This window comes from Lithobates pipiens, unplaced genomic scaffold, assembly GCF_037356315.1.
Source record: "Lithobates pipiens isolate NorthernLeopardFrog02 unplaced genomic scaffold, aLitPip1_a1.2 Scaffold_11, whole genome shotgun sequence".
Lineage (NCBI taxonomy): Eukaryota > Metazoa > Chordata > Amphibia > Anura > Ranidae > Lithobates > Lithobates pipiens.
The window spans coordinates 22,037,544-22,325,901 of NW_027507696.1; the positions used below are offsets into that span (position 1 = coordinate 22,037,544).

Consider the following 288,358-nt stretch of genomic DNA (forward strand, 5'->3'; position numbering starts at 1 on the left):
CAAACAGTGACTGCATCTGATTGGCTGCAGTTACTAATTGGCTGACTTCTTTCTGGCTGACTCTTACAATCTGTGCATGATTAGCTGCAGTGGAAGGCAGGAGAGATATAGAGGTTCTAATAGGCCTGTCACCTGCCTATAGTATTACTTAGGGGGCTTGTTTGAGGTAGCAATCAAGTTAAACGAAAAAAAAATAAAAAATAATTATAATCAAATAAATAACAATGATCTTAGAAAAATGTTTAAATTAAAACCACCACTGCTGCCCCTGTACGCGCCAGCATGCAAACGAGTGTGTAGGTTGTGCATGTGTAAACAGAAATAACATCACACATGTGAGTTATCACCATAAACGTTGGAATGAAATAGCATCACACATGTGAGTTATCATCATAAATGTTGGATGGCTCCCCCCTCCAGGAGAACACAATGGGGGTTATTTACTAAAGGAAAATCCACTTTGCACTGCAAGTGCACTTGAAATTGCAGTCGCTGTAGATCCGAGGGGGACATGCAAGTTAATAAAAAAGCAGCATTTTATCTTACACATGATTGGATGATAAAATCAGCAGAGCTTCCCCTCATTTCAGATCTACCCCTTAGATTTAGAGGGACTGTACTTGAAAGTGCACTTGCAGTGCAAAGTGGATTTGCCTTTCGTAAATAACCCCCAATGACTCCACGGAAGGCAGGAAAGGAAATCGCTCCATTCCCCCATCAACACAGTCAGTGTAGATGGGGGAACGGAGCAATTTCCTTTCCTGCAACCTGTGGTAGCAGGATATCGCTCCGCCTTTGGCTGACTTAAACTGATAACCTGTAAAGGCTTTTAAAGTGTTACGGTACCATAGTGTAACCCTTGGTCTGCTGCTCCTCTGGATTGCAGCATTGCTCTGTCTGGCAGCAGGGACCAGGCTACTATCACCACAGATGCCCTGCATCTCCTCTCCTCCTCCCAAGTCATCTGACAGCTAGAAGGGCTGTGTGAGAGGAGAGGGAAGAGCAAGAGAGGGGCTGCTGCTGCTGTTGGACTGTATGTGTAGCCCAAGTGAATGCCGCCCACCACCCATGAACACAGAGAGGAAGAGGAAACTGTGCTGCTGTGGATCCTGGAAAGGACAGAGCCTGCTGGGAACTATGAGTTGTGGGGAATGTAGTCCCAGGGGAAACTGCGCCTAACTGCAGATTGGCTCTGGAACTACAGATCCCAGAGTTACCAGAGCTCTGCAGGATAGGAAAATGAAGGACTCTTCTTTGGGACAGTTGTTGGGAGGATGATGTAGAACACACACACAGTGCAGCAGGCACATTTTGTCGTGGTATCAGGGACAAAAAGAGAACGTGTTGATGACATCTCCTGGCCTGTGGGAATGCCACTGTCAAGCCTGATGTCACTGCCTGGTTGTGGCGAGGTTATCACTGCAGCTGATATCTCTGAGCCCCAGATGCAGAGCAGAAGGAGACAAGTTGTCATTCTAGGAGTCATTGGGAAGCCACTGGCCATACCCTACTGCACCCAATTAGAAGAACAGTATTGCCCATTGGGACACCATTCAGGCACCTATACCCAGGTTTGAAGGGACTTAAGTTTGATTGCTCCCATGCTGCATTTGGGCCTCAGCGCACTGGCCAGTAGGAGATGGTTTGCCAAAGACCATTGCTCTTTCATTGCCCCTTAGACGGGATCCAAAGTATAAGGCTCAGTCATTTTCTGCATGTTAATTACTTCGTTCATATGAATGAATGAATGAATGAAATACTTATATAGCGCACAATGCGAACTGAATCGCCTCTAGGCGCTGTGGCGAGCTTTGATCATCTGCGAATGAATGAATGAAATACTTATATAGCGCACATATGTTATTTTGCAACTCTTTGCATATACTTGTTGAGATGTTTGAGGTGTTTATTGCTGTTTTCTATTCATTTGGTCTTTAAATTAGTTTGTATTGTTATAATAAATATTCCTTCCCAGCCTTGGTATGTAAGGGAATGAGGAAAGCCGTTGGCATCTGGAACCAAGGAACCCAAACATTAGTGACTCCTTTGGAGGTAAATGCTACAATAGATTTTTGTAATTTTATGGGTGTGTACAATGTTAAGGAGTGACATATTTGGTATTTATTTATTTGCCGCAACCCCATCTGTTACCAAATAATTGCGTATTTTATTGTGTTTGTGTGCGCTAAAATGAATTGAAGTGTATTTTTTTCCTGAAAAAATGTGTTTGATAAACATTGTGCAACCTAAAAAATTGCCACCATTTTATCTTACAAGGACTCTGCTTTCATAAAATACTGTGTATGTTTCGGGGTTCACAGTAATGTTATAGCAAAGAAATGCTGATTTTAACATGTGTGGGAAAAATTAAAACATGGCCCCAGATGTGAACTGCTTATGGACCAACCGCCGTTGTTGAAGAAGAATATCGTTTTTATGGCAGCAGCTAGCTAGCAGCTATCCTCTTCTTCAGCGGGCTGTCCACTTTGAGATAAAAGTGGTCTCTGCGGCGGATCTGCAGCGAGATCACTTTTATCGGTGGGGGGAGAGGGCCCCCCTCCCGCCACACTGCGGGAGCCCTCCACTGCTTACCGGAACTGGCAGAGGCGATCGGATCCTGTCCCCTGCTTGCCTGGCTGCCGAGTGAGGGGAAGATGGCTCCTTAACATTGCACAGCTCTTAAAGGGACATTTAAAAAAAAAAATTCAAACAATATATTTTTTTTTTTAAATTAACAAATATAAGGAGCTGCTCTAAAATTGCATTTTAGTGTAAATATGAGATCTGAGTTCTTTTTGACCCCAGCTCTCATATTTAAGAGGTCCAGCCATGTTTTTTTTCTATTACAAGGGATGTTTACATCATATGACGTCCTCCCACAACAGCAGATCTCCCTCCCAACTGTCGTTTTACAAAAGGCTGGGCAGGAAAGGGTTAAGCAAGATCCTGAGTATAAACATCAGTGAATTAATACAACTTTGTGCAACTGATCTAAGGATGGATACACACTATACTAGAAAATCAGATGAACGATCGTCTGGCTTTCCTCGATGCTTCACAGCAAGTTGAAACCAAGGATGGAACTAATGTATGAAAATTCTTGTACGACAAAGGCTTTTTTTGGGGGGGTTTATTGTTTCTGATCATGTAAAGTCTTTTGTATCAGATTTTTTTGTTGGAAAAACAGTACACGTTAAATGAAAATAGTTCATTCTATTCACATGCAAGGAAAATTTTGGAGTTTGTCCCTTCAGAAATTTTTGTTTGGAAAGTCTATATCACATGTGGAAAGTTGCGTACACACTATACAAAAATGTAACTATCGTTCCTCGTACAGAATTTTTCTTCCAGTTTTCTCATTGTGTGTACCTCACAAAACTGGACATATTTGGTATCTACTTATGCCCCGTACACACGATCGGACAACTTGATCGTGTGTGGGCTCCAGCAGACTTTTTCTTTCTCAAAGTCCGGCGGACCTAGATTTAAAACATGTTTAAAAATCTTTCTGCCGAAAATCCTCCAGACCCAGTTCCTGTCAGGAAGTCCGCTCGTGTGTATGCCTGTCTGATGGACCAACTATGACGCAACGGCAACTACAGCACCTGCCCACAAGTTTCCAGTGCAATCCTAGCGCGCTGGTTCTCAGCTACAGGGTACTGTACACCAGGCCCTTAGGTCGGGTATGGATCTTAAGGTTAACCTACGCCAAAAAAATGGCATGGGGGTCCCCCCAAAATCCATACCAGACCCTTATCCGAGCCGACAGCCCGACCATACCCCTACCCATTCACCTGGGGAAAAAAGTGGCAATAAAAAAACACGCTACACAGGTTTTTAAAGTAGTTTATTAGACAGCTCCGGGGATCTTCTTCCGACTTCGGGGGTCTTCTTCCGACTTCTCTGCGCTTTCCGGTTCTTCTCGCCGGGCTCCTCCGCTATCTTCTGCTCTTTTGCCACTCTTTTGCTAGCGGAGGAGCTCGGATTTCTCCTTCATTGTCGCCGTCTTCTTCTTTTTCCTTCTGTTCTTCTGATGTTGACACAATGCTCTCTCCCGCTGTAATGCCGTGGACACGGTGCGTGGCAACTTATATAGGCATAAGGGGTGTGGTCACTGGGCGATGTCACACGGTGACCCCACCCCTTATGACGTCACAGTCCCGGGGCACGTTGGGACTGTGACGTCATAAAGGGCGGGGTCACCGACGACGAAGAAGAAAGCCGGGCTCCTCCGCTAGCAAAAGAGCGGCAAAAGAGCAGAAGATAGCGGGGAGTCCAGCGAGAAGAACCGGAAAGCATGGAGAAGTCGGAAGAAGACCCCCGAAGTCGGAAGAAGACCCCCGGAGCTGTCTAATAAACTACTTTAAAAACCTGTGTAGTGTGTTTTTTTTTATTGCCAGTTTTTCCCCCAGGTGAATGGGTAGGGGTACGATGTACCCCATACTCATTCACATAGGGTGGGGGCCGGGATCTGGGGGCCCCCTTATTAAAGGGGGCTCCTGGATCCCGATAAGCCCCCCGCCCACAGACCCCAACAACCAATGGCCAGGGTTGTGGGGAAGAGGCCCTTGTCCTCATCAACATGGGGACAAGGTGCTTTGGGGTGGGGGGGCTGCAGGGCACCCCCATTCCCCAAAGCACCCACCCCCCATGTTGAGGGCATACAGACTGGTACGGTTCAGGAGGGGGGGGGGGGCGCTTGCTCGTCCCCACCCCCTTTCCTGACTGGCCGGGCTGCCTGCTCGGAAAAGGGTCTGGTATGGATTTTGGGGGGACCCCCACGGCATTTTTTCAGCGTAGGGGGTTACCCTTAAGATCCATACCAGCCGATGGGGCTTGCAAGGTGTCAATCTCGCCGATGAAAGCGGCGAGATTGATTTCCTTCTCTAGTCCCGTCATACCTGGAGTCAAGTTCAAAATGAACAGACTTTAGTCCCTGTGTGGGCAAGTCCGTTAATTTGGAAAGTCTCTCAGACCTCTGCCAAAAGTCAGACGGGGAGTCCGTCGGACCTAGTCCGCCAGAAAGTCCGATCGTGTGTTCGCAAGTCCGCTCGTTCGAAAAGTCCAGTGGACCTCCGCTGCAAAGTCCTGCTGATTGTCCGCCGAACCAAGTCTGCTGGAAAGTCAGATCATGTGTACGTGGCATTACTTGACGCAGCCCTATCTTATCTATATTACCAAAAACATGGGTATTGTATTGTGCTTGCATGCACTAAAGTTCATTTTATTGTATTATTCCTGAAAATATGTGATTGTTAAACAGCTGTACAAAATATAATGTGACCAAAAAAATTGCAACTTCTTTCTCCAGATTCGCTACTTTCAGAAAATATGTAATGTTTGGGGGTTTTAAGTCATTTTCTAGCAAAAAAAATCTGCTTTTAACCACTTACGGACCACCCACTGTACATTTCCTGTGGCAAGGTGGCCAGTCTGTGGCAGATTACATACCTAGTACGTGATTTGACACTTCCGGGTCCCGGATTCTACATAGTGGGAGTTGATCGGCGGATACGGTAGACTTGATGTCTGCTGGGAACCCACTGATGAAAAATCAAACGATCGTACCTCATACAGAATTTTTCTTTTGATTTTCTCATTGTGTGTACCTCACAAGACACACAGAGGCAGGTCGATACACAGGCAGAATGGCAATTTGTCTACAGTATCTCACGAAAGTGAGTACACCCCTCAAATTATTGTAAAAATTTTATTATACATTTTCATGTGACAACACTGAAGAAATGACGCTTTGCTACAATGTAAAGTAGTGAGTGTACAGCTTGCATAACAGTGTAAATTTGCTGTCCCCTCAAAATAACTCAACACACAGCCATTAATGTCTAAACCGCTGGCAACAAAAGTGAGTACACCCCTCAATGAAAATGTCCAAATTGGGCCCAAAGTGTCAATATTTTGTGTGGCCACCATTATTTTCCAGCACTGCCTTAACCCTCTTGGACATGGAGTTCACCAGAGCTTCACAGGTTGCCACTGGAGTTCTTTTCCACTCCTCCATGAGGACATCACAGAGCTGGTGGATGTTGGAGACCTTGCGCTCCTCCACCTTCCATTTGAGGATGCCCCACAGATGCTCAATAGGGTTTAGGTCTGGGGACATGCTTGGCCAGTCCATCACCTTTAACCTCAGCTTCTTTAGCAAGCCAGTGGTCATCTTGGAGGAATGTTTGGGGTCGTTATCATGTTGGAATACTGCCCTGCGGCCCAGTCCCCAAAGGGAGGGGATCATGCTCTGCTTCAGTATGTCACAGTACATATTGGCATTCATGATTCCCTCAATGAACTGTAGCTCCCCAATGCCAGCCACTCATGCAGCCCCAGACCATGACAATCCCACCACCATACTTGACTGTAGGCAAGACACACTTGTCTTTGAACTCCTCACCTGGTTGCCGACACACACTTGACACCATCTGAATCAAATACGTTTATCTTGGTCTCATCAGACCACAGGACATGGTTCCAGTAATCCATGTCCTTAGCCTGCTTGTCTTCAGCAAACTGTTTGCAGGCTTTATTGTGCATCACCTTCTGGGACAACAGCCATGCAGACCAATTTGATGCAGTGTACAGCGTATGGTCTGAGCACTGACAGGCTGACCCCCCCACCCCTTCAACTTCTGCAGCAATGCTGACAGCACTCATATATCTAGTTCCCAAAAACTACCCCTGGATATGACGCTAAGCATGTGCACTCAACTTCTTTGGTCGACCATGGCAAGGCCTCTATTGAGTGGAGCCTGTCCTGTTAAACCGCTGTATGGTCTTGGTCAATGTGTTGAAGCTCAGTTTCAGGGTCTTGGCAATCTTCTTATAGCCTAGGTCATCTTTATGTAGAGCAACAATTCTATTTTTCAGATGTATACACCGCTCCTTCACCAGCCTTTTTTTACTGTCCTGCCAGCGCAGTGCCCCCAGTGTGAAAGCCCTCAGGCTCTCACACTGGGACTGCAGAGGAGGCGTTTTTTCAGGCACTTTACAGGCGCTATTTTTACCCCAAAAGCACTTGAAAAATGCCCCAGTGTGAAAGGTGTCATACTGTATGTAAACAAGGCAAACTGTCGTTCTGTCAGTACAGAAGGCATGGATCCTGTGTTCCTGTAAAGCAGAAACACTGATCCATGCCTTCCACTAGTAAAAACACCTTCCCCACTACACTGAATCACTGGCTAGGCACATAGTTAACCCTTTGTTCGTCCTGATGTTAACCCCCTCCCTGCCAGTGTCATTAGTACAGTGATAGTGCATATTTTTAGCACTGATTGCTGTATTTGTGTCACTGGTCCCCAAAAAGTGTCAAAAGTGTCAGTTACAGTGCCTTGCGAAAGTATTCGGCCCCCTTGAACTTTTCAACCTTTTGCAACATTTCAGGCTTCAAACATAAAGATATAAAATTTTATTTTTTTGTGAAGAATCACCAACAAGTGGGACACAATTGTGAAGTGGAACGAAATCTATTGGATTTTTGAAACTTTTTTAACTAATAAAAAAATGAAAAGTGGGGCGTGCAAAATTATTCGGCCCCCTTGCGTTAATACTTTGTAGAGCCACCTTTTGCTGCGATTACAGCTGCAAGTCGCTTGGGGTATGTCTCTATCAGTTTTGCACATCGAGATACTGAAATTCTTGCCCATTCTTCCTTGCAAAACAGCTCGAGCTCAGTGAGGTTGGATGGAGAGCGTTTGTGAACAGCAGTTTTCAGCTCTTTCCACAGATTCTCGATTGGATTCAGGTCTGGACTTTGACTTGGCCATTCTAACACCTGTATACGTTTATTTGTGAACCATTCCTTTGTAGATTTTGCTGTATGTTTGGGATCATTGTCTTGTTGGAAGATAAATCTTCGTCCCACTTTCAGGTCTTTTGCAGACTCCAACAGGTTTTCATCCAGAATGGTCCTGTATTTGGCTGCATCCATCTTCCCCTCAATTTTAACCATCTTCCCTGTCCCTGCTGAAGAAAAGCAGGCCCAAACCATGATGCTGCCACCACCATGTTTGACAGTGGGGATGGTGTGTTGAGGGTGATGAGCTGTGTTGCTTTTACGCCAAACATATCGTTTTGCATTGTGTGCAAAAAGTTTGATTTTGGTTTCATCTGACCAGATCACCTTCTTCCACATGTTTGGTGTGTCTCCCAGGTGGCTTGTGGCAAACTTTAGACGAGACTTTTTATGGATATCTTTGAGAAATGGCTTTCTTCTTGCCACTCTTCCATAAAGGCCAGATTTGTGCAGTGTACGACTGATTGTTGTCCTATGGACAGACTCTCCCACCTCAGCTGTAGTTCTCTGCATTTCATCCAGAGTGATCATGGGCCTCTTGGCTGAATCTCTGATTAGTCTTCTCCTTGTCTGAGCTGAAAGTTTAGAGGGACGGCCAGGTCTTGGTAGATTTGCAGTGGTCTGATACTCCTTCCATTTCAAAATGATCGCTTGCACAGTGCTCCTTGGGATGTTTAAAGCTTGGGAAATCTTTTTGTATCCAAATCCGGCTTTAAACTTCTCCAAAACAGTATTACGGACCTGCCTGGTGTGTTCCTTGGTCTTCATGATGCTCTCTGCGCTTTCAACAGAACCCTGAGACTATCACAGAGCAGGTGCATTTATACAGAGACTTGATTACACACAGGTGGATTCTATTTATCACCATCAGTCATTTAGGACAACATTGGATCATTCAGAGATCCTCGCTGAACTTCTGGAGTGAGTTTGCTGCACTGAAAGTAAAGGGGCCAAATAATTTTGCACGCACCACTTTTCAGTTTTTTATTTGCTAAAAAAGTTTAAATTATCCAATAGATTTCGTTCCACTTCACAATTGTGTCCCACTTGTTGGTGATTCTTCACAAAAAATAAAAATTTTATATCTTTATGTTTGAAGCCTGAAATGTGGCAAAAGGTTGAAAAGTTCAAGGGGGCCGAATACTTTCGCAAGGCACTGTAGGTGTCCAATTTGTCCGCCTCAATATCATAGTGCCACTATAAGTTGCTGATTGCCGCCATTACTAGTTAAAAAAAATCCCATAGTTTGTAGATGCTATAACATTTGCGCAAACCAATCAATATACACTTATTGGGATTTTTTTTTTTTTTTACCAAAAATATGTAGCAGAATACATATTGACCTAAATTGATGAAGGCATTTGATTTTCTTTTTTCATTTTTTTATTGGGTGTGTTTAATAACAGAAAGTAAAATTATTGTTTTTGTTTTTCAAAATTGTCGTTCTTTGTTTATAGCGCAAAAAATTTAAAAAACACCATAAGAAAGCTCTGTTTGTGGGTAAAAAGGACATTAATTTTATTTGGGTACAAGGTCGCAGTTGTCAGTTAGGCTGCGTTTACACCTGAGTGATTTTCCGCCGTTTTTCCATGCATGGTTATGTGAGATTTTGGCACATTTTTGTGCAACTTTGCGTGTTTGTATGCAGCGTTTTTGGGCTTTTCTGTTTTTTTTATTAGCCAATAGAGAAAACTGTTACCTGTTGCATTATTTATTGCTAGGTATTTCAGCTTTTTTTTTAGCTTTTCCATTAGCTTTTATTTTTTCTTTTATTATTATTTATTTATTATCATGTTTTTTTCGTTAGGGGTTTGAGTTCAGTTTAGGTTAGGATTAGGAGTTGGGGTTAGATTTATTTAATATTATTTTTTTGTTTTATTTCTTAATATATGAAAATTAAAAATTGAATAAATAAATGTAAAATAAATACACAAATAAAGAAAACTCATAAATAAATAAAAATTCAATAAATGAATACTAAGTAACAATAAATAAATACTTAACCCTTAACTTACCCCTTACCCCTTAAAAAAATAAAATAATAATAAATAACTAAAAGCAGAAGTAAACCTATCCATTTAACCGTTTCAAAAAACAGGTACATTTCTAGCACATGCTGGGAATGTAACACTCCAATTGGTTTTGCTCTCAACCAAATTGTCAAACCATCCAATGGCTGGTGTCATAACTGATCACATGTGTAGCATCATGGCAGTTATACAGTAGATCAAACAGAGGCCAAGATGGCAGCTTCCTTGGCTTGAAAACGATAGGGGGGTTTACTAACACAAAATAAATTATTATTATTATTATTTTTATTATTAATAATAATGTATTTTTTTGTTTGAGTCTGGGTGTTTATTGTTAATTTATTATTATTATTATTAATAATAATAATAATAATAATAATAATAATAATAATGTATTTAATATTTTTTAAGGTTACAAGTTAATTATTATTTATTAAAGCGGGAGTTCTACTGTTTTTTTTTTTTTTTTAAAGTCAGCAGCTACAAATACTGCAGCTGCTGACTTTTAAAATATGGACTCTTACCTGTCCAGCGCGCACGCGATGTCGGCCCCCGAAGCCGATCTGTCGCTCGGCTCTCGGGTGCTGCCGCCGCCATCTTCGCTATAGGAATCAGTAAGTGAAGCCTTGCAGCTTCACTTCCCGGTTCCCTACTGCGCATGCGCGAGTCGCTCTGCGCGATACGGATGGTCCTTGCTGTCTCTGGGACCCGTGTGTTTCCCAGCAGACAGCAGGGAAGGGACAGGAAGTGGCGTAATTACTCACAGATTCTGCGGCTATCTATGCTTGGAAGTGGGTTCAGATACCTGTATTATACATGTATCTGCACCCCCCTTCCCCTGAAAGGTGCCAATGAGCGGAAGTTCCACATTAGGGTGGAGCTCCACTTTAATGTATTACTACATATGATTAATTTATTTTACTTATTTGTGATGATTTTTAGTTATTTGTGTATTTATTTTACATTTATTTAACCATATATTATTACTATTTTTAATTTGAGCATAAAATCGCGCTATGGTGAATGGTGCATTTCAATTAATTTCTTTGGGAATACAAATGTGCCAAAAACGCCCAAACCAGCACTATTTGAGCGACAAAAAACGCTCCAGAACTTGTTTGAGCTTCATGCGTTTGGCTTCAGGCGTTTTGGAGTGGAGATGTGACCAGAGAATCATTGATTTTTTTTCTCCTCCAGTGTTTTTGAGCTTCAAGCAGATAATCCCTGAGGTGTGAATGGGGCTTTAAAGTAACTCAATGCCCTGGTCAGGAAAGGTGGGGGTAAACATTCCTGAGAAGAAATGGTTAATATGTTTGTGAAAAATGACAAAATGGCCCTAGATGTGTGGTTCATGTGGAAATAAATTGCTTTTTTTCATGTTTATTTGTGAAAAGACCTAAGCTGTGCAGCCTCCTCTGCCACGCAGGACTACAGAGTGAAATGAGCGCAGAGGAACGGGGAGATGAGACTTGGGAGTGCAGCGAGGAGACTCCTCAGGTCAGTCAGAACATGCTGACCTTTTTGCGCAGTAGCTCTACGCGCGTCCAGCAGGTGGCGCCCACACTGCCCCCCATCCCATTGCCTGACAGCGGTGGTTCCATGGCGGTGACGTCAGGATGCTGTTGGCAGGGGGTGCAGGGAGAAGAAGGAGCAGAGCCTGCCCACTAGTCCTACCTCCCCTGTGAGCGCTGAGTGGGACTCACTGGCACTTGGAGGAAGTTTGGTGCTGGAGGTGTCCCGCTTAGCTTGGAGTGTACGGAGAAGGATGGTTCGGGCGAGGAGCGGAGGAGCTGTGAGGTTGAGTGTGTAGAGGTGTCTGTGGAGTGCTGGTACAAGGACTTGTTATAGAAGGTACGAGGAAGGAGTGAGGTGAAGAGAACTGACAAAGACCTCATTGTACAGGAGGTGGAGGAGAGGCAGCGGGCGGCTCGGGGGGCTGCCAGCCCCATCCCTGTCCTCAGCACACTCCATACACTCTCCGGACCCTCCACCTTTGGATGCTGTGATTGGTCACCTGGGGAGAAGATGACATCTCACGGGATGGCCAGGAGGAAGGCTGGGGGGCTGACATGGCTACTGCTGGCACTGCTCACCCTGACTACAGGTAAGTGAGGACACACCTGTATAGAGGACACCGTGGTCTTCTTCTCCCCCCTCCCTGGAGGATGTGCTTCCTCTGCCCCCTTGCTTATTTTTATGTGATGGAGGGTGGTGCCCTGTAGATCCTCATATCCCTCTCTAGGAGTGTATGCAGGAGATCTGGGCTGGGGAATGGGGATGTGATGTTTGCTTGGAGCTCATACCTTCAACAAGTGTGGTCACTTTACCCTCACCAATCGTGGCCATACACGCTTCCATAAATCATCAATTTCTTATCTGATCCATTTTTCCCTATCAGTCTATACTCAACAACTCGATTGATTGATATGCCCCACTCAGGGAAGTGGATATTGATCAATAGTTGGAAGATACAATTTTAAATGATCAATTGCAGGTCTGTTTCCACCACATGAAACCTAATCAGTGGAAATATGTTGGGAGCAGTGGCAGCTGGTGCTCAATTTTCTTGGGGGTGAGGTGGCTCGCAGCCTCCCCAGCCAGCCAGACACCCCCCCTCTGGCACTCAGTCGATTGCCACTTCTCCCGCCAGCCCCGCCCAGGTCACAGCTTTGGTGGCTTCCCCCCCTTGTCTCCTCCCGAGTCCCATCAGTCGCTTTCTCCTCCCAGCCAATCAGGACTTAGGACTGCCAGCCAACTGGTTCTCAGGACCCACTTCCTGATTGGCCAGAAGGAGAAACAGGAAATACTATTTCGCCGTTGTCACGCAACTGGGTAGCCCATGGATTAGGGGGGCGGCGCCCCTGTGCCCTGCATGAGCCACCTCCGTTTGGGAGTCATGACCGAAGAATCTGAGTGCTGGTGACCAATGACAGCCAATAGATTTCCACCATGGCTGATCGACTCCGTTTAATCATCTCAGTGCTGGCGATTAAGGATGAGCTCCGTCGTGTTCACACACTCCACGTGCAGAGCCCGCCAGGAAGTCGGGGCAGTGCTGCGCTAATCACAGGCAGTGAGACATTGCACCGATGTGCGGCTGCAGAGATTGGGAAATGTCTCACTGCCTGTGATTAGTGCAGCGCTGTGACGACTTGCTGGCGGGCTCTGCACGTGGAGCAAGCGAACACGCTGGAGCTCATCCCTACTGGTGATCAATGACAGCCAATAGATTGCCACCACGGCTGATCAACTCAGTTTAAGCAAATCTAAACCTAATTGATCACATGACCAAGGCATCTCAGTGCTGGCGCTCATTGACAGCCAATTTCCACCATTGCTGATCGACTCAGTTTGATTGAATCTAAATTAAACGATCACATGACCAATGCCTCTCGTGCTGGCAATCAATGACAGCCAATAGATTTCTGCTATGGCTGATCAACTCAGTTTGATCAAATCTGAGCTAAAATGAGCACATGACCAATGCATCTCAGTGCTGGTGATCAATGACAGCCAATAGATTGCCACCACAGCTGATCAACTCAGTTAAAGCAAATCTAAACCAAACTGATCACATGGCCAACGCATCTCAATGCTGGCGATCATTGACAGCCAATTTGCACCATGACTGATCGACACAGCTTGATCGAATCTTAGCTAAATCGATAACAAGTCCAATGCATCTCAGTGCTGGCGATCAATGACGGACAATAGAATTCCGCCATGGCTGATCGACACAGTTTGATTGAATCTGAGCTAAATTGATCACAAGGGAATTTATGGCTATTCAATAATTTGCCGTTTTGATCGGTCAGATGATGAAATCGAATCGTGTTTGTCCACCATAAAGGCCTCATTCACACCTGAGCAATTTGAAACAGAAGTTCTCCAATGCTCCACACTCAGATATCCATGCTATTATAATGTGTCTGTTCCCATCTATACATGATGGACTATTACTCCGTGTTCACAAGAAGTACAGGAGCTTTTTCTGAGCCTTGATCATTCATTTTTAGCCCCTATAGACTTCAGAGGGGGGGACCTGAAAATAGTATGTAATACACAATGTTGTGCCTAACAACCATCTGCTCCTTCTAATAACTAGCATATCTCTGGCTACAAGAGAAACACTCATGATGAAAAACATGCAAAAAAGGCTCCAAAGTCACATAAAAATGCCCACACTCGAGAGCCTTCCCATTGAAGTCTATAGGGGACAAAAAACACAGGATCACACATCAAAGAGGCTTCTATACTTTACTCTCTCCTACAGTTCTCCCTATACATATGAACAGGCACAATAGAATAGCATGGAAATCTGAATGTCGAGTATTGAAACGCTTACTGGAAATGCACTTCAGATCGCCCAGGAGTGACGGGGGGCTTGATCCAAGCTGTTCAGTGTGTTCTCTTTTATGAGTCCTATAGGTGTCACTGGCTTCTGTGATATATTCATAATTCATGACATTATAAAGCCCAGCTTTAGCTAAAAGCTTTCTCTCTGTTTTATGTAGGCGGTGGCAGGGTTAGAACCTCTGTTGCCTGCTGTCTGTGGTCCCATTAAGGAGATTTTCACTCACTGCCTATCCCAGTGATGTGGTCAGTGACACAGGAAGTGAGGGGAAATCTCTTCAATAGAGACGGCAACAAAAATATATATTTTTTCCACTGTACTAAAAAATATAACATTTCAATTTTGCTGTCCACACCTTCCTGTGTCAGTGACCCCCACTCCCCTCCAGTCCCTCTTTTTTTATTTTAATGTTACAAGGGTGTGTCAGTAGGACACAAAGGGGTACTAAAAATGGAGCACTCAGAATCGGTTGCAGCTGTGCATATTAGCCAATCGGCTTCTAACTTCAGCTTCTTCAATTAAGCTTTGACGATAAAACCTGGAAGCTGATTGGCTACCATGCACAGATTCTCCAGTTTTAATAAATCTCCCCCATTGTGAGTAGATTCTCCCTGGTAAAGTTACAGACAGTTTGGCTGGAGTTGGGCTTTAAGAGTTAGATGTGATCTGAACGTTTACTTGTTTGAGAGATCAATAGTAGATTGTGTGACGTGAAAGTGATCATCAGTATATATTGTGGAGTGCTGGCCATTGTCTGTGCTTTTCATGTCCGATCCTTCTCCAGAGATTAATATGACGACCTATTGTCTCTTAATATGTAACAGATCCCAGGAGGGCAAGATAGTGACAGGGTCATTTAAGAGATTGCAGAAAGGCTGTTAGTTACAGATAACCCCAGAGACATCCAAGTAGAGTGTGGGACTATTGAAGATAGGACCTTTCTGATAAGATTAGCCCTATCTGTCCCTTCCATTCTTCACTATTGAACTGTATTCCTGGCTTATGTGGAGGAGTGCTGTGCAATCCAAACAGACCCCCTAGCCATCTCTACTGCTGTAAAAGAGCACATATACAGCCCCAGATCTATGGAACCCTTTTCTTCCCTGGTGGGTCAAACCAATGTCAATTCATTGAGCAATTTCGTGTATTTGATCGTTATTTGGTGTCCTTCCCCCCTACCACCCCCACTGACCTAGGAATTCAAACATTTGAAAAGTGCATGGGGATTTGTGATCATAGCTCAGGGGAGTAGAAGCGATGTTGTATATTGGAGTGGACATGTTAATCAAATGCATGTTTTGAAAGGACTTTTCTTCTCCTGGTCAGGCTCTAATCCATTTAGCTCTCCCCAGGAGGTGACAGATGCTTAGATTGTGCACTTCCTGTTGCTCAGCTCCAGGCTCCTCTGGCTTTTCAGTCCCTCTGCCATTTGTTCCTTTACCTGGAGGAGGGGGAGGGGGGGGGGGGGAGAAAGGTCCTGCTGCCTCTTGTGTGATGTGGGACATTTGATCTGAGTTTTGTGGACAGCTTTTCTTTATCCTCTTTGATTTACATTGACCTTTCCTGAGAGTGCAGGTCACAATTATATTTTAAAAGCAATAAAAAAGTCTTGCGGTTTCTGAAGGGTTTAAATATTACCTGCCAATTTTAAGCTGCCGTGATCAGCCTACATATTTAATAGCCGTGTGAGCATGTAAAGCTGGAAATAAGTTTTAAAATGTTAACATATATAAGTCCATAGGGCTCTTCCATACAAAGGATAAGCACAACACAATTGCTGTAACAAATGCATTCCAGGTGTGCATAACATAAGCCTAGAGTCTTCAGAAAGCTTCAGAGAAGCTGATCAACTGCCGGACTCATACATTTGTTTTAATTTACTACTAGTTATTGTTAACTGGAATGTACTGTATATAGCATAGCAGTGATTGTGACCTTTATTACAGAACTGAATTCTTGAGAATTTATTTTAAAGGGATTTCTCAATGATTTCTATTATTTGGATATCTTGGAGTAACAAAAGGGTGGGTTCTTTTGTTGAGTAAATTGGATATAGGTCATTGTCCTAATTATTTGTCTAAAGGCTTCCTTAAATGGCCTTTTGGGTGAATTGGCCAAAATCCAAGCCGTGGGTGGCCCTGCAAGCATCAACCAGCTCAACAAAAATTGCCTGAGCAGGGTGGTAACTTATCAGCTGAACAGTGGCTGAATCTTGTCACATGCTGTCACTGTTTGGCAGAGTCTGTAGCCACAAGTGCCCTGACTGCAAGAATACAATGGAGATTCCACTATACACACTGTTGGCATTAGATAAGGAAAGTTATTGTTTTTTTTTCCCTACTATTATAGGGTAAAAGGCTAAAATCATCTATGGCTGCCTTAACCAAATATTTAATCCAAGGCCTTCACTGTCACCTCTAGTGCTCAAAGAAGATGGACTCCAAACTGTGGCCTGTGGGCCAGATGTGTCCCTTTGCTTGCCTTTACCCGGCCTTTGGTCACTATGCCATATTGACCAAACAAAGCACTAATGATAGGACACCATTCCTTCCACTGACACCAATGGTGGGACACCATTCCTTCCACTGACATCAATGATGGGACACTATTTCTTGTACTGATAACAATTGCCACTATTCCTCCCACCAATACCAATGATGGGAAACTATTCCTCTTACAAACCACTGGTGCTATGTAATTTTCTTACTACCACTGACAACCAAGCCTCCAAAGTCTGAAGCATATTAATCTGGCCCTTTGTTTAGAAGATTTGGAGACCTCTTATCTAAGATCATGACATGCATAACCCTTACAATGTAAGTACAGTATAAGAGACCTGCTTATCATCATCTTTGCTTATAAACATTTTCCAGCATATAAATGTGTGTTATCTCTCAGAAGGGCACCTGTACACCACTTACCTGGGAACAGACACAAAATGCACTGTTATCTAGAACAGTTACTACTGTACCCCACCCTGTTCTGTAGTTTCTCTTTCTTACAGTGCTCTGACTTTCTTTGACTTTCTGGATAAGCTCCATCAGCTGGCACCCCCAATAAGAATGCCTCTACCGCCCACTGAGGTAGTCTTATTGGACAGTAGAATGGCAGTTGAAGCCATGAGATCAGGAAAAGCCAGGCCCTTAGTAATATGGAGATGCTAAATCAGAGAGGGGCATGAAAGGAGACTATTTCAGTTTATAACATTACCAGTAGTCATCATGTGTACTCCTGTGGATGACTTTTATGTTCATAATGTGGTATCGTTTCACTTTAAAGCAAATAGGCAGTCCTTCCTCCCCCATATATGGTAGTTACAGGTATGATGGAGCATGTGACACAGTCTGTGGCAGTGATGGGCCAATTAAAAAGCACAATTGCTGTCACACGGTGGGAGCGCATAGCCCTATGTAAACTTTGACTTGAGTGACTTACAGCTTACACAGGGCCTGTGTGTGTGTCAGCCGGTACTGCTGGCATTTGTAGGATGAGCATGCTAGAAAACCAGCTATCAGCATTCTCAGCCAATGGCTGAGAGTGCTGATCATAGTGTTCTGGCAGGGGCTGTCCAGAATACTGGGATATCACAGTACTAATGTCGGATTGTTAGTACAGTGGCTCTGACTGGAACTGTCAGTTTTTGTTTGTTCAAACCAGTGAAGAAAACTATTGTGTACTAAGCTTAACGCAGTGGACAGTGATTCTCCACTTTATTGCTCAGCCGGCAGCCTGAGGTGGGTCGTGGACCTAGCTTAACTGCAAAGTTGTAATCAGGGCAGCTGAGAACCAAACTGTTTTGTTTAGCAGGGGTATTTGCATCACAAACCACAGGCTGAACATAATTAAGACCCCTTTTGCATGTAAAGCGGATTATCAACTTTAGTTGGTACAATCTCCATTAGATTGAACACCAACAATGAAGTTTGAGGGCCTTCATTAACAATCCTTTCAATTTTATGAATCTAATAGGTCGTATCTCTACATTATTGTTGGAAACCTAAAAGACATTGTACTGTATAATCAAAATACAATGTGCGTAGCCAACTTTAGGTGATAATACAGCAGAAGACCTGGGTGTACAACATAGACACTATATGGCCAAATTTTAGAAAAAATTTACCTACTTTATGTCTAAAAAATGTGCATATTCCCTATCAGTATTGAACCTCTGGATTGTGTAGTGGACAGCAGAAGTAGTTTGAGGAATGCATGCACTGACTAGGGTATCCACCCAGATGTGCACTGACTACAGGACTTGGTTCAAAAATGTGATGGTCACAGGTATAACAATTGTAATCAAACCTGTTGTAAACGGATATTTTACAGACTTACCTTGTTTTTTTGGATGGAAAATTGTACTGTGTATGTCTAGAATTACAATATACAGTATCTCACAAAAGTGAGTACACCCCTCACATTTTTGTAAATATTTTATTATATCTTTTCATATGACAACACTGAAGAACTGATACTTTTCTACAATGTAAAGTAGTGAGTGTACAGCTTGTATAACATTCAATGTAAATTTGCTGTCCCCTCAAAATAACTCAACACACAGCCATTATTGTCTAAACCGCTGGCAACAAAAGTGAGTACACCCCTAAGTGAAGTGAGCATGTCCAAATTGGGCCCAAAGTATCAATATTCTCTGTGGCTACCATTATTTTCCAGCACTGCCTTAACCCTTTTGGGCTTGGAGTTAATCAGAGCTTGACAGGTTGCCACTGGAGTCCATCACCTTTCCCCTTAGCTTCTTTAGCAAGGCCCAGTCTCCAAAAGGAGGGGATCATGCTCTGCTTCAGTATGTCAGTACATGTTGGCATTCATGATGCCCTCAATGAACTGTAGCTCCCCAGTGCCGGCAGCACTCATGCAGCCCCAGACCATGACACTCCCACCACCAGGCTTGACTGTAGGCAAGGCACACTTGTATTTGTACTCCTCACCTGGTTGCCGCCACACACGATTGACACCATCTGAACCAAATAATAATTTATCTTGGTCTCATCAGACCACAGGACATGGTTCCAGTAATCCATGTCCTTAGTCTGCTTGTCTTCAGCAAAAAATTTTTTCAGACTTTCTTGTAAATCATCTTTGGAAGAGGCTTCCTTCTGGGATGACAGCCATGCAGATCAATTTGATGCAGCGTGCAGCGTATGGTCTGAGCACTGACAGGCTGACCCCCCACCCCTTCAACCTCTGCAGCAATTCTGGCAGAACTCATACATCTATTTCCCAAAGACAACCTCTGAATATGATGCTGAGCACGTGCACTCAATTTCTTTGGTCGACCATGGCAAGGCCTGTTCTGAGTGGATCCTGTCTTGTTAAACCGCTGTATGGTCTTGGCCACCATGCTGCAGCTCATTTTCAGGGTCTTGCCAATTTTTTTATAACCTAGGCCATCTTTATGTAGAGCAACAATCCTTTTTTTTAGATCCTCAGAGAGTTCTTTGTCATGAGGTGCCATGTTGAACTTCCAGTGACCAGTATGAATGAGAGTGAGAGCGATAACACCAGATTTAACACACCTGCTTGCCATTCACACCTGAGACCTTGTAACACTAATGAGTCACATGACATTGGGGAGGGAAAATGGCTAATTGGGCCCAATTTGGACATTTTCACTTAGGGGTGTACTCACTTTTGTAGCCAGCGGTTTAGACATTAATGGCTGTGTGTTGAGTATTGGCTGTGTGACAACAAATTTACACTGTTATACAAGCTGTACACTCACTACTTTACATTGTAGGAAAGTGTCATTTCTTCAGTATTGTCGCTTGAAAAGATAGAATAAAATATTTACAAAAATGTGAGGGTGTACTTACTTTTGTGAGATACTGTATATATTTATAATATTTTATATGCCCCACTCCATACTGCAGTCTTTTTCCTTAAATGGTTAACGTATTATAACGTCATTAAAAAAAAAACCCAGAAAAAAATGTACAGACTGAAATAATGACTACGGGAAACAACATGAAAGTCATGACACCGAGCTGTCCTGCTTGCTTCCTTTGATAAAGAGAATGTCCTTGGGTTTACACACCGTGTGATGGGCTTTTGTGTAATCTTCTTTAGGTGACCTCACTTTTAAGATATTTATTACTCAGCTTTCAGGATAAAATCACCCTAGAGATCTTTATCACTGTGTGCAGAAACACATTTTCCACTTTAAATGTCAGTTCTGTTCAGCTTGGACTTTTTGTTGCTTTATATTTTTCTTTAAATGCCACTTTGCTTATCTTAAATGGATTTATTGATGATGGTCAACTTTCTTGATCCCTTGTTTTCCAGAAACTTTATTATATGTGTAGAACCGTGTTCAATGTCTTTGTTTTCCTGTAATTGTGCTCTTTTTTTTTCATTCACAAAGATCTTTCTTACATAATAATTTATCAGACAAGCTTATCCATGTTTTAAGCAGGCCCGGTTAGGACCCCCAGCATTTTATTTTCTTCAGGAGGTGCAGACTGGAACAGATTTTACCATGCATGGTAATGGTTGTATCAGTTTTTTTTGTTGTTCAACAGGAGCAATAAAATGTACACTAGAGGCATATGTAAAGCCCTCTTTAGATCACATTCAGCATCCTGGCTGTTTTATTGTCTAAGGCTGGCTATAGCTTACACAATTTTCTTTTGGATTTACCCAAACCATATAATATGAGGTCAAACCTGAACACTTTTGATTTGTTTGCAATCAGGCAGACCCTTGCACTACATAGTTGAAGGTAAATGTAAATGAAATTGAATAATTGAAAATGATTATAGAAAATTTTATAATATATAGCCAGCTTACACGGTTCCATTTTTTTTGTGTGCGCAGCCAGTGGGCGAGGTAGATGGGGGAATCCTTCCCGCTGTGCTATTGTATTTGGACAGCAAGCATACTCCCCCACTGTCAGAATACACAAATCAACGTTGCAGCCTGTGGCCTGCAGCACTGATTGAGCGGCTTTTATGCAACAAAACAGTTTAACAAAACTTGATTGGTAAATTGACTTATGTTCAACTGCAATAGCCACACATGGATTCATCCATGGCCACCTTAAGTCAAGCGTCTCCAATGCATTTTCATAGTGTGGTTGGCCCAGTCTCCAGCACAACTATTGACGCCAAAGCACTCAGGAAAAACATTCATTGCTATGGAGTTCATGGCCAGCCTGACCACATCATTGAAATGCATGACACTGATCCAGGATAGGGTGTTTAAGAGCCACGCCAATATTCAGAGGGAGACCTGGTCTCCAACCCTGTGCCATGCTGCCACGGTGGAGAAATTGTAAGGTGGCGGGGGGGGGGGGGGGGGGGGGGCTCTGAGGTGAAAAGGGGGGGGGGGTCTGATATGAAGGAGGGTTTTGTTGTGAATCTATTTCTTAGAGTGTGTTGGTTTATTCATTTAAATTGTATTCATTCATTTATGAAATAGCTTTCTTGGCCTCTAAGTATTTTCAAACATACAACATGACCCTTGTATTAAAAATTATGGAGACCCCTGGTCTAAGTGAATATCCTTTTGTTCTTGAAAGTAAGCAGCTTCCCATACAAAAGCCAATATTTGGCTTAAGAGTTCTGAAAACAACATTGTCTGAATATAATCTTCTCATATATGGCCACCTTTAAAAGGGTGTTGTATTTTTAATAGCTGTGTTCAACAATAGTTCAGTTTTCCAAAGCTGAAACTTTTTTTTCATCAAGATTCTTTTTTTTGTGATATTCAGGACTAATTGGTGGTGGATATCGATATTAGCTGTAGCCACATGACAGTAAATGTAGCAGCAAAAGATGAACACACCTTGGAAAAATGATCATGGATATTAAAAAAATTTATGGCATACCTGAAAAAGAAAAAATGTATGATATACCTGTAAAAAAATAAAATGTATCGTATACATGCAAAAAAAAAAAAATATATATGGTTGACGTTCGCACATTCTCAGTATCAGTCAGCCTACAAATGATGCTCTTATCAGTGACATTAGTAGCAAACATTGAGCCATATGGGGCCACCTTTATTCCAAAGCATCCACAAGGCTGGTTGGATTCCTAGAGAACATGTCGATTATTTATACATCTTATCAGTCAATTTCTTTCATTTTGAAAGAAACAGTTATGACCGGTATAACGTACATAAAATCAATGAATAAATATTCACCTTGTCTTTATGATTGTGTCATTGGAAAAAAATGGAGGCTGCCTTTATTGACTTTTATATTTGAAAATTGTAGTCTTGTGAATTTTACATGGAACAAGTATGTAGATAAGTAGCTCTGACTTTATCAGAATATATGTTCCAGGCCAGCAATGCAGAGATGATCAAAGCCAGTGTGTCAGCAATACCAGCGAGAGAGTAGCTTTTCCATATGGAAATCAGTAATGGCAGCTTCCAGATTTCTTTTGTGTCAGATAATTGATCATAGGTATGTGGTAAAATATACGTATATCTCCATAAAGAAGGTTTTCCATCAGTTAAATGAATTCAGTCCTATTTTAGAGTTAACGGGGTTAACGGAAATGCTGAAAACTATTTATTGTTGGGGAATTGGTTAGAGGGGCCCAATCAGCATCCTCAGCAATTCCATGTGCAGCCAGCATTAGTTCCACTGTGCATCTGTATATGTGATCTTTCACTTTTAAATACCGTATTTATTTTCAAAGTCTGCATAGTAATGCTTAGAGCTGGGTTATTTGTGTATGTGAAAACAAAGAGCGGGACATTGTTCCATGTTCTCGCTTGTAAATGTCATGTGACTGATGTGTGGAGGTAGGGCAGTAAACAACTGGATGACAGTAGGGGAGCATTAATCACATTAACTAATGCCTAACTGTTTGCAGGAAACCTGCTTTTCTATTACCCTTTGGTATGTGTTAATCATCACTGTCATTTGTATGGAAATGGATTTCATTACTAATTACAAACCTGCCAGCCTTTTCATTGGCAATGAGCAAAGAAAGGAAAGAGTTCCTGTTTCAGTACACTGTTGATTGTTGGCCAATAACGAGTGACTGTGAAAACAAATAGGTGTTTGAGCCATCTTTAGCTGGCCATACATGAGCAGATTTTAAGTGGGTTAGTACAAACCAACTTGATACACAAGGCCATGGGGTCACCAGAGATGTCTTCTTTTTTTAGGGTATGAATGTCTTGATCTTTAACTGCTTTGACTTTCTGTGGTAATGGAAAAAATATGAACTGTCTGGTAGAGTGCCAGCCATTCAACTCATTTAGGGGACAGTGAGAAGTGATCTTAGCAGCTTTGCATCCCCCATGGTGATCAATATCTACAAGTACTTGTATATAACTGTTCAGCAGGAAATGGAGGAAAAGTAATCAAACTTGTTCAGATTGCCTTCATAGTATGTCCAAACCGAAGCTCCTCTTTAGATACGTTACGTTGTGTATTCTTTTGCTACTTTTTCCAGATGTAATTGTACAGAAACTTTCCAATCCTCTTAGTGTCTATCATCAGCTGTCTTTGCTTACTGATGATTACCTCTACAACACTCTCCCTTGTAGACAAAATAGAAAAATAGCTGGCAACTCCACTCCATAAAAATAATTCATTGGCACTTGTAGGAAAACAAAAAAGCAGACGCGTTTCGGCTGGAGAGCCTTGGCCACTGCATAAAAATGACAGAGAGACACATGGGACAGCACAAAGGACTAAAGATATATAAATAAAGAGACACAAACAATTTTCATGTTTGGCAATAATGGCCATGGCATTTATTAAGGGGTTACCCAAGATAAACAATAATCACTCATAACAAAATCTTTAATCTTAAAATTCCATAACCATAAATTATTAATATCACATAGTCCATCCAGAGCTGAACTGGATGACAATCCCCACTAAAAAATGCCAGATTCAACATGTATTATTTATTTAGGGAGGGAGGATGGGTGCAGTGCGGGGGTCCATCTTTGGCAGGGTCTCCTCAGGCGGTGAACTGAGCGGGAAAGCCACCGGGTTATATAGACACAGCCCGGCTCAATTCTGCCCGATTCAACCAATCGGGACCCATTGCCATGCCGCTGCTGCACAATCTGCCATCACCTGGGGCAACCTAAATAGAAGAAAGGAAGGGGGGAGCGGCCTAACTATCACTCTCTGTACTGTCCCATGGAGCCCCACATAAGCGCTAGAAGCTCATTCATTCTATATATAATATATGGGGATCTCCACCCACTCAATCAGCTTTGGGCTAATAAAGCAAATTGAAGAGTTGTTGGGTTGGTGGGGGAGTATACCACTATGAAGAAACCTCAGGAGCTGGACATGCTAATGGTTAATGACCTATGAACATAAGCAGACAGAAAAGTAATTAAACACTAAATGTGAAAATACTCATGAAAAGGGAAGGAGGAAGAACAGGAGACAAAGAGAAGGAAAAAAAATGTGTGTGTGTGTGTGTGTGTGTATGTATAAGGGAAAGCCGGAAAAGGGGAACAATAGGGGACACACCGCTCCTTCACCGCTCCAAAGATGCGGCTAGCAGGATTTTTTTCACCGTCCTGCCAGCACACCGCTCCAGTGTGAAAGCCCTCCTGCTTTCACACTGGAGTGAAAGGGGCCGTTTTTTTTCAGGCGCTACACAGGTGCTATTTTTAGCGCTGTAGCGCCTGAAAACCACCTTGTTGTGAAAGGGGCCTTATGGATTGGAGATGCCGGCTATTTTTATATTATGTCTACCTATTTGGGTGTTGTCTGGATGACACCGCAGCCTGAGCACCCACCTGTGGACTCCGCCCTGCCTGTTGGTATTCCCCTGTTTAGAGCGCTACACCTTTCTGTTTGTATATCATATACTCTTGTTTATAGACATATATACTATCCAAGTTTTGTACACAAAGGGGTTTATTTACTAAAGGTAAACAGGCTGTTCACTTTTCAAGGGAAGTTTCACTTTGCAAGCAAATCTTCCCTACTAAATGAGGAGAAGCTCTGCTGACTTTCATTGTCGAATCATGTGCAAGCAATGGTACTAGGTTTTTTTTATTTTTTTTTTGCATTTTCCTCGCCTGCGATTGGGTATTCTTTGCAGAGTGGAACTTCACATTGACTAAGCTATGGGGCAAATTCTCTTGCAAAGTGCAACTTTCCTTGCAACGTGAACATCCTATTTGCCATTAGTAAATCAACTCCAGTGTATCAATGTGGTAAGATTACATTGTGTATTATCTCCAATACATAGATGTCATGTGTATATATGATGTTAAAGATGTGCAGTAAATCATATTTTTTCAGATTTCAAGTTAAGCTGACAGACTAGGTTATTTTTGATCCAGTTTGATAACTGCATTGTGTGTCAACTGTTTCGTAACTGCCCCTTGCAGCAGCTGGTGTGAATGGACCCTTAATATACACTATATTGTCAAATGTATTGGGACACCTGCCTTTACACACACATGAACTTGAGCCCTGGTTCACATTGCAGCAATTTGACATGTCAAATCACATGCCAAATCGGCAGCTGTTTCCAGCAATTGGTATCATCCGAATCGGTGCGGTGTCGCACTGAAATTCAAAAGTCGTTTCTGTAATACTTTTGGCGGCTTTGGGGTGTGATTTGTATTGACATCTGTGCAGAAACTCGCACAGATGTCTCTGAAATGGCCCCCGAAGTCGGGACTGACATGCGGGAATTAAATTTTGCAAGTTCAGCTGAACTCACACAATTTCATTCCTGCTGTCAGTGTGAACCTAGGCTTAATGACTTTCCCAGTCTTAGTCTGTAGGGTTAAATCTTAAGTTGGCCCACCTTTTGCAACTACAACAGCGTCAACTCTTCTGGGAAGGCTGTCCACAAGGTTCAGGAGTGTCTATAGAAATGTTTAACCATTCTTCCAGAAGTGCATTTGTGAGGCCAGACACTGATGTTGGATGAGAAGGCCTGGCTCGCAGTCTCCACTCTAATTCCTCCCAAATGTGTTCTATCGGCTTGTGGTCAGGACTCTGTGCAGGCCAGTGAAGTTTCTCCACCCCAAACTCACTTACCCGTGTCTTTATGGACCTTGCTTTGTGCACTGGTCCAAATCATTTAGTGGAGGGGAGAATATGGTGTGGTGTTGTTTTTCAGGGGTTGGGCTTGGCCTCTTAGTTCCAGTGAAGGGAACTCTTAAGGTGTCAGCATACCAAGACATTTTGGACAGTTTCATGCTCCCAACTTTGTAGGAACAGTTTAGGGGTGGCCCTTCCGGTTCCAACATGACTGCACACCAGTGCACAAAGCAAGGTCCATAAAGACATCGATGAGCGAGTCTGGGGTGGAGAATCTTGACTGGTCCCAACCCAATAGAACATGTTTTGGCTGAATTAGAGCGGAGACTGTGAGGCCTTCTCATCCAACATCAGTGCCTGACCTCACAAATGCACTTCTGCAAGAATGGTCAAACATTCCCATAGACACACTAAACCTTGTGGACAGCCTTCCCAGAAGCTGTTATAGCTGCAAAGGATGGGCCAAAACTATTTTTAACTCTACAGACTAAGACTGGGATGCCATTAAAGTTCATGTGTGAGTAAAGGCAAGTGTCCCAATACTTTTGACAATATAGTGCATGTTGGAATAGAACAGTGATTCAGGATAATAGACGGTCAGCTAGCATTTTTATAAATGAGCTCTACGTTGGCAGCCATGTTTTTTTTTTCCCTTGACCGAATTGCCTCCTATTGCTTGTTTCTTTAAAGGCATACAATATGTGATCATATCTGGAAACAAAGCGTTTTATTTTTGTTTCATGGAAGTGTGGGACCTGGACCACAGTCCTCTGCTCCCTTGTGTCCCTGAAGACCAGGGAACAGACTAGACATTTCAAGTTGTTTATTCCCTTTGGAGTTGTTACTCAATAAAGGAAGTTGTTATTAAGCTAAGTATGTCTGAGGGTTATGCAGGGCTCAAGGCTTTCAGTCAAGCAGTTAAAACTTTTTAAAGGAAGACAACACTGAGGAATTAGCACACTGAAAGAACTTGCCTTGTTTGTGGGTCCCAGACCTTTCTCTTACTTAGCCCATTTGCAGATTATTTCAGTGTAAGTGGGAGAACAAAAGACAATGAATACAAAATAGCCCACCTCCCACAGTTTTCCATTAAGCAGTAAAATGTTTGAAGTAAGACCTGGACAAGTCAAGTGCTTTTTTCTTGATGCAGCTCACTGGGGCCCTGTATAAGGGGTTAATAGTACAGGTCTTCTGTTTTTTTTTAAAGATAATAACTTTGACAAATTTTAGTTGACAAAAACCAAAACAAATTTAGGTCATCTCTTGAAAACTTGAGATGCTTATGATCCTTCACAAACAGCACATTTTGAAAGTTAGGTCATTTGCAAATTGTTACCTTAAATGTTAAGGAGGGGAAGGGGGTAATGGAAATTCATAGTCAGTAAAATAGAACCTTCCTTTAGTTTAATCTGGATAACAGTTTATTTCCTGTTAAATGTTAATAAAGACTCTATTTAGTGTGATTGCACACAAGACTGTAAAGGGTCTAAGGCTGACTATACATTGTACAATTTTTCTTTAGATTTACCAAAACCATATAATATGAGGTTAAGCCTAAACACTTTCAATTTGTATGCAATCAGGCAGGCCCTTGCACTACATAGTTAAAGGTAAATCTAAAGGAAATTGAATAAGAAAATGGCATGTCTGGCCAGCTTAACCACTTGCCTACCAGGCACTTTCACCCTCTTCCTGCCCAGGTCAATTTTCAACTTTCAGAGCTGTCACAATTTGAATGACAATTGCCTGGTCATGCTACACTGTAACCATGTTAATTTTTTTATAATTTTCTTCATACAAATAGAGCTTTCTTTTGGTGGTATTTAATCACTGTTGGGTTTTTTATTTTTTTACCCAAAAATTTTTGGAAAAAAAAAGTTTTTCTTAGTTTGTCAGTAAGTTTTGTAAATAAGTAATGGGCACTGATGACGCGGCACTGATGAGGCACTAATATGCCACACTTTTGAGCACTGATAGGTGGCACTGATATGTGTCACTGATGAGCATTGATGGGTGGCACTGGTGGGCACTGATGGGTGGCACGGATAGATAGCACTGATGGGCAATGATGGGTGGCATTGATGGGCAGTAATGAAAGGGCAGCACTGATGGGCGGCACTGACTTGCATCACTAATGGCCACTGATTGATGGCAGTAGTGAGCACTGATTGCTGGCACTGGTGTTGCTTTAGGCATCTTTCACACTGAGGCGCTGGGCACATTGACGGTAAAGCACCGCTCGTTTTAGCGGCGCTTTACCGTTGATTTAGCAGCGGTTTTTGGCTGCTAATTGGGTGCTTTTAACCCACAAAGCACCACTGCCAAAGCGCTTTGCAGGCGCTTTTGACATCGCTGCCCATTGATTTCAATGGCAGGGCCAGTTTAGGAGCGGTGTGTACATCACTCCCACACCACCCCAAAGATGCTGCTTGTAGGACTTTTTTTTCCTGTCCTGCAAGCGCACTGCCCCAGTGTAAAAGCACTCAGGCTTTCACACTGGGGGTGCAGAAGAGGCATTTTACAGGTGCTATTTCTAGCGCAAAAACCGCCTGTAAACCACCTCATTGTGAAAGTGGCCTTATTGTAATCGGGGCACTGATGATCAGTGTCCTGATTACATGTCTCTATGATTCCTGTGAGGAGATGCCGCTGATTGGCTCTCCTCGCCACACACTCTGTCAGTGTGCGGCGATGAGGAAAATATCAGATGCAAGTGTTCAGTGAAAATGAATTTTCACTGAAATAAACTCGATCTTGTCCCCCCACCTCACAGGTCTCATTATTATTCATTGAAAATAAAGCCCTGTACACATTTTAAAATGAAATGAGCAATTGGGAAATTATCAGCCGAACAGACTGCATCCTATCAGATGTAGTCACTGTTGGGCTTTTCAGACAACCACAGGTGCTGCAGCTGTCAGAATACAATAGCTGGCAATGGAGGCAATTCTTCCATCCATGTTGTTTAGAGTGGATGGAGGAATCTATTGATTTATCTCATTCAGCCTTCCAGGTTCATGTTACTCAGTTCTATACATCTGCTTGCAGTACAAAATGTTTCAGTAGAAAGAAAGCAGGTGGAATACTGTATCTTTGTTTCTTAGCTGCTTGTTTGTTGCAGTTACTTCATAAATGTATCAGTTCTGTGTTTCTCTTTGATTTCCTTACTATGAGAATCTTTAGAAAGGTGTTTGTGTATAGTTGGAAACTGCTCAACAATGCACTTTGCTCATGCTTATGTATATCTCCATCTTGTCTGCTGGATATATTGGGGCAGTGGGAAGTATCATTTATCCTGACAGTTTTTTTTATTTTTTATCCTTAGACTACCCTGGTTTGATACTAATATTTAATACTTACTGTTAAAACAGTTTGGCAAATAATACAAAAGGAAGACAAAAAGACAGACAGTTGTAATGTTTAGAATGATGCAATTGCCATTACATTTGTCCAGACATTTTCACTGAACACTTGCATCTGATATTTTCCTTTGTCATACACACAATTGTGTATGCTCTTATTTCATCAACATTTACTGTAATGTCACCTGGGGAGAAGCAATACTGCACTTATCTCAAGGAAACAATAAATCAGGTAGGCAACCCGGAGCACACAAAGCCTCTTTTTCCAGCACTCGTCTCCCTCCCCATCAACAGAGCAGCACAGGGAAGTGTCAGTGAGACACGAATGCATTCCAATCTCAGAATTCCCCACACCACACCTGCACTGAGGGGGAGGCACTGTGCCCCCGCACATTGTATAAGATGGCAAACATTGTTTGTTTCTCTTTGCTGTAGCTACGATCATCAGATTTAGTGATGGGGAGGATATTGGGCGCAGTTCTGCTGGGGGGAGGGGGGGCGGCGGTCCCTGTTTCCAGGAGGTGGAGGACTGTCTTGGCCACTGCTAAAGCCAATCACAGTCCTGCTAGCCTTGCCCACCATCTGGAGGAAGATGACTGGCTTGGTTGCCACTATCAATCTCAGAAAGAAGGGATTTCACTGTGATTGGGAAAACCACAATCAGGTCACAGGTTTTGGAATTACTGTTGAGCTTCTGGGAACTTTGTTGAAATTATTCCTGAACCTTTGCGTCACTTACTACTGAACCCGTGTACTCTGTGTCACTTTAAGCCACAGCCAGTATTCAGTGGAATGAAAATCACACACAACCACTTTTTCTCAGCCCAACTTATGATCCTGCACATAGGCCCACTGCTTTCAGAAAATGCCCCTGACCTGAGCTCATCATTGCACATTCATTTCATATGCTTGTATGTGACATCACATACATCACATACATCATATACATCACATACAAGCACTTGGACTGGATGCAAGAGGTGGATCAGCAGGATGAATATGCCAGGACAGGTAGATGTGTCTCATCTCTGCTTCCTTTCACCACTCTGCATATCACGCATGTCATAGATGAGAAGAGGGGGAACAGAAGAGCAGGATGGTACAGCGGTGAGGCAGTTGTGCGGGAAGTTAACAGTGGTGGAAGAGATGAGAAGGGGGTTCAGCAGTGGAACAGAAGAGCAGAGGGGTACAGTGATGGGCCAGATGAGCAGGGGGGTTCAGTGTTGGGGAAGAAAAGCAGGGGGGCAGAGCAGTGGGGCAGATGTGAAAGGAGGTGTATTGGTGGGGCAGATGAGAAAAGGGGTACATTGATGGAGCAGATGAGCAGGGGGTTAAAGTGGTTGGACAGATGAGCAGGGGAAGTACAGTGGTGGGGCAGATGAGCAGGGGGGTACAATAATGGGGCAGATGTGCAGGGTAGTACAGTGGTGGGGCAGATGTGCAGGGGATTACAGTAGTGGGGCAGATGAGCAGGGGGTACAATGGTGGGGCAGATGTGCAGGGGGTTACAGTGGTGGGGCAGATGTGCAAGGGGTACACTGGTGGGGCAGATGTGCAGGGGGTTACAGTGGTGGGGCAGATGTGCAGGGGGTTACAGTGGTGGGGCAGATGTGCAGGGGGTACACTGGTGGGGCAGATGTGCAGGGGGTTACAGTGGTGGGGCAGATGAGCAGGGGGTACAGTGGTGAAACAGATGTGCAGGGGGGGAAGTGATCTGAGGTGTGAAGGTGCAGGAATTGGGGCTGATCTGGGGAGTGAGAGTGAAGGATGTTAATTTTTCACTACGAAAGTAGTGTACATCATTTACTTTATAAAAAAAAATATTTTTGTGATTGAGAGTGTGAAGTTTACATTTTTTTATTATAAAATCGGCACACTCAATTTCTTTGAAAACTTTTTTCGGCACACTGTGCTCAAAAGGTTGCCTACCCCTGCAATAAACTATTAGGTGATAAATCCCTTGCTGTTCAATAGACCCAGAGGTAGATGTTAAGCTGGCCAGTCACATTAAGATTTCTCTCGTTTAACCTGAAATCACTCACTTCTATCCACGGTAAAGAATGTTAATGTATGAAGGTGTAGTGCTGGCTATTTTATTCAGACAGCATGCACTTACGACTGGCAGAATAAACCAGGCACTGTACAACAAAAAATGTTGAGACCAGTTCTTTTGACAAAAGATGATTGAAAAATAGATTTTTGTTGATCCAGGTGGTTCCTGCCAAATTGGCCACAATTCAATCTGTCTTTGGCCACTTTAGCATAAAAACCAGGACTGTGAAATACTTTGAAGGCTTGATAGATGGTCTGGAAATAACACGTGTGGTCATATGTTATACTACTGTAGGCTACCCAATAGGATCTAAGAAAGTGGTCAGATGTGCATACATGAATTTCATTTATCCACCCCCAGGAAAGATGATATATGACAGAAGATTGATTGACAACTCCAAGAAAATCCTCACACTTTCACAGTTGAAAATATTTTTATGTGTGATTTAATAGACAATCACACTTTTGTATATATTACAAAAAAAGTTTGGTGAATATTACAATAGAAAACGATTTAAATCACAGTAGGTATATTAGATTCACTCACTTATAACGGAGCTGTAGGGGTAGGAGCGGAGTGTTAGTCTTCTAGTTATCCTTTTATATGAGGTCAGTCGCTGGTTAAAAGAGGAAGCAAAGAAAGTGTCTTGAGTTTCAGAGAAAAGGTTCAGAAGCGATCAACTATCTTGTAAAATGGAATCTGGCTTTAAACTAAGCAATAAACTGAAATGTGCAGTGCAAAATGATACCACTTTCCACTTAAATCACCAAATAATTCAAGCCACTGAAAACTAGTTACTATACTCTGAATTCATGTGGTCTGGCAGTAATAACACCAGTGCTGAGGTATCTTTAATTAAAGTGTATATCAAGGCAAAGAAAAACATATTCAGTACATCTCTGCAATACATGAATATTTGTCTGTTACTTTTTATTCTTTTAAAGATCCTGCTAATACAGAAAAATACCTGATGATCTGCTAGAAATGCACTTAGATCAGAATTACGGTATCTATTATGGGCTGACAACACAGCATTCTGGGGGACTCAGTGTTGTCAGGTCTGCCCATTATCTTTTTCTAAAATATTCAGACCCTCTTACTTTCTCCCTATCCAGAGCATAGGGAATATCGTAAAACATGCGTCAGCGTATAACACACACCCCAATTTAAGAGGGAAGTTTCAGGATAAAAAAAAGTAAAAAAAAAAGAAATAAACCACTTTGAAGCAAAATAATGGTTAGAGCATCAATGCAGCCTGATTAGTGCCCATCTGCAGCTTCATGCAGCCTGATCTATGCCCATCTGCAGTCTGATTAGTGCCCATCTGCAGTCTGATTAGTACCCATCTGCAGTCTAATCAGTGCCCATCTGTAGTCTAATCAGTGCCTACCTGCAGCATTGATCCTCACTGCAGCTTGATCAGTGTCCATCTGCAGCCTTGCCAAGGGGAAGGAGGGGACGAGCACTGCCAAAATATAGCCAGATCTCCTGTGTTCTCGGCTCGGTGTCACGCCCAGTCCCGCGCCTTGGCAGGATTCTATGATGGACATAACGCCGGTCCAATGCTGGGATGTCAATGCTAGGAGATGTCCAGGGGGCGGGACACTGAGAGTGACTGAGAGCTGAGCCGAGTACACAGGAGATCTGGCTCTATTTTGGCAGCGCTCGTCCCCTCCTTGCCCTTGGTGGCAGCCTGTATTGATGTATAAGCCGCACACATGATTTTCTCCCTATTTTAAGGGGGGGAAAGTGTGTGTTATACACTGATAAATACGGTAATTGATGTGTACTCTGTTTAGACCTCAGCAGAGAACACAGGACACCTCTGATTTCCATCTTAACAGGTATTATTTTGAACTTGTAAAACAGATATAGAAAAATACTTTGAATGGTATAATCAAATTAGAGATGTTCATTGTTAGAGTTTACAAAACTTTGCATACATTTTACCAGACAAATATAGTACTGCAGTAGTATTGAGGGTATTCTAATTTAAAACTCTTTTGGGGCGCATTTATAAAGCAGGGAATATTCATTTTCACTATTCACTGGTAGTGAATTAAAGTTTTCTTATTTTTTAAAGCAAAAAATAATAAACGATATACTTACCTGCTCTGTGCAGTGGGTTTGCAAAGTGCATCCCCAATCTGCCTTGTTCCCGAGCCACAGCTTTACATGTCCACAGAGCTGTGGCTCGGCCCCACCCACTTTCTCTCCTCATTGGATCACTGTCTGTGATTGATAGCAGTGGGAGCCAATGGTCCCTGCTGCTGTGTCAGCCAATAAGGAGGGAGAGTCCCCGGAGAGTGGAGACTCTTATGCACATTGCTGAATCGAGATGGGGCTTTCAAACATTTACCTGAGCCCAATCTTGATCCAGAGCTGTGCCTGTCTGCAGCAGCTCTTCTCCCCGCTCTCTTTTCTCACAGGAGACTCAGCAGCAGTAGAGCCATTGACTCCTGCTGCTGTAATTTTGTGAGCAGAGAGCGGGGCTGCCCCCCCTGTGGGGCAGATATAAAAGAAGAGGTGCACACAGTGCTGGCAGGAGACCCTAGAAGAGGAAGTTTGGTGCTGCTTTTCAAAACCATTACACAGAGCAGATAAGTATGACATGTTTGTTATGTTAAAAAAAAAAGTATCCTTTTTAAACACTTTTTTTTTTAAATCAGAAAAGTTTTTATTAGATAACAGAATATTACAAGTCACCCGTAACACTGAAAATGTAGTGCACTTAATTACATAGCATTGAACCCGTATATCATATAGAGTCTCCACAGCGATAACATAACAGAGGGGTACATTTATCGTGACAATGTAAAGCAAGTGCAGTAGTAACACGAGAAAAAAAAAGTAGCTATCCAAACAGGAAAACCTAACAGAAAGAAAAATAATAAAAAAAAGGGGGGGTAAAAAGAGTCAGAAACCCCTGAGAGTTATAGAGTGCAGAGATAAAAGCGCTCTTGGAGCTAACACAATAGTAGTGACCGTCCCCACTCCCCAAGCTATGGTGTACATAAACTCTAAATAGGTAATTTACACACCACTGTGTTGGTTAGGGTTGGGTCAACCTAGTAGCAGCCTATGTTGGATCAGCAGGTGCGGCGCTAGGCCCGGAACTTCAAGCCAATCCTGCCAGAGGTTATAACATTTTTGGGGAACATTTCTGTGTTGGTATGTCAGCTTCTCACATATCAGCATTTTGTTAACCAGATCAATCCACTGTTGCCTGCTGGGGACCCTGGGCGTGATCCTTTTTAAACACTTTAATCACTGTCATTTAAAATTCATGCCCCAGGAGGATTCACATGCAGTAAATGTTCGGTGAATGTCAGGTTTACAGCTTTATAAATATACCTTTTTTGTGTATAACTTATTAATAATTGTTTCCCTTCTGTTTCGGTGTAGTGTATGTATGCATACAGATATCAGGCACCACTAAACTGTATGCATCAGTCCACCCCAGCCTGTGATTGATCAGTAATGGAGCAGCAAATGCTTACTCTGCTCTGTCTTCATATCAGCTTGTGTCTTATCAGCATGTTTGCATGCAGCATGCCTGATTGGCTGCCATTCATACCCCTCCCTCTCTTAAAGTGATTGTAAACCTCAGATATGAAATATGAACAAAGCATGTCCCTCTCAATTAGTGTGTACTTGTCCCAATTAAGAGCACTAACCGTCGTTTCTGTCTGCTGCTTCGTTCCTCTGCTATGTAATCACTTCTGACAAGTGGTGACAGGGGAAGGACCTCCAGCTGATTGCTAGCCTCAGCTCCGTTCATGTGTGCTGTGGGGGGGGGGGGGTGTCCCTTCCCTTCCCTCCAATCAGCTCACAGAGCTCTCCACTCTGCAGTGTGTAATTTTTGCCTTCCGCTCCCTTTTTTCCGACAGCCCAGACAAGCTTTATAAATTCTTCACTTTAAATGGATGTAGAGAAGTAGAATACTCCAAATAAACTGATTCAACTTGTGTAGGAGGATTTATTTAATCTCTGTGTATCACTTGAAATCAATCACTACCCTGAATATGTGGAAGGGACTTACAACCACTTTAATTAATGTGCTGCTTTACAGAAAATTTCAAGAGGCTAATATCAAGTTAAGTGTATGTACTAACCCTATTTTCATTTTTAAAAATACAGTTAAAGATGTAATGTGTGATGTTCAGCTTCAAGAAGGACGCCTTTTTTTTAACCTTTCTTTTTTGCTTTATTTTTGCTTGGCATATTTTCCTACAGACTAAAGGGGATTTAATTTTTATTTTATTTTTTTATAAAATAATATGAGTTCTTCCATCGTTTAGATCCAAACTCCCATTTGGTACAATTACAACACACTTGAATGTACATAGTATATTTGAATTTATTTCCTCCAGTAGTCTATAAGGTTGGATTAATAGACCACCCAAACTTTCAGTTAAAATTTTTTTATAATTTTCTGGATAAAAATAAGTCTGTGGAAAGCTGAAGTACATTTTGCACTTGGTTACAATATGATGAGTCTTCCCTCGCAAGAGGATTTTCTTAAAGTTCATCTGCGGCCAAAAATGACTGATATATCTGGCAGCCTTCAAGCGTCTGTGTGTGACTGGAATACAAATGAGACAAATCCCGCTATTAGTCTGTTACCTGCATTAGTAAAAAAACAAGATGCTTTATCCAAGTATTCGCTGGGTAAGTAGCTGTGAGTGACAAATATACAGTCTCTGGCTATATAATAGGATGAGGAAAATCACCTGTGGTAACTCTACCTCGGAAATGAAATGACACGTTATAAAATAAGCACTGCCCAAGAGGCTCATTTTTTATTTATTTTTTGGAACTTAGTAGAGCTTTTCTTTTATAGAAGTGTCCATCTACTAATATAAAGTAGGAGAATTTAAGTAATATAAATCCATGTGTGTATACATATACTTACCGTATATGGGATCTGTTTCAAGTTTAGAAATTAAATGTAAAAATATTTTCTCTGAAAGTTCCACCTCCGGTACAGCTTTAATTTAATTGTCTCTTATAGAGAATAGAGCTGCACTTAATCGCTAAAAAAATGCGATCTCGATTCACCCCCCCTGCCGATCTCTTCCACTGAGAGTAGGCGATTCTGTCAAAAGAAAGCATCCCGGGCAATCTGCCAAGTTTAGAAATTGAAACATTGTAGCTAAGCTTACTTCTTAGATCAAAGAGATAGAACTTCTTGTGTAAACAAATAATCTGGGCAGTCTGCCAAGCTTTTAACCACTGTAAATGCAGGAAGTTTAACCACTTAAAGTCTAAATCTTTTTCTGACACTTCTTAAAGTTAAAATTTATATTTTCTGCTAAAAAAAATACTTGGAACCCCCAAAGAGGTCTATCAGTGTTGTTAATGTGGTGCATGGCACTTGTGCCAGTTTCCTGCACCATTATAATGGCACTGGTAGTTTTAGTTAATTCCCCAGAATTTATTTTTAAAACATTAATACACATTAATAGCATCTAAACTGAAATTAGTTTGAAATTGAACCACCAATGTAAAGAAGCCTGAAGAACCCCTTTTATGTTTTTATATGCACTGCTAATTTTATTCTATATATTTTGTTGAATTCTTGCCAAATGCTTGCAAAAGCTATTTGTTCTCTCTAGGGATTGCATGTTGGCAAACTAGCAAATGACCCATCATCATTTCACGTTCCTCAAAACCAGTTGTGGTATATAAATATAGGTTTATATATAGTGGTATTAAGAGGATCCTTAGCAAGCCTACCTTATTAGGCAGCAAGAGAAGAAAGGATCAGCTCCTGGGTATCTCAAGATTAAAGTTCACAGGGGAATTTGTATGAATGAACTTTCCATTACATTGTCGTGCCAAGGCTTGGCAAATGATGCTGGCATTTACAAAGTAAAAATTAGGTGTGTTGCTTTCTATGGGAAGTCGTCTAAATAAAACATAGACTGCATAAACAAGAGTCCATCAGTAGTTGCTTTGATTGAAAGATGAAATCTTATAGGTTTCCTTTGTTCCATCTTTCTTTTCTCTTGTTTCTCTTCTAGATCATCCCTATAGTCTTTTTCATCAGTTGACACTTCTGGAAGTGTTGGATGCCTCTGTCCTCCACTGTGATGATTCCTTCTTTGGACCCCCTACATAATTACAGGGATACAGTGGATTTGACCCTTACATCACTGCTGTGTTTTGTACTTATGGAGTATGTTCTTTTCTGCACACGATACTGGTATATCTTTTAACCATATGGTTAAAAGGATGCTGCCACAAATTCCCACTGGTCATGAAGTGCAACATAAATAAGATATGTCACTAGTACATCAACAAACTTGTTCCAAATTGTAAAGCTCTTTATTCTTCTATAATTGCATAAAAAAGCAATGTTTTGGGACTGCGCAGAGACCCGACCTCAGGTTTGTGATTAGACACCTTTCCTATGTGATCATACAAGAGTAAAGAGCTTTGCACTTTGAAACAAGCTTGGTGGTGTCCTGGCGATATATTTATGTTGTACTTCTTGACTAGTCAGAATGTTGCTGTTGCAGCACCTTTTTAAATATGGTTGATACCAGTATTGTGTGCAAAAAGGATTAATTACCGAACACAGCAGTGATGCAAGAGTCATAGCCTCAGCTTTCAGTGGGGGACACCAGAATCCAAAGTATTGAATACTGAAGAGCCTGCAATGCTAGAATGGAGGGGAGGTGGGAGACACAGGGTACCACAGAGGTGAATTTAAGGCCTCTAGCTCATGAATGCCTAAAAATGCTAAATTTTTATTTACTGATATAATTGCTGCTAATTGTTTTTAATAAGTGTGTATAGATCACTAAGAAAAAAATACAAAAATCTGTATTGCTGGTGAGTATCTTTACTTGCATATCCGTGCAAATACATATGTACGCCACACTCCACTCCTTTGATTAAAAAAAAGCTAGAAGATTTTTTACACGTGTGTACATGTGCAAATACACGCATTTTTGCTATACAGCCTATTCTCATCCCAGGGATATCTGATGTTCATACATCAGTACTGTGTGCAAGTACCCTAAAGCCCCATGCACACTATTAGATTTCCTGATGATTTTTGTCTTCAGATTTACCAAAACCATGTAGTGCAAGGGCCTACCTGACTGCATACAAATTGAAACTTCTAAGGTTTGACCTCATATTATATGGTTTTGGTAAATCTGAAGGAAAAACTCAGCAGAAAATCTGATAGTGTGTTTGGGGCTTAAGAGCTGTTCTGTTCTGAACTTTCAGCTTGCAATATAATATATTTATAATCATTACAAAGCCTCATAATTGCATTATTTATATTATTTAAAGAGATCTATGGAAGGTTATCATATATTGTATGTCTACCCAGTCCCCCTAGACCAGGGGTCTCGAACTGGTGGCCCTCCAGCTGTTGCACGACTTCAAGTCCCATGAGGCATTGCAAGGCTGACAGTTACAAGCATGACTCCCACAGGCAGAAGCATGATGGGTCTTGTAGTTTTGCAATGGCTGGAGGGCGGCCAGTTTGAGACCCCTGCCCTAGTCTCTATTCCCCCTCCTATTCTGCAAGTGAGGCAGTCATTATTATAGCATGCTGCTGGTTCTGGGCATAAGTTAGCTTACAATGTAACCAGTGTTACCACCAGTTCTCTTTGATTCAAGAGACGTGTCATGGTATCATTTACCATAATGTGTATTGAGGTAATAATTTCTCCCTAAATAAGTTATTTGATGCCGGAGCTGTTAGTTAATCTAAATAGTGAGCCATTAGTTCCTAATATGGCAGAGTGACTAGATTAACTGTAACCACCTGCCCTGAATGTGGAATTTTCCAATATGTCACCCTAAATATACAAATTTAACACCCATCAATGTGCATACTGTTCTAGTGAGATCTTTAGTGTAAATTCAAAGCCACTCATATTTCTGCAGCCTGGGATGAAACAAAGACAGTTAGAGTAATTGTAACGCAATACAGATCCAAGCTGTTAAGCTCAGGTTTTTGGCTGACATAAAGTATGGAGTATCACACTGTTTAACAATCCACAATGTGATTGATGCATCCACTTTAAACAATACAGAATTCAGGCTTAAAATGTTTTATTGAAATTTTGGCTTTCCTGCTTGCACAAAAACTATGATGCTGACCTTGGGTTGCTTACAGACTTTGCCATTTAGCGTGCATACTAAGAAGAGCATTAAACAGAAGCTGCCACTATGCTTGTTTTGGCAGAATCGGGCACAAGACCATGCCACTTTATAATGTTGAATATTCACTTAAATAACACTTAGAAAAGTGACATATCACTTAGATGCCCCTCATTTTTTATATAACATTATCAAACTCTGCACAACAAGGCTTACCTGTAGGTACAGTGAATATCTCCTAAACTTGCAGTGTTTAGGAGATATTCATACTTAAAATAGCCAGTGATGTCACTGGCGCATGTGCACTGCGCTCTTAATGGACAGTGCACTGTGTGCTATCCATTCAGAGAGCTGTGCCATGACTTTGACTCAGCTGAAGGGCCTCGTTTTAAGGTAAGGCTCTCATAATGTGATAGTATACCCACATTTTTGGGGTTTAAATTCAGAAGTTTTCTACCACTTTAAGGGAATCTTATTTCTATTTTAGTGTTTTTTTATTTTCCTTTTACATAAAATGAGATCAGCTTTATGGAAAAAATTGTATCTGTATTTTTTGTATATTTTTAGTTTCGGTTTTGCAAGTTATAAACATATTAAATTATTAAAAAATGTAGGCACTGCTGTTTTGCAGTGCTACATATTGTTTGTACTTTACTGCTCCTTTTGTAATCCCAGTCTATTCAGCTAGTCATTGAAATGAATGCATTCGCTATGGCTGATATCTTAGTAGTTGTTAGTAGAGAGACTGGTAAGTAAATAATATGCAATTTAAGAGCTCCTTTTAGATAATATACAAATTTTTATATGTATAAAATAAAAAGTTATGTAAGTGCAAACATATTTGTATGTAAGCTCCAGGGCTACTTATGTTGGCTCCTGGGCCAAATGGGAGGTGCTGGGAAGTAAAGGGAAGGTATAAATGGATAACGTGCAAGCTCACTTTAAAATTATGTTTTTTCTATGCAATATTTTGTGATGATAACTGATAACACAGATAACTCAATAATACAAATAATAGTGCTTAAAGGGGTTGTAAAGGTAAATTTTTTATTTTCTACATAGGTTCCTTTAAGCTAGTGCATTGTTGGTTCACTTACCTTTTCCTTTGATTTCCCTTCTAAATGTTTTTTTGCTTTGTCTGAATATCTCACTTCCTGTTTCTCCTCAGTAAACTTCTCACCATCATCCGAGCTGGTGGTTAGTCAGCCAGAACAGCTTACTGAACAGCTTACTGAGGAGGATCAGGAAGTGAGAAATTCAGACAAAGAAAACAAAGAAAAAAAAAACATTTAGAAGGGAAATCGAAGGAAAAGATAAGTGAACCAACAATGCAATAGCTTAAAGGAACCTATGTAGAAAATAAAAAATTTACCTTTACAACCCCTTTAAAGTTGAACTCTAGACATAGCCCATCCTCCTTACTCCTTCTACCACCCTAAATAACTGCTAGGTAAACTAAGCCTAAAAGCCCAAAATTATCACCTAAATCCATGGTCACATGACACACTGGGCCTCAAGTCTTTTACCTTGTTCGCTGAAGAGTTAGAGGTTACTTTTTCAGGTATGGGTGATTTTACTTTTCCTGTTGGTTGTCCGGAGGCACGTCATTTGAAGACCTAAAACTATGCATTGCTTTACTAAATAAAGGGGGACAGTACAATTACAATACAGTTCAATATTGAAGGAATAGGATGGCCCTGCTCATGGAGCTTACAGTCTAAAGATGCGACAAGTAAATCTGGTCTGGCTTCTGCAAGTTGCAATGATTGGAGAAATGGGGGGGGCGTGCATAAGTATAAAAAATCATCTAAAGGTATGTGTTGAAGGAATGTGAGTGCATTTTTTTCATGCCCACAGATGTGGTTTATTTATATTATTAAAAAGGAACTGCAGTCTGCTCACGTCATTTGTAATAAAAACATCTTTGCCATTCTGAAGCTTCCCTCCAACCACTTTGCATATTATTTTATATATACTGGGATTCTGTACTTGATAAATATGCTACAGAATCTTCCCTCCACTGAGTCTGACTGCAGCCATTTTTAACTGTGGGCAGCAGCAGCTGCTGCCTGTTCACTTCCTGGATTTACACAGACACACAAAGGCACACCTCCAGCTCTGCAGCTCTTATTGGCCCTCTCATGACTCATCCCCCCTCCGTTCCTGGCAAACTCTCATAGGAATGAGAGAGAGAGAGCAGTGCATAATGTGATAAGCCTAGGCTAATGACCAGACAAGAAACAGGAAGTGGGCTGTATAAGGTATTTACTGGCAGAAAAAAAAAATGTTTTACTATCCAAAGTTAAAACAACAAGGGCAGAAGATTTCATAGATGCAACGTTGAAAAAATGACCGAAGGTCCGCTTTAATCTATTTACTCGTCAGCAGTGTGATGGGTCTTTATTTGACTGGAATGCAGTGACATATGTAGATATAAACTGTGTTCTTTTTCAGGTATAGACACTCTTCTGTAAGTAGCACCTAGGGTTAACATGAAACTTCCGTGAATAAGCTTCTTTATACATGAGCAGTGCTTAGAGATTTACTCCCTGTTGTGTTACAGCCATACTTTGTTAAACTTTGGATAAAACAAGCTCTTATTAATTGTATGCTCCATTTATTTATGCTACAAATTTGGACAAAATGCCAAGTTCGCAGAATTTAAAATAAACCAGACTCAATAAATTATGCTTATGACAGCTCAACAGCTCTGCATGATTCATGATTAAATGTTATCATGTTCAAATACTGACTTTGGCAATTCACATTTTACAATGAATAAAGTGCTGTCTTGCCAAATTGTAATTATCAACTCTTCTGGCTATCCACAGAGATATTAAAATATAATTTAAATGTAGTTTAGAATCCAGGGATAGTAACAGTTTTCCTGCATGAAAACACCTGTTTTCCCCATACGGAGCCTAACCTCTTACACTATGACTACTACATTATTAATTCACCTCTTTTGTTATCCCATCTATTGTATAAGACTTGTTCCATTATGCGTAATTCACCGAACAAATGGAGGATCAAAAAGATATAACTAACCGTTTGGCAGTTCAGAAAAGGATAAAAAAAATTAGACAATGAGTAGTTTTCAGTACTTCTTCTTAAAATCAATTTGAACTTTTATCAGATTATAAATGTGCATTATGGCTATTTAGGACACATTTAAGTAAAGTTGATAAATTGAGCAATATTTGATTCACATCTGGTGGTCTATCTTCAGTTTTTGCAAGTCATGCTGAAGCCCCCTTCTCTACTCAGCTAGTCATGCGGAAGTCGCTTTCTCTACTCAGCTAGTCATGCTGAAGCCCCCTTCTCTACTCAGATAGTCACGCTGAAGTCGCTTTCTCTACTCAGCTAGTCATGCTGAAGTCCCTTTCTCTACTCAGCTAGTCATGCTGAAGTCCCTTTCTCTACTCAGCTAGTCATGCTGAAGTCCCTTTCTCTACTCAGCTAGTCATGCTGAAGCCCCCTTCTCTACTCAGATAGCCATGCTGAAGTCCCTTTCTCTACTCAGATAGTCATGCTGAAGTCCCTTTCTCTACTCAGCTAGTCACGCTGAAGTCCCCTTCTCTACTCAGCTAGTCATGCTGAAGTCCCTTTCTCTACTCAGCATGTCATGCTGAAGTCCCCTTCTCTACTCAGCTAGTCATGCTGAAGTCCCTTTCTCTACTCAGCTAGGCATGCTGAAGTCCCTTTCTCTACTCAGCTAGTCATGCTGAAGTCCCTTTCTCTACTCAGCATGTCATGCTGAAGTCCCCTTCTCTACTCAGCTAGTCATGCTGAAGTCCCTTTCTCTACTCAGCTAGGCATGCTGAAGTCCCTTTCTCTACTCAGCTAGTCATGCTGAAGTCCCTTTCTCTACTCAGATAGTCATGCTGAAGTCCCTTTCTCTACTCAGCTAGTCATGCTGAAGTCCCTTTCTCTACTCAGATAGTCATGCTGAAGTCCCTTTCTCTACTCAGCTAGTCATGCTGAAGTCCCCTTCTCTACTCAACTATGCATGCTGAAGCCCCCTTCTCTACTCAGCTAGTCATGCTGAAGTCCCTTTCTCTACTCAGCTAGTCATGCTGAAGTCCCCTTCTCTACTCAACTATGCATGCTGAAGCCCCCTTCTCTACTCAGCTAGTCATGCTGAAGTTCCTTTCTCTACTCAGCTAGTCATGCTGCAGTCCTTTTCTCTACTCAGCTAGTCATCATAAAGATCCATCGGCTTGTGTCTTTTCCCTTACTATGTAAAGTTTTAAGCCAAGAAATGGACAGAAGTAAATACCAAAGACACCAATATATATCCAGTATGAACAGGTATTTTAGCTATTATAAGATTTATTTCTCTGACTTTATTATCTCCCTGGGAGATATAAAAAGCCAGCTAGGTATTCCCACCATCGTTCATGTCTGTTTAAAGCAAGAGAAACCTCAGGACTCTTGTTGCATTTTACATATTGGAAGACGATGAAAGATTCAGAAAGATTCAGTAGGAGAAACAAGACCCATTATATTAGAAAGTATAAAGTGTGAATTTCAGGACATACCGTTTTAAACAGGACATAACAGCATAACAAAAATAAATGGAAAGGTCCCTAAGCAAACATTAAAGGAGGATTAAATTGTTACTAAACCCGAGTAAAATCAGTCTGTATATGCTGTAAAGCATGCTTGTTATACTCACTGTGGAACCTTAAGCCCCGTACACACGAGCAGACTTTTCAACTTTTCAAGTCTGATGGAATGATTCCGGCAGACTATTCGATCGTGTGTGGGCTGCAACGGACTTTTGATTCGCAAAAGTCTGACAGACTTTAGAAATGAAACATGCTTCAAATTTTTCCGCCAGAACTCTGCCGGACCCAGTTCCTACCGAAAAATTCGCTCGTGTGTATGCTATTCCGACGGACTAAAACCGACGCTAGGGCAGCTATTGGCTACTGGCTATGAACTTCCTTATTCGAGTCCAGTCGTACGTCATCACGTTCGAATCCATCGGAGTTTGGTGTGATTGTGTGTGGCCAAGTCCGCTCATTCGGAAAGTCCGTCAGAACTCTGTCAGAACTCCGGCAGAACTCCTTCGAAAGTCTGTCGGACATAAGTCTGGTCGTGTGTACGCGGCATAAGGGGTTAATCTTCCTCATTGTGTAAAAAGGCTGTTTGAGCCTGTCTAATGAGAAAATATATTTAGTAGTTTATATTTACTAAAATAATTGCATTGTTGTGTTCTATGTACTGTGGGAGATCAGATGTAGTGAATACAAGGTCCTGGGTTTAATAAGACTTTAAGAAGGACGTGGGAGGAGTACAAGTGGCACATGACCCATCTATAGAGAAGGAATGCTTTACTCTGGAGAACTAACAGATAATATGAAAAAACATTTACTCCTCTAGGGAGAGGACTTTAACATGGGCAGGTGGCCATACAAAGTATAAAAAATTCTATCAAGATGAAAGTGCGTAATTTAATAATAATGAATAATTAAAATATACAATATTAGATACAAAACAAATTACATGTGTTTACAATCATAAGGTAACAAATATACAAAATACATATCCTGTTACACTGTATACTTCCTCAATCCAACTGTATAACCAAACCCTACAGTGGACGGAAGGCAACGAACCCAACGCGTTTCGAGATCTTAAATAAACTCTCTTCATCAGGGGTATAAATAAATTACATCAAACAGAAAACAAGAAATGTAAAAACAGAATAACACAGGATTTAGTATCTATATCAATAAAAAAACAATTGAATAGTAATAAGTAAGAAGTTACAGGAAAGAGAAAGAAGAAGAGGAAGAAAAAAAAATATATATATATATATATATATATATATATATATATATATATATATATATATATATATATATATATATATAAATCATTATAACCATTTTCATGAAAATGATAACTGCTCCAGGGAAAGATTAGCAGGTGCAAAATCCACCATGAAACCAATTTGTAATTTTAAAGTAGTGGCATATAAAATGCTGGCATTTTCCTTGTTCGGGGTTTGAATCAAGTCAGCAGATATTCTTCCCAGAGAAAGAAAAGAACTCATTGGAACGTTAGGGTTTTGACATTGAGGAATTTCCATTGGTTATCAAAAATCATAACACAGCCGCTGTTAGTAATCTTCTTTAGGCTATCTGGCAAGCCTGCTGAGAGATGTCGTCTTGGAATCAGTCAGCACCCTTACATTTTTGGAGAAGGATCAAATTAGAGACAGTTATCTCAATGAAGAAATCATTATTTTCTCATGTTCATGTGTTGTTTTAGGAGATGTATTGTTAACACCATATGGCATACTGTAGCTGTTTCTTGTCATTGTAGCATACAAGAGGGGAGCTCACACTGAGTTTGTATTACTTTAAATCTATTAATTATTTATTACCCATAGAGAAGTTATCTGGCATAAACACCATTCTATACTTTATAGGGACAGGGAGCTGGTAATATCTCTCCTTATTAATTGTTTCTGATGTCGGAGTAATTGCTAATATGTAAATTAGATTACCTCAGCAATTTGTTGTGTAGCTGATATACTTTAAAAATATAAATTTTGCACCTGAATCCACCATTACTTAAAGCTGAACTCCAGCCTTAGCTTAGGTCTCGCACAATTGTACTAAAATTTCTTACTCTGATTTCACTGCATACGGCGAGGCTCCCACAGTGTGCATTAGAAGCTGCAGGAAATTAGATGGTAACCACCTTATTTCTTGGCTAAAGGATATACAGCCTAATCCAGCCCTTTCCTCCACAGCCTGACTGTCCCTGGCCTGCTCTCTTTATTAATTGAATTTCAGTGTTTTCAATCATGGAAACTCAGCATCACATGTGGGAGTTACCACAGCTTCTTAGTGCTCTATAAATGATATTGATTGTTGACATATTTCAAAGGGAACTTAAGCCACAGCGTAGACAGACTCTGCACCCCTCAGGCACCACTATTTGCCTGGCCTCCAGGTCCTGGAAGAGCCCGAACCCTCTCAAACATTGCTCATCTTCCTCAGAACACCATCTTCATGGTAAAGCATGAGTGGTGATTCACAAGATGTCTGCCAAATACAGTACAATTTTAGAGGGATACCATTTTCATATGTAGATTTATAAAATCTCCCTCCACTTACTATATACATTTCAGCCACATTTTTAAGGTCTCTAACCAACTCCCATAGAAACAAAATCTCAGCTGCATAGAGAGCATATTGTATTCATTCAGTCACTAATAGACGTACACTGAGAAAGAGTAACAGTATAGCTTAATTCCTCTGCAGCGTTACACACCAGAAAGCACATATGTAACAAGCAGATATGGATGCCTGTTCAGAAGCAATAAGGTCCTTTTCACATAACTGTTCTGATCAGCCGGAACATCGAGTTTCTGTTCAGTAAATATGGCTAGCTATACACAAGCAATTACTGTAGGTTCTGATCAGATCTGTCTGTCCATTTTTCAGGCGGATCTGAATGGAAGCTCAATGGTAGTCTATGGGTTTTCTAAGGTAAACGTGACAAATTAGATGTACAGCAATGTAAATGGATACATGTCTGTTTACATCTGCCTGCCTGTAAAACTAACATGAGTCTGTTCCATTTTTCACTCCATCAAAAGATGGAGGAAAACACAAAATGGATATGAATGTCACAGAAATATAGCCCATTCTATTTTGTGCCAATTCAGCCAGTCTGTTTATGGATCCCTTGTGGATTGGAATGGATGGCGCTCAAGTGAAAGAGGCCTAACCCATGTTGGTTATATTTTTTTACAAGCTGTATATGTCCAGTTACCACTACTTTCTGCCTTGCTCCATGTTATTTTGCCAGTTCAGGGCAAAATTACAGATTCTTTAACACCTACCTCTGACCTATGTATACTAACCCTCTCTGCCCACCCCTATGGTTTTGTTGCTCTTTTGCAGCTGCTACAAAATACACAGAGATTGTAGGCATGTAAGAGCATATGATTTCATTCTGTGATACAGCACTCATGCCTGAGGGTCCCAGATCACTAGGCCTAAACACTGCAGCCTGATAGAGATAGAGACAGTGACATTAAAATGTTACTAAACGATGGACCCTGCATTCACTATATCTGGTCTCCCACAATACACAGAACATGGAAATAAAATTATTTTAGTAAATATAAACTACTAAATACCTTTTCTTATCAGCAGTTAGAACAGTCTTTTGACTTCTATCAGTGTAGAGCCAAGCACTGGCTAAAGCTTGTAGGAGGAGTTTTCTGACTGACCTAGGAGACTACAAGACCCCTGACTCTCTGTCTGGACAGCGATGATTGGCCTTGTGCTGATTACATGCATCTTCCCAAGAAACAAAAAAAAACTCTCTAGCTATACACACCAAACTGAGCATGTGCAGCCTGACTCCATAGACTCTGTGTTATTTAGGAAATTATTAGGAGTCAGTGGAAGGAGGGGAGGATCAGAGAAATGAAGATCAAACAGCCTTTTTACACAATGCAGAACATTAACCCCTGAGGTTCCACAGTGACTATAACAAACATGCTTTACTGCATATACAGCATGGTTTTACTGTTGTGGATTTAAAGTGGAAGTAAACTCCCCTATCATTTTCAGCCAAGGAAGCTGCCATCTTTGCCTCTGTTTAATCTTAAACTGCTATGGTGCTGCACATGTGATTCATTATGACACCAGCCACTGGATGGTTTGATTGTTTGGCTGAGAGCACAGCCAATGTGCAGTTAGCATTCCCGGCATGCCTTTTTTTTTTAACTGTTTAAATCGATGGGTTTACTTCCACTTTAATAACGTTAGTGTAAAATCTAACACGATCCAGTACAGAGCTTACGTGGTTAGGACTGAGGAGCAATGTGCAGTGATGGAGCATGGGAAGGTGAGTGCAAGTTGGTTGGGGGTGGCTTTAACCACCTCCCGCCCGCCCTATAGCCGAATGACGGCCTTAGAGCAGGCGGGTTCCTTTGCCTGGCCGTCCCTGGATGGCCTTGTGTTTACTTCCGCAATGCACGCCGCCGGGGGCGCGCATCGCGGAAGTTTTGTATTCGCCGTGTCTCCCGGAGACAGGCAAATACAGATCGCCGTGAACGGCCAATCAAAGCGGCCGTTCACAGCACGATCGCAGCTGCCAATGGGAGATGATCTCATATGTAAACATATGAGATCATCTCCCATTGCCGTGTCTCTCCCTCCTCACACAGACAGCGTGTGAGGAGGGAGAGCGATCTGTAAGTCAGCCCCAGTGCCATCTGTCAGCCCCAGTGCCATCTCTCAGCCCCAGTGCCATCTGTCAGCCCCAGTGCCAGTGCCATCTGTCAGCCCAGTGCCATCTGTCAGCCCAGTGCCATCTGCCAGTAGTGCCACCTGCCAGCGCCAGTGCCACCTGCCAGTGCCTGCCGTCAGCCCTAGTGCCGTCAGCCCCAGTGCCGTCAGCCCCAGTAGCGCCAGTGCCGCCAGCGCCAGTGCCACCTGCCAGCACCAGTGCCATCCGTCAGCCCCAGTGCCGTCAGCCCCAGTGCCGTCAGTCCCAGTGCCGCCAGTGCCACCTGCCAGTGCCACCTGCCAGCACCAGTGCCATCCGTCAGCCCCAGTGCCGTCAGCCCCAGTGCCACCTGCCAGCGCCAGTGCCACCTGCCAGCGCCAGTGCCATCCGTCAGCCCCAGTGCCGCCAGTGCCAGTGCCGCCAGTGCCACCTGCCAGTGTCACCTGCCACCACCAGTGCCGCCAGTGCCACCTGCCAGCACCAGTGCCACCTGCCAGCGCCAGTGCCATCTGTCAGCCCCAGTGCCGCCAGTGCCACCTGCCAGTGCCACCTGCCAGCGCCAGTGCCATCCGTCAGCCCCAGTGCCACCTGCCAGTGCCACCTGCCAGTGCCATCTGCCAGCCCCATTTGCCAGAGCAATTAGCCAGAGCAAATAGCCAGCACCATCTGCCAGTGCCATCTGCCAGTGCCAGCCCCAGTGCCATCTGTCAGCGACATCTGCCAGCCCCATCTGTCAGCCCCATCTGCCTCCAGTGCCATCTGCCTCCAGTGCCATCTGTCAGTGCCACGTGTCGTCAGTGCCACGTGTTGTCAGTGCCACGTTGGGTCACTTTGTGGGCATTTCCATTGTCCTGGTGCTCCAGGGCCTTCAAAACTGTAATAGGTGGTTGAGAAATAAGATGTGTAATTTATGCTCCTAGAACGCCTGATGGTGCTATTTCAATATTGGGCCTCTGTATGTGGCCAGGCTGTGTAAAAGTCTCACACATTTGGTATCGTTATACTCAGGAGGAGTAGTAGAACGTATTTTGGGGTGTCATTTTTGCTATGTACATGCTATGTGTTGGAAATATCTTATAAATGGACAACTTTGCGTAAAAAAAAAGCGTTTTCATTTTTTTTCCACATTTTCCCAAAACTTCTGGAAAAAAAATGAACCATTCAAACGACTCATTATGCCTCATAGATTATACGTTGGGGTGTTAGCTTTCCAAAATGGGGTCACTTTGTGGGCATTTCCATTGTTCTGGTGCTCCAGGGCCTTCAAAAATGTAATAGGTGGTTGAGAAATAAGATGTGTAATTTATGCTCCTAGAACGCCTGATGGTGCTATTTCAATATTGGGCCTCTGTATGTGGCCAGGCTGTGTAAAAGTCTCACACATTTGGTATCGTAATACTCAGAAGGAGTAGCAGAACGTATTTTGGGGTGTCATTTGTGGTATACACATGCCATGTGAGAGAAATAACCTATTACATTGAAAATTTTGTGAGAAAAAAAAAAATCTTAATTTTGCAAAGAATTGTGGGAAAAAGATTACAACATCAAAAACCTCACCATGCATCTTAGTAAATACCTTGGAATGTCTACTTTGAAAAAAGGGGTCATTTGGGGGGTATTTGTACTTTCCTGGCTTGTTCAGGTCACAAGAAGCGAGAGAGGCCACCAGTACATCAGATGTGATCAATTTTGTGCGATTCGCACCACAGCTTGTAGACTCTCTAACTTTCACAAAGACCAAATAATATCCACTAATTTGGGTTATTTTTACCAAAGATATGTAGCAGTATAAATTGTGGTCAAAATTTATGAAAAAGAAATATGCGTTTTTTTTCAAAATTTTCGGTCTTTTTTCATTTATAGCGCAAAAAATAAAAACCCCAGAGGTGATCAAATACCACCAAAAGAAAGCTCTATTTGTGGGGAAAAAAGGACACAAAATTCATTTGGGTACAGTGTTGCATGACTGAGTAATTGTCATTCAAAGTGTGAGAGCACCAAAAGCTGAAAATTGGTCTGGTCAGGAAGGGTGTTTAAGTGCCCAGTAAGCAAGTGGTTAAAGACACTGTCACTTTACCCCAATTGGAATAAATGACAAAGTGTCTGAAAGTCGGAAAAACGATGTGAAAGGCAGATGATCAGGCTGTGCATGAGCAGGCATAGTAAGCACCACAGAAGGTGTAATTTAGCTCAGTGACTTGGATCCAAGCTGCAGTAGACAGTGGCTGGCATAGGAATCAGCTTGACCCTATTTGTAGTGGCGCCAGCCTCCATAACCATGATAAATGACACTGCTTATATTAACATTACATACAGAGACATGGCATTAAAGAGACATTTGAGTTGTGCAGAAAGGAAAGGCAGACAGTCCGTTAGGGACTACATATGTAAAGCAGACAGTGGCAGCTTTATTTATGCTATTCACTTGGCCTGTCTAATGTTAACAGCTTTACATGGCTTTTCTCAAGTGCCAAGGCTGCAGTGAGGGTGTGTCCGAGGATTTGGCATTTCTCAAAAGGATGTGTGAGATTATGGAGGTGAGAACAGAATTAAACAAGAAAAATGAATTCTGTTTCTGCTGCACTGTTATTTGTATTATATCTCAAAATAACCTATTTTTGGATTTGATCTTTATGTAGGTCAGTGGTTATTATTGAGGGTATCAACAATAAATCATTTTGGGTAACAATTTCAAGAAATGGAAATATGTTAAAATAAAATAGTATCCTAGAGCCCAACACCTTAAAAATAGTAGGCATTTATGGCAAAAGTAATGCATCAATGTGCCCACACAGTGCTATGTGAGTATTCAGAGAATTCCCAAATACTGAGAGTTATTGTATGTTATACTGAACATTTAGCCATATACTATATGTTTAACATTACTAACAGTGTGAAGGTAATGACAGACAGCAGAAACACTGTACAAACCTTAATGGACTATCAAAGGGTGTCCGTGGAAGATTCAAAGAATTATGCCACCTACAAAGGACAGGTTCTGGCTGCAAAATCAATATATCTGAATGGAAAATGCATTTTTAAAAACCAGACAATGTTAAGAAAATCTACTGTTGACTACAAAGTACTGTATAAGTGACATCTTGTTGGTCAGGATGCCATAATTTGGCCATACAACCATGTTTGGAAAGCTTTTAGTTGGCTTGAATTTTCTCATTGTTTAGTACATAATTTATGTTAGGATAACATTATACATCCAGCGCACCGTGTTGGCTGATGCTTGCCAGTGAGAGAGAACAATGAGTTTGGTGTCTGACTATAGGAAGTATGTAAGAAGTGAAAGCTCAAGGAGCACACATTCTTTGTGTCACATTCCCCCCAATACTTACCACTTCATTTCTTACCACTCCCTCGTCTCTGTCTCACCTCTTCATCGGCCAGTTTTCTACTCTTTTCCTCCCATTACCCTGTCATTCATTCATTCTCACTTCCAGCATAGCTCAACTATTTCCTCCATTTTGGGTACAGCTTTTTGGTTCTCTGCTTTTCAATTGACTTCACTTTATTTCTTTCCCTTGTGTTATCCAGATCTTTACACTAATGCATCCAGCAGTAGTCTCTTGCTTCTGGTAAATAAGTTCCCATACACTAGAAGATTGGGATGATTTGGCCATATTATTTATATGAAGTTTTAAAAATAATGTGAAGGAAAGAAATAAGTGGCCATTTAGATACTTGCTGAGGCAAACACTGCCATGCCAATCAGATAATTAGATAATGATTAACGTTGGTATATGATTTTTTTCCCATGCCTAGAATAATTATCAACATACAGTTTCTAAACAACCTTATATGTTGTAATATATGTTGTGAATACATACGAATGTAGAGCTTCATCTTTAGCTTTAGCTTTGGTTTTGCAGAATTTAGATTGACCACCAGGTTTTGGTAATTTTTTTATAATGGTGTCCTTTCAGAACATGTGACTTCAGGCTTGCTATTGTTGGAAGGTTTATTAAAAACATGTGAACATGGAAAACACTTGGTTTAAGAATAAATGTTTGAGTGTCTAGTGAACATGTTGGATGGTTCTCCGGAAACATCTATATAAAAAGATGTTTTGTAACATATAAAAATTCTAAAATCTTTTAACTACTGAGATGTTGCCAGATGATCTTTTACTGGGGATGTTGTGGTTATGAGGTTACATTTGCAATACATACTTGCCCTCAGTAAAGCCGTACACACCATCAGACAAAAACGTGGAATTTTGTTCAAAGGATGTTGGCTCTAACTTGTCTTGCATACACACGGTCACACAAATGTTGGCCAACAATTATGAACGTTGTGACCTAAAAGACGCACTAAGTGGTTTTTCAGCTCTTTAGCGCCACTCTTTGGGCTCCTTCTGCTAATTTCGTGTTAGAAGTTTGGTTAGCATTGATTCGTGCTTTTCTTTTCGTGTTTTTTCTTTTAGCACTTTTCAGTTCGCGCTTTTCATTTCGTGCCTTTCAGTTTGTTTCTGAATGGCCATTCGTCAACCAGCCATGTTGCGGAATCTGAGGAAATAACATATTATGTATTATTGGCCTTGGAGTTATTGCTTTGACATTATTATTTTTTTGTTGAATAATGATTTGATTTGGTATATTCTCTATATTTTTGGATGCATAGAATGGACTTTTTAGTTCTGTTGGCAGATGGCATGTCTATTTTTTTATTTTTGTGCACAATAAAAAAATTGTGTAGAATAATACTTGGCTATGTGTTTTACTTCAAATGACAGTTTGGGGTTAGGCAGTTACATTTTAAAAAATACAATGTAAAATTAACAAGGGACACCCACATAGCTGTATCTTTGATCTTAAAAACTACAGGATAATTGTATTTGTGGTAACTTGCAAAAAACAAAACAAAAAACATAATAATATTATTATTGATATCACAAAAAAAGCCTTTTGAAAATTAGTTTTCAATAACTCCATCAATATCACCAGCAAAGCAGCTTCATTATTATCCCATTAAAGAAGAAGAGAATGTGCACTGCATTTAGAGATTTCATAATTTGCCACGTCACGAATGTTAATTCTCCATTATGAGCGCTAGTTTACAAGACCAACAGCTTCTGCTTCTGAGCATGCCTGTTTGTACTTTGGACTTTTGTCCAACGGACTTGTGTACACATAATCGGAAAATCCGACAACACACATTTGTTGCCGGAAAATTGAAGACATGCTAGCCAATATTTGTTGGCCGGAAGTCTGACAACAATTGTCCGATGGAGCATACACACGGTCAGATTTTCCACCAACAGCCGTGTGTACGGGGCTTAATTGTATTATTAATCATGTTTACTGCACATCCTAATCATAACCAGGTAGAGAATTACTATAACAACATTTTTATTGAAGTCAAACACAATTCTAAAACATGCATTAGATTCCTAGCTCTTATTGCAGTGGGAAATCTCTTACATTTTTTTTTCAATTATTCCCTCTATAGGTATATGCCATAACATGCTAGCATGCACTGCATACTAGCACATTATGACAGACTTACCTGTTATAATGTGCCATCCAGTGCTGTGCTGTCACTGATCCTGTGGAACCCAAGCGCTTCCATATGCGCTCAGTCTTCCTTTCTGAGTCTTGTCTCTTCAGGCTCTTGAAGGACCGGGCCATAATGATGTGACTCCTATGCATGCTCATGGGAGTCACATCACCATGGCACAGCGAGGGTGTCATTAATGTGGTCTGAGCTGTGCTGGATTGGCTTAAATTACATTACTGCTGACTGGCTGGGAGAAGTATTTATGACAGGAGAGACCACTAGGGTTTCTTCTGTAATACAAAACCCTGATTGCCAGTGTTTTTAAAAAAAAGTATATGTTATTGTCAGAAAAAAGTCACAATTTAATATTGTCTAATACAGTGGTCATCAACCCTGTCCTCAGGGCCCACTAACAGGCCAGGGTTTATGTATTACCTTGGGGAGATGCAGACTAGAATACTGCAATCACTGAGCAGCAAACAATATCACCTGTCATGTATTTCAGTTATCTTGCAAACCTGGCCTGTTAGTGGGCCCTGAGGACAGGGTTGATGACCACTGGTCTAATAGAATACATTTATAACTAATTTGTGTCTTTACCTGGCAAAGTAACAAGGACTCTTAAAGTATTTATTAAGCCAAAATATTTTTTTGCTTGGGATAAAGAGGGGGAAGGATTAGAACCCCTGTCTGTTTTCTTATTTGCTATCCAGGGCTTCATTAGGATTTCCCAGCAGTTTTACAAGACAGGAAATGGTGGATAATCTAATTTGTATCAGGGACACAGACAAGGAAAAAGAATCTAACAGGTGTTCTAGCCTCCCTTGTGCTACCTGTCTGGTATGTTGTCAGACACACAGGAAGTGGGGGAAATCTCTGTAAAAGAGCAGTGGATAGCCACGAAGATGAGGTTTCTAACCTTCCCCGCTCTATACAAAAGTAAGAAATAACGTTTTGGCCTTACATACACTTAAATAGAACTTTCCTCTTTGCTTCCCCAACACCCCAATCTGCCAGGTATGGGGGAACACAAGGCACTCTTCCTGCTACCTCACAATGCAGAGACTGGTGCTCAAGTGGCCAATCACCTAGCTGGAGGTCTATCATGTGACACCAAGATTAATTTGCACATCTCTGCAAAATGCCAGTTAAACCTTACACTGGACGTCAGTGCTCTCTGCCAGTGGAATGGAGTGGTTGAGGGAGTGAAAGGTAAGTATAATGATTTCAAGGGTGTATACAGTCACATTACTATTACTTTACCCACCATAGCTGCATTCGAATTACCCATTGCACGTTTTGTGTCACTCTTTATGTGTGCACTTTTTTTGGCACCGGGTGGAGTTTTTGGGTGTGTTTCACACGCCACTGGCTTTTCAAATAAAAAATAAAAATAAAAAAGCTGCATTCGAATTATAGTGAGTAGTCATAGAAGTTTGCGGAAGAGCATTCTTGGTTATGTAACTCTACATGTCCTTTAACATATACTAGGAAAGGTGTAATTCATATTATTAGACAGTGGGGTGGTTTTTGGGACCTGAAAGAAAGAAACAATGTGTGAAGTAAGCCTCTCTGGCTTTGATCAGATGATGGCCAGCATTTTTTCTTTTTATTTGGAGAAATGGTGACCAGGGATTGGGTTTTATTGAGAAGAATATTCAGAGTGAAGGTGGTCTTGTTACACTTTAATTAGTTGTTTGGTTTCTACGCCCTGAAGGAGAAAGTGCTAATGTGTGTGTGACATTTTTATAGGAGATGCTTCATATGTTTGTTTTTTTCTGATTTTATTCTCTTTTTAAATGTTATTACTTGATGTTTGTTACATAATCATCTATAAATGTGCTTATGATGTCCTTAGATTAGATTCTCATCATGTCATTTTTTTTTCTTTTAATTTGGTAAATATGCAAGAAGAAGATTGATGTTGGGTACAGTGCCAGCAGCATCTGCTGGACAGTGTCTGATTTCACTTAATGTATACGTTAGCAAATTAATTCTTGTTCTGTACATGTATGACCGCTAACTCAACTCTCTTACAGCCATTAACAAGGGAAGAATTAAGAGCTGGATGTTTCTATAGAAAAAAACAATTTTCATGGAAAAAAAAAAAACATCCTAACACCAAGTGCCAGTGGTAGAATTCTGGGAGTACTTTAGCTTAAAACAGAGCTTATTCCATAAAGTAGACATCACTGAAAAAATGCAGTCTTAAAGTTTACTTTATCTCTAGGCCAGCCTTTCTCAACCTTTTCAACATAAACCCTTGAAATAGTTCTCCAGTCTCGGGGAGCCCCTGCTAAAAATTAGAAATGTACAACTCATGATACATTAGTGTGACGGTCTTCGGGAAGAATGGTCCTTACACTTGTGGTCATTGGGAAGAATTACCTTCTTACAGATCGCTAAAAAGATCAATGGTGTGAGTGGGAACTTATCTGAGAGGCAGAAATTGCCCAATGCTGAAGGAACCTTTAGCAACCTCTGGAGGAACCCTGGTTGAGAATCACTGATCTAGGCTAATGGTAATTTTTGCTTTTAAATTGGACATTGCTGTGTACATTCATTAAATCACTTCCCTTTATATTCCCTAGTTTTTGACTGTCCATACAGCCAGTTCTTTTCAATACATGCTATTTCCTGCAGACGTCTGAAAACATAGATAAAAGCAGCTTTGCCAGTCCTCCATGCTGCATCTCTCTAAGATGCTATCACCATGCAAAGATGTAGTCATACATGGGTGGAGGACGTCTCCTCTCATGATCCATAGGGGTTAATTTACTGAAGGCAAATAAACTGTGCAATTTGCAAAGTACAGTTGCTCTCTGCTAGTGAAGTTGCTCCATAGCTTAGTAACTAAGGTAAATAAAGTTTCATATTACAATGAGGTGAATAAAAATGGTATTTTTGCATGCACCTGATTGGATGATGGAAGTCAGCAGAGCTTCTGCTTATTTACTAAGCTCTGGAGCAACTGCTCTTGCAGAGTGCAACTGCATTTTGCAAAGTGCACAGTCTATTTGCCTTTTGTAAATCAACCCCATAGTCTTTACCTACCAGCCACACAAAGTGGAGCATGGCTGGTGGCTGCACATGGCACACATTACTGCCAAAAGCACCAGAAACAAAAATCTGACTGTCAAATTATTTCTTGTGAAACAGCATGGCTAACCATGGGCGATCTGTGCACAAAAGTGGCAGCTGAAGTAGCTGTAACCTGGGTGTAGTTTTGTAGCTCACAACCATCTCGGCACAAGTAATGTTTGTAAGAACATCTGAAGTTTGTCTTGTCTATCCCCACTCACATAACACCAGAATCACTCATGGATTAAAATGATAAAACGTCAAAGATAATATTTAGATAAGGTATCTGTATATAAATGGGAATCAATGTTTATATTTTCTGGGATTTAAAAAAAAGGTGACCGTTCAGTAGACATTTCCGACAACTGGTAATATGTTTTATGAGAACCATCTGATACCAGCTTAGGTTTGGGTTTGGTTTACCAGTGTCCCGATAGTATTAACATTTGAATAGATTGTGTTGAAGTCTACTTTATCAAACTCACTGTGTCTTGACCAGTTTAGAAACCACCATGTGGTTAGGGAAAGGTATTGAAATGAGGTATGATACTCAGAGGAACAGAGAAGTTTTAGAGAGCCAGAGGATGAAGCAGAGAACAACTGTGAGTGCTGGGCGAGTGCCAGCTTATGAGCGAATGTACGTCAGGACTTATTAAAGCAATTTTATACTTTTAACAGAACAGCCTTTCTGGTAGCTTGTAATCATTAGACCATAATAAGGACAAAGCATGATTAAACACATAACCAGAACCATTTCATCATATAGTTCTATGTCACGTTATATTTTACATCAAAGCTGATCCTTATAATGTAGTAGCCTATTAGTCTGTAAATGATCCCTAGTTACCTCATTGTGAATAAATTGGGTTATTTTTTTGGTAAGGATATGGGCAGTAAACAATACCAACCACTCACTGACTATCTCTAATTGGAGTTGATTGGTTGCTATAGGTTACTGTGATTTGTAATTATCAATACATAGTTCATTTACACAAGCAGAGCAAAAACAAAACTGTAAGTCAGTGATATCACTGCTGATTATAGGTTGCAAACTGTATCTGAGTCATGCTTACTCTTGTACTTTCATAAATCTACTCTCTTGAAAGCAAGGCCTAGGATGTATTAGCATTCCCATGTATTAGGCTTTTATAGATGATAACAGTATGAAATAATTGTGTGCCAGCTGGAAGGCAGACCTGGAAGAAAGTCTAATCCGCTAGGCTTCTGATATTAATTTCACTAAGAGTTTGACTCAATGGTGGAGAAAGAGTTTTCCTTAAAAGTTTACTGCGGGCAATAAGAGTTCAAAGAAATAACACAGTTTACTGTAATTGGTAAGGCCTTGTGCAATCCCCTACAATTCAGAGATTTGTGTGAAAGGTAATACCTCTGTTCTGAGAGGTGGGGTGGGAAAAGCATAGAGGCTTAAGAGATGTAAAGTCGGAAAGCCCTGTCATTTTAATCTATAATGAACTGTGATTGTAAATGCACCATGATAATTACCATGGTCTTACAAAAACATAGCCATGGTATCATTTTAATTTTCAGTCCATTTTTATAAGTGACGACAGTAATGTCAGAGATAATGACTGCATGTAATGTAATACTGCCCTTCCTCTCTTTATATCATGAGGATCCAGAAGGACCAAGAAGATTCTTATTAATTTAGGCTTATTCAGGAAAACAGCCCAATGCACAGCAATACTGTGCAAATGACAGTGACCCAGAACAAGCAGATTTTATTTTCCTGCAGTTAGATCAGAAGAATATTGCATTTGTGTTTTTGCACCTTGTGCCTGTGATTTATAGGTACGGTATCTTCATCCGCTAAAGATACCAGAGCCAGTTAGCTACCTACATGCCCTGAAGAAATGTGCAAAGGCTGCTAGTCAGACCTCACCAATCTGAAACATTCACAAATGGAAAACCCCATACATTACTTTTTCTCAAATCTGTTGTTCACTTTGCATGGACATGAAGGTTTTCTCATCAGTTTCATTCTGTTCAGTGAAGGATACATAGGGCAGTATCCAGGTGATATAATGAAAAGTCTTTGTTTTCCCCTTGTTCTGAAAAACTGCATTGGCAGCCATGGTGTTTCATAATTTGTGTCTGTGTTCTTTTGGCTTTGTTGTCTGGAAGTTGTACAGGAGGAATTATCTACATCTGGTGACCGGCTTCTTCATAAAATTGAATATATTGAAGCTGTCCTTTAGAAACCTACCTAACGCAATATTCAAGTGAAAGTTTAGGAATGTCTGCAAACATATTAAATATTCTGTAACAGAAAAATGTTTACCTACCTTTCATCTTTAACTATGGGCATGCCTTCCGGGGCTACCTAGGTCCCCACGCCACTACCACCCACAATTTTTATATTTCAAGATTCCGGCATTGCAGCCGCCGGTGTTCTGTCAATTTGTGTCCTTCATCGAAAAGTGCCCTCGCATGCGCAGAACGGAAGGGGACTTCAGCTGATTTCCAGATCAGCTGGAGTGATGTCACCATAGCACGTGTACACATCGTAGGAGGCTTTTTTCACTGTAAACCCATGGCACAACAGCGAGACACAATATGACAAATGCGGTCTCCCTCCAGTGTTTGCATAGCATTCAATTGTGCCCATCAAATGGTATCTCCTGTCTAAAATAAAAGCCTCCTACAAGTGCTGTGGTGAAGTCACTCCAGCTGGTCTGGAAATCAGCTGGATTTCCCTTCCATTCTGCGCATGCACGGGCACTTTTTGATGGAGGGCACAAATCGACAGAACGACGGCAGACCTCAGGTACCACAAGCCAACTGTCAGGTCTCAGACACCACAGCAGATCAGTAAAAAAAGAAAATTATCAGCTCTGATGTATCAGATGATACAGCTGAGGGTAAGACTTGCCTCTGAACTGCTGTGGTATTTAAGGTCTGGTGAGTGGACTTTGGGGAAAAATGTGTGCTGGGAAGGGAAAGATGTGTACTAAGGGGATAGAGGAGATTTGACCACTTTACTGGGTATTGAGGACTTCTGACCCTTTTACGCTGTACATTACACACTTCTGACCAATACGCTTTGTGCAGACCCCTGCACTCTGTGCATCATGCCCTCCTGTATCCTGCACTTTGTGTTATGCATTCCTGACCCCTGACCTCTGTGCATTATGCAGTCCTGACACCTGCACTCTCTATGTCATGCACTGCTTACTCGTGCACTCTCTGGGTTACAGGATTTACATTGTACATTTCATGCTCCTGACCCTTGCACTCACTATGCTATGTTGTACATTACATACTTTTGACCAAATCGTCTCAATAGTTGCTGGTTGCTAAGTAGGCGCTATAGTAATTCTTTTTTTTAGGCTATGCTCATATAGAGTGGTCACTGTCAGTCTCTACTGTATATTGTGTGCAACAAAAACCACTGAGTTGAAGAGTTTAATTTTATTTTTATTTTTGTTCTAATGTTTATATGTGTCTGTGAGTGGCACAGTAATTGAAGCATATTTTAAGAAGGCTCGGTTTTTTTTCTCTCAAACCACACCCCTTTAAGACCCTCCCACTGTTAACACAATTTGGCCACACCCACTATTCAACCCAAGGTATTCCAGGTCTTTTACAATCCTAGCAACACTCCTGCCTTTAACACTACCGAAATTTTAGCAGATAGGTTGAAACACATTGCTTTACAAAAAAAAACTGTCCAAACATGTTAGGCTGTGAAATAATGATAATATTTTCAAATCTTTTAAATAAGATTTACATGAAATCATAACTTTTTGTAAAAAAATAAATAAATCTGACTAATAAAACAAACTTGTCAGAAACCTGGACAATTCAAGCAGAGCATCTAATGAAAAAAATACTAGACCAAGGTTACTTTCAGTGAATAAGGCATGTCAAAACAACCAGTCCATCCAAACGTTTAGTTTGCTGACGTTATCAGTGCACATACTGTATGTCCCACCACTTAAGCTTCCCTATTGGTTGTAAAATATGATGGTGGGCCTCACTGATCAAAAAGGGGGCTCTGGGGGTGTTAAGGGAAAGGGTTGGGAAAGCCAAGGTTTGCATATCACCCCAGTGGCCCATAGCAGTGTTTCTCAACTCCAGTCCTCAAGGCGCCCCAACAGGTCATGTTTTCAGGATTTCCATTATTTTGCACAGGTGATTTGATCAGTTTCACTGCCTTAGTGATTTCCACAGCCATTTCATCTGAGGGAAATCCTGAAAACATGACCTGTTGGGGCGCCTTGAGGACTGGAGTTGAGAAACGCTGGCCTATATTGTGCTGGATTTACTGGTTGTTTTGACATGCAGTCATGGTATGAAGACGGCTCGCATTTTTTTCTTATTACCTCATCAGGTACTTGCATGCAGTTTGTACTGCCCAGGTTTGTTAGGTGAGAAATATGAAAGTTGCCTAAGCTGACTTAATTAAAAACGGTAAAGATCTCAGTCAATCACCTTTATCGTTCTGAGGCCACCCAGTGAATCACTGACGCTGACTAGCATTCAGCCAGTAAAATCTCCCAAATTTTAACTTGAACCCTACAAGCTTGCTTCAGGTCTTTGACTCACTAGGTATGAGACATAACATAAGGATGATAACTCCTGAGCTTACATCTTTTACAACAAGTCAGCACTGACAGCTCCCCTACTAACACCCTCACAGTTTTCAATATATGTATTTTGTTACGTTAAAAAAAGAAGAAGAATTAAGTACGCTATCTCACCAAGCCAGTATGTAGGAGGTAAGATTATATAAAATAACGATGACTGATACGAGGCAGAAAATCTTCTTACTGTGAATAACTTTACATGATCGTACAGGTTTTAAGCCATAATGTAACTTTCTGTTTATAGTAATTAAGCAAACCAATGAACTGGAGTTACTGCACTTCTTCCAGAGTGCCGCAGAAACCCCTGAATACGTAATTGGCTAATGGAAGCTTCCAACTCTTGACTACAGATCTCATATACACCCTAATTGTACTTCTCCAACCAACAGAAAGGCATACTTTGATCTCATATAACAGAATAGGAAAAGTGACTCTTGACTCTCTATTTTAGCTAGCTCAGTTTTAGATATTTAGTATCAGCACAGGCATAAGCCTAAACAAAATTAAAGACAATTTACCCAGCTTTTCACTATAAGGTGTGTTAAGGGTGTGCAATGTAAATTCTGGCCCTGGAAGCCCTGGTGCTGCATTCAGACACCCACGTGAATGGTGGTACACGGGTACACACCAGTACTTGTGTACATCCACAACACTATTTTCAGGCACTTTACAATTTTGGTTTCTGTAATCAGTGCATTCGTTCTGTATTTCATTTTCATAGCTATAGAGATATAAGCAGAAATGTCTGCCACAAAATCAAGGCTTATGAACTATTGTGAATAGTAATAGTTCCCCACCCTCAATGATAATACATCTCCATAATCTCAGATTGCCTGTGGTACATTATTGTAATCCAAACATGAGTCATCCATATCTTCCTGTATTACCAGGTGTAGTTTTGCAGGCTGTGACCCATCTCTTTACTCAGTCTGTTCAGGAACTACATTAAAAATGCTTGGCCCTCACAATCACTTTCTTCACTGTCTTGCTACATATTACATCATCATGATACACACCGGTCATTCTGTGGTGTCTCACAAACAGCTTTGATGGGAAAGTGAAGTGTTTCAATGAGCACTCATTTTGAGTTATTATTGCAATGTATACCTTAATTTGTACATGGCTTTTAAATGTACTAAGCTTGCTGTTCCATATTTTTGTTATTGTATTAACTATAGAGACTTAAAAATACCAGTAGATGGAGCTCTCAACAGGAGCAATTACTCTGTCTCCCTTTTTACCAATGGTTGAGATAGAGCTGCCAAACAATACATTGTTCTTTATGAGTCAGCTGACTCGTAGAAGTGCATTGTGTGCAAGAAGAGAGGTACTGGTGAGCTGGGTCAGCACAGACAGTAATTAGACACTCCCAGAAGAAAAAGAGGGCCCCCATGAGGGGGAACTGTGCCTGTGCTAGGGAATCGACCATTACTGAAATGGTCAAATTTATTGGTGAATTGATTCAAATGCACATTGCTAGTGAATTAAAAAATGTTTATGAAAAGGAAAAACAGTGCAAGTAAGCATTTTTAAATGTGCATTTTCTGTGCTTTTACCTGTTGTCTTTTTTTCTTTTTTCAAATTGATGACAAGGTCTCTTCAAGAAGTATGATAATTTAGGCTAGTCATAAACTCACAAATGTTACTGAGATCTAAATTTCTGACTGTAGAATGGGAAATCCAGATGTGCAGTGAATGGGACTTGACCCAGCAAACCCGCACGGGATGAATGCACTTTATAACTATAGTGAACAATCCGAGTCATTTAGTGGCAAAAGAGCAGTGACCCAATCATTTGTCGCTTAATAAATTCACCCCTTTAATGTTTAGTAGCAGCTTATTAAACATGCTGATATCTGCTGTTCTCACAGGTGTGTGCCGTAATCTGATATTTTCTATGCATTGGAATACAGTAAAACATGTTTGGTTAGTTGTTCATGAATAGCTAACATGTTATACTTACCTGCTCTGTGTAATGGTTTTGCACAGAGCAGCTCCAATCCTCTTCTTCTGATGTCCCCCACCGATGCTCCTGGCTTCTCCCCACGTGCAATGGGGGCATTCATGCATGCATTCTCCCGAGCATGGTGCTCTGTATGTCCATAAGACACGCTGCTGTATCTCCAGTGGGTCCCCCTGCTGCGTCTGAGCCAATGAGGAGGGAGAGCTCTCGTGCACATTGCTTGATTGAGATCGGGCTCAGATAAGTACAGGTGGGGGGGGGGGGGGGGGGCAGGGTAGCTGCACACAGGTTTTTTTTACCTTCATGCATAATGCATGAAGGTAAAAACCCTTCTGCCTTTAGAACTACTTTAAATACATGAATTGCATAATTAAATGAGAAAAATTGTAGTCTTTAGTAACCTAAATAAAGCAGGCCTAAAATAGAATATGCCTCCCCCCTACACTACCTGCTGAAAAAGATCTGCCAAATATTTAAAGTGGTGGGCCAGCGGAAAAAAAAAAATTACAAACACTGTAGCTGCTGACTTTTAATAAGCACTTACCTTTCTAGGGTGCCCGTGATGTCGGCCACCCAAGGACGACCCGTCCCTCGGCTGTTGGGTCCCGGTGCTGCCATTCAAAGTAAGGGAAACAGGCAGTGGAGCCTTGCGGCTTCACTGCCCGTTTCCTACTGCGCATGCGCGGGTCACATGGTGCTTTGTGAATGGGGCGCGCTGTGTTGTGGGACACACACATTTCCCACAATACACCGCGTCCCATTCACCAGAAGACAACGTGAGGAGGAAAAGACCGAAGATCACAGCGGAATAGAAAGAGGCAGATTAGGACGATCTGCCTAGCAACAGCCATTTCTGGTATGTGAATTTTGTTTATTTTTTTATTTTTTATAATTTTTTTGGAGCCTTTTTATTTTTAATTTTTTTAAGGGTGGATCTCCCCTTTAACTGTCACTCATAGTAACTCTGGGATTTGATGGACCAGTGATTTTCTGCTGCTTCTGCCCAAACTCGCTGTATATGGGAAATGTAGAGGCATTGATTGGCTGCCAATCAATCAGTGTTTGTGTCTCTTTTAGTTGTGTTTTCTTAGCATTATGAGGGAAGCAGCAGAAATCCAGTGCTCTAGGAAAAACCAAGAGGGAGTGTGCTTCAACTAACAGGTTAATTTGTCTAAACTTTTAGGTATTGCTGGCAGGAGGCAGTGACGGGTTGCAGGGTTTAGGTCAGTGGTGGCTGGTGAGTTCTTCTTTTGGGGGAGGCAAACAAACACCACCCCCCCGCGGCGTGGCACTGACAGCACCCCCCTCCCACATGGGTGGTCCGTCACTTACCCATCTGTGTGGTGGGGCTGTGGTGTCCTCTCCGGGGCCCGGTCTTCCAGCTTGTGTCTTGTGACAAGCTTGTGTCTCCTCTTCTGCCAAAGCGCTAGTCATCCAATAGGCTCGCCTGCCGCTGTGGCCAATTGGGATACAGGTTTCACAACCTGCCTCCTGATTGGCGGGGAGGAACTTTAGTGTAAATATAGCGAAAATGTATTTGCTATTGTCACACAACAGGGTGGGATCAGAGTGCAATGCTCTGTGCTCAGAGGTCACCCTTTTTTGAAGCCTATTGGAGCCTCTGGCTCTAATCAGGTGCTTAAAACAAAACCCCACCCCGCATTGCAATCCATGGTCCTGATATGTAGATCGGGGGGGTGGCACCTGTGCGCCCTCTATGAATGGGCCGACACGGGTTTAGATCTACTTTAATTGCCTCGCTCATTCATAATTATGTAGAGGGCTGGAGTCCAGTGTAAAAATTGGCCACATTTGTGTGTCCAGGTGTCACAGCTGCCTATACAATTCAATGACATAGGTGACTATAATTGCAGATGTTAATGTATACATGCATACAGTCATGGATGTATACTCCAGGATGCAGACTGTCTGTGTCCAGGAACGTACATCCATACCTGACGCATGTATACACTCGGTTTTGCGCTGACTAGCATACATCTGCACTCTGTTATTGAATTGTACAGACACCTGTGTGAATGAGCCCTTACCTGCGTTATATTGTGTTCTGGTAAAATAAAGGCCCCAAAAGAGTACCATTGTCACATGACCAACATTGATTCATAGCTCCTTAAAATAAAGATTCTTTATGCCTAATATGTTAGGTTTAAACTGTATAATAGTGTGCAGCAGCAAGGTAATGAGCACGCCAGCACTTCCTTGCAGGTTATAATTGTTGAGATTAGCAGGCAGGAAGGCCTCTATGTTTTGAATAAACAACAAGCTGAGAGCCTTCTTTTGTCTATGTATGTCCTCAGGATGGCTCACTTAGGATACAGCTCAATTGCTGTAGGCCACAAGCCTCTCCAGATGCAGCTATTCTGACAGGAAACTCCCTCCTTTTTTTGGCTACTATTTTTTTTTTTATAGATTAAATGTTCCCTTTTATTTAGAGGAATTTGCTTTCTGCAGACTTCATAGACATCTAAACCAACCACATCATGAATGACACCGGTAAATGGATTTCATAATTATTCCAACATTAACATTCATAATATAACTAGAGAGGCCAGTTTGGAAAGGACTGAGACAATCTTTTTTGAAGTAGGTTTTAGTGAACATTTGCCTACAAACAATACAATAACAAAAGCATAACACACAAACACAATTTCTCCATTCATGTACAACTTTTCAGGTATTGCTTACAAAAAGGCAACTGGTAACACTGATCAAATCATTATTCCAAATGAAAGACCCTATCAATGGAGTATTAGAGATGGTTCACATTGGTGGTTGAGGGGCAGTAAGGCTGGATTCACACCTATGCATTTTTAGTGCTTTTTGCGGATTTGCACTACAGAACGTGTTCCATAGGAAACCAATGTTAAATGGACTGTAATACAAATCTGCAAAGTGCAAAAAGCACAAAAATTGCATAGGTGTGAATCCAGCCTAAAACCTCACAGTTGAGCCACTTTTTTATTGCCCTCATCTGCTTCCTCTATAGATGCCAAGACGTTTTTTCAGAAGGCTGTACACTTTTTGCATGCAGCCGCAATGCTGTGCTTTGTGACCATGGCAGGAAGGATATCCCCTGTCCATTTGGGCGGGCATTCAAGTGAATAGGGTGGCTTTACAAACACGCCCTGAAAATAGTTTTAGTTTAATTTTTAAGGGGTTAAAGCTGGTGGTGACAAAGTAATACAACCCCTTCTCTCCACCTGTCAAATGCACTGATCTGGATGCAGATTGTTCTTCAGAGATCAATGCACATATGAATGAGCCCTTAATGTGTTTTTGGTAAATCAGCCCCAATTATTACTCAAACCGGAGAGTGCAAAATCTGGTGCCGCTCTGCATAGAAACCAATCAGCTTCCAGATTTTATTGTCAAAGTTTAACTGAACAAGCTGAAGTTTGAAGCTCATTGGTTTCTATGCAGAAGTGATCCTGATTTTGCACTTTCCAACTTTAGTAAATAAACCCCAATGTGTACTTAAAAGTGGGATATGCCTGTAATGCATAGCATGAAATGATGGTACTTGTCCTTGTGGTAGTTTTGTCTTTGTAAACACCAGGGTAACAGTACAGAGTGAAAGTTCCTACAAATGTAAAAAAGGCAGCTGACATAGACATACCAGAGCGTAGAATGGTGTTCTTCATGTGCCAAAGGCATGTCTTAACACCTAGCAGTCCAGATGTCCTTGTCTGCATAAATAACATCTGTCAACGGATGAGCCTTTATTATAGTGGGGGGGAATATGAAGCGTATGTCCCAGGTTAGTGTCCCTTCAACTCTACAGAAGACACAGCCCACTGCATTAACGTGTTCAGGCGCATTGTGAGTGCAGGGAGTGCCTCGGAATAGGTATCCATTAAGCTTGTAATTGTGTCAAGCACAGACATTTCAATTTACTCACATATTTACACCAACACAATAAAAGGCTGCTTTTCTGCTGACATTTTTTTACTTTTCATTCCCATACAATTTTTGTAATACTTTTGTTCTACGAGACAGGGGTTAGTATTGTTTTCTTAACTAGCAGATGAAAGATTCAGTTTAATGAAATGAAGAATAAGCATTCAGGAGAATTTACCCAAACAGCTGTGCATGGCAACCAATCGCCTTCTTTCTTTCATTTTTAAAGCCTAATGCGTCAATCTGATCGCGTGTGGGCTAGTCCGATCGTTTTTCGAAAGAAAAATCAGACAGACCTAGAAATAGAGCATGTTTCAAAGCTATCCGACTGACTCAATTCCGACGGACTAAAAATTGGGAAAACCGCTCGTCTGTGTGCTGGTCTGACGGACGAAATACGACTCAAGTGCAGCTATTGGCTACTGGCTATTGAACTTCCTTGTTTAGTCCCGTTTATGCCATCACGTTCAAAACGAATGGACTTTCGAATGTACTTAGTCCGTTCATGTGTGGCCAAGTCCGTTCATTCGGAAAGTCCGTCGGAACTCCGCCGAAAGTCAGTTGGAAGACCGTTGGACCTAGTCTGCTGGTACGTCCGGTCGTGTGTACGCGGCATAACTGAACAAGCTGAAGATAGAAGCTAGTTGATTTCCATGCACAACTGCTACATTTGCATTTCCCTCAATGTATTTTTGTTGAAAGTTAATATAAAATCAGCCATGCACACCAGATGATAGTTTTTATGTTAATTGACAATCTGAAAAACTTTTTTTTTTTTTTTTTTTTTTTTACAAGCACTTTTTGAGAGTGCAAGGCTGTGAACTTTAGTACCAGGCTGACATTGGATACAAATCAGTTTTAATTTTCTAAGGTCATCTGTTGTGGCTGTTTGTAGCCTGCATATGGTTTATTATAAGCCGTCAACATTTGGAGAGCATCTATGTTTAATTCATTTTGAAAAAAGTGCTTTTGCTACAATACTTTCACTAACCTAGAATAAGCATGCACCAAGCAAAGTCTGAGTTAAAGTGTATGTTACCCCAAAATTCCATATTCCCGATATGTGTCTGTGTTACTGTGTACTTGTATGAAAAAGTATCCTGTTTGTATTGCTTCCGTTGCATGAGATATCGGGTGATCCTGCCAGTCCCCTGCATTGTTATTTCTGTCTAACTATGCTTGGCATGGAAGTTCATCCATTCCAGCATACTCAGTTTTCTTTGCATTCTGCTTGGGAGAAAAGCCTGCCTGTACTCCAGTTGTCAGACTTCTGCTGACACTGCCCCCTGCACAGCAATTTACTGGGAAGATTAGTGTATTGTTGTTTCTGTCTCCTGCTGACACGCCCCCTGCAGTCTCCACCCCCTCCATAAACCCTTTATACTGCTGAAAACAGAGGTCATGTGATCACTTATTAATAAAAAAAGAGAAAAAAGTATTTATAATTTTTTATACATATATATATATACACATTTTTTACCTTTCATTTCTACTTTAAACTAAATGTGTTGCTTTACAAGTTGAGAATTCACATATACTTTAAAGGCTAAGTTCACCTTTTTTTTTCTAAATTCCAGCTCCCCTGTGTTCCAACATAGCATTAACCACTTTCAGACCGGACCATTTTGCTGGTAAATGACCAGAGGTCTTTTTACACTTTGGCACTGCGCTGCTTTAACTGGTAATTGCGCGGTCATGCAATGTTGTACCCAAACAAAATTTGCGTCCTTTTCTTCCCACAAATAGAGCTTTCTTTTGATGGTATTTGATTGCCTCTGCGATTTTTATTTTTTGCGATATAAACGTAAAAAGACCGCAAATTTTGAAAAAAAATGATATTTTCTACTTTTTGTTATTAGAAAAATCCAATAAACTCAATTTTAGTCATACATTTAGGCCAAAATGTATTCAGCCACATGTCTTTGGTAAAAAAAAAGTCAATAATTGTATATTTATTGGTTTGCGCAAAAGTTGTCACATCTACAAACTAAGGTACGTTTTCTGGAATTTACGCAGCTTTTAGTTTACGACTGCCTATCTCATTTCTTGAGGTGCTAAAATGGCAGGGCAGTACAAAACCCCCCCAAATGACCCCATTTTGGAAAGTAGACCCCCTAAGGAAATTGATAAGAGGCATGTTGAGCCCATTGAATATTTTATTTTTTTGCCTCAAGCGATTGAATAATGACAAAAAAAAAATTTTTTTTTTTTTTTTACACAAAGTTGTCACTAAATGATATATTGCTCACACATGCTATGGGCGTATGTGAAATGACACCCCAAAATAAATTCTGCTGCTTCTCCTGAGTACGGGGATACCACATATGTGGGACTTTTTGGGAGCCTAGCCGCGTACGGGGCCCCGAAAACCAAGCACCGCCTTCAGGCTTTCTAAGGGCGTAAATTTTTGAGTTCACTTCTCACTACCTATTACAGTTTTGAAGGCCATAAAATGCCAAGATGGCACAAAACCCCCACAAATGACCCCATTTTAGAAAGTAGACACCCCAAGCTATTTGCTGAGAGGCATGTTGAGTTCATGGAATATTTTATATTTTGCCACAAGTTGCGGGAAAATTACAAACTTTTTTTTTTTTTTTTTTTTTTTCACAAAGTTGTCACTAAATGATATATTGCTCATGCATGCCATGGGCATATGTGAAATGACACCCCAAAATAAATTCTGCTGCTTCTCCTGAGTACGGGGATACCACATATGTGGGACTTTTTGGGAGCCTAGCCGCGTACGGGGCCCCGAAAACCAAGCACCGCCTTCAGGCTTTCTAAGGGCGTAAATATTTGACTTCACTCCTCACTACCTATTACAGTTTTGAAGGCCATAAAATGCCAAGATGGCACAAAACCCCCACAAATGACCCCATTTTAGAAAGTAGACACCCCAAGCTATTTGCTGAGAGGCATGTTGAGTCCATGGAATATTTTATATTTTGCCACAAGTTGCGGGAAAATTACAAACTTTTTTTTTTTTTTTTTTTTTTCACAAAGTTGTCACTAAATGATATATTGCTCACGCATGCCATGGGCATATGTGAAATGACACCCCAAAATAAATTCTGCTGCTTCTCCTGAGTACGGGGATACCACATATGTGGGACTTTTTGGGAGCCTAGCCGCGTACGGGGCCCCGAAAACCAAGCACCGCCTTCAGGCTTTCTAAGGGCGTTACAGTTTTGAAGGCCATAAAATGCCAAGATGGCACAAACCCCCCCCAAATGACCCCATTTTGGAAAGTAGACACCCCTAAATTTAGGGGTACACTAGTGAGACTAGGTAATAAATGGCGGGTGCCCTGAAACTATAAAAAAATAACTAACCAACCAGCGTCACCTGTAACAGTTATATGGTGATCACTGGTGAAAGGGTTAACTAGGGGGCAATCAGGGGGCTTTATGCGGTAGTATATGGGGGTCCCTGGCGCTATAAAAAGCTGCGGCGAACCTAAATACCTACCTGCCTAACTAGCGTCACCTGTGACACTAATACAGCGATCAGAAAAACGATCGCTTATTAGGCTGGGTTCACACTGGAGCGATGCGGGAACGCCACGAATGCGCGGCGGGTTCCCGCATCGCATGCCTCCCGGCGGCAGTTCACACTGCCCTATGCGAACTGCTGGGAGTGTCAGTGAAATGTTACTGACACCCCCAGATCAGTTCGCATATCGCAGTGCGATCTGCAAACTCGGATCGCATGGTGTGAACACCCATGCGATCCGATTCTGCTGCGGGCCAAAAAAAGGGTCCCGTGCGAATTTGCGGCGGGTGCGGCGGGTGCGGCGAATGGCTGAACTCGAATCGCACAGAGATCGGATGTGATTTGCACTGCAGTGCGGTGCGAATCACATCCGTTCTCAAACCGCTGCAATCTGAACCCAGCCTTAGTGACACTGGCGACGGGGGGTGATCACGGGGTTAAACCTTTATTGGGGGGGTTAGGGGGGTACCTTAGAACTAAAGGGGGCTAACCCTAACTGCCCTAACAGTTATTAGTCACAAATGACACCCGCCGGGTGATCAGGGGGTTAAACCTTTATTAGGTAATAAATGGCGGGTGCCCTGAAACTATAAAAAAATAACTAACCAACCAGCGTCACCTGTAACAGTTATATGGTGATCACTGGTGAAAGGGTTAACTAGGGGACAATCAGGGGGCTTTATGCGGTAGTATATGGGGGTCCCTGGCGCTATAAAAAGCTGCGGCGAACCTAAATACCTACCTGCCTAACTAGCGTCACCTGTGACACTAATACAGCGATCAGAAAAATGATCGCTTATTAGGCTGGGTTCACACTGGAGCGATGCGGAAACGCCGCGAATCCGCGGCGGGTTCCCGCATCGCATGCCTCCCGGCGGCAGTTCACACTGCCCTATGCGAACTGCTGGGAGTGTCAGTGAAATGTTACTGACACCCCCAGATCAGTTCGCATATCGCAGTGCGATCTGCAAACTCGGATCGCATGGTGTGAACACCCATGCGATCCGATTCTGCTGCGGGCCAAAAAAAGGGTCCCGTGCGAATTTGCGGCGGGTGCGGCGGGTGTGGCGGGTGCGGCGAATGGCTGAACTCGAATCGCACAGAGATCGGATGTGATTTGCACTGCAGTGCGGTGCGAATCACATTCGTTCTCATAAACCGCTGCAATGTGAACCCAGCCTTAGTGACACTGGCGACGGGGGGTGATCACGGGGTTAAACCTTTATTGGGGGGGTTAGGGGGGTACATTAGAACTAAAGGGGGCTAACTCTAACTGCCCTAACAGTTATTACAGTCACAAATGACACCAATGCAAAAAAAAAAAAAAAAAAATGACATTGGTGTCACTGTGACTGGGGGGCAGGGGTAATTGGGGGGGTGATCGGGGGGTAAAGGGGGGGTGTGAGTGTGCCTGGCATGTTCTACTGTGTGTGTAGAGTGTTGGTGCAACTCACCGATCCGCTCTCCTCCGTGTCGGAACGGAAAATACCGACACGGAGGAGAGAATACATCACTTCCTCTCCTGTGTTTACATTACAGGAGAGGAAGTGATGTCACGGGGGATTTCCATTCGTCGAGAGCGATCGCGAGGGGGTGGCCATGAATGAATGGCCGCCCCCTCATCCCGGATCGCTCTCGAAGAAATGCCGACCGCCGCAGGCACCGGGGGGGGGCCCGATCGGGCCCCCCACCCGCGGGCAGGCAGGGACTTATATATACGCCCATATGCCTGCCCGTGCCATTCTGCCGACGTATATCGTCGTGCGGCGGTCGGCAAGTGGTTAATGTACTTCTTTTGCAAAAATAAAACTGCTTTTCATTAAATCTACAGACACTTACCTCACTGTTTTCGTGGATGTTTCAAAACATGTATCCATTACTTCTGCCTTACTCCCTGGGCAGACTATAGGTCATGACACAGGAAAGAGCTAACCAGCTGATCTCATTAGCACACACCCTGCATCGTCCAGATTGTATAGTGTATGGTGAACTTTACACAACTAGGGCACACTCCTCCTGTTTTCAATACTATAGCCCTGCTCCACAGGCTGTTATCTCATCTCTCATTTCCTGCACACTTCAAAATGCCAAATGAACGATATATGCAAGATTAAAGTTAAAGCGGAGTTCCAATAAAAAAAGAAATAAAAGTTAGCAGCTACAAATACTGCAGCTGCTGACTTTTAATAATCAGACACTTACCTGTCCCAGGGTCTCCCTCCTTTCTGCAGTGCCGACATTGTCACTGTAGGTGCCCGGCTGTGGCTTTGCAGCTGGTCACGCACTGCGCATGCGCAAGCTACGCTGTGACTGTGACCTGTGATATGTCCCAGTTGATTTGCAAGAGGGAGGGGGGAGAGGTGATCACTCTGACTTTGCTTGTTGCATACTTGTTCATAGCAGTTTTTACCAAATTATTTCACAAACCTTAAAAGTGGAAGTAAAGACAAAGTCTGGTTACAAATGTTGTTGCCCTCCTCATACCTATGCTGCATACTGTTCAGTGCAGTTAAGTAACTGATAAGCTTCAGCTCCCCTGTGTCAGTAAGGGGCTGCTGCAGCAGATGGGAGGGAGAGCTGACAATGAAGGGGCGATGGAAGCTGCCTGGTGATGTCACAGCTTCAGTCCTGTTGTCAAGCACTCACCAACACAGGGGAACCACAGCTTCTCAATGCCATACTCACACTGCAGCTGATAAAATAAGACAAAAAAAATTTGCCTTTACTTCTACTTGACTTTCCTGCTTGGTCCCTGCTGCATGCTGTGGTTCCATGCCCAGGCCACTATGCCACTACTATGTCCTGAAACGATTTATTGGCTGGCAGGTAGAACGACATTAGGGAGCAGTGGACCACCATCAGACACATCCGAAGGTGCAGCTGATGCTGAAGATTCCAACAGAAGTGTAAATTCTTCAGTAGAATAATAATTGACCAAAAGAAAAAATCTCAGAATACTAGAATCAATGTGCCTGTGGTTTTTAAGGTCAGAAATGTATTCAAGGTACAAAGAAGCATAAAAGTCGGAAGGAATCCATACAGACAGCATTAGCAATGAGAAAAGTGTTATTGAAGGAAAAAAAAAGGAAAAAAGTAGCATACTATGCTTAAAATTATCCAAGGATAAATGGATTTTGTTAGTTTACTTGGATAATGTCAAAGTTAACGTCGTTATCTTTAATCTGTACTTCTAACATTATAATCTGCTAAAGAGTTATCCTCAGTTATAGAAGAACTCTTTATCCCCAGTAAACAGGAAGTAATTGCAGAGTTCATTGTTTCAAATGGAACTTAGACATATTTTTTCCAGGTGTGCACAATATTAACCAAGCACTTGAGTACAGGGTTTAACTCCTACCATCAATGTAGCCAGAGGCCGAGCCTCCTACAGTAATGTGCTCCAGATTGATCACAAACTCATGATGCATAGAACGCACTATTATTTTCAGATCTCTGGCAAAAGTGTTTATATGTAGCTAGCAATCATATATGGCAGTCCTTAAAGTCATAAAAGGGTAACAATTCCCTTGCTTCAAAGGCAGATGTTTGATTAGTGTGGTGGTTGCTAAGCCATTCTCCCATCATGGGAGTTTTATAGTCCTCAGCAGAACGAGCTGGACTGGAGCATTTATCAATCCAATGCTTGGAATGCAACATATATATTTTGGCAACATTTTTCTCTCCATTCACTTACTTTTTATTATTTGCTAGAACTAGATTTATTACCCCAAAACACCAAGAGACTGTTCACAAAAAGAATATCATGTCTTCTAGCTTGTAACATTGCAGGTGACATTGCCTATGATAGTCTGTTCTTGGATCCCTTAAATTGTAACTGTCATAAGAAAAATATGGGGCTGCCATTGCTTGCATTCATCTGAAGTTGGCTTCAGTATTTCAGAGTTCAGGAACAAGCATTCAGTAAATAAACTGTAAATCAGAGAAACTAGCAGCAAGCAGAGGCAACAAAGTCAGAAATTGTATCTTATATCTTTCCTTTATATGCCACAAATAACATTTTATTCTTTGCAGTAAAAGCAGACTTAGATCATAGGCTTTCATTTTCTTATTGGAATGGTCAGGCAAGTAGGAAAAATGTCCTAATGACTTTGATTTCCCCCATTTATGTTGGTTCCAGTGGCCCATTCCCAGATCCATCCCATTTCCATTTAAAGTACTTACAGTCTTACGTAAAAGTCTACATACTGATTCCTTTATGGGACATCAAATACATACTTAGATACAGCCTGGGCTGGTACGGAGGGGGACTGCTGACACTGCCGTTCAGGTGACTAGCACCTTTGGGTTGTTCTATATACAGTATATATTTCTATATATAATCCTCCCCTGCTTGGATAACAATACATAAATATGTGAAGTGTGTTTTGCTGAAATATAGGAACATTTATATTGTATAGGAAAGCTTCAAAGTGCTGTTTCATGTAAGGACAACTTGGATTGCAAATGTCAGTTGGAGTAGGGGAGTCTTGATAAACTGCATAAATATCGGTAACATCTCATCCGTTAAATGATTCAGACTGCTGGCCTCACTGTAATTTGGGTGTAGTCCTCCTCACTGAGTATCATATCAGGTTTCTTATAGTTTTTTTTTTTTTCCCCTCGGATCTAATCAACATTCCAAATTCCTAGATTCACCATGATACAGAAAGGCTAACGTACAAGATTCATTTAATACTACATGAAAAGATTTGAAAATGCACAAACTGATATTATGGAAGTATTTTTTATTTTAGCCTAACAAAACCCATGTTTAGGGTCCATGCACACTGGGCTTAAAAATACACAGCCTTTGTGTACAGGTGTTTAGGAGTGTTTAGAAGCATTTAGCAGTGTTTAGAGTTTTCTGCTAGAAAACTCCTCTCAAAAATGTAAACCAGAATGTTTTTTTGTCTGCCTTTAAACTCTGAGCTTAGAATATGCCCCTAAATGTTCTAATGTGCATGGACACATAGGATAACATTCAAAAAGAAACATTTGTTTGTAAAGGCTGAAGGTTTTTTACATGCATCCTATGCATGAAGGTAAAAAAACCTTCTATGTGCAGCAGCCCCCCCCCCCCAATACTTACCTGAGCCCCATTGCGATCCAGCGATGTGTACAAGAGCTCCCCGGGAACTCTCCCTCCTCATCAGCTGTACACATAGGAATTGGACTAATCAATGATCTTCCTAATGAAAGTTAATGCTCTTGTATTAGAATGGCCTAAGGCTGTCCATAGATCTGCCTTAGTCTGGCCATAGTCAGTTTGAATTTTCAGAAATTCAAAAAGTTAATGGGCAGGCTGAATGTACCAAGTTGATCGATCAATCAACTTGGATACAACCAGCCTACCAGGTTCACTTGCGATCATTGCTAGCAGCTTCTATAGCTAACAATAATCACTGACTTCTCCCGCTGGAAACTACTTCCCCTGTCCATCCCTGCCCCCCCCCCCCCTCGCCAGGAGAAGACAATGGCTCGGCAGGGGGGATGCCCCTGTCTGTATTGATGGGGGCATTGTGCCAATGGGTTGCAGGAAAGAAATTTGCACCATCTATGGCCTGCCTTAGTCTGGCCATAGGCAGTTCAAATTTTGGAGATTCGAACCATGTGTGGGCAGGTTGAATGTACCAAGTTGATTGATCAACTTGGGTACAACCAGCCTGCTGGATTCACTTGTAATTATCACTAGAGGCTGCTATAGCCCAGAGGCGGCCAGTTCATAAGGGGCGCAGGGGCACTGCCCCCCTGATCTCTATGGGCCCGTCCCCTAATCTCCATGTGGGGTGTCAAACACATAGAGGTGTACAGTTTTTTGTTTTTTTTCAGAGAAGCACATGATTAGAGCCAGAAGCTCTAATTGGCTCTTTGTTGCAGGAAAGAAATTTGCACTGTCTATGGCCTGCCTTATTTTTGGGGATCCCAGGGCACTCTGACAGCTATTTGGGAAGTGCAGGTACTGCATAGTAACATTGCGACATTACTTCACCCAATGCATGAAAGCAGAGGAATAAATCATTTTGTTAGGCTGGAGTCACACATTTGCAAATTGAATGCGGATTTCCCCACATCCAATTCGCATGACAGGAGAGTGTGAGTGGCTCTCAATGGGGCCGGCTCACACAGCTCCGAGGTAGCCATGGTCTGCATTGAAGAAGGGTCCTGTGTGTCTTCTGGTCCAATTCGGATGCAAATTCAGATGAAGATGCGGACCTGATTGGCACCGGAATCGGTGAACAGGGAGGCACTGGACCTCATGCTGTGAGCCACGGCCGCAGATACGTGAACAGAGCCTTAAGTAAGAAACCTGAAAATGCTCACATAATTGGTGGAAAATCTCTTGCTCTGCAAATAAAAATCTGCTTAAAAATAAGCCACTGTCTAATGTAATCCTGGAGTACATTTTACAGACTACATTGTATTATTAAAGCATTACAAATTTGCATCTTTGCTTTGGAAATTTGTCTTCTCTATGGTTTGGCTGCTTTAAGGTTTTATATCTTGAACCGTTAATTTTTTTTCAATACTTTGTGTCTGGCTTTTCTCTTTGGGTCATCCTGACAGGCCAGAACCAACTCTGCAATTCTCGCAGCCTTTCCTGAGCAAACAAGTCTCTTAGGATATCCCATAATGTACTTTTCTGTTTTTCTTTAGCCAGAACTAAAAGAAAGGGCCCTAATTTTGATCCCAGCAGACAAAGCTATAACCTTACACGCAGACATTGTTGAAGGAAGGCTGTTTGACATGAAGTTAAACAGTCATGGTTTATGGTAGGTGTGATGGCTAAAGAGCTGATATATTGATTTAAGGAATGCACCACACATATTTGACATAACCTGCTCACCTGCCTTAGCTTTGTCTGAGGAGAAAGTGGGTTTTCTATTGAAAAATCTTTGTCTAGAAGTTTGCAATGTGTACAAAAGCTGCTAACCTAAAGTACGTTCAGATCTTTTTTAGTTTTGGAGTCTTTTTGAAATAAAAAATTATGTGAGAATGCCTCGCCATTGGAAACAGTCCGTGCAATGTGTCTAATTTGTGTATTTGCTATGATCGTCATCTCCATCTAATGACCATAATGAAGTATCTTCCTGAAATTCTGCAATCAGGAATTGCTTTTTGGGGGACAGTGTGGCAACAAGCAGTCAGGAGGGGCTACTGTTGCCTCCTGACATCTTTTTTTTTTTTTTTCTTATTTTACATTGTGGTATGGTGACAGAACTGTGAGCCAAGGGTTTGGCCCATGGTTGCCGTGCAGCCCCATTGATTTCAATAGGCAAGTTTGACAGGCGGTGCCACCTGTCAAACCACAGTCTGAGTTAAAAATGCCTTGGCCTCAGCATGTGCACAGACCTTGCGGGTTGTAATGTTAGAATTATGGGGTGGGGAGGAGATGGGTGGGTGGTAAAGCCACGGCTCAACCACCTCTTTGTGGCAGAGGGGCTGAGAAACGTGTTGTGTAGTGTGGAGATTTTTGAAGCTTAGTGCCATATAATACCACTAACAGAGGGATAGACGCTAATGTTGGTTAAGTAGTGGAGAATTGGGTTCGTAGGGCATAATAGAATTGTAGGTAGCAAAAAAGCATATTATTAGGAAGAATTCATCCTTAAGTATTTGAGGATTAAGACACCCTGCAGTGAGCAAATTGTTTAAATAGAAAATGCCCTTAAGCCTCGTACACACTAGTAGTTTTTTTCATTCAAACCAGCAGGGCTTAACAGAAAAAAACTGACAGCTCCTGAGGAGCCACCGTACTAACCATGCAATGTTAGTAGAGCGATCTCCCTACTGTGTTATTGTGATCTGACAGGGGGACACCCCCCCCCCACCAGAACACTCTGGTCAGGTCTCTCTGCTGTCGGCTGAGAGTGCTGATTGGGAGCCAATTGGCATGCCCCTTCGAGAGAAGCCGGCTTCTGTCAGACCCACTGCAGTACACATGGGCCAAATGTCAGCTGGTTTCTATTGAGCTGGCTGATGTTGCCCGGCATTCGCCTCCTGTGTACTAGTCTTTATTGTCCCACAATTCTAAATTTAGGATCGTAAAAAGTTTAGGTAATTGTTTGGTATGCCATAAAGGGGAGAAACCTAGAAGGATAGGAAGATTCAATTTTGTGAAGGCTAGGTCCCCATACGTTTAAGGCGATCTAGGAGAAGTTACCGCCAACAGTGGAGCCCCGCAGACCATCATTATTGCACATATGGTGTATGGTGTGTGTAAGAGAGAGGTGCAAAATAAGCTTTGGTTGCATTGATGATCAGATTTGTCTATGTGATAGATGTGGAATAATTGAGCAGTGAGATAATATAATTAAGATCAGGTAAGGCAGCTCCACCCTAGGTGTATTGGGTTCTTTGGGGTGCACCAGTGAAGTTTGTTTACTGGTTCCCCACACAAAGGATTTAAGGATGCAACCCATAAGTTTGAAATACTTCAATGGTAAATACACGGTGGCGTGCCACAGGATGTGTAGGATGCATGTTAGCTTGTTGAGATAAACCCTATTGGCTAAATTTAGGCAAAATCCAGTAAAAATACCATTTACTGTGCTATTCCTTCTCATGGGAAAATGTGAAAGAAAATACAGTAACTTGTATTTAAGATAAATGAATTTGCTGTATGAAGGAGCTATGACTCCTGTGTGACTGACTAAAACAAAAAAATGATCTCCGCATACATCACATAATAATTCACAGCCCTGATAACAGTGACTGAACTGTACATTTATAGCTGCTGGCAGATGTTATAGTGAAGACAACATGAAAACTCGGCTTCCTGTCTACAAGTAACAATTGCAGAAAACTGTCAAAAGATGACCTAGAGAAAAATTTATATACTGGTCTGTAACGCATGTCTTAATCCATCCATACCTTACATTGCTATTTCATGTCAGAACCAAAAAACACAAAACAAAAAAAAACAGCATGAATGCGGAATAATCCCTTCTGAGTGAAGCTCTATTCATACTAGAGCTTCATATATAACCTAAAATATAAGGACAATTGCATTCATAAAAAAATCATAGTTGGTAAGGTTAAATATAGTGACACAAGTCTTCCTGGAATAGTTTTCCTGAGACGCAAACAGATGAAGTGGAGTCATAGTTCACATTATGCTTGAGAACTAAGGTGTTATGGTATCTTACAGATAATACAACAATAAAATCCTGCTAATTTTACTGTTTTAGCAAATAATATCTATACTACTATTACAATCTTTCTTTTTTTCTCTGCATTATTTTGATATTGACTTTTTTTTCCCAACTGGTCATCAAATTTGGTGTTGTGACTTTCAAATCTAATGAAACTATTAGCATTTTAAGAGGAGAAGAATACAATTTCTCCAAAACAAACCAGTGAGTCATTAGCAAGTTTGTCACAGTTAATTAGTACAATTTTCTGATTTATATGAAATGTCCTGCTAACGAGGGTCATTTATCTCTGCTGTCATTTGTGCATTTTACAGACTGAAACTATATTTCAGGAGCGGTGGAACGACAGATATAGATAGAGGTCACCACCACCCACCAAAACCATTAAAGTATAATTAAAGGCAAAACTTCTTCCTTTTTTTTTAAAGCTTTGGACATAATGGAGAGGGATTAGAACACCTATTAGGTTATAATTGTTGTCTGTGCCTCCGTTAGGGAGATTCACCACCTCTACTTGTCCTGTTTACCATTATCATTGAAAGTCAAAGTAAAAGAAAATCCCACATTTTGGGTTGTCCCCAGAAAAGTAATAGAGGGGATACTTTTCCTTGGTTCTCAGTCTTCAGTCTGCAGAGAGCCAGTGACCGCTAGTCACCAGCTCTTTGCTCTGCCCCTCCAGCACTCACTGGAGCACTGGGCTGTACGGGCGGGGGGGGGGGGGGGGTGTACGGGCGGGGGGGGGGGGCAGGAGAAGAGGGAGTCGAGAGGCTGAGCCAGCTGCCAGTCCAAGCATTTTGGTGGATCCTGACAAAAGCCTGGTCTGGCTGGGTGATGTCAGCCAACAGCAGAGTTTATTCCTCTGCTGAAAACAGGTCATAGGAGTGCAGAACAAACTGCACTCCTGTGATCCATAGGAGAAGTAGGGCCAACATAGCATTGGCTGTACTTCTCCTTTAATTTGCAGGGAGTTCTCTTATTTCCTGCTTTGGCTATGAGACAGGAAGTGAATGTGAATATTCCAGTGGGATGCAGATAACGAAAAATAAACTGAGAGGGGTTAAAACCCTGCCTTACACTATTTCAAAATGAAAAAGAAGTTTGCCTATAGTTTTACTTTAAGCTAAAATAACTACTTTGTTTTTGAATGACAACGCTTTTTAATAAAGATCTGGCTTACACATATAAATTTATACATTGTCATTAGTACCTGGACTACGTACTTGATACAAATTTTATGCTGATGACCCTTGCTTTGGTCAGAAATGAAATCCTTTTAAAAGTTTAAAACACAAATTTTCGAACATTGTAAAATATGACAACACATGCCAAAATAAATTATTAAAGATAGCAACATTTTGGCTATGTACAATAAAAAAAAAATCACTGAAATTGTTGACTTGACAAGAGGTTCCTGTAGTGCACGTTTAGAAATACAATGTGGTCAGTGGTGGGTGTGCTGTGGGAAGCAACTTAAGTCATTGTGCATGCTTTAGCTCTTCTACATGGACTGTAGTGGTAGCAAAAAATAGCCCTGACTGCAGCTTTCAAGTTTGTGGTTTCCTTCATGTAGGCTATGTTCCAGGTTCTTCTCCCTACATACACCCCCCTACTTGGAGTTTTGTTGCTTACTTAAAATCCTCTGCCCAATATATACAATGTGTCCAAATATAGCTTTGAGATGACAAGGGTAGTTTTATTTTAAAAGTTTCAAGAGGGAAAACCTTAAATCTTATCAAGCCTTACAGAAGAGTTCTCTGTCACTAGACATACCTTTTTCCGGTACCTAAAAACGTTGTCATGCTTTCCATGCACAATCCTGTGCTGTTTCATTAACATTTGTCCCTTCTCTGTTACTGTCCTAAATAGCCTGCACCACAGATACAAGAAAGGACCTTATAGCTAATATCCGTGGTGGCTGGTGGGTTCTACTTTTGGGGGGGGGGGCGGCAAACAAAAAGCACCCCCCGGCGGCCTTGGCGCGCCACTGACAGTACCCCCCTTCCCCTGCCATCAGGGACAGCCGATGGCGCAACACTGACAGTAAACCTCCACCTCATGGGAGGTCCGGCACTTACCTGCTTGTGTGGCGGGCTTTGGTGTCCTCTCCTCCTCTCCGGGAGTGTGGGCATCACCGGCTCTGGTGTCCACTCCTCAACCTTCCTTCCTGGCTACCTCCACCGTGTGTCTCTTCTTCCGCCAAAGAGCTAAGCACCCAAAAGGATCACCTGACACTTTGGCCAATCGGGAAACAGGTCTCACGACCTGCCTTCTGATTGGTGGGGAGGAACTTTAGTGTGAAAATAGCGAAAATGTATTTGCTATTGTCACACAACTGTGTGGGATCACTGCGCCCGAGCCCACCCTTTTTTGAAGCCTATTAGAGCCTCTGGCTCTAATTACGTGCTTTGAAAAAACACTCCCCCCCCCTCTTTGGAATCCTTAGTTTGTCACCCTGACATGTAGATCAGGGGGCCAGATGCATGGATAGGACGGGCCGCCACTGGCTAATATATTCTACTCTCCCTCACTCTGCCAGCCTTGTTAGCAGAGTATTTGGGCCACTTCATTTAGAGCAGTGGGAAACGTTGTTTTTTTTTTTTTTTATTATTCTATCCACAGTATCATTATCACAATGTCATCAATGGTCCTTTCCCTGACATATCAGCATACTTTATAATGGTGAGGCTAGATTATAATTAGTTTGTTAGGTTTAGCTATAGTGATAACTACCCGCTAATTAGGAGCTATTCACAAAAGCTAAAATGCACTTGTCCTTGTAAGTCAATGAGAAAATGTGTCTAATGCTGATAATAGTGAAAATGGTCATTAATTAATAGAGCCAACCAGTAAAACAAAATGATTGTTTAATTGATTCATTAGATCAATAGACTTAAATCCAACATCAGACAGATCATAGAAAAATCTAAAAGTTTTTAGATGACCATCACCAGAAAAAGTTTCTAAGACTAGAACTTTTCCTCTGAAATGGCTCTATATGATACATCAACATTTTCACAAAATAGTGGTATCTATCAAAATCAATAGGGTGATTTGATCAGAAAAAGTTTTGTATTATAAAAGTGGAAAAACCAATTCCAGCAAGGAAATCATGAATTTACCATTCTTTTTGTGTTGGTTTGAATATGAGAAAGATCACTGAAACCATCAAGTCTATTATAAATTATTTATCGTTATTTGTATGGTGAGGATAAGGAACCCAGTGAGATATAAGTTTATAGTCACCCAATGCAGCAGTTTTCATCAAGGTCAGGTGATGATCTTTTGTCTGCGACCCAAAGTCTTTTGGATGGCCACTGGACAAAATAGATCCACCCTGATAAGTAAGCAACAGCATATGGCTCAATAGATCCCCATATGACTTGCTAGTTCACCCCAACCCATCTTCAGAGGAACAACTGGCCAAAGAACATTATAGCAAAACATATTGTATTCTGGTGATATTATGGGGTTATACCTATAATTATAATAATAATATTCACTATATGAATGCCTTTTTTTTTTTTAAGGTTTTTGTTTATATTTTTTCCACAACTGCTTGCAAGCCAATCTCTTCAGGTTGGGACAAACTAGTATATTGCCAGGGGTGCATATAGTTGTCCTTCTAGTACATGTCCATCTAACACTACCATGTTCACAGGCAGACAATGCTGCAGTGTCTTCGCTGAGGAATGAACAGCATTGTTACCCTGAATTGGATATACTGGCAGGATCAACAGTTTAAAAAAAAATGTTACATAGGAGACAAAATACTTTTCTGTTAATTGTAATGATGGACTACAACATTTATGTAAGATGTGATTTTGCTCATAGTCCTGTTCCTGCCAAAAAGGATGTGATTAGCAGTTCCACTCACCAGTGTGTGTGTGTGTGTGCGTGTGTGTGTGTGTGTGTGTAGTGGAGGCAAGCTAGACTTCCCTAGCTGTGGTCAGTATTTGCATAACCCACACTGAGAGAATTCTAACACGACATGCAGGCACCCCTAATCTGCTTTACAGGCTTGGGAGGCCTTTGAGGTAACTCCTGGCTTACTTCATGATAGTAAAATGGGTACAGCGAGGACATTTGCATTTGTAAGCTGTCTGGCTGACGGCTGCCCTCTCTCTGTAGTGATGAAGTAACATTTCCTGCAGTACAAATGTAGTCTTGGCTCTTACAGCGGCAGAACCTGGAATCTTCCCGACAGTTCTACACTTGTGGTTCCTTTACTCAACCATCGGCGCCAGGACTGAATCCAGGCAATTTTTTATTTTTTAAAGAACATAATATTTTGTTACGTTATTAGAGCTCTGAGTGCATTTGTTCCAAACAGAGCTTATTAAAGTATCTTAAGTGTGCACTTGGATGGGACACAGCACATTTCCATTATTTGATATTGTTCTGTTTTAAATTCTTTCAGTTTCATCATGTATACATTTTATTTTTCTAATTCATTTGTCAACACAACTACTGCCGTGACTTCCATGTTCCCCCCACTTGAATACTTTTAGTTTGGAGATGGAAAAAAGCCTACTAGGATCTGGGCCATGCAAAATGCTTAAGAATTTGGAAATCGTGAAACCGTATCTATATAAAGAATTTATGGCTAGGCTTAAAGCACTGTACTTTTGCAGGAGTACTGTGAAAAGCCCACACAAAAGCACACAAGGCATGGGCATATCCTCTTCAATGAATTTATATCTGAATGATTAGGTTGTGATATCAGATTTACCTGAGAAATTATGTTGCAGGAGATATCCAAAATTGTAGCTTGCAATAGGATTTTAAAGCTTTTTTGGATTTTTATTAAACGCGTGAGTGTGCAACTCTGAAGCATTTTTCATGCATTTTAAAGCTTCAGACTTTTTTATTTTTGGCCAGTGGAAAGCAGTATCATCAATTACATCATGAGGTTGATTTACTAAAACTGGAGAGTGCAAAATCTGGTGTAGCTCTGCATGGTAGCCAATCAGCTTTTACGTTCAGCTTGTTTAATTAAAGTGTTACTAAACCCACAACAGTAAAATCAGCCTGAATATGTAGTAAAGCATGCTTGTTATACTCACTGTGGGACCTAAGGCATTAATCCTCTGCATTGTGTAAAAAGGCTGTTTATCCTGTATACACAGATCCTCCTCTTCTTCAACTGACTCCAAAACATGTCTGGATAGTACAGAGCCTTTGGAGTCAGGCTGCACATGCTCAGTTTGGTGTGTATTGCTAGACAGGTTTCCTTTTTCTTGGGAGAGTGCATGTGTTCAGCACAGGGCCAATCAGCACTGTCCAGACAGAGGGTCTGGGGCCCTGAATCCTGAGAGGACAGCTCAGTGCAGCATGAAAACTTCTCCAAGTTATAACAGGAACTGATAGAAGACACAAGATTCCTATATAATGTATACTGCTGATGAGAAAAGGGTATTTAGCAGTTTATATTTTTTCAAAAATATTGCATTCCCATGGTCTATGTACTGTGGGAGACCAAATAAAGTGAATGCAGGGTAATGAGTTAAATAGCACTTTAAGCATTGACAAAAAAAATCTGGAAGCTGATTGGTTTCTCTGCAGAGCTGCATCGGATTTTGCACTCTCTACTTTTGGTAAATCAACCCCCATATATCATCATCTGTGTATGCTTTCTGTTTTTTCTTGGTGGTGTTGTGATGTCTTGTGCTATTAGAACTCTTGAGCCTATTCCACTCTGTCAGTTTCTTTCTAGGCCCTCTGCCATTTGGCACAGTCCTTGTAATGGCCATCATTGGGGTTGTAGAGTTCTTGGGGGGCCATCAGCTGTAGGATGGAAGTCTCCACATGCAACATGGACACTCCTAAAGCCTTTATTTTGCTCACAGGTCTGAGGTTGCTAGAAGGAGAAGACCAGTTGTTATGGGCAAAGTGTGCATAAAATGTGCTACAGTGCTTGTGTCATGTAATTTTGCCCAGGGAAAAACTCATGTACTTTTTAACATGACAAGTGGCAGCATGGCATTCATGTGTTAACAGGCACCATTGAATGTAATAGGAATCTTCATGTTGAGAGTCGTCATGCTTCAGAAAAGTGACAAATCGCTCAGGTATGAATAGGGGTTAAGTGTTTATTGCTACACAGAGTGGTCAAAGCTGATGTTTGCTCTTTTAGTAGTACTGCTAGTCTAATCCCAGGCATCAGGTAGCCTAAATAGATAAAAGCTTGGGACTTACTGTATTTACATTTTGTATGCCTGCCTCCTAGATCATTCTAGTAGACTTCACAGTTATACTTAATTTACATACCTGGAAATCCTCACGAACTTCATATTCCGGGGGATTTATGGGTTCCACATATCACAAAAAAGATGAGGTGTGTGCATGTGCAATTCACTGCACAATGATACTGCTCTAAACTGGGGACATATCCAAAGTGTTTTAAATAATGTAATAATTAGAAACTTCTAGGGAAGAATAGTGGGGATTGTGTTAATATGCACCTCAAAACAAACAGCACTGCTTTGGTATACACTCTCATGGATAATAGTAGGGTTACATCGATACCGACACTGGTATCAGTGGCAATACCAAGCATTTGCACAAGTACTCATGCAAATGCTCCGATACCTAAAACCGATACATTTGCAGTACGATTTAAGCCCATACAAAATGAATGGGCTCAAATCACACTGCAAAGAATCGCATGTGATTTCAGCAGGAATGCAGTGCAATTCTTGTCCAAATCACATGCGGTTCCCCCACCACACCTGTGTGAACCTAGGCTTGTCATAGTGACCTCAGCCTGGGTTCACACAGGAGCGGTGTGAGAGACCGCATGCAATTTGGATAGGAATCACATTGCATTCCTCTGCAAATCGTATCGTATTCTTTGCGGTGCAATTTAAGCCCATTCATTTGGTATGGGCTCAGATTGTACCGCAAAGGTATCGTTACTCAGTGAGTACTTGAGCACAAGTATCGGTACTCGTGCTTGCTGATTAAAAAAAAATGGTATAGGTGCAACCCTAGATAATAGCACTACATTATGGCAATAGAAGGGAAATTGTGGCAATTCACAGGCAATTTGAGATGTACAAAGGCAAGTGTTGTAATTCCAAGCCAACTGTGACAGTATGCAGAGACAATAGTAACAAAACACAAGCTAATTTGGCAATATATGGGCACACAAGCAGTATATGTCAAGAAAATTGTTGCAATGAGCAGGTAATGGGTGGGAAGCTGTGGCAGTATACAGGAAATACTTGCCAGGGCCTTTGAGGCCATACCCAGACAGCTTGTCCTGACTCCTGCCCACACTCCCCACCTACTTCTTTTTCAAAAATTAAAATGATTACTTGAAATTCCACCCATTTAAATTGGGGCTCATATATGGTATAAAGAGAAATTTAGATTAAAGACCTGAAGCCCATCCACTCATGACTCAGCCTGTAATCTTTGTGGAAAAACTCAGCAATGTTCAACATATTTTGGTGCTCTGATTTATTTTTTCAACTGATGTTTAACATCTGGTTTTGCAGCAGATTTTAAGTCAGATAATAAGAGACACGTCTTCATGTTGCCTGTATAAATCTTTCTTTTTAGACGGGCTTTCAACAGCTGAGCTCTCCTTTCCGTATCATAGATCAAGAATCTCTGTGATGGGATTGTGTGGGTAGACATATAGCTGCATATTTTTGCTATTGTCCCCTCAATGAAAAAATATGTGCAGGCTTGTGGTTTAATAATTGAGCGCTGTGTCCTCAAATGAGATGCTACGTATTGTAAACGTTGGAGATGTAACAGAAATGATAATAGCCACTTCCAAATGACACCACTACTTCACTTTTAATGTATCTGTTGCAAAGACCCAAGTAAATGTTACTTTGGCAGAATACCTTTACATGTCTGGGAAAGAGAGTAAAAACGAAAGAAATGCTTAATGTCCTTGCAATAATTCAGCGTGTATGATCCCCAGCAGCTGCTCCATGCATTAAATGACTTTACAGAGCTCATTCATCTAACTTCAAGAGATAATGTTGTCAATTAGTCAGCTAATTAATATGTATTAAATTCCCCCTGTGAATGGTTTTCTTGTTAGTAAAATGGTAAAGATACCTGTAATGTAACCTTTAGGTGCATATGGGTGATGAATATTTTTCACATAATATTCAGAAGTAATATTACAATTTTTTTTTCAGTTTTTTTGTTGGAACTTCAACTGATTTTTATAGTTGCCTTTCAGTTTATTTTAGTAGCTGTTATTTATCCCCCACCAGTGTCAATATTTGTGTGGGGCTGTTATAAATTAGGATAGGTATGGCTTTCTATCAGAATAACCTGCCTGGAGTAAAGCTGATCATGGTGTGATTTTCTTTCCTGCAACCACCGTCGGTGATGATGGGGGAATCGAGGGGGGGGGGGGGGGCGTCACCGCCGGGAGAACACACGGCTGTAGGCCGCTAGCAATAATTGCATGGAAAATCTGTTAGGATGGTTGTACCCAAGTTGATAGATCGATCAACTTGGGTATAATCAGTTGGCCCATACATGGTTTGAATCTCAGCCTGTCCTTGCTGAACCAGCTGAGATTAGAACTGTCTATAGCTCGCTTAAGGATTAGCAGGTCAGATGTGGAGTTGCGTCCTATGTGCGTACATTATGATGCTTTTGTGTCAGGACAATGTTATGACAACTTGAAGTACAAAACAGCAACCCAATGCAGCACAAGAATTGTTGTTGGCTCTCTACAGGAAGTTAGGAGCTAACTTGATTTCTGGCAGGATCAACAGGTTTTTCTGTTCCTGAAGCAGTTTTAACAAAAATAAACCATGAGAAAATATGTATTTAGTTTTTTATACCCAAACATGCACTTTAAATAGAAAGTAAACCAGGCTAAAGTTTCTTTAAAAAAAAAAACCCTGCAAAGTAAAGGCATAATGTCATACTAGCACATTATGAAATACTTACCTTAGAACAAAGCCCTGCACTGCCGTAATGTGAGCTGTGACAGATGCTTCCATGTTCACCCGGTCTTCCTACCGAATTCGCATTCTGTCTGATTGGCTGTGCTGTGATGATGTCACTCCTGCATGGGAGTCACGGACCGCGGTGCGGAGCTCTGAAGGAACGGCACGGGTATACCCTCCCTTCAGAGCGCATGCGCTGGTGACATCACCAGCTGCATTAAGTGTGAATATCTCCTAAACAGGTTTAGGAGATATTCATAGTACCTACAGATAAGCCTTATTATAGACTTAACTGTAGGTACAAGGGTACAGAATGGGTTTACATCCACTTTAATACTGACATTGCTGCTAATTTTCATTTAGAAAATGTGCTTAAGTTACCTTAAAGCCAAGAAAATTTTCTGAAAATACCTGTTGATCTTGGCAGTACCAAAGTACCAAATATCTTCTTTCCTATCTTCTGTAAACTACTAATTGTTCTGACCCATGTAATGGAGATGAAGATATACATACATGTGTAGATATACCTTAAAGTGGTTCTAATGGCTCAATTTTTTTTTTCAACTTTATGCATTCAATGCATGAAGGTAATAAACCTTCACTGTGCAGCATCTGGCAAACCTCATATCTAATTGCTACAGTTCTCACCATTATAAACCAACTTGGTACCTTTCCCTTCTCTCCTGCTTAGCTATGTAACACTTTTGCTATGTGCAGTGTGAGCATATCTGGGCTAAAAACTTAAAGTGGGAGTAAACCCAGTTTCAAAAAATACTTACATTCCCCGGCATGCCGGAAATGCTAAGGCCGCGTACACACGGGCGGACTGTTCGCCCAACTTTGTCCGCTGAACAGTGTTTGGGCGGACAGTCCGCTCGTGTGTGGGCTTTCAGCCGACAGTTTCAGCGGACAGTTTGACGGACAAGGTTTTTCGGAATTTCCGAAAAACTGTCCGCTGAAACCTTGTTTCAGCGAACAGTCCGCTCGTGTGTAGGCTTGTTCGTCAAACAAAGTTGCGCGCATGCTCAGAAAGGATTTTCACGCCGAAAGCTATAATGCAGTGTATAGGACGTCGTATTTTTCGTCCCGTCGTACGTGCCGTTCACGTCATCGCGCATGGTTTCAGCAAACTGTTCGTCCGTCGTGTGTGGCCATGTCCGTCCATGCTAAGTTTGAGCGGACTGTTTGCCGAAACTGTTTGACGGACAAAGTTGGGCGAACAGTCCGCGCGTGTGTACGCGGCCTAACTTTCACATTGGTTGTGCTCTCAACCAAACTTTCAAACCATCCAATGGCTGGTTTCATAACTGATCACATGTGCAGCATTATGGCAGTTGAAGAATCATTAGAGGCCAAGATGGCAGCTTCCTTGACTGAAAAGGATAGAAGGGTTTACTTCCACTTTAAGCCCATACACATGGGCCAAATGTCGGGCGGTATTGGCTGGTTCAATAGAAACTGGCTGACATTCAGCCCGTTAGAACTAGAGCTGGTCCAACAGAAGCCGGCCATATGTCAAAGGGGCATGACTGAAAAGGATCTGCTGACTGGCTCCAGTCAGTGCTTGATCAGCTGACCGGAGTGTGTTTGTAGTGGTGGTGGGGTCCCTGTCAGAACACAATAGAACAGCAGGGTAGATTGCGGTACTGACATGAAATTGTTAGTACAGTGGCTCAGACCTAAGCTGTCAGTTTTTTTTTCTTTCAGCCCACTGGGTTGAATTGAAAAAAACTAGCAGTGTGTACTATGCTTTATTGAGATGATTTGATTGGTTGGATTTGCTAACCTGACAAAATATTATTGCACCAGTTGTGCTGCAATACGGTAAGTTGCTCACATGCCAACACCTCCAGCAAAATGGTGTTCGCTGCCTTAGATTCCATACCAGCAGATGCATGCTGTGTGCTGGTAGCCTGGGAATATAACCAGGAAAACTATCAACTACATAAAACTAACTAACCTGTAACAAGGAAGATAAACAAGGAACCTTTCATCAACTGATCATGGCTGATGAAAGGCGGAAGACGAGATATCAAACAAACTTGATGTATGAATTACAGATGCCACAAACATGCACCCAGGGTTCTGTTATCAAATACTTTGTGCGTGTAGAATGTCTGCAAATGATTTCATGGCTTGCTACATATATATATATATATATATATTGTAAAGAGATGAAAAACTGTTTGATACCATATAAACTTAAAGTGGTTCTAAAGACAGAATTTTTTTTTTACCTGAATGCTCTCTGCATTTAGGTAAAAAAAAACTTTCTACATGCATCTTCCCCTCTGCCCTCACCTTTTACTCACCTGAGCCCAATCTCGATCCAGAGATGTACATTAGAGCAGAAACTCTGTCTGCTCTCTCCCTCCTAATTGGCTCAGACACAGCCAATGGCAGCAAATTATTTCCATTGTTCAGAATTCTATAAACTAAGAACTGAAACGTATTTGGTTGCTATGGGTTATTGCACTTTACACCTATTATCCCTACAAGTGGCCAGAATTGAATATCAAGATTTGCCCCTATGGACATTAATGGGGTTCGCTGAAAGTTTGCAAACTTTGACCAACATTTGCTAAACTGTTTGCAAAGTGAACCCAGGCAGATTTGCTCTTCCAAGTACAGTCCCCAATAAAAAACAGCATGAAACTACCAACAATATTACAGTAGCCTAAACCTTTCATCCAGTGTGTAAATGATTGCATTTTTAATGAAAAGCTGACAAAAAGGCCAGGGAGGTATGAATATACAGGCATGCACCTGAAAACATCTACAGAAGTACTGCAAGCTCTCTCAGATATGCATTTCTCCCCTCTTCAGCACTAGGTTAGAGAGATGGTGGCCATGCACATGGTGATGGGGCATTATTTTTCACTGGAATGTAAATAATGGTATTGGTGCATGGTGTATTTGTATATAGTTTCCTGCCTGCTGGTGTCCATGACTACAAATGTCCTGGGCTTTTTAAAAAAACAGATGTGGGTACTCTGTGCTGTTCCCAGCATCTGTTGTTTGTCACAGTGTTCAACCGACTCCACAATGCCTATGTGCCACTACCTTCTCATGTGCAAGCTCCTAAAATAGAAAGCAGCTGAGAGCCTACACATCCGCTGTAAACTTCATGCCTTCTATACTGATGTCTACCATTCACCCAATGTGTTATTACCTTTCTAAAAATGTTTTTTTAATTGGGCATGGAAGAATGTAGTCTGGAAGCCAACACTGGGGCAGACAGTCATTTTTTTCCCCTGAGAGAGTGACCATTTCAGCACTAATTGAAGACAAATGGGAACATTTATGTAGAAGGGGATGGGTCGATGCAATGAGCGATCAAATGTTTTTACCCAATGTATACACACAGCAAATAGTTTGTGTCCTGCTTCTTGTAAGATAATTAGGGCATCGTGTACTGACACTGCACAGCTGCCTTTGGTGCATCAAACCACTGACATGCCAGTGTGTACCCCTAAAACATTTAAAGAGTCTTTCCTTGTTGATCATTATATGTAAAAAAAAGTGTGTTTTATATAAAGGCTAACGAAAAAAAAAAAAATTCTTCTTCTAGTTTTATTCTAGTGATCTATCTGTACAACATATTCCCTAGCAAGAAGCTGTCTTATCACATATTGCTAACACACTGTACATGTATAGAGTGACAATGTAATACACTGGCTGCAGTTTATAGATATAGAAAGATCTTTCCATACCAATCTGGTTTGTTTTGTACCTTTTGTGAGGGCCCCATCTTCCGTCATTAATAGAATCTTTAAAGTGATTGCAAAGTCTCGTTTTATTTTTCTATAAAAATAATAAACCTGTTATATTTACCTGCTCTGTGTAATGGTTTTGCACAGATCAGCCCAGATCCTCCTCTTATCAGTTCCTCTTTGGCTCTCCTGGCCCCTCCCTCCTGTTGAGTGCCCTCAAAGCAAGCAGCTTGCTATGGGGGCACCTGATCCGAGCCGCAGCTTTGTGTCTCCATTCAGACACGGAGTCCCGGTTCAGCCCCACCCCTTCTCTCTCCTAATTGTCTAACTGACTTTGACAGCAGCAGAAGCCAATGGCATCACTGCTGTGTCACAGCCACTCAGGACGGAGAGTCCTGGAAGGCTGAGAGACTTGTGGATAGAGATGGGGCTCAGGTAATTATTAGGGGGTGCTGGAGCATTAATGCATTAAGATAAAAAAGAATGCATTAGAATGCATTGAGATAAAAAAAAACTTGTGCCTGCAAACCTGTGCCTGAATTACTTACCTGAGAGCGAATTCCCAGCAGCCATCCTCTTCTCCCTGTCAGGCCGCCGACATGTCACCTGGGGCTTGCTTCCAGGTATCATGGCTCCGGTGCTGTCATTGGCCGGAGCTGCGATGGCGTCACTCCCACGCATGCGCATGGGAGCCGCCGCGAACGGCACAGTACAACTGAAGCAACGGCACATACTGCCATTGCTTCAGTTGGCTTAAGTGCGCATGTGCCGCATGACGTTGGCACATGCAAATACAGGGATATTGCAGGTTTAGGAGATATCCAGTGCAGCTACAGGCAAGCCTAATTATAGGCCTGCCTGTAGTTTAAAGTGGTTGTAAAGGGTTTACAACCACTTTAAGGCTCCATACACACTGTGCTGCAAAAAATGCCAGTTCCCTTGGCAGAAAAAGAACACTCTTATAGAATGTATTTGTACACATGTTTAAAGGCTAAGTGCACCTTTTTTTCTAAATTCCAGCTCCCCTATGTATCAATATAGCATTAATGTACTTATTTTGCAAAAGTAAAACGGCTTTCCATTTATTCTACCCATGCTTACCTCACTCTCTTCATGGATGGTTAAAAACATTGTTCCATTACTTCTGCCTTACTTCCTGAACATACTTTAGGTCTTGACACAGGAAGAAGTTGACCAGCTGATTGTAGAGGCTGCAGGGTGTGCTAATGAGATCAGCTGGTCAACTCCTTCCTGTGTCATGACCTAAAGTATGTTCAGCAATTAAGGCAGAAGTAATGAAACTGTGTTTTGGAATATCCATGAAGAGAGTGAGGTTAAGTGTGGGTAGAATAAATGAAAAGCTGTTTTATTTTTGCAAAAGAAGTACATTAATGCTATATTGGTACATAAGGGAGCTGGAATTTAGAGCGAAAAAAGAGGTGATCTTAGTCTTTAAATGTGTTTAGTGTTTTTTCTGCCAGAAAGTTCCAGTCAAAAACACAAACCAGAATGTGTTTTTTTTCTGCCCCTAAATGCTGAGCCTAAAATAAGCCACTAATCATCCTAATGTGCATTTACTTTCCATGGTAGGATAACCATAGGATAACATTGAGCTTCTTCCACAGGCAAAACACAAAACACCTGTAGAAGCAGCATTCTTGAAGCCAGTGTGTATGGGCCCAAAAAATAGAAATACCAGTTGGGAAATGTATTAAATTCCCTTACCCTGCTAATTTGTGATACCTAGCCCATGACACCTATGTGATGTTGTTGTCATCCTTCCAGCTTGATCCTGGGGAATGCTGAGGACTTCATAAGAAAATGCTCCTCCAATGTGCTGGATCACCTTAATGCCAGATGTGTAATACTCAGAATAATGCAAGCTCTTTCCAGAGCCATGGTTTATAGTGTCTTTAAAGCGGTAGTAAATCACCACTGAAACAATGAACTGGGCCTCACTGCAGGGATAGGTCATAATGTACTAGTTTGTACTGCATACTAGCACATTATCACTGACTTACCTATAAAGCGGATCCCTCCCACACAACACTGTCATGGATCCCCAGCTCTGCTATCTTCACCTGGGTTTGGGGGCTCCGGCTGTAGGAATGGCTGGAGCTGCAGTGACATCACTCCCGCTCATGCACGCGGAGGCCCTCAGCTCTGACACGGAGCTCTGAAGGTACAACGCAGATATGCTGTCCTTTTGGAGCACATTCGCGGGTGCAGTCACTAACAGCACTGATTGGGAATATCTCCTAAACACTGCAAGTTTAGGAACTATTCACTCTACCTACAGGTAAGCCTTATTATAGACTTACCTGTAGGTACAAGTTCAAAAGTGGAGTTTACCTTAACTGGTAGGTAAACCTCTGAGTAATCACTCTATATTATCTTATTGTAGTTAGCAGGTTTAAATTAGAAAAAAAGTTAATTTCCAAGAAAGTAATGGAATCTTCCTGTACTCTGGGATGCAAGCTCGTTTGTGAGGTTGTCAGGTACAGGGTGTGCATATTAGCTGCTCCACCCTTACAAATTATGTAATATGTTCATTCGTTAAATCTAGTAATTTCGACTTAATTTAACACAATAGCCTACTATTAATTTAGATCAGCGTTCTTCTTTGAAAGCAGATGACGCCCCTGCATAAAAATGTACTTTCTCAGACCATCATTGAAGTAGGCGGTATGAAGGAAACCCTGTGATTAATTACAACATAAACATTTGTATGGTATGGTAGGCATGTTTTGTGCACACTAGATTGATGATTCATTTTGCATGGGATAATGTCCAAAAAGAGTAGAACATTTGAGAACTACTAATAAAAATATACAGTTTTAATATGACAAGCATACAAATAACTAAAATAACATGGTAACAAGATGTACTTGCCTGCATCCAAGGCATATCATTCTGTCACTGACTTATACATCTAATTGATGGATGAGAATTGACTTCACAGTGTTGTAAGATTTCATGACTGCTGAAGCTTTCTATGCTATATGATATGAAATTAAGAGGACAATACCAAAGTCACGTGTGCACTTATTACACATATCATTGCAGTTGATAAACATTATATGCATAGTATACCATAATAATGATCAATGTAATTTTCAAATAAAATTGCATTAACATAAGAAAATATCTATACACTACTGCGCAGTTTTAAGCAGGTGTGAAAAAATGCTGTAAATTAAGAATGCTTTACAGAAATAGAAGTGTTATTCGATTATTTTTATCAATTAACATGGAAAGTAAATGAAGAAAAGAGAAATCCAAATCAATATTTGGTGTGACCACCCTTTCCTTTGAAAACAGCACCAATTCTTCTAGGTACACTAAAGCCCCGTACACACGAGAGGACTTATGTCCGACAGACTTCCGAAGGAGTTCTGCCGGAGTTCCGACAGAGTTCTGACGGACTTTTCGACTGAGCGGACTTGGCTACACACAATCACACCAAACTCCGACGGATTCGAACGTGATGACGTACGACTGGACTCGAATAAGGAAGTTCATAGCCAGTAGCCAATAGCTGCCCTAGCGTCGGTTTTAGTCCGTCGGAATAGCATACACACGAGCGAATTTTTCGGTAGGAACTGGGTCCGGCGGAGTTCCGTTGGGAAAAATTTGAAGCATGTTCCATTTTCTAAAGTCTGTCAGACTTTTGCGAATCAAAAGTCCGTTGCAGCCCAAACACGATCGAAAAGTCTGACGGAATCATTCCGTCGGACTTTGGATGTTGAAAAGTCCGCTTGTGTGTACGGGGCTTTACACACATGTGTTGATGCTGGTTTAAAGTCGAAGGGAATTCACATCAAATATTGATTTGATTTGATTTGCGAATCAAAAGTCCGTTGCAGCCCAAACACGATCGAAAAGTCTGACGGAATCATTCCGTCGGACTTTGGATGTTGAAAAGTCCGCTTGTGTGTACGGGGCTTTACACACATGTGTTGATGCTGGTTTAAAGTCGAAGGGAATTCACATCAAATATTGATTTGATTTGTATTTTTCTTCTGTTCGCTCACTTTGCATTTTGTAAATTGATAAAAATAAACAATGAAAATATATATAAGTATTCTTACTTTACAGAATTTTTTCACACCTGCCTAAAATATTTACACAGTACTGTATGTATATTTAAATGTAAAAAAAGTAAAATTAAATAGTATTTTTTTTTTTTTAAGTTCAGGCATAAAAGCAGAACTCCATGATGAATGGTTCTGCATCGCAAGTATTTCACCCTCCTTCACAAATCTAGTAGAAAATGGGTTTTTACTTCTCTGTCTATAAAAATGTGTTTTTGATTCAGGTCACATTTAGGGCTCTTTTCTCTCTCAGCAAGCTGGTGGGAGGAAAGTAATGGTGCTCCTAGATCTCACACTAGAGACATAGCCATCACTTTTCACTTGAAGCTTTGTTTATGCAGAGGGTGGGATGGGGAGTATTTATGGGCATTACAAGGATCGATCTAAGAATTCCGCCACTGTTTGGATGACACTGTTGCAATGATTAAAGTGATACTAAATTGAGACGTGTTAATTGCCATAATTCATTCACATAAATCATATATATTATGTATCTAGCCTTTTTTTTTAATCCTCTAAGTACCTTATTCCTGCAGTGTGTTGTGTGGTCACATGATCTTTCCCTGTTCTTTGGCATTTGCAGGGAGAGATCCTTGGGAAGGGCTTGCATTACTCTGCTGATATATGCTCTCTACAGTGTGAGTTTGTGTCTGGCCAACTCTGATTGGTTCTGTGCCAGTCACATGACTTTTAGAAGAGCAGTTCAAATTAGATTATACATATCACATAACTGTTTTATAACGCCCAATAAATCTTCATTGAACATCAAATGTATATTTTTGTGAATAATATGGTGTAGGCGGAGTGAGAGATGATGACACTAGCTTTCATTTTGTTCAGAAGGCATTTGCATCCAAGGTCCTTTTTTTTACTTTATGGCATTAGCAATCACATTTTATACAGTTGTAGGCAAATGTTTAGGAACCCCTGACAATTTCCATGATTGCCATTTACAAATATTTGTGTGTTTGGATCAGCAATTTCATTTTGATGTATGTACACCGTAATATTTCAGTAGTGAAATTAGGTTTATTGGATTAACAGAAAATGCGCAATATGCATCAAAACGAAATTAGACAGGTGCATAAATTTGGGCACCCCAACAGAAAAATCACATCAATATTTAGTAGAGCCTCCTTTAGCAGAAATAACAGCCTCTTCCTATAGACTGTAATGAGTGTCTGGATTCTGGATGAATCTATTTTGCAATAGTAGGACATGGAGAAGGAAGGGGAGGGGAGTTTTATTTACCACTGTGTATATGCCCACATGTGTGACTCTATAGTCATGTCAGCTGCACAGATAAGAAAATGGAGGAAATTAAGAGCTTGAATGATAACTGAAATTGAGCATGCTCCGTTGAGGTGACTTAACCTGTAGCGGGGACACAAAGAACATGGGAGGGACTGCTGAAGGCACAAGCAACCAGTTATATCTCACACTACACAAAAGGAATGTTTTAGTGGCTTTGTGAGTATGAACTCTTTTATATAACCTATAATGCAAGTTTTTCATAGTTTGGGTTTAATGATACTTTAAGCATACTGTCTTTGTCCAACCTGAATGATCTACCCTACATTTTATTATCATGCCATCACAAATTACAGCTTGACCCATATATGGGCAACTCTTCAGAATCAGAATACTTTATTAATCCTAACAAGGAAAATATCTAACTGTCCATTAATTAATTATCCATTAACGTGTCCAAAGTATATATCAACTTTTATCACTTAGGATGTGCAGCAGAGCATTATTAATTTGTAAGCATGCCAAATAAGACTTACACAGTATTATGCAGCCAGGGATTTTTGACCCTGTGACATACATTAATAAACGATTGTGCTTGGGCTCATGTTGGCACATGTATCCAGGTTGTATAGTATACAGTTTTCCTTGAGCTTTTAAGTTAGTCAGCTGAGCCTGTAAGTTGATTTGACCAGGTTCATTTCATGGTCATTCACTGGATGTATGTCAGAGATCTTGCTCGCCTGAGTAAATTAAAATCCTTAATACTGCCATGAGTTTAACTGATTTCGTTTGGCAGGAACTACAAAAACAAACATGCATTAAAAAGGTTAGAAGATAGAGTGATCTCAAATTTGGCTCAGTTGGAAAGGAAATGCTTAATAACTTGCATAGGGCTGCAAAGTTCAGTCTTTGACCTCAGCTTATAATTAATATTATCTGGCACAGCTGTACTGCAATGTGAGAAACCAGTCATTTTAATTATCCTCAAAATCATTTTGCGTATAAAAGAGATTAAATGAATGTCTGTCTGCTCATTGCTCATAAAATATTATATATATATATATATATATATATATATATATATATATATATATAAAGCACATAATTGACTAGCGTAATGGCTTAGGTTACTTTGTGAATGCTGTCTTTTACACATTGTGTATATCATACATTTTTAGATTACATCTTAAATTGATACTAGTCTAAAACTTTTTTGTTTTTTAACCTCTAATAGATTCTCTACAGTAAGGTAAAAAATGCATAGCGAATGCATAGATGATGTGTTTCTTTTCAATTCATTGTAAAACTTTGAAATTGTTGCAGCAATACCTATAAAACAATGTTTTTTTTCTGACTGTTAAGGGCATTTTTTGTTTGTAAAACACATGCAGATACAATATAATATAAAATATAATCGAAAAACACGTATATATTTTTTTCTTGTTAATTAATTGTATTCACGTTTTTCATGCAAACCCATGTACGTTTTAGGTATAGTTGCCCTTTAAAATAATACTACTAATTATAAAGCCAATCATTTTTTTGTGGATCAGTTACACTTTGGACATTTGCAATGATGGAAATCCAGCTATCCATTTAGGCTTAAAGATGTTACTGTTTTAGTAGTACCCTGTTTATTAAACATTCCAAAAATATATATTAAAAAAAAACTTTCTCCAAAAGAAAAACTTTTACCTAGCAACCTGTAAGATAGTGCCGCATCCATAATATGGATGAATATGCAATGAACCTTAATTTTGCCTAGGTAGGGCAAAGTTAAAGGTTAAAGTGGATGTAAACCTGATTCATGAAATTGTAGCTGGGTACATGCTGTATATCTGCAGTGTTTACTTATCTCTCTTCAAAGCACTTTGTCCAGTAGCTTTCTCCTGCTCATTTCTTCTGTTATCAGCATGAGAACTGACAAGCTCTCCCACACAGGATATAAAAGCAGCCTGAGTTTTGTGCTGGGGAGGATGCTATAAATAGATTAGCAGAGCCCAGAACTAAAAGTCTCTACCTATGTGGTGGGGGGGGGGGGTGTGCCTTTCCTCCAATCAGCTATCTTGGCTGTATGCCCAAACTTCACTGCAGTGCTAACCAGGGAGAGAAAATCTCCTAACAGGATCTGAACTTTCTAAAGAATATATAAAGCTGAAGACAGCAGATATGCATGTAAAACATATGTAGGGAGATTTGTTTCATCCCTGTGTACCATCTGAGACTCTCCACTTCACTGGGTATATGTGAGGGTTTACATCCACTTTAATTTACTTTCCCTCTTCCTCAGCAGCATATAATTACCTTTCCTTACTCCCTCACCACTCTCCTCGGCTGCTGGAACCAAAAACCTTGTTTAAGCTCCAAACTGACCTGTCAGAGCTCATATAGGACTATATCTTCCTTCCTGGCCCCATGTGACAGCACTGGGCAAATCACAAGGCACTCTGCATGATAGAAGGGGAATGAGTCCCATGCTTACCCATACCCAGGTGTTTCCCTTCACTCTCTTCTTTTGAATGGAGCTAAGTGAACTCCCACATGGACTGAAGAATGATTAACTTTAAGGCAATTACACAACCTTTACTGACCCAGAACACAAGAAAACTTACTTGTGCCCAGCACATGTTTCATATTAACAGAGTTGCCAACATTTGAAATTAATTAGGAGGGACATCTATGTATGAAAGTAAAATGTGCCCAATGAACACAGGGTGGGGTGACCAATAAAGTGAGTGTGGCTTCACAGCATATGGCTTTTAGGGTTCTCCTAGTTTGTTCCTGATTTAAACAAAATAGTCCCTTTGCTAAAAAGACAGTGGATATAAAAAAAGGTCCCATCATTGGTATCACTGGGAGTAAAATAATTCCCACTGTTAGCGACAGTGTGAGCAAAATAAGTCCCGTTTTTGTTCTCAGTAGGAGTGAAGTAATCCAATTATTGGTATTAGCAGGACTAAAAAAGTTCCATCAGTGGAATCAGTGGGAGGGAAATAGGGGAGAAGGACTAGAAACTTAGCCTGGGGAAAAATACCAGTATACAGCATTAGGCAGATTATAATAAGGAACATGCAGCGCAGCATACTGAGTTACATATTTACAAAGCTGGTAAGGTTGAATAAAGACACCGGTGCTTCCAGTTCAACCTGTGTGGGTGTGTATTTATGTCAATACCATTTGCCACATCCCTGTATATTGCCTGTGCTAAGATGCCCATCTAAGAGTTTTTTTTTATCATCGACATTTCCTGCGAACACAATTGTGGAAGGGAGTTCTGCTTTGGCAGGAAAGAAACCCCTACGCAGTTTAAGGTTAAAGCGCTCCCTCTTCAACTTTTTATTGAGTAACCACGTATCGGGGAAAAAAAAAAATCTGTTGTAAAATTTTGCAAACAAACATTCTTTCTTCATAAATTTATGCAAAAATGTAGTACATTTTCTTTGGTAAATAAAAACCCAAATCAATGTATATTAGTTAGTCTGTACAATTTTTTAGTAGTCGTATTAGGGGTCTTTGGTGAAATATCAGGGGTCTAAACAGACCTCTGATGTTTCACCTTCGAGAAAGGAGATTGAGGACACAGCTCTCAGTCTTCATCTTTGTAGCCTAAGCTACTCAGAATGAATGGACAGGAATAGCTCTGTATACAGCTTCCCATTCATTCACAAACGGAAGCATAGTAAACACAGTTTACTATGCTTAAGTCATGAATAACACAGAAGTGATTGGTAGCGAGAATCACTGTCATTTCAGAAAAGGAAGGTGCCGGTAAATTACACTTTTACAAGCCCCTTCCCCGCTATCCATCCTGACACATCCCCCACAGCAGATGGCGGGAGGGGGGAGGAGGGAAGCTACCAGTGCTCCTACTACATCCATTTTTATTTTGTTATTTAAAAAAAGCGTTACAATCACTTTAAGGGTGTTTGACACACTGAGGTGCTTTAGAGGCGCTATAGTGCTAAAAATAGCGCCTATAAAGAGCCGCTCCTCTCACTCCAGTGTGAAAGCCCGAGTGCAGTGCGCTGGCAGGACGGTAAAAAAAGTCCTGCAAGCCGCATCTTTGCAGCACTGTAGGAGTGGTGTATACACTGCTTTCAAAGCGCCCCTGCCCATTGAAATCAATGGGCAGAGTCACCGAACAACCAGCAATGCGCCGTGGCACTTTGTGGGCAGTGTGAACCCTTTTTCAGCCGAAAACCTCAGCAAAAACGGTGGTAAAGCGCTGCTAAAAATAGCTTTACCGCCAAAGCCCCCAACGGCCCAGTGTGAAAGTAGTTTAAGTGTCTTTAGCAGTTGAATGTTCATTCATTTATTTCAGTGACCAGAATAAATGAATATTCTGGCTAATAGAATAATGGAACAGCTAAACGCTTGACGCTCCTAAACGAGTTTGCAAAGCATGGCTTTAGATGCGTTTTTTTTAAAGCTGCTTTTCTCCTGCCCAGAAAAAAAGACGTTCAGAGGAGCTGGGCAAAGGCCCAGTGTACATGAGGCCTAATGCTCGTGACTGAAATGTGAGGCTGAAATGTGAAAGTGATAGAAGGTAGCTTTTTATATGTATATTTTGTCTCTCTGCCAAAAAGAGAATTTGATGGTAATGTTCCTTTACAATCTCTGAGCTTAAGTTGAGCACCGTATTGGGAAAAATAGAAAAATAAAGAGGTGTCTATGCATCAGTGATATGTCTTTCCATGTGTTATTATTATATTTGAGAGGGGCAAATTAAATAAAAACAAGCCCTGACCCTTTATGAATGACTTGAGGGATTTGTGGATTTTTTTCTGTGGTAATGAATCTTTCTTCAAGGAGTATATCGTTTTTCTCTGTTTGACTATGTGGCCTGCATGACTTTAATTTGTATATTAGTAGGTACAGATCTGAGATTAATAAATTCATTTCGTTTTCTAGATGTAATTGGTATGATCATTCCAGTTGTGCGGTATCACAGGTTAACCACTGGAGCCTTGGGAGATTTTACCCCTTCATGACCAGGCCATTTATTTGCTATTTAGCACTGCATTACTTTAATTGATAATTGCGTGGTCATGCAGCACTGGATGCAAACAAATTTATATAATTTATTTTTCACACAAATAAATCTTTCTTTTAATGATATTTGATCACCACTGTTTGTTTTTTTAAATTGCAATATAAACAAAAAAGACCAAAAATGTTTAAAAACTCCAATCGTTTCTACTTTCTGCTATAAAACATATCCACTAAAACAATTAAAAAATCTAATTTCTTCATAAATTTTGGCCAAAATGTATTCTACATGTCTTTGGTAAAAAAAATATTCCAATAAGTGTATATTGTTTGGTTTGCTTGAAAGTTATAGCGTCTATAAACTATGGTAAAGATACTGTCATTTTTTTTTTAAACTAGTAATGGCGGAGATCAGCGACTTATAGTGGGACTGGGACACTGACGCAGGGGGGGGGGGAGGATTGACTAACTGCCACTGACATCACCAGTGACACTAATACAGTGATCGGTGCTAATAATAAACACTGTCATTGTACTAATGTAGTTAACATCTAGGGCGATCAAGGGGTTAAATGTGTGCCTAACAGCAATGTTTAATGTGTGTGCTGTGTGATGATTTTACTAAGCAATGTGCAGGTTTTTACTCCCTGCTTAGCAGGGTGAAAACAAATGGCACATCCCTGCTGTCTGTAGATAGCCCTGTGTTGTTTCTCTTCTGTCATTTGCTCAGCCAATCGCTGGGTGCTGGCCATAAATCATTGGCCGGGACCCGCTTATCGGCTTGACAGAATGAAAGCTGCGGCCACAGGTATGTGATTGTGCCTGCTGTACGAGCCGAGCTGCGTCACTAAATGTCAGCAAGCAATTAAATTGGGCAATGGACTTAAAAATAACTTTTTCTAAGAGAATCATGGAGTCTGGCATTTGCTTACTTTCAATCTTTAAATTCTAGTTGTTTGGCTATTGTGCTGTCCCTCAGGTTCAAACCTAGAACAGGTATACATATCAAGATTTCTCACTTTTCTCTTATTTTCCTGATCTGCATACTTGTCCCAGAAAGTCTGTGCAACAGCCAGACATCAAGCATTTTTGAGCAATGTAAAACCCCTTTTTTTTTCTCTAAGGGAATGATTACTTTAATATCCTGGAAGCTTGGGTATATTGTGCCCATAGTGATCAATATCACCTGGAGTGTTATTACTTACTATATATAATGCAAAGTTGATATATCAGTAAAGTGATTTGTAGGTTCATGTTCAGACAGATAGATTTCTCACTTGGAAAGATATAGAAAGTTTCTGAGACATCTGCCTGTCAAACCAGCTGTGATCGACTGCAATCGTCTGTGACCCAACAAACATTGTAATGCAATGTAGACACTTTTAACAACCTCCTTTCCTTTTTTTCATAAAAAGAGACAGATTGATGCCTGACGCCCAGACATTTTTCCTTCTAGTGTTTGATGCTAAGTGCTTGCAATAGTTGTAAAGGCCTAATGTTTGCCCTATAGAAGCCCCTTTATTGTCAGATTTGCTTGGTCATCAGCCATGCTTTAAACAGGTTGGAATCAGCTGTGTATGGCCATCTTAAAGAGGACCTTCACTTGCCCCTCTGTTTTTTTTAAATGCAGTTATTGATTTAACAAAATTTTCTTGCGCTCATCCCACCCATAAATTCTTCAATAGCTGCAGTGCCCAAAGTGTAAATTGACTGCTAAAACGTGTAAAAATAAATGGTACTGGGTTGCAAAATACTATTCAGTGTTGAAGCTAATGTGCTCAAAAATATAAACTAAACATATTCACAAGCATAATATATAAATAAGACTGCTTTCATACTGGGGCGGATGGGCTTTGGCGGTAAAACGCAGCTACTGATTTTTTACTGTCAATTTAGTGGTGCTATTCGGCCGCTAGTGGAGCACTTTTAATCCATGCTAGCGGCCAAATAAAGGGATTAAATGCGCCCATGTAGCGTTGCTGCCGAGGCGCTTTGCAGGCTCTACGGCAGCAGTGCCCATTCATTTCAGTGGCCAGGAGCGGTGTAAACACCACTCCTTCATCTCCCCAAAGATGCTGCTTGCAGGACATTTTTTAACATCCTGCCAGCGCAGCGCCTCAGTGTGAAAGCATTTAGGCTCTCACACTGGGACTGTAGGGGAGGTGTTTTTCAGGCGCTTTACAGGCGATATTTTTAGCCCAAAAATGCCTGCAAAACGCCCCAGTGTGAAAGGGGTTTAATTTAACTCCTAAATCCAGTGCAAATAATAAGTGTTAAAAGGCAACAGCAAATCAAATAGAGTACATTTAACTATTCTTCTTCAATAGTGACCATCCAACATGAATAAATGGAAATAAAGGTGCAAATGCGTTAACTGCCTGGCCGTATCAGAGTTACGGGCAAACAGATACATAGTCTGCAGGACTGTGGCATTACACCCACGATCTGCTGATCATGGGTGCAATGAGTTACTGGTTCTTTACAAAAAAAATTATAAATACAGATTTTCTTACCTGCAAAAAACATGCATATTTATTTTATTTTTTTTGTAAAAATGAACTTATCCTTTGAACAGTTTTTTACGTTTTGTTAGTTACTTCCTAGTTTCCATGCCTAGGCAAATGATGCCTTACTTTGGGGGGGGGGGGGTTTCTCAGCTAAGCACACTGCCTGTTTGCCTGAACTAAGGGCAGATGGATTCCAGGAAGTATATGCTACATGAATCATTTGCCTTTACTAAAAATATCCACAGCCAGAAATGCTTGGGGGGGGGGGGGGGGGGGGTCAAAGTGATTTCTGAACATAATCACTTTGAAAAAACATGGATAAACATGGATGAATGGGGGAGTTTGCTTTTGAATATTAAAATGAATTACATAGCACTTTTGATTTCTGGTGCTCAGATAAAGTTTAGTTTTGCTTTAAAAACATGTAACAGTGCTCTTCAGTATTGGCACACAGGAGCATAGACCCACAGCTCTGGATCAAACAGATTGTCACTGGCTTTAGGAGTTGGTTTATTGTATGTATGTGTTTTGAGCACATTCGCTTCAACATTGAATAATATTTGAAGGACGGTACTATTTATTTTTACACAGTTATAAAATCAAGGTACGAAAAAATCAGCTTCCAGTTTTTTTTTTTTGTCAAAGCTTAATTGAACAAGCTGAAGTTAGAAGCTGATTGGCTACAGTGCACAGCTGCATCAGATGTTGCATTCTCCAGTTTAGTAAATGGACCCATTTATGTCTATGCATTTTTTCTCCAATGTATCTGTGGAAAGAGCCACCGATGTCACACAGACCGGACATTTGTGTTCATCTCCATTACATGGTGGATTGATGAGACAAGTAGTCTACACAATGAAGGTATGGATGTTTTATCAGTTCAGCTCATAGGAAGTGATAGGGACCCTACATTTGTGGTAAGATTACCAGGTATTTTCTGTACTTGCCAAAATGTTCTTAGCCTGAAAATTGGAACCCGGTGCAGTCACCACATCTAATGATTGGTAAACTGCAATTTATTATATTTTGATTTTTGGGTTTAGATATGCCTTAATAACATGTGTTTTCTTATGCACATACCATTTATCGTCATTCCAAGGTACTTAAGGCAGTGTAAGCTGCAAAGTTTCTCTTTGTGTTGATGATGAGGTGGCTTTTTTGAAATGTTTCATTTCCCTGGCATAACCAATTAATTAGTTTAATGTTCTTTAAATAGGCCCCTGATAATGCATTCAAGACTAAATGATTTGTTTGCTATTACAGTATTAATTTGGGGGTAAGGGAATTCTTGAATTTGTGTAGGGTTGAGTAATTCTTGCTTTCTAAGTGCTTTTATTTATGAGGTGGCAGGCCTTCTCTGCTAGCACTTTACGTAAAGGAGTTTTAGCACTCCTACAAATCAACATATGAACTTAAATAGACATACTTTAAATATACTGTGTTTTTTTTTTATAGCCATCAGAAACAGATGCTTGGTATATAAAAGTCTAGGTCCTGGTTACACAGGTTTGGAAGTGAGAACTGTAACTAGCTTCATTTTGAGAATTAAAATTTTCTTTGTATTTTGTATTAATGCCATATGCAGTATATTGCTATGGAAGTTGTTCTTTGTATGCTGTATTAATGCCATATGTGATATGTTGTTATGGAGGTTGACAGAGGTTAAAATATGTTATTACAATTTTTTTAAGCCCCAAATAGCTCAAGGTGGAAGTAACAAAATTTAGTACGATAGTGAAATAATTCAGTAACTGGTAAAAAATGTATATGACCTGATTATTAGAAGAGGAGTCGGCTGCTCTGAAGTTCTGGCATTGAGACAAAACTCTGTTACATTTGCATTCAGTCCACAGTGATACGTGGATGTTCTTTTAGCAGATAGGATGGATTTAGCTTGTTTAAACAAGTGCTTTCTTTTCAAATGAAGCATTACTGTTTACATTAAACATGATCAAATAAAAGATTACAGTTAAAAAAATCAGAGGAGTCTTGTGAGTACTACTTTTGATATAAGATTAGCTTACTGTAACTTTATCTTTTTGAATCACCTTTAGATAGACAGGCATACAAAAGTCCATTATAGTTCTCATGATTACCTAAACGTAATGCTTAATGTGGCATATGGGTTGTCGGAATCCAGTTTAGCAGATACTCTACTGAACTTATATTTCATGAGACAAAGCAACCACAAATGCCCATTCATGCAACAAATCAGTGCTCATAGCAGCACAAGTTCACAACTGACTATAATGGTTTTGTATGTGTTGTAGTCCTGTATGAAAGTAGGCAAAGTGCTTCTTCACAAAGGTGGATAGGGGACAGGCCACCACTGCATCATCAAGAGGTGTGCAGACTGAACCAGGAAGAGCCAGAAGGCCTCTTGATGATCAATATGACCAAAAGGTGGTAGAGAACCAGGGGATCTCAGTGGAACAACGCTGAATCCTCTGGGGGTAAGTATTGGTAAAGGAAACAATGGACCACCTGGTATGTGGGGGGGGGGGGGGGGGGAGAAAGGTGGGGGGTTGGAGATCGAAGATACTCTTTAATGGCTAGGTTCACCTTATTTAGGGTGGAACATGTAACATGCTCCAGCTCCTGCTGCCATTTTCCCTGATCCACCCTCGATGTGAAAGCAGCCGGGGGATCTTCTCCTCTCACCCGCTTCCTGTGAATAAATGAACTTAAAAGTACCAACAGCTACCCATGTTTGTTGGCTACAAGATGTATATTGTTGACTTATGTAGCTCTGTATTTTTTCCCCTCCTTGTGTTAAAGGGATTGTAAGGGTTGTTTTTTTTTTTAAATAACAAACATATCGTACTTACCTCCACTGTGCTGCTTGTTTTGCACAGAGTGGCCCGAACCCCATTTTATGGGGTCCCCTGACGGCTCTTGCGGCTCCTCCCCACATCAGATAACCCCCTAGGAGAAGCACTCTCCCGGGGGGTTACCTTGCAGGCGCACTCCCGAGTCCAGCATTTGCGTCCATAGACACGAATGCTGGACTCGGCCCCATCCCTGGCGCTCGCGTAATTGGATTTGATTGACAGCAGCGGGAACCAATGGCTGCGCTGCTATCAATCTTTCCAATCAAGAGCCGAGAACCCAGTGGAGAGAGGGAGAGCGCATCTCCACCAACAGAAATACGGGGCTCAGGTAAGTAAAACTGGGGGCTGGCCACTGCCAGAAGTTTTTTCACCTTAATGTATAGGATGCATTAAGGTGAAAAAACACGAGGGTTTACAACCCCTTTAATCTACATTTTTCATTCTTAGAAGGTTGGTTACTGAGACCAAATTAGTAGTACAATTCAGGCACATGGTTCTCCTAGACAGTGTTTAAGGGTATTGATTACAAACAGTCTTCCCGAGTCAGTTCCCAAAGAACCCACTGGTCTCTCTGCTAGGATATTTTCTCTGGATTTCATCCTACTTCATTTAACCCTGGGGAGCCTCCTTGGGTTATCTTTTTTGAGTACAAACTAACTTCCCTCCCTCTGTGGAACAATAAAATAGGTGCTCACTTTTGTCTCCACTAGCTTATATAACTTCGGTCTCTCTCTCTCTCTCACTCTCTTTCTCGCTCTGTCTCAATACTGATACTTCATGCACTGAGCCGTACAAAAACTGTTCATCCTTGTTCTCAGCTGTTTATAAATGTGCAGGCAAGTACAGCCTATTCTTTCCTAGCTTGGTGGACCACCACTGGTGCCACCTGCCTCCTAAGACATGATAAGTATGTACGCCTGCATTGGAACTGTCATACTGACTCTCTTTCCAAAGAAATCAGACACATTAGATCTTTTTCCATATAAACAAGGACATGTCATGAGTAACAATTACAACGAGCAGCTGCACTCCTGATGAAGGCATTAGGAGAAACTATATACAGAAATTTCCCTTCAGTGATAGAGGGGTGTAAACATTACCTCCAACAGAAGGTCTCCTATTTATATGTGATTTTCTATTAACTTACACATAACAGAGTTATGCTATTGATGTGTGTGCATTTTTTAAGGTCTGCAAAACATAGAATATGGCTGGTCAAATACACTGATATTTCCTCCAAATTTTCCGCTGAGGCTATCTATTATGATCACAATATATTTAGCAAACAAATGTGTAGAAAGTGCAAATCATTTGTGTAGTAGCTCACCACAGCCTTAAGTGTTTTTACATGTTGCACTCAGCAGTAGGTAAGAGTTTTAGTTTGTAAACTGGTAAAGAAAATATTTGAAGGAAATATCTAATATGTCCTTGTAGATTCGCTGAGAGGCTGAGCCAGCTGCCGGTCCAGGAATCTTAGCCCTCTGTTGGCTGCAAATCGGTCACAGACGTGCAGAACAAACTGAACTTCTGTGATCCGTTGGAGAAAAATTCTAATTTTAAGTGAATTAAAGATGTAATATTAGAGCTCTTCATTATTCTGCTTTCACTTGCAGATGTTTTGTTAAAAAATGCACATCACGCCTGACTTTTTCACCACCTCTGTAAGCTATTCCTAATATTTACACTGTTTGACTTTATAGCTAAATTCTTCATCAGTTAAGTGCTCTAAAACATAGGTGCAAAGCACTGTGCACGTCATAACAAATCCTGTGTCTGAGCTCTCTCGATGTCTGAAGAAATACTTACACCTGAAGAAATGTCCTCCAAATATAATCTAACATTTATGTGCAGATATGAACAGACTTCAAAACTTGGGATGGATATCATATGTCTTTGAGTATTCCTGAAGTAGTCAAAAATCGAATTTCAAAAAACTTTTTTTAGAGACTGGTTTATGGGATTGCCTTTTATAAACAGTCAGATCTCCTTAGACTGTGTATATTTACGCTATCTCACAAATGTGTGTACACCCCTTACATTTTTCAAAATATTTTATTATATCTTTTCATGTGACAAAACTGAAGAAATTACACTTTTCTACAATGTAAAGTAGTGAGGGTGCAGCTTGTATAACAGTGTAAATTTGCTGTCCCCTCAAAATAACTCAACACACAGCCATTAATGTCTAAACCGCTAGCAAAAAAAATCAAGTACACCCCTAAGTGAAAATGTCCAAATTGGGCCCAATTAGCCATTTTTTCTCCCCATTGTCATGCGACTCGTTAGTGTTACAAGGTCTGAAGTCTGAAATTTGGTGTTATCGCTCTCACTCTCTCATACTGGTCACTGGTTCAACATGGCACCTCATGGAAAAAGAACTCTCTGAGGATCTGAAAAATTGTTGCTCTACATAAAGATGGCCTAGGCTATTAGAAGATTTCCAAGACCCTGAAACTGAGCTGCAACATGGTGGTCAAGACCATACAGCGGTTTAAGAGGACAGGTTCCACTCAGAACAGGCCTCACCATGGTTAACCAAAACAGTTGAGTGCACGTGCTCAGTGTCGTATCCAGAGGTTGTCTTTGGGAAATAGGTGTATGAGTGCTGCCAGCATTGCTTCAGAGGTTGAAGGGGTGGGGTGTCAGCCTGTCAGTGCTCAGACCATATGCCACACACTGCACCAAATTGGTCTGCATGGCTGTCATTCCAGAAAGAAGAATCTTCTAAAGATGAAGCACAAGAAAGCCCGCAAACAGTTTGCTGAAGACAAGCAGACTAAGGACATGGATTACCGGAACCAGGTCCTGTGGTCTGAAGAGACAAAGATAAACTTATTTGGTTCAGATGGTGTCAAGCGTGTGTGGTAGCAACCAGGTGAGGAGTACAAAGACAAGTATTCCTACAGTTAACAATATGAAGAGAAGCCTACCAAACTGAATGATACCACATCCCAAAATTCAAATGTAAAACGAGAAACAAGGGGGGGAGGTGACTAACCTCAACGGGACTTTTACCGGTATGATACCGGTAAAAGTCCCGTTGAGGTTAGTCACCTCCCCCCCTTGTTTCTCGTTTTATATTCCTACAGTTAGGCATGGTGGTGGGAGTGTCATGGTCTGGGTCTACATGAGTGCTCCCGGGACTAGGGAGCTACAGTTCATTGAGGGAACCATGAATGCCAACATGTACTGTGACATACTGAAGCAGAGCATGATCCCTCCCTTCAGAGACTCCAGTGGAAAGCTGTGAAGCTCTGGTGAACTCCATGTCCAAGAGGGTTAAGGCAGTGCTGGAAAATAATGGTGACCACACAAAATATTGACACTTTGGGCCCAATTTGGACATTTTCACTTAGGGGTGTACTCACTTTTGTAGCCAGCGGTTTAGACATCAATGGCTGTGTGTTGAGTTATTTTGAGGGGACAGCAAATTTACACTGTTATACAAGCTGTACACTCACTACTTTACATTGTAGCAAAGTGTCATTTCTTCAGTGTTGTCACATGAAAAGATATAATAATATATTTACAAAAATGTAAGGGGTGTATTCATGTTTGTGAGATACTGTACACATAAAGATAAAGCCTAAAGATATAAAGATAAAGTCTAGCTAAAACTTTTGTAATCCCTTCCCACTCTACTGCTTGTAACAGAGACAGGAGTAAAAGGTTCTGATCCTTGCACACCAACCAAATATTTAAAAACAAGTTTTGGTTAGAGTTCACCTTTAAAGACACATAACAGAGCACTATACAAAATAAAGTACGCACCGGTAATTATTATAGACAAATTGTGTAGAAGATTGCATTTTAAATATTTGAACATTTTTAACCTATTTGAATGAAGTTCACAAAAGTTTATGTGAAATTTTTGGTTGATTGTTGCTGGTATTATCCAAACCGAAAACCGAACCAACAGTGTTTATGCATACAAGTCTATATGACTAGTGGTGGAAACATTGAATGGTAAGCTCCTTTGAATGTACGGACTAATGCTCAATAGTTCAATGCATTCTGCAAAGCAATGTAGAATATATCAGTGCTGTAAAAGAAATGAAATAAATAGATAAGGAGTAAGTTATAGTGTGTCAGCACATGTGATTATTTGTAAAACACACTTTTGCTCCATATTTTGGACGTATTTCTGCTTCGTCCCTGTGTCCAAAGAATAAATCTTTGCAAAGATTACCAGTTCTGTGTCTTCCTGGCTTCCTTCAATTTATCAGCAAATCTACCAAAAAGTTGTTCTCGCCACATAGAACAAATAGAGTTTGAGTGAAGGAGAACTGTTGTTTTTGGAGTAAGAATTTGAGGCATTTAGCAGATTAACTAAACAATGTGAACTGTGTACATAAGGGATCAGGAGGCTGACAGAGGTGAATTGTTGGGCAATGTAATATATACTGTGCATTGAACGAATAAGTAAAGCTATATAAATAATGGCATACAAAACAGCAATTGTACAGGATTTTAAATAAATTTAATTTTGATGTTACGAATGAGCACCAGTGTGACCACGTTGGCATTATCTATAAACAGTGCTTACTTAGTGAGGGCTGGTATTTCTGAAATACTAAGTGGGCTGAAACCTAGGGTGGCAGCATTATAGGAAATTGCAGACTACTCCTTGTATTGTGCTTTAACATAAACAGAATATGCTAGATCATACAGAGCAAACAAAAAAGGCACAAACGGACCTAAATACACTACAATACAATTGTAGCACTTTCCTTTGTTGAAGTTTATATACAGAGATTCAGATTGTACACATAGGTGAAAATATGTATTAGCAGGTGCTCTGTTCAGTGAAAACTTCATGTGAAAGTGGCCAGTAGTTCCAGATATATAGGCAGACAAAATTATGTAGATATCTTTTCCTGTTGTTGAACTTTGCTTCCCTCTCCCACCCCAAGCCTCCCTAATTGTCAGAGAGGTCCTCCATCACCAATGTGGGGGCCTTCAGGAGCTGGAGGGGACAGAGCTAAGTTCAACTATTAGGCCTCATGCACACTGGGCATTTTTGAAGCTATTGCTAGGGGCATCAGGTTTTTTTCTTAAATCAGATACCTCTTTATTTTATTTTTTTAAGAAAACAATACAAACAAGTTTTACAAACAAAACCACATTAAACCAAACACAACCCCCCCAAAAAAAAAAAGAATGCCGAAGCCACCCCTCCACAACAAACCCCCATCCCCCACACCCCTTCTACTCTTGGAGTGTATATAAAAAAGGGGAAAAAAACAGTATCTAATATTACAGAGTACATAATGCATATTGGTTTACAGTAGTGCCTAAGTCATGGATTGAAGCCATCTTGACCAGGTAGCATCAAACTTACTCATGGAATTCCTTAGGCAGTATGTATGTTTTTCAAAAAGAATAATCCTATTGAGGTCTAGAACCCACTCAGATACATTCGGCGGGTGGGGAGAGATCCACTTAAGAGCAATCTGTTTACGGGTGACAAAAAGTATGTGCCTTTATAGTGTTACCTGTAGAGGGGGTATGGGTAAACATGTCACTGTAACGCAATAGATATATAAGTGGTTTAATGTTAATATTCAATATTCCATTTTAAGATACCTCTGCCCAAAATCTTTGAAGTTTCGGGCACCGCCTCAAAAGATGTATTGGCGTACCTGTGTTACCACAACTAGGACAGGCTGTCTCAGATCTCAGTCCAATTGCATAAAGAAATTGGGGAGTTCTAAAGACTCTATGGAGGATAAAAATCTGTGTCAGTTTGTGTGATGGAGAAAGAAACACCCGGGGTGAGGACTGCAGAATACTATCCCAGACCTCCTTCAGGATGGGACTGATAACCTTTTCCCAACCAGCCCTAGAGTGGATGGGAAAGTTCAATAAGAACCAGTATTAATACCCTATATGTAGTAGAGGTAAGACCCTTTTGTTGACCTTGCCTGTACTATCTTGTCAAGAACAAAGATAGAAGGGAAGAACTTCCTAGCGAAAGAGAATTGGGTATATAAAGCATGTCTTAGTTGCAAATATTGATAGAACCAATTAGATTGTAGAGAAAACTCTCCGAGTTCTTCAAAGGATTTCAGTATCCCATTCTCGTATAACTGAGCTAAAGTTGTTATTCCTGATTTTCCCCATCTCTGAAAGCCTCTAAGAGACAACATTTGAGGTTTTAGTTCTATTACTGCCTCAAAACTCCCCTGTCCTGGCTTTTAGCAGCGTTTTTGGCAGAAGAGTTTAGTGCCCAAAAAAAACCCCACTGCATCCTGAAACAGTAGCGTTTTGGCAAAAAAAAACAACACCTGATACACCTAAAATTTTAGAAGCATCAGGTGTTTTTTTGTGGGCCAAAATGTTGCTGGCTTCTATGGGAGTTAAACGTCAGTGGCAGTGTGCATGTGGCCTTATAGGAAGAGTCAAGGCTTGCATTTTCATTTTAGCTATTTTTCTGGATCTACAGATCACTTTGTGTATGATTTTCATTTAGAGCCCATTCATGCTTTGTGATTTTGTACATATTTTAGCTTAATGTGTTTTCACATATTAAGGCAAGCCATTCATTTTAGGACAAGTTGAATATATACTTTTTCTTTATTTTCTTTACCATAGCGCTTCAACACACAGCATGTGTGTTATGGTGCCCTGCAGGGCAATTGCCTTACAGTGGCATTCAAAATGAATTGTAGCACAATGCACAATAGTTTTAATATGAAGTGAAAATATATATCTGCGCTAGGAACTAAACAAACGGCAGCTGTATAATATAACCTAGATACCAGGCTCAATAACAATATATAAATAAAGTGCAGCACTAAGCAAATAATGAGTGTACAATTAGTGTAATGAAACAATATGCATGATCAATTGATAAAATTTAAATTAGAGACCAGAAATCTTAAAACACATGTGAATAAAGTGCAATCTCTACGCTCAATATACGTGATCAATGAAAAAGATTAAAAAATTTGAGAATATGGATAAGTCTCAAAGCACATATGACGGTGTTATAATAATACATATAAATAAAATGCAGTAATGTGCAAACAGAATTCATATGAACTAGAGTCCATTTAAGAAATCCCATAAAAGAATATGTGTTGAAAATTTAGATCAAACACCCGGCAGTGTGAAACCCGTCACCAGAGCTAAGATGGAGGCTAACCAGAAAGCCAGCGACCCCCCCCCCCCTTACGCAGGAAGGTCAAACAGGTCGGATCTATGATCCACTGAAGGGAAAGCCGAATGTCCTCAGATGGTGCTCACAGTAAATCAGGAAGTAGTATCAGAAGACCATCAATGGAACTTGATGCCGGAGTAGCTATGAAACATAAAACTCCACATAGTGTGATACTGTATCAACTTCCAATCTATTAAAAGGTAGTTCACTTACATTCAAATAGTAGAGATCAAGTTTGTAGGCATATCAAAATCCAAACCAATCAATTTTCCTTTATGAAAAATGTCCGAACAGTGATCGCGCATGCGCAATAGCGTGTGTATGTGACTCCTACCAATGTGCTTCATCATAGGCAACGTCCTCAGGGGATCCTCACCAGAGCTAAGCCTCCATCTTAGATCTGGTGATGGGTGTCACACCGCCTGGTGTTTGATCTTCATTTTCAACACATATTCTTTTATGGGATTTCTTAAATGGACTTTAGTTCATATGAATTTTGCTAATGTAAACAAGCATCTCCCTCCCCGTTCTGCCTAGTGACACTGTCACTGATCATAGCTCCCTGTGATCAGGAGCAATGATCAGTGAAGTGTTGTGCGTAGCCCATCCCCCTAACAGTTAGAAACACTCCCCAGGACACACTTAACCCCTCCCTAGACCCCTAGTGGTTAACCCCCTCACAGCCAGTGTCATTTTTACAGTAATCAGTGCAATTTTATAGCACAGATCGCTGTAAAAAGGACAATGGTCCCAAAAATGTGTCAAAATTGTCCGCCATAATGTCGCAGTCATAATAAAAATCGCAGATTTTGTTTATAGCACAAAAAATAAAAACCGCACAAGCGATCAAATATGACCAAAAGAAAGCTCTATTTGTGGGGAAACAAGAACATCAATTTTGTTTGGGAGCCATGTCATAAGAGCGCGTAATTCTCAGTTAAAGCGGCGCATTGCTGAATCGCAAAATGTGCTCTAGTCTTTGGCCAGCAAAATGGCCCCGGGCTTAAGTGGTTAAAAAAACAAAAAACGAATGGGTTCTGAGAGGAGTTTTTCAGCTGTAAAAATGCTCTAATGTCAAACGCTGATAAACGGCGATAAACGCTCAAAAACGCATTTCACCAACTTTTTTGACGTTTTTGATCCAATTTTTTAAACGCTTAACGTGGAAAAACACTCAAAAACACTATTGCAAAGACATTGAAAAACTTTGAAACACTCACTGTAAAGCTACTGGCGTTTTTATAACGTTATTTTAATGTCCAATGTGCATGAGGCCTAAAGTGATATTAAAACTTTTTTTTTTTTGTAAAATAACAAACATTTTATACTTGCCTGCTCTGTGCTATTATTTTGCACAGAGCAGCTCCAATCCTCCTCTTCTGGGGTCCCTCACCAGATTTGTAGGGTCCTCCCTCCTGAATACCCCCCAGCAAGCCACTTGCTAAGGGAGGTACTTGTGCAGGCTTGTTCCCAAGCTCTGCTGACTGCGCCCCTTGACACAGACAATTAAGCTTTGCCCCACCCCCCGCTCCCTCATCATTTGATTAAAAAGCAGCAGGAGCCAATGGCTTCCGCTACTATCAATCTGCGGGAGGGAGAGAGCAGAGATGTCACTGGCCACATCTCTGGATCAAAGTCGGGCTGAAGTAAGTATAAAGAAGAGCTGCTGAGGGATCCTCATTACAAAACACATTTTTTATCTTAATGAAAATGCATTAAGGTAAATCTTATTTAATAAAAATTATATATACAGTAAATTGAATGTTACTTGTTAAAAAAAAAACATTATAAGTAAAAATGTCCAAATTGTCCTAGCCTTTTCGTTTCATGCACCTTGGTTTCTGATTACACAAAGGGCCTGCTTTACTTAAGGGAAATGAACAAGAGCATGCATGTGATTTAAAAATGTAATTTTTAAGAAAGGTTGCCCTCTAAACAGGTTTAAAATTAATATTACCAGGATGAAATAGTGGCATAAAATGTTCAAACAGCATGCCAGGATGCATCAAATTAACCATAACCGAGTAAATGAACATATGGATTTGCCTTTAGCTTTGTAAGCTGGTTACCACCTCCACATAACTGCCAAACCCTCTGTGCCATCAGTTGCCAGGAATACTGAGGCTACAGGAGGGGGGAGAAAGGCCACATTGCAATGAAAGAACTTGATTCAGCTAGCTAAGTAGCCGGGTTCTCTCACAGCCAAAGTAATCAACTTGGCAGCGAAATCAAAGTGTACACTAGGCTTATTGTCTAAGGTGCACTAAAGGTTGGACTTTTTTAGAAGGGCAAAAAAGTTAATTTTTATGAAGAAAATATTAGAAGGGTTTTACTGAAATAATAATGTGTTCTTTTTGTGGATTTCTGTTCCTAATACAGTGTGTAAAGTTTTAACATCTGGCATACCTGCAAATCTTAAGAATATGTTCTTTATTGGTTTAGGTATAATTGGGCATGATTAGTCCAAGTGGTATTTTAAATGTTAAATAGGAGAGTATTGAAGATGTTAGCGATGGTGAGATTGTTTCAGAACCAGTATCCACCAACATGTGTGATACATTGTAAACACAATCACAATCTTAGTTAATCATGGCGTCATTAAAAAGTAGCAATTGCGCACAATGTTTTCTGTTTCAAATGTACTTTGCAGTGATGGGTCAGAAGGTCAATCTCCCTACCTGATTGGAGCAGCAGGCTAAAGTAAATCAGCCATAGACTGAAGTAAATAGTGAGTGGCTTTTTTTTTGTTACAAATTTTGATTTGGGGACATCTGGAGAACATATGCAGTTAATGGTTTTGATTTTTGTATAGACATTTGTCAATCCACTGTGAACTTCTGTTTGAGGTAGACCTTTTTGAATCTCCTTGTTACATAGGTTTAAAGAGGAGGTAAACCCTGATCGGTTTACTTCCTCTTTTTCTCCATGCAAAGGTAAAGCATATTGGGCTACTATGCATTGCATTGTAGCCCATTATGTGTTACTTACCTGACACAGGAGCCAGCAATGTCACCGCTGTCCCCTGTAGCACGGAGCGTCCATCTTCTTCCGGGTATCGCTGCTCCAGCCACTCACAGCGCCAGAGCAGCGATGACGTCACTCCCGCGCATGCAGACTGGAGCCGCCACTAATGGCGTTTCGGTGCCTGTCTTTTTGTAAATATCTCCTAAACCGTGTAGGTTTTGGAGATATTTCTTGGACCTACAGGTAAGCCTTAATCTAGGCTTACCCGTAGGTCAAAGTGGTTTGTAAGGGTTTACAACCACTTTAAACACATTACACATAATATGTAATCTGTAAGACACACTCATGTGCGCTAAAACATGCTACGTATTTTTCTTTTCAGGGCAATGTATCCTCCAGTAGAGCAAATTCAAGATCTGATTAGGCACAATTCATTTTATGAGGTTACTATGCTGCATGGTAGAGTCTCCCTGCAGCCCTAGCATAGCCATCCCTATATGAAGGCTCCTGAGTGGGGCTGCAGCTGCACAAAAAGTGTGCAAGCATGGACAAGCAGCTCCTTCACAAGATGGCTGCTTCTCTCACAGCTCATTATTTGACAGCTGTTGCTTGATCTGCACCCAAAGGAACATCGTTACACACAAAACATCATAGGACATGTAGCCCGGGCGTCAGAGTGTGATCCCTCTGACTGAAAGTTCAGAGAAGCACTGCAAACAAACGAAAGTTATCCACACACCTTTAAAAGGTAAAAATGCCTTTAGGGCCCTTTTGCATGGGTGACCCGATAAGGTCCCCCTGTTAGTTTTTCAGGTGGACCTGATCGCAAGATTCCTATGAATCAGTGGGTGTAAATGGATTTAAGTCTGTTTACACCCATCTATCTCTGGGTCCGGTCACTAAAACCTCTGGGTCCGATCAGGCCCACTAAGAAAAAAAATTGAAGGAGGAGGACTGCGTCTTCCACTGCTTGGGTGGAGGCACCTGGATGTAAATGGACAGCGGAGTCTGTTTGCTACCAGCTGCCCATAGAGCAGAGCAGGCTCTGTCTGTGTCTGCTCTGCATTAACTGAGATGTTCTGCATTTTTCACACTGTACATCACACCAGTGTTGTGGTGTGAACAAGCACAAAGGAAACAATTGTTTTCTATGTGCCCTAGCAGTGACCTGCATTTATCCAGTGCCGAAAAAGGCAGGTCACTACACATGTGCAATTGAGCAAACAGTGGTGTTTGTTTCCTGTTATCAGTAACGAGCAAGTTTAATATACAGTAAAATCAAGCTATTTGTACATAGAAACATTTTGAGTTAGCCCTGGTTCACACCAGTGTGGCTTGTCATGCGACAGTTCAAACTCACATGACAAGTTGTACCCCAAGTGCGACTCAAGTTGCAGCAACTTTGAAAAATGTTCCTGCACTATTTCTGTGCGATTTCAGTGTGACTTGCTTTGACATCTGTCAAATAAAGTCACACAGATGTCAGCAAGCTGCACATAAAATCGCACTGATAGTCAGCTTTGAAGTCATGCTGAAGTAGCACCACTTCAGAGCTGCACTGGTGTGAACCAAAACTTATAATACAAATGCAGACTTTCATAGCTTTAGACTAAAAGCCACATTTTAGGCATTCCGGCACGTTTTTTTCCGAATACATGTGTAAATGAAACTTCCCCAAAATATTTAGCATTGTGGGAGACAGAAGAATCTTTACGTATACGCATATAAATGTGGAACACTATACGGACCATATTCATGTTTTTTGGGCAAGAACTTTCTGGCAGGAAGATCTGCCGTTCATACATCAGTATTGTGTGCATAATCCTAATGTACATGTTTGTATATCTGGAGGGGATATCAGTAATAATATCATAGCTCCCAACTGTCCCTGATTTCAAGGGACTGTCCCTGATTTGGAGCAATATCCTTCTGTCCCTCTTTCCTCCTCATTTGTCCCTTATTTTGATGTGATCTATATATAAAATGCACTTTTTATCTTTCAAAAAGTGTTTCCCGATGCTAAAACTTTCATCCAAAATCTAAATTGCTGCATTTGTAAATTTCAAGAGCCAATATAAAGTAATAGTAGTGGTTAAAAAAAAAGCCCTTGTAAGTTTAACTAATCTTTTTTCAGGTTAATTGTCCTTTAAGAGGGGGTGTGGCAGGAGGCGTGTCCTATAGCTACAGGCTTTTGCTAGTAGGTGTCCCTCATTCCCATCTCAAAAAGTTGGGAGGTATGATAATAATATTATTTTTTACATTTTGAAAGATAGTTCCAAATGGTCTTTAAAAGAAAAGGCGAATTGAAACTCTAATTTAATAAGCACTGAAGTGGAACTGAATTGCATAACTTAAGTTAAGCTCAGTGATAAATAGGACCTGAATACACTTCTTTGAATGCCAAGAGGGTTTTAATGACATGCATAGATGCAATTATCTGGGCTTGTCTATTGTGGAAGCATGGTGTTAGCACTGTGGCAGTGAGACAGCTGCATACATTGCCACTTAAAGGAGATGAAATGAATAACATGACCCCTGCTCAAGTGTTCTGTTAAGTGAAGATTTATGCCAGGGGATTGTCAATGTACTTCAGGGTCAACTAGATAAAGATAAAGTGACTTGCGCATTAAAGCCTCTGGTGGGATCATTTTTCTTTAAAGGGGAGATAACAACATTTGAAGAATGCTGGTGAACAATTAAAAGACAGTTAGGTTTTATGCATACTGTATATTGCGGATACGTAAAATTTAATTCCTGAAAACAAAACTGTTACTGACAGCAGTCTACTAAACAGTACAGACTTGAAGCGTCCCTTTCTCTACCAGTGCTGCTATGTACATCCCGTAGTTATGGTAGGACAAATTCAGGTACTTATACTAATTTTATATAAAAACACAACTATTATAATGAAAAAAATTGATTAAATTCTGTTTCTGGAGTTTATATTTAAAATGTATTTGAACCCCTGAAAAATGTATATATTGTTGCTTTCCAGTCCTCGGATGAGGTAGCAGTATTTGTTTTCTTTTTTGAGCTGATTTTTAACCTTTATTTTCATCTGTAGTGAATCCTGCCTGCAGTTATCACTTTTTATGTGATAGGGTGGCCATGCTTATTTCTCTGCTGTATCTATAGAGGGAGCCATGGTTGTCACTTAGACTGGACCTCAAACATCATCCTCTTTCGTCATGCTTACATGGGGTAGGGGGAAATAGTAGCTTGCAGAAGGAAAATAACATTGTTTGCGCTTTCAGTTCAGCTCATAGGAAGTGACAAGAACATTTCATATCTGGCAGGGTCAGCAAATTTACTTGCTGTACAAATAAAACCTAATGCAGCCCCCTGCAGTATATTGCATTTTTGTTCTTGGGTTTAGATAACTGAATTTTTACACATAAGTACAGTTATACTCTTTCTCTAGACAACCCCCCCCCCCCCCCCCCCATCCCAGAAAAATCCCACCCAACCTTCCCTTATAGATAACTGTAATTACTTTAATGAGAGTTCTGTGGTCTCTGCATTCCCTCATGCCCAAAAAGCAAAAATCCTGTTAGCATTGGATGTGCTTGTCCACTCGCTACCCTTGAACTTCTAAAGGTCTGCCAGGAAATCACCCCCTGCATCGGCTGACAGGTCAATAGAAGTCCATTGGAAACAAGTACACAGGCTTGATTAATATAAGGAAGATTTTTACTGCCAGGAGAGAATGCAATGAGGAACAACAGTGATATTAACATAGGTATGGATCTGTGTAGTGGGAAGGTAGGTGGGATTTTACTCGTACATAACTTTACTTTAAAGTGTCACTAAACTTACATCATAAAAAATCTATCAATAAATGGTGTATAACATGCTGTTAATACTCACTCAGTCACTATGGGATTCATATTCTGTGTTCTGCAAATAGCTGGTTTGATCCTGCTGTGCTCAATTTCTGCCTTATGTCCCCAGTTCAGGTAGGGATTTTGCAGCTGTGGCAACTCTGCACATGCTCAATTTTCAGTGAATTTCTATGCTGAGCATTTCCTCCCCATCTCCTCCTCCTCCATGCCCACTAACCAGCTAAACACAATAGTAGTGTGATATTACATGTAGATTAATGGTGGCTTCACCTCACTCTTATTTTAAGACACAGGCTGGAGGGGTGTGACACAGCCTGTGACAAAAGCCTCATACACACTATCAGATTATCTGCTGAGTTTTTCCTTCAGATTTACCAAAACCATGTAGTAGAAGGGCCTGCCTGATTGCATACACATTGAAACTCCTAAGGTTTGTCCTCATATTATATGGTTTTGGTAAATCTGAAGGAAAAACTCAGCAGATAATCTGATAGTGTGTATAGGGCTTAACAGAAATCACACCATACCATGTTATTACCAAAAATAATAAAGATTTGATTTCAAATACAGTGAGGGAAAAAAGTATTTGATCCCCTGCTGATTTTGTACATTTGACCACTGATAAAGAAATTATAAGTCTGTAATTTTAATAGTAAGTTTATTATTACAGCGAGAGACAAAATAACAACAAAAATATCCAGAAAAACACATTTCAAAAAAGTTATAAATTGATTTGCATTTTAACCACTTCAGCCCCAGAAAATTTGGCTGCTCAATGACCAAAGCATTTTTTGTGATATGGCACTGTGTCGATTTAACTGACAATTGCGCTGTCGTGCGACGCTGTACCCAAACAAAATTGATGTCCTTTTTTTCCCACAAATAGAGATTTAGTTTGGTGATATTTGATCATCTCTGCGTTCTTTTTTTTTTTTTTGCTTTATAAAAAAAAAAGAGTGAAATTTTGTACTTTTTGCTATAATAAATACCCCCAATTTTTTTTAAAAAAAGCTTTTTTTTTTTTTTCAGTTTAGGCCGATATGTTTTCTTCGACATATTTTTGGTAAAAGAAATCGCAATAAACATATGATTGGTTTGTGCAAAAGTTATAGCGTCTACAAAATAGAGGATAGATTTATGGCATTTTTATTATTATACAGTGATCAGTGCTATAAAAATGCACTGATTTACTGTATAAATGTCACGGGAAGGGGTTAACAATAGGGGGCGATCAAGGGGTGTTCCCTGACTGTGCGTTCTAACTGTAGGGGGAGGGCACTGACTATAGGAGATGACAGATCGTGGTATTTAGCTATTAGGAACTCATGATCTGCATCTCCTCTCTGAACAGAACAGGTATTTGTGTGTTTACACACACATGTCCCTGTTCTGCCTCTCATGCCCATGATCGCTCATGGCCAGTGGTCATTGCGACCACCGGTCACGAGCATCAGCCCCCCGCAGTGCAGCATGCGTGCATCTGCTATCCTGCTTAAAGGAGCCAACATATAGCTACGACGGCTCGTGGGAACATGCCAACCTGCCTCAGTATAATGACGGTGGCTGGTCGGCAAGTGGTTAATGAGTGAAATAACTATTTGATCCCCTATCAATCAGCAAGATTTCTGGCTTCCAGGTGTCTTCTATACAGGTAACGAGCTGAGATTAGGAGCACTCTCTTAAAGGGAGTGCTCCTAATCTCAGCTTGTTACCTGTTAAAAAGACACCGGTCCCACAGAAGCAATCAATCAGATTCCAATCTCTCCACCATGGCCAAGACCAAAGAGCTGTCCAAGGATGTCGGGGACAAGATTGTAAACCTACACAAGGCTGGAATGGGCTATAAGACCATCGGCAATAAGCTTTATGAGAGGGTGACAACAGTTGGTATGACTATTCACAAATGGAAGAAACACAAAATAACTGTCAGTCTCCCTCGGTCTGGAGATCCATGCAAGATCTCACCTTGTGAAGTTTCATTGATCATGAGAACAGTGAGGAATCAGCCCAGAACTACACCAGATAATCTTGTCAATCATCTCAAGGCAGCTGGGACTATAGTCACCAAGAAAACCATTGCTAACACACTCAAGATCTCCCTGTTCAAGAAAGCACATATAAAGGCCCAGCTGAAGTTTGCTAATGAACATCTGAATGATTCAGAGGAGAACTGGGTGAAAGTGTTGTGGTTTAGATGAGACCAAAATCAAGCTTTTTGTCATCAACTCAACTCACTATGTTTGGAGGAGGAGGAATGCTGCCTATGACCCCAAGAACACAATCTCGACCATCAAACATGAAGGTGGAAACATTATGCTTTGAGGTGTTTTTCTGATAAGGGGACAGGACAACTTCATTGCATCAAAGGGACGATGGATGTGGGGGCCATGTACCATCAAATGTTGGGTGAGAATCTTCTTCCCTCAGCCATGGAATTTAGGTCGTGGAAGTGTATTCCAGCATGACAATGGCCCAAAACACACAGAAAAGGCAATAAAGGAGTGGCCCAAGAAGAAGCACATTAAGGTCCTGGAGTGCCCTAGCCAGTCTCCAGACCTTAATCCCATAGAAAATACGTGGAGGGAGCTGATGATTGCCAACAAGGGTTTTGCCACCAAGTACTAAGTCATGTTTTGCGAAGGGGTCAAACACTTATTTCACTTATTAAAATGCAAATCAATTTATAACTTTTTTTAAATGTGTTTTTCTGGATGTTTTTGTTCTGTCTCTCACTGTTAAAATAAAAATACCATTAAAATTATGACTGATTATTTCTTTGTCAGTGGCCCACTGACAAAACAGTTTATTGATATTATTTTTTTTTGTTTATTTATTTTTACTCTGTATTGTATTATTATTTTTGAACATGTGACCAGCAGCAGAGCACTAGAAGCTCCTCCTGCTTATGTTTCCCTACAGACAGGCTGGGAAAGAGCTAGGTTATGTGAAAGCTGTATAATGATTAGGAAAAGGTACTTAGATGTTTTTTTTTTAATTATTTATTAAAACAATTGCAGTGCCATCATCCGTATACAGAAATAGAAGGGACAATGTAAATTAAACAGTGTGTGTTTAAAAAATATTATCAATTTCCTAAAAATCAGTGTTCTCTAATAATTTCTTTAAGGAGAGCTGCTTAATGGTGCCCAGAGCTTAATGAAAGCATCAATATATAGTATGAACTCTTTATATAAACGTCATTTCTTTTTGCTAATTGTCCATTGGATTTTTAGATAGACTGTAATGACTACACCATTCACCAAATCCTGGCTTGCATGCATCAATTGTTTTTACGTTATAGCCAGAATTTTTTTTTTTAGAGAGTGTACCCATGGGTACACAGAATATATATTTAAAGCAGCAGTTATGAGTATTCGTCTGAGTGCACAATGTGCCCATTGTAGTTATGCTGGAGCAAGTCAATTTTTCCTTAGTACTGTGCCATTACATTGTGAAAATAAACATTTTGTAGCTGGCCAAAGAAAGCAATCCTGAAATTGATTACAAATGTTTTTATGTAACAGTAGAACCCCTCGGCCTGGCCAACGACAAATCTTGAACCTGAAGGGCTTCTATAGTAATACGTAAATTAGTGGATGCACAAAATGAAATTAGAATGTGAATAGACGTATGTTTAACAGGCCGGATTGGTTTTAATGAGGCTGTGCAGGCATTCCAATCCAGAAAATGTGCAGCAACTCAATAATGGTTAGAACTCCGCAGCATGAAATCTGCATTTATTCAGATCCCCGTGCAAGGTTTTTATATGGATGTAAATGAACTCTCGCTATTATCATGCGTTGCTTTCCTTTCAGTCTGGGACATTTCTAGGAAAGTCTGAGGAATAGGTATGTCAAAGGCCTCTTGTAACAGTAACCTCTGCAGTGTTAAGGGTCAGCTTTGTAAAACAGTACTCGCAGTCTGTGAGGTGTTAGGTTACAGCAGTGATTAAATGGCTAAAATACAGCAATTTCATTGAAGACACTTACAGGGTCATTTACCTAGAGCAGCCCCTGTCACATCTCTGTGTGACTCCCCTTCTCTGCTTGATGTCATTGTGTCTGGATGTGTACTCTTTGTAGTCAATGTGTGCCCAGAGGTGGGGGGCGGGGGGGGGGGGGGCAGAAGGTTACAATCAGCTCTGAATGTTTTCAAAGGTCACTGAATGTGACAGTGTTGTAAAGAGCTTTTTAAACATGTGCTCCAGTATGGAAAAAGAGCATTTGTGCTATATATTGGTATCTACGATATGTTACATGGGTTGAAAATTTTGAGTTCAACCAATAAAATGTAATAATAGTAAAAAAAATACAAAACCTGCATCCTAAAAAACGTTGAACTCTCAGCTGATCCACAAACATAACAACAAATCCTTATAATGTTTGGTATAACTTACTCTATTATTGTCATTATACAGGATTTATATAGTGTCAACAGTTGACGCAGCGCTTTACAACATAAGGGCAGACAGTACAATTACAATACAGTTTAATACAGGAGGAATCAGAGTGTCCTGCTTATTAGAGCTTGCAATATAAATGACCGTACTCACAAACAGAAAATCGTACAAAAAATACTGTTGTGGAAGCGATCGAACAATAATCTGATCATTAATACACAGCTTTCGTCCAAAATTATCCAAAGGGACAAACCCGAATATTTTTCTCATACGATACCAGATTTTTTTCATTTAAACAGTACAGTTTTTGTCTGCAAATACAATACAATACATTACATAACTTCCAAATTTGTATTCTGTCATACAAGAATTTTTGTACTTTAGTAACCTTTTCATTTTCGATATGGAAACTAGCATGCAAAAAAAACGATCATTTGTCCGATAATCTCATTGTGAGAAAATAAATGTACAGTTGTTAGGTGAGGGCTGAATAGGTGTCTCTGAAGAGGTGAATGTTCAGGGGCCCTCTGAAAGTGGACAGAGTAGAAGATATTTAGGCAGATTGGGGTAGGGAGTTCCAGAGAATGGGAGAGACTCTGGAGAAGTCCTGGAGGTGAGCGTGAGAGGTGGTGACTCGAACAGAGAAAAAAATCCTTTTGTTATTAAAAAAGATTTTTATTTCTTACTCAACCATCTACACTGTTATATATCATAAATATTAAATTGTCTATATATATTTGCTGCTTTTAGAAAGACATCCAGAACTCTTGGATTGAACTACTAACTCTTTTTAGAGACTGTTCCACATTTTTACAGCTCTTATTGTATATAACCCTTTCCACATGCAGAACATGTTATTTTTTCTAGGAGCAGTGTACCCAATTGTCTTTTTCAGTGGCTTGAAAGTGAACAACTTTGCACCAGGTTTACTTTTAGGGCCATTTTTGCATTTATACAATCCCCCTTAATTGCCTTTTCTAAGAGAGAGATCAAATTCTGTTCAGTTAATCTCCTCTTCCATGTCCCTTTATTAAAAGAGAAGTATGGACAAAGCTTTTTTGGCCATACTTCTCTTGTGGGTAAAGGAGTGCACTTATATGTGTTCTCCTGTGACTTGGAGTCAGCCAACAGCGTGTTAAAGTCCACTGTCACCTGACATCACAGAGTCACCCCAGACTCTGGATGTTACCTAACAATAATGTGGGAATCCACCCAGATGCTTGATTAGCAGCTTACTAAGCCTCTTAGCATGCCATTGACAGCCTGAGCCAGCAGCTCCTGCCCGCTCCCCAACCTGTTGCTTCCGTGTGCGCTAGAGGGGCAAAGTGGAAAGCACCGACAATCACTGTTCTGGGAACAGAGTGATCGGGAGTCATGATCTTAAACTGCCCATTCCAGCGGGTTAAGTGAAAAAAATGACTCGATTACCCCATCAACAGTCACAAGGTGGATGGGGGAATCCTCCCACTGTGCCTTTGTATTCTGACAGAGGGGAGAATTCATTGTCAAAATACACTGGCCAACGTCGTCAGCTATAGCAAGTGAAATAAATAATAAATGAGTACAGCGCTAAGTGAACTATCAATAATATGCTAGTGTATATGTGACCTCCTAAATATATAAAGTGCTCAATGCAATCTCCCCCTCCTCAATAAAGTGCAAGTGCTCTCACCTTCACTTGAACGCCCAATCATATAATATGATGTGCAAATTGAGGCTGGGTTCACACTGCAGCGTTTACGAGAACTGGATGTGATTCGCACCGCACTGCAGTGCAAATCACATCCGATATCTGTGCGATGCAAGTTCAGCCATACAAATAGTATGGCTGAATTCGCATCACACCCGGCCCAAACTCGCACAGGACCCTTTTTTTGGTCCGCAGCAGAATCGGATCGCATGGGTGTTCACACCATGCGATCCGATTCCTGTCTGAGTTTGCAGATCACACGGCGATATGCAAACTGATCTGGGGGTGTCATTAACATTTCACTGACACTCCCAGCAGTTCGCATAGGGCAGTGTGAACTGCCCCCGGGAGGCATGCGATGCGGGAACCCGCCGCAGATTCGCGGCGTTCCCGCATCGCTGCAATGTGAACCCAGCCTGATGAATAAATAAATTAATGTACAATGCAATCAATAAATAATATCCAAAGATAAATAGTGAATGATCCAATCTTTAGTGATTATAGACAATATTATAGTCCAATATGTGAAAAAAACAGATCATATGAAAAACACCAGTCTTCACTCATATGATAAAAAGAATCCTTGTGCACCCTCCACCGGATGTACCCTCACCTCAGAGCTGTTATGATAGTAGCCAATCCTCCTATCATTCCTCCTTCCCTTGGTGTGTGGCCAGGTAGCCATTTTCACCTCAGACTAATTGCTTCCTGATGGTTAGCAGAGACCTCCTCTCATATCACCCACATGTAAAGCAAACACTGGCAATAGTGCTTTATCCTTTTAAAAATGTTATTAAACGATCAAACGCCATGTATACACTCACATTGTTCAATATTGCTAGTTTTTGCTTTACATGTGGGTGATATGAGAGGAGGTCTCTGGTAACCATCAGGAAGCAATTAGCCCGAGGTGAAAACGGCTACCTGGCCACACACCAAGGGAAGGAGGAATGATAGGAAGAATACCCCAGAGGATTGGCTACTATCATAAATGCTTTTATTTTAAATCTCTGTGGTGAGGGTACATCCGGTGGAGGGTGCACAAGGATTCTTTTTATCATATGCACAGAGGTGGATCAGAGTGAAGATTGGTGTTTTTCATAGCATCTGTTTTTTCCTATCACATATTGGACTATAATATTTATCAAATCATAGTGTAGCGCTTAACAAAATTATGAATGACCTAGTTAGTGCATCATCATACAATAATTAACCCAAAACACCTTAAGTGTGAAGATTCATAAAAAAATATATAGAAATAAAATTACAATTCCAAAAAATATAAATGAATTAAAAGTCTCTATGTAAAATGTTGATCCAATCCAAACGTGAAATAAGGGTCACCATCCACCTTCTTAAAATGAGGCTAGCATGCAGACACCCTGTGATATTCCCGTCACCTTTCGAAATAAAGGCTTACCGGATAATATGGATCCAAACGAATATATATTCGAAGGATCATGCAAGCTTGTACACTCAGAAGGCGAGATTACAGATGTAAATTGTCCAGGGGAGTAACAAGTCAGACTCCTCATATGGATGCCCCAACTAGTTGTTAAATCCTCATCGGTACACTCCAGCTCAAAATGTTGAACTCATACAAAGGAAAATAAGGAGCCACAATAGTGTAAATCACCCCAGATGACGTCTGTAGAGGACGAAACGCGTCGGGACTACTGCTGTAGCACTGTTTTTATGGAATAAGCGCTTGATTTCTTTGGTTACATGTGAGTTCATTACTTTTTTATTAAATTTTTTCTTTTAAACGGATTTACACTATTGTGGCTCCTTATTTTCCTTTGTATGAGTTCAACATTTTGAGCTGGAGTGTACCGATGAGGATTTAACAACTAGTTGGGGCATCCATATGAGGAGTCTGACTTGTTACTCCCCTGGACAATTTACATCTGTAATCTCGCCTTCTGAGTGTACAAGCTTGCATGATCCTTCGAATATATATTCGTTTGGATCCATATTATCCGGTAAGCCTTTATTTCGAAAGGTGACGGGAATATCACAGGGTGTCTGCATGCTAGCCTCATTTTAAGAAGGTGGATGGTGACCCTTATTTCACGTTTGGATTGGATCAACATTTTACATAGAGACTTTTAATTCATTTATATTTTTTGGAATTGTAATTTTATTTCTATATATTTTTTTATGAATCTTCACACTTAAGGTGTTTTGGGTTAATTATTGTATGATGATGCACTAACTAGGTCATTCATAATTTTGTTAAGCGCTACACTATGATTTGATATTTGTTAATTATTCACTGTTTTATCCTTGTGATTGTGTTAGCAGCTTTTTTCTGTTTTTTGGATAGCGCAGTGTCACAGGGAACGTTTTTTTGGACTATAATATTGTCTATAATCACTAAAGATAGGATCATTCACTATTTATCGTTGGATTCATAAGCATATTGTTCATTGATTACATTGTACATAAATGTATGTATTCATCAATTTGCAGATCATATTATATGATTGGGAGTTCATGTGAAGGTGAGAGCACTTGCACTTTACTGAGGAGGGGGATATTGCATTGAGCACTTTATATATTTAGGGAGGTCACATATACACTAGCATATTATTGATAGTTCACTTAGCGCTGCACTCATTTGTTATTTATTTTTCTGTAGTATCACATATTTAGGAAGTGTGGGGAGTGCTGGCAGTTGTTTCTTGGTTTTTGTTTTTTGTTTATTGGTTTGTTTGCATAGCTGCTCACAAGGTTTTTTCATACAGCTATAGCCAGTTGCAATGATCATGTGGAAATTTTGGGCTGGTAGTACAGAAGTCAATTGGTAGATCAACTTCTGTACATACTGACTTGCCTATACATGGATTGAAATTAGGCTGGTCCCTGCTGAACCGGCCAAATTTCGAACCATGTATGTCTGGATTTAAAGCCAAAGGCAGACCGATTCTGCACCATGGGGGTGAGTATTTGTTTTTTGGTCACCCCAAACTTTTCCTTTCATTTAGTTGCACTACTCTATATCAACAATATTTCTGTGCTCACCATATCATCACAAAATTTCTGATGCATCATTCCTCTATGAACCGTTTCACTAACCCATATTAAGTTGGATGGTTGTGTAATTAGATTTGTCTTTGATCTGGTGAAACTGTAATGATTATTCAATATAGTCAAAAATGTGTTATTTTTTAGTGTTTGTTTTTAAAAGCATTGATGGATATAAGTGTGCCTAGGAAAGGATGAACCCTAATAAAAAAAAACTTGCCCTTCAATTAATTGGCATGCTATGTTTATTTCAGGTGAAATGGATTTGTCTTATTCAAATGAACCTTTGGGTCAAGTGGATAGTCAAGGCAGGCTTGTGCCAACTCCAGCTGGTAAGTCAAACAAGTTTTTCTTTTTTCTGCTAAGCTCTACGCTTTTTTGTTTTTCATTCTCTTCTTTTGCAGTATGCTTCTGTTTCCGTTGTTTTACAGTAATGAAAAGGGTTGCTTGTAGAGTGCCTTAATGGCTTTGAGTATTTGTTTTAGTTTTGTTTGTTTTCTTATGTGTCTGATGAGGAACTGATGAGAACCCTCATGTCATTCATATTAATTGCCAACTCCTTTCAAGACTGGTATTTCTATATTTTGATATTTGTTGGCAAGTTCAGTCACTTCTGCTGCTTGAAGCCTCCAGTTGTGAAACGTTACAACCAAAATTCTTCATTCTGTACAGCCGTTGTCAAATGAGGGTGTCATGTTCCTCTTATGGACAATCCATAATGCTCAAATTGTGGGTAAATTACATTTTCAGCAGCCTAGGGAGAAAGAATGGTACAAATGAATTATGGCTTGCACCATGTCATTAGTACTCCTCAGTAACATCTCTTTGTACTTGTCTCTTGCTTGGTCATAAAAGTAACATGATGTTCAGAACCCTAGCAGTGAAAGTTAGCCTGTGAACACTTTACATTTACTGGCATAGCAGAAAGCAACCCAGCTTCCAAAACAATTGGATTCCAACCACACCGAGACCTATGAGGCCTCCGCTTCATTAACTCGGATGCAGATGAATGCTGGCCAACTTTTTAACACTCCATAACCACAAAGTTTTGAAACCAAACATCTAACCCCAAATATGTTTCTACACGCACTACTTACCATGGAATGCTTTTCCTACATGCACACTGTAAAATGTAAACACTCAAATATGAAAATTAGAATCTAGTAAACGGAGATCGTATGCACCATGTTCAAGTTATTAACCTTTATAGACATGAAAATGAAGTTAAATTAACAGACTGAAAGGAAAAAAAATTGAGATTATGACAGAGTTTCTTTATTCAGTATAAAAATAGACTTTGAAAATATGGAACAGAAAACAAGTAAAAAGTCACAGCAGGAATTATTTCTTGGGAATGTTACAATCACTATGAGGTTGATTTACTAAGACTAGAGAGTGCAAAATCTGGTGCAGCTGTGCATGTTAGCCAATCAGTTTCTTACACCAGCTTGTCTAATTAAGCTTTGACAATGAGTTTACATCTGCACGATTTGACATGCAATTTGACAGGTCAAAGAAATTGGAGCCTATTGTCAGCAATAGGAGCGTCCCGAACGGTGCAACGCCACACTGAATTCCAAAAGTAGTTCCTGCACTACTTTTAGCGACTTTTGGAGGTGATTTCAATAGAAATCTGTGTAAGGACCTGCACAGATGTCTTTTAAGTCACTCCCAAATCGGACTGAAATGCGGCTTTGAAATCATGCGAGTTCAGATGAACTTGCACAATTTCAAAGCCGTATTCAGTGTGAATGAGGGCTAAATCCTGGCAGCTGATTGTTTTCTATACAGCTGCTCCAGATTGTGCAGTCTTCAGTTTTAGTAAATCAGCCCCTAAGTGTCTACTAAAATATCTTTCATTTACCTGTAAAGTGTAAATGTACTTTTAGCGTAGTACACTTGTTTTACAAATGAAATGTTTGTACCGTGAGAGTCGTGCTCCAGCAGAGTACAGACTGGCATAGGTTTGAACGAAGAATGCAGTGTGCATGAGTGAACCCATTGGGGGCAGCCTTGATAAGTGGCACAGAATAGAATTTATCGGAGGTCTGATGTGGTGGGGTATGGTTTGGAGGTTTTGGGGCTTACCGAGGGGTGGTTATAATGTCAAGACACAGAGACCCTTGATCGTCCATATTTGTTGAAGGCAAATCTTGTTTTTGCAAATGCTCTTGCGTGTGACTAGGTATTAAAGCGGGAGTCCACCGGGACTCCGCGTTTTTTTTTTTTTTTTTAAAAGCCAGCAGCTACAAATACTGCAGCTGCTGACTTTTAAATAGTGACACTTACCTGTCCAGCGCGCCCGCGATGTCGGCACCCGAAGCCGATCGCTCGCTCGGCTGCCGGGTCCCGCCGCCATCTTGGGTATGGGAATCAGGAAATGGAGCCTTTCGGCTTCATTTCCCGGTTCCCTACTGCGCATGCGCGAGCCGCGCGGCGCAATCCGGACGGTCCCCGCTGCCTCTGGGAGCTGTGTGTTTCCCAGCAGGCAGCGGGGCACTTGCTGAAGGGGGCGGGCGCTTGCGGAATGGGGCGTAACGTACGCCCCGTTCCGCAGAGAGCTAGCCCGGAAGTGGGTGCAGTTACCTGGATTATCCAGGTAACTGCACCCCCCTCCCCCCTGAAAGGTGCCGATTGTGGCGCCGGAGGGGGGGGGATTCCGATGAGCGGAGGTCCATTTTAGGGTGGACCTCCGCTTTAATGATGCACACAATTACACCAACCTGTTTTCCTAACCGTTAGTGAACGCTTTATGTACACTAATATTAATATGATTACTTACAATAATCTGATCCCAGTCAAATCTAAACACTGTAAAAAGAGTATTGTTTTCCTTTACAATATAAAATAAGGGGGTAGGGGGAATTTGAGAAGACAGTTGCTGATTCACCTGTCAGCACTGTCTGTGTTGATGGGGGAATCGTGCAATTTTTTTCCTGCATTCCGTGGTTGCAGGAAAGAAATTTACATCGTGTATGGCTTGCCTTAAAGTGGGGTACCCCCTAAAAAAAAAAAATTAAAAGTCAGCAGCTACAAATACTGCAGCTGCTGGCTTTTAATAATCGGACACTTACCTGTCCCGGGTTCCAGCGATGCGGGGGAACGAAGCCCCCCCCTCGCTCCCCGCTCCGCTCGCGGCGCCGTCATGCATACTGTGGGCACCCGGCTGTGGCTTCACAGCCGGGCACCCACTGCGCATGCGCGAGCGGCGCAGGGCGCCGTGATACGCCGTACAGTCACCTGGGACACGTGACAGGTCCCAGGTGAATGTGCGGCGCGAGGGGAAGTGATGTCACCAGCCCGGGCAATGAAGAAGGCAGACTACGAGGGACCCCCTAGCAACCGGTATTTAGAGGTGAGTAAAAATTTTTTTTTTTGCCAATTATTTTTTGGGGATTTTTTTTAAGAATTTTAAGTAGTTTTATTTTTTGGGGGGCAACTCCACTTTAATCAGACAGTAGAAGTGCCTGTTTTTTTCTCTTTTTCCTTGCCTCTTTTTTCATACTAGTGTCATGTTTTCCTTTCTTTGATATGATACACAGAAAATATAGTTAATTCTGTATAAGAAGAATTAAAAGTGTCAGAAAAATCTGAATGTTCTAGCTAAATGGCATAATTGGTATAAAATCCTAATTTTAAGTGATTTTGATGTCGGTGACTAACATATTTGTTGCGTTCCTGTTATTTTGGTCTGTCACTTTAACAGACCTGTCTAATGCGCCAACCACAAACCAGACCCTGTGTGGTGGTCTGGATCTGTACATGGCTGGGTAGGAAAGTAATTAGTCAAGACTGTTTTCCAGGAGTATTTTGTTTATACTCTGGAAAGAGATTTTGTACTTCTGCGAGTTGGCATTTTTCACCCTGCTTGAGGATCTTACTTTTTCCTTTTTGAAGAGAGAGTAAACAAGTAAATTTTGCAAAGAGCTGTAATGCAGATATGTTATTTGTTTGTAGGCTCTTGCAGTCATTCTGTGCTTAATTATTCAAGTAGAAGTCTGGTCTAAACCTATCCAATCTTAAACCTGCTCCCACCCCTGTTGTAAGCCCTATACTAACTAGCCTGTAAAGTTAAGATGTGTATACTTACCTAATTTAAGGGTGCTCTAAACCAGTCACGTGATCTCCAAGCAGCCAGCTTCAGGAGAGAGAGCAGCGACAATGGCTGAGAAGCCTGGGCAGTGACGTCACCCATAGGCTTACTATGAGGCATCTGTTGTCCGATGTCTCTCCTCTATATGGGAAGCCGACGCTGGGAGATGATTACATGACTGGACCAGAGTGCCCTTGGATTAGGTAAGTATACACAGCTTTCCATTACAGGCTAGTTAGTATAGGGCTTAGAATGCTACAGCCCCTCTCCCTGTTTGAGTTCTACAGGAAGCTACATAAATACACATTTAAACAGCGTGGATAAAAATCAATTATTTTAAAAAAAAGATCAAAACAATCGGATTTTTTTGATTTTTATCAAATTTATTTTAATAAAATGCTTTTGGAGAAAAGCTATCTAAAGATAGTTTTATATTTAAGAAACATTAATAATTTAGTTTATTCAGCATGAAATGGAGGTTAGTTATGTAGCTTGAGGCTTGAGGCTGTATATTCTGCAATATTTACCTTTTTTGTAAACTTATTCAATGAATCCAAGCTCTGCAAGCTGAAATAACATGCACTGCATTGATGCATTCACACAATTTCACAGTTACCATGAGATAAAGCAAGGTTCAGGAATATTACTTATCCCATTGTTTTGCAAATCTATGTACACCACAAACTGTAGAATTGAATCGGTTCTGATATCGCTGTTTTACTAACCTGAAAGCTTATTATTCTAAATAGGAAACCTTCATTTTGTTTGCAAATATTAAAGAATCTAACTGCCAGCAAGAATAAGTCCTTACATTTAAAGAGCACCTATTTCACTTCCATCATGGCAGCGCCTGTTAGCGGGCATCAACTCACCTGCTGCCACCACATCCCTCACCTTGTTGTGTCCCTGCCGCTTCACCAGCCATCCCATTAAAGTGAATGGGACTGTCGGTGAGTCAACAGCGGGTCAGAAGAGGAGCCGCTTTGGTACAGAGATGACAGTTGCTCTTTAGAAATTATGATTTCAATCAAGCCTTTTTACTAACGATTTAAATCGACTTGATTTAAATAAAATCCACCCTGCATTTAAGTACTAACATTAGTTTTCAGAATAAATGTAATGATCTTTTTGGACCCATTTACACTGTTGGGTTTTAACATACACATTGCAATTTGTGATTAGGAGTTCAGCATTTATGATTAAGATTATTATCTTAAAGTCATTTCATTCACAAAGAATTTTCACTAGGTTGAAGAGCTGGCTTTGGAGTTAAGAATAGTTTTAAAAAGCTAGTTAATGGATGGCCCGGTAAGGGTCCTGTCATAGTACAAATAAAGAACACATTTAGTATATAAATGCTTTTTTTTAGTCTAATTGAATATTCTCCTGACCCATGCTCCCAGATCTGGCTGGGCTACACAAACAGGAAGCACAGGCTCTGCCTTCCTAACTACCTTCTGGGGTGCTAGTTGTAGAGCAGTTTTAGGGGCACACGGGGCCCTAGGGAGGTGGCTCGCTCAGGTTTCCTGTGACATTACTAAGGTCTAATAAAATATTAAGTCTAGCAATGCTGTTGAGGGTTCTCTTAAAGTGTTACTAAACCCAGGACCCTGCACTCGCTATATCTGGTCTCTCACAGTACACAGAACTGGGAAATGCAATTATTTTAGTAAATATAAACGGCTAAATACCTTTTCTTATCAGCAGTAAATAGCAGTCTTGTGACATCTATCAGTGTCCGGCCGAGCACTGGTTAAAGCTTGTAGGAGGAGTTTTCATTCTCCTCTCACTGACTTCTGAGGCTGCATGACCTCTGACCCTCTGTCTGGACAGTGCCGATTGGCCTTGTGCTGATCACATGCACCCCCCCCCAAAAAAAAACCTCTCTAGCAATACACAACAATCTGAGTATGAGCCTCCTAGGGCTCTGTGCTATCAACAAATGGATTGGGGACAGTAAAAGAAAGGGACAATCAGAGAAGACAGGATTAAACAGTCTTTTTACACAATGGGGAAGATTAACCCATTAGGTTCCACAGTGAGTATAACAAGCATACTTTACTACATATACAGACTGATTTTACTGTTGTGGGTTTAGTAACACTTTAAGGGGCTTTTTCATCTGCAGTAATAAAAATGGCCCAGAAAGTACATGGCAAAACTGTAATGAAAAAGACAGGTCTTGACAGAAAAGGGGCATCTGATTGGCTGTGTTGGTTCAAATTACACATCCCCATACATTTTTAACAACCAAACACAAATTTTAGCCTGAGGTCTTTGTACCCCTGGGAGTCTTCCCTATACAGCCCTCTCATGTAGAGTTTTCCAGATGTCTCATCTCTTACCACATGTGTGCATTGTCCAAGTATCAATATATCAAAGTATTGTGTGCATTCCTGAGAGCTCTGTTATCTAACCTTTCTTAGCAGTGGCAATTGTAATGTAAAGTCATTTACCCAGTGGGAGCAAACAGCATGATTGTTTATTACTAGAATGCCACAAGCCTAGAGGTCAGGGACTGTTGCTACTAAATATTTGCACTTTACATGCCAGTAGCCAACAGCTGTTGCATAGTGTAAAAAACAATGCTAGTTTAGTATACTTTTCTTGAACAGGTCCATAATATAATCATTCTCCCCTAAGTTATCTCAGCCTTACACGGTTCAGTACTTTCAGCCACTGCAACAGATTCAAGCACCACTTGTAATGAATTGGTCATGTAGGATAATAAGCACTTATTTGAGTTATTGCCTAGACAATAGCTTGAACATCATACAACACTAGAAAGTATAAGTTATTATAAATCATTCTTTACTGCATGAGATAAAGAGTTTTTACACTAGAAAAGTTATCTTCAGCCGGGGCTGATCTCTCAAGTACATTATGTTCTCTTTAGATTGTAAGCCCTCCAATCCTTCTGTATTGAACTGTTTTGTAATTGTACTGTCCCCCCTTTATATTGTAAAGCGCTGTGTAAACTGTTGGCGCTATATAAATCCTGTATAAAAATAATAATGTGATATATAGAGAGTTCCTTCCCTACCCAGAGACTGACTGGCTGCTAAGAAAGACCATGTTTACCATTCAAGCTCTTCTAGTAACTGTGTTGGAGGGTATTTAAAGGGGTTGTAACCCCCTCATGTTTTTTCACCTTAATGCATGCTATGCCGCCAGGGGACCCCAGAAGATGAGGTTCGGGGCCACACTGCGCAAAACTAACTGCACAGTGGAGGTAAGAATGATATGTATGTTTATTTAAAAAAAAAAACAACAAAGGTTTATAATCACTTTAATATTAACTACTTCAGTACAGAGCAGTTGAAATTCAATGGGCCATCACCTTTCATGTCTATCTTTTGTGTTCTTCAGAAGGAGCTTCAAACTGGTACTGTTGTAAGAGTCCTACAAGTTCAATTGTGGTCTAGTAGATATTGCCCTTTCAGAACTCGTTTCATGGTATTCAGAGGGAGGACGGTCCAATAATTGCAGCATGGGAAGTTGGTGTATAACATTGCAAACCAGTGGTGTGTAAAGAAACATAACTTTACATTTTGTATACTTACTCAGCACACACTTGAGCTAAAAGTAAGTTTGTCTAGTTATGATTTGCACTCATACCAGCAATGTTTCATGGAAACAGCGTGTTGTAAAAAGAGGGTGCTGTGCAATATGCAGTGTACTGCAGCCGAAAATGTCATTTTCAATTTAGTGACTGCAGAGCACTGAGAATACTCCAATTGGATGCTGTGGGTAACAGTAGTTTAATTCATTAAGAAAGTCCAAATGTTTGTTAAATACATCACGATGGCAGCTATTGTCTGCGACTCTCCCTGTGGAATCCAAAAGGTCATATTATACCACAACAAATTAAATATACATATGTGCAAGTTAAAATGCTAAGCTGTAGAATACTCTTGGCTTTTTGAATGCTGTCTCGTTTTAAAGAAACATATCCATGGCATTTAAACAGAGTATGACAAAGAACAGAGAAATGTAAATATCCACATCAAATCCACACCATGGAGAAAGAGAGTGCTCCTTTCATGTGTCACGTGTGCAGTCCCTGACTGATCCCTGCTGAGATTAAAGAAATGCTTTATGTGTGCAATATATGGATTCTGTAGTGGGACACAGCTAGGAGTTACTGATCATAGGTTTTATGGAATCCTAAACAATTTATTTTTATACCACTTTTTTTTTTTTTTCAATTGATCTAGATCTTTTATAAAAGTGATGTTTAAATTAAAAACTGGCATTCATGTAAGCCTCGCTCCCTGCTAGTAATCTGGTGAGAATGTCATTGCTACATTCATGTTCTGTTTAACCATTTTAACTATTAAAGCCCATTCATGAAGCCACCCCTCTGATTCGATACTGTGCCCTGTGAACCCCAGCTGTATGGAAACTTTGTTTATCCTATTACAATTACACGTATATCTTTCAGCTGCTTTTGGCACCCCCCTGTAGCTCTCCAGGCTAGGAAATTTCCACAGTGTTTCCAAAAGTGCCATAAACATTTGTATGGAATACTTCCTAAATTAGCATTAACCCCCAAAACAATAATCTATCAAATTGCAGCTGACCAATTCTTAGATTTGGTGGCTGCATTTGTTTCCTTTTTTAGGCATTGTTCCTTTATTTTCACCCTTCTAGTGTTTGTTATCTAAAAACTACCTGAATGTCTCAGGCAGTGCTGACATTAGAATATTTTGTGAATTTCAAAGAGCTCAAGGACTCATAGCCAGATAGATCTTCCTTTGGATATGATGGAAAATGTGTCCGGTTCAGCAGAGAAGGGACATACTTGAAACTCTTGTCAGTCATCAGCTGCAGGCAATGATCAGTGTATTCCGACAGGATACAATGTCCCAAAGGGGGATATTCCTCCATCTACCTTGTTTGTGTGGAAGGAAGAATCAGTCTATGGCCAGCTGAAGAGCTGGCTGTGGTCAGGTCTGCAAGGTCAAGTCCTGGCTCAAACAATAATGATAAACCCTGTTTTTGTGAACATGCGTGCTACAGTTTCCTAAAATGCTGATTTTTGAGTTGGCCATTAATAATTATACTGTAGTGTTGTAAAGGAAGTTCAAATCTATCACATCACCAAATCATAGTATATGGCTGGTTTTGATGTGTTGCCCCCAATAACTAACTGTTGTTTTAGGGTCCATGTACACTGAGCTTAAAAAAACACCAGCCCTTTTGGTAGACAAAATCACTCATATAGCGTCAAACTGCAAACCAGAAGGCCTCTTAAGGTACACACTATAAGAAAATTGGGGGAGAATTTTCATCTAAAGAACTTTTGTAAAATTTTTGTATAGTGTGTACACAACTTTCGACAGCCAATTCTGACTTTTCGTCTGAAAATTCCCAAAGGGACAAAAGCCAAATTTTTTCTTGTACGGGAACAGACGAACAATTTTCGTTTAATGTGTACCATTTTCTTATGATTTTCGTACAAGAAAAATTGACTGCGCATGATCAGAAACAATAAACAACAACAAAAAAGCCTTTGTCGTGCGAGAATTTTTCATTCATTTTGCTGTGAAATGATGAGGAAAATCAGACGATCGTTTGCCTGTTTTCTTATAGTGTGTATTCTACTTAAGACTCCATGCATGCTGGCTTAAAAAATGCTGCTTCTACAGGAGTTTTGTGTTTTGCCTGTAGAAGCAGCTTAATGTTACCCTATGTCTCCAATCACATTAAGATGATTACAGCCATATTTTGAGCTCAACGTTTAGAGGCAGGAAAAACAAAACCTGGTTTGCTTTTCTGATTGGAGCTCACTGGCAGAAAAATTCAAAACTCTCCTAAACTCCTCAAAACGTACAAAAAATGCCCTATTGAAACGTTCTTTTCTGCCAAGGGAACAGATTTTTTTTTTAAGGTCAGTGACACATAGGATAACATTGAGCTGCTTCTACAGGCAAAATGCAAAAATCCTCTAGCAGAAAAGTTTTTTTAGTCATATAACGTTTTATTCAGACAAATACCAGGGTACAAACATACATGATGACATAAATACGAGAGACTTTGCATAATATGCAGCATTTTTTTTTTTAAGCCAGTGTACAATGAACCTTAGCCGTCATACTTTCCACTCCAGGTTATAAAATGAGACCTGGAATATAGGATTGGTTTATTGGGGAGCCATATGCCATTTTCTTTCCTGCTAATTTCCCAGCTAAACCCCTGTACTATGTGGATCATGGGCATCCTAAACTTTTGCAATTACAAAAACTGTCCTTGTTTCCGTTTTCAGTAAAAAGGGCAGGTTTTATTTCCTGTGGGTAACAAATTATGGTGACTCCTACTTTAGGTGATCCTCAATCTGCTCTGGCTGACAGCTAAACTTCCCATGTCACCAAGGTATAGGGGAACAAATGCACTCAGAAAAGGGAAAAAAGATTTGGGAGCAGGGTTGTGTTACAGGGGAAAGAAATAAGCACAGATACCTTACTCCTCACCCCCCCCCCCCCCACTCTTCTGTTCTTCTCTTTGGAATATGGGTGGGCCCTTGCTGTCCTCACGTACAATGCAGGAGTGTTGATCCTGCATTGTAAACGATGACCTCAGAGAGTTGAAACCCGCTAGGCGGCAAAGTGAAGCAGGTTTGGAGATCCTTTTGTACAGGAGGAGGAAGCCTGCAGGAGGGAGCAGTAATTTGAGTATTTCTCCTTGTTCCTACCCCCTGCATTTAACCAATGCAGGGAGGGGGGTACCTCACTGCATGAGTACATTTTCCAGCAGCCTAAAGTTGTGCTTTATGCAAACAAAAATAGCAACTGCTCAATTGTCAGAACAATATGAAACAATACAAAATGCAGGAAGTTTCTACAATGTTTGCATGGGGGTTTTAGTTGCAAACTTTTGCACATATATGTGATAGCCACAGTGCCTCACTAAAGCCGCCTGCACGCTTGAGCTCAAAAACAACGCTTTTACAGTTGTCAGAGCTTTTTTTTCTCTGCTATTAAACTCCCCTCCATGTTAACCAGTGTCCATGCACACAAAAAAACCCCCAAAAAAACATAGCATGTGCATTTATGTTTAATGTAGAGATTCATAAATATTAAAACAGGAGGCAGCCTGCTTGGACTTATATCACCCCTAATATCTGGCAAGTGTTCAGTATTCAGCAGACTGACACATCTTATCTGGACATTTTACAGGCTGAAAGCTGAGCTGTATTGCATAGGAAGAGCATGAAACAATATTTAATGGATTTCAACAGTTGATTTAAAATTACATCCTGAAATACAGTTCAGCTGACATATAGATAACAAACTCAGTCCATAAATCTGACAAATTAAGTCAATTCATAATTTTTTAGCAAAGCAGGGATTTTTGATTTACCAAAATATGGACAGTTGTCATTGTCTGTGAATAATATATTTGTGAATCCGAATTAGTTAATAGCGTGATACTCTTTAAATCCAGCTTCATTAACATATCCTTCTTTTGATCCTCTGAACACTTTGTAAAATGATTTAGAGCACTTTCACACTGGGGCAGGGGGAGGGGGGGTTAGGTGTTGGTGGTAAAGTGCCGGTATTTTTAGCGGCATTTACCCATCGTTTTAGCGCCGCCTTTCATCCGATAGCAGGGTGCTTTTAACCCCCGCTAGCGGGCGAAAATGGGTTTAACCCCTGCTTCGGCAGCGCTGGCCATTGATTTCAATGGCAGGGGTGTTTTAGGAGCAGCGTATTCTCCGCTTCTGCATCGCCCCAAAGATGCTGCTTGCAGGATTTTTTTTCCCCGTCCTGCAAGCGCACTGCTCCACTCACTGAAAGGCAGGGGTGGCGTTTTTCAAGCGCTTGCCAGGTGCTATTTTTAGCCCTTTAACGCCTGAAAAAGTAGTGGGAAAGTAGCCTTACAGCTTGTGTATGTATAAATCTTCAGTCCTATCTGACTTTTAACGATTCTATGGGCCACCTCACATGGCACTATGGGGTTGCTTTACTAAAAGTAAAAAGACTGTGCACTTTGCACAGTGCATATGCACCCTGCAAGTACAGCTGCGTCAGAGCTTAGTAAATAAGGTAAGGCTTAGCTTTGCAAAGAATACCCAATCACCAGCAAGGAAAATTAAAAAAACAGCATTTTTTCTTCCACATGATTCAATGATGGAAGTCAGTAGAGCTTCTACTCATTTATTAATCTTTGAAGGAACTGCTCTTGCAGAGTGAAACTGCACCTTTCAAAATGCACATTTGTCTATTTTCCTTTAGTAAATCCACCCCTATGTCTGATACACTTGAAAACCTTTTTGCATAGAAGTTTGTTAACTTTTTTTTTACTATGTAGGTCACTAGGTTTTTCCCTAACCCTCCTCAATTGCCAAGGTTTGGACCGGCATGCAGAATGTGTTGTTAAAAATGTGTATCGACAATTTGTCTACACATACACATACTAGGACCTATTTAGACAGGAGCCAATTAACCTGCTAGTATGCCTTTGGAGTGTGGGAGGAAACCGGAGTACATCTATTCAAATATGGGGAGAACATGCAAACTCCCCATGCAGATAGTGTCCTTCCCCAGATTCGAACCAGAGATCCCAGTGCTGCAAGGTATAATTGCCAAACACCCCAAAGATGTGTTTAAAAAAAAAAAAAAAAATGTAAAAGCTTTTTTCTTTTATATTTGCCTATTGATTTTGTCACTAACGCCCTTCCAATCCTAGGTAATCTAATACATTTTAACAGGATAACCACAGGGGAGGTGTGGAGAAAATATAGTAGTTGGGGCATCAGAATCATTTTAAGCCCCATACACGCTATCAGATTTTCTGCTGATTTTTGTCTTCAGATTTACCAAAACCGTATCATATAAGGTCAACCCTTAGGCGTTTCAATTTGTATGCAATTAGGCAGGCCCGTGCACTACATGGTTTTGGTAAATCTGAAGACAAAAATCAGCAAAACATCTGATGGTGTGTATGGGGCTTTTGCCAAGTTGGCCTTTTTACCGCCATCGAAAGGCAAAGATTGGTCCACAGTTTCACCTTATCACTGAATCTCATGAGCAGTGGCAAGATATTCAGGCGACAATAGTCCATAATCAGTGGGAGCTCACAATTCCCAAATACTTAAAGGAAGTGACCACTGGCATTGGGCAGAATAGCGCTAAGTGAGGGTTGACCATTTGACACTTCCAATCCTAGATAGACAGCGCTCACTGATCATACTGCACTGGACTATGCAAACATGACAGGACAAAAGCAAGTTATAAGATAGGTAAGATAAATATTTTCACTTACCGTATATACTCGAGTATAGGCCGACCCGAATATAAGCCGAGGCCCCCAATTTACCCCCAAAAAACTGGAAAACTTATTGACTCGTGTATAAGCCGAGGGTGAGACATGGCTGTCCATCCCTGTGTGTCCGTCCATCCCTGTGTGTGTGTCCGTCCATCCATCCATCCATCCATCCCTGTGTGTGTGTCCGTCCATCCATCCCTGTGTGTGTATCCATCCATCCATCCATCCCTGTGTGTGTGTGTGTATTCATCCATCCATCCATCCATCCCTGTGTGTGTGTGTGTGTGTGTGTGTGTGTATCCATCCATCCATCCATCCCTGTGTGTGTGTGTGTGTGTGTGTGTGTGTGTATCCATCCATCCATCCATCCCTGTGTGTGTGTGTGTGTGTGTGTGTGTGTGTGTGTGTGTGTGTGTGTGTGTGTCCGTGCAGCCTTGTGTGTGTGTCCAGCCTACCTGTGTCCCAAGCCTCCGTCCCGAGCCGCCGTCGTCCCGAGCCTCCTCTGTCCCGAGCCTCCTCTGTCCCGTGCCTCCTCTGTCCCGTGCCTCCTCTGTCCCGTGCCTCCTCCGTCCCGTGTCGTGCCGATGGATCGCCGCTCTTCTCGGCGGCCATTCTACAATTCAAAAGCCGCGCCTCCGTCCTCCGCCTGTGATAGGCGGAACACTCAATTTCCCAGCAGCCTGTGTTCCGCCTATCACGGACATCCTCTCATACTCGTCCGTAGTATGAGAATGAACGGATGTCCGTGATAGGCGGAACACTGACTGCTGGGAAATTCAGTGTTCCGCCTATCACAGGCGGAGGCGGAGAAGGAGGCGCGGCTTTTGAATTTTAATGTCCGCCGTCTGTCTGCTCGATACGCTGATCGAGCAGTCAGACAGCGGTGACTCGAGTATAAGCCGAGGGGGCACTTTCAGCCTCAAAAAAGAGGCTGAAAATCTCGGCTTATACTCGAGTATATACGGTATTAAACAGAAGCAAAATGCTTTCAATTAGATATTTAACAGACTAAAAAGGACAGAATTAGAGATGTTCATTATTAGGGTTTAAGTGTTAAAGGAATTGTAAATGATCACCTTGTAAAACAACCCATTCAGTTAAAAATAGAAATAAAAGGCAAAACATTTTGTATAGATATATATTAAAAATGATAAATACCCTTTTCCCCTTTTTTATGAGTGATCACATTCCCTCTGTTCTCAGCTTCAGAAGAGCTGGGGGAGGAGAGGCAGCAGTACACTGAGCGTGCAAGTGAATGGCTGTGCATCGGGGGGGGGGGGGTGTCAGGACAAGTCTTATCATTGGAGTAGAGCAGGCTGAGTTCCCAGCATAGTTAGAGAACTGACCATGGTGTGCTTTCCTGCTTAATGTGGTCAGTTTTTTAATAGGAAAGCAGAGGGACTTTCATACAAGTACAATGGTACAGCAGGCATATATCAGGAATATGAAATGTTAGGGTAACAAAGGCTGTAATTCCTTATTTTAGGGGCTTTGTTCATTTTAAAGGTTTGACTAAAATCAAGATTAAGATTTAGGCCATCCATAGACGGAACAAAATTGGGCCAGTTCAGCAGGAACAGCCAAATTTTGATCCATTGGTGCTTATAGTGAAGTTGATCCATTGATCGACTTCAGTACAACCAGACTATTTTTTTATATTTACCTGATTACTGCCGACAGTGATAATTGTATTCTGCTGGAGGGAAAGGCTCCCCGCCGCCAGAGCGCAATAACACTGTGGGAAGGACTCTCCTATCAACACTGACGGTGTTCAAGGAAGAAAAGGGTTACCCTTGGAAGTGGCACATTATTATTATTATTATTATTCAGGATTTATATAGCGCCAACAGTTTGCGCAGCGCTTTACAATATGAGGGAAGACAGTACACTTACAATACAAATCAATACAGGAGGGATCAGAGGGCCCTGCTCGTTAGAGCGTACAATCTAGAAATCTATGGTGTCCTGCTACAATGAATGAAGTGGCAACTTCAGCCTGGACTCTGACCAGGCCACGCCCACATCACATTTAACTCTGCCCCTGGAGCTTAGTCATGGAAATCTAACTGCGTTGATGGGGGAATCGAGCAATTTTCTTTTCTTCAACCCATGTATGAATGCTTCACAGAAGTGGGTCGGGGGTTTGGATAAGTTTGCTCTTTTAACTTGTTTTTAGCCCTGAAATCCCTGTGCTGAGAATTACTGCTCTGAAAAGAAAAGTGTTATGTGAACATATATATACGAGACCTGACTTGGCAACAAGGACTACCCAGTGGTAGTATCCACCACCAAAGTCCATAGCGCTTAGTGGTTCTCATGTGGCCCAGATATTAGAAAGTTTGCACTTAAACCAGTGTAAACATGAGTTTGTTTGTTTTTTGAGCTAGGACACAAGATGATCCTGTGACAACAGAAGTATAGTGAAATGTCACTTACATTGCAGTCTAGGTCATCTTGAGTGCCAGAATGCTCCGTTTGTTTCTCTAAAGCACCAAGGAACCCAGAAACAGAAAGTGGTGTCTGCTATTACTTTCTGTGCCTCTTCCTTTTGACCCATCATTGTGATGGCTTGCTTCACTAATAACGAAGACTAAAAGTGATATGGGAAGGACATAGTTGCTAACCGGGAAGCTGGTTGCATCTCAGGGTAGCCTGATTTTCAGAGCTATCAGGCACTCAGCAAACAAGCAGAACATATGTGTTTTTTTCCATGTCAGAGCCTTGAAGTATTGAGGCCAAAGGCAGCCAAGCAACTAGCATTTTTAAGTAGGAGGCCAGGAGTGGCAGTGTCTATATATATATATATATATATATATATATATAAAAGTGTAACAGTACTTAGAACAGATTTCATCAGGAACTGGCTGAAATTAGCTTCGTGGGTGGCCGTGTGAGTACTCTCCCACCCAACATCCTTCAACTGAAAAAACCAAGGAGTTAGACAGAAAATTGTCGGCCACACAGAGGCTGCATCTAATTAGATGCATCCGCTGTTCGGGTGTTCTTCCAGCTGCTGGCACCAAGTGGCGGAGTCTTTGTCAGGTTCTAACAGAGAAAGGTGAGACTGGGGTAGCTACAACTGAACAACAAGCTTTAGTATGCAAACATTGACCCAGTGCTCATTGACTTCTCTGTGATTTATTATCTGGCTGGGTAGGAAATTATCCTCCCTTTTTCTAGTGTCTTTAGAGGAATTTGAAAGATCCATTTAGCATGCCTCTTAGCCAAGCTACAAATCATGGCATTAATACTGAACAAATAGCTTACGTCCTGTGGCAGGGCAGTGGCGAGCAGCAGTATTGCAGATGTCTGGCATTGACTCATGGAAGGTCAAGGGGAAGATAATTCTTTTTCTGGCAGGTTAATACAAGTTTACCTTTGAGTACAATAATATTCAAGATGCTTATCTTGACCTTAAATGAGATGTCAAAACTTAGACAATCAACAATGTAATATACTGTATGTTTCATTGTCTTCTGTTAGATAGGAGCTTTTTATGTGTTTTTCTTACTTTTGTTATCATTTTTGGAACTGTCAGTCTTCAAGCACATCAGTTTTTACTTGCTTTCTAATAAGGCCATTGATGGGTACTTTTACTAGAACTCGATCCACCATCAAAAGACTCTTCAAGTGCCAGACACATACAATAATTTCATGGTTATGTATGGAAAGAGGTATTACTCAGAATCAAATTTTATGAGATAGCTTCCACATTGTAGAATCAATTGAAAATATTCAGCATAGCCAATCACATTTCTACCTAACTTAATAAGGCAAAGGAAGTTCATAGTATCAAACGGAAATATCTTCCATCTGTGTAGAAATATTCCATTCCAGTCTCCCGCTATTCTTTTTTCTGAGATAAGATTCGTGACATTGTCTAGACAGGGCATGATCATTTTAAATATGAAAAACAAGCAAACAAACAAACAAGCAAACAAACAAACAAGTGTGGCTTTGATTGTCCTCAAACCTAAAAACATCTCTTGCTTATATTATAGGGCATATTAACGCCTATTGGCAGGCATAAGCCCAGTATATCTTATAGAAGTCTTTGGGATACTTTGGATGTTTTTTCATAAATGTGAAATATAGAAATATATATATATATAATAGAAAAAAATTGGGGTCAGTCACAATTCTCCCTGATGGTATGGCATGATGGATAAGTACCGTATCTGCCTGTATTTCTCAGCATTGTGGACACATTGATCCTGACCAAATTCCAAATCCATTTGCAGGAATGAAGCCCCAAACTTGCAAAGAAACTCCACCATGCTACACTGTTTATTTATTTATTAAAGGGACTTGCGTAGTGCCGTCAGTTTACGCAGCACTTTACATATATATTCTATTATATATACATCAGTCCTTGCACTCAAAGAGTTTAAAATCTAAGGTCCGTAGCTCACATTCATATATACACATACTAGGGCCAATTTAGAGAGGATCCATTTAACCTACCATCATGTCTTTGGAGTGGGAAGAAACCAGAGTACCCGGAGGAAACCCACGCAGGCACAGGGAGAACATGGAAAATCCAGGCATGTACTGCCGTGGTTGGGATTTGAACCGTTGACCCTAGAACACTTAGCCACTGTGCTGCCTGTAGACACTCATTATTGTACTGCACCTCAGCCCTTCGGCAAACACGCTGCCTCCTGCTACAGCCAAAGATTCCAAATTTTTTTCATGAGTCCAGAGCAACCTGCTGCCATTTTTCTGCATATGTTTTTATGTATAGTTAAGTCGCTTAGCCTTGTTTCCAAATCACAGTTATGTTTTTTGTCTGCAATTCTTCCATGAATACCTCTTCTGGGCAGACTTCTTAGGACAGTAGATGGGTGTACCAGGGTCCCACTGGTTTTCACCATTTCTGTGCTGATGGCACTGCTGGACCTCTTCCAATGTTGAAGGGAAGTAAGTATGATGTGTCTTTCATTTGCTGCAGTAAGTTTCCTTGGCTGACCCCTTTTGTTGCGTTTCTTTAAAAGAGCTTGAACAACTAATCTTGAAACCCCAGCCTGCTTTGAAATCTTTATGGAGGGAATTTGCTGATGCAGTATTGTCTTGTTGCTGTGCTCAGTCTTACCATGGTATATGACCTGTGACATGACATGTTTCCCACAGCCTCACCTTAGTAGCAAAGTTTGGCTGTTCCTCACCCAGTTTTAGCCCTTCTTCATAGCTGTTTCTGTTTCACTTAATGACTGTGTGTCAACCTACATATGACATTGATGATCATGAGCACCTGCTTGGTATAATTGATTAATCATACACCTGATTCTAATCCTACAAAATCCCTGACTTTATGCAAGTATACAAAGTGTGCAAGTTGTAAGAACTGATTCTGGTTTGAAGCCAAAGGGTAGTCACACCAAATATTGATTTGACTAAATTTTTTCTTCTGTTCACTCATTTTGTATTTTGTAAATGAATAAAAAGGAACACATAAAATATATATTTCTGAAAGCATTCCTACTTTACAGCATTTCCTCACACCTACCTAAAATTTTTTCACAATACTGTATAAATATGAATTTCTATATATAGCAAAATGTTACATAAAAATGGCATATACTGGCAAGTGTTATCATACTATGCATTACAAGAAGACAATAGCTTTGAATAATTTATATGTTCCTGCCCCATGGATGATGTTTCATTACTGATCAAAAAGATCCGCTTTGTGATATGAATTGACCCTTCACCTGGGTTCACACTGAAGGCGGGTTTGAAGTCGTGCGATTTTAAACACACATTTCAGTCCGATTTTGAGACCTCTGTGTGGGTTCCTGAACAGATGTCTATTGAAATCACTCTCAAAGTCACAAAAAGTAGTGCAGGAAATACTTTTGGGAATCGGTGCAGTGCCGCAAAGCTTGCATCGCACTGATTCGGACAGTGATGTTGCTGGCAATAGGCGGCGATTTGACATGCGATTTGACAGGTCAAATCGCATGTCAAATCAGCCCAATGTGAACAGGGGCTACATCTGGGGCCAGCATTCTCAGTGGTTCTCAACACTGCCCTCCTTAGTTCATAGAGTGTTTGCATAATTATGTCTAAGAACACCCACAGTCCTTCCATGAAGCACTGCAAAAATTTCGCTGATTCTCTCCGTGCTGCAATATATAAAATTCAGAATAAAACTAAATGTACTGATCTTTTTATCTTCAGCACAGTGGCAATGTTTCCTGGATTATCCTAGTACTTTAATGGTAATCTTTATGTCCTTTGTGTTATTACAGATAATGTCTGAAATATGCTTGCCACTGTCTGTACAGAAAAAGATGTGATGCAGCAGACCTGGCACTTAGCTTTGCAGTTTACATTATACACAAGCCCTTTTTTGTTATCAAATGGTTCTTAGTGGGACATAGTTAAATGCTTACCGTCTGAGCCTTTTTTCCACCCATTTCCTTGTAAGGCAACTACTTTCATTACTGGATGTGGGTAGTTGATTTTATGACCAACCTAAAAGCTTTCAGTCTCCTGGCAGTATAAACAATGGTTCATCTTTTTATATGTGCTGGATATGGCCTCACTCTGACCTACTGTGTGTATTCCTAATAGATACGCACGGATAATGGGTTATTATGCACCCTCCCCAAATCAATTTAAGAGTTGCACGCTGCATGGAATAGGCATCAGTTTACAATAGTTGTATGAAATGCAGAGTTATGAAGCAGGAAAAGGACTACAAGTCATAGCTAGTTTTGGGTCCTACTTTCAGTTGCTAAGAGTTGGATGCAATCAACGCCTTCCAACCGTTATAACATTTCAGACACATTTGTCGACAAAATTTGCTGTGCATAGTTTTTCTTTACTGTACAATTCCTGTTGCAGACCAATAAATCTCCAGTGCAAAGAAATGGCTGTGGTTGGCTCAGGCAGGCTTGGACAGACATACAAAGGGCACAGTTTGAAGCCAGCATAATACTTGTTTTGTTACTTGTCTGAACTGCTGTTTTATTGCCTCAGTTTTAAGGATATTCTTCTGTACCCCTGTGCGGGAATACGGCAACTTCTTTTTTTTCCCTGATTATGTGTGGTATAGCTGGTTACCTTATATGGGATGACAATGTTTAGCAATAATGTGTGTATGTACAGTATGCATGTGTGTGTGTGTGTGTATATATATATATATATATATATATATATATATATATATATATTCATGGCAATTACAAGTATATATATATATATATATATATATATATACATATATATATATATATATATATGCAGTTAGTACTTATTCTATGTTTTTATAAATCTGACAGTCAATATAAAGTTTGTAAGAGCCCTTCATCACCACCTAGTGGTCAGCTAGTTTGATTTATTTATTTATTTTGTTCATTTCTATAGTGTAAACATATCCTGCATCTCTTTATAGAATACGCTCCAGCCTGTGGAAAAACGTAATACATCCAGTATAGGACCAGTGCATCAAAGTGCATTCTAGTCCAGTGTATTCAAGCGAATACAGTGGGCAGTGCATACAGCCGCCAGTACTGCAACGGTTCTTCCCTTCTGTGAGATTGCTTTGGGACATTGCTGACTGCAGGAGATGAAAACTTGGGGCTACTGTAGTCTACTTAAGGTGATTGGCCCTCTGATATACTTCAAGCTAGGCTGATCATGAGTATGATCAGGAGGCGTTGTTAGCTCCATTGCCTATAAAGGGGCATTAGCATTTTAGTTTTGCAACATTTCTGGCATTACATAGTTGGGTGGTCATACTGATACATCTCACTGTTGCAAGTGACCCACAAGCTTGAGACCCAATTTTCTCGGTGTGCTTTACTGAGTTTGCTGCTGTAAACACTGTGCCTTTTGCACATTTTACTACTCTGTCACTTCTATCTCCCAACTCTCTCTTTTAGTGGAGGACATTTCCTTTCTCGTTGGGATTTGAAAAATGTAGAGGATTCCATGTTTCATTTTAAATATTGTCTGGGCAGGGTTCTAATAGACCCAAACATTTCTCCAATGGGGTCTCCTAGTTGACCCGTGCTCACCTCTGCTTTCATTTTCCAAACTTTGACTGATCATTTCCCTAAGCAGGGACCTGTTGACAGTTGACAGCTCATTGATTGTATGCCAGATGGCCGTCACATCCAACTTTATCTGCAGCGCAGCGCTGGATGCTAGCCGATCTTTCAGGTAAACTCTTCTCTGTTAAAATCTGAAGGACATTTCGATGTACCTGCTGGCGGGCAGAGTAACAGTATAAGAAGGCCTCTTTACTCTTCATGGGAGACCATCTTTCTGGCTGTTCACTGGTCGAACTCATTAAAGTTGTAACGGGGAGTAAGAATAAGGCCGCGTACACACGGGCGGACTGTTCGCCCAACTTTGTCCGCTGAACAGTGTTTGGGCGGACAGTCCGCTCGTGTGTGGGCTTTCAGCGGACAGTTTCAGCGGACAGTTTGACGGACAAGGTTTTTCGGAATTTCCGAAAAACTGTCCGCTGAAACCTTGTTTCAGCGAACAGTCCGCTCGTGTGTAGGCTTGTTCGTCAAACAAAGTTGCGCGCATGCTCAGAAAGGATTTTCACGCCGAAAGCTATAATGCAGTGTATAGGACGTCGTATTTTTCGTCCCGTCGTACGTGCCGTTCACGTCATCGCGCACGGTTTCAGCAAACTGTTCGTCCGTCGTGTGTGGCCATGTCCGTCCATGCTAAGTTTGAGCGGACTGTTTGCCGAAACTGTTTGACGGACAAAGTTGGGCGAACAGTCCGCGCGTGTGTACGCGGCCTTACTCTTACCCCAGTTATGCACAGCTAGGGATCAACAATGTGGACCAACACTTTTCTGCAGTGCATCAAAACATGGTCTTCCTGACCAAGCAGAAGTTTAAATTAAAGAATCAGGTTTGACAGCTTTGATTCCAATATCAGTCATCCGTGCGAGTTGTGGAACTCATGGTATCCAAATTTGAAGCAGTTCCATTTGCTCAATTCCACACCAGAACTTCACGACAAAACATCCTCCTAGCTCAGGACAAGTCCAATTTAATCTGGACAGGTTGATCTGATTACATCCTTGAGCCCACCTCATTTGTCTTTTAGCCAACGTTTTGATGGTTACGTCATCTGTCCCTCCTCTCCAACTCATCCAATCAGAGAACACCTTTTAGTCATTGAAGAAAAAAAATAAGGCATTCTCTGAATGATGGTGTTGCCAAACTAGTGACTTCTTATAAAGAGTAAAGGATTACTGAGTGCTCCCGACCAGATCAGGCACCTGAAAAAATGAGCTGCAAAGCCACTACCGACACCAGAAAAAAACAGCCGTAAAAACATGCTTTTAGTAGCCTTTTGCACTGGCGTTAATGTTAATGTTCTCTGGCTCTTCGTTTTTCCACTCTTACTACAGAGCACACGTCACATGACATGAGCCGTTTTACTGATCCAACTTTCAGCCCATTTATTTGAATGTAAGTCGCATCCAAGTGGGATCATCATGATTTGACTTGTGACATGTGACTTGTGCTCTGAGGGCCTTGAAGGGGAATCCCATGCCAATTTTTTTTTTTTAAAGGGTGTGGGGTCCCCCCAAGATCCATACCATGCCCTTTGAGTCTGGTATGGATCTTGAAAGGTGACCCCACACCAAAATGAAAAAAAAAAAAAAAAGACGAAGGGTCCACCCTCCCAAGACCACACCAGACCCTTCAGTCTGGTATGTATTTTGTTGGAAAATCACGCCAAAAAAAATTTATAAAAAATCTATAATTGTAAGCTCCTTAAGGGTATGGACTGATGTGAATGTATAATATATATATGTAAAGCGCTGCGTAAATTGATGGTGCTATACGAGTACCTGAAATAATAATAATAATAGACCCTTATCCATGCATGCAGCCCGGCAAATCAGAAAGCCCACCCCCCCCCCCCCCGCTGGACTATATCAGGCCACATGCCCTGAAGATTAGGCAGGGGGGTGGGGGTGCTTTGGAGCAGGGGGCTTCGGTCTGGTGTGGTCTTGGAGGGGGGGGGGGCATGCCATTTTTTTTTCATTTTGGCATTGGGTTCCTTTTCAAGATCCAAACCAGACTCAAAGGGCCTGGTATGAATCTGGGGGGGACCCCACGCCATTTTTAAAAAACAAATGCTGTAGGGTTCCCCTTCAAGACCCTCAGAGCATAAGTGGCATGCCACAAGTTGGATCATGATGATCCGACTTGGTTTCGAATTCCATTTAAATCAATGGGCTGAAAGTTGAATAAATTAAGACGGCTCTCATAGGGAACCATTGATTTAGACAGGTCAGCATTATAACGCTAGTCTTCAGAACATGCTTGTCCTGTGTGTGCATGAGGCCATGGAATAACATGGAGAGGCGTTTTTAGGCTGCAAAAAAAAAATGCCTGACGCTCCTAAAAGTGGCTGTAAAAACTCTCTGTGTGCATGCTTTTAATACAGTTGTTTGTCGTAGAGTCATTATAGCAGGAAGTAATATATATGTATATGCATATAATATGTATATATATATATATATATATATATATATATATATATATATATTCTTTTTGTATTTTTCAACAAAACATACAGGATACAGATTCTCAACATATCCATAAAACACAGTACAGTATATACGGTGTCAAACCAGTGTTCCGCACCTGACAAAGCCATCTACCAGCATTGAAACAGGCACCTCTCAGGCAGCAATCGAATGGGCCAAAGGAAAAGCATAGAGCCTACAGTATACAAAGTGATTCAAGAGGGAAATCTCCCAGAATACACCATAGCTAGTCAGGCACAAGGACCAGGTCGAGTGCCCCCCCCCGCTTGTAATGAAAATAATGTAATGAAAAAACAAACAAAAAAAAGCAAGAGGTAAATTTTGTCTATTGAGGTTCCAGAAGAAACTAAAAATAAGCGCAGCACTAAATAAAAGCTTTACCTTTGCACAATTCCCATTTTGATGACAAGCTGGCATATTTAGTTAACAGACCTAACAATTTAGACAAGCCTACCATCCACATGGCAATCTACATAAAATTTGATATAGTATTAATGTAAAGACTGTATATTTTTTTTAAGTTGTGGGATACTGTGTGCCTTAATTAAATGAATGTAATGAGTTTTTGTAGGGTAAATATTTTGAGCTACATTTGGTGTGCATGAATCTTAAGTGGGCCATTATAAATAAGCATGCAGTGTCAGTTAAATAAGCATTCTCTCCCTGCCTTATTTATACAGCTTGCAATATAGGATTAAAGGGAGAGGTAAGTGGCAAAATCCACACTGTACAATTCTCTAGATTTTGAAGTCTCTTGAGTATGTGTGCAATGGCAGTGAGTTTTTCTTTGGCGGCCAAATCCGTAACAAGCGAATAATTACTGTGCAGCTCCTGCTTTTCAGCCAGCAAAGGCTTACGCCAGACATATTTTGTGTTTTTGTATGTGTGTGCTCACTGAAGCACAGACAGACACACACACAAGCATTATATACAAGGCATTTTCCCTTTAGGTCTGTTGAAGAATGAAACGTGATTGTGATTGATGTGTAAAATAGTTCACAATCTCTTGAGTCTATAAGAATCTTAGGCACTTACTTCACCAATGTTCTATTCAGCATTTATTTTGCATTACTCAGATTTTCCACAGTCTCTCATCACTGAGACCTAAAGTATGGAGCTATGTAAAATGTTAGAAAAAAATTATGTAAAAAACAGAATTTAAAACAAACCTAGAGTCTCCTAAAAATTGAAAACAGCATGAGAAGTTAAAAAGTATGTGCTCTTCTCTTCTTATCTTCATAGGTGCTCAAACCCAAGGCGCTCCATATTCACCCATCGAATTCCAACTGTCCCGTCCATCTCTCTATTAATCAGAGAAGCATGGCAAATACAGACACATGCATACACATAAAGACACATACATACATACATACCGACACATGCACACACACACACACACACACACATACATACATACATACAGACACAAGCATACACATACATACAGACACATGCACACACATACAGACACATGCACACACACACATACAGACATACATACAGACACATGCATACACATAAAGACACATACATACATACATACCGACACATGCACACACACACACACACGCACATACATACATACATACAGACACAAGCATACACATACATACAGACACATGCACACACATACAGACACATGCACACACACACATACAGACATACATACAGACACATGCACACACATACATACAGACACATGCACACACACACATACAGAAATACATACAGACACATGCACACACATACATACAGACACATGCACACACATACAGACATACATAGACACATGCACACACATACATACAGACACATGCACACACATACAGACACATGCACACAAATACATACAGGCATACATACAGACACATGCACCATACATACATACAGACATACATACATACACATACATACAGACACATACATACAGACACATACATACACATACATACATGCACACACATACATACAGACACATGCACACACATACAGACACATGCGCGCACACACATACATACAGACACATGCATACACGTACATACAGACACATGCATACATATACAGCCACATGCACACACATACATACAGACACATGCACACACATACATACAAACACATGCGCGCACACACATACATACAGACACATGCATACACGTACATACAGACACATGCATACACTTACATACAGACATACACGCACACACATGCCTACACATATATACAGACACATGCGCACGCACACATACATACAGACACATGCATATACATACAGACATACATGCACGCACATACAGACACATTCACACACATACAGACACACGCATACACACAGACACACACATACAGACACATGAATAAAGCCCTTTTTAAAAACGAATCTAGCTTGTGGCACAATACTCTACCTTTCCAGCTTACTCATTCAGCCGGGTACTGCATTGTAGGGGGAAGCAGAGAGCACAGCAAACTTCCTGTACTTTACTTTTCCTTTTGAAGCCGACGGAGCTTCTCACAGTGCAGGGGATCGGGCTCATCTGACAGCCCTGATCCCGTGGCACACCAGGCAGGCCGTTCAAAACCGGACCGCGGCCCGACTTTGGACATGCTTTCACTATAAGGTTCTTTAGGTGGAAGGCTAGACCAATGTTTCTCAACCTTTTTTCAGTAAATGCACCCTTTAAAATTATGGACAGCCTCAAGGCCACGTGTAGGATACCCAACATTAGAGGTGATTTTTTTCTTCCAAAGCAAATACACTTTTGCACACAGGTACTGACTAATATTGCAATGTTTCTCTTCTCCCTCAATTTCTCTCCATCAGTCAGCTAATGTCACCCCAGTGCTGAGGTAGGGTCAAACAAGGATGTTGCGGAGGCAACAGACATCCTCCTCATTAACTGATGATGTCAGTGGTTGTTAGGATGCCAGTGTCTAGAAAGTCATAATGGTGCATAATAAAAGCCCATGGCTTTGTGTAACTAAAAGGCAGGCTTGATCCACCTGCTGGCTTATATACAATTTTTGATACATTTTAAGGCATTTTGCCAAGGCATCCCTGAAGAAGCCCTTAAGCACCCCTGGCCACATGCGGTACTGCATAGACAAGCAGCGGCTTCGCAACGGATTATCTGAGTTTCCATTATTTCCTATGGGGAAACTTGCTTTGGATTACAAGCATTCTTCTGGAACAAATTATGCTCGTAATCCAAGGTATTACTGTACATACTTATATTAAAAGCAGATATATCTCAATTTACAGTAAGTTGTAATCAATATTTTTAAAATTATGGTTGTTAAAATCTTTCTCCACTATTGCTACTACAAATAATTGTCATAATTGTGATAATTATAGCATTATGCCTTATTTACATGATTATAGTTTATAAGCACACAATGCTTGGGCTCCATGCACACTGGGCTTAAAAAAAAGCCTGTTCTCTCGGAAGTAAAAAACGCTCATATAGAGCATTTTTTGTACAAAGTTTATACGAGTTTAGGAGAGTTTTAAATTTTTTCTGCCTCCAGGCTCCAATCAGAAACGTGAAACAGAAAGGTTTTTTTCTGCCTCTAAACGTTAAACTCAAAATATGCCTCTAATCATCCTAATCTGCATGGACACATAGGATAACAGCTGCTTCTATAGGCAGAACACAAAACTCCTGTAGAAGCAATGTTTTTTAAGTAAGTGTGCATGGAGAGCAGAGGATTTGACCACTTGCACACCATAGTGGTTGGATATATCTGGGAGGGCATACTATTTCGTCCTCCCAGAATCAGGCTCCCGTGCTCCCCAGGAATATCTGTGATGGATCACGGTAAAGGGCCAATGATAGCGGCCCTTTGCCACATGATCGATCCGTCAAATGACGAAGTGATCCGTTGTAGACAAGTCGGCGCATGCCCTGTTTAGCTCTTCCCCTCTCTGTACCGATCAGTACAGTGTGAGAGGAGAGGGGGAGAGATTGGGTGCAGCAGTGCTGTGGGCTGGATCTGTAATGCCCACAGCGCTGATCTGTGCCCATTCCTGCACTCATCACCCTCCATGCTCATCCATTCCCTCCATGCTCATCCATTCCATCCATACTCAGTCACCTCATCCATACTCAGTCATCCCATCCATGTTAAGCCATCCCCATCCATACTCAGACATCCCATTCATGTTCAGCCATCCCATCCATGCTCAGCCACCCCATCCATGCTCAGCCATCCCATCCATGCTCAGCCATCCCCATTCATGCTCAGCCATCCCCATTCATGCTCAGCCACCTCCATCCATGCTCAACCATCCCCATCTATGGCTCATCCATCCCCATCCACGGCTCATTCATTCCCATCCACGGCTCCTCCATCCCCATTCGTGGCTCATTTATTCCTCATTCATGCTCATCCAAGCCACATCAGTTCTCATTAATGCCACTACAGTGCCCATAAGTGCCACTACAGTGCCTCACAAAAGTATAATAGGTAGTCAAATTAGATTAGAAATGTATGCCCCTAGAACACTTGATGGTGCTTCTTGGATGTTGGGTCTCGGTATGTGGCCAGGCTGTGGAAAAGTCTCACACATGTGGTATTGCCATAATCAGGAGGAGTAGCAGAATATATTTTGGTGTTTATATTTAGAATGTATAATGCGCTAATATTAACCTTCCAATATAACACGGTGTAACCTCCTAATGGTTAATCAGTGAATCATGTGTAAAATAAGCAAATGGAGCCTATTATAAATAACATAACATCCTTCACCATAACAAAATCCTAAAGCAATATCAATGTGATGATAAATTATTAAACACACTAAAAAAGAAAGAAAAATGAGATATAATAATGTGATGAACCACAGTGCACAAATATCTCAATAGGACAGCATACCGCTGTGAAGAAATGTAACGTCTTTAGTGATTGATGAGTTTAGACAGGTTTCAATGAGTAACCCCAATGATAGAAATGGCTTGCTCATATATTCAGCTGCTCATTAGCAAGGGCTGGCTTCTGGCTTTCAAAGACCTTCCGCAGTATGAAACAACAAAGAAAAAGACCATTGCACAGATAGTATATTGAGTATTCCCTATAAACTAAGGGTAAACTTCACTCACACTTTCCAGCGGAATGAATCGCATATGGTAAGGTCAGTTGCATACAGTTAACAGCTGGGATCTCCTCACACGCCAACAGTGCACACACAGCACTGCTCGTCACTGGCTCCTCCCAACCGGTTTCATCACTAGACACGTGACTTTTTCAAGGACCCTTGAAAAAGTCACGTGTCTAGTGATGAAACAGGTTTAAGTGCCCAGTGGGTAAGTGGTTAAAGTACAGAATTTACATTAGACCCATCAGTGGCCCTTGTTGCTGACAGAAAAAAATTAAAATAGACTTGACCCTCAAATAGCTACCTATCTCCTTCAGTGGGGTTTCGCCTGGGTCCAAACGCATGACATTCCTTCTTCTTTGTGGCTCTCAGTGACAGGTAAGTATTTTGGGCATTTAAAGTAGTTCTCCAAACAACTTACCAGACTCTTCTCATCCATCCAGTGCTGTCCCGGCTACAGCACCACTCTTCCCTCTCATTGCTTCCTCAGACTCAGACTTCACTGAGGACAGCAGGAGTCATTGGTGCCACCTGCTGCAAGTCAAATCCTGTTAGCAGGGAGCAGGGGTGTGGCTGAGCTGCACTATATGTGTCTATGGGCGCACACAGCCCAGCTCTGGAAATTACAGGTGCCACACAGGTGCCTCCTCAGCACACACCTTGCTTGACGGGTCATCTGCAGGAAGGAGGAGCTGACAGATCCAGCGGGGGAGGTAAATACCATTGCACAGAGCAGGTAAGTATAACTTCTTTTTTTTTTTTATTAAAAAATGTATTTACAATCACTTTAACCTTTTTTTCTTCAATTGCGACAGCAAAAGGTTGCAGACACCAGAACAGGTGCCCCACATTGGAAGATGTACCCTTGCCTGCTGTTTTGTGGACAGCTAGAATATTTGGGATTTCCCAACACTCTATCTCAATGACCGTGGTCTTCAGTACAAATGGAGAGTGGGAACACAGATAGCTATAAAAACATGTATACCAAAACCAGGAAAAAAAAAGTTTTTTCTTTACATACATTTGTAGATTATCCATTGCCTGTGGAGTAAACTCTGTAAAAAGTCAGCGCATTTCTCTCCTAGTAACTAGCCTACTGCTCCTAATACGTATGCCCCTCATAATAGTTATAATTAGCTCTTGCAATACAAATGAAAATTAACTTTTTACAATTGTGTTAAAAAATTCCAGAAGTATTTACAGTACAAAGTGTGTTTGTGTATGTCGATTTGTCTAAATTATAGCACTGGTTTAAAAAGGTGTATACAAATAAAAAACCCTCTGCAGTCTTGCAAACAAGCAGTTTTCAGAAATGTGCCTTGAGGCTTTTTGAAGAATTGCAGTTTGATATTTTGTGACCTCTTGTCTCCTCCAGGACACTTTCTGACATTTCTGGAACCTGTAAACAATATCACAATTGTCCAGGGTCAAGCAGCCACCCTTCATTGCAAGGTGGCCGGAAATCCACTCCCAAATATGAAATGGCTGAAGAATGATGCTCCGGTTGTGCAGGAGCCCAAGAGAATTACCATAAGGAAAACCGAATATGGTTCACGTCTAAGAATACAAGATTTGGACACCACAGACACTGGATACTATCAGTGTGTTGCCACAAATGGAATAAAAACCATTAGTGCCACTGGAGTTCTTTATGTCAGACTTGGTAAGTATGTAATTTCAATTTTAAAGCTGACGTTTAGTGTTTAATAAACCCCCATTCCCTACTTGAGCCCCCCTTCCCCTCCAACACTCAAAAAAGTAGTAAAAAATACATGCATACCTTTTCTCCAAGAGTTCAATGACATCACAGGCCCTTACTTTTCTGCTGCAGTAGCAGTGAGAGGATGGTCCTTACTGAGCTGAATGGTGGCCAGGTAATGGGTTCTGTGCTGTAACAAACTGAGCCAGACTGCGTGACACTACCACCACAGGGGGCAGGTCAAGGGCAGCCTGGGCTCAGAGGAATTGGTGGGTTAGATGAGCCTGGTCGTCATTCAACCCAGAAGACTAAGGGCATCTAATGGCAGAAATATTGTATGGAGAAAAGCTCCTGAAGGAAGATAAGTATTGCAGGATAAGCTGTTTTTTTATCTTTAACTGGCTGTTATTTTTAAATAGTTCTGGAGTTCTGCTTTAAGAAAACCTGTCAAAAGCCAGGGCAATTCAACCTACATATATGAATAAATATTACATAAACCAAGATCACCTCAGTTGAAAATGTATATCAAAACCATAAGTAGTTCAGAAATATGCAGTAATTGCCTGAAATTATATGTGATTTGTTTACTTTTCCTTTACAAGTTAAACTGGACCTATAATCTCTTACCTCCCAGTCCTTTCTCTTGGTCAGTACCACTGCTAATTACAGTAAAGATCCACATAGTGGTGGGGCTTAGCAATTGGCTACTTAACCTGTACTGTCAGTGGGAGTAGGTCACATGACCCCTATACCCATAACTTCCATATGGCCGCACTTTAGATAGGCTGGATCACTAAAAATGTGAACATAAAACACACTTTCACTTTTCCCTAATTTGGCAAAGCGTCACAGTCCCTTTATAACTCATCTCTGGGCAAATTTGTACAGTAACAGATCCTATTTTACTTTATTAAAGGGGTTGTAAACCCTCTAGGTTTTTCACCTGAATGCATTCTATTCTATGCATTAAGGTGAAAAACCTTCTGTAGTGCGGCAGCCACCCAGCCCCCCCCCCCCCCCCCGTTTTACTTATCTGAACGCTGTTTTTCTCCAGCCGGGAATGAGCACACCAGCTCTAGCTGATGTCTTGTGTTCTGATTGGATAGATTGATAGCAGCGCAGCCATTGGCTCCCGCTGCTGTCAATCAAATCCAATGACGCGGGTGCTGGGGGGCGGGGCCAAGTCCTGCTTTCTGTGTGAATACACGCAAAAGCAGAACTCGGGAGTGTGCCCACATGGGTGTCCACCAAGGAGAGCGCTTCTCTGACGTGGACACCTGATGCGGGGAGGAGCCACCAGTGCCGCTGGGGGACCCCAGAAGAGGTAGATTGGGGCCACTCTGTGCAAAACTAACTGCACAGTGGAGGTAAGTATGACATGTTTGTTATTTATTTATTTATTTTAAACAAGGGTTTACAACCCCTTTAAACATGTACTGCTTAAAATAGAAATAATCTTAATTCTCACTCTCTATTTTTAACAGGACCGACACACAGTCCGAATCCTAACATCCAGTAAGTATGAGTATTTTATGCTGCCTACGTTTTCTTTGCTTTTTTGAACCAGGCCTATTTTTCAAACTTGTTAAAATATTTTTTTTTTTGCTAGAAAATTACTTGGAACCCCCAAACATTATATATTTTTTTCAGACACCCTAGAGAATAAAATGGTAGTCGTTGCAATACTTTGTCACACTGTATTTGCGCAGCAGTCTAACAAACGCAATTTTAAAAAAATACACATTCTTCAATTAAAAAATAAGAAAATGTAAAGTTAGCCAATATTGTTTTATATTGTGAAAAATAATGTTACGCCAAGTAAATTGCTACCCAACACATCATTCTCAAAAATTGCGCCCGTTCGTGGAATGGCATTAAACTTTAACCCTTAAAAATCTCCATAGGCGATGCTTAAAAATTTCTACAGGTTACCAATTTTGAGCTACAGAGGAGATCTTTTGTTAGAATTATTGCTCTCACTGCAACGATCGCGACGATACCTCGCATGTGTGGTTTGAACACCGGTGCTTTACCGCTGTTATAGCAATGCTTTTCCACTAGGAGGGGAATCTTCAGACCTCCTCTTCCTCCTCAAAGTCCATCAAGTTACATCAAGTTATTGTCTCTAAGCAGACTGTGGACCAGTCTGCGACAGTCCTTAATGGACATTCTCCTGCTTGTGGATGACGCGCTTTCTGGCGCACCATAAAGCATCCTTAAAGCAACACAGCACCCGCCAGGCTCTGTCAATGTCTTCCTGTGAATGAGTTCCACAAGAGTCCATTCAGTACACTGAAGTGTGTGATGGCAATCTGTGGTAGAAAGCCTTTACGTTTGGGTTCCAAGGCCCTCAACAGGCCCTGTACAAAGGGGCACTCCAGAAAACATGCAAAGCAGTTTCCTCCTGGGTGATACAAAAAGGGCAGTGCCTGTATCTGCACAGGTTTTTGGCATGCATGAATGTCCTGAGTGGCAGCCCCCCTTGAATTGCCATCCATGCCTGTAAACCAGGTTTTTTTTTAAAGCCCATGGCGTGTGAAACACACTCAAAAACTTCACCCGGTGCCAAAAAAATGTGCACATCTATAAAAAGGTGACACAAAAAAAGTGTAATGGGTACACAAACCCTCTAAAATCAGAGGGCCTTGCCCTGAATCCCCCGGGGTGTTAGGCTCCTGACGGGGACAAGTGTACTTACACTTTGTCCATCTGGCTGAAACCGGACGGACCCCTTTCTCTGGAGGGTCTGACGAAACAGACCCACCCAAGTACTGGCTGATTAAGGAGGACTGCCGTAGTGTATTTAGGGGAGGAGTGGTAACAGTACTCAGACTTTAGAAGTGTAATGGATGGCATATGCAAATTAGATGCAAATTATGTGCTGACATCTTGGTGCCTTCTGTGAGCCGCTTATTTCTCAGCTTTATAACACAAATCTAAAGACATTTGTACTCAGGACGTGTGTTTTGTAGCAGCCCTAGTTGCATCAATCTTTCTATTTTTGCATATTAGAAAGTTCTGTTTGCATTAATGACGTTGAGAGTGTATAGGACAAATTCTGCTTGTCTGAGCAGTAATGTTTTCCCCTTTATTTGGAATTTGTTATAAAGTCCAGATACAGCAATACCTTTAATACAGAGGCCGCTTTAATAGTGTATGGGAACTGAGAATGTTGTGTGTGGTCTGGAAGGATGTAAGGTGGTGGGCCCTGGATTTCTACACAGCTAATGCCTGTCTGTTACTATCAGGTTTCAGGATAAAATAGAGGATTGGAGTACTCTTCTAGATTAGTGTTAACCACACTTCTGTGAATAGCCCTTGACCACGCTGAAAAGTATTAGTAATTTCTTTAACATTCTTTCGTTGCTTTTTGGCAGAGGTGATAAAAATGTGTCCAATTAGATTGTGTTGGTGTATCTACAGAACTCCTTTCCAAGGTGTAAATCCATCTTCTGCTAACAGGCCTGTATATTAACATTTCTCCTGAACACATGTAACCTGACTCTCTCTGCAAAGTACCTTACACATTATTATATGCAGTAAAAAGGTGACTGCATTTCACTAAACTATCATGGGAAATGGCTCACTTCTGTAGTCCGCTGCCTAAGCTGTGGGCTTTTATTAGAAACCTGTAATGAGAATGAATAGTAATGGAGTGCAGTAGCTTTAGGTAGATGTTTTTATGTGCTGGAATTGTGCTTGGACTAGAATAATAGATTGTGTGAATAATCTGACCCCACTGCTTCAAACATTATCAATTAGATGCACAATATGAACATCACTTATTTTTACACCAGGCCTTTGAAAAATCACCTTTCTCACAAAATGTATTTACATATTTTGACAAAGCCCCATACATATACATAACATGAATAGTAAGTATGAAAGTAATAGATTGACATACCTACTTACTCCACTCCCTCTCCTCTCTTCCTTGTCTTACAGGAGACACAGGCAGCAGCGGGAGCCATTGGCTCCTGCTTCTGTCAGTCATACTTCTGTGAGGAGTGACAGGGGGCATAACTTACCAGCACTGTGTGTGTCTATGGATGCACACAGCCTGATTCAAATGCCCTCCTGCATGAGTTCCCCCTTAGCACCGCGCTTGCTGAAGGGGCACCTGGAGGAGAGGAGAATGGGCCGCTCTGGCGGGGAATCACCAAAGAGAGGAAAGAAAGGACCATTTTGTGTAATATTGTTGCACAGAGCAGGCAAGTATCAAATAAAAATAAATAAACAAAATTATTTTAGGGCAGGGGTAAACAAACTGCGGCTCTCCGGCTGTTGTGGAACTACATTTTCCATGAGGCATTGCAAGGCTGGCAGCTACAATTTCTCCCAGAGGTATGATGGGACTTGTAGTTCTGCAACAGCTGGAGGGCCCCAGGTTCCCTTCCCCTGCTTTAGGGCATTCATTCACTCCCTTTCTGACAAACAGTCTTTTGGATCTATGTGTTTTTATCCATTGCTATCCATTTCAAATTCTTTCCAAAATATAACTATAACATAGGGACTTTTTAATAAACTATGAGGTTGATTTACCGATACTGTGCACTGCATGTGCACTTGCTCCAGAGCCTAGTAAATGAGGTAAAGCTTCACTTTGCAATTAATACTCAGTCACATGCAAGGAAAATTAAAAAAACTGCATTTTAAATTGCATGTGATTGGATGATAAAAATCAGCACAGCTTCCCCTTTAGAGTTTTCCCACAGTTTCCCCTTGCAGTGCACAGTATATTTGCCTTTAGTAAATCAACCTCCATTACTGTCATGAATCTATTACAATCAATCAGGTTTAGGTAAACTCCCGGACCTGCCAAGCCCTTTTAAAACAGGGATATTTACCTCCTATCATTTCATATAAACTGATGCAGACCAAATTAAGCTCAATTTGAATAAAAATGACATCTTAAGCCAACCATAGATGGATCGAATCTTGGCAGGTTTAGCAGGGACCTGCCGAGATTCGATCCATCTATGGGCAGGCTGGTTGGACTGAAGTCAATTCATCATTTGACTTCAGTCCAACCAGCCTGTCAGATTTTTATTCCCCCACCAACACTGAATTTGTACTGTATAGCTTGCCTTAGTCCCATCAACACTATGGCCTTTGGCAATAGTAACATGTATGACCTCAATTTGTTTAGTGTGTATGTGTGTATAGCCCTGCCACCTGTGAACTGTTAAGACACATGGTGCTGTTGTTGTAATTGTTGAGCCCGTAGATTTTGATAAATGCCTTCTTATTTCAAATACAAATTGTATTAAGTAATTAGAAAGCAAAATGCTCTGTTGAGGTATTTTCTTTCCATTAATCTTGACCTCATCTGTAATTATTTGGATACAGAAGAATTTAATGGGCTGTATTTTTTTTCTTTGTTGAAGCATTCGGTAATGACTGTTAGTTTTAGGAAGAAGTTTAGTAGTCTTTATTCCGTGTTTTGGCAGATTCAGAGGAAACATATTTAAAACAAATTACATTTTCCCTACAGAATTGCAAGCCTCCGAAAACCTAATTGCATTTTGAAGGAAAGAAATGTGCAGTTTTTCACCTAATTTGTTTTCTGGGCATGTAGTCATGTGTTGTCCTCTAATGCTTTATTTGTACTAGAACACATTATATTGTTAATGTTCAGTTTTATATTTCTCTGACGATGATGACATGAGTATTTCTGCTGACTAGTAAGGATTTATGATAAGTTGCAGAAGGTCATTCCTAAACTCAGAAGAAATTGTGAAATCAGGTTTGCCTTCTTTGTGACAGCTTACTGCTATGTTTCTAAGGATAGAGAATGCCAATGGCTATGTAATGAATAGAATGCAGTTGTACATCATAGGCAGAAAATAGTTATATCCTTAGGCTGTACAATTCATGTGCCAAAATATATGTCATAATGAACACACATGGAACAATTATAATATGAGCTTTAAATATTTGAAGGATGAGGGTGAGTATAGGCAGATGTGTACATATGATGACACATACACGTTCTCTTCTCTGCATTCTTGCAATGGTCTCTGCCAAGTGCTTGCTTTCAAACTATGGTGAGGCTAGCCATACAGTAGGTGTTATCACACTCTATAGCTGGTATATCTAAGGGCTGATTCACACCAGAATCACACAGGAATTTGGTACACATTCCTGTGTGTTCCCCTGCAGTGTGATTTACAGCCCATTCATTTGAATGGGCTGAAATTGCACCAGATCACTACTGTGACCCATTTTCAACGGATGAGCCCACTGTCAACTGATGTCACAGGGACAGTCCAGGCTCTGAAAAGATCCCAACCATATGGTCAAGATCCACCCAGAACTCTGGACCGTCACCTGGCTCAGCCACTCAGTGATCCGCTAAGCGCCTGAGCCAGCCCCTCCCACCCCCTCCACAGCCCAGGGCTCCAGTTAGCATTGGAGGGGAGAGCAGAGAGACGCTGATTGACAGTCACGGCTCTCCGCTCAAATGGGAGGGAAGAACTGAACAATCAGCGGTATTTTGATTGCTCAGCGCTCACTACAGAGTCAGCGGGGGACAGATGCAGCATTGGATCGATACTGCATCCATCTAGGTGAGTATAATGTTTGTTTGTTTTTAATAAGCCATATAGGCGGTCCCCTAGTTACAAACATCCGACGTACAAACGACTCCTACTTACATACGGAGGGAGACAACAGGAAGTGGGAGGAAATCTACCCCTAGGAAGGGAAATTCACTCCTGTAAGAGTTACTATGGCAAAAAGGTGTCTCCACTGAAGCTTTATCACCAAGGAGTGTTTCCACAACAACCCAGCATTTTAAAAATCCAATTGTCATTGGGACAGAAAGTGAGGTGAAATTTTCTGAACAGGGCCATAGACAGCAAAACAAACATTACAGGGGTGTTAACGCTTCCCTATGCTATCCAAAACTACACTTAAAAAACTACCTGTTCCGATTTACAAACAAATTCAACTTAAAAAAAACCCTACAGACCCGATCTTGTTTGTAACCCGGGGACTGCCTGTACTTCTCTTTAAAAAAAAAATCAGCAATCAACTTTTCTGTAAAAGTGATCTGTGCAGCTTTACGGTTCAGACTCGCGGTAAGTGGTCAAGACAGCCAGTGAGTGAATCCAGAAGCGACAAGGATTTAGTCACTTCTGGTTTCAGAGCTGTCATTCTCTGGCCATTACAACCAGGGAAGCAGCTGATCAAATACGATCTGGAGGGTAGGGGAGATATCAGGGGTCTTATGGACCTCTGATGTCTCCATAAAGAGTACCTGTCACTACTCAAAGCTATCACAAGCAGGGTTATTCATCCCTTCGTGATAGCAATAAAGTTAAACAACAACAAAAAAAGTGTAAACAAAATGTAAATAAAAAAAAAAAATAAAAAAATGTAAAGCAACCTTTCCCCCTGTGTTTAAATGCAAGCATGCACATAGGTCCATCACACATATGTACAGTGCCTTGCGAAAGTATTCGGCCCCCTTGAACTTTTCAACCTTTTGCCACATTTCAGGCTTCAAACATAAAGATATAAAATTTTATTTTTTTGTGAAGAATCACCAACAAGTGGGACACAATTGTAAAGTGGAACGAAATCTATTGGATATTTTAAACTTTTTTAGCAAATAAAAAACTGAAAAGTGGTGCGTGCAAAATTATTCGGCCCCTTTACTTTCAGTGCAGCAAACTCACTCCAGAAGTTCAGCGAGGATCTCTGAATGATCCAATGTTGTCCTAAATGACTGATGGTGATAAATAGAATCCACCTGTGTGTAATCAAGTCTCTGTATAAATGCACCTGCTCTGTGATAGTCTCAGGGTTCTCTTGAAAGCGCAGAGAGCATCATGAAGACCAAGGAACACACCAGGCAGGTCCGTAATACTGTTGTGGAGAAGTTTAAAGCTGGATTTGGATACAAAAATATTTCCCAAGCTTTAAACACCGCAAGGAGCACTGTGCAAGCGATCATTTTAAAATGGAAGGAGTATCAGACCACTGCAAATTTAGCAAGACCTGGCCGTCCCTCTAAACTTTCAGCTCAGACAAGGAGAAGACTGATCAGAGATGCAGCCAAGAGGCCCATGATCACTCTGGATGAACTGCAGAGAACTACAGCTGAGGTGGGAGAGTCTGTCCATAGGACAACAATCAGTCGTACACTGCACAAATCTGGCCTTTATGGAAGAGTGGCAAGAAGAAAGCCATTTCTCAAAGATATCCATAAAAAGTCTCATGTAAAGTTTGCCACAAGCCACCTGGGAGACACACCAAACATGTGGAAGAAGGTGCTCTGGTCAGATGAAACCAAAATCAAACTTTTTGCCCACAATGCAAAACGATATGTTTGGCGTAAAAGCAACACAGCTCATCACCCTCAACACACCATCCCCACTGTCAAACATGGTGGTGGCAGCATCATGGTTTGGGCCTGCTTTTCTTCAGCAGGGACAGGGAAGATGGTTAAAATTGAGGGGAAGATGGATGCAGCCAAATACAGGACCATTCTGGATGAAAACCTGTTGGAGTCTGCAAAAGACCTGAAACTGGGACGGAGATTTATCTTCCAACAAGACAATGATCCCAAACATACAGCAAAATCTACAAAGGAATGGTTCACAAATAAACGTATCCAGGTGTTAGAATGGCCAAGTCAAAGTCCAGACCTGAATCCAATCGAGAATCTGTGGAAAGAGCTGAAAACTGTTGTTCACAAACGCTCTCCATCCAACCTCACTGAGCTCGAGCTGTTTTGCAAGGAAGAATGGGCAAGAATTTCAGTCTCTCGATGTGCAAAACTGATAGAGACATACCCCAAGCGACTTGCAGCTGTAATCGCAGCAAAAGGTGGCTCTACAAAGTATTAACGCAAGGGGACCGAATAATTTTGCACGCCCCACTTTTCATTTTTTTATTAGTCAAAAAAGTTTCAAAAATCCAATAGATTTCGTTCCACTTCACAATTGTGTCCCACTTGTTGGTGATTCTTCACAAAAAATAAAAATGTTATATCTTTATGTTTGAAGCCTGAAATGTGGCAAAAGGTTGAAAAGTTCAAGGGGGCCGAATACTTTCGCAAGGCACTGTATGTAGCTCTTTATAGTAGTGTGCAAGCTTTGCTTTATTTCTAAACATACTGCGGCAGCTTAGAGTGCATATTTGTGTCTTTTGAAAAATGCAAATCTGTGAAAACCATGCACTTTAGGATTCCTCATGAACATCACTGGGATGAAGGTAAATTTAATATGAAATGTGGTCCATAAGGACTCCATGGATGGCTGGGCTTCTTATAGCAATAATTAGCAATATATGACAGGAAAAAAAGCACAGTATTATTTTTAATGCAGCTTGAAAAAGCTCAGTGCAGCTTTTTTTTTTTTTTACTGAGCTAAAATACAGCGCATTAATTATAATGTGCCTATGTACACAGGTGCCCAAACAAGCACTGTATATTGTTCAGTAAAAAAATAAATAGAAAAATATGCACTTTTGGTCAGTAATTCACGCCAAATGAGCGAAAATGTCCATTTGCATAATATACAGAACGAGAATGTGAGAATAAATTTGCGTGAGCTTGCGCAAACGCATATGTGCAAAAATATGCCCAAATACAAAAAAAAAACTGAAATTAAGTTGAGGCCAAGATCATCATGTGCAAGAGGCCTTATTAACTACTATAAAATGCTACATTAATGTAATCAAGATACATTTCTAAGTTTGATTTCATTATTGTGTATTTGCAGTGCATGGATGCAGTTGGATAGTCCATATCAGTTCTTCTATAGAATTCATCCTAAACTGCATATTTGCACGATCAGTATTAGTATTAGGTATTAGTGATTATAGCATTTTAGAGGTGTATGTTTGGACTGAGTGCTAGTTTTGACTCGGACGTCCAATATCATAATTGAAAACATTAAAATCTTTTTAAAAATTGTGGTGGAAGGTGAAGGGTTATGTGAATATTTATGTATTTTGTCAATCATGATTTTTGTAAATAAAGATTTGCATTTTTATATAATATATTGAAGCTTCGGTATCCTCACAAATAGCTTGTCTATGTAATGGTCTTTTCCATCCAATATATTTGGTTATGGTTTGTTCAGAGGAAAAAGCTGTATCGAGGAAGCGAGCACTACATAAATTTAATTCGCAGTAACCTTACATTTTTACTGTACTTTTTGAAAGTTGTTAAGCATCATCTATGAAAATTTTTAGGTACCGTAGCTTGTCGCCATTTCAGGTGTGCACAGTTTTAAGTATTGACATCTACCATCTTTGGTATCTATTTACATGACACAACATCAGAGTTTATATATATATTTTTGAATTCGTTATTATATTGTGTTTGTGTTCTAAGTAATTTTCTAGCAAAAAAATGCAGATTTTACCATATATGTAAGAAAAAAAGAAAAAAAAGCCCTGGTAGGCAAGTTGTTAAAGTTCAAGCATTTTCAGGTGTTTTTGAAGTCTATGGGGCCCTAAATGCAAAATTCTGCCTGAAATGTAGCTCATATACTTTTTGGAGCAACATGGGATGGAATGCTCAGATGTGGAAGTGATAGGATGCACAGATGTGAACAAGGGCTATTGAATACAATGGGTTTTTGCTTGTTGAGCGTTTTTTGAGCTTTGTTCACACTTGAGCGTTTTGACGTTCGAAGCTTGAAAACGTTCAAGTAAAAACCTATTGTTCTCAATAGCCCTTGTTCACATCTGAGCTTCCTGTCGCTTGTAGCAAAATGCCTGTCTCTCAAAAAAGCACATGAGCTACTTTTAGGCTGGATTCACACCTATGCATTTTTTGTGCTTTTCGCATTTTGCAGGTTTGCACTACAGTCCATTTAACATGGTTTCCTATGGAACACGTTCTGCAGTGAAAATCTGCAAAATGCAGAAAGCACTAAAAATGCATAGGTGTGAATCCAGCCTTAAAGCAGAATTGAGGGTTTTTGTTAGACTTCAATGGAAACAACAGAAAAGTACATCATGAGTGGAGTAGCTCTCTGGCCCTTTTACAGTAGCACTCCACATCTTTTAGTTGAAAAATGCCTAACAAAAGCTGAAAAAATTCAGCAATTCTTCTCCAAAAATACTCAAAGCTTGAAAAAAAACATTGAAAATGAACAGAAGATGTTTGAAGAGAAGGTAATTGCAACGCAATGGTATAGAATTCACAATTCATGATCAAAATTCGATTTTTAAGTGGAATTGGGCTTTAACCACTTAAGCCCCGGACCAATTTGCAGCCAAAGGATCAAGCCCCTTTTTGCGATTCAGCACTGCGTCGCTTTAACTGACAATTGCGCGGTCATGTGACGTGGCTCCCAAACAAAATTGGCATCCTTTTTTCCCACGCTTTCTTTTGGTGGTATTTGATCACCTCTGCGGTTTTTATTTTTTGCGCTATAAACAAAAATAGAGCGACAATTTTGAAAAAAATGCAATATTTTTTATTTTTTGCTATAATAAATATCCCCAAAAATATATAAAAAAACATTTTTTTCCCTCAGGTTAGGCCGATACGTATTCTTCTACATATTTTTGGTCAAAAAAAAATTGCAATTAGCGATTATTGATTGGTTTGCGCAAAAGTTATAGCGTATACAAAATAGGGGATAGTTTTATAGCATTTTTTTTTTTTTTTCCAAAATATTTTATTATTATTATGTAGTGAGCATCATACAAAGGCACATTGAGTAAGAACAGTTTTATAGCATTTTTATTCAATTTTTTTTTTTTACTAGTAATGGCGGAGATCAGCGATTTTTATTGTGACTGCGACATTATGGCGGACACATCGGACATTTTTGACACATTTTTGGAACCATTGTCATTTATACAGCAATCAGTGCTATTTAAATGCACTGATTCCTGTGTAAATGACACTGGCAGTAAAGGAGTTAACCACTAGGGGGCAGTGTATGTGTTATGTATGACGCTATGTGTTTTTTTTATTGTAGGGGGCGTGGCCTGGCATGTGATGTCACGGATCGTCCTTCCCTATAAAAGGGAAGAGAGGATCGGTGACAGCCACACAGGGAAGCATGGGGAGAGGTTTGCTTACACAGACCTCTCCTGGTTCTTCAGCTCTGTGACCCGATTGCGTGACGCCATCGGCGATTGGGTCCGCTGGTCCCGCGGGCATGGTCATGGAGCACAGGACTGGTTCGTGAGCATGCTGCCGGCAGTGCGTTCCCGACCCACGGCTGGGCACTTAAAAAGCAATGTACAGGTACATGCTTGTGCCCAGCCGTGCCATTCCGCCGACGTACAACAGCGTGAGGTGATCCTTAAGTGGTTAAGGAGAAACTAATAAAGGATTTGAAAGTTATATAAATAGATCACCTGTAACAGAAGTTATATAGTATATAGTTGTATAAATTTTTACAATATTTTCATTCTTACAAGCGGCAATTAGTGAAGCAGAAACAGCCTTTTGAATTGCACAAGTCATTTTCTTTCCATGTCAAACTCCTATGTCAGATTGTTGCTGTTACAGTGTATTGGATGACTATGTGGTGATTGGTCAGGTACTGCACATTTGAAGCCCTAATTCTGTGCTTTTTCTATGGCAGTTTTTCTCTTTTGGTGCTAGCTGATTTTATGCTATTTGAATTAGTTATCGGACCCATTAACTTACATGGAGGTCCCTCTAATGTCCACACAGACAACAGCAAAGTATAGAGATTTCCAGAAAAAAATGGTTCTTTATAGCCTGGCAAAAAATACATTTAGCTTTAGATAGTGGCTGTTACCTAATATATTTTAGACAAAAATATCCTTTAACACCGTTTTCAAAAAATAAAGGACAATATCTGTATATACAGTATGTCACAGTATTTAGATACTGACAACAGAGTTATTGAAATCGATATTACTATACAAGGATGAAGACCTTTTAGAATTACGCTACTGCTTGTATAGTTATGTTAATGATGGCTGGCAACAGTTGCTTTTTCATAATCATAACATGTTAACCCTTAAGCATCTTTTTATTTTCCATGGTCTTACAAGGGACCAAGCAACTGTTTCCAATTACCAACTCAGCAGAACATCATGCAAGGTGACCTTGTAATTCTGACCCTTCGCATACCATAGCAGAATGGTTTTAACATTACGGATTTTTTCCCCTAAAGACAATAACTTCAACATGGCCATGGGGAAACAAAATGAACACAAGCAATATCTTATGACAAGTTGTTATTACAGCTTGCTTTCTTTCCAAATCCTTAAGTTATTCAAAAATGTAAAAAAAATAGCATCCCGAAATATCGTACCAATAAGGTAGTTATGAATTTTCCAAGTGCTGTAAAACAGCCCCTGTCAATACTGTCTGCTCTTTCAAGACTGGGGAGAACAAGCACATAACCTGATGGAATTGTTGCACTGTATGTGCCATGTGTAGATCCACTTGAGAAAGTGAAATAAATGTCATGTACAGGAGATGATTTGTGAAGGTAAAGATGGCATTAGTATCATAACACATTAAATGTTTTGTGGATTAGGGGCTTGCTTGTTCTGATATCTTTGGTGGCCATCACTTATTTAACCAAATTTTTCAATGTGAATTTAATATTATACTTTATCAGCAAGGTAATTTTTGGAATATGTCATAGTTATGTATTTCAAAACTGGAAATCTAGGCTGTGTTTGCTGACACTTTAAACTGATCAACACTAATGCAGAAATGGTTGACTCTTTTGGAGGTAGCATCATGCTTTGTAATACAGCCTTGCAGTACTTGGGACCAGATTTTACCAGGAGCAAAACTATGGAAAATGCTCCTTCCTTGTGTGTTGTGAATTAAGACTGTGTATGCCAGTTTACTGCCACAAACACATGGCTCAATACTGTCCCTAATGTTAAGGGACTGTCCACAATATCCCATCTTGTCCTTGTTTTCCAGTTGCCCCTCCTTTTGGACTGATGTATAGACCAGTCTTTTTCAACCAGGATGACTTGAGGCTTCTTAAGGGGTGCTTTGGCAAAATGCCTAAAAATTGATCAAAAATTGTATACAAACCAGCAGGTGGATCAAGCCTTCCTTTTAGTTACACAAAGCCACAGTTTTTCATTATGCACCATTATAACTTTCTAGACACTGGCAACACTCTCTGTTACCTCCACACAGTATCATTATATGACCCTCCTCTGCCCCTCTCCCTGACCACAGGGGTGGCATTAGCTGACTGCTGGAGAAAAATTGAGGGAGAAGAGCAATACTGGAATATTAGTCAGTATTAGTGTGCAAATATGTATCTCCTTTGGAAGAATAAATCAACTCTAACATTGGATGTCTTACTGTGGCTGTTGTTGCATTATGTAACGCTATTAGAATAATTTGTTACATTTTAGACTGTCTATAATTGTAAAGGGTGCCTTGACTGAAAAAACATTGAGAGACACTGGTATAAACCTCTATAAACAATGTTCTGTAAAGATACAAAAAACTTTTTTTGTTAACCTCAAAATATTGCATTATTGCAATTATGTTATTCTTTATTCTTTAACCTTTGCAATGCAAGAATGGGAGGATGGGGGGCAGGGGTTACTGCATGGGTAGAGCTGATCTAATTCCCCAAATTCAGCTTTATTTCTTTATAGTCCACATACTGTAACTGAGGGCATGGCATGGCAGAGGTGTGCCTTTTGCCTTCATGCTAGTAATGTGCAGTGTTCAGGGGTTAGGTCAGGAGCAAGTACCTTACAAACTGTATGAAAATAAATACAGCTACAGTATATGTAAATACATTACACTTCATACACTTTCTTAGTGGCTGCGCCTGGTTTCCTCCAAGACAAGGCCTTCAGGTCCAATGTTCAACTTCGCTTTGGTCATTTGCAGCATAGCTCCTGGGAACCATGCAGTGTACAGTAAACATTTCAATAAACAGACACCAACTCAATTCACACTGTACAAATGTCAATCCATAATGGTGCAGCTTGACCAGACTGCATGTATGCTGCACCATGAATCGCTGTTAATGCTGGTTTGTGCACAGCAATGTTTACTCTGTGGTGTCAGGCTCCTGGGGATACCTTTTTTTGTGGACTTTCCCCAGGAAACAGGGACAAATGGTAACCTTAAAGTGGATGCCTGCGATGGGGTTATAGTAGAAGAAGGTTTGATAGAAAAGTATCATGATCGCATGAGCTGCCAGTCACATGCGATGAAGGTGGGATCTGGCTAAGGAGACTGGGTGGCCATGCTTCCATAGTACTTTTCTCTATCTTGTAGCCTTGAAAGCAGCCAAGAATCTGGGTTTGATTTCACAAAGTGGAAATGTACATTTTCTCTCAAGGTTTACTTACTAGTCATTGTTAGCTTTAAATGTTGCTGTGGGGCTATGAATCACATATCAAGTCAAACTGTAGGCCCACTATTCAATTTTCACTACAAACAGCTGAAAGCATTTATATTTCATTGTAACAGATAAGCACACTTTAAGCACTGTTCATTTTCCAGTAAACAGTGCCATTTCATTTTGCACTCCATTTTACAGAGGGGAGCTCTTATTTTGTGTATATGCCCTGTACAGTCTATGTCTCAGATAGGGAGGCAAACTAAAATCTATTTCCTTCCTGACATCTTAGACTGAAACTGCAAGAATATGTTACAGAATGTGATGTAGGTACAACTGGTTGTATGAAATTATGTACGTTTTTATTCTAATACCCATCTCCGTACTAAGCCTGAAAATCTTTTATAATGTACAATTAATGCATCCATAGTAATTAACTATGAATTTGACAGAAAGTGGCCAAGGGGAAAGTAGAATTTGGGGCACGTTAACAACCTGTGATTAGTGTGTGTGGAATGCCCCATGGCCATTCAGCATTCCTGGACTCAATGAACACTTGCATGCCCCCAGGATGTACATTGTGTCCTGCAATATGCAGCTGTGCTATAAATGAGCTAGGCATGACCCCAGCACATTTAAGGCTGCTGTATAACAGCATTACATTTTAACCATTTGGCAACCAGAGGCTGACAGACTAAAGCACATGTAACAGTAGCAAGAAGTATTGATCCAGTTTAATAAAGATACCATTATTTCATGCTTCAGATAAAATTATATGCAGTTTTTAGCATGGTTTATTTATGACCTTGAAATGTACATTTTTATGTAGGAGTAAGTTCTGCCATTGTTCACAATCTGTACTTCAGGTTGGAGTGTCAAAGATACCCATTGGCTTCTTAATATGCAAGCTAAGGGCAACCTAAAAGAGGAAATGCCATAGATCTAGGGCAAGATGGTGATGGGTAAATGCCCCTGACTCCCCTTCTTCTTAGCCCTTGTACACACGGTCGGATATTCCGACGGAAAATGTCCGATCGGACCGCGTTGTCGGATAATCTGACCATGTGTGGGCTCCATCGGACTGTTTCCATCAGAATATCCAACCGACAAAGTTTTAGAGCTGGGCTATAAAATTTTCCGACAACATGATCCGATCTGACTTTGTCCAATCGTTTTTAGAGAATTCCGATCGGACAAATTCCGACAGATTTTGTTGTCGGAATGTCCGATTGTGTGTACAAGGGCTTGTACAGCATTTCCATGAGGTTTTCCTTTATACAGAGATAATCAGAGTGCATGGCATCAGTCATATTTCAACCTTAAGTTTACTGTGGTTAGAGGATTTCTGATTGGTTGTTACTTTGTACACTGTTTTGCGTTATGAAATAACAGTCATAATATGCTGTGCATTAAACCTGTGCTGAGAGAAATATGCAGGTGGTGTGCAATAGAGCATGTTATTATGTGACTTGAGGCCTACTTAAGTAGCAACAACCCAAAATTTAATGGCCAAAACTAAAAAGGTGGGTGTGTGGGGCTTTCACGGCACACAGTTACAAAAGCAACCATTTATGTAAAAAACTAGGGATGTACCAATACAATTTTTTAACACAGAGCACCAATACTTTTTTAAGTATTTCCTGATACCAATTACCAAATTACCTCGCCTAGGAAGAGTAGGTAGAGGGGTGGTTTGGGAGGTGGGTGAGGGGTGACTAGAAGGGTAAATGAGGGCAGGATAGTGAAATAGAGATTGTGGGGTGGTAGAGTTGGGATGGAAAAGGCTGTGATCGCTGGGGGGAAGAGGATGGGGATGGGAGGGTCATTGGGAGACATGGGGCATAGATGATAGCTGGTGTAGGGCAGGAGGACGAAACACAGGGAGAGCACCATACAGGGGGTTAGGGGGGTACAGCACAAGGAGTTAGAAGGGGCCAGTAAGGGAGTAGAAGGGCACTGTAAGGGAGTTAGGAGGGTAAAGTACAGGGGTTTAGGAGGGCACCATACAGGGGGTTAGGAGGGCACATACAGGGGGTTAGGAGGGCAGAGTAAGGGGCTCAAGAGGGCACAGTACATGGAGTTAGCAGGGCATAGTAAGGGGGGTAGGAGGGCACAGCACAGGGAGTTAGAAGGGCATAGTAAGGGAGTTAGAAGGGCATAGTAAGCGAGTTAGGAGGGCACAATACAAGGGTCACTGCTGGTGGTGCACTAGGCAGAGCTCTATTTCCCATTCCTGCATTGTACACAGCCTGAACACAGGAAAAGCTCCTGCTCCCCACACAGCACACACTGATGCTGAAATCCAATTCCCCGGGCCTCAGTTTGGAGATCACTGCTCTATTCTATGCTGCCATTTTTACAATTTTGTACATTCCACATCCCCTCGTTCTGAATGTTGTACTGTACATTCCCCATTGCCTCATTCTGTACGCTGCACTGTGTATTCCTTATTTCACACCTCCTAATTCTGTTCGCCGTACTGTACATTCCCTGTTCCACACCACTTCATTCTGTACGCTGCACTGTACATTCCTTATTTCACACCAACTCATTCTGTATGCTGTGCTGTACATTCCCTATTCCACACTGCCTAATTATGTATGTTTCACTGTGCCTTCCAATTTTCAAACTGCCTCAATAATACTCTGCTTTGTACATTCCCTGTTTGACGCTACTTCATTCTGTACGCTGCACTGTACATAACCCATTCATACTGCCTAATTCTGTGCACAGTGCTCTGCATTCCACATTGTCTCATTCTGAATGCTGTACTATATATCCCCTCTTCCACTCCACCTAATTCTGTACACAACACTTTACGTTTCCTACGCCACACCACCTCATTCTGTATGGTGTGCTGTATGTTCCCTATTCCACACTACCTTATTTTGTACACCATGCTGTACATTACTTATAGCACACTGTCTCATTACTTAAGCCACCCTATACATTCCATATTCAACACCATCTAATTTTGTACACCGCACTATATTTTTCTTATTCCACACCTCTTTGTTGTGTACCCCGTACTGTACACACATTCTCTATTCCACACCACCTAATTCTGTTTGCTGCACTTTATGCTACCCATTATGCACTGCCTTATGACCCCAATGATGGGACATATTTTCTTCCTACAGACACCAATGATGGAGTTTATTTTACTCACATAGACACCAATGATGTCTTATTTTACTTTCACTGGCGGTAATTAAGGTTCTTATTTTGCTTCCACTGACACCAATGATAGTGGAAATTATTTTACTGCCACAGGCACGAACAATGGGACTTATTTTACTCACTAACTACCAGTGCAATCTATTTTAATCTCAGTGACACCAATGATAGGACCTTTTTTGTTCCCACTTATTTTATCTAAAGAAATAGCAAGCTAGGGGCTTGGGGGACACTACAAGCCATATGTCATGAAGCCAGACTCACTTTATTGGCCATGGCCTCTGTGTCCAGCTGGCCACTTTATTCATATACACAGATGTCCCTCCTAAATATTTTCAAATGTTGGTAAATGTGAGTAGCCAGGATACATATTTATAAAGCCTAGAGTGGGGAAGAGTTAACATTTTTTCAGGGTTTATTTCTGTCTGTGACCCCTTTGGGGAGATTTTCTCTCACTTACTGCCTATGATTACCATACAAGGATGTGGTTGTCATTGGAAAAGGAAGGTGCAGGCAACAATACAAATATTGTCCGTGGATTTCACCCTCCTTCACGCTACTAAAAATCTATTTTGATTTTGTTTTGAGTACATGTTGGAAAGAATTCACATCACTTCCTGTACTGACCGGAAGTAATCTGAAACATTCCCAACAGAGACATAGATGGCAGTAAAGAGCTCCAACCCTACCCTGCTCTATCCAATAAAAAATAAATAAATAAAAAGATTTTTAGTGTAGGCAGTTTGCAAAATGGACATTTGGCTAGTGGTGCAGTCTGATTTGCATAAAACACAGTCCAATATTTCTTGGTACACACTAACAGTCACTGGGTACATCTGGAATTAGGAAGCCAAAATCCCTTTAGTGAGATGGGTATATGCAGGTCAGCCAGCATTCCACAAAGTTTCACTGTCAAAAACCTGAAGTTTCGCAACACATTGAGGCCTCATGCACACAGGATGCAAAGGCGTCCAGGGGAGAAAAACACAGCTTAAAAAACACACCTAAAGCCCCATTTTGCGTGTTTATGTGCATTGATGCCCCTTCACATGTTTAGTGTTAATGCATCCTATTGGCCAATATTAATTAATTATGGCCATTAGAATGCATTAACATGTGAACATGTAAAAACACTCCGCTTCTGAATGTGAAAGTGATTTATTTTTTTGCTTCTAAAGACTCCTGCCTCTAAATGCCTGTAAACACCTATATGTGCATGGACACATAAGCTAACATGGAGAGGAGTATAGAGGAAGAATAAAAAAACGTCAGTCGCCAGGAAAAGCGGCTTTTTTGACATGCTATGTGCAAGAGGCCTGATGTGAATTACAACATTGATGGCAGCGATTAAATTAATTTAAATTAAATTAATCTTAATAGTTGAAAACTGCATAATTATAAAAGATACGTAAAGAACACTGAAACTTATTTTCTTTACCTTCTGCTAGTGTAACACCACTTAACTTCATGTATCCCAGCAAGAAAGATCTATCACTGCCTCTGCAGCAAGACTGCTTAAAGGCAGCACCTGGGTAGTTAATTCAGTCCAGGTCTAGTGCACGCATACTCTTCTGTGGAACATAATTGCGGTATTGTTTGACAAATAGACATCTGTAGTGTTACGTAAGTAATGCTGTTATGTGTGTTTTTTTTTCTCCATTCAGAGATGACTACCAGGAAGATGGGTTCTGTCAGCCCTACAGGGGCATTGCCTGTGCCAGATTCATTGGAAACAGAAGCATTTATGTGGATTCCCTTCAGATGCAGGGTGAAATTGAAAACCGAATTACAGGTAAAAATTACAAATCACTAGATGGACTTTTTCATATTTCATTAAAACTATATGGTTTACAGAAACATAAAAATGTCATGATTTTTACAAGTTAACAACTCAGTGAGTTCCAAAAGTAAGGTAAGTTTTGGACCGGATCTTGAAATTTATAGGCTGCCATTGCTGAAAATACAAATTGCTTGGCTGACATGCTTATCCAATGTCTAAAGTATTTACCAAGTCACTGACCCAGAGCAGGATGCGCATCAGGAGTTCTGACTTAATTTACTGAACACCTATAAAAAACTAGTGTTGTACCGATACTAGTATCAGTATCTGTGCCAATACCGAGTATGTGCACAAGTATCGGTACTCGTGCAAATGCACTGATACCTGACACCAATACTTTCAGTTTCGGTTCTTTGAGCTGTCAGTGGGGATGAACAAATGTTCCTCCGTTTAACCCCTTATTAACCCTTAATTTACTCTAATCAGCCTTAATTAAACCCCTATTCTACTCCATTTAGTTATTATTTTCTAGCTTTTTTTTTTGTTTGTTCACATCTGTTTTATAAATTAAAACTTTTTTTTGTTTGCTTTGTTAGTGAATATTTTCACACATATATATTAACATATATTTACACATTTCACATTAAAAAAGCACAAAATTAAAAAACAAAATCAATTTATTTCATTTGTAAATGACTTTTCAATGCTTTGTACCATTGCTAACAGCTGAAGTGTAAACAAAACAGTTAGGTATTGGTAATTGGTATCAGCGAGTGCTAAAAAAAAGTATTGGTACTCATATTCAATGTAAAAGAAAGTAGTATCGGTGCATCCCTAATAGAAGCTATTAAGTCAGAGACATCCAGGCAAATAGCATTTTTTAAAAGGAGGTCAGCAGTGACAGCCCCATTAAGGTTTCCTTTATACATAGTTACATAGTTAGTCAGGTTGAAAAAAGACACAAGTCCATCCAGTTCAACCACAAAAAAAAAAAAAAAATATATATATATATATATATATATATAAAATAAATATCATACCAGCCCATATACCCAATTCTATACCCACAGTTGATCCAGAGGAAGGCAAAAAACCCCAGCAGAGCATGATCCAATTTGCTAAAGCAGGGGAAAAATTTCCTTCCTGATCCCCCGAGAGGCAATCGGATTTTCCCCGGATCAACTTTACCTTTATATTGGAGAAGGTGGCAATGCGCCTAAACTGACATGCACCATAACGTATGTGCGTTGTGGTGCTTCTGTACTCACGTGTTGGCAGCTCATTCTACAAGATATACTGCACATTAATGTGTGTGCAGTAACACACCACAGTAGACCAGAAAAATGTGAAGGGGACTTTATTTTGAGGTGTGTCCCCTGGTTGTTTCTAGTGAATTCTGCAAGTTGTTCGAGCTGTCCCTTAAATTCAGAAATTTAATTTAACAGAAAACTACACTGTACTAGTAAAGACATATGAATACAGGGAACTGTACATTTTACAAAAGTGGTTACATCTACTAAATAAATCTAACAAAATTCTATAGTATTTTTCATATAAAACTGGTGGTTTGAATTTGAAAGACCCAAGAATAAATAATCTACATGATTCAGACCAAGTTACCCACTCTTCCCTTTTGTGTTTAAATTCATACACTAAATAATATGTTCTCTTTTCAGGACAACTAATTTATGTTATTTTTTTCAAGCAGCAGTTATGTTTCACTGTGGAAGTTAGTGAAGTCAGACGCGGCACCATCCTTTTGCTCTGTATTTGACATGATATAGAGCTATTGTTTGGCGCCCTCTAATGTTAAAGTCTGCTAAAACACCATTTTTACATGTCCATGTATTTCTTTAGTAGACTATATTATACAGACTTAGCTAAAACACCATTTTTAAATGTCCCTCTATTTCTTTAGTGAACTCTGTTATACAGATTTAATGTATTTTTAGATGTTATAAAACATTTACATTTAAATGTTACATATACTTTAATAGTTCCTGCTTTATAAATGATCATTCTAATTCTGCAGCTCTATCATTTAAAAAAAATATATCCTTAAGCGAATCATATTGTAATATGTGAGAAGTTATGTCTGCATATTAACTACGCCACATAAAATGTTAGCAGTTGATGAGTTATTCCATTTTTTACATGTTATAACAGCTCAGATATGTTTGGTATCTTATTGTAATAAAGATCTAAATATATAAATCTATGTATAAATATATTTCTCCTTAGTATAAATGTTCCCTTATTTCTTTTATAACTTAGACAATTGGGTCACATGTACTTGATAACAATATTTCAGATATAGCTCTGTACACCAATGTTAAATTATTTTTTTGGCTAAGTTAATATTATAAGCCAAGCCAGTGGAATCAAATATTTTGTGAATTGCATAATTACCTGTTTTGTTTCAAATGCTTGCATATTGTGTTGAAATTTTTGCTAACATTGCAGAGCACAAGGAATAGTTCTTATGTCTATGCTATGTCAATATATATATATATATATATATATATATATATATATATATACATATAAAGTCGAACTCCAGAGGGAAAAAATTGTGACTTGTGGTGTGTAGAAACAAGTTACCTTTAGACCCCTTTCATACTGGGGCGCTTTGCAGGCGCTACAGCACTAAAACTAGCACCTGCAAAGCGTCCCAAGGGCTTTCACACTGGAGTGGTGCGCTGGCAGCATGGTAAAAAGTCCTGCTAGCAGCATCTTTGGAGCGGTGTGTATACTGCTCCTCCACCGCTCCTGCCCATTGAAATCAATGGGGCAGCGCGGCTATACCACCAGCAAAGCACTGCTGCACAGGCGCTTTGCGGGTGCTTTTAACCCTTTTTTGGCCACTAGTGGGGGTTGGCCACTAGTGGGGGTTAAAAGCCACTAGTGGGGGTTAAAAGCACCCCACTAGCTAAGAATACCCCCGCAAATACGACAGTAAATACTGCCAACTGACCCACCGCCCCAGTGTGAAAGGGGCTTTAGGTCCAGATCACTGCTGTGCAAGGTACAAACCATAGTTTCATTTATGTTTGAAAGTACACCTGTGCTGTTCTTCTGGCACTGCAGGCATGAAAGCTGGAAAAGCTATTTCTATCATACAGTGAAGAAATCATATCATGTCGGGTATCCTCCCTTTACTCTCCCCTTGTGTAATCACAAAACGCTTTGTATTCTATTCACAGAATACAAGGCTCCTGTGAATAGACAAGAGGCAATCCTGTTGTTTACTTGCCTTTCCTCTCCCCCTGAATATTCACATAGCACCTTGCAAAGTCGTTTTCTGAATGGACTAAGTGAGAGAAAGCACAGGATCCCTTGCCTGTTGAAGACTGCAGTTCTCATAACAGAAGCATGGGGAGTACATGATACATGGATTTCTGCTTTGAAGGATTTTTTTTAATTTTTGATAGAGTGGAGAAGAGTTCAAATTATTGTCTGAATTTTACTCCTGTCAGTGTGACACACAAAAAAATGTAAATCAGAATTGAGGTGGTTGTCGCAAGGAGAGCAAGGCACTGATAGCAAATACATCAATTGCTGTCTGTGTCTTCAATGGAAAGATTTCCCATCATTTCCTGTCCTAAAATGTGTACAAGTAACAATAAAAACGTAGCAGTGTATTCTATGAAGCACAAATTCAAATATCTTGGCTGAAGTTGGGCTTTAACATTGAAATGAGTACCATTTTTTAGAGCAAATTGGTTCACCGCTTTGCTACAAAGGATCATATTTGTCACAAAGATATAATTAGAATTTAGGAATTCATTCTAAAAAGGCTTTTGTTTTCTTTCCAGCGGCATTCACCATGATCGGCACATCTACCCATCTATCAGACCAGTGCTCGCAGTTTGCCATTCCTTCATTCTGCCATTTTGTCTTCCCGCTTTGCGATGAACGCTCTAGAACACCAAAGCCAAGGGAGTTATGTCGGGATGAGTGTGAAGTTCTGGAGAACGACTTGTGCCATCAGGAATACAACATTGCTCGCACCAATCCTCTTATACTTATGCAGCTCCACCTTCCAAACTGCGAAGAACTGCCCCTACCAGAAAGCCCGGAGGCTGCAAACTGCATGAGAATTGGAATCCCAATGGAAAGGATGAACAGATGTAAGTTGCTGTTTTTTCCCAGTTTGCAGCTCTGCGTGTGTGGCTGTCAGGCATCTTTTTTCCATTATGAAGTAGCCATATGAAGTGCTGTAAAGATATGTGGCCTGGTTCTGATTTGCAGTGTGATGATCCTATGCATGGGTATAAGGTCATAGGTGTAATGGGACCATTCATAAAATTGCTCTCTCCCAGCATGCTCTGCTGGATGTCAGTGAGGCCCACTTAGAAATAGTTTCACTGATTAGTATGAGATAATGGATCATGTTACATTAAGACACAAATTATCTGCATGTTGTTTGTAAATACTCTTCAAAGACTGCTTGGCTGATGTATAACATTGCCTGTTTCTGTTCTGTGGTTAGTCTTCATGTTTAGCATGTGTAAATGCCGTGACACTAGCACCAGATGTGCAGGGCTAATACACAATCCAGAACTAGCTGCAAGAAGAACCAGAAGACATGCTTTCAAAACAGCAGCATACGGATCTGTCCTGGGGCCCAATGGAAGGCCATTTGATCATTTTATCAGACTAGATTGCTTTCAGTCACATCTGCTACTAGCTCTCCTTAGTTTTGAGCTACTTTTCTAAATGAGACAAAACTTTTTGCATATCTTGTTTATAGGGATTTCGAAATCTTCTGCTTGTTCATGTGGAGCCCTAAATAGAATATAAAGTATAGTGGTCTACCATGCAACATATTCCACTATGAGACAGGAAGCCTGGTTTTATTTTTAAAGTAGATTGGTCATGCAACATGGACAATCCAAACTGAGCAATTGATGAAAAAGTGGGTAGGCAGAGACAATGGGGACATCATCATATCAAAACAGTCAGCAGATCAAGAACAATAAACAGCTAAAATAGTATGCATATCTGGACTTCTCCTGTAAAAGCTTGGCAATGTTGGTCAACCACTATTGACAAGAAAAAGACAAGTACAGCAACAAGAATAATTTCAGTGATAATTTCAGTGACCCATAGAAAATCTGTATCTGACAGACCTTTTTATGACCGATTATATTGCTTTTGGCGTTGCTCAAAGTAGAGGTGAAAGTTTATCGCTGTGTCCCAGAGCATGAAGTGTAGGCTTATCCTGATACCAATCCAGAGGGCTAGTAAGTGTAAAGAGGAAAAGATTGCCGATGCACCTGATCAGCCCAGGTAAACAAACGATAAGAAGTGGCCCCGGCCTACATGTCTCCACCACACCATACCCTAATGTATTTTGCCTCGTCCACTAGAACTTAGTCACCCTATGACTAGGCCCCAGTGGGCAGGGAGAAATGCATCAGGGTGAGTGGTGTGGTAGAGACATGTAGGCTGGGGCCGCTCCTTATCATTTATTCACCTGGGCTAGACGGTAGTAGCAGGGACCGTTTCCTCTTTACAGCACCCTTTTTTCCTTGTGTTTTATATCAATAATAAAAAGATAAAAATAAATCACCAAAATTACCTAAGTAATAGTTAAGATATTCAACCAGAACCCTGTGTATCAGATTACTACAGACCCCACACAAATATTGAATAGTCAAAAATAGTGATTGATAATACAAGTCATGCTAAAAAACATTATAAAGCAGACACAGACATGTCCTTGAAATCAAATCATTTTTGGCAGGTAGTTCACAATTACTCAATATGCCATCGCTGTCAACAGCATGCTTGAATAATAAAGTCTTCATGTAGAAGTCTTAAAATAACACTAAACTCTGGTTAGAAAATATCTGTTTGTGTTTTCAGTCTCCTCCAAATTCCTTCTTTTTTTGCTCTGATCCAACTTCCTGTTAGAGGGTGGCTATGTTTGTTCTCTATGGTCCCACTATATGTAGGTACAAATGTACCCTGTACCCGTACCCTCACTCTCTTGCTTACTCCCAAGATGGACTGTGGGGTGTGCATAGAGCAGTGCACGTGACCTCAACTAATGCGCAAAGGTCATTCCAAACAACAGGAAGTGAGGGGGAAAAGGAGACAGTACAAGGAATCAGAAAAACACAGTAGGAAATAATTTCATTAAAAATAGATTACAGGGTCATTAGGTAGTGGATTCATGGTGGTGTATGGATTCATTTTGGGGAATAAGGATATTTAGTGTCACTTTAAAGTGTATTTAAACCCTAAATCTATTTTTCAGTATGTTTGGCATCATGTCTCACTTTAAACAGTTATTTTAGAGAATATTTTTCTTAAATCCCTCCTGCCAGTAGCTGCACTTTTCTGATACATGCTTGCGGTGCTAAGCCGCTGCTTTGCAACTAGCAGTGGTGTTATTTGCCTGCTGTGGGCACTTCTTCAGTTGGCTGTTGGGCTGCCTATCTCATAGATCTGGTAAGGATGTGCGTATTGCAGATTGACAATGCTAATTCAAAGGCAGTGACTTCAAGCTGTCAGCCTTCAACAGGAAGAAAATGTGAAACATATTTATGAAAAAATGTTTTGCTTAAGAAAATTGTATACAGTGAGGGATGGTGCCAGACAGTCTGAAAAAGATGGTTTACATACACTTTAATAAAGAGGGCAGGATACTGTTAAATTGGTTTCTTTTTGAATACTTGTATTACTGGCAGACTCAAGACCTTGGGTGGAATCTGAGAGACTTTTTAGATTAGAAAATTTGATTCAAAATAGATATATAGATGAACTAACTTAAAAGTTCTAAATAACAAATCTAAGGTAATGACTAAGGATAACCTCTTTTAGCTGTGCAATGTGATCACTGAGCTATCAGCTGAATCACGTGGCAGCTGTTAAAGGTCAGTGTCCATTTCTAATGTGCAATAAAAAATAAAGCAGGGTTCTTTATAAGCTTGTATTATATTTACAATAATTGTTTTTGCTTCTTTCTTCAGATCAGCAGTGTTACAATGGTACTGGTACTGATTATCGAGGGTCAGTCAGTGTAACCAAGTCTGGACACCAGTGCCAGCCATGGAACAGCCAGTTCCCACACAGTCATCAGCTGTCTGCTGCGGAATATCCAGAAATCGGTGGAGGACATGCATATTGTCGTAACCCCGGTGGCCAGATAGAGGGTCCTTGGTGTTTCACACTGAACAAGAATGTGCGCACAGAGCTGTGCGACGTGCCTGCTTGCCGTATGTATAAGAATGGACAAAAGTTTGTAAACTTCATTGTAAAAAATGTTCTTTATAGCATTTAAAAATGTTCTTTATAGCATTTAATTGTCTATTTAGCTGAGAGAATATGGAAGCAGTCTGTTACTTCGACATGTACAACGCTGATCCAATGCTTCACAATCAGCAATTGTCAGTCTGCCACGTATGCTCCTTCAGTTGGCTATTGGGCTGTCTATTTATTTGACCCCATAGACAGCCCAACAGCCAACTGAAGGAGTTCACAGGGCAAGCTGACAACAAGTCTGCTAGTTGTAAAGCAGTGGCCTAGTGCTGTCAGCCTGAAACAGGAAGTTCTGTTTTCAGGCTGACACTTTTTTTTGTTTAAGAAATCTGTATATAGTGAGACAAGATTTCAAATATACTGAAAGAAATAGATTTTGGGGGTACATACAATTTTTGGCAGCCAGGGACTGGTCTGGTGAAGAAGATTCTGTATTCTTCAGCTTCACTCTGCTTTTACTGAGGTGTTACAGTGGGTATAGGAAATTATTCTGTTGTGACGTTTCAAGAGGATTACAATTAGGATCAGATGCTTTTGCCACCAAAACGTATGAGCATCACTTCATACATTTAGAGAGCACAGTATAGGACAGGTTTGCAATAAACATAAGTTTTTATTGCAAACCTTTCCTACACTGTGCTCTCTAAATCAATTTTAGAATTTAGTGATTCAATTACTTCTACTACACATTAAAATTATTCTAATGTACTAGTTTTTCTAATTTTGTTTTTTTCAGTTTTTGCTGTACTATACAGTTTTGCCAAAAAGTATTATAATGTTCACAGGTACCCGTGATAACACAAAGATGGAAATCCTGTACATATTGGTCCCCAGTATTGCTATCCCATTGGTCATCGCCTGTCTGTTCTTCCTGGTCTGCATGTGCCGCAATAAACAGAAAGCATCAGCTGGTACACCACAGAGACGTCAACTGATGGCCTCACCTAGCCAGGACATGGAGATGCCTCTTATGAACCAGCACAAGCAACAGGTAAATCTAAATATTCTTACAGCTAAAGAGGACATTAAGGCCTGGTACAATTTCAGATTGAGTCCCATAGAATCGCATAATAAGAGAGACAATGTTATTTTCAATGGCACCCATTCACATCATTGTGGTTTCATGCTGTGCAATTTTGGAAAAAAGAGTTTCTGTGGTGCGATTTGCAGTGCAATTTGGCCCCACAGAATATGCAAACCTCAACCAAATTCACATCAAAGTCACACTACATAATTGCACTGCAAGTCAAGTCACAATCGCATCACAGTAGTGAAAACTGAGCCTTATAAAATCTGTGCAGGCAACGTAAGCATGTTGAATATTTTCTTATGTATGATATCTAGTATAATAGTGTTACATATGTATTATTATTTAACCATGTAAGTAATTAACATTTAATGCTTTTATTAACATGCAGAAATGTTCATCCTTTTTAGTCTCCTACAAGTTAAAACCCAACTCACCTCTCAGGTAAAGCGGAACTCCAGGAACTCTTTTTTTCACGCTTACATTGGTCCAGCATGGCCCAATATAAGTATGCATATCTGAAATACAGAAGGATACTGAAAATCACGTAGTAGTCAGTGCTACAATGATAGCTGTAATGCATCGGACACTGCTCCAGCGACTTTCACTCTGCATGCTGAATACAGGGGATGGGTCGCTTGGCACCGCTGCCATTCAGAGGACAACCAATACAAGGCATTCTCTGATTGACAGAGGTGGAGAGGAGGGGGAGATGACATCTGAATCTCAATCAGAGAACTCCTTGATTGTCATACAAATAGTGCTTACTAAACACTGCTTTCCCCCAAAAATGTATCTGAGATGTAAAGTGAAGCAGAGAAGGGAAGTAGTATATTCCTAAAGAAAAAAAGAAAAAGAGACAATAGAACAATAACATTAAAATGGCTAACTCTATGAATGTGAAGGCCAAAAGGGATTACATTTAAAGCAGGTCATAAGTCATTTTGGGATGTAGTAAATCCCCTCCTATTCTACCTAACCTGATTGTGGGCATTCTCTAGCCATGTTAATGGTGCTGTACTGCAGTGCATTGTGGCATTTGTGTGCTGGAAGTATGACTTACTGTTTAGCTACTCAGCCAAAAGCAGCCTGGCAGTATCACTGCTGCCCACAGGTAGGTTGTGATTCCAGCAGAGGGGGGCCACAACCACAGTCAGGTAAATATAAAAGTTAAGTATGAAAATAGGGGATGTCTTTAGTAGTTTAGGTTAGATAGCAAAGGTAGGGTGACAAATAGACTAGGTCAGAAAGTGACTTTAGGTTCACTTTAATAATCTTTTTATATATAATTTGATTTTCTTATGATGGCAGTCTAAAAAGGTTATGCGTGCATTTGGTTATTAAGTTGTTTCTTTTTTATTCTTAGGTCAAAGTAAAAGAAATTAACCTGTCCACTGTGAGGTTCATGGAAGAGCTGGGTGAAGATCGTTTTGGGAAAGTATATAAAGGTCATCTCTTTGGTACTGCTTCTGGTGAACAGACACAGACAGTCGCTATTAAGACCCTTAAAGACAAAGTAGAAGTGGCTCTTCGAGAGGAATTTAAACATGAAGCCATGATGAGGTCCAGGTTGCAGCACCCAAACATTGTCTGTCTTGTTGGTACTGTGACCAAAGAACAGCCAATGAGTATGATATTTAGTTACTCTCCGCTCAGTGACCTTCATGAGTTCCTGGTCATGAGATCTCCACACTCTGATGTAGGCAGCACAGATGATGATAAGACTGTGAAATCTACTCTGGAGCCAGCTGATTTCCTCCACATTGTTACCCAGATAGCTGCAGGAATGGAATTCCTGTCAAGTCACCATGTTGTACACAAAGATTTGGCTGCCAGAAATATTTTGGTCTTTGATAAATTGACTGTGAAAATTTGTGATCTTGGCCTGTTTCGAGAAGTGTATGCTGCAGACTACTATAAGCTAGTGGGGAATTCAATGCTTCCAATAAGATGGATGTCCCCAGAAGCAATTGCATATGGCAAATGTACCATTGATTCTGATATCTGGTCCTATGGTGTGGTGTTGTGGGAAATCTTCAGTTATGGTTTGCAGCCATATTGTGGATATGCCAACCAAGATGTAATTGAAATGATAAGGAACCGCCAAGTGCTTCTTTGCCCAGATGACTGTCCAGCCTGGATATATTCGCTCATGCTTGAGTGCTGGAATGAGTTTCCTGCCAGAAGGCCTAGATTTAAGGATATTTACACAAGACTAAGAACATGGGAAAATATGTCTAACTATAACAGTTCTGCACAAACGTCTGGAGCAAGTAACACAACACAGACAAGCTCACTTAGTACAAGTCCAGTTAGCAATGTCAGCAATGCTAGATATGTTGAACTGAAGCCTAAAGGGCGACCATTTCCACAACCACAGTTTGTACAAATGAAAGGACAGATTAGACCAATGGTACCACCCCCTCAGCTCTACTATCCAGTCAATGGCTATCAACAGATGGCTGCATACTTTTATCCAGTCCAGATACCAATGCAAATGGCTCCTCAGCAGATGCCACCACAGATCATTCCAAAACCTGGATCACATCACAGTGGGAGTGGTTCCACAAGCACCGGCTATGTAACGACTGCACCATCAAATAACTCCATGGCCGACAGAGTGGCTCTTTTAGCTGATGGAAGTGATGAGGCACATGTAACGGCAGAAGACATGTCTCAGAACCCTGTTCAAGAAGAAGAAGGCTCCGTACCAGAGACAGAATTGCTGGGGGATAATGATACCTCACCATTAGATGAAACAGATATTCAGTCAGAAGCTTAAAACTCCTTCAGTTTACTAGAAGGCTTCATCTTGACTTAAATAGTACAGCTAAGTGAGTCAAATAATTCATGTGGTGCCTATATTCCAAGCTAAAGCTGGAGCCATAATTTTCCTTAGTTGTTGGCAGCAGCAACACACAGGATTCCAAAAGGTACGCCATTTAAAAATAAAAATGTACTGTTGCTGTGCAACATACGGCCAAGTACCAAAGCACAACATGTGTAACCCAGACTGTGATTGTAAATTTAATAGAAAGCACCATATTCCTTTTTTAGGAAAAAAAAGGAAGAGTGCAAATGAAATGGACTTGCTGCATAAACTGTATCTTTTATTTTTTAATATCCTTGCAACACATATCTTACAGGGTGAGCTTATCGTTTTTAAACAGGAGCCACAATGGGTACTAATTATCTACAGAGGGTCGCAAAGTGTGACAAGATGGAATCTGTGTCACATGACTTTTGCGCCAGTATGGAGAGAATATTTTTGCTTTGGTTTCTTTACATCACATACAATTCATCTGTATACATACTGGGAAAAGAAGAGGTGAAAAAATGTACTAAGGACATTTAAAAAGCATTACTTGTAACCTGAATTAAGGGTCTGAATTTATTTCTTTTTTTAGATTAGCTTCTAACTAGATTTGAAAACTGATTTCACACTGCTGACGCAGGTGTCGAGAAGGTTTTGTACTTTGAAAATAAGTGCCCACAAAACTTCAGTTTTTAACTGAGGCTAAACAGTGTTTTTCGGGTTGCTGTTCCAGTTGTGCCATTTTGCAAAATAAATCATGTACAGTTTTTAAAATGTAATTTATGTTTTATCACCTTTTTATATACCTTTTTTTTAAATGAAAGTGTTTTGATCCAAAAATACTTTTTATAATTTAACTGTTTACATTTTCCACCCTGGATACAGTTTATTTTGAAATTTCTGTGTTTTTTATGATATAAAAGTGTAAACAGGTCAATTCATTTCATGCCTTTGTTTTTGTTAAAAACGTACAAGCTGCACATTTTTCTGTATCAAAGTGCATATTAGAATTGTTTTTTGGAAGTTCGAAAACATAGGAGTTTTTAATAAAGGTTGTGCAAAAAACGGGATCTAAAATGTTCTAGTTTTTCTGACATACAGAAGAGATTACAGAAACTATGCAGAAGTAAAGAGGTTCTCCATTACAAAAAAATACATACATTTCACAAGGATAATATTAGCTGTCTTGGTGCCTGCAGCCAGCAGTAATGTCTCCCAACATCTGGCAAGTACCACACACTAGACATCCTAGAGGAAGCTGGCACAGCCCTGGGTACTTTCAACTGCAGTTCAGCACATTTCAGAAAAGTCTATTTTTATTTGACTGGAGAGCATTTTAAATGGAGTTTCAAAGAAAAATTATTTTTTTACAGTTCCCTATTAACCCATGTGCCAACTGTCTGAACTACATCTTGGACGGAAATCTGGCAACAAAAATTACATTCTTCTTGTAGGCAATCGATAATTTTCAAGTTATGCCACAATACCTTGGGAGAGGGGGGTACACCACCCATATTACGATACAGAGGGGCCCTAGGGCTGATGACACAAGGACGATTATTACATGGCGATTACATCCCTGTTTTGTTAAAATTATTTATTGCAAAAAAAAAATCTGCGATTTTCTATACGTTTAACCACTTCACATACAATAATGTCATATGATGTTCTGGACTTTGAGTGGGGATATCTGAATGATGCCTGCAATTTCAGTTCAGCCACTTGACCATTCTTACAGGCAGCAGGAGGGGACGTCCCCCCTCCCCCCACTCTCCCGTGCTTCTACTGGCTCGCCCTTGCGAGCGCTAAGTTTGCCATAGAGATTTCTGGTGACCAGATGGTCCCAGAAGTCTCTATGATCTCCGGAGGCCCGGGGTGCGATGTTTTGACGTCACGTTTGGCCTGGTAGTTGTAAATATTGCCGTGTACTTGGCAGGAAAGTCCAGACCGTTTTTTCTTTTTTCTTTTTTGATCTCAGCCTTTCCAGCCTGGTGGAGACATGTGGGGTCTTGTAGACCCCACATTTCTCCATAAAGAGGACCTGTCATACCCTATTCCTATAACAAGGGATGTTTACATTCCTTGTAATATGAATAAAAGTGATAAAAATTTTTTTTAAAGGGAAAGTGTAAAAATAAAAAAATTTTAATTAAAAATTAAAACTAATTAAAAAGTGCCCCTGCCCCCGCGTGCTCGCATGTAGATTTGAACTCATATATATGTCGCGCCCACATATGTAAATGGCGTTCAAACCACACGTGAGGTATCGCCATGAACGTTAGCGCTAGAGTAACAATTCTAGCACTAGATCTCCTCTTTAACGCTAAACAGGTACCTGTAAAAAATTTCAAAGCGTCGCCTATGGAGTTTCTTAATTACTAGTGTGCACATTTTTAAAGTGTCACATGTTAGGTATTCAACTTCATCTTTCACATTATATAAAAAAATTGCTGCATGAATGCCATGGGGGTTATTTACTAAAGGAAAATCCACTTTTCACTGAAAGTGCAAGGAAAATAAAAAACAGCATTTTAGCTTGCACATGATTGGATGATAAAATGAGCAAAGCTTCCACTCATTTCAGATCTACCCCTTAGATTTAGAGCGACTGCACTTCCAAGTCCACTTTCAGCAGTGCAAAGTGGATTTGCCTTTCGTAAATAACCCCCAATGTGACATAAAAAGCTGCAACAACTGCCATTTGGTTTCCCTAGGTTCTCTGCTAAAAAAACATATATAATGTAGGAGTGACGTGCCAGAATGAGCCCGGTATGGAAGTGGTTTATTATTATGTGTTAAGAGTGATTTATAGCTAAAAAGTTCACACCTCAAAAACGTTCCTACAGAGATCTGTTCCGAATGTGTTTTTGTGTGCACATTTTTAAAACTTTTTTCGTGCGTTTTACCACACTCAAGTACAGTTCTGTGCAGGAAAAAAGCAACATGTTGTACTTTTTTTTCTGGAAATGAAAAGCACTGGAATGCACTGCACTGGTGTGAACCCATATAACCTACTGTACATGCTTTTTTGATGCAGAAAGTAAAAGCACTGCACTGCATGTGGTGTGAACGGGCCCTTAAAGCGGAGTTCCACCCATTTAAAAGTCAGCAGCTACAAAAAGTATAGCGGCTGACTTTTAATAATCAGACGCTCACCTGTCCCACAGTCCAGCAATGCGGGTGCAGGAATCCTCGCTCCTCTCCCCCTCATCCAAGGCACCGGCATTCTAACTGTGGGTGCCCGGCTGTGGCTTCATGGGCAGGCAATCTTCTGGGACCTGTGACGTGTCCCAGAAGATTGCAGGGAGGGAGAAGTGATCATCTTTCCAGCACCACAGAGCCATGGGAGGAAGTGGGAGCTGGGTGCCTGTAAAAACAGGTTACCCGCTCCTCCCCCCAAAAAAATGACATGCCAAATCACCTGCACTTAAAGCGGAGGCTCCATTTTTGGGTGGAACTCCGCTTTAATGCATGTAACATATCGCCTTGCAAGATATGTTGCCTGGTGTGTTGCTCAGATTGCTGAAGGAGAATGATTTGTAGCACAACCCAATGCTATAATGCTAATGCCAATAATATTATCATATAATATAATATTATCACCAGTGACTAGTGACTAAATTGCAAAACTGCAAATCACTAATCATTGGGCATTAGTGATTTTTGTAGCTGTGATTAATCTCTGTGAAAAGCCTGCGTGTCATCTGGAAATAAAACACTGAAAAAGTTTTTTAAATAAAATATAGTTTCTGAACAATCTAATGCGGGTGATTTAATTTATGAGCTGGATTTGTTATATCCTTGTGGCCTTGAAGCATTTTTCTCATTATAACAGAGAAAAGTAGCATCAACAATTATGAAAATAAATAACCTTAACCACTTCACCCCAGGAAGAATTCACCCCCTTCCTGACCAGAGCACTTTTTGCGATTCGGCACCGTGTCGTATTTAACTTACGATTGCGCGGTCGTGCGACGTGGCTCCCAGACAAAAATGTTTTCCCCACAAATAGAGCTTTCTTTTGGTGCTATTTGATCACCCCTGCGGTTTTTATTTTTTTCACTATAAACAAAAAAAGAGCGACGATTTTGAAAAAAAAAAATAAACATTATTTTTTACATTTTGCTATAATAAATATCCCCCAAAAATATTTAAAAAAAAAACAATTTTTTTCCTCAGTTTAGGCAGATACATATTCTCCTACATATTTTTGGTAAAAAAAAAAGCGATTATTGATTGGTTTGTGCAAAAGTTATAGCGTTTACAAAATAGGGGATAGTTTTATGGCTTTTTTTTAAATCATTTTTTTTTTAATGGTGGCGATCAGCAATTTTTATCATGACTGCGACATTATGGCGGACACATCAGACATTTTTGACACATTTTTGGGGCCATTGTCATTTATGGAACAATCAGTGCTATACAAATGCACTGATTCCTGTGTAAATGACACTGGCAGTGAAGGGGTTAACCACTAGGTGGCATTGTGTGGGTTAAGTGTGTCCTGGGGCATGTTTCTAACTGTGGGGGGCGTAGCTGTGTGTGGCACGTCACTGATCTCTGCTCCGATCACACAGAGCAGAGATCAGTGACACTATCACTAGGCAGAACGGGGAGATGCTTGTTTACATCAGCATCTCCCCGTTATTCCTCCCCATGAGGAGATTGCGGGTATCCCCACGTCAATCGAGTCCACGGGACCCACGACCCAATTTTATGGGAGCTTGGCTAATGCGCTGGCCACCTCTTAAAGGGCCACGTACAGGTACATGATTCTGCCTCTACGAGCCCTTCTGCCAACGTATATTGGTGGGGCGGTCGGCAAGCGGTTAAACTAAAAAAACACACAAGAAAGTCACATGTTAAAGCAACAGAGTATTGAGGGATAGAAGACCATAAAAAGCATGTGGCTAGGGGTAAAGGAGAGGTGTGTACATAGAGTGGGTGATTTACTTAAACTGCAGAGTGCAAAATCGAATGCATAGAAACCCATCAGCTTCCATGTTTTTTTGTCAAATCTTAACTGAACAAGCTGAAGTTAGAAGCTGTTTGGCTACCATGCACATCTGCACCAGACTTTGCTCTGTTCAGTTTCAGTAAATAAACCCCAGAGTTTTTTTTTTTTTTTTTGGTTCAACCCACAGATCCCTGCATCCACACAAATTATGTAGCTGCAGGGATCTCCCCCACTGCTCTATTGTATTCTGATTGCAGGGACTCTCCCCCTCCACCCCAAGACCGTTCAACAGAAAGCTAGGATCAAATGTAAATAAATCACAAACCTATGTATACTATATCTTTCCTCTGTTGTGAGAAGAAGGGGAGAGCCCAATGTTTACATTTGTGATTGACCATCACAGTAATTACACAACACAGACCCATTCTGATTGGCTCTGTGCATTTTACCTATGATTTGCACTGTCTAATAACAATGGTATCACAGGCTGTGTGTGGTGCACCTTTTGTGGGGGAGCGGGCACCTATTTTTTACAGGTACACTGTCCCCAATTCCGGGAGACTGGGCTGCAACAAATTACGTCAGCAGCTCGCCCCCCCCCCTCCTCCCTCTGCTTCTGCCAGGCCAGGAAGAGAGCGCAGCACGCTTCGCGCATGCGCAGTAGGGACCCGCCCGTGAAGCTGAAAGGCTACACTGCTGGGTTCCCTTACCAGCACTGCCGGCTGCAGCACCCGACCAGCCGATGTTTACATCGGCTGCAGTGCTGACATCGCTGGACTCCAGGACAGGTAAGTGTCCTAATGTTAAAAGTCAGCAGCTACAGTATGTAGTTGCTGACTTTTAATTTTTAAAGGGGCGGGCGGAACTCCGCTTTCAAACACAAGCCACAGTTTAGAGTCAGTGGTAATGGTACCTTAACAGAGCAGAGAGAGCACTGTGATTGAAGGAGAGGCTAGTCATATGACTGAGTGGTCGCATGACCAAGCTCTGCTCCCAGCTAATTTTTCTTACTTCCTTAATTTATAGTGGGCTATGCATGCTTTGTAGTCCAAGCAAACAATGCATGTTTGTGAAGCACCACTGTGCTTTATAAATGTGCATTGCTCTTTAACCATATGACATCCGTGCTATGGCCGAATGACAGCCACAGCGCGGATGTAAATTACATCATATGACGGCCTCTCCTGTGCACGCGCCCTGTGATCACTGAGTCACTGAGACTCGGGTGATCACCGATCTGAGTAAGGGGCCTGTTCTGGCCCTTTACCATGTGATCAGCTGTCAGCCAATGACAGCTGATCACATGATCAAAACAAAAGCTCAGTGATCGTTTTTTTTTCTCCTCACACTGAGCCGGCTCAGCTTAAAGGGACATCGGTCCCGAAGAGGAAATTATGCCTCATAATTGGAACCTGAAAGTGCCCACAAGTGCCACCTATCAATGCCTACAAGTGCCACCTATCTATGCCCACAAGTGCCTCCTATGAATGCCCATCAGTGGTGCCATCTATCAATGCCCACCAGTGGTGCCAATCAGTGCCACATAGAAGTGCTGCCTATCAGTGTAACCGATCAGTGCCCATCACTGCCACCCATCGGTGCCTATCACTGCCACCTCATCAGCGTACATCAATGATGGACAAAAATTACCCGTTTTAAAATTTTATAACAAAATAAAAAAAAACTTTTTTTTTTTTTTTTTAATTCAGTCTTTTTACATTTTTTTAACTAAAAATCACACAGGTGATCAAATACCATCAAAAGAAAGCTCTATTGTGGGAAGAAAATGAAAAAGATTGCAATTGGGTACATCGTTGTATGACCTCGCAATTGTCATTCAAAGTGCATCGGCGCTGACAGCTGAAAATTGGTCTGGATAGGAGGGGGATTTAAGGGTCCACTAAGCAAGTGGTTAAGCAAAAAACATCTGTAAGGCCTTTGTAAAGCTCAGTGTTAATTTTGTCGACTAAAACATATTCGTTGACTAAATTAACACTATTTTAGTCAAACTAAATACGATTAAATCTAAAACAATTCAGATGACTAAAATACAACTAAAACTAAAATGGCATTTTAGCAAAAGACTAAAATATGAGTAAAATTAAAATGGCGTTTTAGTCAAAAGACTATGACTAAAACTAAATCGAAATTTGACATCAAAATTAACACTGCACTACCACAATAAGTAGGGGGCATCTACTAAGCTGCTGAAAGAAAAAAGCTCTTATTTTTTTTTCTTTTTCTTTCAGCGCTGTCACACTTTGAATTACAATTGTGCGACCAACAACACTGTACCCATATGACATTTTTATCATTTTTTTCACACAAATAGAGCTTTCTTTTGGTGGTAATTAATCACTTCTGGGGTTTTTAGTTTTTGCTAAACAAACAAAAAAAATACCGAAAATTTGTGGGAAAAAACAGTTTTTATAGTTTGTTATAAATTTTTGCAAACAGGTAATTTTTCTCCATCATTGATGTGCGCTGATGAGGCTGCGCTGAAGGGCACGGATAAATGGCACTCATGGGCATTGTTAAAGCTGCACTGATAAGCGGCACTGATAGGCAGCACTGAAGGGCACTGATAGGCACTGACAGGTGGCACTGATGGGCACTGGTAGGTGACACTGAAGGGCACTGATAGGCAGCACTGATGGGAACTGACAGGTGGCACTGATGGGCACTGGTAGGTGGCACTGATAATGACACACTGATAGGTATTAATAGGTGGCACTAGAAGGCACTGGTGTTCATTGCTTAGCAGTGCTGATATGCACTGGTAGGTGGCACTGGTGGGAAATGGTAGGTGGGTCTAGAGTGGGCCGGACCGATGTCCCATTTACTCCCGACGGTAATCGTCTTTTTTTTCTCCTCATGCTCGAAGTCCCCTTTCACATTGAGGCAGTTTTCAGGAATTTTACAGCTAGAAATAGCACCTGTAAAGTGCCTGAAAGCTGCCTCCCATGCAGCCCAAATGTGAAAGTCCGAGTTCTTTCACACTGGGGTTGTGTGCTAGAAAAAGTCCTGCAAGCAGCAACTTTGAGGCACCTGCCCATTGCAATGAATGGGCAGCACTTCCAAAGCGCCTGAAAATTGATTTTGGAAGCGCCGCAACACGGGTTTTGTTTGCTTGTCAAAAAGCAATACTTTTGTTTGTTTATGAAACTTGGTTTTGTTTATAAAGACGTTATATTTTGCAACCGCTAAATCTGTGAGCATGTTATTAGATGTTTACTCCAGTAGTATATAATGAGTTTGGCAATTCTAGAGAAATGCCTAAATAATTAATTACAATGTAACTAAACACATTAGATTTTAGTCAAAAAAATGTGCTGGAGATTTTAGTTGATTAAAATACAACTAAAACTAAAACAAATAAGTACAACTTAGGGCCAGTTCACACCAGATGCAGTCCAGTGCGTTTTTTTTTCTGCATCAAAAATGCATGGAAAGTAGGCCATATGGTTTCCAATTGCATAGTTCACACCAGTGCGGTCAGTTCCAGGGCTTTCCAGTTCCAGAAAAAAAAAGTAGACCATGCTGCATTTTTCCTGCACTGGACTGTACTGGAACATGGTAAATCGCATCAAAAACACGCCAGAATGCACCAAAAAATGCACCGGACCCCAGTACAAAAAAAAAACAGGAAAAAGAACATCTGGAATGCATCCAGAAACGCATCATAAATGCACCAGAATGCGCCAAAAACACGTTAAATATGCGCAATCAGAAAAGCATCTGGAACAGATCTGGAGTACGTTTGTGGTGTGAACCAGCCCTAAAACTACAGTGCCATTTTAGTCAAGACTATGGCTAAACTAAAATCGAAATTTAATATCAAATTAACACTAGTAAAGCCATAGTGCTACATAATATATGGACCACTCTATCTAGTGGCCAAAATGTGACCACTGAAATACCTCAATTAGGAAATATACTGCATTTTGGCCACTAGATGGCGCTGACAGTCACATAAAGTCATTGTATTAGAGAAAATAAAGGGAAAATAATGCAGCCTGGATGGATGCTTGTGACATTTTTCTAACTAATGTTTTATAATTTGACCCCTAAGTGCTCTTACAGTATCCTGACCATTTCAGATGCTGAATCGTATTGCTGCTTAAAGTACCCATCATAAGTAATATATTATAAATGTAAAGATATTTACACTGCTGCTCTCAGCTATATCTCACTCTCTTCTCAATATTTCATTTATTCATATATCTACATTTATTATGCTGATGTGACTTTATTATACTATTTTGGGTAAAAGATGGCAATCCACTATAACATTATCACAATAATTTTTTTTATATCAAATAGTTTTTATTATTATTATTTTTTTTTTGTTATTGCTTATTACATACAAAAATTAGTGGTAAACATAAAAATTATAAGCATTTAATTTAGTTTCTAGGTATACATAAAAAAAGATTAGATCAATCAAGCACTAGAATAGATCTCTATTTTACAAAGAACATAACAAGACAAAACAGACACACACCTCTATATAAGATTCCATTTCCATTTATATTATACTATTCTCTGCTTCTTAATTTATTATGAATCAATCTCCTCTCCCCCTACTCGCCCCCCCCCCCCCCTTCACAACCTCCCCAAATAGGCCATCATAGAACAAATTACTAGAGTCAAGCCAATAGGACCATATTTTATTGAATTTTTGGGGAACTCCTCTATGTTTATATGCTAGTCGTTCTCTTTTTAATATATAATTTATTTTATTACACCATTGTTTATGAGTTGGTGGAGTTGTTGCTATCCACTTTTGTAAGATGAGCTTACGGGCAAGATAGAGGGATCTAGTGCACATTATATACGTCTCTATGGGTAAGGCTCCATCTGGAATTATTCCCAATATTGCTATTTTTGGGGTACTTATTATTTCCGTCCTCATGTTTCAGATTATTGTATACTTGTGACATTATCACAATTATACAATAATCTGAAACTTGACTGTAAGTTTTCAAATAAAGCTCTGTTCCCCTAATCATTTAATAGAATCATTTTGGACTGAAATTCAAAGGGCCTGACAATAAACTGAGATATGACAGGGTCAGTATAATATATAGATACAGTATGCCTCAAACACAAGCAGTCGACATTTATCAAATATTTTTATGAGATGTCCAAACAATAAATAGGCAACATAGCAAGTTTCCCAATTGTCCCAGGCTTCTAAGAGGCGCCAAGCAGTTTCTCTATATGTGAAAACTCACAATCATCAAAATCATTGAATTCCTAAAAGTCCCAAATAAGTTCACCACAACACTATCTGTGGTCACAGATAGTGTTGTGGTGGACTTATTTGGGACTTTTATGAACTCAATGATTAGATGATTGTGAGTTTGCACATATAGAGAAACTGCTTGGCGCCTGCTGGAATCTGGGGACAATTGTGGGTTATCTTTGAATATATCTATTTACAATAAGTTGGCTGCATGAACTGATTTTTAAGGTTTTTTTCCCCCCAAAAAAAAGTCTGTGTTTTATTATACTTAAGTTGATTATATTTTTCACAGTAGTATGCAATGTATATATATATATATATATATATATATATACATTTATATTTATATATATATTTATATATTTATTTATTTTCATCCTCCAGGGCACAATGGTGATTGAATGTATAATATAGCAAGTTGTTTAATGATCTACTTGTGTACGGCGTGGAAAATATAGGCCTGCCCTGCAGCTCACCTTCAGTGATCAGCAAAGCTAAGCACAGCGCTTTTACACCAGAAATGGCATCTGATGTCTAGAAGGTGCATTATATGCATAATGGGTTAACTATGACCTTCAGACCCCCCACTTTAAAAGGAAAGAATTAATGTGCAGATGTGTAAGGAAGTAAGTTTGGCTGTAAATCTCATGGACAGTCTGTGTTTAATTACTGCACTATTAAAAGGAAATGGGTGGTTTGACAAAGTTACTTCCCATTTCCACCCGACTGAAAGCGGAACTTTGCTTTATCTGAAATACAATGCACCTGATGGTCTAACTGTTCTTGACAGTCTTGAGATTTGAACTGGGATGTCTAGTCACTGGATCCTCTTGATGTGTCTTGATTTCAGCTCACAAACAGATCTTATATAAAGTAAAGTAAATAACATTTGCTCATTGACAAATGCAAAGTTAGTGAAAACACCTTCAATTCACATGCCTGTGCAGACAATTTACATCTATGGGTTGTAAAATCAAAGGGAATGAGAATAGAAAATGCTTACCCACCTGTTTTACCTAATCTACTTTAAAGCAAGCCTGTGGGAAAAAAGCAAACAAAAACAAAACAAAACTGGGTGCCTAAAAAACTGGGTGCCTGCACATTAGAAGTTTTACATACATAAAAAAAAATGCATTCACATAGGCACATCAAATTATCACCATATTGTTTTGACTCCATCTAGTGAACGTAATGTGGATTTTTTTTAAATTACCACAATAAAAAAGAAAACAATACAGCATCGTGGCCACTAGATGGAGCTGATGGTCATAGGCGATAGTAATAATACAAGCAATTCAGTGACAATTTGTTGTGCCTGCATGAATGCTATAGACATCTGTACCATCGGCATTCACATTTTTTTATACATAGACACCATAGCACAACCGTTCAGCAGTGTTTGTAGTGCAGGATCCCAAAGTAGTGTGGCACTGTAAACACAAGCCTGCTTACTTAGTTGTTGATCCTGTATCTCCCCTTCTATAATTCACTATTGGACAACAGGGAGATGCAAGGAGGTTTGGACCTGATACATCAGCCACAAAAGATGTCCACTTTTTGTAGGGTGGAGTCTACTTCTATTCAGGGACTACAGGCCCAATGGATACAGTGCCTTGAAAAAGTATAGCCCTTGACATTTTCCACATTATGTCATGTTACAAACGAAAAAAGTAAATGTATTTTATTGGGATTTTATGTGATAGACTAATACAAAGAGGCACACAATTGTGAAGTGGAAGGGAAATGATAAATGGTTTTCAAATTGTTTTACATATAAATATCTGAAAAGTGTGGCGTGCATTTTGTATTCAGCCCCCTTACTCTGATACCTCCTACTAAAATCTAGTGGAACCAATTGCCTTCAGAAGTCACATAATTAGTTAATAGAGTCCACCTGTGTGTAATTTAATCTCAGTATAAATGCAGCTGTTCTGTGAAGCCCTCAGAGGTTTACCATAGTGAACAAACAGCATCAGGAAGGCCAAGGAACACACCAAACAGGTCAGGGATAATGTTGTGGAGACGTTTAAAGTAGAGTTAGGTTATAAAAAATCTATTGTAATCAAGTGAAACCCACCCACCTGGTTGGAGATAAAGTGGTGCTAGCCCAAAATATAAATTCATTTGAAAAATTGCTCCCAAGGGCCTATGGGCAGCTAGAAAAAATTTGACTGAATAGAATATATAAAAAAAGTTCTTTATTGCGTACAAATATATGAAAAAAACACATGAATTAAAAGCTGCATGAGCTCTGGTATGCATGGTATCCAAACATGAGATGTCAATATTACAAATAGCAAAAAAGAGTTTCTTAACACTAAATGCTATTGCTCAGAGAAGAGCCCTAGCAATCGTATATTGTTCTGATCTTCCTGAAGACATCTTCAAATTGAAATATCATGCATGACCAGAGTCGATTAAAAACATATAGGCAGGGTAGTTTCCAGGTGGTAATCTGTCCAAGGAGTATGGAACGGGCCCACACTAACCCATGGAAAGTCACACAGACTAAATGTGAGACAAAGGGCAAGGGAGTACAGACATACCCATAAGTGGCATTAAATGGTAAATAACATTCAAATCACAGCTGACACTAATGGGAATCCTTTCAACAGTATATATGTATGTATATATCCCATTTCATTGTACAATAAATTAAAATCCAATGTAGTTTATCTCTACAGGTCCTCTGTTTGTAGGGGCATATATATATATATATATATATATATATATATATATATATATATATATATATATATATATATATATATATATATATATATATATAGTGTGTAATAACCAAGTTTAAAGAGTCAGGGATTCATGCGAGGAATACTGGGAATTCCTCACATATCCAGGTAGGTGCAAGTATTATTATCTATCAGCCATTCCCATCCTGCAACTGATCACTTGCTGCAAGGAATGAAGTGTGTCAGTGTAGGGAAGGTTATAAAAAAATATCCCAAGCTTTGAACATCTCACGGAGCACTGTTTAATCCATCATCCGAAAATGGAAAGAGTATGGCACAACTGCCAACCTACCAAGACATGGCCATCCACCTAAACGGACAGGCCGGGCAAGGAGAACATTAATCAGAAAAGCAACCAAGAGGCCAATGGTAATTCTGGAAGAGCGACAGAGATTCACAGCTCAGGTGGGAGAATCTGTTCACAGGACAACTATTAGTCGTCCCTCCACAAATCTGGCCTTTATGGAAGAGTGGCACGAAGAAAGCCATTGTTGAAAGAAAACCATAAGAAGTCCCATTTGCAGTTTGCGAGAAGCCATGTGAGGGACACAGCAAACGTGGAAGAAGGTGCTCTCGTCAGATGAGACCAAAATTGAACTTTTTGGCCTAAAAGCAAAACGCTATGTGTGGCAGAAAACTTCTCTCAAGCTGTCTTGCATACACACGGTCACACCAAATTTCGACTGTCAAGAACACGGTGACTTACAACACATACCACGGAACTAGAAAAAGGAAGTTCAATAGCCAGCAGCCAATAGCGTCCGTCTCGTAGTTGAATCTGAGCATGCGTGAGTTTTTGCGCATCAGAATTGCATACACACGATCGGAATTTCTGATACAAACTTTTTCCGTCTAAAAATTGAGAACCTGCTCTCAATCTTTTGCTGGCGGAAATTCGGCAAGCAAAATTCTGATGGAGCATACACACGGTCGCATTTTCTGACGAAAAGCTCTCATTTGTCTTTTGCTGGCCAAAATTCCAACCGTGTGTACGTGGCATTAGAGTCTCAAAAGACTAGGACGGAGGTTCACCTTTATGCAGAACAATGACCCTAAACATACAGCCAGAGCTACAATGGAATGGCTTAGATCAGGGTTCTCAAACTGGTGGCCCTCCAGCTGTTGTGAAACTAGAAATCCCATCATGCCTCTGCCTGTAAGAGTCATGCTTGTAACTGTCATCTTGCAATGCCTCATGGGACTTGTAGTTTCGCAACAGCTGGAGGGCTACCAGTTTGAGACCCCTGGTTTAGATCAAAGCATATTCATGTGTTAGAATGGCCCAGTCAAAGTCCAGACCTAAATCCAATTGCGAATTTGTGGCAAGACTTAAAAATTGCTGTTCACAGACACACTCCATCCAATCTGACAGAGCTTGAGCTATTTTGCAAAGAAGAATGGGCAAAAATTTCCCTCTCTACATGTGCAAAACTGGTAGAGACATCCCCAAAAATACTTGCAGCTGTAATTGCAAGGAAAGGTGATTGACTGAGGGGGGGCTGAATACAAATGTACGTCATACTTTTCAAATATTTATTTGTAAAAAAAAATTGGAAAAGCATTTATCATTTTCCTTCCACTTCACAATTATGTGCCACTTTGTGTTGGTCTACCACATAAAATTCCAAAAAATATATTTATGTTTTTGGTTGTAACATGACAAAATGTGGAAAATGTCAAGGGGTATGAATACTTTTTCAAGGCACTGTAGACACCCAGCATTACCTGCACAAACCAACAACCCTAATGTTCTAACTATTGGACCATGTACTGTATGAAGCTCCACTATTTTCTCTTTCAATGGTTTTTATTAAAGATTTTAAAGGATACAGAGCATAACCTCATGTAAATGCAGGACCCACTATTTTCATCATAAATTAAACACTTGAAGATCTCAAGCATGCTAGATACACCCAGCAGAACATACATTACCTGCCATATAATGTTTCCTGTTCTATATATTTGTATGTGTAGCCACTGGGACCTGCTGTCAGGTTTACAGCCAAGGTTCAAACCTGTACAGTGTGATACAATAATCAGGTCCTACTAAGATTCACAAACTTTGTTACATTGTAGTCAGCTGCAGCTGACAGATGAAGCTTATTTTACATTGTATTTAGATGCAAAACTTGAAAGTCCATTTTTAAAACCTCAATTAACTACCTCCTTTTATCTCTCTCAGAAGTATTTTTCTTACTTTTTTATAAGAATAAAAAAAAAAATTATGTAAAAAAAAATGATTGGGCTGCAAATGCACAACACAGAACTGCATGTGAATTGCACAGGAACGCATAGTGCTTTACTATGCGATTCCTGGTGTGGACCGGCCCTTAGAGAACAATGCCACCAAACTAAACCCCTGTTGTAATAGACAGTGTGGCACAGCCTACTGCATTTAGGTGTGCACCCCAAAGCTCAAACACACATGCCTTTCTCTGCAGCCTCAGCTGCACGGTGCAGTGAATGAATGGGAAGTGCTCTTTTCTGAGCAGATTCATTTTCATTCACAAACTGAAGTATAGTAAACAGTACTTCAGTTATGAATAAACACATAGGGGGTTATTTACGAAAGGCAAATCCACTTTGTCCTACAAGTTCACTGCAAATGCACTTGGATGTGCAGTCGCTGTAAATCTGAGGGGTAGATCTGAAATGAAGGGAAGCTCTGCTGATTTTATCATCCAATCATGTGCAAGCTTATATGCTGTTTTTTATTTTCCTTGCATGTCCCCCTTCGATTTACAGCAACTGCACTTCCAAGTGCACTTGTAGTGCAAAGTGGATTTACGTTTTGTAAATAACCCCCATAGAGTGGGTGTCTTCACTGTGTTCATTTATAAAAGGAAGGCACTGGTAAATGCAGTGGCGGAACTACCGCCATAGCGACACACGCGGCCGCTATGGGGCCCGCAGCTGAGAGGGGCCCGTGGGAAGGATGATGTATGCATACTGGGGGGGGGGGGGGGCGAGCACCGCCCGCACGGTCCCCCAGACAGCGGAAGTGAGGAGAGGAAGAGGCAAGCTGTCTGTACGAGCAGTGAGCTGTAATAGCTTTCATTTGAATGTCTTGTGTTCCCGGGGCTCACCGTCACATAGCCCCACCTCTTGGCCCGGTACCTTTGATAGACAGAACATCGGTCCAATGCGGGACATGTGACGTCATCAAAGGCTCCGGGCCAAGAGGTGGGGCTATGTGACGGTGAGCCCCGGGAACACAGGACATTCAAATGAAAGCTATTACAGCTCTCTGCTCGTACAGACAGCTTGCCTCTTCCTCTCCTCACTTCCCCTGGCTGGGGAACTGTGCGGGCGGTGCTCGCCCCCCCCCCCCCCCCCCCACCCACTCTGAGGCAGCCCCACTCTTGCCAGCAGCCATTTGAGGGCCCCAGTATGCATTGGCTCGCCTCTTCCTCTGCTCAGGTGAGGCTGCATTGTGACTGCACATTCATTCAGCATTTCTCTAGTTGCTAAATTCTAACATTAGTCATTGGTTATATAAAGGAAAATTGCCAGATCATTTAGATCTTTACAAATGCTGATCTTTTAATTCGTGCTATATGGTAATTTTTTGAATTGGCAAAGAAACCAATGTTTGAAAAAAATGTTATGTCTAAAGAACATGTAATGTATAGTGCATTTTTGCATGTAGGAAATATCTTCACTACATATTTCAGATTTTTATTTTTATTTTTTTACAGCTATAAAAGGTAGCAGTATTAGTGTTTGCGTTTTTAAACGATAACTTAACTACTTGCAGACCGGACCAATTTGCTGGTCAAAGACCAGACCCCTTTTTGCGATTCGGCACTGCGTCGCTTTAACTGACAATTGCGCGGTCGTGCGACGTGGCTCCCAAACAAAATTGACGTCCTTTTTTTCCCACAAATAGAGCTTTCTTTTGGTGGTATTTGATCACCCCTGTGGTTTTTATTTTTTGCGCTATAAACAAAAATAGAGCGACAATTTTGAAAAAAACGCATTATTTTTTACTTTTTGTTATAATAAATATCCCCCAAAAATATATAAAAAAACATTTTTTTCCCTCAGTTTAGGCCAATACGTATTCTTCTACATATTTTTGGTAAAAAAAATCTCAATAAGTGATTATTGATTGGTTTGCACAAAAGTTATAGCGTTTACAAAATAGGGATAGTTTTATAGCATTTTTATTAATAATTTTTTATTATTTTTTTACTAGTAATGGCGGCGATCAGCGATTTTTATTGTGACTGCGACATTGTGGGGGACCCATCGGACATTTTTGACACATTTTTGGGACCATTGTCATTTATACAGTAATCACTGCTATATAAATGCAGTGATTCCTGTGTAAATGACACTGGCGGGGATGCGATCGGGACCGGACTCACGGGGGTCCTGACCAGCGATGGCAGGGCGGCATTGAATATTGGACGTACCTGTACGCCAATATGCCTGCCCGTGCCATTCTGTCGACGTACATCGCCGTGCGCTGGTCGGGAAATGGTTAAAGCGGGAGTCCGCCGTTTTTTTTTTTTTTTTTTTAAAGCCAACAGCTACAAATACTGCAGCTGCTGGCTTTTAAAATAATGACACCCGCCCAGCACGCCCGCGATGTCGGCACCCGAAGCCGATCTCTCGATCGTCTCTCGGGTGCTGCCGTCGCCATCTTGGGTATGGGAATCAGGAAGTGGAGCCTTGCGGCTTCATTTCCCGGTTCCCTACTGCGCATGCGCGAGTCGCACTGCGCAATAAGGATGGTCCCCGCTGTCTCTGGGATCCGTGTGTTTCCCAGCAGACAGCGGGGGACCTTCGGAAAGGGGCGTAGATTCTGCGGAAAGGGGCGTAGCTTCTGCAGATATCTATGCCGGAAGTGGGTGCAGATACCTGTACTGTACAGTTACCTGCACCCCCCTCCCCTCTGAAAGGTGCCAATTGTGGCGCCGGAGGGGGGAAGGGTTCCAATGAGCGGAAGCTCCACTTTAGGGTGGAGCTCCGCTTTAATTTTTCACTTAGAATGAAAATGAGGGAAAGAAAAAAAATCGCTGGGTTGATTGGTTGAAAAGGGACAGTTGGTAGATTCAACCCTATAATGAAAATTCTCACTTTTATTCTATCCAAGTAAAGGTATAAACCTCTGCCAAATACAATGGGGCTGATTTACTAAATGAGTAGAGAATGTTTACTCTCAAAAGTGGTTATGCTAAGCCAGCCTTTCTCAGCCTTTTCAACACAAAGGAACCCCTCAAATAACTTTTCAGTTTCAGAGAACCCCTGCTAAAAAATGACTATATCTACAACTCATGATATACTAGTATGATGGTCAGTGGGATGAATGCTCCTTACGCTTGTGGTCATTGGGAAGAATTCCCACCTTACAGATAGCTAAAAAGATCAATGGTGTCAGTGGGAACTTATCTGAGGCAGAAATTAATCAAGGAACCCATAGCAACCTCTGGAGAAACCCTAGTTGATAAACCCTGTGCTAGGCTACGGTTTAGTAATTCCTTTATTAATATTATAGTGTAGCACCCTCTACCTTAGGTAAGTACGTGCTAGGTGTAGGTTTTGTGTAAGCTGCCAGCGCAGGTAAATTTAAGAAGGCCTATGCTGTGAGCTAGGTCTGTTTGTTTTGATCTGGGGGCAGGGGAGTGGTTTAGTATAGCAGCAGGTGACTGATATGTGCCTCAGTTCTTGGGCGCCTCCTCTGTTTCCAGGGAGAAGGTTCTGGAAAAGGGGCATGGCAGAGAGCTGGAGTGCCATGAGGTGCATGTGGGAGCTCTGACCAATCCCCAACTAGGACTCCTTCATATACCCATGGTCAACCTGCTGTGGGAGGAGTTGTCAGCTGGATGATGGAGTGTTAGACTGTTGTGTCTGAGGGAACCCCCTTTCTTGGGGGGGGGGGGGGGTGTACCTCAGGCAGGGTGCTCGGGGCTGGGAGGGAGCCTCTCCTTACACGGTTATGGAGAGGTGTCTGGGAACAGGAGCCAGAAAGGACAGCTGGTCAGTAAAGTCATTCAGGAGGGATCCAGGCCAGGTATCGGTGAGTGGAAATCACAGTGGAAAGCTCTGGAAGAGACATGCCAGAAGTTGGATGTAGAGCCAGAGCCCCCCACTCTGAGGCAGTCCCACGCTTGCCAGCAGCCATTTGAGGGCTCCAGTATGCATTCCTCATCCTCCCCGGTAGTTCCGCCTCTGGCTCGCCTCTTCCTCTGCACAGGTGAGGCTGCATTGGGCACCTGTCACGCTGCATTGGGCACAGGTGAGGCTGCATTGGGCACAGGTGGGCACAAGTGAGACTGCATTGGGCACAGGTGAGGCTGCAATGGGCACAGGTGAGGCTGTATTGGGCATGGATCACTATGCATTGGGCACAGGTGGGCACAGGTGAGGCTGTATTGGGCACGGGCAGGCCATGCTGCATTGGGCACAGGTGAGATCACATTGGGCACAGGTGAGGCTGCATTGGGCATGGGACATTCTGCATTGGGCACAGACAGGTCATGCTGCATTGGGCACAGGTGAGGCTGCATTGGGCACAGGTCACGTTACAATGGGCACAGGTGATGCTGCATTGGGCACAGGCCACACTGCATTGGGCACAGGTGAGGCTGTATTGGGCACTGGACACGCTGCATTGGGCAGTATTGGGCACAGGTGAGGCAGTATTGGGCACGGGCAGGCCACGCTGCATTGGGAACAGGCAGGCCACATTGGGTACAGGTGAGGATTATTGAAGCGCTAACACCAGCTGTTTGGAGTATCTTTATCTGTTGATTGTTAAACTTTCTGGAATACGTATATTGCTATTGTGGTGTAGGATCTGGGCGTGTTGTCCCTCCATCCCTTTTCTTTGCTTCCTTCCTTCCTTCCTCATTCATCTCAGACTCGAACCACACCCCCTTTGAGCCACGCATTTTAAACCACGCCCACTATTTAATTTAAGCCCCACCATTTTTTGTGGGGGTGGGCCCCATACAACATTTTGCTATGGGGCCCTGTGATTTCTAGTTACGCCCCTGGGTAAATGACATATTTACTAGCCCCTTCCCCCACTCTCCAACCTGAGCCAACACAAGGGGAATCAGCACTGCACATAGTGATTAGGGTGTGCCCAGGCACACCTGCACATGCTTATGGGCACAGCTGTGCACATGTGCAGAATCTCTGGAGAAGATTCTGACTTGAGGGTTATTAGCAGGAAGGAGACTGATCCGAGGCAGTTGATTTGAAGACTGGGAAGTGGGGCTGGGGGATTACAAAAATGAGTGTAACCACAATAAAAGTCCAGTTTTACCAGTAACCAGTAATAATCAGGCTTAAAATCAGGTTTAAAAATCGGAATATTCAGTGTGAAGATATTATAATGATACAAGCTTATAGTGGCCATGCAAGCTTTAATAAATGATCTTATCTGATTGATCTCTTCGGATTGGAATAACTGATCTATAGCTGACAACCCATGTGATCGATATGTCAAACAGTGTGTGACATTGAAAGTTAAAGCGGTTGTATAGGATATTTTCTTTTATTAAGATAACAAACATTTTATACATACTTGCTCTGTGTAATGATATTGCACAGAACAACCCCAATCCTTCTCTTCAGGTGTACCCTGCTTGTTCTCTTGGCTTCTCCTCTTCTTAATGTCTCAGCTATAGCTGCATGAAACAAACCCCGACAAGCTGGTTGTACTGAAGTCAATCGATGCAATGACTTCAATACAGCCAGCCTGCCCATAGATGGTTCAAAATCCATCCGGTTCCTGTTGATCCGACTATGGCTGGCCCTTGTGTCTGATTTTGCAGCTTGAATTAAGGGATGAAAAGTTACATAAAGCCTGGCATTTCTTGTGCTGTCACTTCCCTGAACAAAAGCACTGCACACTCAGTAACTGGGAGGTCATTAGTGAAGTAAGGCAGTTTAGGCAGCAAATGCTAGATGGCATCAGAGCTTTCATAAAGCTAAAGCTAGTCATACACGTACAGATGTTCACTCGTTTAACCCAGGGCTGAATTAAAAAATATCAATCAATTCCCCCATCTATGCTAAACATTGTGGAAAGGGGAATCTCAAATGCCAGCTATTGTATTCAGGCAGCTACAGCACCTGCCATTGTCAAAATATGTAAACAGTGGCTGCATCTGAATGCAGTCGCTGATTGGCCAGTAATTTTCTACCTGGCTCAGTCGATTTTGAACTCGAATTTTCTCAGGCTAGGAACTGCTGACATGACTACCTATTGCTCAAATTCTTGCCCATTTTTTGTTCCTGTGTGGGATTACCATTATCATCTATACCAGACTATCATCTAGGAGAGGGTTCCTCAACTAGTGTTCCTCCAGAGGTTGCTAGGGGATCATAGAGCAATCAGCAATTTCTGCCTCTCAGATAAGTTCAATGATCTTTTTAATTATCTATAATATATCCTTTGGCAGGGGTTCCCCAAGACTGGGAAGTTATTTCAAGGGTTTCTCTGTGTTAAAATAGGTTGAGAAAGGCTGCTCTAGGATAAGAGTCTGATATAGATAGAGGGAATCTTCTGCTGATTTGTTTACAGAGTTAAATTGTCTCAGAACTGTCATTTACCTGTAATTTAAAGCGGAGTTCCACCCAAAAATGGAACTTCTGCTTTAAGCACTCCTCGCCCCCCCTTACATGCCACATTTGGCATGCAATTTTTTTTTTGGGGGGGGGGAGTGGGGGCTTCATTAGGAGGGGGCCTTCCTGTCCCACTTCCTCCTTCCTCCCTGCGGCCGCCAAGATGGCCCCTCCCTCTAGGCAATCTCCTGGGACACATGACAGGTCCTAGGAGGTCACCTGTCCTCTTCGGGAGCGCAGCGCGACTCGCGCATGCGCTGGCCGTGAAGCCAAAAGCTATCACGACCGGGTGCCCAGAGTGACAATGGAGGCGACAGCGCTCCATTCAGCCACATCGCTGGACCATGGAACAGGGTAAGTGTCTGTTTATTAAAAGTCAGCAACTACACTTTTTGTAGCTGCTGACTTTTAAAAAAACATAAAAAGCTTCTATAAGTCTGTCATATGGTTTTTCTCCCTCATCCCTGTTAATCTGTAATCCTTGACAACCAAACGGCGCTTACAGTTAGTTCCCACCTGGGGTAAGCGGAAAAAGGTTTTCAATTACAATAAAACCTTGATTTGAGAGTAACTTGCATGGAAAAGAAGAAAGGTAACAGCTCTCTCTGCAAGGACAACTCAATCCAAACACCAGGTTCACTCACAGGTGCAGAGGCTTAATGTGTCCCAACACACTCCAATACAACAGTAGTAAGAAGAGCCGGCAACACTGTAATCCTTGAAGTGTCATTTATTGGTACATCAGAGTGACAATAAGACAATAAAGCTGATGCGTTTCAGCAATAGCCTTAGTCGTAACAGCTACGACTAAGGCTATTGCCGAAACACGTCAGATTTATTGTTTTATTGTCACTCTGAGTACCAGTAAACGGCATTTCAAGGATTACAGTGGTGCCGGCTCTTCTTACTACTTGATATACAAGCGTCATGTCACAACTGAGTATAAAAGAGAAGAGAAGCGTCTCTAAAGCCCCATACACACTATCAGATTATCTGCTGAGTTTTTCCTTCAGATTTACCAAAACCATGTAGTAGAAGGGCCTGCCTGATTGCATACACATTGAAACTCCTAAGGTTTGTCCTCATATTATATGGTTTTGGTAAATCTGAAGGAAAAACTCAGCAGATAATCTGATAGTGTGTATGGGGCTTTAGTGTAACAATATTGTTTAAATTTAATGAATCTATAACATTTAGAAACTCACATAGTTGATGATTAAAACAGGCACATCTAAATATGCAGGCATCCGGGGTAAAGCTGTCCACATAGACCATCTTCCTCACCGCTATTGACGTCACCCCTTATATGCTGCGCTCCACGAGCGCTTCAAACCTTGCTTTCAGATTGCTCTACTGCAGGGTAGTCTTCCCGGTCACGTTTGCAGACTGACAGCAGTGAGAGCTGGCGGTGCGGGGGATGGTCGATGCGGACCGCTTTTACCCCGGATGCCTGCATACTTAAATGTGCATCTTTTAATCATCAACCATGTGAGCTGCTAAATGCTGTACCTTCATTAACCACTTCAGCCCCGGACCATTTTGCTGGTCAAAGACCAGACCACTATTTGCTTTAACTGACAATTGCGCGGACATGCGACGTGGCTCCCGAACAAAATTGGCGTTCTTTTTTTCCCACAAATAGAGCTTTCTTTTGGTGGTATTTGATCACCCCTGCGGTTTTTATTTTTTGCGCTATAAACAAAAATAGAGCGACAATTTTGAAAAAAGCGCATTATTTTTTACTTTTTGTTATAATAAACATCCCCCAAAAATATATAAAAAAACATTTTGAAGCAGAGATCAGCATCACGAGTTGCTAGGTAAATAGCATTTCCCCGTTCAGCCGGCCAGTGAGACGATCACGTGTATGCCCGCGGCGATCGAGTCCGCGGGACCCGCGACCGGACTCACGGGGGTCCCGACTGGCACGCGAGCGCGCCGCTGGCGGTGTGCTCGCGATGGCAGGGCGACATTAAAGATTGGACGTACCTGTACGCCAATATGCCTGCCCATGCCATTCTGCCGACGTAGATTTGCGTGCGCTGGTCGGGAACCGGTTAAATGTAACCATATTGCTACACTTAGAGGTGCCTCTCTTCTCTTTTATACTCTGGAGCTCCTGCCAGATTTTGCTTCTAATCCCCTTGTGGAGGCTTCCATTTGTGGATGGATATTTTATGGTTATACAACCTGGTCATATTGCTATAATCTTTTATATGGACTATAAACTGAAGGAGTTCTGAATAAATGGCTGTGGAATGAATCATTTGAGTTTCCATTATTTTTTATGGGGAAATTCGCTTTGATATACGAGTGCTTTGGATTACAAGCATGTTTCCGGAACAAATTATGCTCGCAATCCAAGGTTTTACTGTATATGGCTATTACCTGGTATCCTTGTGATTTTTTATTTTTTTACTTTATTATATGTTCTTTATATGTTTGTTATATTATGTTCTATGCAATGTGATAATACCAAAAAACTGTAAACATTATTGCTGGAAACTGTTCATTTAAAACCAGAACGTTTAAAGTCAAAATACGGCCTTTCCTAACCAATGACACCACAAAGCTCCTAATTTCCTCCCTGGTCATCTCTCACCTCGATTACTGCAACTCACTCATTGGCTTACCTTTAACCACTTCAGCCCTGTAAGATTTTCCCTCTTAACGGCCAGGCCATTTTTGCGATAAGGCACTGTGTCATTTTAACTGACAATTGCTCGGTTGTGCAACGCTGTACCCAAACAAAATTTATGTCCTTTATTTCTCCGCAAATAGAGCTTTCTTTTGGTGGTATTTGATCACCTATTTGTTTTTTATTTTTTGCACTATAAACAAAAGATGACCGACAATTTTGAAAAAAAAAACACATTTTGCACTTTTTGCTATAATAAATATCCCAAAAAAGTTTAAGAAAAAACTATTTTCTTCATCAGCTTATGCGATATGTATTCTTCTACATATTTTTGGTAAAAAAAATTGCAATAAGCGTATACTGATTGGTTTGCACAAAAGTTATAGCGTCTACAAAATAGGGGATAGATTTATGGCATTTTTATTATTTTTTTGTTTTTTTGCTAGTAATGGTGGCGATCGGCATTTTTTAGCGGGACTGCGGCAGACAGATCGGAAACTTTTGACACTCTTTTGGGACCAGTGACATTTATACAGTGATCACTGCTATAAAAATGCACTGATTACTGTATAAATGACACTGGCAGGCAAGGGTTTAACACCAGGGGTGATCAAGGGGTTAAATGTGCTCCCTGGGAGGTGTTTCTAACTGTGGAGGGGAGTGGACTGACTGGGAGTACAGAGAGATCGCTGTTCCTAATCACTTGGAACTGACGATCACTCAGTACTTCCCTGTCGGGGATCTGTTTATTTACATTGGCAGGTCCTCGTTCTGGCTCTCTGTGGAGCAATCGCTGGTGACCGGTGGACATTGTGGCTGTCAGCCATGTGCAACAGCTCCCCCGCTATAGCTGTTAAAGGGACCGACGTACAGCTACAGGATTGAGCCGACCTGCTGCAGTATAATGATGGTTAAATAGGTTATCCCCCCTTCAATTCATCATGAATGCTGCTGCCAGACTCATCCTTCTTACCAACCGCTCAGTGCCTTCTACCCACTCTCTGCCAATCCCTTCATTGGCTGCCACTCACACAACAAATTAAATTCAAAATACTAAAAATAACTTAGAAAGACATTTGACTTGGCTCCAAACTACATCACTAAACTAGTCTAAAAATACCAGCCAAATCGTTCTCTTCATTCCTCCTAAGACCTCCTGCACTCTACTTCCCTTGTCACCTCCTCCAGTGCTTGCCTTCAGGACTTCTCCTGAGCTTCTCCCTTCCTTAGGGATCGCCTACCCCAATCTGACTTATCTCCAACTCTATCAACTTTAGGTGATCCCTGTAAACCTTTCTCTTCAAAGAAGCCTATCCTGCCCCCACCTAACTGTACTTTTTTTTTTTTTTTCTATAAGCTCACTCCCCCACAGCTATTACCTTTGTATCACTTGACCCTCCATCTTAGATTGTAAGCTCTAATGAGCAGGGTTCTCTGATTCCTCCTGTATTGAATTGTATTGTAACTGTACTGTCTGCCCAAACTTTATAAAGCGCTGAACACAATGTTGGCACTATATAAATCTTGTATAATAATAATCACTAATCCCCAGGCAGAACTCAAACTCTAGTGGAAGTAGGGGGAGATCCAACAGGTCCAGCAAGGAGAGCTGACCTCTGGAGCCCAGACTGCAGAGCAGACAGGGGCTCAGCCCAGCTAGAAATAAAATGTTGATTATGACTGAGCAGTCCTTTCTAAATAGAGAAGTTGGGCTGCTCAGAGAGTGGGATTGCTGCTGGAATGAGTGTGACACCCATTTAGAGGAGTCCTAAGTGCATGATATTAATGGCAGGGGAGGGGTCATAGAGTGAGCAGAGTATATAATGGTCTGGCTGCTGTTATTGTCCCATGACTGATGTGACCCTGTGATATAGGTGCACCCCATTGATCTCTGCCTGCCTCCCCGGACACATGGAAGCAGCACTCTCAGACGCAGACAGGACTGGTCGGCAGCAGACACAGGCGCCCCTCCCCCCTCTGCGCCCCGATGACAGCTCCGCTTACTGGCTGCGCAGGAGGCGCAATAACGAGGCGGCCCGGCGGTGCAGAGAGCGGAGGAGGATGGAGGAGATATTACTGGAGCTGCACGCTATGGAGCTTCTGCGAGAGAACCAGAGACTACGAGCTGCCCTGTGCGCCCTCTACCCCGGACCACCAACCTCTGAATGGCCGCTGACAACTTCCACGTGTTCGGTCCAGCCTGGGGACAGCCGCCTTCAGTATAGAGCCTGGAGCCTGCCGCCCGTGTTCCCAACTCCTCCTCCTCCAGACATGACAACTCTCAACTGCCACTTTCTGCCGCCATCCTCCCCGGTGCCTGTGCCAGGGCTCATGGTGTCTCCTTCACATACTGCGCCTGGTACCAGTGCCCCGGTGCCCCCCAGCCAACACACTGCTAGCTCAGCTAATCCTTCAATGTCCAGCTTGCCCCACAAACTGAGACTGAAGGGTGCCCGGGCACTACTGAGCTATGGGGAGATGGGCTGCCCCAACAAAGGGGGAGTATAGAGGACCAAGCCCCCACCCTGCTGGGACAACTTTATACAAAAGACCATTGCTACTCACACAAGGAACAGGTCCGGGTGGGAGAACTTTGTACAGAAGGACCATTGCTGGTCACCCAAGGAACAAGTCTTGGTGGGAGAACTTTGTACAGAAGGACCAGTGCTGGTCAGCAAGGAACAGGTCCTGGTGTGAGAACTCTGTAAAGAGGGACCATTGCTGGTCACACAAGGAACAGGTCCTGGTGGGAGAACATTTGTACAGAAGGACCATTGCTAGTCACACAGGGAACAGGTCCTGGTAGGAGAACTTTTTACAGAAGGACCATTGCTGGTCACACAGGGAACAGGTCCTGGTGGGAGAACTTTTGTACACAAGGACCATTTATGGAGATGCAAGGTTTGATGTTAGAACATCATATAAAAGGATCATATATGGCCATGTAAGGGCTGTTCTGGTAGGAGAAAGTTGTATAGAAGGATCAATTCTGGTCACACAATGGACATGCAAGGTCTGGTGGGAGAACATTGAACAGAACCACAATTTTTGGTCACACAAGGGGCATGCATGGTCTGGTGGTAGAACATCAAGGACAATTTATGGCCACACAAGGGCAAGGTCTGGTTGGAGAACATTGAACAGAAGGATCAATTCTTGTTGCACAAGGAGCATGGATAGTTTGGTGGGAGAACATTGCACAGAAGGACTGGTAACTCAAGAGGGATGCATTGTCTGGTGGGAGAACATCATGCAGAAGGACCATTTTTGGTCACACATAGAACATCCATGGCCTGATAGAGAACATTGTACTGAAAGACCATTTCTTATTACACAAGGCGTATGTATGATCTGGGGGGAATGCTTTGTACAGAAGGACCATTTCTGGTCATACAAGGGCTGGCTTTGGATGGTTATAAAGGGCAAAGCCTATTCCACTGTGAGAACAATTATGACCACACATGGACTGGCTGTAGAGAAATATGGAGGGCAAAGCCTCTTCTGCTGTGATAACATAGTATAGAAGGGTCACTGCTGGCCAAGCAAGGGCTGTCTGTTGAAGCGCATAGAGGACGTTGACTCTTATGCTTTGAGAACATTGTATAGAAGGGCCATTTCTGCCCATACAGGGGCTATTTGTGAAGGGGTAATGTAGGTAAAACCTCCTCAGCTATGAGAAAACTGTATAGGAGAATTACTTGGCACACAGAGGCCGAATGAGTGAAATTAATTGATTCTCCCATCCACACTAAACAGTGGGGGAGGTTAAGAAACCTGGGGCACACAGGATTTGGCGCAGCTATGCATAGTAACAAATCAGCTTCTAACTTCAGCTTGTTCCATTATGCTTTGACAGTAAACCTAGAAGCTGATTGGTTCCTAAGCAAAGCTGTACCATATTCTGTGTGCACCAGTTTTTGTAAATCTCCCCCATTGTGTACAGATGAATCTCCTCTGCTATTGTATTCAGACAGTTGCAATACCCTGAAAACTTGAACAGTGGCTGCATTTGGTTGGACTGGGAAAGAGTACCTCTTCCAGTGTGAAAACATTGTATATAAGGATGACTTCTGGCCATGCACTGAGAAACATTTTATGGATATCACTGAAAAGACTGTATTGGCTCATTTTGAAAAAAATGTGAAGTATCCCCGGGTGTAAAATTTTACCAATTAATCCTTTTATTACTGACTCGTTACAAATTATAATGTTTACGTTGTTCTTTGGGTTCCATGCCTTACCTTAATCACAGATCCTGTTTAATAATGACTTCATATTTCAATCCGATTGTGCAAAACAAATACGCAAATATGTGTTCTTCTATAGGATCTGGTAAATTTATAAAAATTGGGTGAGATTTTATGAACCACTAATAGGACAAGTCAAACATTTTTTAGTTAGATACAAGCAGATTGTACAGCTGGCCACCAAGACAATATTTTTTCTGCATTCACAGTGAATAGTAGGACTCCTACATTTTTGTAGCATTAAACCTAAACACAATAGTACAATGGTCAATCAGGGTTTCTCAGGCATTGGTAAAGAAAGACAGTTCACATCCCTATTACTTGTCCAAGACAAACTCGTTTTTCATTGGACCTGCATTGAGGAATCATTACCTTCCCTGGGTTAACCACATTTTTTTCTAAATTATTTTGCATTTGAATTACAGACATTTTATCAGTTTATTGGAAGAATTATTTTGCAAATGCAACATAATTTCATTGCTTTGTATAAATCACTTTCACTTGTTACATGCATGCTACTCAATACTAAATAAAAAATAAAATAACAAAAAGAAGCTGATTCTTAATATAATTTTGTAAACTATTGGTTAATATATAAGCCGTTTGTATTGCAAAGGGAATAAACAGCTTAAAGAAGTTAGCAGACAATAATAATATACCTAGAATATTATACCACTAACTCAGAGCACTTTATGTATACCAAAAACATATATCTAGAATAACAGCTTCTATAAATGCTACTTTGTGAATAATTATCCTAAAATTCTATTGGGTAAGATTTACTAAAACTGGTACACACAGAATCTGTACATAGTAACCAATCAGCTTCCAACTTCAGCTTGTACAATTAAGCTTTGACAATAAAACCTGGAAGCTAATTTGTTCCTATGCTCAGCTGCACCAGATTTTGTGTATACTAGTTTTAGTAAATTTCCCCCCATTGTGTACATCTCTATACAGACATCAATACAAAATGATTACAACGTATAAAATGTTCATGTAGAAAACCCTTTCTGTTAGTTAAAGAGATACAAAGTAGCCAGTGCCAAACAAGTACTTCACATGTTTTTCTTCACCCTATAAACAAAAACTGTCCTTAGTTTAATCCTTCTGACATAGATGTATACAAATACTCTGAATTTGTGGCATAGTTTCTTTCTTTTATTTGGAGCATCAAAGTGAAACCTATTATATACACTTTATGGAAAAAAAGGAAACCTATTTTATATATATATATATATATATATATATATATATATATATATATATATATATATATATATATATATATATATTTTAGAAGACAGTTCAGTGTTTGATTGAATATACCCAGGCGATACAATGGTCACCAACTGCTGTCCTTTTAAAGCTGCTCTCCAGTTTTCCTCTTCTAGGCTTTCTCCCCTTTATTTTCACCTCTTGTATAACACACTTTCTGTCCCTTTGGGGCTACACTTATTTTTTCACTGTATATAAGGAGGGTGTCATGGTTGCCACACAGGCTAGTTTTCAAACGTGTCTTGTTCATTTCCATTACATGGCGAAATAATGGGGCTAGAAGGTTACACAAGAAAGAGAAGGCTCTTTTGTGCTTTCTTTTCAGATTACAGGAAGTGACAACAACACTGCATCCCTGGCAAGAGTAACTGGTATTTTTTTACTTGCTGAAAATGTCCCTAGCTTGAAAAAAATGATTGCAGCTACAATATCTTACATTTTTGTTTTGAGTTTAGATACCAAAACTGAATGTGCAAAATCTGGTGCAGCTCTGCATAGAAACCAATCAAATTCAATTTTTATTTGGAAAAGCATATTTGAACAAGCTGAAATTAGATGCTGATTGGCTGCCATGCACAGCTGCACCAGATTTCGCATCCTCCAATGTTAGTAAATAAACTCCAGTATGTTTTAAAGTGGGTAAATAGATTTATTTGTTCACTAGTGTCAAATGCTGGGACCCCCTCTTAAATTCTTGCTGATCAGCTGCTTCCCATGTGGAAAGGAACCAATGAGAATATGAATGTGAGAGCTGCCATAAAAGAAATGCATATGCTAAATAGTTTCAGAGTTCCTTGGTTAAATGCTTGTTTTAAGTGGGTGACTCACTAGACAGTGAAAACAAGATCAGGATCTCAGTACCAGAGCCCACACCTTAAAAAGTCATCAGTGACATTGTATTTCCTAGCATGGCATGGCTATTACTTTTAAATAGGTTTGTGAGCCAAAGAACCACTCCACTAAAGCTTAGCCAAGTTCGTTTCATGGGGCAAAGTACTTTTCAGTTGGGTTTACTAGCCATAACTCTATGTCATCAAAACATTCTGGGTGCCATGTATAGGCAAGCTGGTTGTACAGAAGGCAATGAGTAGACCACCTTCTGTACAACCGGCCTGTTGAGTTTTTCCTAAATGATCAGTCCTGTTGGCTATAGCTTGCAGTGTTGATCATTGTATTCTGACGGCGGGGAAGTCTCCCCACTGTCAGAACATAATAGCACAGTGGAAGTGATTCCTTCATCCACATCAAATGTGTGAATGGGAGAATTGAGTATTTTTTCTTCATTCAAAAAAAAAAATATGAATGTATAGCCAGCTTAAGCAGTTGGAGCCCCTATCAGTTTACATGGGTTGAGGGGTTTCCACACATTCTGTTATTAGAAGTTAAACTGGCAAAACTATCACTGGTACCACTCCAAAATACCTCTAGATATTAAACTTAATAGAGGTATTTGGTATTAACTTTATGTTGCCAACATCCCTAAATTACTAATACCTTAATAGAAGTAGAAACACTCTAAGATACTATAGGGCTCATTAACACATAGGTGTGAGACATGTCTTATTGAAAATAATGGATGTTCCCTGCAAAACACAGCAAAATGTATCAGATTTAAACAAGCCTATAAAGTTGAAAGTTCCTTCTTATCACTGATTTAGTAAGGAAAATCTTCTTCATGTTGCTTTCCCAAACCAGTATATGCCCCAAAAGCAGATCAGGTTAGTGGAAATTCAAATAATGGATGGTCTCATGAAATCTGACTAGGTGATTAAAGCGATCATATATTGGAGTAAAATCAATCTTCGATCTTCAATTAATGTAAACCTTAATTCTAAATATGGAAACTACACCAAAAAGAGGCATTGGTCTACTAAAGGGGAGAAGACTGTTCACTGCAAACTAAATTTGTAACTACTGTGAAACTATGTTCACTTTGGTCATCCAATCACGTGCAAGCACAAATTATAATTTTTTTGCTTGCATATAAATAATTGGGTACGCAAAGTGAAAACATCTTTATCTTATTTATTAATCTCACTTTGCTGTCTACTCATTATGTAACTTAACCCCACAGTGTCAACTTCCAGAAAACGATCAGTAGTGGCATATATACGTGCAACATTCCTTCCATTGAAAGCAATTATGCTATTTCCCTTTTTATTCACCTTTTAGTTGACATTTAGGGGTTGATTTACGAAAATTGGAAAGTGCCAAATCTGATGCAGCTGTCCATGCTAGCCTTTTAACTTCTAACTTCAGCTTGTTCAATTAAGCTTTGACAAAAAATCTGGAAGCTGATCGGTTTCTAGGAACACTGGACAAGATTTTGCACTCTCCAGTTTTAGTAAAATAAACCCCTTAGTGTAACTGCAATGCAAATCCAGAGACATTGTCCAGTACCTATTAAATATCATCTACAGTGTACCTTTTTTACAGTGTGTTTGTAAAGTACTATAATATGCCCACTACCAATTTCCTTATTTCTCCTTGAATATCTTATTCTAAGAAATGCTAACTCTGAAACAGCTTAAGAGCATCTTACTATTTTATGCGTTGAGATAATATATATCTTGGCACTTTGCCATAACTTCTTTGTAAGATTTAGTATATCACCTTGTCCTTTTTAGTTTTCTTTTATGTAAGGAAAGAGATGTTTTGTTAAGGTACTGTATATATGTTGCTATTATAGTTTATATAATCGGAACTTCTGCAATTTCCATCAACATTCTCTTTTTCTTTTTTCGCTCATTACACATGGATGTCAAGTTGATTTTAAATACTATAAGCAGTACTTTTTAACTTGTTTATATAACATTTTTTAGGTATGCTCCTTTTATGGCATAGAACAGATGTGCTACATACATAACACATTATAAGTAGTTTTTATAATAAATATCAATTATCGCAAGCAAACTTTTGCAATCTACAATAATTGTATGCATTCATATAATTTGTAATTGTATTGTGAGTTATAATAATATAAATCTGAATACATGTGTATATATATATATATATATATATATATATATATATATATATATATATATATTATTTGTACAGTGAGCCACACATTAAACTCTCAGGTGCTTGCTTATATAGTAAAAAGGAAAGGGTCACCCCTACTCCCAACCAGCCCAGGTGTAGAAACGATAGATAGGGAGCTGCTGATTGGGAGTAGTGGAGATCCTTCCCTCTTTACATTTACTAGTTTCTGGGTTGGTATAAGCTGGCACCGGTATATACTTTGATGATAAGCGTGCACTCCACACTCTGGGACAAAGGGATATACGATCACCTCTACTTTGAGCGGCACCAAACACAATATACCAGCACCCCTATATAGTGGCATGTATTTAGAATGGAATACATACATATGGGATACATAGGAAATGTTTTGTGGCTAAAGACTTAAATAGAACATAGAAACACAGAGGAGGCCACAGCAGATTGCTTCAATCTGACTGATCAAATAAGTTCAAATTCTTCTATAAGAATGTATAGTCAATCACAGACAGTAAGGTATTCTAAAATCTTTGATGACTCCTCGCATTTATTACAATGATCACAAATCATAAGCATTCCAGAGAGCACTGGTACATGTTTTATCATTTTAGGATTTGGTTAAGTATAATAGAGATTTAGTTCAATGCAAGCATTTGGGTCAAATAAGGTACTCATAGTTAAATTTGATGCGGTATTATCATCAATCTTTGGTAACTGTTCCAATTTTGCATAATATGTACTATGAATAAATCCCAAAGTGTGATATTTACTGTGTAAATGCTCACAATAACATTTAGACACATATTGTATCTCACAAAAGTGAGTACACCCCTCCCATTTTTGTAAACAGTTTATTATATCTTTTCATGTGACAACACTGAAGAAATGACACTTTGCTACAATGTAAAGTAGTGAGTGTACAGCTTGTATAACAGTGTACATTTGCTGTCTCCTCAAAATAACTAAACACACAGCCATTAATTTCTAAACTGCTGGCAACAAAAGTGAGTACAACCCTAAATGAAAATGTCCAAATCGGGCCAAAAGTGTCAATATTTTGTGTGGCCACCATTATTTTCCAGCACTGCCTTAACCCTCTTGGGCATGGAGTTCACCAGAGTTTCACAGGTTGCCAGTAGAGTCCTCTTCCACTCCTCCATGACGACATCACGGAGCTGGAGGATGTTAGAGATCTTGCGCTCCTCCACATTCCATTTGATGATGCCCCAAAGATGCTCAATAGGGTTTAGGTCTGGAGATATGCTTGACCAGTCCATACATTTACCCTCAACTTCTTTAGCAAGGCAGTGGTCATCTAGGAGGTGTATTTGGGGTCGTTATCATGTTGGAATACTGCCCTGCGGCCCAGTCTCTGAAGGGAGGGGATCATGCTCTATTTCAGTATCACAGTACATATTGCCATTCATGGTTCCCTCAATGAACTGTAACTCACCAGTGACAGCAGCACTCATGCAGCCCCAGACATGACACTCCCACCACCATGCTTGACTGTAGGCAAGACACACTTGTCTTTGTACTCCTCACCTGGTTGCTGCCACACACGCTTGACACCATCTGAACCAAATACGTTTATCTTGGTCTCATTAGACTACAGTAATCCATGTCCTTAGTCTGCTTGTTTTCAGCCAACTGTGTTGTGCATCATCTTTAGAAGAGGCTTCTTTCTGGGATGACAGCCAAGCAGGCCAATTTGATGCAGTGTGCGGCATATGGTCTGAGCACTGACAGGCTGATCCCCAACCCTTCAACATGCTGGCAGGACTCATACGTCTATTTCCCAAACCAACTTCTAGATATGACGTTGAGCATGTGCATTCAACTTCTTTGGTCGACCATGGTGAGGCCTGTTCTGAGTGGTACCTGTCCTGTTAAACTGCTTTATGGTCTTGGCCACCGTGCTGCAGCTCAGTTTCAGGGTCTTGGAAATCTTCTTATAGCCTAGGCCATCTTTATGTAGAGCAACAATTCTTTTTTTTTCAGATCCTCAGAGAGTTTTTTGCCATGTAGTGCCATGTTGAACTTCCAGTGACCAGTATGAGAGAGTGAGAGCGCTAACACCAAATTTAACACACCTTCTCCCCATTCACACATAAGACCTTGTAACACTAACTAGTCACATGACACCGGGGAGGGAAAATGGCTTATTGGGCCCAATTTGGATATTTTAGCTTTTTGGAGGGGACAGCAAATTTACACTGTTATACAAGCTGTACACTCACTACTTTACATTGTAGCAAAGTGTAATTTCTTCAGTGTTGTCACATGGCGTTTTTCTGCTTTTTACATTGGTGACCTTTTGACCTGTGCAAAAATGGGGCAAAAAACGCAGTAAGAAGCACAACTTTCTGCCTGAAAATAAAACGCTCAGGTGTGAATGCAGCCTTAGACATCAATGGTTGTGTTGAGTTATTTTGAGGGGACACTCATACAGTTGTACACTCACTACTTTACATTGTAGCAAAGTGTAATTTCTTCAGTGTTGTCACATGAAAAGATAAAATAAAATATTTACAAAAATGTGAGGGGTGTACTCACTTTTGTGAGATACTGTAGGTCAATGAATATGAAAGATAATTAGCAGTGCACTCCATTAATGCTGAACTGTAGACAGATATAAAAGACACAGATTAGTGCAGCTTTGTATTACATAATTAATTAAATTTATGTTGTAAATGCAAGCAGTTTAAGTACCTTAATTTGACCCTGTATCGGCCTCTTGCAATTTTTGTGGCACAGAGCTGGAGTATGAGAGGAAGAAGCCATACAAGATGTCAGTCAGTTTATGTGCTGACAAGAAACATGCTGATGGAAAGACAAAGCAGTGTGGCAGCAAAATGAGCTTATCACTGTGCTGCTTCTTCATTGTCCAGCCTCAAGCTGGGGTGAGTGTAGGACAACCTGGGCCCGGAGTAAGTGGGTTGATTGATACTGACCAGAGACATTTAGTGGCAAAAAAAAGTACTGTGGGGTAATTGAAGACGAACACTGTAGCAAGAGCTGGTTGTGTTATATTATCTTTCCATGTTTTTTTTCAAGTCTATACTGTTGTTTTTTGCTGGAGCTCTGCTTTAAGGTTCACAGAGAGCTCACTGGTAGAGTTAGTTAACTGGTCCATGTATTTCAGGCACGAGTCGTTTATAACTGGTTTACCTATTCTTAATAAGAATAAACAAAGAGAAATTGTTGTATTAGACATATCCAATTGAGATCTTTGCAATCATCTATATATGAATCAGTTCTCTTGAATTCATAAAGAGTGACATAAACATTGCTTAGATGTGTATCTTGCCTCCAAACCATAAATGGTGTGCGCGACAGGTTTTTCCACCTAAAGATAGAGAAAAGCCAGCACTCCAACCAACAATGTTCCAGAATAACCGTTTACTGAAGTCTGATATCCGCAATATGGGGCTAATATGCTGATTTGGGACTTTAGTAATTGGTCATTCTGGAACATTTTTGGAGTGTTGGCTTTTCTGTATATTTGGATTTGTGTAGTGTCACCATTTGGCCAAGCACCAATCCCTTTAAAAGGGTTACAGTGCTGCATGCTTTGATGTACTACAGGTTAATATACCTGTCAGAAATGTGTACATGAATATGTCACAAAGATGCAACAGAATCCACACAAATTCATCTACATGGCTGTGCCGCCCATGAGGCCAGCTGATAAAGCCACCTCCGGCGGAACTCAGAGAGGCATAACGGGGGGTGGCACCAAGGACAGAATTTCCATACCAAACATTCCATCCTCAATGCATGTTGAGTTTTGGCTGAACTGGAGGTATATGAGACCAACATGACTTTGGTGTTATTTACCTCAAGTTTTCTTAACTCTGGTATGGTAGTATTTGTTAATGGAATTGTCACAGCCACAGCAAAATATTAGAATAGTATTGCAAGTAAAAACATGAATGTGTTGCACGCATCTGAACTGTCTGAAAGTGTCTCAGGGTTCAACAGTAGACTCAACAATACTGTGGGGTTAATTTAATAAAACTGGAGAGTGAAAACTCTGGTGCAGCAGTGTATGGTAACCAATCAGTTTCTAAGGCAGGCAACACATGGTGCAATTTTCTTTCCTGCAAGAAATTGTAAAAGAAATTTGCACAATTCTCCCATCAATACAGAATATTGACAAGGGAATCCCTCCTGCTGAGCATTTGTCTGTTTTCCGGTGGGGGTGTGCAGGAGAAGCCGTCCTCGCTATCACTATCGGCTATAGCAGCTGCTAGTGATAACCACAAGAGAATCTGGCAGGCTGGTTGTACACAAATTGATCGATTGATCAACTTGGTACATTCAGCCTGCCCATTAATGGCTCAGATTAAGGCCGGTTCAGCATTCAAACCATGTATGGCTGGCCTAACTTTGGCTTGTTCAAAAAAGCTTTGACAAAAAGAAACCTGGAAGCTGATTGGTTTCTATGTAGACGAAAGGTAACAGTAACTGTCAGTGCAAATGCAGGTTAAATATGAATAAGAATAATCACAATTCATATATCATAAGTCCAAAGTGAAGTCAGGGATTCGGGGGTTAAACGTTTTTCAAATAAAAGGATTAGAATGATGAAATAATGGCAGGGTTTCTCCCCTTTGGTTTCTATGCTGAACTCCACCAGATTTTGCACACTCCCGTTTTAGTAAATCAACCCATTAGTCTTTACTGAATGCCCCCCATTGGCTCTTGCATGCATTTTTTTTATTGTTCAGCAATTTCCTTAGGTAAAATATTTTTGAACATTCACTTAGAGGCTCTTAGATTTAGATTTAACGATAACCAACTCATCCGCTGCAGGGCTAAATTTTTAGACTTCATTAATTTCAAACACACATGCAAATAACTAAATTAAGTATGATTCATATTATCTGTCACAAGCATAAATTGTACTAATACTTAAAAAGGCTTATATACTCTAATGCAGGATTTCACCCAGTTACAGTAAGGCCCCCATGTACACTACAGCTGCTAAACTGAATTTTAGGAGTAGTTGGGTGTGTTTTTAGGAGCCCCTGAACTCTCCTCTATGTTATCTTATGTGTACATGTACACTCAGTAGTTCATAGTAGTTTAGAGGCAGTTGAGTTTACAAGCATTTTTTTGAAAGCAGAAAAATCGCGTGCAGGACTGTAGTTTACTGGCATTTCAAATGCCAAATGCTTGTAACCGCTTGTAACTGCATGCAACTGCGTTAAACCACAATTATGCACATTTGCATTCATAAGCGTTTTTAAAGGGGAAAAAAAATCTGATTTTTAAAAATGTTGAAAAAACACAAATTTCACCACATGCTGTTGCCTGCATCAATAGATGAGTCCAGTAGCGTCAAACTCTGGTCCCCTCACACAATTTTCTAGGTCTTTGAAGCCCCAGCAACATCCGGAGCAAGTACCTCACACATGCTCATGATGGGATCCATAGTGAAAACGCAAAAATAAGAATAAGATAGACAAGCACACTGCTCTCTCTGCTACTGCTCTGTATTTTCTCACATAGTTAATAATTTACTTGGTTTTCATGCATTGTGCGTATTTGGGAGGGTCTCCTGAGGTTATCTTTAAAAAACGCTTCTAACCTCAAATGCTCATAACCGCCCCTGAACTAGCATAAAAGCCGTATGTAAAAGCTATAAAACTGATGTTTTTTTCATTGTCGGTTTCCAGCTGTTCAGAAAAGGTTTTCAACTGCACTGTGTACATGAGCTGTAAAGCCTTAGGGCCTCTTGTGAGATAATTTTTAGGTTAGATGTATGTGTTGTGGTTTAAATGCAAGTTAAATTTTAAAGCAGAGTTCCACCCAAAAGTAGTTTTGACAGGTACCCAGCTCCCACTTCTGCTCGGGCCACCTTGGCGACTCAAGTAGAAAGTCTCCTCTCCCCCTCCCTCCCTGTAATCTTCTGGGACACGTTACAGGTCCCAGAAGATTGCCCGGCCATTGAGGAGGCACAGCTCGACATGCGCGGTGTGCACCCAGCTGTGAAGCTACAAGCTGTCACAGCTGGGTGCCCACACTTGTGATGCCGGCAAGGGATAGAATCGAGGGTTCAGGCAGCCACATCACTGGGTCGTGGGACAGGTCAGTGTGTGTTTATTGAAAGTAAGCAGCTAAACTTTTTTTAGCTGCTTTTAAAAAACAACTGGTAGGCCGCTTTAAAGTAGATTTAAATCCAAGCATTCAAATTTTGTATAACTTTTAACATGGTTATGTTATGTTAAATGTTGTTTTCAGATTTTAAAATTTGCAGCTTTCTTTACCAAACCAAAACTAGTGGTCCAGCCATGAAGATTCTTGTTTGGGTATTTTCTGCTATAGAAGACAACTGTCCTTGACATGTGCTTCTGCGCTATCAACCTCTCACATATGCTCCTGGTGGAGACCGCACTTTGCACAGGCATGGTCTACTGTTGCCACTATCAGGAAGCAGGTCCAGAGCAATGGTGTGAAGCCAGCCCTGACGTAAGGTAATGCAGAAAGGAATTATTGAAAGAGTCTGGAGGAGATCAACACCACTGGGATTTTTTTTTTTTGAAAAAAGGATAAAAACTGTTTTTAGATTCAACAGTACATACAGGTGATACAGTCCAAATAGGTGAGAGCATATTAGTTTGTACAGTAGACTCAATCCTATACACCAACTGAGTACGTTTCGGGACAAACAATGTAGCCAAAGCCCTCATAAAGCAATACACAGTAACCTGCATGCTATAACATTTACCACAGGCTATACGGAGCATAAAGGCCCATGCACACAATATGATCTGCCGGTGTTCGGATCGTTATTATGGTGCTTTTGACAGCCGAGTCCTGTTTTTTTCAGACAAAAGCTTGATGTGCAGACGATAACATCTTTGTCGTACGTGAACTCAACGTCCAATTTTCATTTAATTAGTATGGTTTTCATACGAAAAAATCAAAAGAGTAAGACTACACACGCAATGAAAGAACACATACAAAACTAGTCAACACATTACGTCACTTCTGAAGTTGTATTCTGTCATGTGAGGATTTTTGTATGGTGAGTAGCCTGTTCACTTTCATCATGAGACTAACATGTCACAAAAAATGGACGAACAGATGTCCGAAAATCTGAACGTGTGTACAAAGCTTTACGGTCATGAGCATTCAATTGTACAGCCTCCATTCTAAACTGAGATCACCACTGCATGCACACACAAAGAACATAGAAAGCCCAAAGTTGGGCAAAGAGAAGGAAGGGAATGGGGGGGGGGGTCAAATAAAGAAAACAAAAAACCCTTACACACAACTGTTCATAATCTATTTGTCTGCTTAATGTGTAGTCCAGCCCAGACAAAGGGATAGAACCCATCCTAGAGCACATCTTACACCTGAGAGCCCAAAATGTCTCTATATTTGGGGGAACGCATGAAATCCATCCAATAGAGCCACATTTAAATGCAGCATTCTTTCCAGTGGTTGGATGAGGCCAGCAAAGTCTCTATCTGATGAATTTTGTTAATCTTGGAGAACCACAGATGGTGCAGTGGTCTGTTTACAACACAGTGGTATGCAGGCTTTAGCTGCATTCACTAAATGTAACAGAAGCTAGCGTTTATAACGTTTCCGCAACACAGGTATCAAATGGAGGAGGAAGGCTGCTGCCTCCATAGGCATCTGTACGTCTGTTAATTTGAGGATCCAATAGAGAACCTGGGACCAAAGGACCGTGAGCCCAGGGCAAGACCAGAAGACATGAAGCATGGTTCCCTCCTCCCTTTGGCACTTCCAGCAGAGTGGAGAGCTCTGTGGGAAGATCTTTTGAAGGGTCGATAGCACCCTATACAACCTGGTGTAAAATTTATAGTTCGTCTCCTGCGTTTTTAAAGAAACCAAGGCCTTGTAGGAGATCTGAATATTTATTTTCTGTTGCTTACCAGTGAAATTCGTTTGTAAGCCCTGCTCCTACTTCACCATATACTTCAGAGGTTAGCCAGATGTGTTAACATACGGTAGGCCTGGGATAAGGCATTTTCCACAAAATTTTCAGAGAGGCAAAGCTTCTCAAACTAAGTGAGAGTAGCTAGGTATACCTTTCCGCAGTTATGAGACAGAATATGTCACAGGTGCATAGTTTTCCAGAAGGGGAGTGAACATGAAAGAATGAACAAAAATGGACTGCCAATGAACGGTTTGCCAGAAGTCGTGTTCCCGAAACATTTGTTCTTATAGCATAAAGAAGAAGGTCCTGTCCACCATTCCTGGTTAGAAAAACAGGTGGGAGATTACAGGAGTCATACAGGGCAGATCAGAGGCTGCCAGTATGGAGCTCTTGAGAGATTGGGCTACCTAGAGGGTAGCCCCAATCGTCGGGTGAGTGTGAATGGATCAGGGAGTGTCCTAGGTGAAAACAATTTTTTATGGCTTTACATCTATCCTAAAATCAGATCATGAATTTATAGCACCCACTGCACTATTAACAGATGAATCAATAAACACATCACTCATATCACCATCTACAATCTAGTTCTTAGTTCCTGTTATTCTTTATTGCTAGAATGCTTGATGGAAGCACTTGTACTGTCTGGACACCAGATGATACCATGGAACAAAACACATTAATGCTTATTGTGTTTGATATATTTAAATAATGAGAGCCATTTATCCACATGTTCATGCAGCCTGTACATAAACTCATAACATTACCAGATGTCAGAATAGACGTAGTGTATATGACAAAGATCCAAAAGAGATTATTTCTTAGTCTTTCATGTTTTGATCAGTGGAGACTAAATACATAGTTTGTGATAAGTGAAGAAACAAACAAAGGAACAAAAGAAATCTGTTTGCCAAAACCATAAAAGTGAATTTGTTTAGAATGTACTTTTTTTAATGTTACAGTGTGAGGTATCATAGTGACAAGGGGGTGGTTATAGCTGAAAAAAAGGAAAGATCTATATGCACATATATATATATATATATATATACAGAAGATAAACAGAAGAGCCATCTAAATCAAATCAATATTTGATTACGCTTAAAAACAGCATAAATTCTTCTAAGTACACTTGCGCCCAGTTTTTGAAGGAACTCTGCAGGTAGGTTTTCCTAAACATCTCAGAGAAATAACCACAGGTCTTCTGTGAATGTGGGCTGTTTAAAATCCTTCTGTCTCTTCATTTAATCCCAGACAGACTTGATGATGTTGAGATCAGGGCTCTGAGGAAGCCAAACCATCACTTCCAGGATTCCTTGTTCTACTTTATGCTGAAGAGAATTCTTGTTTTTCGAATGAAGAGAATTCTTAATGACATCGGTTGTATGTTTGGGTTCTTTGTTCTGCTGCGGAATGAATTTGAGGTCAATCACAGACTTCCCTGATGGTATGACATGATGGATAAGTATATGCCTGTATTTCTCAGGACACCATTGATTCTGATCAAATCTCCAACTCCATTTACAGAAATGCAGCCCTAAACTTGCAAGGAACCTCCACCATGCTTCATTGTTGCCTAGGCAGACACTCATTATTGTACCTCTCTCCAGCCTTTTGGGAAAAAAATTTAATTAAAATTATGACTCAGTAGTCCAGAGTACCTGCTACCATTTTTCACCACCCCAGTTCCTATGTTTTTGTACATATGCTTCCATGAAGACCACTTCAGGACAGACTTCTTTGGAGAGTAGATGGGTGTGCCTGGGTCCTACTGGTTTTCACCAGTTCTGTTCTGATGGCACTCCTAGACATCTTCCAATGTCAAAAGGAAGTAAGCATGATGTGTCTTTCATCTGCTGCATTCAATTTCCTTGGCTGACCACTGTGACTATGGTCCTCAAAGCCCATTTTGCCATTTATTTGTGCTTCTTCAAAGAGCTTTAACAGCACATCTTGAAACCCCAGTCTGCTTTTAAATCTTTGCCTAGGAGTCCTTGTTGTTGCAGTATACCTACCTTGTGCTCAGTCTTGCCATGGTGTATGACCTGTGATATTAAATTAATTAATTATTAATTAAATTAATAGCAGAGTTTGGCCGATCCTTACCAAGTTTTAGGCCTCTCACACAGCTGTTTCTGTTTCTGTGTTTCAACTTACATATGAAATTGATGATCATTAGCTAGTCGCATGACATGTGAAATCCCATGTTAGTCAATCAGCACTACTGAAGTCACTCAACTTTAAAAAAAGGTTCCTGTACTACTTCAAGGCGACTTCTATCTGACTTGTGCCCTCCAAATTGGATAGTAAGTCGCACAGTAAGTCGTGCAACTTTCAGGTCTAAGTACTCTTTCAGCTCTCCTACACCAAAAACAGTGCCTCCCCCAAATGAATATATTAAGAAATAATTTACTACTAATCAAAAACTAATAACATAATGTGTACAAGACACTTAGTGCAAAATTAATGCTTCAAAATAATTAAACTTCATAAAACAAAATACTATAAAGTGCACAAAACAAATATAAACACAGTGCAAAATGAATACATCAATATAATTGGCTCCATATACCATACCAGTGTCCTTTTCAGATATTCAATGAAAGTGACAAGTGTATAGACTTCCACTCACAGAGATGTATAGTGCTAGTGTCAGTCACAGCTTCACAGCTTCCAACATGCAACCCAGTGATTTAAGCTCCATACACACTATCAGTTTTTCCTTCAGCTTTACCAAAACCATGTAGTAGAAGGGCCTGCCTGATTGCACACACATTGAAACTCCTAAGGTTTGACCTCATATTATATGGCTTTGGTAAATCTGAAGGAAAAACTCAACAGAAAAACTGATGGTGTGTATGGGGCTTTAGAATCACCCACAGCACTTATTTGACCTCTTATGAAATAGACTAGTGTCCTGTGAATTGAATTATGCTCCAATTTTGTGTTTTAAATACATATTTTGCATTCCCATACTTTTTTATATAAGTATAATCTTTTTTTTTTTTTTTCAAATATAAATTTTATTGTTTTTCAAGAAAAAAACAAAGGAAGAGAACAAAGAAAGCAAAAAAGGGAAACAACAGACAATACAGTACAAAGCTAGCCTTAACAACTGATGTTCACAGGTAAGTACATGCAACAGTGATAACAACAATATCAGTACTAACCATAATGGTGGTGGTACATTCATCTTCCATACTTTCCATCTACAAAATAAAAAGGTGAACTGAGCAAGTAATCTGTGATAGTAGGGAAATATGTGTGTAGCTTTTGAGGTGTATAGTACCATCTGGTCAGGATCTTGTAGTTGGGTTCTTGTATCTTTGTGCAGATAGATGTTTTTAAGGAGAATCTCATAATCGTTTGAATTTGGGTGTTGGTAAACTTGCATTGTAGGTCAGTTTCCCATTTCTGTATGAATGTCAGGTCAGGTTGGTCTACTGGGGAATTGAGTAACTCATATGTTTTAGATAGCACTTGAGGTAAAGCTCCCTCGCCTGTGCAATAATCTTCAAAAGTTGTCAAGTCATGGTTAAAATGTGCTGGGTTAGGGATTGAGTGTAGAAAGTGATGTATTGGTATTGCTTTCCAGAATGGCAGTTGGAATTGTCCCCTATCCTCAGTTAGATCTTGAATAGAGGGCCATTGATTTTCAACCAAGAAATGTGAGGCTCGATCCCTGCCGGATAATGTAAGTGTCTCGTACTCTGATTGTTCCAAACCGGGGGGAAAGTAGGATTCCCCAATATCGGGTAAAGAGGGGAGTCCCTAGAGGAGAGGGAAGTAGTGAAAAATGTTGAAACGCCTACTCGAAGAGTGGAAGAGTCGTACCTATTACCGGGTGCGACTTCAATGCTGAAGTTAACTGGTCAAAGCACCAAACTGCTCCCTTCAGTGGGACTGCAGACTGGGCCTGTTCCAATTGTATCCAAAGCTTATTTTGGCCATGTCAGTTCCAATCTATTGTTCTACCTAGGTGAGCTGCCCAAAATGTGTGGGTAATGTTAAATAGCACCTGCGCAGTCTAGGTTTCGAGTTTTCCCAAATGAATTTAATGAAAAGGGAATGCACTTGTTTAAGGTATTGTGGTTGAATCCTGGTAATCCCAGGCTATGAGGGGGTGTCCCGGGGGCAAGAGATGGCACAATACCAAGATGAGACGAGACAACAGGGGAGGAGGGGCACCTGGAGCGTGCAAGAATTCGGAAGGGAAGAAAAGGTGCACCGGGGGGGGCCGGCATCTAATATCTCACTGCAATGCTGGCGTCGATCAGTCCTCTCTTGGTGCTTCTGCCAATGTGATGCAAGATCTGCGCTGGTTCCTCTGTGGTCTGGGTGATCTAGCTCTCCGTATGCCCGATGGACCAGAATGGGGGTGAAGCGCTGCGACATCTGCGGCCAGTCGGGTACCTTGATGGGTTCTGTGTCCATAAATGAAAATAGAGCAGGAAGATCGGACAGTGAAAGATTGCTGGGCCTTCTTAAATGTTACTGAAATGGGGGAGCCCCACCGGTATGTGGTAGCTTCCAGTACTATTTTCAATAGGGTCCTCTGCAGTGTCGCTCTGGATAAGTCCGACATGATCCGGATGGCAGCCCGTCAAATTCAAGATCTCCCTTCTCCCATTGTGGGTATACTGGTGGATTCGGCATATGACGTCCCTTGGTCTGTCTGGGCTGGCTGAGCGGGGGTCGAGGGCTCTGTGGATCCAATCAAAGGGAGGGGGAATAAGTCTACCGTTAGGTCCCTGAAAATTGCAAAGGCAGATGCCGCCAGATCCTCCATTCCAGTGGCTTCTGGCAGGCCCCTCAGGCGCATATTATTACGCCTGCTGCGGCCCTCCATCTCCTCCAGTTGGTGAGGATAGCATCAGCCTGGGATGCTTGTGTTCAACCTCCGACATCCGTTGTTTAAATGCAGACACCGAGGATTGTCCAGTCCCCATTTGGTCCGATAGTGAGTGCACCTCTTTTCTCACTACTGCCATTTCTTTGCGGTGGGTTGCTTCCATTCTGCTGACTATAGCTTCTATGTCGAACTGCGTTGGGAGAGCCTGCATCAGCGTTCTCAGCATGGCGTCAGCTTGCAGGATTAAAGGTGTGGGAGAGGTCTGTGATGGTTCTTGGTATTCCGTTTGAAACATCACCGGAGTGATAAGGTCCATGTCTAGTATAGTTGGCAGCAGCAACGGAGTAGAGGGGGCCTGCGGCTGCTGTTCTTTTGAAGGGCCAGGCCTCGTGGTATCCACCATCTTGTGACTGAACAGGCCCCTTGATTATTTAAGAGGTATTGCTGGATATCTGCACTCCTGTGTGATTTGGAAGATTCCCTCTTGCTTTGTTTTCCTCTCCGCTTTCCAGCGTAGTACATTCCAGGTGTAATGAGAAGTAAATGTGCTGAATAAAAGCTGTTTAAGCACGGGTCAGATCGGGAGGTCCTCAGGCACACGTCCTCACTCAGTCATGTCCAGACCACGCCCCAGCGTATAATCTTTTTTTAATGCTGAGGCATGGAAAGATTTAGAAGAATTTACTAGGCCCATCTCTCCCTAAGGTTGATCTAGGGGATGGCTACAGAAAATTGGTTTGCTCTACTTATTCACTTCTCTTCCTCCATTCTGTTGATCAAATGCTTGTCAGCACATACTCTCCTCCTGAAAGCATTTCCCTACTGTTTTCGCCTTACAGTTTATTTCAGAACCCTGATTGGTCTTGCAGATGCTTATAGGTTTTAGTAAAAAAATATTATTTTCTGCTCTAGGATGAGGAGTTATAAAATTCCTTAGCGCCCCCCGCATGGCAAACCTTTAGCTGGGTCTTGATGCTGGGACTTCCTGATCCCATGATCACAGTGATTAGCTGTCATAAACAAAGACTCAGAGCAGTTTTATCTGTGACAGCTTGGTCACTGTGCTGGAAGTATGCAGTGAGAATTCTCCCAGCATGGAAACCTTGGCTGTAACGGATGTGTATGTGTAGCATGTGGGTGTTATGGCCCACCCTCCCTGCCCCTGTACATATGCATTACATGGTTGGCAAGTGGTTAACCTTTTGCAGCTGGCAGGAGTCAGCCCTTTAACGTTGGCAACACTGGAGGCATTACATAAGGTTTCCAGCCATGTGAAAATCTATGGTCTTGAATTAAAATGTATGGAGGTCCAATTGATAACATTTTCCTGTGGCAGGGGTCTGAATCTCATGTTTGCACTATAACATATCACAGCAGTGTCCTCAGCCCCCCTCCCCCTTCACATCACATCTATCCTTAACATCACAGCTCCTCCTTTACATCACTGACCCCCTTCATATTAGTGTCACAGTGTCTCCTTCATGTCATAGACCCAACACAACTGAGCATGCTCAGACCTGCGAATAGCTCTCATTTTAGCTCCAATGTCTTTTTTACAAGGCGCTATACTAAAAACCAGAATAAGTGCTGTGTTAAAGAGCATTTTTTGGGAGTGATAATCGGCGCTTTTATAGTCCAATGCAAGTTTTAGCCATTGGTTCTAATTGTACAATTGTAACTTCCCCAAATAAATCCTTTTAATGTTGAGATGTAATGTATCTGAAATAAATTTTCCTTTGCAACATTGTTGCTTCTACTTCAACTATTTTGTTTTTAAGAATGCTAGAATGTGGAATGTTTTGATGTTTTGGTAAAAGACATTTTTCTCTGTCACTTTCACTTGTTACTCTCCATCTCTCAACAATCTTTACCCAAACTCACACAGGTGTCTTTACAAACCACAGACAATATCATTGCAGATGCAAATTTAAAATGAATCACAATTTTTTGTGCTTTTTATTTTTTCCAAATAATCATAATTTGAGCCCAAAAAAATGTGATATGTGTACCAACATCAGAAATCAAAATGTAATTCCCCAAAATTTGAGGGTAACATCACTATTCTACACTTACCCACAAAGAACTACCAAATATCACAGAATAAATTAAGAATAATAACTCTTGAGTTCACACCTATGCATTTTTTAGTATGTTTTTCAGTTTGCAGAAACACTCTACAGTCCATTTAACATGGTTTGCTATGGTACTAGTTTGCATCTATGCGTTTTGCGGCCAGTGCATTTTTGGAAATGGTTGGGGACTTTTTCACATGATTTGCAGGTAATAGACTTGGTACTGCACCAGAAATGCAACTGTTGCATTTGTGACGTGATTTTTAATTTGTGTTTTGGGGTTCTTATTTTAACACTGTATATAGCAGCATGCTAACTGGGGAGCTGAGAAGCAAGCCGCCACTTCCTTAACAACCAATGAGTCATCAGCTGTCAGTGGCTTCCCCACTGAAAGTAAAAAAAAAAGCCAAAAAAATCACAAAAAAACTGCATGGAGTCCCCCCCAGGTCTATACCAGGCTCTTCTGGTCTAGTATGGACCCCCCCCATGCCAAATTTTTTTAAAAAATGGCGTGGGGCCCCCCAAAATCCATACCAGACCCTTATCCGAGCATTCAACCTGGCAGGTCACAGGAAAAAAGGGGGGACGAGAGAGCGCCCCCCCTCCTGAACTGTATCAGGCCACATGCCCTTAACATGGGCCTCATCCCCACAACCGTTGCCCGGTGGTTGTGGGGGTCTGCAGTTGGTGGGCTCATCGGAATCTGGAAGCCCCCTTTAACAGGGGGTAGGATCTGGTGGCCCCCATGTGAATGAGTATCAGGTACATTGTACCCCTACCCATTCACCAAAAAAAAGCAGTGACATTTAACAAAAACAATAGCCAGTTTTTGACAATTCCTTTATTGTAAAATAGCTCTGAGTGGTCTTCTCCCCTGAGTTGTGCTTCCCACCATCATCTTCTCCTGGTGCTGTCTCTCTTGCCGCCATCTTCTGTTGCCATCTTCTGTCGCTGTCTCTGCCGCCACCGCCTACTTCTCTCACTGCTGTCTTCTAAAAAATAAAAGGGACAGGCTTTCCATGTGACATCAACGGATGGTCCTGCCCCCCCCATGTGAATGGGTATCGGGTACATTGTACCCCTACCCATTCACCTAACAAATCTGTGAAATGTGAGAAAAGCCAAAATAGCTGGTTTTTGACAATTCCTTTATTAAAATGTCTTCCTCATTCGCCCACTTCTTCTTCCATCTCCTGACACTTCTTCCTCTGGTCTTCCCCTTCTTCCTCTGACTTCTTCTTCCCGCTTTATCCTCCATTCCTTCTTCTCCACCGCTCCCGCTACCAACCCGCTGAACATGAAAACAACGACCTTCCTCCAATGCCGCTTCCATAGCGCACATTTTATATATAACTGTGGGGTGTGGCCGCTGGATGATGTTAGCAGGAGACCCCGTCCCCTTGTGACATCACTGACCCATCATGCCTCGGGCGGTGAACTCACAAGGGGCGGGGTCACAGGGTGATGTCATGTGACCCATTGCAGCATCGGAGAAGGTTTGTTTTTTGAATGTTCAGAGGGAACGGCGGTGGGAGTGGTGGAGGAGAGAAACTGGAGGACGGAACAGAGGAAAATGGAGAAGACCAGAGCAAGATGGAGGAAGAAGTGGGGATAAAGAAGAAGACACTTTTAATAAATAAAGGAATTGTCAAAAACCGGCTATTGTCTTTTGTCACATTTCACTGCTTTTTAAGGTGAATGGGTAGGAGTACAATGTACCCCTTCCCATTCACATGGGAGGGGGCGGGCTCTGGTAGCCCCCTTGTTAAATAAGCCCCCTTGATAAGCCCCCCACCCGCAGACTCCCAGACTTTCTTTGATTTTTACTCTATATTGCCGGGAACCGGCAATTCATTACAGCCAGAAGAAATTTTAAATTACATTTGTTCCTTTAGAAATGTAATTTTGCTGCAGTAGAGGAATAAACCCGGGAAAGATGCACTACTTTACAGGCATAATAAAGACACTCCCAGGCACGATATTTAAAGGAATTTTTAATTTTTATTGTTTCACTTTAATCATTATTAAAAATCACTGCTCCTGAAAAAACATCAGTTTTAAAAACATTTTTTTACAATTGATACGTGTCCCTATACACTTTTTATGGCAAAGAACTTGCATATAAGCCTTCAGTGAAAACGTTGTATTTTGCAGGTTCGAGCCCCATTGACTTCCACTATTCCTGCATATGTGATCTGACAGGCATGTTTGTTGGCAATAGCTCTGCTTTACATTTGCATTAAAACCCGGTTTCTGAGAGTTGAAGTCTTAATTGGCCTTAATTGGGCGCTATTTTCCAGGACTGCAGGATCATTTATCGGCGCTATAGTAAATGACCAGCAAAGTGTTTCCTGAAAGATAGGGGATCCAGGGTTCTCATATCTTTTCAAAACGGGGCATTTTATCATTGAGGATGCTTGAGAGTTCCTCGTTGAGCATTATTCAGGGGAGTTTTGTCTTAACCATATCAAATGGTATTATGGGTGATTGCCACAATCTAACTATCACTATGACCTGCTAAGAACACAAAAGAAATCAGCCTTCTTACATGCATTGCTTTGATTTTTTTATTATTTTTATTAAATGTTAAAATGATTTTTAATTTTTTTTTTATATTTTTCTTTTCATTGTATTTTACTGCTATAGCAAGGGAGCTAATAAGCCCCTTAGATGATAACATTGGGCAGGTGATAGGTTCTCTTTATGGAGACATTGAGGTATGTTAGACCCTGCCCTTCATTGCAGATTCTCAGGCACAGATTGTACTTGATTAGCTGTTTCCCGGGCCACAGCAGCTGGGGAATGAAAGTTCTCAAACCAGATTCAATCAGGGCCAAACACTTCCAACTTCATTGACATTCAATTCCTGATCTCTGCCTACTCGCCATCCTGAGTCAGCCCCGGAAGAATTTACCCCCTTCCTGACAAGAGCACTTTTTGTGATTTGGCACTGCATCGTTTTAACTGACAATTGCGCACCCGTGCGACGTGTCTCCCAAACAAAATTAACGTCCTTTTTTTACCATAAATAGATCTTTCTTTTGGTGGCATTTGATCACCTCTGCGGTTTTAATTTTTTGGCACTATAAACAAAAAAATTGCGTAAATTTTAAAAAAAAGCATTATTTTTTACTTTTTGCTATAATAAATATCCCCAAAAAATATATAAATTTTTTTTCCTCAGTTTAGTCCGATACGTATTCTTCTACATAGTTTTGGTAAAAAAATCACAATAAGTGTTTATTGATTGTTTGCGCAAAAGTTATAGCTTCTACAAAATAGGGGACACTTTTATGCCATTTTTATTGATAATTTTTTTTTACTGGTAATGGCGGCGATCAGCAATTTTTATCCTGACTGCGACATTATGGCGGACACATCCGACAATTTTGACACATTTTTGGGACCATTAGCATTAATACAGTGATCAATGCTAAAAAATTGCATTGATTACTGTAAAAATGTCACTGGCAGTGTAGGGGTTAACCACTAGGTGGCACTGTAGGGGTTAAGTGTGTCCTAGGGAGTGATTCTAACTGTGGGGGGGAGGGGCTGTGTGTGACATGTCACTGATCATGCTCCAGGGAGCGCTGATCAGTGACAGTGTCATTAGGCAGAATGGAGAGATGCTTGTTTACATTAGCATCTCGCCGTTCTTCCTCACCGTGAGATGATCACGGGTATGTCCGTGGACATTGAGTCCACGAGACCCACGATCACGGGCACGGAGCTCCCAGCGCACACGCGCAAGCCACCTCTTAAAGGACAATGTACAGGTATGTTAATCTGCCTGTACGTGCCCTTCTGCTTCAGTATATCTGCATGAAGCGGTCGGGAAGTGGTTAAAAAAAGTATTTTTAATTCTGTCTGTGCTGCTGTTGGACATTTTGACAGTGAGAAAAACACCTTTCTAACTAACCCTAACTAGGTTAATAGGTGTATTTTTCTGTATTCTTTTTATTTATTTTTATTTAAAGCAGGGTTGAGATTAAAATGGTATGATTTAAATAAATGACCTTCGTTTTCTCAAAAGAATAGTCAAGCTATATAATCATATAAAGATATGTAGAGAAAACAGAACACAGGGCACATACTTTGGCCCATGGCTTCTACCTCTGGGGCACAAGGTATAAATTATACCAACTGGATGTCTTATCCTGTCCACTCACTATGGTGACGAAGTGAGAAAAATTAGCTGCACACCAACATCCATCCAACAGGTTTATTGAAAGACTGCCACCAACGGAACAAGGGGTGACAAAGTTGCACACATATATTGTGCTTCTTCAAAATGGTTTAACGGTTGCGAGCCGGAGCTCGCACCCAGCCTTTCCTTTTTGGCAGATTATTATACTCACCTGGAGCAGGGATCTGTCTCAATTCTCCGCTTACTATGGTCACTACTTTCACATTAACAGGGCACTCCATCCAATAACACTCCCAACAACGATAGTTCTCATTTTACATGGCGCTCCACACAATAGTTCTCCTTTAACATGGCACTCCGCCCCATAGTTCTCCTTATATGTGGTGCTCTACCCTATACTTCTCCATTTTTTGCAGAATTCTACCCAGCACGGACTAGGGCAGTGATGGCAAACCTTGGCACCCCAGATGTTTTGGAACTACATTTCCCATGTTGCTCGACTACACTGCAGAGTGCATGGGTATCATGGGAAATGTAGTCCAAAACATCTGGGGTGCCAAGGTTCGCCATCACTGGACTAGGTTGTGTCTATGGAATACTGCACTTGTTAACATAGTAGAGGCAGTGAAAAAAGCAGGAAAAAAAAAATTCTTCTTTCAGATACATTTATGCATGCGACCTACTGAGTTTGGGAACATTGATTGTACGGTGAAAAGCTGAAAACTTGACCTTCTTGATATTTAATATTTAATACCATCATTATTCTGTGAGGGTTACAAGTATGGTTATTCATGAAATTACTTATCAAAAGATTTGTTGCAGCAAAAACATGCATTAAACCTACTCACACAGACATTTCCCTTACTATGAAGGTCAAAGCACGCAGCCTGTTTTCTTACGCATCACTAACTAGCTCCAAGCTGCATAATCATCATAAAAAAAACCAAATGCACCTATCTTGTGTTGTTTTATTGATATACACGCTACACGATCAGTATCTGGAATTATTCAAGCCAGATTCCTGGCTAACTAGTCTTTCTATATGTCAGGTCACTATACCACAGTTAAATTGGTACCACTTTTAAAAATACTATCTTTGATCTAAGTCAAAATATGTTTGCATGACCAGGGCAACCTGTTGAGAATATTGGTAAAATATATGTTTTTTGGAATAAGAAAAGATACAATGTATCTTTCTATCCATTCAAGAGGAGATAAAAAAACACAGGGGCAGTTTGCACAGTGACTGACCACTGTTATATTATGTGCCAACAAACAGTGAAGCTCTACCAAATATCTTATAATATGACTAATCCATAAGCAATATACTAAGTGAAAAGCAATAATCACAAAACTATCACAAAACTATTAATGTGAAAAATCTTATAACAAAAGTTCATGTGAATAATGCTTGATTGAAGAAAATCCTGCCATAAATCAATTCACCAAACAGTGCAAACAAAGACGAGTGCTCTCCACCACCAGTTTTACAGGCTGCTTACCAAAAAGAAATCAACAGAAATGATGACACCTGGCAAACCTATGGATCACAGACCTCCTTAGATGAATGGCTACTCAATAGGGTTTCAAGAACCTGGATAGTCTTGGCCAATGAATGTTATATGTAAAAGAGAACCTGGATAGTCTTGGCCAATGAATGTTATATGTAAAAGAAAGGTAACATCTTCCAAAAGTAAAAAGGTTAAAGTAAAAAGGTAAATGAATACACTCACAAGTGAATCACAATCGGTTTGTGCAAACTGCAAGGCATGGCAAACTTCCAATTTTTGAGATGGCCATGGTGTGATGACAGTGCATAAGCTCCGCCCCTAGACGCGTGTCATCAGGGCATTGACTTCCTCGGTAAGAAGATGTCATGAACTTTTGTTATACGATTTTTTACATGAATAGTTTTGTACACATTTAATAACGCAGTATCAATTTGCATGATATTATTGCTGATCACTGTTATAGCCAATCAGTGGCTACCACTGCAATCAGGTGAGGAGGAACTGGGCTTACCTATTCCTGATCATTAGTATGAAGCCTGGGGCTCCTGGTGAGGGCTAGCTTTCTGTGTTGGGAGCACGTTCCCAGCACAAACACACATATATGCAGCCCCACAGGAGAAGACCTGTTTCTGTAAGGCCTCATATACAGTCTCATAAACGTTTTGATGAATAAGATACAGTGCCTTTAAAAAGTATTCATGCCCCTTGAAATTTTCCACATTTTGTCATGTTACAACCAAAAACGTAAATGTATTTTATTGGGAATTAATGTGATATACCAACACAAAGTGGCACATAATTGTGAAGTGGAAAGAAAATTATAAATGTTTTTAAATTTTTTTACAAATAAATATGTGCAAGTGTGGCGTACATTTGTATTCAGCCCCCCTGAGTCAGTACTTTGTAGAACCACCTTTCGCTGCTGTTACAGCTGCAAGTCTTGTTGGGGATATCTCTACCAGCTTTGCACATCTAGAGAGTGAATTTTTTGCACATTCTTCTTTGTAAAATAGCTCAAGCTCTGTCAGATTATATGGAGAGCATCTGTGAACCGCAATTTTCAAGTCTTGCCACAGATTCTCAACTGGATTCAAGTCTGGACTTCGACTGGGCCATTCTAACACATGAATATGCTTTGAGCTAAACCATTCTATTGTAGCTCTGGCTGTATGTTTAGGATCATTATCCTGCTGGAAGGTGAACCTCCGCCCCAGTCTCTTTTGCAGACTCCTAGCAGGTTTTCTTCTAAGATTGTCCAATATTTGGCTCCATCCATCTGCCATTCAACTCGGGCCAACTTCCCTGTGCTTGCTGAAGAAAAGCATCCCCACAACATGATGCTGCCACCACCATGTTTCATGGTGTATTCAGGGTGATGTGCAGTGTTAGTTTTCCACACACATAGCATTTTGCTTTTAGGCCAAAAAGTTCACTTTGGGTCTCATCTGACCAGACCAACTTCTTCTGTGTCCCCCGCATGGCTTCTTGAAAACTGCAAATGGACCTTATGGCTTTCTTTCAACAATGGCTTCCTTCTTGCCACTGTAGCACCCTCTAGATAGGTAGGTGTTAGAGTAGGGTTTTTTGTAGGTTAGGCCAATTTAGGCAGGCCTGGCTGGCAGCCAGGCCTGTTTGTTTTGAATTAGGCTGGGCTGGGAGTGGCTCAGGTTAGCAGCTGGTGACACACAGGCAACATCACTGAGACCTCCTCTTTTTTCTAGAACTTTCTGGAAAGCACTGGAAAAAGAGGAGGAGAGGAGAGGTGGAGCTTCCTGGGGTATTCTAAGGAGCCCTGACCAATCCCCAACTTGGATTGGCAAGGGGCAGGCCTCCTTAAATACCCAGGGCCTGCCCAGCTGGGAAGAAGGTTGGAGTTGTTCAAAGCTTGGACATGGAATGCTAGGCTGTCTGGGCCTTTGAGGGAGTTCCCCAGTCTGGGGGGGGGGGGCAGGGGGGGTGAAGTTGGGCCTGGGCTCGGGTGCAAATGGAGCCCTTCAAGAAATCATGAAGATTTTCTGGACAGGAGGCACAGGAGAAGCAAGAGAGAACAGCAGGAGAGTGCATTGCTGGGCAAGTCTCTAGGAAGAGGAACGACTGGTTGCAGCCAGAAGGGCTGGTGAGAGACATGCACAGTCAGGAAGAACTGGGAGGCATGCCTGAGAGGACTGGGATTATGCCGTCTGGGATGAGTGCAGAGCCAGCGGCATGGACTGCCTTGTCATGAGCAGTGAAGAAGGGCAGCTGCAGCCAAGAGGGCTGGCAGGGACCGAAGATGAGTTACTGGGCTCAGGACAGCTAGCACCAGACCTTTCTATCTCCTACACTATAGGGGCCCGCAGTCCCTGCCTGCAAAAGGCAATCGCTGAGGCCTGGCTGAGTCAGTGTCAGGCCTAACCACCATGTGATAGTTGTGCTTGGAAGCTCAAGCAAGTAGAGTACTGGAGGAGCTGAGAAGTAATAGTCTGCAGTAAGAGTTGTGCTAGAGGAAGAGAGGCCTGTATATACTGGAGTGTATATAAGTTGTCCCAATTATTTGCTCGAAAATTCACTGGGCTTCCCATACTTCCTATACCCCATCCAAGTTCAAATCCCTCAATAAAACATAAAAACAAGCACATGAACTGTATTCGGTCTTGGAGTGTCTGAGAGGTGAACGCCGGGCTGGACAAGATGACAAGTGGGCCACAACACTCAGCGGCCCCTATGGGGGTATGCTACACCACTCTTCCATAAAGGCCAGATTTGTGGAGTACATGACTAATAGTTGTCCTGTGGACAGATTCTCCCACTTAAGCTGTGGATCTCTGCAACTCCTCCAGAGATACCATGGGCCTCTTGGCTGCTTATCCAATTAATGGTCTCCTTGCCTGGCCTGTCAGTTTAGGTGGATGGCCATGTCTTGGTAGGTTTGTAGTTGTGTCATACTCTCCATTTTCGAATGATGGATTGAACAGTGCTAAACAGTGCTAAACAGTACTCTGTAAGATGTTCAAAGCTTGAAATACAAAAAGGAAAAAACATTTTCCTTTCACTTCACAATGATGTGCCACTTTGTATTGGTCTATCAAAAAATCCCAATAAAATACATTTACGTTTTTGGATGTAACATGTCAAAATGTGTAAACTTTCAAGGGGTATGAATACGTTTTCAAGGCATTGTAAATGCTGTAAAGTAAGAATGCTATCAAAAATATAGGTTTGAAATTACTTATGCAGTCGGAGTAATCCCTGCTAATCCAACTGAAAAAAGGGAAATTAAATAAGCTCATGGGACAATATCGACTGGAGTCTGAAAGTAAAAAACGTAACGAAATTTATTTCACACACCTCCCTGATGGTATGGCATGATGGATAAGTATCTGATTTGTTTAATTATCTGCAGGATAGCCTCCTTCCTACTGACTATTGGCCCTGGCATTTAAAAAGGAAGTAAACTCTCCCACTCTGATGCTTCTTTTCATTTAGTCCATTATAATAACTAATTATCAGTCTATAGCCACTGTAATCCAGCCCAAATCGCATATTACTTACTGTATAAAGAAACTTTAAAAAACTTGTTTCCAGGGGTTAGGCAGCGCCATCTTAAGTATTGTTTTCTGAGTCCACAGTGGAGTATTTCCGCCCTTACATTGAGCACATTGAGCACTTCCTGTACTGTTAACCAAGCCTCCTTCTCAATCCAACATTTCTATGGCAACCCTGCTTCCCTGTTCATAGCTTACTTGTTTATTTCATAGTATTTACTTGTGCCGATGTCTAATGTTTGCCTTTGTCAGCCTTATCAGCTTCAAGTTTAGACTGTATGTAAGGTCACATGATCACATGATGTGTAGGAGGAAGCTCTGAGTGATTAGCAGCCTCCTGGGATATCAGTGGTGTGCCGTAGGAAGTCTTGATAACAGATAGATAAGCACATAGAGCGTGTGCCGTAAATCAGAGGAGATCTGGGCATGCTCAGTGACTTCATTCTACAGAACAAAAAGGATTACAACAATACTAAGCAGGTAAGGAGATATCTACAAGCAGTGTTCATTAGGGTTTTTTATGCTGATTTACATGGGACAAAGTTGTGGGGGAGGGTTTACAACCACTTTAAAGGGGCATTTGGGAGGTGTGTGCCTGGGGGACCTTTAGAGTAGTTCTATTTTGCATTCAACTCCCTGAAACACACAGATTCTGCGAACTGGAGGACCTGGATACAGATTTGTGGCCTCTGTGTTTTGTTGGGGTATACACAGCCCAAACCAGCATTGACTCCTTCAACCCCCCTTCTAGACTTAGAGACTCAAATAGATGAATATAATTCGCCCAACACAACCCAATGCTGGGGTCTCCTGTGTAATTTGTTTATTAAGGTGTTATGTGTTTACTGGTAAAGCAATTGTAAACCTCTGCAGAATAAAAAAACAAAAGCCTGTAAGACAATGGCATAATGTGCTAGTATGCATTGCATATGCATACCTTAGGATGAAGCCCTTCCAGCGGTACACAGTCACCATTGAGAGGGCTGATATCTTTTCCCCGGCCTTTCTTCTGGGTTTTATGGGCTCTGGCGCTGTGAGTGGCCATAGCCGTGATGGCGTGACTCCCACACATGTGCGCGGGAGCCTTTGGTTCTGGCAAAAAGCTCTGAAGGTGTGGCACACTATGCCGGACCTTCAGACTGCATGCGCCGCTGACACCCGTGCCTGCATGCAGGGTGAATATCTCCTAAATGGTGCACGTTTAGAAGACATTCTTTTTACCTACAGGTGAGCCTTATGCGTGGGCTCCGGCGGACTTTTTCTTCCCAAACTGGGTGATATCACATGGTGACCCCGTCCCTTATGATGTCACAGTCCCAGCATCCCCCCGGGATTGTGACATCATAAGGGGCGGGGTCACCACGTGACATCACCCCATGACCCCGCCTCTATGCCTATATAAGTCGCCGTGCAACGTGTCCCTGTCATTGCGGCCGGGGAGAGCGTTGTGTCAACATCGGAAGAAGAGAAGAAAAGAAGAAGGGAAGAAGGCGTCGACAGCAACAAGACTGGGCCAACTCTAGTAAAAGAGCTGTAAGAAGATAGCAGAGGCCCGACAGAAGAACCGAAGAGCGGGACAAGACCCCCGAAGTCTAAAGAAAACCACCGAAGTCTGAAGAAGACCCCCGGATGGCGGCAATGACGAAGGAGAAAGCCCGGCGGGAAGACCCCCGAAGTCGGAAGAAGACCACCCGGAGCTGACTAATAAACTACTTAAAAAACTGTGTTGTGTATTTTTTATGTACATGTTTACCCCCAGGTGAATGGGTAGGGGTACAGCATACCCTATACTCATTCACATAGGGTGGGGGGCCGTAATCCGGGCCCCCCTTATTAAAAGGAGCTCCCAGATTCCGATAAGCCCCCCGCCCGCAGACCCCGAAAACCAATGGCCAGGGTTGTAGGGAAGAAGCCCTTGTCCTCATCAACATGCGGACTTTGCCCCCCCATGTTGAGGGCACGGGACCTGGTATGGTTCCTGACCGGCCGGGCTGTGTGCTCAGATAAGGGTCTGGTATGGACTTTGGGGGGAACCCCACGCAGTTTTTTGCGGCGTAGAGGTTCCCCTTACCATACCACGTGAGGTGTCAATCTCGCCAAAGGAGGCGGCGACATTGCCTTCCTTCCTGGTCCCATCTACCTGGAGTCACGTTCAAAATGAACGGACTTTACTCTGTGTGTGGGCAAGTCCGTTCATTTGGAAAAGTCCGGTGGACCTCCGCCAAAAGTCCGGCGGATTGTCCGGAAAAGTCCGGTCGTGTGTGGGTATGTGTGGGCAAGTCTGCTGGTTCAGAAAGTCCGGCAGACCTCCGTTGCAAAGTCCGCCAGATAGTCTGATCGTGTGTACGGGGCATTAGGAAAGTACACCTAACGACGTACACCTCTAGCACATACCAGGAAGCCGAGCGGGACTTTCAAACCTGTTTTAAAGCTGTAAAACAACCGCAATTGAATCATCTATGTTTGTAAGTAGTTTTAATTCATTTTTTAATAAATACGATTTTTAAACGTTATCACGCTATGGATATGCCTCTCTCTTAACATATACAACGTGGTACACTACACTCACGGAAAAACGAGGGGTCCCCAGCATTACACCTGAAGCAAGCCAGAGAGCGACACAATAGCTGATATTGTGAAGGTTGATCCACCCTGGACGGGGTCCTTTTTCCGGTGAGAGCATAAGATAGCAGTAACCACTGAACACGGGGAACAATTTTGGAAAGATCGGAAATCATCACCCCCTTCCCCCTCCCCCATGCACGGAACATCCCGTCACTCACTAGAGACTATTCACAATCCCAATGCATATGGTTGAATGTGACCGTTAATTTCATTTTGTGTTTCAAGTTTCACCGCACACGTTCATGCATTCTTAGTGTGTCAATCATCACGTTATTTCTCTTTGCTTATACCTTGCATGAAAATATTTAATGGAGTAAGCACAGTCACTATACTCACGGGCAAGATCAAGCCATCACTTGGTATTTTATATTTTATATTTTATTTGTTCTAATTGTTTTTATGTACATTAGATTTTGGCACATGTAATTCACTGACACTTGCACTTTAATTAATAGCAGCAGCACATAGGTTCAACTACCTATGGTATTGGGACAATTATTTGCTATTCCAAGGTTTTCATATTCATTTATTTCTTTCATTATTTGCACTATTTTTTATTTGATTGCCAGCATGCTGGAAATTATATGTTATTGAGTTTAAACGTATAGACTTCCAGTTATATAGGGTATAGCGCCAGGTCTATTTTCCCTTCCCCCCCTTTTTTCATTAGGAAAGGCTTACCTGTAGGTAAAAATAACAAAGCAGACTTTACTACCGCTTCAAGTGTTTTTCTCCCATTGTGGGCCTCCTAGGTGTGAATTCCCATTGTTAATTGAGTCACCTATTGCTTCTGTCTGTTTGCTAATCATACATGACGTGATTGGTCTTGTGGCAACTTTACCTCACTACCTAACCATCGTGGGATCTTTACACCAATGTGCAATATTTGTTTTTATTATTCATGTTGTGATTGCCCCTATTTTTTGAAGATGAATGAAAAACTGTATTTCTGTTCAATAAACAATGATTCCTTTGGTTTTTATCTCAACATCTTGTTTGTGTATGATGCTTGTGGTAAAGGGCTGGTATTAGCTATCGGTCTGCTGGAAGGGTTTGGAGGGCAGGAGGAACCGTTTGGCAGAGGCACCCAGGTGGGGTGCTAGGTGGTCCGTCACATTAGGCAGCAGAATTGGGATGCTTCCTGCAGTCTGGAACATCCAAACCACCACTGGGATCTGAGATCTGGTCTGCAGAAGAGGAGAGGTACAGATACCAGCCTCCATGGTAGAGGAATTTGGAAGGGAGCTGTGAGAGATGTGGATGCAGTACCAGGGACCAGTGCCATTGCAGGTCCATTGATCGTGAACATTGAGGACTGCAGATGTAGGGGTCAGCCAAATAAAGCTTAATACATATCATGCTAACTTCCCTTCAACATCGGAAAATGTCCTGCATTGCCAGTAGCACAGAACTATCAGAAACCAGTGCAACCCAGGTACACCCATCTACTGTCCAGGGAAGTCTGGCCAGAAGTGGTCTTCATGGAAGAATTGCAGCCAAAAAGCCATACCTCTGACATGGTAACAAGACCAAGTGACTCAAGTAAGCAGAAAAACATAGGAACTGGGGTGGTGAAAAAAGACAGCAGGTGTTCTGGACTGACTGACTGAGTCAAAATATTTGCCTGTAGCCAGAGGCAGTTTTTTCACCAAAGGGCTGGAAAGTGGTACAATAATGAGTGTCTGCCAGCAACAGTGAAGCATGGCGGAGGTTCCTTGCAAGTTTGGGGCTGCATTTCGGCAAATGGAGTTGTAGAGTTGGTCAGGATTAATGGTGTCCTCATTGCTGAGAAATACAGGAAGATAATATCCATCATGCCATACCATCAAGGAGGCAAGGCATGTGATTGGGCCCAAATTTATTCTGCAGCAGCACAACAACCCCAAACATAGAGGCAATCTCATTAAGAACGATCTTCACAAATACAGGGGGTGGAGGGCTTCACTGAGTACAGCCCAATATGGGAGAATAGGCACTATGAGGAGCTACTACTGCTGGATTGTGGTGCTCGGTGGAGGAGACACAGGGTTACGTATTTGGGACAAATTTTTACAGCAGGGAGGCTGACTCCCTTCCCCGATTTGAGGGAGAGATTTCACCTACCACAGTCCATGCTTTTCTACTACCTACAACTGCAGCATGCAGTGAAGACGCAGGCGGGGGGGACCCCCTGGGCTCTTTCACCGACCCCGATTTTCCGATCTATGGCTAACGTAACACAGTTCCAGGGCTTTATTTCCAGAACTTACTCTATGGTCCTAACTGCCTGCCTCGGAGGATTCCCGCAGACGGCACTAAATAAATGGAAGAGGGATTGTGGTACATTTGAGGATGAGCAATGGGAGGAGGCAATACAGGCAGTACAATATTGCTCGCTAAATGTGGCCCAGCGGCTATCTCAATTACCATACCCTCAGACCCGAAACCATGTCTACTTGGGATCCTAGATGACGTTTCCATGGGGAACAATAGTGGACAGGCCGTGGCCAGGGCCCTGTTCCAAGCATGGAAGATGATTCTTCGGCATTGGAAGGCGACCGAGCCTCCAACACTGGAGGAATGGATCGCCCAAATGGGGGATACTATTAGGATGGATAAGTACATTTTTCAACATAGAGGGCGACCGGAAAAATTTGAGAAACTCTGGGCACTTTGGTTGGATACTACTGGCCTTTCACCGGTTGATCTAGTTATGGACAGAATGCTGAGATAAGAGCAAGGGAAGTGAAATTAGAGTAGGGGGGCAGTGACTGTTAGACACCCACTGTAAATGATTCTGTATGGGTGAATCAGGGTACAGCTAGAATATAAGGTGTCAATATATGAGGAGGATGGGACAATGTGGCATGTGAAGTGGTGAAATAAATGTCTGCATATTCCTTTTGTAGAGGTGAACAAGTTTATACGCTGTGACAAAGATTTGTACTTGAGATGTAAGCTGCAAGTTGTACTCATATGTTTTGTTGTTATTCAATAAACTTTCTCTGATTTAAAATAAAGAACGATCTTCAGCATAAAGAACAAGGAGTCCTGAAAGTAATGATGTGGCCCCCACAGAGCCCTGATCTCAACATCATCGAGTCTGTCTGGGATTACATGAAGGGGCAGAAGAATCTGAAGCACCCTAAATTTGCAGAAGATCTGTGGTTAGTTCTCCAAGATGTTTGGAACAATCTACCCGACAATTTTCTTCAAAAACTGTGTGCAAGTGTACCTAGAAGAATTGATGCTATTTTGAAGGCAAAGGGTGGTCACACCAAATATTGATTTGATTTGGATTTCTGTTCTGTTCATTTACTTTCCATTTAGTCAATTGATAAAAATATACTATTACCACTTCTATTTCTGAAAGCTTTCTTAATTGACCGAATTTTTTCACTCCTGCCAAATTTTTTTAAATGGTTTAAGGATCTTCTGGTCTGGAAATTACTGTTATTAAGAAGATTTTCCCAATGCAAGAACCTGTTAATGGTGGAGAGTGGGGACAGAGATGTGGTGTAGACTAGCTTGAATTTGTCTTGCTGGAAGCTCCTAATGTCCCTGCAAGGTGGGGGCATGGGACAATATGTTCATGTATGTCCACTGTGATGACCCTGAATGTGTGGGATATTCTATGCTTAACTTGAGATGAGGAGGGCACCAGCTAGGCTGGTCGGGAGGCCATTGTTTGGTCCCCTCAGTGATCAGAGAGCCTTAAATTTTGGGTAACCTGCTTCAGTTAGCCCTGGACCATTGAGTTTGGGAAATCTATTTTAATAGCATCAAAGTGATGTCTACGCTACAGAAGTTGGTTCACATGAAACCCGACGCTACAATATAATTAGAGAAAGCGAGAGGCTGCAAGTTATCAATCTAAAGTGCCTATGATGCATGTAACTTAAGTGCTTGTGAATGCCCGAATGTCTGATAAAAACAGTGCAACCACTATCCATATGGTTTATACACTCAAAAAAGGTACATCCTGTTAATCCATCAAACATATCAAGTGCAGATGAGCTCCTCTTCTACACCTCCTTGACCAATTATTCACAAAACTCCCTCTTCAAAACCAGCTAACTGTATATCATAAATATATGGCTTTTGTTTCTACATGTTTTTACCTTTTTTTACTCTTTATTTCTACTGATTTCCTCCAGCCTCCATATTTTGTGTATATGTGCTCACTCCAGCATCAGTTACACAACATTGCTCTGAACTGGACTCCTGTGACAACAGTGAACCAGGTCTATGCATTATGTGCCAGCACTGCCCCTTATAGTAACAGGTGACAACATAGAAACACAAATGAAGACAGCTGTTACCCCATAGCAGAAAGTGCCTGAACAAGAACCATCATGGTAGGTTCACCAGGCATTGTTTTCAAACTTTTTAAATCTAATGTTTTCATAAAAAAAACAAAAATACAAAAAAAAAACCTTAGTTTCATTAATGACCCATTAACACCACTGTGCTGCAGTAATGCCCTACATTGTGAATGGCATCATAATACACGTGTATTTCAGGGCACTGTAACACGTGGTAATGCACATGCCATGTGTTGTGGTGCACTGCACTAGGGAAATGCATCAGGCCCTATATGGTGCATTAAATTAATAGTCTGACTGAACATAATGCATGCTAATGACCAATACAACATTTGTTAACACATCTGTACTGTAAATAGGATTTAACATGGTAAAGCTTATATAAGATTTTAGTGACTGGGATTTATTTTGATGCTCATAATCATGAATTTAGCAAACTGCAGATGTGGAGTTAATGTAGTTATAGAAAATAATCCAAGCAGCAATATTTAATAACATGTATACCCTTTATACTGTATACAGCATCAAATAAATTAACAGTTGTGCTATTTTGAAGTATGCAAAGAGCAATATTGTTTTGGTTTTGTAATACCACTTAATTCCACAAGATGGCATGCCTATACACACAATTATTTTTCTAAACGAAAACGACGCAATTTAAAATTTTTAATAATTTGTATACAAATTCCAATGTGATTTGTCATGTATCTTCAACAGAGATAATCTTATAATATAATAAATTATAGGAATGATTGTTACTTCTTTTCAGTGATTATTATATTTGTTTAGTATGTAATTTGTTAGAAATAAGCAAATACAAATGCTCACATATAAATGGAGCAAAAATAAGAAGCAGTATGCAATATCAGGTGAGTTTACTGATTTCATATCCCTATGATTTGATTTATATTGATAAAATATGACCTTAGTGGATATCTATGAAAAACACACAGGTATTAGAAAGGGCTTGATGTGCATGCAAACCATTGCAAGGAATTTATTTGCTCTGTTTGGTCTAAAAAATAAACAATTGAAAGTGTTTTATCCTATTTATTTCAATAAGGGCAAAATATACCTATATTTGATGGCATAAATCTAGTGAGTTTAAACACATTTTAACTACTGTAATGTATGACCCATACCAATCTCCCACCCTGTCTATGACAGTGGAGTATGGATGCAGCATCTCACACATTAGTGTTTTTTGACAGCCTGGACTGATATGTACAGTGCCTTGCAAAAGTATTCACCCCCTTGGCTTTTTACCTATTTTGTTACATTACAGCCTTTAGTTCATTTTTTTTTATTATCTGAATTATATGTAATGGATCAAAACACAATAGTCTAAGTTGGTGAAGTAAAATTAGAAAAATACATACATAAACCTATTTTTCAGAAATAAAAAAATGGTAATTGGCATGTGTGTATGTATTCACCCCCTTTGTTATCAAGCCCATAAAAAGCTCTGGTGTAACCAATTACCTTCAGAAGTCACATAATTGGTGAAATGAAGTCCACCTGTGTGCAATCTAAGTGTCACATGATCTGTCATTACATATACACACCCTTTTGAAAGGCCCCAGAGGCTGCAACACCTAAGGAAGAGGCACCACTAACCAAACACTGCCATGAAGACCAAGGAACTCTCCAAACAAGTAGGGGACAATGTTGTTGAGAAGAACAAGTCAGGGTTAAGTTATAAAAAAAATCCAAATCTTTAATGATCCCTTGGAGCACCATCAAATCTATCATAACCAAATGGAAAGAACATGGCACAACAGCAAACCTACCAAGAGACGGCCGCACACCAAAACTCATGGACAAGGAGGGCATTCATCAGAGAGGCAGCACAGAGGTAACCCTGGAGGAGCAGCAGAGTTCCACAGCAGAGACTGGAATATCTGTACATAGGACAACAATAAGCCATACGCTTCATAGATCAGGGCTTTATGGCAGAGTGACCAGAAGAAGGCCATTACTTTCAGCAAAAAACAAAATGGCACATTTTGAGTTTGCGAAAAGGCATGTGGGAGACTCCCAAAATGTATGGAGGAAGGTGCTCTGGTCTGATGAGACTAAAATTGAATTTTTTGGCCATGAAAGAAAATGCTATGTCTGGCGCAAATCCAACATATCACATCACCCAAAGAACACCATCCCCGCAGTGAAACATGGCGGTGGTAGCATCATGCTATGGGGATGTTTTTCAGCAGTCGGGACTGGGAAACTGGTCAGAGTTGAGGGTAAGATTGATGATGCTAAATACAGGGATATTCTTGAGTAAAACCAGCAGGACAATGACCCCAAACACACTGCTAAAGCAACACTTGAATGGTTTAAGGGGAAACATGTAAATGTGTTTGAATGGCCTAGTCAAAGCCCAGACCTCAATCCAATAGAAAATCAGTGGTCATACTTAAAGATTGCTGTTCACAAGTGCAAACCATCCAATTTGAAGGATCTGGAGCAGTTTTGCATGGAGGAATGGGCAAAAATCCCAGTGGTAAGATGTTGCAAGCTCATAGAGACTTATCCAAAGTGACTTGGAGCTGTGATAGCCGCAAAAGGTGGCTCTACAAAGTACTGAATTTAGGGGGGGAATAGTTATGCACATTGACTTTTTCTGTTATTTTGTCCTATTTGTTGTTTGCTTCACAATAAAAAAAAACATCTTCAAAGTTGTGGGCGTGTTCTGTAAATTAAATGATGCAAATCCTCAAACAATCCATGTTAAATACAGGTTGTGAGGCAACAAAACACAAAAAAAGCCAAGGGGGGGTGAATACTTTTGCAAGGCACTGTACCCAACCATGGCAAATCTTATGCCTAGTACACACGTGCCGAATGTCGGAAAACATCGGCCGGTTGAATAAAAACCGTCTGACATCGACCGGCTCAGAAAGAGTGCTCTCAGCCAATGGCTGAAAGCTCTGACCAGAGTGTTCTGGTGGGGGGCTGTCCCCCTGTCATAACACAACAGCTCAGCAGAGGTAATTGCTGTACTAATGCCGGACTGTTAGTACAGCTGCTCCAACCGCAGCTGTCAGTGTTTTTTGTTCAACCTGCTGTTAATGTGTACCAGGCTTCGGATTCCATATTTATCACACATATATCACTCCCTCCTGTAGCTATTGCTACTACCTGCTACTCCCTGCTTCTTGCTACTGTTTAAAAGCTACATCATCTGAAATACTGTTAGATAATGGAGTGGCTACAAACCAGTCACTATACGTTCTCTTACCCTTCTGTGGGTTGAATCAGAACTCAATGCATACTGACTACTAACTACTGACACTTTAACCTTTAATCTTTTGTTATGACAGACATTGTTCAAATCTAGTAAAACCAAGGAACATAATGGGGCACCGTTCCAGCACCTCTGCCAGACACAGTATGGGAGGAAAACACTCTCTCTGGGTCTGTCTGTAGCAAAGCAGGGTGGCCGCAGAATTAGCATAAGGCAATACAGCTGAGTTCTGGCTGTTCCAGCTGCAGCAGGCAGAAGGATATCATCTGCACTCCGCCTCTCCCTGCTGACCGGATACTCATTTTGTAACCAGTTTGCTCAGCTGTGTGGAAGAGTTGCAGTTCGATCGTGTGGGTAGCCTGTCCTCCTGACTGACCGGTGACTGCGCTCAGTGTTCACTGTGGAAACTCCCTGGAAACAAGTTTTTAGACATTTTCTAGCAAATTAAATTGACAATGCTGCCAAATGGGGCTGTGTGCACTGTCTAGTAATGCTGCTGAGATGTGGACCTGTGCTGTGACTTTCTCTTTGCTGGATTGGAATGTCTCTTTGCTAGATTGGGCTGTCTCTTTGCTGAATATATGGGGATGTCTTTGCTGGATTGGGCTGTCTCTTTGCTGAATATGGGGATGTCTCTTTGCAGGATTGGGCTGTCTCTTTACTAAATATTTGGTAAAGCCTCTTTGCTGAATTGGGATATAATTTTGCTGAATATTTGGGGATGTCTCTTTGTTGAATATTGGGATGTATTTTTCCTGGATTAGGCTGTCTCTTTGCTGAATATTTTGGGATGTCTCTTTGCTGGATTGGGCTGTCTATTTGCAGAATATTTGGGGCTGTCTTTTTGCTGAGTATTTGGGGATGTCTCTTTACTGGATTAGGCTGCCTCTTTGCTGAATATCTGGGGCTGTCTCTTTGCTGGATTGGCATGTCTTTTTGCTAAATAAATGGGCAGTCTATTTGAGGCATTGGGCTATCTCTTTACTGAATATTTTAAGAGGACGTTCTAGGGGCAGTCCTAGGGCTGTTCTAGAGGATGGTCCTAGGGGCAGGTAGAGGACAAGCATGACCCTCTCATAACATTTAGAGAACTAAGTAGACATTTTCCTTGCTAGAAGTTCCAAAAAAGAGCATCTAAAAAGGTTATGCTTATTGATTGGAAACATGGAGCAAATATTAGGTAGGTATTATCCCAATTTGGTTGCAATTGGGAAAATGCACTTTAAATTCCTCTGTGTGCAGGTGATCTTTTGCCATAACATACAAGTATGCAGATTATGGCATACTTAACCATCAGTGTGTCCTCATCCAGCTATGACAGGTCTATGCTGTTATCATCATTCCTTCTGAAGTTCTTTGAGTCCCCATGGCGATCCTCTTCGACCATTGAGTGGCCACTGATGATAATCCAGGCACATGTAACCTGCAGTGTACACTCTTGAGGAAAATTCGCTAGCATGGGGAAGGTTTTGTTTCTTCACAGTAGAAATTTTGCACATGTTTTGTCCAAATGTGATGCTCCTAGCAATTGGACTTTTGTTCTGCTTTAAAACAGTTATGAAGCTGTTAAAAACGTGTAAAAAATGGAATATACTTTTTAGATATTCTTTTTAAATTGATTTGTTCATTTCTTGTTACTGCTGTGCACCTTTGTCCCCTTTAGTTTCTCTTAGAGAGAAGAGTAGTCATGTTCTTAGTTTCCATATATTTACATGTCACTAGGTCACTAGCTCTGGCTAGACATACACAGGCATCTCATCTCACAGTGTCATGGGAACATTAGGAATGAGGTAAAGGTAAAGGGGTTACTAAAGTTCTACTTATTCCAGTGTATAACTTAACTCAAATATTATGTAGCCTGGCAACCATCTGTAATTCACTTTCACGCAACAGTAATTTTAGCAAGAATGCTGAAAAAAAACAGAAAACATATGTATTACAAATAAAAGGTGACTATAGAACCATGTCTATTAAAGGCAATGATAACATCAAGACAATAATCATCAGCTTATATATGTACACCTTATATTCATTTGTTTTTATAAACCTGTAATGAAGCTTAAAATTCTTGCATGTTCAGTTAACAGCAGCTACTGTATATCAACTACCATCATTTTAATTGATTGGGTCTACTTTTGGCTCAGGTCACTCAGTCTTTGACCTCTACTATAATTATACAGTGCCTTGAAAAAGTATTCATACCCCTTGACATTTTCCACATTTTGTCATGTTACAATCAAAAAGGTAAATGTATTTTATTGGGATGTTATGTAATAGACATCAGATGGTCGCGGGTTTTGTACGGCCATGTATATGGTTTTTATATGCAAATACATATATATAACAATGTTTTGTTTTATGAATTTGGTATAAAAATGTCATGAATTTTTATGTTATGAATTGTAATTCTATATGATAGTAGCGGGTATGCGCTGTTATAAATGACATGTTAACTTGAGCCTATTGATGTCCCCATATTGGTTTTGGTGCCTACGCAGTATGTGTGGAGGTCTCCACTTTTTTCTGGCTTTTTGCCACGACCGGATTTCCGGTCGCGGCATTCCTCCCATTGCGGACATCTGATGTGGACTTGAGGCTGCTATATAGGTATCGCTGGGTGACGCAGTAGCTCTACCCACCGCTGACGAAGTCCGTTCGGACGTAACTTATGTACGGGGGAGGAGCTACTGATCGTGGTCGTCACCCGCGTACCATCTGGAGCTTTTGCACTTGTCACTTTGTTACCGCTGCTTTTTAAAGTACTGTATGCTGTGGAGCATTATTGGAAGCACTTTACTCACCCAGCTGTTCGTTTGTTTGTTTACTGCTATTTTTTCTTCGTATCATTGATTTTGGGATCGTTTCACCTTCCTGGATTGGAGCATCGCCTTCACTTACGAGTGGAAACAAGCTTTTCTGACCATTTGTTCATTCAGTGGTCCTACGTATTTGGTAAGAGTACCCTATCTACTTGGTGGAGGAATTACCACAGAGATGTTATAATACTAAGTGAGGCGTGCACCGGGTGTTTTCTCATAGCAGTATCCAGCCTGTCATCAGCTTATGAACTGTATGGACTGCATTCACTGTGTGACAAGTTTTTTGCTTCCTCTCTAATGGGTGTCTTTGTATATTGTTTTGGCACCGTAACAGTTTATGAATTTTATTAAGTGAATGTGTTGTTATTATTTATTGCTCTGCACTTTTCCCTATTTTTTTACTTAATTTTAAGAATTCGTGATTTGCCTTATGGTGTTCAGCTTGCAATTTGTGTGTGTATTTTAGGATCTAGTGTGCGCTGATTGTTTTCTTTTATACCAGAGTTCAGGGGTAGTAAGTGAGGCAGAGGACGGGGTCAGTAGTAAGTGATGCAGAGTTAAAGGCTTAGTAGTAAGTGAGGCAGAGTTCAGAGGTCAGTAGTAAGTGAGGTAGAGTCCAGGGGTCAGTAGTAAGTAACGCAGAGTTCAGGGAGCAGTGGTGATGCGGAGTAAGTACCAGAAGGTAGAAAGACATAAAGTAATTAATCTTTATACCATGGGTGAGCAGTCTGTGAGAGAGGCCGAGGAAGCTGCAAGCACTGGGCAGAATTGCTTATCTGATCTGAGAGGGCCCCCCTACCGCCGCCCCCGGTGCCCTCTACCGGCTTACCGGAGCCGTCGGTAGGGGTAGAGGTGATCGGATCTTTCTCCTTCCTGGGTATGGAGACGAGTGAGGGGAAGATGGCCCCCACCCATCTCCATACCATTGCTGGGCAGAAGCGATATCAAAACATCACTTCAGGCCATAGCTCTCAAAGGGCCTTTCTTAATTGCATTTTAGTGTTAATATGAGATCTGAGGTCTTTTTGACCCCAGATCTCATATTTAGGAGGTCCTTTTCATGCTTTTTTTTCTATTACAAGGGATGTTTACATTCCTTGTGATAGGAATAAAAGTGACACAATTTTTTTTTTTTTTTTAAAGAACAGTGTAAAAATAACAAATAAAAGGTAAAATAAATAAGAAAAAAAATGAAATGCGCCCCACCCTGCTGAGTTCACGCGCAGAAGCAAACGCATACCTGAGTAGCGGCTACATTTGAAAACTGTGTTCAAAGCACACATGTGAGGTATCACCACGATCGGTAGAGTGAAAGCAATAATTCTCGTCCTAGACCTCCTCTGTAACTCAAAACATGCAACCTGCAGAAGTTTTTTTACTTTGTCTATGGAGATATGTAAGTGTAAAAGTTTGTTGCCATTCCATGAGTGGGCGCAATTTTGAAGCGTGACAGATTGGGTATAAATTTTCATGGCGTAACTTTCACAATATAAAAACAAGTGGGCTAACTTTACTGTTGTCTTATTTTATAATTCAAAAAAGTATAATTTAGAATTCAAAAAAGTATATTTTTTTCCAAAAAAAGTGCACTTGTAAGAGCACTGCGCAAATATGGTGTGACAGAAAGTATTGCAATGACCGCCATTTTATGCTCTAGGGTGTTAGAAAAAAAAATTCTAGCAAAAAAAACAAACAGTTTTTAACTTTAACAACAAATCTCAGAAAGAGGCTCCGTCCTTAAGTGGTTAAATTGTAGACAACTCTGTACAGTTTTATTTTATTCCATTCTAGCAGGCTTATTCAATAATAACAACTAGCAACTATGATTGTCAAGAAAACATTTTTATATAATGTAGCATAATAGCTCAGATAATAGAACACAGTTCTTGGGACGGTGTGTCCCACTGTACTATTTAATCATATATTTGTTTTAACTTTAATGACATAGTAAATCGTATTCAATGACTTCTTTGTGCGCATAAATGGAAAAGATCATTTGAGACTATTATAAACTTACAAAAGCCTGAATGCCTGACTCACCTATTCAGTAAAGTTAAAAAGAATTCATAAGATATCGTGCTGTTTTTTCAGCATTGAATGACAAACTACACGAGCAGCTAGAACTTACAGTTGACATTTTAGGTTGTTAGGGAGACTGCTGCACACGCATACATGCGTAGCAAGAAACAGCTGCAGACATGTAGGTTGATTCAGCATCCGACATCCAACTAGACAAATGTTAAGAACATCTCTTATTATATGAGCAGGTGGGTGGGGGGGATGGAGAAATGTAGCTGCTGTTACAGAGCAATATCATCGCAATTCATTATAACTGGTTTATGGGAAGCTATCATCACATTCAGATAATTATTATCCTACATGGGGATTCCAGGGTATGCAAAATTGTTTTTAGACAATACAAAGCGCAAAAGCTACGTGTTTGTAATATATATGTTATTGCCAATTCACCTTTAAAGAGCTATAAGTTGAATAAAATTTCCTTCACAGACCAATTCCATACTGTCTTCAATTTGTAACTCCCTCTATGGGCCTTTCTAAAGAACTGAAACTATTTAATCAGTTTCTTTCCTTTGTGTTGATAGGTCTGTTCAAACATATACTTTAGCGGAACGTCACTGAAAAAGTTCCACTCTCATCCTCCCCCCTCCTCTGCTACTTATTTTGGGGGGATCGGATACCTAGTTTTCACAGGTACACAGGTCCTCACTTTTGCTGGAATCACCCAGGCAATTCCCCCTTCTCTGCCCACAACCTTCTGGGACACATCACAGTTCCCAGGAGGTGATGGGACCATTCACACATCACAACATGGCTTCCCACACTCAGCATGGTGGTGTCGGGGACCTGAAGACTGATGAAGAACCGGCCCGGGTGAGTACAGCGCTGGATTCCCAGACAGGTAAGTGTCTTATTATTTAAAGTCAGTGGTTACAGTATTTGTAGCTGCTGACTTTGATTTTTTTTTAAAGTGATTGTAGAGCTGCTTTAAGTTGGGAAGCTTTTCAACCCTTCCATACACAGCATACAGCGCCTCAGTGAAATCCAAAGTTGTGCATTCCTGCTCTCCCAACAACAAAGTCGCCAATTACCCCAGCAGCAGTTTGTCTTGAACTTTCCGAGAGTGCTTTTTCTGAACATCTGTGATATCCCACTATGCAAGGGAAAGGATTTGTCTATCCAGGTCCCAAAATCTTCCTCACCAGTTAGGATGGGCATCTTCCCTGAGAAGCAATGCAGCTTCCAATATCCAAAGTTAACAGATGGAGAGGAATTTTTCAGTAAGCATTCCACCAATTTTCCCATATGAGTTCAGAAAGAGAGAATATTGATGGAGTACTTGTGCAGAAGCACCAGGGGCAGTAAGGACTTTGCTTGTGCTTGGTGCTGGCTGGAATCTCTTGAGCTCGTTGCTGAAGGGCTCTTTTCAATTGAACTTAAATGTTGCCATCCTGTTCTTCACCCCATTTGGCACGTTGACTGGGCCCATGTTGCTGGCCTCGCTTATTCATGTGATCTTTTCTCTGTGCATCGGTCAGATTGAAAGCCCTGTATAGGAGAATGCCTGAGGCTCCAGCAGCAGCCCTGTGGTGCATTTGTCCCGAGCATGGGCTGTTAGGAGTCAGGTTCCCTTGCTTTTTTCCTCTACTCAACAGTCCCCAGCTCCTGGCTAGTGTTCCCCGGTTCTCTGCTCTCCCTGAACCTCGCCATCCCTGTGCCTTTAGGTGCAGAGTCATTAGGCTCACTTTACCAGTGTAGACTCCCAGAAGCCTCACACAACATTCCTGAACCCTATTTTCCCAGACCCCAGGCTGGAGGCAAGCAGCACACAAACAGGATGATGGGAGAAGATTTCAAATTAGCTTCCTAGTTTGTGTCACAAACAATCTGATTTGCTATATACTTTCACTTTTTGTATAATATATATCATTGTACAGTATATTATTGCAGTATTATTTTCCTGAGCGGGATAGCAGTAGTACTTCAGAGTCACCACCAGATGTCAGCAGTTTTTGGAAAAATGTAGGTAAAGGACCACTACTTATAAAAATATTATGTATATTGTAAATGTATAGTAAAGAAGAACTGCTTATGTTGCTCATAGTACACAATCAAGTTCACTACCTCATTTTGCCATTCTGTGCAAGGTAAAGAAAAATAAAAATATAATTGATTGCTATATGCAGAATTGGCAGATTGTTATTGTACTTTTATACAGGGGACAAAATAGCTTACATACAGTAACTGATGTACTGATACACTAATATTTGAGGATATCTATTTATTTAGTGCTGACATGTTCTGAAACAGATTCCAGGGTACACAACAGGGCTACACTAAAAGGTCTTTCAATATAATGTCCATATAAAAGTCACGTATGTGTTATATACAGAAGAAGGTGCATTAGTTAGTTTACTGCTATGTTTTAAGTGGAAGTAAACCCATGGATTTAAACAGTTAAAAAAAAGGCATGCCGGGAATGCTAACTGCACATTGGCTGTGCTCTCAGCCAAACTATCAAACCATCCAATGGCTGGTGTCATAACGAATCACATGTGCAGCACCATAGCAGTTGAAGGTTAAACAGAGGCAAAGATGGCAGCTTCCTTGGCTGAAAACGATAGGGGAGTTTACTTCCACTTTTAGGTTTGTGGGAAGAAGAAGGCACCCATGGAAAAAGAAAATACAGATATCCATAGAAGGTATTCAATGTGAAGCAATACCTTAATAAAGTAGTAAATCTAAGATGAGATTATCATTGAGCAATATATTTCCTTTACGCAGATGACATTCTTTTCAGGAATCCAACTGTGTGTGATACTGTCTTGATATTGAAATGCAGCTAAATGCCTAATAATGTAAGAAAATAATTTGCATTTAGTTACATGATACATCAAAAATCCAAATTTCAATTTTTTACATTTTCTTTATGGCTTTCTTATGTAAACACTTGTCTTGGTCAATGTTGTGACTTCAGCCATGGTCTTCTATGTAGCTGATATTGGCAGAGCAGTACTTACATTTCTTATGCTGGTAATGTCCACCCTCAACAGATTTTGCAAATTTTTTATCTACAGACCTTCAGCTTTGACTTTTCCCACCTTGCCAAACTTCCACTTGAGTCATAACAGTATATTAGTCACTCCTGCTGTTTGTGCATTCCAGGTTAGATTTGTCATCTACTTCAGATTATATTATGTTTTTACCAAATCTCCAAATCACAAGATCCGTTTATTTTACCCTGATGTATTCCCTACATTAAGGTAAAAAAAAATCGAAATCTATAGGGCTTCCTCCTAAAATATTGGAAATGGATTATATATCCATACATTCTCCACTGGGTCTTTAGGAATACTGTATTAGGTGAATATCAACAAGTGGATCTTATTAAAGATAGATAGATCCACAGTGGATTTTTGTTACAGACTAATTGATATACATACACTATATTACCAAAAGTATTGCCTTTACACGCACATGGACTTTAATGGCACCCCAGTCTTAATCCGTAGGGTTCAATATTGAATTGGCCCACCCATTGCAGCTATAACAGCTTCAGCTCTTTTGGGAAGGCTGTCCACAAGGTTTAGAAGTGTGTCTATGAGAATGTTTGACCATTCATCCAGAAGCTCATTTGTGAGGTCAGGCACTGATGTGAACGAGAAGACCTGGCTCGCAGTCTCCATTCTAATTGATCCCAAAGGTGTTCTATCAGGTTGAGATCAGGACTCTGTGCAGGCCAGTCAAGTTAATCCACCCCAAACTCGCTTATCCATGCCTTTATGGATCTTGCTTTGAGCACTAGTCCAAATCCTTTGGTGGAGGGGGATTATGGTGGGGGGTTGTTTTTCAGGGGTTTAGCTTGGCTCCTTAGTTCCAGTGAAGGGAACTCTTAAGGCGTCAGCATACCAAGACATTTTGGACAATTTCATGCTCCAAACGTTGTAGGAACAGTTTGAGGATGGCCCTGACCTGACCCAGAGTCCTGACCTTAACCCAACAGAACATCTTTGGAGTGAATTTGAGAGGAAACTGTGAGCCAGGCCTCCTCGTCCACACCAGTGCCTAACCTCACAAATGCACTTCTGGAAGAATGTTCAAACATTCCCATAGACACTCCTAAACCTTGTGGACCACCTTCCCAGAAGCTGTTTTAGCTGCAAAGGATGGGCAAATTTAATATTGAATGCCATTATGCACACGTTTATGTGCGTGTAAAGGCAGGTGTCCCACTTTTTTTTAAATATAGTGAGTAGTATTAAACACAAAAGCAAACATTTATTACATTGCAGTTTACCAATTATTAGAAAAAAAAAAATTATTAAAAATTTGAAACATGTTCCATTTCTAAAGTCTGTCAGACTTTTGCAAATCAAAAGTCCGCTGCAGCCCACACACGTTCGAATAGTCTGCCGGAATCATTCCGTCAGACTTTTGATGTTGAAAAGTCTGGTCGTGTGTACGGGGCATAATAGGTTTCAAAATAGGGTGGGCTTGGGTCACACAGCATGAGGCCTGGAGCCCACCCAGGTGTGGTACCAGAGCACAATGAATATTTGCTCTTGTAACACGGATCCTCGATCCGGCCAATCAGAAGTGGGTGTGATACCCGTTTTCCAATTGGCCGAAAAGAGAAGACTCTCAATTGGCCTCTGAAGAGGAGGGAGGAAGAAGCCACCGCCATGGAGAGCAGGAGAACAGGAGGGAAGCCGTCACCGCTGAGGAGAGCAGGAGAATGGTAGGCCGCCAAGCAGGGGAAGGCCGTTGAGCAGGGGAAGCCGCCGGTGATGGAGAGCATGAGAATGGGAGGCTGCCACCACCGCCCATAGGGGAGTCGCCAGTGATGAGGTAAGTGCTACTGACCGACTGATGGGGGGTGGCATACTGTTTGCCGCCACCCAAATTTTTTTTTCCACCAACTGCCACTGCTGTAATTGCTTATAAAGTAAGAGCTGGAGTTTGGCTTCAATTTGCTATTGTATTCAAGACTGTTAATACATTTAACACTTCCCTCCCCTACCCAGACTGACAATGCTCCTGTTTGGGTGCCTTCCTATGCTCATTCCTGAGTTGTGTCTCACTAATACAGGAGACATGTTACTGGCCAGATCACCAGGTAAAAACAGGGGTAAAAAAGCCAAAGAAAAGAAATGACTGGTAAGCTGCAATATATAAAATTTTGGGCTTTGGGTTTAATATGATGTTAATTATATACATCTGAACATTTATTATGTGGTTATATTCTGCAGTCTCATTACAAAACTTTTGTATGGACCCAGTGGGTGAAACCGTCAGTGGGTGATTTTAACACATGGCTGACCAAGTCTGTTACTCATGCTCCTATTTTGTAAGTGATTTGGTATGGTATATGACCATGTAATTTGTTATTGTTATTAAAAATGAAAATATAATGAAAAAATTCATATATTTCAGATATGCACTCTATCCCCTGAGGAAGAAATGTAACAAAACTCATCTGGTCTCCACAAAACTAATATTATATATAATATTATAATACTCCTGCATTAGTGAGACACACTAATATTATATATTGTACAAAATCACTTGATGTTCTGTGGAAAATAGTGTATCCTCTTGCATGAGGATTACGTACTGTTTTCAACCTTGCTCTTGCATATTTTTTTTATTTTTTATATGATAAAAAATGTGGATGATTTTATACATATACCTACATATACATATACATATACGTATGCAATGGTGTCAAAAAAATCCTTCTTTGTTTGTTGGTTAATTTTATTATTGGGGATGTTGCCATTTTTCTCCACCTATTAACCACTTGCTGACCACCGCCTGTACATTTACGTCGACAGAAGGGCACGGCTGCGCAAATGGGCGTACCTGTACGTCCCTTTGAATTTGCCACCGTGCCAATGTGTGCGTACCGCTGGTGGTGCATACCCACCGCAAGCTCCGTGAGTAGGATTGTGGGTCCCGCGGACTCGATGTTCGCGGGGATCCCCGTGATCATCTCACAGAGAGGAAGAATGGGGAGATGCTAATATAAACAAGCATCTCCTCGTTCTACCTAGTGACACTGTCACTGATCAGCTCTCCCTGTGATTGGAAGCAGTGATCAGTGACATGTCACTGGTAGCCACGCCCCCTAACAGTTAGAATTACTCCCTAGGACACACTTAACCCCTTCCTAGCCAGCTAGTGGTTAACACCTTCACTGCCGGTGTCATTTTTACAGTAATCAGTGCAATTTTATAGCACTGATCACTTTAAAAATGACAATGGTTCCAAAAATGTGTCAAAATTGTCTGATGTGTCTGCCATAATGTCGCAGTCACGATAAAAATCGCAGATCACTGCCATTGCTAGTAAAAAAAAAAAATTATTAATAAAAATGTCATAAAACTAACCCCTATTTTGTAGACCCTATATCTTTTGCACAAACCAATGAATAGGCGCTTATTGCGATTTTTTATTTTATTTTTTTACCAAAAATATGTAGAATAATATGTCTATGTCTATGCCTAAACTGAGGGAAAAAATATTTTTTTATATATTTTTTGGGGATATTTATTATAGCAAAATGTAAAAAATAATGTTTTTTTCAATATTGTTGCAATTTTGTTTATAGCGCAAAAAATAAAAAACACAGAGGTGATCAAATACCACCAATTTGTGGGAAAAAAAGGATGTAAATTTTGTTTGGGGGCCACGTCGCACGACTGCGGAATTATCAGTTAAAGCGACGTAGTGCTGAATAGCAAAAAGTACTCTGGTCTTTAGCCAGCCAAATGGTCCAGGGCTTAAGTGGTTAAAGTCCTTACTTGATCCAGCACTGTGCCCTTCTGTAGTGGCTCTGTCTACTCTCACAGGTAGCATGGCTCAGGAGCGAGCATGCAGGTGGGCTCCCATAGTAAGTGTCTTTCTTAAAGAGGTGGAGCAAGGCCACTGTGTGCAATTCTATTGCAGAGAGCATATCAGTATAACCCTGCTTGTTAATAAAAGAAAAAAAAAGATAGTTAGAATCACTTTAACTCTGATCAGCCTTAAAAAAATAAGTTTTGCTGCTAACTACTTACTATTTTTAGCTACTATTAGACAGAACAGAGTTCAAAGACTGAACACATTTTTCATTATCTGGATGAAACAGCATGCTTAAATGAATGTCCTACCCAGGTTGCTATGCCTATTTGCTATAAGTTAGCAATTCTTGCATTCTAAGCCCTTGTACACACGGTCGGAGATTCCGACGGAATGTGTCCGATCGGATCGTTTTGTCGAATATTCCGACTGTGTGTGGTCTGCATCGGACTGTTTCCGTCTGAATATCCGTTGGACCAAATTTTCCAACTTGCCGGAAATATTTTCCGACAAAATGCTCCGATCGGACATACTCCGATCATGTGTAGAGAATTCCTATCGGACAAAGTGCCACGCATGCTCAGATCAAATTCCTACATCAAAGCTATTGGCTACTAGCCTGAACGTAGTCCCATCGTAACGAAATTACGTCATCACGTTCTGAAAGATCGGATTTTCCGACAACTTTGTCCGACCGTGTGTATGCAACAGTTTCGGACAAGATCCGTCGGACAAAATCCGACGGATTTGGTTGTCGGAATCTCCGACCGTGTGTACAAGGGCTTAGTGTTGTTTATAAGCTTTCTCTGGGACAACAAATTCCATAGAGTGCATAGAGTTCTGTATTCACTAGAATTGCATCTGCAGGTGGTATAGGTTTCCCAGAACTTTTATACCACAGGGAGGATCATATGTCCAAAGTACTTGATTACTGTAGAAATGATGACTCCAGACGGCAGATCCAATTAGAACAGAACCACTCCACTGTATCCCTCTCATAACCTTCCATGGCTAGGAGATGAGATTCTAAGCACACTTAAATTACACCCACTTATGCCAACCCTGAAAACTCTCCTACAGCTAGGATTGCTTTTACTGAATGCCACTTACCCATCTACCATAACCCCAGTAGCCCTGGATTTGTACCTAGAGTAGAGAATGGATCATTTCTTCTCCAACAACTTTTATTTTTTATACAAAAACTCAGAGAGGTGTATCTGGAAACAATTATAAATAAAAGTTCACATAGCACGTGCACTATAGGATTATGCATTATTATCATCATTTTGTGAGCAGAGCTTTGAGGTTTGGGTTAAATAGTCAGTATCACACTGATGGATTGATGTGTAAAGAATGCAATACTGCATGAAACATTAAGGGAAGGTAAGAATTGAGGAAAAGACCAAAAGTAAGGACAAGGGGCTTTTTTTCTAGAGGGCTCCAAGGAATTAAAACAGAACTACACTGCATCTGAGCACCACAAATCAAAAATGCTATTTGATTAATGTTTAACAAAGCAAACTCACTCTGAAAACCAAACCCCCCAACATTTCTGACAGTGGCCATCTTAAGTAAGGGCAGATGATTTAAGTAGCATTTACTTCATGGAATACATTTGCCCTTAGCTTGGGGCATGCATGCAAGAAGGTGTTCTTAGCTGAGAAAACTCATACTCCCCTTCTGAAGTCTCTTGGGATGTATGCGATCATTTGCCTAGGCATGGAAACCAGAAGGTAACTGTAAAAATGTAAAAAAAAAAAAAAAAAACAAGTAAATATAATATACTTTCCTATATATTTATGAATACTAGCAGCATAAGGATTAAAACAGTAAATGCTGACAGAGAGAGTGAAGTTACACTTTTTTTTTTTTTGATCTTTAAACTTTTTTTATTTTATTTGCTTTATATTCAAATTTACAAATATTGCCACAAAGTAATCACATACAATAATTCCCCTTACAGACAAATTTCCCTTATCCCCCCCTCCCATCCTCCCTCCCCCTATCAACCCTCTCCCCCTCCCATTCCCTCCGCCAATAATATTCCATTCACAATTTATACAAAAGAAAATTTTAAATAACATCGAACTTAAACAAATTACTCATTCCCTTCTCCCATCCCCCTCCCCACCTCTCATTCATTCCCTCCTTCATCCATCACTCTTGCAACTTACTCACCCTTTCTCATTGCTCACCCCACTTTCCCCATATTTTAACAAACTTCCCATAATTACCTCTTTTCCTATATATGTATTCCTCCTTTTTTATGTTATCTTTCACCCTTTCCATCCATTCCTTTACTGTAGGCGCTTCCCTCCTCTGCCATTTAAACGCAATTAATTTCCTCCCCTGAAAAAGGCATCTAATGACCGCTGTGTGGATATCCCTTCGTACCTCCTCTTCTTCTATCAATCCCATTATACAGATTTTAGCTTCTACTTCCAATGATAACCCAAACACTTTATTAATTTTCCCTATTATTCCTACCCAATATCTATACAATCTTGGGCATCGCCAAATCATATGTATTAAATCTCCTCTTCGGTCCCCACACCTTTGGCATTCTGCATCCTGTCTACTCCCAAATCTAAACAATTTAAGAGGAGTGTAATATACCCTATGGATTAAATACATTTGAGATATACTATTTGATGGAGATAAGGAAACTTTCGCCCCCAATGCCAGAACCTTTTCCCACTGTTCTACCGATATTGGGCCCACCTCTCTTTCCCATTTTGCCTTTTTTTTCTCCTCTATTACCCCTTCTTGTTCTGTTCCCTTTAGATACCTATAGATCTCAGAAATACCTCCTTTCGATATATTATAGCTTATGATTCTCCTGAGTGCAGGCATCTTACTCCATTCCAACTTCCTGTTTCTAAATTGTGCCTCTAACGCATGTTTAATTTGTATATAATTAAGGAGGTAATAAGCCGGTAACCCATATTCATCCCTTAGTTCCTGAAATGTTTTCAGTCTCCCGTCCTTATATAGTTGTACTAAGAAGTGTATGCCCCTCCGATCCCATTCTACTAATCTCCCCATTTTCTTAATTTCCTCTAAGTTTTTATTTTCCCATATTGGTGAGAATTCTGTATATCCTCTGTACCCCAATATTACTTTTACCTCCTCCCAACACTTTACCATCAGTTGGACTGTGGGGCAGCTGGTCCTAAATGAGTCGGCTTCCACGGCTTCCGCGACCGTATTATGTGGAGTATCCCTCCCCAGGGGTCCACCCCCCCTTCCTGTCACTGCCACCAGGTTACCTCCCCTCATATACTGTAATTGGGCAGCCAGAAAGTAGTATCTCATATTAGGTAGTGCCATCCCACCCATTTCCCTTGGTCTCTGTAGTACTTGTAAGCTAATTCTTGCCACACTGTTCTTCCATATCACCTCTCTAAACAAACTTTCCATTTTTTTAAACCAATATTTTGGAATCCAAACCGGTGAGTTTTGTATAACATATAATATTTGAGGCATCCACACCATCTTAATTAAGTTGCACCTACCGGCTACTGACAAGGGGAGGTTCTTCCATATTCTAATTTTACGTTTTAATTTTGACATAAGTGGAACTAAATTCCCTGCTATATACTGCCTTGGGTCTGCCGTCATATTCACTCCCAAGTACTTCGTTTGTTTAACTGTTTCTATTTGGGATACCTGTACTGGCAGTGGGGTATCGAGGGGATCCACTGGTAGGAGGGCAGATTTTTCCCAGTTAATTTCAAGTCCAGAGAAATACCCGAATTCTTTTATCAGGGTCATTGCCGCCACCAATGAGGGCCCCGTGTCCCCTAATAACAGCAATACATCGTCTGCATACAAGGCAACCTTTTCCTCTTCGTTCCCTCTTTTAAACCCCCGGATATCCTGCGCCTCTCTCAAGGCTATAGCCAGAGGCTCCATCGAGAGGGCGAAAAGCAGGGGCGACAAAGGGCACCCCTGTCTTGTCCCCCTCTCCAAATGGAACCCCTCTGAACATTCCCCATTTATTCTCACTTTCGCCCTAGGGCCTGTATACAGTACTCTTATCCATTGCATAAATCTCGGACCAAATTGAAATTCCGCCAACACCCTCCTCAAATAATGCCACTCCACACTATCGAAGGCTTTTTTTGCATCTAAGGACATAACTGCTCTATTCCCTTTGTTTTCTGAAGGAATCTGAATGTTTAAATAGGTGCGTCTCACATTCATATTTGTGGACCGCCCTGGGATAAACCCAGTTTGGTCCTGATGTATTAGTTTTGGTATTATGTTTTTTACCCTTGTTGCAAGTACTTTTGCCAAAATTTTAACATCTGAACACAGTAACGATATAGGTCTATATGATGCGGTCTCCAATTGGTTTTTCCCTTCTTTTGCTAGGACCACCACTGTGGCCTCCATCATTGATTGCGGCAGCTGTCCCGCTTCAAAAGCGCCATTGAACACCTGTAGGAGAGCCGGTAAAAGTATCTCCCCAAATTTTTTATAAATCTCTATCGGCAGTCCATCCGGACCTGGTGCTTTCTGATTTGTCATTTCTGCTGTTACTTTTTGCAGCTCCTCCAGGGTCAATGGTGCTTCCAAGCCCTCCCTATCTTCCTCCGACAGCCTGGGTAATGTTATTTTCCCAAAAAATTCCTGCATCTCCCCCTCTACTTCAGAGTTTGAAACTTTATATAGTTCCTCATAATATTTTCTAAACTCTTCCACTATTTCAGGTGTTGACTTCCTCATACCTCCCTCCCTGTCCAATATCGCCGGTATTATTGGGGACGAACTATTTGATTTAGCAATCATTGACAATACCCTCCCCACTTGTTCCCCTTCGCCAAAGAAGGACTGCCTCTGGAACTGCCTTTTCTTCTCTTCTTTCTCCCATATAAGTCTTTTATATTCTACCTGATTTTTCTCCCATTCCTTGGAACTTTCTTCTGAGGGGGCCCTTATATACCTCTCTTCTGACCTCCTTACCCTTTCTTTTGCTTCTATTTCCTTTGCTACCCCATTCTTCTTAATCTGCGATATCTTTTTTATTAGTTCCCCCCTTAAGAAGGCTTTCAAGGTATCCCACATTATTCCCAGGGACGTAGATCCCACATTTATGCTCAAAAATTCTTTTAGATTTTCTTTTACCCCCTCCATGTTATCCATTAGTTCTAACCAAAATGGGTTTATCTTCCATTCCCTTCTACTACATCCTCTCCCTATTGTCATTAAAAACATTACCGGTGAATGGTCCGAAATTCCCCTTGGCTCGTACTCCACTTTCTCCACCATCCCCAGTGCCTCTTCATTACACAGCACCATATCGATCCTGGACAAGGTGGAGTACGTCTTAGAGTGACAAGAATACTGTTTTTTTAAGGGGTTCCACCTTCTCCATATATCCACAAAACCCGTTTCTTCACAGAATTGAAATAACAACCCATTAGGTCCCTCCCTACTACCGACCTTCTGTGGGAACCTATCTATGTTTTGATCCATTATCATATTGATGTCCCCTGCTATTATGACTGGGATTCCAGGCTTATCCTTTATAAACTTCAGCAGTTCATGTAATATTTCTGCATTAAATGGTGGTGGGATATACACAGTTGCAATCACACATACTCTATCTTCTATACCACAAAAAAGGAACACATATCTCCCTTTAACATCTACGATGCTCTGCCTGCAGGTTAGGCCCGACCCAGGATCTATTAAGACACTCACTCCCCTTGAGTAGGAAGTGTATGTAGAATGATATTGTATCCTATATTTTCTGTGTCTTAGCACACTGATTGTATCACGGTCCAGGTGGGTCTCCTGCAAACAGAGCATCCCATAATTACCCATATTCCCCATGGAAAATAACGCACGTCTCTTCAGCTGTTCCTTCACCCCCCGTATATTCCAAGAACAAATTTTAACCTTTTTAATGAAATTCCCTACCTTACTGCTTACTCCCATATTTAAAACCTAAATCACAATATCATACTTTTATTCTCCATTCTACGTGCTTTCTCTGTGTTTTCACACGTGATCTCCCCCTTGCTTTTTTCTTTTTTTCCTTGTGCTCCAAAATTTTAATCCCACACATATTTTGTATCTCAAATTTACCATATTTCTTATGCACATTTTACACACATTTTATATAAATTGAACAATATTATTTCCTTGTGCCTCTCTTAATTTCATTTTCTTGTGCCCTTTTTCCCTGACCACCGTATTCAATGCAATTTTACCCATCAACTTTATACTTAAATATTTTTTTTTTTTGTGCAATTAATAATCCTTTACCATGCCTACCTATATCCTTTCCTATCCTTTCAACCTCCTTTCTCTCACTATCATTCATCCATTCATACTCCCCATCCCTTTTTTCTTTCCCCTCCCCAACCCTCCCATGCCCCACTTGGGGCCCTTCTAAGGGGCTTCCAACATGACCGTTTTTACCTCCCAGGGTGATATATCCTCCCCACCTACTCGCCCTACCCACCCACTCCCATAACTCTTATTTCTATAACAAAAAATAGTCCACATTACTGCCAAGAAAAAAAAAAAAGAGGGAAGGGGGGAAGAAGAGAGGGAGGGAGACAAACAGAGCAATATGGGGGCATTCCCTCTTAGTCCAGAAAAAGGAAAAAAAAAAAAAAAAAAAAAGTCCATTTTCTTTCTATTTTCATATTACAGCATTCCCCTCTGTTGCAGCAGACATTTATTTTCCTCCAACCACGACTTAACTTCTTCTGGACTATTAAAAAATGTGTTTTCCCCAAATGCTGATACCCTCAACTTTGCCGGATAAAGCAATGCATAGTTCACTTTAAGACTCTGCAATTTCTTTTTGCACTCTATAAACTTGGCTCTCTGTCCTTGCAGCTCTGGGGAAAAATCCGGATACAATGAAATCTTTATCCCATTATATTCAAGGTTACGCAGTTCTCTTGCTCTTTGAAGGATAACAACTTTATCTCTATAGGACAGCAATTGGATGATTATGGGTCTAGGATGACTTCTTCCTTCCACCATCCTAAACGGAATTCTATACGCCCTTTCAATTGCAAAAAATCTTGATAGCTTCTCACTCCCTACTTTATCCTTTATCCATATTTCCATAAATTCAGCAAGATTATTGCCTTCACTTTTCTCCGGGACACCTAAAACTCTAATATTTTTCCTGCGTATAATATTTTCCATATTGTCCATTTTAGCCATACACAAATTTAACTGGCCCTTCATCATTTGCATCTCCTGTTTCAGCGGTAGTACATCATCCTCCACCTGGCTGACTCTCTCCTCCATATCTGATATACGGGCCGCAGTTTTCTGTACTTCATTTTTAAGATTTATCCCATCTTCTCTTATCTGCTTTAATTGGTCTGATACATCATCCAATGATAATTTACATGTATTCACCGCAGAAAGAATTTCTTTTAGTGATGGTTCTTTACCTTTTGCCCAAATTTCTCCTTCTGTACTTATCTCAGTGTCCCGTCCAGTCCCCCTCTCCAAGGAGAGATTACTCACGGACGCTTGTGCTTCCGATATTCCACCCATTACACCCGTAGTGTCCGACCGGACTGCCACACATATTGCTTTATTTAAACTTGTCGGCTCTATTTCGGTCGTCAAGCCCTGGCTTTTCCTTCCGACCGTTTGCACGGCTGCAGTACTCTGCGGCCGCCCCTCTCCGACTTGCACGTTCTTTTAGGTGTTTGGTTTGGGGTCTGATTAGGCGTATGGGCATATCGCTCCAGTTTAGAAGCGGCGGCAGCAGCAGCAACGCCTGTCAGCCCGGTCGAGTGGCCAGCCTTATCTTTGGAACTACGTAATGTTTGTGATCCATTATGTGTGGTCGCCTCCTCCACCCCCCTTTTCCTAGTCATACCTTCGGGTCTTACGTCTCTTCCACCGGGGGGGGGGGGTATCGCTCAATCCCTCCCTTCGCTTTGATTCCCTCTCTCACAGGGTTTCTTACGTGGGGATCGGTGTTCCTCTATGGGAGAGCTTCCTGTGGCGACCTCCACATATCTCCACTGTTGCGCCGTTCGGTCAACCGAATGTACCGCTACTCTCGCTTTCGTGGTGTCACAGCTTCACAGCGTCCCCTCGTTTCGGCACCTCAACGCTCGGCTTCTCCTTCCCTCCTCCTCCTCCACACTACCTTGGCAGCATTAGTCTCTGGAGCGAGCGGTAGGTCTGAGCCCGCCGCGACCTCTCACCCTGACATCCGGTCACGCCCCCATCGCTATTGCAAATATTAAAGGATAAGGGGCCGAAGTTACACTTTAATGAGCAAAAGTCATGAGCATGAGAAAAGCGGCAACATTTTTTAAAAAGAAAGCAAAGAGAAGAAATCTGCAAAATGAAATAGAAAGGAGAGATAGTAGCAGAGGGAACTAGTGAGGAAAGGGAAAGAGTTAAGGATGTGGTGGACAGATCATTTCTCATCTCCCATGGGCTGTCTAGGTACCCAAATGGTTCAAAGGTTTATTGCCCTTTGATTTGGTTAGGAGTAGGATATTCAGTGGGACCACATTTTTAGCAATAGAATGGAACATTTCTTCCACTCCTACCGTTCAATTAGACCTGCCATTTATGATCTGCTCGGGATGGAAATCGATACAGGACATTCAACTGATGTCCACCCCTACTTTGCTGATATGGCATCACTCCAAATCTGGCACTCTATAACTTGCCATTTTTGAGGCTGATGGAATAATCATCAGCATTTGAAAAACTTTGTCTAGTGACAGAACTGATGTAACATGAATAATCAATATCAAATACCCTACTTGTGGCTTCACCCGAAGTGTTCCTCCCCACCTAACACTTTAGAGGGGTTGAGACTTGGGCGTTACATTTTCTCGGGTGCTATGGGAACATGCACATAAAGCTTTTGTAGCAAATAGGATACAAGTGACTAACTTTAAACTCCTTTTCAGTTGGGCACAGAGTACCTGCCCTTCTTTACAAAATCTATTTACAGAGTTCTTCCCTCTGCTGGTGCTGCTAATAAAAAATCCGTAATCTCTTCCACATTTTATGAGGTTGTCCTGCTCTCTAGTTATCCTGGAAAAAGCTGATTTTCATTATATTTAATCTTACTAATTTGAAGCCATGTAACTTATTACACATTCTAATTTTGACAACAAAAGTGCAAATTTACTGTGGTTCTGAATAAAGGCCTCATACCTTAAAGTGTCCAAGTTTAAATGATTATGTGAGTTTCCGGGACTACACAGATACAGTATGTTCCCATTGTCAAAGAGATAACAGATACATTGCCATCTACTGTAGCTTTATTACTTTTCATTATTATGCAACCAAGATATAATCAGATACAACAAAAAATAAAAATTACAAAAAGAACATATTGGGGGTTGTTTTACGAAAGGCAAATCCACTTTGCACTACAAGTGCAAACTACAAGTGCAAAGTGCACTTGAAATTGCACTGAAAGTGCACTTGGAAGTACAGTCACTGTAGATCTGAGGGGGACATGTATGGAAAATAAAAAACAGCATTTTAGCTTGCACATGATTGGATGACAAAATCAGCAGAGCTTCCACTCATTTTAGATCTACCCCTCAGATTTACAGCGATTACACTTCCAAGTGCAATTTCAAGTGCACTTTGCACTTGTAGCGCAAAGTGGATTTGCCTTTCGTAAATAACCCCCATTGTATCACACTCAAATACAATACAAAAAAATCAATACATGTAATCCTTCTATATATTTATTTACATTACTATTCAAAAGTTTATTTTCTTGTATTATTTAGCTATTAGCTATTATTAGCTTTGATACCCTTCTTTGTACTCGCTCCATTTCCAGTACATCCTTCCTGAAGACTGGTGCCCAGAACTGGGCAGCCTACTCTAGGTGCGGCCGGACCAGAGTCTTGTAGAGTGGGAGAATTATCGTTTTATCTCTGTAGTTTACCCCCTTTTTAATGCATGCCGATATTCTGTTTGCTTTGTTAACAGCAGCTTGGCATTGCGTGCCATTGCTGACTATCATCTACTAAGACCCCCAGGTCCTTTTCTATCCTTGATTCCCCCAGAGATTCTCCCCCCAGTGTATAGATTTCATTCAACTTTTTGCCGCCCAAATGCATTATTTTACATTTTTCTACATTAAACCCCATGTAGTTGTCCACCCGATTAATTTGTTCAGCTCTTTTTGCAAGGTTTCCACATCCTGCGGAGAAGTTATTGCCCTGCTTAGCTTAGTATTGTCTGCAAATATAGAGATTGAACTGTTTCCCCCTTCCTCCTGGTTGTTTATGAACAAAATAAATAGGATTGGTCCCAGCACAGAATCCTGGGGGACTCCACTACCCACCTCTGACCATTCCGAGTACTCCCCATTTATCACCATCGTCTGATCTCGTCCTTGTAGCCAGTTTTCAATCCATGTACTCATCCTATGGTCCATGCCAACGGACCTTATTTTGTACAGTAAATGTTTATGGTTGGAACGGTGTCAAATGCTTTTGCAAAATCCAGATACACCATGTCTACGGGCCTTTATTTATCTAGATGGCAACTCACCTCCTCATGGTTAATAGATTGGTTTGGCAGGAACGATTCTTCATGGGTCCATGCTGATTACTGCTAATGATACCATTCTCATTACTAAAATCTTGTATATAATCCCTTATCATCCCCTCCAAGAGTTTGCATACTATTGATGTTAGGCTAACTGGTCTGTAATACCCAGGGATGTATTTTGGGCCCTTTTTAAATATTGGTCCTACACTGGCTTTTTTCCAATCACCTGGTACCATTCCAGTCAGTAGACTGTCAGTAAAAATTAGGAACAATAGTCTGGCAATTACTTGACTGAGTTCCCTAAGTACCCTCAGATGCAAGCCATCTGGTCGCGGTGATTTATTAATGTTACGTTTCCCAATGCTAATTTTAATTCTGTCCTGTGTTAACCATGAAGGTGCTTCCTGTGATGTGTCATAAGGATAAACAAGGCAACAAAACAGGAAGCACCACTTAAATGCAATATGTTAAGTAAAAATTATTTGTACAGCAAGTAATGCACTTACAGAACAAAGTTTAAAAAAAGGCTCATCTGTGTCTTTAGTACAAGGTGTGGTCTGGTCCCTGGTGCATCTTGTCCCAAAGTTTAGTAGTTGTAGGCCTGCAGAAGGAGCTGATGAGCGCATAGCCTGTTCTCTCCAGTCCTTTCTCTCTCTGTGTTTCTCCTGGTTCCGCTTCCAGTGACGTCATCCCCTGCGTTCCACGCCGGACCTGGCTGACTTCCTGGTGGCCACAGGACAGACTGCTGATCCCCCAACAACTGCTAAACCTTGGGACAAGATGCATCAGTGACTGGACCGCACCTTGTACTAAAGACACAGATGAGCCTTTTTTAAAACTTCATTCTGTAAGTACATTACTTGCTGTACAAAGAAATTCTACTTAACATATTGCACTTAGATGGCGCTTCCTGTTTTTTTCCCTTGTTTTCCTATTTGCAGAGTTGGCTTCTCTCTGAGGATAGCTGCCACCTACCACCATCCTCCTTTTTAGGATTGGTCCTCTTATCATTATACCATATGGACTAATGAACTTTGACTGTTATCAGTTTTATATATATCGCCTGTTGCATTTATAGAGGTACACAAGTGTTTACGCTCACCGTTTTCTCTTTTGTACATAGTCACAAGGATAAACACTGCGGTTTTGGTTACTGAAGCCAGATTCCCTCGTGAAGACTGAGGAGAAGAATAAATTCAATACCTTCACTGTCTCCCCATCCTTTGTAACCAGATGTCCTTCCTCGTTCTTTATGGGGCAATATGGTCTGTCCTCACTTTTTTACTGTTTACATGCTTAACCACTAGAGATCCGCGCTATAGCCGAATGACGGACCTGCTCTATTGACGTCGTCCCGTGCACGAGCGGCCTGCGCACCCCCTGATCAGCGAGTCTATGAGACTCGCCTGATCAGCGAGTCTATGAGACTCTCCGGATCACGGATCGGAGCAAGGGGTCGATCCCGACCCCTTACCACATGATCAGCTGTCAGCCAATGACAGCTGATCATGTGACACAACAGAGCCGCTAATCGGCTATTTTTCCTCCTCGCGTTGACAGTGCGGGGAGAAAAAAAAAAGCCGATCACCGGCGGCCGTGAGAGGGACTTCAGTCCCGATCACGGCCAGCTCATCAGTGCCCACCTGCCCCCTGCCAGTGCCACCTACATGTAAAAAAGTGCCCCCTATCAGTGCCACCCATCAGTGCCCACAGTGCCACCCATCAGTGCCCACAGTGCCACCCATCTGTACCCACAGTGCCACCTATCAGTGCCCACAGTGCCACCTATCAGTGCCCACAAAACGCCTCAACAACAGTGCTGCACCCCAGTGCCACATATCCGTGCCCATCAGTGTCATCTACCAGTGTCCATCAGTGCCCAGCAGTGCCACCTAGCAGAGCCACCTAGGAGTGCCACCTATCAGTGCCACCTATCAGTGCCCATCAGTGCCATCTATCAGTGGTACCTATCAGTGCCCCTTAGTGCCACCCATCAGTGCCATCTTATCTGTGCCCATCTTTGCCCATCAGTGCCGCCTTATCTGTGCCCATCAGTACTGCCTTATCTGTGCCTATCGGTGCCACCTTATCCGTGCCTATTAGTGCCGCCTTAACTGTGCCTATCAGTGCCCACAAGTGCAGCCTATCAGTGCCCACCAGTGCAGCCTATCAGTGCCCACCAGTGCCGCCTCATCAGCGCATTTCAATGAAGGAGAAAAATGACCTGTTTGCTAAATTTTATAACAAACTATGAAACATGATTTTTTATTTTTTTTGCATCTTTTTTTGTTTGTTTAGCAAAAAATAAAACTCCCTGCTGTAATTAAATACCACCAAAAGAAAGCTCTATTTGTGGGCAAAAAATTATAATAATTTCATTTGGGTACAGTGTTGTATGGCCGCGCAATTGTCATTCAAAGTGCATCAGCGCTGAAAGCTGAAAATTGGTCTGGGCAGGAGGGGGGTTTAAGTGCCCAGTAAACAAGTGGCTAAGAATTTCTTGGGATTTTTTTTTCTCTCCTCCTTTTTTCTCTCCTCCGCTATGTGTCTTTCGTGTTCTAGCTTAGCCACCCTAATTACACCCTTACATTTCTTGTTGCATTCTTTATAAAGTCTGAATGCTGATGATGAACCCTCAAGCTTGTATTTTTTGAAGGCCTTATCCTTTGCTTTTATGTGCATATTTACATTGGAATTAAGCCATCTAGGACTTTTGTTCGCTCTTTTAAATGTATTACCCAATGGGATGCATTGGCTAATGCCCTTATTTAATATGCTCTTAAAGCAAACCCATCTCTCTTCCGTGTTCTTTGTTCCTAAGATTTTATCCCAATTCATGCCTTCTAACAAGGTTCGTAGTTTAGGGAAGTTGAAATTCTCTTTTGAAATTCAGTGTCTGTGTATTCTCCTTATGTTTCCTATTTGTGTGATTTATACTGAAGCCAATTGACCTGTGATCGATGTTTCCTAAATTGCCCGTATTTCCACATCTGTGATAAGGTCTGTATTGTTAGTAATCAGTAGATCCAGTAACGCTTTATTTCTAGTTGGTGCATCTACCATCTGAACCATGAAATTGTCCTGCAAGACATATAGGAACTGGCTAGCCTCAGACAAATGTTTGGTTCCCTCTGCCCAGTCTATGTCTGGATAATTAAAATTCCTCATTATAATAACACTTCCCATACTTGCTGCTAATCCAACTTGTGATAGGAGATCTGTCTCCCCCTCCTCCCTCAGGTTAGGGGGCCTATAGCATATTCCCAGTAATATTTTCCCCTTATCTTCATCCCTTTGGAACTCTACCCATAAGGATTCTACCTCCTCCCTAGCTCCCTTAGTGATGTCATCTCTCACATTCACTTGTACATTATTCTTGATATATAGGCATACCCCTTCCCCTTTTTTTTACCCTCTCTATCCCTGCGATAAAGGGTATACCCTTGAATTGTTGTCAGCCAATCATGAGAGCTGTTGAACCAGGTCTCTGAACTTCCCACAAAATCCAAATCCTCCTTGTACAACAGTATCTCTAGTTCACCCATCTTGTCCGCCAGGCTCCTGACATTGGTGAACATGCCACGTAGTTTAGACCGGTCACATACTATCCTCTTATTGGGTGTTCCGAGATTGCAACTAGGACTTGTTACTATATGTACCTTGGGTTTATGTGTTTTAGTCAACCTACCACTAATGCCCCCAATACTACCCTGTGGAATATGTTCATTTATGACTGTCTCTACCTCTGTGCCCTCCCCGTCACCTAGTTTAAAAACTCATCTAACTTTTTGGCCATCTTTACTCCCAGCTGATCTACACCCTCCTCATTTAGGTGCAGTCCATCCCTTCTATAGTACTAGTGATCGACTGAGAAGTCAACCCAGTCCTCCAGGAACCCAAACCCCTCCTTACTACACCAGATCTTCAGCCACTTGTTTACTTCCCTAATCTCCCTCTGCCTTTCTGGTGTGGCTCAATGTATCAGCAGTATTCCTGAGAATACTAACTTGGAGGTCTTTTTCCTCAATTTATCTCCCAAGTCCCTAAAATCGTTCTTTAGGACACTCCATCTACCTCTGACTTTGTCATTGGTTCCAACATGCACCATGACAACCGGGTCTTCCCCAGACCCTCCCTGTAATCTGTCCACCAGATCTGTGATGTGCCGAACCCGAGCGCCCGGTAGACAACATACAGTTTGGCGCGTCAGGTCTTTGTTACAGATAGACCTCTCTGTCCTTCTAAGAATTGAGTCCCCTACCACCAGAATCTGTCTTTCCTTTTCCTTCGCTCCCCCTCCACTCTCACTGGAGGAGTTCTTCCCCTGGCAGCTAGAAGAGTCCCTCAGCTCCAGCAGTGCTGGTCCCTGACTGGTTTCACCAATGTCATTCAATGGAGCATACTTATTGGGATGCTCCTGCCCTGGATCGGCCTCCCTGGCACTTTCCCCTCTACTCTTCTTGACTGTCACCCATCTACTCTTTCCTAGTGCCTACAACTCTTTGTCTCCACCCGCCGCTGTGCTGGCCCCTGGCAGCACCTGCTGTGTACGTTCCTGGCTCTCCTTTAGTATGACAGTTGCTGACAGTTGCTTCCCCAGATTCAGATCCTGGGCTTCCATGGAAACAATGTGCTTACATTTTGCACAGCAGTTGTATTTCCACACCCACCGGGCATCTACTACCTACTAAATTAATGAGGATTGGGGATTATACCCTATCCAAACTACCTAACAACTAGGTTCCTGACACTAATACTCAACAAGACAATACATAGGTACGCAGGAAGACTATACACAGGTACTCGCTGACCAACATGCACTCACTGACCAACGTGCACTCACAGACCAACATGCGCACACATAATACACAAGTACTAACGATCCGCACACACTGCTCAGACAATGCTCAGGTACTCACAATACACAGGTACTACCTGACATTAATAATCAGTATTCAATTTTTTACTGCCAAATTGTCAGGCACAGGTGGTGGTGGGACCAAACTGAACACTACAGTTACTTGCACAGTAGCGAGCCTAGAGCTTCAGGGATTTTTGGGTGCTCTATAAGGTATA

General features: G+C 41.0%; 1 protein-coding gene across 1 annotated transcript; it reads left to right on the forward strand.

The window, feature by feature from the left end:
• The first annotated feature begins 11,453 nt into the window (after nt 1-11,453).
• ROR2 (receptor tyrosine kinase like orphan receptor 2) lies at nt 11,454-195,238 on the forward strand. The gene is made up of 9 exons (XM_077469819.1): nt 11,454-11,938; nt 132,376-132,453; nt 162,486-162,773; nt 164,294-164,324; nt 182,944-183,071; nt 186,875-187,189; nt 190,040-190,285; nt 191,114-191,319; nt 192,722-195,238. The coding sequence occupies exons 1-9, from the start codon at nt 11,860-11,862 to the stop codon at nt 194,135-194,137; spliced, it is 2,787 nt and encodes a 928-aa protein (XP_077325945.1). The 5' UTR covers nt 11,454-11,859; the 3' UTR covers nt 194,138-195,238.
• Nucleotides 195,239-288,358: the final 93,120 nt, after the last annotated feature.

Coding starts and splice junctions, on each gene's coding strand:
- ROR2 (XM_077469819.1), top strand. CDS start 11,860: ATGACATCTCACGGGATGGCCAGGAGGAAGGCTGGGGGGCTGACATGG. Junction 164,325..182,943: donor AGTCCGAATCCTAACATCCA/GTAAGTATGAGT, acceptor TTCTCCATTCAG/AGATGACTACCAGGAAGATG. Junction 183,072..186,874: donor AATTGAAAACCGAATTACAG/GTAAAAATTACA, acceptor TTTTCTTTCCAG/CGGCATTCACCATGATCGGC.